Source organism: Callithrix jacchus, chromosome 8, assembly GCF_049354715.1.
Source record: "Callithrix jacchus isolate 240 chromosome 8, calJac240_pri, whole genome shotgun sequence".
Taxonomy (NCBI): Eukaryota; Metazoa; Chordata; class Mammalia; order Primates; family Cebidae; genus Callithrix; species Callithrix jacchus.
The window spans coordinates 98051842-98276211 of record NC_133509.1 but is presented as its reverse complement, the minus strand read 5'-3'; the positions used below and the strand labels follow the sequence as shown (position 1 = coordinate 98276211).

The following is a 224370-nucleotide window of genomic DNA, read 5'->3' as shown; positions in this document are numbered from 1 at the left end:
CAAAAATTAGCTGGGCATGGTGGCACGCGCCTGTAATCCTAGCTACTCTGGAGGCTGAGGCAGGAGAATTGCTTGAACCCAGAAGGCGGAGGTTGCGGTGAGCCGAGATCGTGCCATTGCACTCCAGTCTGGGTAACAACATCGAAACTCCGTCTCAAAAAAAAAAAAAAAAAAAAAAAAAAAGAAAAGAAAAAGAAAAAAATTAGGCTGGGTGAAGTGGCTCATGCCTGTAATCCCAGAGTTTGGGAGGCTGAGGCAGGTGAATCACTAGGTCAGGAGTTCGAGATCAGCCTTGCCAACGTAGTGAAACCCTGTCTCTACTAAAAATACAAAAATTAACCGGGCGTGGCAGTGTGCACCTGTAATCCCAGCTACTCAGGAGGCTGAGGCAGGAGAATCACTTGAACCTGGGAGGCAGAGGTTTCAGTGAGCTGAGATGGTGCCATTGCACTCCAGCCTGGGTGATAGAGTGAGACTCCATCTCAAAAAAAAAAAGAAAAAATTATTTTGTTTTTGCCTCTGGAGGCTGGGAAGCCTGAGGGCATGGTGGCCAGCATCTGCTCAGCATTATGTAAGGGTCTTCTAGCCCATCATCCCATGGCAGAAGGCAGAAAAGAAAAAGAGCATTCACATGTGCAAGAGAGAAATAGAACTCACAGTCTCAAGCCTTTTTATAATGGGCATTAATCCTTTCATGAGGGTGGAGTCCTTATAACCTAAACACCTTCTCTTAGCCTTCAACTCTCAACACTGTTGCATTGGAGATTGAGTTTCTGACGTATGCCTTTTGGTGCACACACTCAAACCATTGCACTGCTTCAGGTAGCAACGCCAAGAAGGCGATCAAACAGCACCCAGAGTTTGTGATTTCTTTTTCTTTTTTGACATAGAGTTTCGCTCTTGCTTGTCACCCAGGCTGGAGTGTAATAGTGCGATCTCTGTTCACTGCAACCTCTGCCTCCCGGGTTCGAGTGATTTATCTGCCTCAGCCTGCTGACTAGCTGGGATTACAGGTGCCCACCACCACGCCTGGCTACTTTTTGTATTTTTAGTAGAGACCGATGTTCACTGTGTTGGCCAGGCTGGTCTCGAATTCCTGACCTCAGGTGATCTGCCTGCCTTGGCCTCCCAAAATGCTGGGATTACAGGTGTGAGCCACCACGCCTGGCGGTGATTGTTTGCTTTGCAACAGACACAGCAGTAAAGAGAAGCAAAAGGACCACACTGCTGCAAAAAACAAGCAACCCTAACCTAGAAGGAACTATTAATTAAATATCTATTCATGAATGCATTTGCATGGCCAGATTAATGAGGTGAAGGTTCAGCACTCTAACTCTGTCCTTATCAGTCATGGCCAAGTAATGAGGCTTCTGTGGAAAAGAATATATGTATTGACAGGATGGGACACTTCTTATTAATTCAGTTATTTGGCTTTGGTCAATGCTAATGATGGTAATGGTTGACGGCTACGTACACTGGGGAATCATCAGAAATGGAAATAAAAATCTACAGCATGTCATGCATGTAACTGCAGAGGTGTGGGTAAAGAACAATGGAAACAGAGCAAACAGCACTGCCAGGAGCCTGCAGGTGGCATTCAGTTCCAGAATAGCCATCCAGGCTTATAGAAAACTCAATCCAACTTTAAAAGGGATTACCAGGCAGTGTGGCAGCTCTACCCAGCCATTTACACTCTGTTGGTAGGAATGTAAATTAGTCCAGCCACTGTGGGCAGCAGTTTCAAGATTTCTCAAAGTACTAAGTGATGAACTACCATTCAACCCAGCAATAGTACTTCTGATTATAAACACAGAGGAAAAGAAATTGTTCTACCAAAAGGAGTCATACATTCATTACAGCTCTGTTCACAATGCAAAATATGGAATTAACCCAGGTGTCCATCAGTGGTGCATTGGATAAAGAAAATATGGTTTATATATATCATGGAATACAATGCAGCCATAGAAAAAGAATGAAATCATGTCCTTTACAGCAACATGGATGGAACTGGAGGCCATTATCCTAAGCCAACTAAGACAGAAACAGAGGCCAGGTGCAGTGGCTCACGCCTGTAATCCAGCACTTTGGGAGTCTGGTGGGTGGATCAGTTGAGGTCAGGGGTTTGAGACCAGCCTGGCCAACATGGTGAAACCCCATCTCTACTAAAAAGACAAAAATTAGCTGGGCATGATGGTGGACATCTGTGGTCCCAGCTACTTGGGAGGCTGAGGCAGAAGAATAGCTTGAACTTGGGAGGCAGAGGTTGCAGTGAGCCAAGACCACACCACTGCACTCCAGCCTGGGCAACAAGAACAAAACTCTGTCTTAAAAAAAAAAAAAGACAGAAACAGAAAACCAAATATTGCCTGTTCTCCTATAAGTGAGAGCTAAACACTGAGTCCACATGAACACAAAGATGGGAACAGTAGACACTGGGGATGATTAGAGAAGGGAGAGAGGGAGTGGGGCAAGGGCTGAGAAACCGCCTGCTGGGTATGACGCTCACTACCTGGATAATGGTTCAGTCATACCCCGAACCTCAGTACCATGCAATAGACCTTTGTAACAACCTGCACATGTGCCCCTGATTCTAAACTATAAGTTGAAAAAGAAAAAATCATTTGCTACAATATAAAGACTGCATTGCTTCAAAAATTTTATTTTTTATTTATTATTTTGAGACAGAGTCTCGCCCTGTTGCCCAGTTGGAATGCAGAGGCATGATAACAGCTCACTGCAACCTCCACTCCCTGGGTTCAAGTGATTCTCATGCCTCAGCCTCCCAAGTACCTGGGATTACAGGCACCTGCCACCACCCCCAGCTAATTTTTGTATTTTTAGTAGACGTGGGCTTTTGCCATGTTGGCCATGCTGGTCTCGAACTCCCAACTGCAGGTGATCTGCAGGTTCACCCACCTCTCCCTCACAAAGTTCTGCGATTACAGGCATGACCTACCGCACCTGGTTCCCAAATTTTACTTTTGAATATTTCCTACACAATATATGATGCAATGGAAAAAAAAATAAAACAACATATATTCACATATAAAAAAATAAAGACAGACGGCAGGAAACTGACAAACCTGCTGTTAACTGAAAACAAGTAGCTAAAAACTAACCAGGAAGTTTTTACAATACAGTCTTACAAGTGCTCCAGTTGTAAGCAAGAAGAATAAGCCTTTAGAAAGAAGAGCTCCTGGATATACATAACTGCAGGATTAGTCAGCGGTGGGGCCTTCAATTGGCACTAGGGAAAATTTTTCCAGGAATAGTAATATTAACAGCTTCAGTCATTACCAAGTGGCATTGAGTCTAGGGAACAGGCTCAGGGAAACATCGTCCTCAGAATTAAAACAGTGATAAATCAAGATGTAATCAACCAGATGCACCATCTGTAGAGGTAACTCACCCTAAGAAATGTTTTGCAAATGTGTTTGCAGGAAAACTTCGTAAGAACTGAGTGCAATGCTCACGACTAAAATTAACCACGTATTTTATGCCTCTGCGCCTTTGCACATGCTGTTCCTTCTGCCCATTATATCTTCTGCTACCCTTTCCTCCCTTTTCTCCAGTCATTGGGTCAAGTATCATTCTTTCAAAATGTAGTCCAGGTATCATCATAACCTGTGCCAGAGGACAGAATGAATTATTTCCTCATCTCTCCTACTTCTCTTCTCTGTATATCATATTATTTGAGGATCTGTCTCACCTAGCACACTGCAGGCATTTTGAGGACAGAACCGAAACCTCTTTTCCCAACATCTCCTACCTCAGTTCCCAACTAAATAGGTGTTTATTCAACGGACCAACTGAGTAGACCAGGAGAGGGGAGGAAGGAGACGCTTATCTTAAGAAGTACGTCAGTGCCGGGCATGGTGGCTCACACCTGTAATCCCAGCACTTTGGGATGCTGAGGTGGGTGGATCGATTGAGTTGAGAAATTCCAGACCAGTGTGGGCAACATGGTGAAATCTTGTCTCTACTAAAAATACAAAAAAAAAAAAAAAAATTAGCAGGGTGTGGTGGTGCATGCCTGTAGTCCAACCTACTTGTTAGGCTGAGGCAGGAGAATGGCTTAAACCTGGGAGACAGAGGTTGCAGCGAGCTATCAAGCCACTGCACTCCATCCTGGGCAACAGACCAAGACTCTTGTCTCAAGAAAAGGGCGAAAAAAAAGTACATCAGAATCTTTGGATAGGTAGTGGTGGCTTGCAGGATTGGCATATTTAATATTGTCATAGATTTGGGGGCAGTTTCAGAATCCACATGAGCCGTGATATTTTTTATGTTTACTCAAAGATATCTCCAATTATTTTTTAAGCCAGAGACTGTTTTAGTAGGGAGACAAATTTATAAATGGAAATGTGCAACTTGCTATAAAAGTATGCAAAAGATTAATAACTGGTATAAAGCCAAAGAATTAAACCCTAGGTGGAGATCAGAAGTTCCACAGAGGATATGGATTGATCTTGGTCTTGAGGATAAATAGAAGTTTGTTGAGTGTGATGGTTAATTTAGGTGTCAGCTTGACTGGATTAAGGGGATATCCACATAGCGGGTAAAGCACTATTTCTGGGTATGTCTATGAGGATGTTTCTGGAAGATACTGGCATTTGAATCAGTGGACTGAGTAAGGAAGATCTGCCCTCTCCCAATGTGTGGAGGCACCATGCATCAATTGAGGGCCCAGACAGAATAAAAAGGCAGAGGAAAGAAGAATTTCTCCTCTTCCCCTTCAAAGAAAACACCCATCTTTTTTTGCCCTTGCATATCAGAACTCCATGTTCTCCAGTCTTTGGACTTTAGAACTTGCACCAGCAGACCCCTACGTTCTCAGGTCTTTGGCCTTGGACTGAGAGTTACACAATTGACTCCCCTGGTTCTCAAGCCTCTGGACTTGGATTGAGCCAGATTACCTGCTTCTCTGGTTCCCCGCCTTTCTTTCTTTCTCTTTTTTGAGACGGAGTCTTGCTCTGTCGCCCAGGCTGGAGTGCAGTGGAGTGATCTCGGGTCACTACAACCTCTGTCTCCTGGGTTCAAGTGATTCTCCTACCTCAGCCTCCCGTGTAGCTGGGAACACAGGGGCCAGCCATCATGTCTGGCTAATTTTTGTAATTTTAGTAGAGATGGGGTTTCACCATATTGGCCAGGCTGGTCTCAAACTCCTGACCTTGTGATCCGCCAACCTCAACCTCCCAAAGTGCTGGGATTACAGGCCTGAGCCAGAGCGCCCAGCCAGTTGTCCACCTTTCAATAGCATGTCATGAGACCTCAGCTTCCATAATTGAATGAGCCCTTTCTCCTAATAAATCCCCTCTTATCTATCTATCTATCTATCTATCTATCTATCATCTGTCTTCCCATTTATCCACCCTACTGGTTCTGTTTCTCTAGAGAATCCAGACCAATGCATCAAGCAAACTGTCAGGCAGAGGGAACAACCTTTACAAAGCAAGCATGTTCCACTGCTTTTAGCAGAGACCTAAAATAACAGTGAGGCCGGGCATGGTGGCTCACACCTGTAATCCCAGCACTTTGGGAGGCCAAGGCAAGTGGATTACCTGAGGTCAGGAGTTTGAGACCAGCCTGGCCAACATGGTGAAACCCGGTCTCTTCTAACAATACAAAAATTAGCTGGGCCTGATGGTGCACGCCTACTGTAGTTTCAGCTACTTGGGAGGCTGAGGTGGGAGAATCACTTGAACTCGGAGGCAGAGATTGGGTTGCAGTGAGCAGAGGTTGCGTCACTGCACTCAGGCCTGGGCAACAAAGCGAGACTCTGTCTCAAAAATAAATAAATAAATGAAATAAAATAACAGTGGTTTAAACAACCAAGCAGTTTATTTCTATCTCTACAAAGACCTTAGGATCCTAGACTTCTTTATCCAACTATTCCGAAAGTCACGTGTGGCCTTCATCCTTTAGTGCTCCAGCCGTCACATCCACATTCCAGATAGCACGGAAGCGGGCCAAGGGAACTTAACTATCATTTTATGCAGGTTCTTGGTCCACATTCATCCCATTAGCCCAACGTAGTCTCATAACCACAACTAGCAGCAAAATTCTCTGGGAAATAAAGTATTTATTCTGGGCATCACATCTCCACCTAAAAATTTGGTATTCTAACCTACGAAAGAGTAGAACAGATAATGGGAGACAATTAGCTATTTTTGTCACATATTCTTATCTCCAATTTTTTTTTTTTTTTTTTTTGAGATGGAGTCTTGCTCTGTCGCCCAGGCTGGAGTGCAGTGGTGTGATCCCAGCTCACTGCAACCTCCCTCTCCGGGTTCCAGTGATTCTCCTGCCTCAGCCTCTTGAGTAGCTGGGACTATAGGTGCATGCCACCAAGCCCAGCTAGTTTTTGTATTTTTCATAGAGATGAGGTTTCACCATGTTGGCCAGGCTGGTCTTGAACTCCTGACCTCAAGTGATCCACCTGCCTTGGCCTCCCAAAGTGTTGGGATTACAGATGTCAGTTACTGCCCCCAGCTTATTTTCTTTCTTTCCTTTTTTTTTTTTTTTGAGACTGAGTCTCGCCCCATTGCCCAGGCTGGAGTGCAGTGGCATAATCTCAGCTCACTGCAATCTCCACCTCCTGGGTTCAAGAGATTCTCCTGTCTCAGCCTCCCAGGTAGCTGGGATTACAAGTGTCCGCCACCATATGGAGGTAGTTTTTGTATTTTTAGTAGAGCTGGGGCTTCACCATGTTGGCCAGGCTGGTCTCGAACTCCTGACCTCAGATGATCTGCCGGCCTTGGCCTCCCAAAGTGCTGGGATTACAGGCGTGAGCCACCACACCCGGCCATCTTTATTTTTTATATAAAATCAATGCAAAGAGTGGTTTCATTATTTTCATGGTACATTCAGGAAATTTCAAGTAGTTTCTCTTAGCTTATGCATAAACTTTAAAGTAGGAAGAATGAAGGGTAATAGAGCTAGAAAGATAATCAAGTGATCAGAACATAAAGGTATGGGCCTGGTGTGGTGGCTCATACCTATAATCCCAACACTTTGGGAAGCCAAGGTGGGCAAATCACCTGAGGTCAGGAGTTTAAGAGCAGCCTGGCCAACATGGTGAAACCCTGTCTCTACTAAAAAAAAAAAATTCAAAAATTAGCTGGGTGTACCAGCAGGTCCCTGTAATCCCAGCTATTCAAGAGGCTGAGGTAGGAGAATCACTTGAACCCGGAGGTGGAGGTTGCAGTGAGCCGAGATCATGCCATTGCACTCCAGCCCGGGTTACGAGAACAGAACTCCATCTCAGCAACAACAAAAGGATATAAAGGTATGGTGTTGTGTGCTATTCAAGTTACTCAGGGACTCAATAATCTGATCAATTTTGTAAAATGAGTTTTTGCTTTTTTCTGAAATGGAAAGGAGACCTGGGATAGCAGTGACAATGTCATGTTACTGCCTACCTGTGGGAAATAACGGTCTCTCTGTTCCTTCTGCTTCCTACCCCTTAAATGCAAAGGAATAGCAGCAGGAATGGGAGGGAAGTAAATTTCTTGTCAGCATGGTTTTGGAAACAAGCTGAGGAAAGGACTACAAATGTAATCAATAATCATTGAAATAAATTTGTACCAAGCGCTTGCTATGTGTATGTGGTCCAGATCCAATCCATGTAATCATACCAGTCTATCAAAGCAGCAATGCCACTGTTTCAGTAAAGAAAGTGTTTTTGCCGGGCACAGTGGCTCACGCCTGTAATCCCAGCACTTTGGGAGGCCAAGGCGGGTGGATCACGAGGTCAAGAGATCGAGACTATCCTGGTCAACATGGTGAAACCCCCGTCTCTACTAAAAATACAAAAAATTAGCTGGGCATGGTGGAGCGTGTCTGTAATCCCAGCTACTCAGGAGGCTGAGGCAGGAGAATTGCCTGAACCCAGGAGGCGGAGGTTGCGGTGAGCCAAGATTGCGCCATTGCACTCCAGCCTGGGTAACAAGAGCGAAACTCCGTCTCAAAAAAAAAAGGAAAGAAAGAAAGAAAGTGTTTTTAGGCCAGGCACGGTGGCTCACTCCTGTAATTCCAGCACTTTGGGAGGCTGAGGTGGACAGATTGCTTGACCTCAGGAGTTCAAGACCAGCCTGGGCAACATGGTAAAACCCTGTCTTGGGCCAGGCGTGGTGGCTCACGGCTGTAATCCCAGCACTTTTGGAGGCCGAGGTGGGTCAGGAGTTCAGCCTAGCCTGGCCAAGATGGTAAAACCCTGTCTCTACTAAAAATACAAAAAAAATTAGCCGGGTGTGGTGATAAACACCTTCAATCCCAGCTACTTGGGAGGCTGAGTCAGAGAACTGCTTGACCCTGGGAGGTGGAGGTTGCAGTGTAGCAAAATCTCATAACCTATCTGGTTCTCTTATCTATGAAATGAAAGGTCAGGACAAACTGAGAAATATATATTTCTCTCTATATAACCAAATAGAAATTCTGGAGTTGAAAGTATAACTGAAATCTACAGGTGCTCAACAATAACCTTTAGCTTGCTATACCGATTCATTACAAAAGCTTGAGGCCAGGTGCAGTAACTCATGCCTATAATCCCAGCCCTTTGGAGGCCAAAGCGGGCAGATCACTTGAGGCCAGGAGTTTAGACCAGCCTGGCCAACATGGTAAAACCTGTCTCTACTAAAAATACAAAAATTAGCCGGGCGTGGCAGCGCGTGCCTGTAATTCCAGCTACCTGGGAAGCTGAGGCACAAGAATCACTTGAACCTGGGAGATGAAGGTTGCCGTGAGCCCAGATTGCACCACTGCACTCAGCCTGGATGACTGAGCGAGACTCTGTCTCAGCAACAACAACAACAAAAAGCTTGGGAGTGTGTTTGGGAAGAGACTGCTGTGTGATCATTGACATCATTAGTTATCTTGGCCTTTTCCTTTCTGGAATGTTTGAGTAGAAAACGTCCAGTTAACTCAGTTTGTCCTGACCTTTCATTTCATAGATAAGAGAACCAGATAGGTTATGAGGTCTTGCTAAACTGCAGTCTCTGCCTCCCGGGTTCAAGCGATTCCTCTGCCTCAACCTCCCGAGTAGCTGGAGTACATCACCACACCTGGGTTATTTATTTATTTATTTATTTATTTCAGCGACAGGGTTTCACTATGTTGCTCAGGCTGGCCTTGAACTCCTGGATTCAAGTGATCCTCCCACCTCAGCCTCCCAAGGTGTTGGGATTACAGGCATAAGCCGCCATGCCTGGCCTAAAGATATTTAAAATATCTTACCTAAAGTTTAATAAGTACAAAATCTAGGCTTTCTCAGGGACAGTTTTCATTGACTGTTTTTTTTCCCCTGTGCCTGGGACACACTTTCTTGTTCTTTGCCTGCTGTGTAATTTTTTGCTGGAAACTGGGGTTTTAAAATAATATAACATGGCAATGATTGAAATTGGATTCTCTTCTCTCCTGAGGATTTATATTGCTGCTGTTTGTTTAGTGACTTTCCTGAACCCATTTTGTGAAGTTTGTATTATTTTTTTTAAGATACAGGGTCTTTATTGGTCTTTCAGGCTGAAGCACAGTGATGCAATCAATCCTGGCTCATTGCAGCCTTCAGTTCGTGGGTTCAAGCAATCCTCCTGCTTCAGCCTCCTGAGTGACTAGGACTACAGGCATGCACCACCACACCCAGCTAGTAATTTTTCTTTTCTTATTTTCTGAGATGGAGTCTCACTCTGTCGCTAGGCTGGAGTGCAATGGGGTGCGATCTTGGCTCACTGCAACCTCCATCTCCTGGGTTCAAGTGATTCTCCTGCCTCAGCCTCCCAAGTAGCTGGGACTATAGGCACGTGCCACCACGCCCAGCTGATTTTTGTAATTTTAGTAGAGACAGGGTTTTACCATGTTGACCAGGATGGTCTCCATCTCTTTGACCTCATGATCCACCCACCTTTGCTTCCCAAAGTTCTGGGATTACAGGCGTGGTGAGCCACTATGCCTGGCCCTAGTTTTTTTTTCTTTGCTTTCTTCTTTAAATTATTATTTATTTTTATTTCAATAGATTTTGGGGGAACAGGTGGTGTTTGCTTATGAGAGAGGAGAAAGAAAAAATGTCAGGCAGGCAGTTAAGGTGGGTCCTTGATTGAATCCTTTCAAACTAAAGAACAGCCTGCAGCCACAGCTAAGGGAACTTGCGTGGTGGCGCATGCCTGTAATCCTAGCTACTTGAGAGGCTGAGACAGGAGAATCGCTTGAAGCTGGGTGGCGGAGGTTGTGGTGAGCTGAGATTGTGCCATTGCACCCCAGCCTGGGCAACAAGAGCAAAACTCTGTCTCAAAAAAAAAAAAAAAACAAGACAAAAACAGCAACCCTCTTCAGGTCCCCTCTCCACAGTGGACAGCTTTCTTCTTTCACTTATTAAACTTTTGCTCCAACCTTGTCCTTTGTGTCTGCGCTACTTAACTTTCTTGGTCGTGAGACAAAAGACTCTGGATACTACTTCAGGCAAGGAGGCTACTACATTGTGGTGCATTGGCAAGATGGTAACATGGATAAGTTCTTTGGTGCTGATGTCTGAGATTCTGGTGCACTCATCACCCGAGCAGTGTACATGGTACCCTCACCCCCCTCCCACACTTTCCTGCGAGTCTCCAAAGTCCCTTATATTATTCTTATGCCTCTTTGTCTCTTTCTTTGTTTTTTGGAGATGGGGTTTGGCTCCATTGCCAGGCTGGAGTACAATCTCAGCTCACTGCAACCTCCGTCTCCCAGGTTCAAGTGATTCTCCTGCCTCAGTCTCTTGAGTAGCTGGGATTACAGGTGTGCATCACCACGCCCAGCTAAGTTTTGTATTTTTAGTGGAGATGGGGTTTCACCATGTTGGCCAGGCTGGTCTCAAACTCCTGACCTCAGGTGATCTACCTGCTTTGGCCTTCTAAAGTACTGGGATTACGGGCGTGAGCCACCATGCCTGGCTGCATCTCTTTCTTTTTTCTTTTTCACTTTTTGTAGAGATAGGTCTCACTATGTTTTCCAGCCTGGTCTCAAATCCGTGGCCTCCCAAAGATCTGAGACCACAGGCATGAACCACTGCACTCAGCCAAGTCAGTATTCCTTTTCAATGTATGGCACTGAACTGTTGATTTGGCTTAGTAGTCAGCTGATTATTGGACACAGAGTTCCTCAAATCCCGGGAACCATCAAGCCTCGCAGCCCTTCCTGAGAGACTGTGCGTCTGGGGGCCTGCCTTCAAAGCTCAGGTAGGAATTTCTCAACTTTGCTTCAGCCTTTACTTTCTACTTGTGAAGGGCCTTAAGGTCTGACAGAGATGAGAATATAGGGACTTTCAGACATTTTCTGCAAGTGCACAACCTTGCACATGTGCATGAACTTGTAGATTCCAAGGAATATGTTAGAGTTTGCCAGAGCTCCCTGTGGATATCTTATACCTCAGCTTTTGGTGTCTTGCTCTTTTGCCCAGTCTGGAGTGCTATGGCCTGCTCTTGGCTCACTGCAACCTCTGCTTCCTAGGTTCAAGAAATTCTCCTGCCTCAGCCTCCCGAGTAGCTGGGATTACAGGCATGTGCCACCGTGCCTGGCTAATTTTTGTATTTTTAGTAGAGACCTGGTTTCACCATGTTGGCCAAGCTGGTTTTGAACTCCTGACCTCAGGTGATCCACCCGCCTCAGCCTCCCAAAGTAGAGGCGTGAGCCACCGCCCCCAGCCCCCAGCTTTTCTTTTTGTGTTTTTTGGTCAGCTTCTGGTTTGCTCCAATTGTTGTCATTTAACCATAGCAACTCTAATGTTAAATAATTGTTACTGATTGTTTTTGACCAGTGCCCTCAGGGAAAAGACTTTTGCACTGAGTTCTGAGTCAGATCAAATAAAGACCAGCCCTGTGAGTGGAGGTTTCCAGGGAACTGCCAGACAGGTCTGTGAATGGTGCTTTGGGGAGCTCCAAACCCATTTGGTTTTCTAGAGTGACTGCTAGGCTGTTCATTTGCCATGATACAGAGTAGTTGTTTTTCAAGATTACTGTGGACCTAAAGAGATGGGGATGGGAATAGGACAAGATAAATTGTCACAAAGTTCACTGTTCTTACCAAGATTCAGCCATTTTTCTCTAATAAATTCTCCTGGAATTGCTGCAAAACTTTGGTTATTGTACAGTTCCAAGGAAATTGATTTTGACAATTTTTGTCGGTGTTTTCAGGGCTCTAATGAGAGCATATTTTCAAAAGTCTTTACTCGTCATTCCCTCTGATGTCATTGCAGAATCTAAGGAAGATGTATCTAGTGGTGTCTATACGCTTTGGATGGCTTTAGGCTCATCACAGTTCTAGAGAAGAACACGCAACCAGTTTCATCTTTCTAATATCACCAGTGTCCTGTTATTCTTACTGTATATTGTGCACTGGAAAGCCCTGTATCTCAGTTTTACTACTTGACAAGCTTTTCAAGTTTTAGAATACATTCCATTTATTCACTGAAACCCAACATGCTATCTAAATTTGCATCATTAGGGAAATTGATCTGGTAATAGTGACAGAAAGGGCAGCGATTCTAGATTCACATCTAATTTCAAATCCTCTTGTATGTCTTAGAAAGTTAACTTTACCTTTCTAAATCTCAGGTTTTTTTTTTTCATTTGTAAATAGTGTAACACCTACTTCCTGGGGTTATTGGAAATACTCTATGAGAGACTAGCATGACTGCACAGGATCGGTGCTTAATTACTACTGACCTCTCCTCTCATTCCCTCCCACCTCTACTTAATAAAGGGCTCGATTTCTTTCTTTAGTTCAGGCAAATAGAAAAAAATGGCATTCCTAGAAAAATAAGAGAAACTGAAAAATGTGTCAGATGGTTTTTGTTGTTCATTTGGCAAACTGTATGTAATCTTCTGCCATTGCAATCAGCAATGTCACATTGAATCAACTTACTATTCAATTACTGAACCATTGGTAAATCAATCTCCCTGATCCATAAACCAACTCTCAATCATCTCACTTTGAGATTACTCATACATTATATCTCCTGCAATTGGTACTGCCTTGGTTTTGGGCATTTCGTTGCCCATTCACTTTTTTTTTTTTAAACAGAGTTTTGCTTTTGTTGCCCAGGCTGGAGTGCAATGGTGTGATCTTGGCTCACCACAACTTCTACCTCCTGGATTCAATCAATTCTCCTGCCTTAGCCTCCTGAATTGCTGGGATTACAAGCATGCACCACCACACCTGGCTAATTTTGTATTTTTTTTTTTTTTTTAGTAGAGACAGGGTTTCTCCATATAGGTCAGGCTGATCTCGAACTTCCTACCTCAGGTGATCCGCCCACCTCAGTCTCCCAAAGTGCTGGGATTACAGGTGTGGGCCAACGCGCCCAATCTATGTAAGTAATGTTTTTGACACTGCATTATTAATATTTAGTCTATTTTTCTCCACTAATGGATAAAACATTTCAGATTCTTGTTTGTTCAAGTTAGTTTATTGAGATATTAAAAGTAGAATGCTTGTTGGATGCAGTGACTCATACCTCTAATCCCAACACTTTGGGAGGCTGAGGTGGGAGGATTGCTTAAGCTCAGGAGTTTGAAACCAACCTGGGCAACATAGGAAGACCCTGTCACTGCACAAAATTTTTAAATTATCTGGGCGTGGTGGCACACACCTGTAGTTTCAGCCTCAGCTTCTTGAAAGGTTAAGTTGGGAGGATTGCTTGAGCCCAAGAGATCAAGGCTGCAGTGAGCCATGATCACAGCACTGCACTTCAGCCTGGGAGACAGAGTGAGACCTTGCCTCAAAAACAAAACAAAACAAACAAACAAAAAACTCTGAGCTAAGTGGCTCATGCCTGTAATCAATCCTAGCACTTTCGGACACTGAGGCTCAGGGATCACCTGAGGTCTGGAGTTTGAGACCAGCATGGCCAACATGGTGAAACCTCCACCCTCTACTCAAATACAAAAATTAGCCGGGCATGTTGGTAGGTGCCTGTATTCCCAGCTACTCAAGCGGCTGAGACAGGAGAATTGCTTGAACTTTGGAGGTGTTCAAGCACCTCTAAAGGTGCTTGGAGGTGGAGGTTGCGGTGAGCCGAGATCGCGCCACTGCACTCCAGCCTGGGGAAAAAAGAGCAAAACTACATCTCAAAAATAAATTAAAAAAATTAAAAAGCGGAATACTTAACCTGGCCTGCTGCTCCTTTTACTAGCACCTGTTCTTACTGGCTGTCTCTCCAGGCAGGTTCCACTACCTTAATTTCCTTATTTTAGTTAAACTCAATCAGGGAGAGATTGCAGACAGACATGAAAAAGTTGAATCGCTAGGATACTAAGGGTAGCTGCAGCCCCAGCCTGCCTTTGAAGAAAGTTAAATGTTTGAATAAACAAAATAAAGAGAAGTGTAAGAAGAGCTGAAATTTCTGGAAAGGAAACCTATAAGCAAAAGTTTGGAGGAAAGAAATCAAAGCAAATAAGAGAAAGTTAGGAGACAAAGCAGACACTGGCCTCCTTGAAATGATGATCCTAAACACGTTCATGACGGGGCAGGTTGCAAACAGAGGGCACTGGATTTCATGCAGAGAGAAGTTTGGTCCATTGAGTTTGAGAATACGGGAAGGATCCACTGAATGGGGTTAGAGACCAAAATAATTCATGAGCCAAAGGCAATTAGAGTAAAATCCCAGTAGATTATTTAGGAAACTCTACAAAATGATATTAAAATTCAACTAGATGAATCATTGGAAAAGAATAAGAAAAATATTTATTTATTTGTTTGTTTATTTTTTTGAAACAGTCTCCCTCTGTCACCCAGGCTGGAGTGCAGTGGCATGTGATCTCAGCTCACGGCAACCTCCACCTCCCAGGTTCAAGCTGCTCTCCTGCCTCGGTCCCCAGAGTAACCTGCCACATAGTAGCCGGGACTACAGGCACCTGCCACCATACCCGGCTAATTTTTATATTTTTAGCAGAGATGGGGTTTTACCATGTTGGTCAGGCTGGTCTTGAACTCCTGACCTCAGGTGATCCACCCGCCTCAGCCTCCCAAAGTGCTGGGATTATATGCATGACCCACCATGTCTTATGAGAATAAGAAAAATATTTAAAAGTGTATAATGAAGAAGGCGTTTCCTTGTCAATAAATGGTTGAGTAAAAATTGGTTATTTATTTTAAAATCAATTTAGGTCTTTTTTTTTTGGCAGGGTGTCTCTCTGTTGTCCAGGCTGGAGTGCAGTGGTGCCATCACAGCTCACTGCAGCCTCAACCACCTCGGCACAAGTAATCTTCCCACCTCAGCCTCACAAATAGCTGGGACTACAGGTAGGTGCCACCATCCCTGGCTAATTTTTAATTTATTTTTATAGAGATGGGGGTCTCCCTATTTTGCCCAGACTGGTCTTGAACACCTGGGCTTAAGCAATCTTTCTGCCTCCTGGGATTACAGGCAGGAGCAACCACTCCTGGCTCAATTTAGGTTCTTATCCACATACCAAATTAATTTACTCTTTGTTTAGAATTTAGTGAAAAGAAAACTAAAATAAAAATTTGAAGCTGGACACAGTGGCTCACACCTGTAATTCCGACACTTTGGGACACTAAGGAGGATTGCTTGAACCCAGGAGTTTGAGATAAGCCTGAGTAACATAGCGAGGCTTTGTCGTTAAAAAAATGAAAGAAAAAGAAAACCAAGTTTTAAATTAGCTGGGCACAGTGGCACATGCTCAGAGGCTAAGGTGAGAGGATTCTTTAAGGCAGGAGTTTGAAGTTACAATGTACTGTGATCATGTTACTGTGCTCCAACCTGGGTGGAAAAATGAGACCCTGTATCAAAAAATATATATATTAGGCTGGGTGCAGTGGCTCACATGAGCCTGTAATCTCAGCACTTTGGGAGGCCAAGATGGGTGGATCACCTGAGGTCAGGAGTTTGAGACAAGCCTAACCAATATGATGAAACCCCGTCTCTACTAAAAATACAAAAATTAGCCAGACATGGTGGCACACACCTGTAATCCCAGCTACTCAGGAGGCTGAGACAGGAGAATTGCTTGAACCTGGGAGGCAGAGGTTGTAGTGAGCCGAGATTATAGCATTGTACTCCACCCTGGGCAGCAACAGTGAAACTCTGTCTCAAAAAAGAAAAAAAGTTAGATAATATAGATAAATCTCTGGATGGGTAAGGATTTTTTAGAGCAATAGGATCTATTATATACTGCTGGTGGGATGGTAAATTGGTGCAGTCATTTAGGAAAGCAACTTGCCCATAGCTTGTGAAATGGAAGCAGCACATGCTCTGTAACCTAGTTTCACTGTCAGATACACACACTAGAGAAACCATAGCACACAAGGAAATGTGCCCTGCAAATGGCAAAATGCTGGAAATATTCCAAACCACAAAAACTCAGAGGATAAATAAACTGCAAAACATTTAACAATAGAATGCTATATAGCACCAAAAGTGAATGGTCGGAAGTATTGGTATTAACATGGTTAAATAAAAAATACATAACGTTTAGTGAAAGATTAAGTTACAGAAGATCACATGCAGTGTAATACCAATGATACACAATTCTAAAATATGAAGAAAAGCACTACATGCTGTTTAGAAATATAGACATATTTGGTAAAAGTATGACATCATAGAAATCAAAAAAGAACCAGATTCAGGGTTGTGGTATCTTGGGGAAAGAGGGGAATGTGATTGGAGATGGTTACATGATATAAAATGTAAAAGTAATACATATTCCTCATAAAACTAAGGTGATATCTGTATTAATCCATTCTTGCCTTGCTATAAAGAAATACCTGAGGCCAGGTATGGTGACTGATGCCTGTAATCTCAGCACTTTGGGAGGCCGAGTCAGGTGAATCACAAGATCAGGAGTTCGAGATGAACCTGACCAACATGGTGACACCCCATCTCTACTAAAAATACAAAAATTAATAAATACAAAATTTTAGCCAGGCGTGGTGGCATGCACCTATAATCCCAGCTACTCAGGAGGCTGAGGCAGGAGAATCGCCTGAACCCAGGAACGGAGGTTGTGGTGAGCCAGGATCACGCCACTATACTCCAGCCTGGGTAACAAGAGCAAAACTCTGTCTCAAAAAAAAAAAAATAATAATAATAATAATAGGAAAAAAAAAAAAAGAAACTGCTCCCATGATCCCATTAGCTCTCACCAGGCCCGACCTCCCGCACTGGGATTGCATTTCAACATGAGATTTGGGTAGGGACACAGATCCAAACCATATCACGATGTAATCTAATCTTTACCACCTGCCTCAGTGCATGCCCAAAGATAGTCACTACTAACAGTTCCATGTATATCCTCCCAGTCCTTGCCTAGGTATTTGCAGATGTGTGTTTGTGTATGTGTATGTATATAATATAGTTTTCTCTAATACACATAGGATACTACTTTACTTATAGTCTGTGACTTGTTTTTTTTCATGTGACATCACAGACACTTTTCCATATGATATACACCTCCCTTATAGCTATATCTTTTTTTTTCCTTTTTTCTTTTTTTTGGCCTTTCTGGGTGGACCCAAAACATCTCCCTTATATCTAATGGCTGCCTAGTGTTCTATAGTATGGATGAGCCATAATTTGATTATTTAATTATCTTTCAATTGATACCTATTTAGATTGTCTATATATATATAATTTTTTTTCAGCTTCCTCAGGTTGAAGGTTGTCTATATTTTTTTAAGTTCTTTTTCTTTTTTTTAAGAAGGAGTCTCGCTCTTGTAGACTGGAGTGCAACGGCACAATCTCTGCTCACTACAATCTCTGCCTCCTGGTTTCAAGCAATTCTCCTGCCTCAGCCTCCCATGTAGCGGGGATTACAGGCAGCCACCACCACGCCCAGCTAATTTTTGCCTTTTTAGTAGAGACAGGGTCTGAGGTTGCGGTGAGCTGAGATCGCACCATTGCACTCCAGCCTGGGTAACAAGAGCGAAACTCCGTCTAAAAAAAGAGACGGGGTTTCACCATATGGGCCAGGCTGGTCTTGAGCTCTTGACCTCAGGTGATCTGCCTTCACTGGGCTCCCAAAGTGTTAAGATTACAGGCATGAGGCAGTGCACCCAGCTGTTTCTATATTTTGTTACTAAAATTCTGCAGTGAATATCCCTGGTGAACGTTAGCAGTATTTTTGTATGAAAGATTTCTGGGGGAGGATTTTTTTTTTTTGAGATATTGTCTCGCTCTGCCATCCAGGCTTGAAGGCAGTGGCATGGTCTTGGCTCACTGCAACCTCTGCCTCCTGGGTTCAAGGGATCCTCCCACCTCAGCCTCCCAAGTAGCTAGAATTACAGGTGCATGCCACCATGCCTGGCTAAATCTGATATTTTTAGTAGAGATGAGGTTTCACCATGTTGGTCAGGCTGGTCTCGAACTCCTGAGCTCAAGTGATCTACCTGCCTTGGCCTCCCAAAATGCTGGAATTACAGGCATGGGCTACCTAGTGGCCAGAGGGGAGGAATTTTTAAGGGAAAGACTTTCTAAGAATTTATGCTTAGTAATGGAAGAAATCTCAAAGGAGATATGGTATACTCTGCTATGTAAAATTAACACATAAAAAATTCATATAGAGAAATCACAAAAGCACCTAACACTGTAATGGAAAAAATAAGCAAAACCCACCACTAGTCAATTGCAGAAAAAGAAATACCAATGACTACTAAATACATGGGAAATATTTTAACTCTTCTATTTTTATAATTAAGAGGAGAAAATGAGTAACAGTGTTGGCAATATGGCAGAACTTTATCAAGAACTTAAAAATATGGCCAGGTGCAGTGGCTCATGCCTGTAATTCCAGCATTTTGGGAGGCCGAGATGGGCATGGTGGCCCATGCCTGTAATCCCAGCTGTTTGGAGGCTGCGGTGGGAGAATTGTTTGAACTCAGTAGGTGGAGGCTGCAGTGAGTTGAGATCTCATCACTGCACTCCAGGCAGGGCAACAGAGTGACGCTCCATCTCAAAAAACAACACCACCACAAAAAGAACTTAAGAATACTTACATCCTGGGTCCAGGCGTGGTGGCTTATGCCTGTAATCCCAGCACTTTAGGAGGCCAAGGGGGGCAGATCACGAGGTCAAAAGTTCGAGAGTATCCTGGCCAACATGGTGAAACCCCATCTCTACTAAAAATCCAAAAATTATTCATCACGGCAACAACAACAACAACAACAACAACAACAACAACAACAACAAAAAATTAGCCAGGCTTGGTGGCTCGAGCCTATAGTCCCCACCACTCGGGAGGCTGAAGCAGGAGAATCTCCTGAACCCAGGAGGTGGAGGTTGCAGTGAGCCGAGATCGCATCACTGCACTCCAGCCTGGTGACAGAGCAAGACTCTGTCTCAAAAGAAAAAAAAATTAATATCCTTAGACCATTAATTCTACTTTCACAAATCTGAGGAAATAAAGATGTCATAAGTAGACACCCATTGGGTACATCTCATGGCTACTGCTCCTATTCTCCCCACCACCCCCAAGTGAAGAATCATCCAGCCCAAAATGTCATGCTCCTTCTCTTCTTTTTCTCCTCCAATGCACATAGAAAGCCTCCTAACGCTCATTTTGTGCAGTGAGTCTCATATCCTGATCTCAGTTGATTGGACCAGGTGTGGGTACCTGACCTAACCTGGGCTAGTCGCTTTCCCAGGAACTTTGAATTAACACTAAGGGATTCTCGCCTATGTTCTGGCTGCTCTCTTAAATGGAGACAATACAGAAATCAGAGCTTGACCTGCCATTTTGCCCAACCTAGCCTGGCCCTCAGAGAAGGTGAGAAGAGAATGACTGAAGCACAAACACAGCAAGGGACAGAGACAAAAGGGCCTGAGTGCTCTCCCGTCCTGTGGCTAGTCCCTGCTTGCTGAGGCTATGTGCATCCCTGCCCAGAATTCTAATAGCAATTATCCCCCTTTGTGAATGCAAACTCCAGTAAGTCCCTGGTAAAGCTCCTCATGCTCCAGCTCAAGAGAGAGAACCCCAGATTTTGCTCAGTGCCTCAATATTGCAGAACAGCGGGAGTGGGGGAAATATTTTAATTTCCAACTCTGAAGGTCTACCCGGGAGGAAGAGAGGAGCAGAAGGAGAAACTTAATACTGGTGGAGCACTTGATAAAATGAAAATAAATATTCTATGTGAACCACTTTTTTTTTTTGTTTGTTTTCTTTTTTTTGAGACGGAGTTTTGCTCTTGTGGCCCAGGCTGGAGTGCAATGGCACAATCTCAGCTCACCGCAACCTCCATCTCCTGGGTTCAAGAGATTCTCCTGCCTCAGCCTCCTGAGTAGCTGGGATTACAGGAATGTGCTACCATGCCCAGCTAATTTTTTAAATATTTTAGTAGAGACAGGGTTTCTCCATGTTGGTCAGGCTGGTCTCGATCTCCCAACTTCAGGTGATCCGCCCACCTCAGCCTCCCAGTGGCCTTCTATGTGAACCACTTTAGACAGTTCCTGGCCCACAGTAAACAATTCTTCATATTTTTATTTTAGTTTTTGAGATGGAGTCTTGCTATGTTCCCCAGGCTGGAGTGCAGTGGCACAATCTTGGCTCACTGCAACTTTTGCCACCCAAGTTCAAGCAATTTTCCTGCCTCAGCCTCCTGAGTAGCTGGGATTACAGGTGTGTGCCACCATTACTAGCTGATTTTTTTTTTTTTTTTTGAGATGGAGTTTCGCTCTTGTTACACAGGATGGAGTGCAATGGTGCGATCTCGGCTCACCGCAACCTCCGCCTCCTGGGTTCGGGCAATTCTCCTGCCTCAGCCTCCTGAGTAGCTGGGATTACAGGCACATGACACCATGCCCAGCTAATTTTTTGTGTTTTTAGTAGAGACGGGGTTTCACCATGTTGACCGGGATGGTCTTGATCTCTTGACCTCGTGATCCACCCACCTCAGCCTCCCAAAGTGCTGGGATTACAGGCTTGAGCCACCGCGCCCGGCCTGATTTTTATATTTTTAGTAGAGAAGGGGTTTCATCACGTTAGCTAGGCTGCTCTCAAACTCCTGTCCTCAAGTAGTCTACCTGTCTCCACCTCCCAAAGTGCTGGGATTACAGGCGTTAGGTACTGCGCCCAGCCTCCCACAGTAAACAATACTTTAAACAAACGAAAAGCAGGCAGACTATACCAGGCCAGGCATGAAGGAGAGTTCTGAGTGTAACCAGTATCATCTCCTCTTTCTCCCTTTTTATTTTTTTTATTTTTTCCTCATAGTCACAAGGTATTGCACCAAACTCTGAGCTTGCATAGTAATTAGTCCTTGTCCATAATATCTTGTAGTACACTAGAGTGTTAGTATTTATTTATTTTCATATTTGAGTTGCCTCAGAGTGCCAAGTAGGTCCCTAAATGTATGGAATGAAATGTATGAGGGAACGATTAAATACAATAATGAAAGTTTGGTTAGGAAACTTCTACATAATGTATTTGAAAGGCTTATGGAAATGTACTGATCATCATGAGATGATGACTTCTCTTGAAGTTGAGCGTTTGCCACAGTTTGCCAACGAAGGCAGTGACTTTTAGCTAATTATAACTTCTTTCATTTTAGGGGTCAAGACAGCTGTGATTATATACTTTGAATTAGTCTCTTTCAATGCTTTTTTTTTTTCCAAAATACTTTTTCATAAATACTCTGTTCCATTTACCGATTGGTTTGTTAACTGGGTCATCAACCTTCCAAATCAGAATATATGCTTTCTTGACTTAGAAATGCCATCAAACAGAACATTTTCAAGTACTGGAGATGACTACTGCCTCTATCCTTGTCTTCAAAGCTCTTTAAACCTACATTTCCTATAACATTTTCTGTTCATTAAGAAGAAAGTTGTTCTAATGCTAGGGCATGTTAAAAAAATAAAAATACAAAAAAAGAAGCTTGATTTGAATTTACACTGAAATCTAACTCTACCTGTAAAATGTGAATGGGGTTTCTTTACATTTTTTTGTTACTTCTTTATATACATATATATATGTATTATACACACACACACACACACACACACACATATGTAGAGAGAGAGAGAGAGAGAGAGAGAGAGAGATGGGGTTTCACCATGTTGTTCAGGCTGGTCTTTATATATAATATATAATATATAATATATAGAGACAGGGTTTCACCATGTTGGTCAGGCTGGTCTTGAACTCCTGACCTGGTGATCCGCCCACCTTGGCCTCCCAAAGTCCTGGGATTACAGGTGTGAGCCACTGCGACTGGCCTCTTTACATTTTTTTAAAAAGACTTAAATATCAAGGGAAATGAGCTGGAAAGACATTATGTTTTCTAGATACTCTATACAGCACTATATACAAGCCAGAATGTGTAGAACAGGGATTCCCAGCCTTGGGCCCCAGACCGGTATGAGTCCATGGCCTGTTAGGCCACACAGCAAGAGGTGAGTGGCAGTTAAGACAGCATTACTGCCTGAGCTCTGCTCCTGTCAGATCAGATGCAGCATTAGATTCTCATAGAAGCGCGAACCCTATTGTGAACTGTGCGTGCAAGGGATCTAGGCTGTATGCTCCTTATGTGAATCTAATGCCTGGCTGGCATGGTGGCTTATGCCTATAATCCCAGCACTTTGGGAGGCCGAGGCAGGCGGATCACCTGAGGTCAGGAGTTCAAGACCAGCCTGATGAACATGGAGAAACCGTCTCTACTAAAAATACAAAAAATTAGCCAGGCATGGTGGCACATGCCTGTAATCCCAGCTACTTGGGAGACTGAGGCAGAAGAATCACTTGAACCGGGGAGGCAGAGGTTGTGGTGAGCCGAGATTGCACCATTGCACTCCAGCCTGGGCAACAAGAGTGAAACTCCATCTCAAAAAAAAAAAAAAAAGAGAGAGAGAGAAAGAGAGAGAATCTAATGCCTGATTATCTGAGGTGGGACAGTTTCATCCTGAAACCACCCTCCAAGTCCCCACACCCCAGGTAATGGAAAATTGTCTTCCACAAAACCAGTCCCTGGTGCCAAAAAGGTTGTGGGCTGCTGTTGTAGAGGATTTCCAGGGAGAAAGGTAGTAAAATAGTTTAGATTCAGTGCCTTTCTTCTAGTCAGAATTCGTACCCAAGCTCTGCCACATACTAGATGTGTAAGCTTAGAAAAGAAACTTAAGCTTTCTAGCCAGATGTGCTGGCACCTGCCTGTAGTCCCAACTACTTGGGAGGCTGAGGTGGGGATCACTTGAGTCCAGGAGTTAGATTCAATCCAATGATTGAATCACTGCACTACAGCCTGGGTGACAGAGACCCTGTCTCTAAAAAAATAAAATAAACTTAAGCTTTCTGTATCTTAGTTTCTGGATCTAAAAAATGGAATAATAGTGCCTACATCAATAGGTTATTTTGAGGATTAAACAAGATAATATGGCCAAGTTCGGCTCATGTCTGTAATACCAGCACTCTGGGAGGCCATGGCAGGCAGATCACCTGAGGTCAGGAGTTTGAGATCAGCCTAGCCAACACGCTGAAACCCTGTCTTTACTAAAAATACAAAAATTAGCTGGGCGTGGTGGTGGGCACCTGTAATCCCAGCTACTCAGGAGCCTAAAGCAGGAGAATCACTTGAACTGGGAGGTGGAGGTTGCAGTGAGCCAAAATCGCCCACTGCATTCTAGCCTGGATGACAGAGTGAGACTCTGTCTCAAAAAACAAACATACAAACAAACAAAACGAATATCATACATGTAAAGTGTCTGCCACAGATCCTGGCTCATGGTGGAAGACTTGAACCGTTGTTTCTACTTTCTTTACTTTATGATCTCATAAAAGGTCATGGTTAACCTTTTTGTTTTTTCTTTTCTTTTTTTTTTTAGGCTAGTCAAGTGAAGCAGTGGGAGTGGAGAAGGAACAAAGAAATCTGTAACTGGTTGTGATCAATTTGTTGTAAACACCACTGCACTCAGACGAGCCACAGTTAACCTCTGTATGGTATTAGTCTTTCCTTCTGAAAGGTGAAGAACATAGTAGCCATATATTTAATTACTTGGCTATATTATTAGCAAACGATTTAAACACAGAGTTAACTTGGTATATAGCCTCAAAAGACCTGGCCCTTGGACGAACAGGATTCAAATTGTGGTTCTACTTGTTACTGTCTGAGGTTGAGCAACCTCCTTAATCCTCAGTTGTCTTATTTTTGAAATGAAAATAATATGTATCTACAAAGTTAAGGCTCAAATTAAATAGTGCATATGAAAAAGCACTAAATTGCTATGCACATACTTGAAGTTATTTTTGCCAGTACCATATGAGATTTTTACCAGTACCATACTATGCATTGTCCTTATTGGTTTGTTTCAATGAAAGACTACTCAGATTTCAGTTTTCACCCTCTTTTGATTGTCTTACCCCCTTAGGATGTGTTAGTTATGGTATGATTTATACTATCTTCATACATTTTACCCAATTTTATTGATATCTCAAAAACAATGTTCTCTCCCTCTGATAGATAAGAAGCCTGGATGTAACACTCAACTGTAGGCTGCATTTTCTAAAATATGGCCTTGGTGTTTTAAGAGACACAGTAAAAATAACCTATTGAAAAGCAGCATACAGTTTGCTAAATAAAGCTTATTTTCATGTTTAGTAGGTCACTGCACTGTTCTTTCCTTGTGTTCTAGAAGAACTTAACTCTATATGCATAATTATTTCTTTAATTTTTTTCCTGAGCTCCCTGTCACTTAGAAAAACACGTAGGGTTTTTTTTTTTTTTTTTTTTTTTTTTTTTTTTTTTTTTAATAGAGACCGGGTTTCTCCATGTTGGTCAGGCTGGTCTCGAACTCCCAACCTCAGGTGATCTGCCCGCCTCGGCCTCCCAAAGTGCTGGGATTACAGGCATGAGCCACCGCGCCCAGCCTTTTTTTTTTTTTTTTTTTTGAGACGGAGTCTCGCTGTTGTTACCCAGACTGGAGTGCAATGGCACGATCTCGGCTCACCACAACCTCCGCCTCCTGGGTTCAAGCAATTCTCCTGCCTCAGCCTCCCGAGTAGCTGGGACTACAGGCGCGCACCACCACGCCCAGCTAATTTTTGTATTTTTAGTAGAGATGGGGTTTCACCTCATTGACCAGGATGGTCTCGATCTCCTGACCACATGATCCACCCGCCTCGGCCTCCCAAAGTGCTGGGATTATAGGCGTGAGCCACTGCGCCCGGCCTTTTTTTTTTTTAATGGAGTTTTGCTCTTTTTGACCAGACTGGAGGCTGGAGTGGAATGGTGCAATCTCAGCTCATTGCAACCTCCACCTCCTGGGTTCAAGCCAATCTTCTGCCTCAGCCTCCTGAGTAGCTGGGATTACAGGCATATGCCATCATGCCCAGCTAATTTTGTATTTTTAGTAGAGACGGGGTTTCTCCATGTTGGTTAGGCTGGTCTTCAACTCCCAGCCTCAGGCGATCTGCCCGCCTCTGCCTCCCAAAGTGCTGGGATTACAGGCGTGAGCCACCACGCCCAGCTGGTTTGATTTTTTTGTTTGAGATGAAGTCTTGCTCTGTTACCCAGGCCTGAGTGCAGTGACACCATCTCAGTTTACTGCAACCTCTGCCTCCAGGGTTCAAGTGATCCTTCCACCTCAGCCCCCCGAGATGCTGGGATTTCAGGTGTGCACCACCACGCCAGATAATTTTTTTGTATTTTTAGTGGAGACAGAGTTTCACCATGGTGTTGATAATATCAACACCATATTTTACCATGCTAGTCTTGAACTCCTGACCTCAAGCCATTTGCCTGCCTTGGCCTCCCAAAGTGCTGGGATTATGGATGTGAGCCAATACATCTGGCCAAAAATGCATAACTTTTTTTTTTTTTTTTTTTAATGAGATGGAGTTTCGCTCTCGTTGCCCAGGCTGGAGTGCAGTGGTGCAGTCTCGGCTTGCTGCAACCTGTACCTTCCAGGTTCAAGCAATTCTCCTGCCTCAGCCTCCTGAGTAGCTGGGATTACAGGCGTGTGCTATCACACCTGGCTCATTTTATATTTTTAGTAGAGATGAGGTTTCTCCATGTTGGTCAGGCTGATCTCAAATTCCCAATCTCAGGTGATCCACCTGCCTTGGCCCCACAAAGTGCTGGGATTACAGGCATGAGCCACCGGGCCTGGCCCAGAAATGCATGATTCTTAAGAATATCTTCTTTGAGTCTGAACTTTTAAGAAACATAGAAATTGGCCAGCTGCGGTGGCTCATACCTGTAATCCCAGCACTTTGGGAGGCTGAGGCGGGCAGATCACGAGGTCAGGAGATCAAGACCAGACTGACCAACATGGTGAAACCCTGTCTCTATGAAAAAATACAACAATTAGCCGGTGTGGTAGCGCGTGCCTGTAACCCCAACTACTCAGAAGGCTGAGGCAAGAGAATTGCTTGAACCGGGGAGGTGGAGGCTGCAGTGAGTTGAAACCATGCCACTGCATTCCAGCCTGGACAACAGAGCGAGACTCCATCTCAAAAAAAAAAAAAAAAAAGGAAAAACAGAAATAAATTACACTTGATCAATTACATTAGGAAAGAACTCCTGGCAGGGTCACTTTAAATGATTTCCTTTCATGCTTAAGATTATAAAGGTTTTAATTAGTTCAACATTTAGAAAACCTCAGATTCAGGGTCTAAAAAGCAAACTGAAGCTTGAAGAGGTTAAGTGACTTGCCCGTCAGTATTCTTTCAAGTGTCCATTGCAGAAATCAAACTGTAAAGTAGCTTAAACGAAAAAGGAAGTTTACTGGCTCATATAACTGAAACTAGCTTAGGTATAGCTGAATCCAGTAGTTCCAATAAGGTTGATGGAACTTGGCATTTGCCAACGTCTCTTCTAAAGGATTGCCTTCCTCTAGGATGAAGGAAGGAAAGAGGAGACAGTTATAAGTAGCTCCAACTTGTGTCATTTCTATGGTTTATGATCCAAGAGGAAGAGAGGCATCCCTCCTCCAGCATTCAAAAAGCTAATCTTGGGGAAGACCCAGTTGAGTCATGTACCTATCTTGAGTCATGTTTCCATCTCTCTGGGGGAAGAGGGAGGAAAGAGGGAAGCACCATGAGTAACAGTCTCATCAGAATTACATGAAGTGAGGAAGGGTGTGGGCCTCAAAGGAAAAGAAGGGATGGTTGGGAGGCAGATATTCAAAACACCAAGGCCAGACCATTATTAAAGGCAGGGCTAGGATTAGAAATTGGAATCTCAGTCCTGGTGCAATTTTCGAGGTTACTGAAGGAAGAGAAAAAGATAGAGCAAAAATACTTTGAGCTTTATTTATTTATTTATTTATATTTATTTATTTATTTTCGAGATGGAGTCTCCCTCTGTCATCCAGACTAGAGTGCAGTGGTGCGATCTTGGCTCATTGCAATCTCCACCTCCCACGTTCAAGTGATTCTTCTGCTTCAGCCTCCCGAGTAGCTGGGATCACAGGTGTGTGCTACCATGCCCAGCTAATTTTTGTATTTTTTAGTAGAGACAGGGTCGCGCTAAGCTGGCTAGGCTGGTCTTGAACTCCTGGCCTCAAGTGATCTGCCCACCTTGGCCTTCCAAAGTGCTGGGATTATAGGCATGAGCCACGGTGCCCAGCCACCTCTTTTATTATTTATTTATTTTTTGGTTTTTTTTTAGAGACAAGATCTCATTCTGTTGCCTGGACTACAGTGCAATGGCATGATCATAGCTCACTGCAGCCTCAAACTCCTGTGCTAGAGGTATCTTCATTTTAGCCACCTGAGTAGCTAGGACAACATGTGTGTACTACCTACCAGACCTGACTAATTTTTAAATATTTTTGTAGACATAGGGGTCTTGCCTGAGTCTCTCTCTTTTTTTTAAAGACAGAGTCTTGCTCTGTTGCCCAGGCTGGAGTGTAGCAGCACTGCCTCAGCTCGTTGCAACCTCCGACTCCCAGGTTTAAGCGATCCTCCTGCCTCAGTCTCCCAAGTAGCTGAGCTAACAGGTGCATGCCATGTCACCCAGCTAATTTCTGTATTTTTAGTAGAGTTGGGGTTTTGCCATGTTGGTCAGGCCAGCCTTGAACTCCTGACCTCAAGTGATCTGCCCGATTTGGCCTCCCTAAGTGCTGGGATTACAGGCATGAACCAATGCACCCAGCCGTTTATTCTAATTTATGTTCCTTTAAAAGAGGTTCAAGCGGTGGCTCACACCTGTAATCCCAGCACTTTGGGAGGCTGAAGTGAGCAGATCACAAGGTCAGGAGTTGGAGACCAGCCTGGCCAATATGGTGAAACCCCGTCTCTACTAAAAATACAAAAATTCGTCAGGCATGGTGGGCTGCTGAGGCAAGAGAATCGCTTGAACCCGGGAGGCCGAGGTTGCAGTGAGCTGAGATTGCTGCACCACTGCACTCCAGCCTGGGCGACAGAGCGAGACTCTGTCTCAGAAAAAAAAAAAAATTAGAATGAAGATAAAGCTCTGAAATGAAGTCAAACAATCGTTTTGTTCACTTTTGGAAGTAAACGGATATTCTAAAATGGAAATTCCTGCTATTGCTAATGGATGCTCCCACACACACATTCTCTAATTTAGTGTGAAAGTAGATTGAGGGGCATGCCTGTGATTCCCTGCTCCTTGTTTTCTTCCTGTCACGGGGGTATGCCAGAAGAAAATTTTCAGGAGGGAAAAAAAACTCATCAGAAAACTTCCTAAAGTTTAGTTTCTAGATGAATAAGGAGAATTTATTTATTTGAGACAGAGTCACAAATAAATACGTGTGATCTGTTTGCCTGCTCCCAAAGTGCTGGGATTACAGGCGTGAGCCACCGCTTGAGCCTCTTTTAAAGGTACATAAATTAGAATAAAGGGCATGCCAGGCTGGAGTGTGGTGGCGTGATCTTGGCTCACTGCAACCTCCGCCTCCCAGCTTCAAGAGATCCTCCTGCCTCAGCCTCCAGAGTAGCTAGGACTACAGATGTGCGCCATCACACCAGCTAATTTTTTGTATTTTTAGTAGAAATGGGGTTTCACCATGTTGGTCAGGCTGTTCTCGATCTCTTGACCTTGTGATCTGCCTGCCGCAGGCTCCCAAAGTGCTGGGATTACAGGCCTGAGCGACCACCCTGATTTTTAAAAATGTTTTTATATTTATTATTTGAGATGGAGTCTTGCTCTCATTGTGTAGGCTGGAGTGCAATGGTGTGATCTTTGTTCACTGCAACTTCCACCTCTCCGGTTCAAGCGATTCTCCTTCCTCAGCCTCCTGAGTAGTTGGGATTACAGGCGTGTGCTACCACACCAGGCTAATTTTTATATTTTTAGTAGAGATGGGGTTTCTCCCTGTTGGCCAGGCTAGTCTTGAACTCCTGACCTCAGGTGATCCACCTGCCTTGGCCTCCGAAAGTGCTAGGATTACAGGCATCAGTCTGTTTTTTTTTTTTTTTTTTTTGAGACAGAGTCTTCTTCTGTCATCCCGGCTGGAGTGGCACTATAGGCTTACTACAACCTCCCTCTCCCAGGTTCAAGCAGTTCTCTGCCTCAGTCTCCCAAATAGCTGGGAGTAAAGGCATGTGCCACCACACCCAGCTAATTTTTGTATTTTTTGTAGAGATGGGGTTTCACGATGTTGGCCAGGCTGGTCGCAAACTCCTGGCATAAGTGATCCACTCATCTTGGCCTTCCAAAGTGCTGGGATTACAGGTGTGAGTGAGCCACTGCACCTGGCCTGATGAGGAGTCTTAAAAATAAGAAAATAGATGACTGTGGTAATAAGTAGTATTTATCAAGCTGTTAATAGATGCCAGACACTGTAGTAAATGTATAACATCGTTTCAATTTGATGAATATTGTGAGTTAGTAATTGTTAGTCTGCTTGTTTTTTAAATTAATTTATTTTTTTGAGACTGAGTTTCGCTCGTTACCCAGTCTGGAGTGCAATGGCGCGATCTTGGCTCACTGCAGCCTCTGCATCCTGGGTTCAAGCAACTCTCCTGCCTCAGCCTCCCGAGTTAGCTGGGACTACAGGCGCGCGCCACCATGCCCAGCTAATTTTTGTATTTTTGGTAGAGACGGGGTTTCACCTTGTTGACCAGGAAGGTCTCGATCTCTTGACCTCGTGATCCACCTGCCTCGGCCTCCCAAAGTGCTGGGATTATAGACGTGAGCCACCGCGCCCGGCCTTTTTTTTGTTTTTTTTTAAAGATGGGTTTTCACCATGTTGGTCAGGCTGGTCTTGAACTCCTGACCTCAGGTGATTCCCGGCCTTGGCCTCCAAAGTGCTTGGATTACGTGAGCCACCACATGAGCCACCATGTCCAGCCTTTTGTTTTTTGTTTGTTTGTTTAGTTTGCTTGTTTACAGGTAAGCAAACCAAGACTGGAGGAAGGCGTTAATAATTTGCTGTATCTCCTGACTGTCAGAGCTAAGATAACACTGGATTTCAGAGTATGTTTTCACCATCGTGCTTATTTTATTTTTTTATTTTTTTAAGTAGTGACGGGGTTTTGCCATGTGAGCCAGGATGGTCTGGATCTCTTGATCTCATGATTTGCCCGCCTTGGCCTCCCAAAGTGCTGGGATTACAGGCAGGAACCACCATGCCTGGCCCATCATGCTTATTATTAGATATAGCTTTAAGCTCATTTAATTGTGTTATTTGACTATTTTACAAACAAAATTATTGCTTGTGGTACATTATTTTGTTTTTATCGTGTATGAAATAAAGTGCACTTAAAGGCCGGGTGTGGTGGCTGCTGCCTGTAATCCCAGCACTTTGGGAGGCTAAGGCAGGTGGATCACGAGGTCAGGAGTTTGAGACCAGCCTGGCCAAGGTGAAACTCCATTTCCATTAAAAACACAAAAATTAGTTGGGCGCGATGGTGGCGCCTGTAATCTCAGCTACTCAGGAGGCTGAAGCAAAATTGCTTGAACCCGAAAGGTGGAGGTTGCAGTGAGCTGAGATTGCACCACTGCACTCTAGCTTCTCCGACGGAGCAAGACTCTGTCTCAAAAAAATAATACTAAAAAAGAAAGTGCACTTAAAATTGGCTTTCTCTTCCTGTTTTTTTTCCAACTCCACTTCCCTGTCAGTGATATAAGGTCTCTCTCTCCGTCTTGATCCATCAGTGACATAGGGCTCTCACTAAGGACAGTGCAAAGGTCCTTTGATAGTCATTTCTGGAATGCAGGTTAAACTGCTATGTAGGGAATTGGAACACCTAAACACTTTAAAATCTCAGGCAATAATTATACACATTAATCACATGCAAAGCTATGAATAAGCCACAACCTTTGACGTGCATCTGAAAATGTAACTAGAGTATTTAAACTGCGACCCAAGAAAATGTCACTATTGAGGATGTTTTTTGGTAGATTAATGTAACTCAAAAGAAATATTATACCAAACTCCCTTATCTACAGTTGCTATGTGTATACTTTTTTCTTTGAAAGGGAGTCTCTCTCTGTCACCCAGGATGGAGTACAGTGGCATGATCTCGGTTCACTGCAGCCTCTACCTCCCATGTTCAAGTGATTCTTGTGTCTCAGCCTCCTGAGTAGCTGTGTCTGCAGGGGTGAGCCACCGTGCCCATCTAATTTTTTTATTTTTAGTGGAGATGGGGTTTTATCATGTTGGCCAGGCTGGCCTTGAACTCCTGTCCTCAAGTGATCTGCCTGCTTCACCTCTCAAAGTGTTGGGATTACAGGCGTGAGCCACTGCCCCGGCCTGTATACTCTTTTTATTGTTTTCCTAAGAGGCAACTATTGCATCAGGCTTTCTCGCTCTCACTATTCTTTCCTTTCAGTCCATGACCAGCTTCATGTCCCCCTACTCCACACACACCAAACTAGACTAGTCTACCTCTGATGATGATATCTAATCAGCACAGGACGTTTCCTCCTCTACTGGTTGACGATTGTTTTGACAATGCTCCTACTTATTATCTCAGTCCTCCTTTAGTTCACCAGCCAGCCATCATTGGATAGTGTCTTTGTCTCATCACATGGCTAGCTGGCTAGTAGATTCATAAGCTTGGCTTTGATATCTGGGAAGTGAATACTTTCATTTGAGAGCAATAAATTATATTTTGTCATTTGATAGTGGCCTCTCAGATGGCTATAATTTTTTTTTTTTTTGAGATGGAGTCTTGCTCTGTCACCCAGGCTGGAATGCAGTGGCTCGATCTTCACTCACTGCAACCTCCGCCTCCTGGGTTCAAGCAATTCTCCTGCCTCAGCCTCCCTAGTAGCTGGGATTACAGGTGCCCGCCAACACACCCAGCTAATTTTTGTATTTTTAGTAGAGATGAGGTTTCACCATGTTGGCCAGGCTGGTCTCAAACTCCTGACCTTGCAATTCACCCACCTTGCCTCCCGAAGTGTTGGGATTACAGGCATGAGCCACTGTACGTGGCCTATAATGTTTTTCTTCACAGGCTCCATCATGTCACACTACAGAATCCAACTCCTGGGCTCAAGTGATCCTCCTACCTCAGCCTCTGGAGTAGTCGGGACTACGGGCATATGCCATTGTGCCTGGTTTCCAAACTTTTTTTCTTTTGAGACAGGTTTTCACTTTGTTTCCCAGGCTGGAATGCAGTGGCATAATCATGGCTCACTGTAGGATTGACCACCTGGGCTCAGGTGATCCTCCCACCTCAGCCTCCCAGTAGCTGGGATAACAGGAGTGTGCCACCAGGCTCAGCTAATTTTGAAACTTTTTTGTAGCTAATGGGTTTTGTCGTGTTGCCCAGGCTGGTCTCAAACACCTGGGCTCAAATGATCCACCCACCTCAGCTTCCCAAAGTGCTAGGATTACAGGCACTAGCTGTCATACCCAGCCATAAAAATATTCTTCCAAATAATGTATATTTGTCCATAAAGTATAGACATACGCTACCATCATTAGCTTAACTCAATCAAAATACACACTTAAAGTGAAGTTCATTTCTTAATAACAGTGGATATAAATTTACGTTTCAAGTAGCTTTGATTTTTTTTCTTGTCAAAATTTGGTTGAATATATTAGATTGGTATTTTACATTCGAAAAATGGCTGTCAAAGATTTGATAGAAGAGTTAGTTCCAAGATTTTCTTCTTGTTCTCCTGTGATTTCTTTGCAAAGGACTCTTAGAATCATTTGTCTGTTTTATGGGGGTTAGTTTAATTAAACTTAGATAATATAATCAGTAAGTCCACTTAGTTGAATTCAGAAACTGGAATAAGTAATTGCAGTAAGTCATAAGTTGTCAGGGGCTGACTGGGTGGGACCACAATGGCCAACGCTTAGGAATGGTAACTTCCACTTTTCTCCTACGGACGTCTCCTGTGCTGCTCTAGGCCAAGGCACCATTTCATGGACTGAGGCAGAGCCATTCACTTTGTATAAAAAATACTGGCTGGGTGCAGTGGCTCATGCCTGTAATACCAACACTTAGGAAGGACGAGGCAGGTGGATCAAGAGGTCTGCAGTTCAGTATCAACTTAGCCAAGATAGTGAAGCCCTGTTTCTACTAAAAATACAAAAAAATTAGCTGGGCGCCTGTAATCTCAGCTACTCAGGAGGCTGCAGCAGGGTAGTGCTTGAACCCGGGAGGCAGAGGTTGCAGTGAGCCGAGATCGTGCCACTGTACTCCAGCCTGGGCAACAGAGTGAGACTTGGTCTCGAAAAACAAAACAAAACAAAAACAAACAAAAAACCCCAAAAAACTAGTTGACCTTAATGACTTTTTTTTTTAGATTAAACTGAAATATATTTTTTAATATTTTTTTTCCTGCATCCCAAATAGATTACCTTGCACTATTCTTGGAGTACACAAACCTCTGGGATACATGGGAGAAATTACTAGTCCAGAGAACAGTTTCTCACATAGGCAAGGATGTTTCCATTTTAAAAAACCTGCTCATTTCAGTTGCTCAGCCATTTTATAGAAAGTGAAATGACTTTGAAATGAATTGTCTTTATAGAGATCCATAATTTGCAAGCAAAATCCCCACTCTATGACATGTTCTAAGCAACAGCTGTGAGAATTTCAAACGTGCACTATGCTTTTAACAGTTCAACTGTTGCCAAGGGAAATTGAATTGGCTTCAAAATCTTCCTTGGTTTTAATTCTGCATTTACCCTCAATCAAAGATTGAAAAAACAGGTCCTTGGCTGGGACGCTGAACTTTCATGAAGACTGTACATGATATTGAGATATGGAAATTTAAGATTCTCAAGCGTAGGAACTAGACTGCTGGTATTCTATAGTTCATACTTAGTGGTAATGAACTTTATCACGGCAAAAGTGGGCACTAGCCCACAGTGGCCAATGATCTGGAGTCAGTAGGGGGAGCCTGCTTCCATCTGAGAGTCATCTTTTCGTTTTCCATTTCAGTCCAAAGCAGGAATATTTTTATCTTTCATGGCACAAAATTATTTTTCCACTCAAGAGCCATTTCTGGGAGTGTGCAAAGAAAATTTCAAAACTCTAGTGTTTAACAACAGAAAGAGGAGAATTGCAAATCCATTTTTATTGTCACTTGTACATATGGTACTTATAGTTTTATTTAGATATAGCTCTATTCCCTAACCGTATAGAAAAGATGATATAATGCTGAGGGAAAAAAACTAGGCTACAAATTAACACACATTATTAATATAAAAAGGAAAAATACTGAAAGTATGCAAATGCTGTAAGTGGCTATCTCTGAGAAAATATGAATAAGTTAATTTTTTTGACCCCCTCCCCACCATTTCCTAAATTTTGAAAAACTGGTACTCTGATGTTTGTAGTTAGCATTAATAATTTCTTCCCTTTTTCTCCTCAAAAAATGTATGTAGGGTGCATTCAAATACATAAATCCAAGAATATTATCTGACAAGTTCCATTTGGCCGTTTGCATTCACCAACGATGCAAACACATCTCCAAAGATCTCATCACTTATTCTAGATAGAGTTAAGTAGGCTTCTCCAGTAACTCTTTCGGGTCCAACTTGCCAATTAAAATCTCGAAACTCCTCAAGTTTGGAGCTGGGTCTTTCCGAGCTCTGAGCAGCCGGCTGGCCGGTGGGTTATTCTGAATGAACAGACTGCAAACCGTGGCGACAGCATTCCCACCTGCATTAACTAAATGAGCGCTGGCCTCAACCGAGGCGTGGAGGCTCCAGGGGTCTGATACTCAAAACAGACGTTTAGAGAAAAGGAGACGAGGCGGAATTCGAAGCGTTACTGAACCCTGGGCCAGGCCTCCCACCAGGTTCAGCGAAGAGCGACTGCTGGGAGTTTCAAGGGGACCCATTTAAACAAGCAGTAACGCACAGGCGCGGGCGGGGGAATCTTATGCCTGTCTACGCATCAGCGGTTCCCGTCCTGAGTGGGACTCCCCAAGGCCAGAAGGGCCACACTAGCTGCAGGGCGGGATCAAGACTCGAGGGCTCCCCGACTCTTGGCCGACCCTTGCCCTCGGAATCCTCCGGTCGAAGACGACCGCCGTCCAAAGGCTCCGAACAGCACGGAAAGTCAACCAGCTGATATGCTAGTCGCACACGTCCCGGAATTAAGGAGCTCCTCTCAGGCCAAGCGGCTTCCCACTTCAGCCTGCCAAACCGCCGGGCGGAAGCGGCTGCTGCACCACCCGAGGTCGGGGCTGCATCCGGGTCCTTCACGCTTCGGCCCAATCCTCTTCCCACCCTCCTGTTTCTCCGCCCTCCTGCCTCCAATCCCTGATCAGGTGTCAGCCGAACATGCTGGCAGGGGACTGAAGGCGGACGCGGGCCAATGAGGCCTCGCTTCCCGTTTGAAGTCTCCAGTGGGCGGGCGCCGGAGGCGGGCACTGCTGCCTAGAAGGTTTGGTTGTGCGTGTGCCATGGACTCAGCCGCCCGGTGATATTGACAATAGGAGAGAGAAAGGGGCATTGACTGGGACCCACCGCGGGTAGCGAACTGTGGCTCTGGCAGCGGCGGCTCCAGCTCCTGCGGCTCCTCCTCTTTCTCTGGTCCCCTTCTCTTGCTGCCGCTACAGATCCAGTCTTCCTCCCTCCCTTCCCCCCTTCCCCACGTCGTCGTCGCCGCCGCCGCCGCCGCCGCCGCCGGGTCCCGGGCAACGAGCTGAGGCGCCGCCCGCCAGGAATGTGAGCGAGGAGCCACCGGCGGAGCCGCAACGGGGTCGGTGCCGATTTGATGGGACGGGCCCGCGGGGGAGGATCGTGAGGCCGCCGCCGCCGCCGGAGCGCTGAGGTTCGGGTCCGGCCGTGAGGCCTAGAGGCTCCGCCGCCGCGGAACCGGAGGGACGCCGTACCGGACAGCCGTCGCCCCGGGCTCCCCGCAGTTCCCCGGACCTCCCCCTGCACGTCCCGGTCCCGCCGCCCGCCCCCGCTGCGGCCCCCTTGCCCGTCTCCGGCCCCTCCAAGCCACAGATCATCTTCGGATTCTTCCTCAGAAGCTTCAAGGTAACTTCGTCCCTCCAGCACCGCGGCTCGCCCGCTTCCCTGCTTCCTCCTGGTCCTCATGGGGAACCGATGGGGCACCGGCCTTGGGAAGGCCTGGCCGGGCAGGCGAGGGGTGCGGTGGGGTGGGGTGCGGGTGCAGGAGCGGGAGCGCCCGTCCCACTTGTCTGATTTACCTGCAAATGCTTCTGATGATACCTCTCATTCACTCTGCCCCCTCCTCCCTTTTTCTCCACCTCCTGGGATTGGAGGCATTTTCTTGCTCCCCTTTATCCACTGGTGGGGGCGGGGAATAAAGGGGGGTTTGGTGTGAGGAGGATTCTCTAGCAGCTTATCTTCTCCAAGGCTTGGGGTGTGGGTTAGGAGCAAAGGCAGTATGTAAGCATCCCCATAGACAAACCCCTTCCCTGTCTTTCTTTCCATACTGCCCCTTACCCTCTTTGGATTATCCTGAGCCATGGAAATGCCCCGTGCCTGCTGATTAGAGGATGATAAAGCTTCGGGTGCCCTGGCCCAGAGCGAAACCTGTTTCCCCCGGCTTTGCATGGACCCGCTGTTACCTTACGTTTAGTTTTGCAATGCTTCAGGGTTGGGATCCTTGACGTTTATTCTGGGCCTTGGGCATAAGGGGTAAATGATTTTTTAAAAAGCTACCTGTTATATCGTCGTAGAGATGAGAGATGAGGAATAAAGAAGAGACAAAAAGAGTGATGGAGGAAGAGGAGTTACTGAAATTTTGTAGGGTTAGAGTTAGAATGAAGTCTAAATAATTCACATACCAGATTGGAAAATCGGCCCCTAAATTTACAAGGTACAAATATGATGTGGAGTTTTTGGCTGATGTAGTCATTTTGATATTTTAAAGTGATCTTAACGTCTTCTATAGTCATTCATATTTTGCAATTCTATTTTGAATACATCACATTATGTTAAGGCTAAATTAGTTAGATTTTTTTTTTAAAAAACCTTTTTCTAAATTTAAGAAAACCAAGGAAGACTTCAAAATTTCAAACGTCAACATCATATGTGTGTGTGTATTTAAATGTTTTTGTTATTTTAAATTGTCAAAATCCACGTAATCCAGTAACTTTTTATTCTTACGTGTTCAGGAAGAAATTCCCTTACTCTTTTATTTAGAAGTTAAAAACCACTTGTCTTATGTATTGAAATGACAGGTGAGTAATTGCATATCAGCATTTCCCCCATATGCATTATTTCTATCCGAGTCTGCCATTAATCTTGAATGGAGCCTCAGTGCCATGGAAATGATGGCATCTGTTTAAATTGGTGAATGAAATTAAGTGTTTTAACGCTTGTTACTTTTAGGAAATAGCTTTAATTTTAGTAACTCGAGAGGGTTAAAAAATGCAAAAGTAGTGTTCAGTTCCATAAGTTTAATGGAATGAAAATTGGTATTTGATGATGAACTTCAAGGTCTAAACCTCAAGGGAACTCAACCTGGTTGTTTCAGTAGGCTGTGAATTTATGTTTTCAGTTCAACTTTTGTGCTTGATTTCCTCATAGTTTTATTAACCTTTAATAACTTAAGGTGACTTCATTCAAAAAGAAGACTTCTTTGAAATATTTTAATTATGCCTTTTATGTGTTTTGTTTAAAGTAATCTAGCCTGTCCTCATTTGCAGTGTGGTGTAGTTATCATAGCTAACACAGCACATCCCATTAAAAGTTATGCCTAGATGGTTTCAGTAGTAGTAAATTTCACCTTGCTGTGATACATTGTTATAGATTCTTGAAGTACACTAAAGCTTTCAACTCCAGAACCCATTCATAATATTAAATATCTTGGGAAAATGTATCGATGGACGTTTTCCAGCTGTAGAATAGCTCCAAAAATTACTTGAAGATGTGAAGAGCTTTGCAGTTAGAAAATAGGCAGGCAGCATGGAGTTCTTTAAGCCTAGATGAGTATCTTTAATGCTTAATATGGAGTGGCACAATACATTAGAGTTCTGATACTGTTTCCATGATACATACATTATTTTCACCAATTTTCTTTTCTTTTTTTGAGATGGAGTCTTGCTTTGTTGCCTAGGCTGGAGTGCCATGGTGGGATCTCAGCTTTGAGAATGTATGGGTTTATGATACTTCTTTCTCTTTAGTAGGGATATGTCCTCAGCACCATCTACTCCTCCATCAGTGGATAAAGTAGACGGATTTTCTCGGAAGTCCGTCAGAAAAGCCAGACAGAAGAGGTCGCAAAGTTCCTCACAGTTTAGGTCTCAAGGCAAGCCTATTGAGTTAACACCTCTGCCGCTGCTAAAAGGTAAGGCTCATGACCAGGTGATGCATTCTTTTTCAATAGATCTTTCTACATTTACATATAATTTCCTTTTGGTAGAGTTTTATATGTGTTGCAGACTGAAGGATGGGATACTTCACACACCCTGAAGTGACTAATGTGTGACCAGATATACCCACTCTCCTTTATAAAGGGCTCAATTTAGTCTCTCTTTGGGCAAGTAAAAAGAAACTTGTTCTCAGGAGAATATCTCACATTGATGAGTAGGTAAACTAAGTACCCGAGCAATTTTTAAGATGTCTGGGTTTGTGTTTTTCATTTTTTCTTCTATTGACATTTAGGTGGATACATTATCTGCAGTAACAGCTACAGATTATGCTGTTTTAGGAAGTAGACCCTAGTAGAGGAGATGGTACCATTCATTAGTTTACATATAGAAAATGGTATTTGGAAGAATTCATTTTAAAAATCAAGAAAAAAATTGTCAATTTATAATTGTTTACATGCATTCTTGTTTTCAGATAGTATGAGTAGAAAAAGTATATGATGATCATACTTGTTTAGTATGATCATTTCTTTAGAATTTGTTAATTTTTAAATTTTTATTATTTGAAACAGAGTCTCCATCTGTTGCGCAGGCTAGAGTGCAGTGACATGATCTTGGTTCATGCAACCTCTACCTCCTAGGTTCAAGTGATTGTCCTGCCTCGGCCTCCCAAGTAGCCGGAATATGACCAGGTGATGCATCAGGTGCCCATCACCATGCCCAGCTAATTTTTGTATTTTTAGTAGAGACAGGGTTTCACCATGTTGGCCAGGCTGGTCTTGAACTCCTGACCTCAAGTGATCCCACATTGACCTTACAAAGTGCTGGGATTACAGGTGTGAGCCACAGCACCTGGCCTGAAATTTGTTAACAAGTTTTTTTTGTTTTGTTTGTTTTTGTTTTGACACAGTCTCATGCTATCATTCCAGCTAGAGTTCAGTGGGGACAGAGTGAAAGTGCAGGCTCACTGTGGCCTCAATGTCCTAGGCTCAAGTGATCCTCCCTTTCCCAAGTAGCTGGGATCAGCTTCCCGAGTAGCTGGAACTATAGGAGTGTGCCACCATGCCTGGCTAATTTTTCTGTCTTTTTGTAGAGATGGGGTTTGGCCATGTTGCACAGGCTGGTCTCGAATTGCCTTGGCCTCCCAGTGCCAGGATTGTAGGCATGAGCCACCATGCCTGTCCTAATACGTTTTTAATATGAAGAGTTTTTTTCTAAATTAGGCGTTTCAACTTTTGTTTGGGTATGTGGTTACTTTTTTTTTCCCCTTTTAATTTTCACGTTTGCTTCATGTTTATGAACATTACAGGCATAAGCCACCGCGCCTAGGCATTTTTAGTAATTAATCTGAAGTAGATATGTAATAGGTGTTGTTTGAAAAATATCAGAACATAACTTTTATAGTGTGAAAACATCAGAGTTTACCTTTGAAGGTGGATGTTTCTGTACTGAATACCGAAGAGTGAGAGAAAGGGGATATGAACAACAGTGATCTTTAGTGGCTTGGAGGAAACCGGGCAACCTGATTTGCTAGTTCATTATTGGAGACTTATTCCTGTAACATTTTGTGAAATCAGAAGGTATTATAAGAGAAACTGGAATGTAACTGGAAAAGAGCCTCAAAATTTAGCTTAGGAGATTTCAAGCTTCTATTTTTTTCCATATGAACACTTTTTATAAAGGGAGAGAGATTCATAAATAAGATTCTAATGTTTATACAAAATTGGTGGAAACTGATTATGGTAAAGATGATATATCTACTAGTCAGTAAAGATGAGCTCCTATGAGATCTGGGGGAGAAAATTTTGACTAGAGATTTTGCTGGTGAAAATGAAAAGAGTCTTTGGAAAGAAGATGAAGGAAACACTCTAGATTAAACTGTGTTTGAAATACAAAGTTGGGAGACATTGATTTTTAGTAATTTATTTATTCTCTTTTTTTTTTTTGAGACGGAGTTTCGCTGTTGTTACCCAGACTGGAGTGCAATGGCACAATCACGGCTCACTGCAACCTCCGTCTTCTGGGTTCAAGCAATTCTCCTGCCTCAGCTTCCCGAGTAGCTGGGACTACAGGCATGCACCACCATGCCCAGCTAATTTTTGTATTTTTAGTAGAGACGGGGTTTCACCTCGTTGACCAGGATGGTCTCGATCTCTTGACCTCATGATCCACCCGCCTCAGCCTCCCAAAGTGCTGGGATTACAGGCATGAGCCACCACACCCGGCCTGTTTATTTATTCTTTTGAGATGGAGTCTCGCTCTGTCGCCCAGACTGGAGTACAGTGGCACAATCTTGGCTCACTGCGACGTCTGCCTCTGGGGTTCAGGCAGTTTTCTGCCTCAGCTTCCTGAGTATCTGGGATTACAGGCGTGTGCCACCACGCCCAGCTGTTTTTTTTTGTGTGTGTGTGTTTTTAGTAGAGACAAGGTTTCACCTTGTTGGCCAGGCAAGTCTTGAACTCCTGGCCATGTGATCCACCCGCCTTGGCCTCCCACAGTGCTGGGATTACAGGCGTAAGCCACCTCGCCTGGGCATTTTTAGTAATTTATTTAATCTGAAGTAGATATGTAATAGCTGTTAGTGCCTGTATCTGATGAAGGACTTCATTCTAAGGAAGCCAGTTAAACATTATTTTAGGATTAGAAGGAATTAGAAGACTTTATTGTTGCACTAATTTAGACTTAACTGACCACTCATGGGGTATTGGTTTTGTGGGTAGTGAAATAAGCATGCATGAGAAGAATTTGGACACATGCTTTAAGAATCTGGACACTGGCTGGGCATGGTGGCTCATGCCTGTAATCCCAGTACTTTGGGAGGCTGAGGTGGGCGGATCACAAGGTCAGGAGATCGAGACCATCCTGGTCAACATGATGAAACCCCATCTCTACTAAAAATTCAAAAATCAGCCCGCAGTGGTGGTAGATGCCTGTAATTCCAGCTACTCGGGAGACTGAGGCAGAAGAGTCGCTTGAACCCGGGAGGCAGAGGTTCCAGTGAGCTGAGATTGCACAACTGCACTCTAGCCTGGTGACAGAGCAAGACTCTGTCTCAAAAAAAAAAGAAAAGAAATTGGACAAATGCTTTAATGTCTTTTTTCTTATTTTAAAAAATATACATAACATTTACCATTTTAACCACGTTTAAATGTGCACTTCAGTGGCATTAAGTACCTTGACATTGTTGTGCAGCTGTCACTACCGTCCATCTCCAGAACATTCTCATCTTCCCCAACTGAAGCTCCGTACTTGTTAAACACTAACTCCGTTTCCCTCCCGCAGGCCCTGGTAACCACCATTCTGTTTTTTGTCTCTATGAATTTGACTACTCTAGGTACCTCCTATAAGTGATGCCATGCAATATTTGTCCTTTTGTGACTGGCTTATTTCACTTAGTATAATGTTTTTAGTGTTCATCTCTGTTGTAGCATGTGGCAGAATTTCATTCTGTTTTGAAGGCGGCATAATATTGTATATACATACCATATATTTTTTTATCCAAGAATTCATTGGTGGACACTTGGGTTGCTTCCACCTTTAGGCTATTGTGAGTAATGCTGCTATGACCATGATGTACAGATACCTGTTTAAATTCTGGCTTTTATTTCTTTTGGGTGTGTACCCAGAAGTGAAATTGCTGGATCATATGTTGAATTTTTTCAGGAATTTGCCATACATATTGCCACAGCAACTGTCTCATTTTTTATTCCCAGTAGCAATGCATACAGGTTCCAGTTTTCTATATCCTCACCAACATTCATTTTCTGCTTTTTAATTTTTTGATTATAGTCATTGTAATGAGCATGAAGTGGTATTGCATTGTGATTTTGATTTGCGTTTTTCTAATGATTAGTGATGTTGAGCATCTTTTCATGTGCTTATTGGCCATTTTTCTATGCTTTGGTCACTTTTAAAATTGAAGTCTGCTAGTATTGCAAGTTTTCCATGAACTTTGCTCTCCAAGAATATGATTTTATGGACTTGCATATTTTACTAGCATGAGAGAATTGGAGAGTAACAGGATTATATGCTCACAAACCTAATTCCAGATTAACAATGATGGTTATGTAGTAAGCACATTCTGGGTAAATATTCTGGAAAGTATTCTATTAGATTTCGATATCTGTCTATAGAATAACATAAGGAAGTATAATCAGAAATAGACTTCAGTAATGGATATTTGCTCTTGATTTTTTAGGAAGTAATTTATGGAATATAGAGAAAATATAGGAGGAATTGCTTGTTTTTTTTTTTTTGAGATGGAGTTTCATTTTTGTTGCCCAGGCTAGAGTGTAATGGTGCTATCTTGGCTCACCACAACCTTCGCCTCCCAGGTTCAAGTGATACTCCTGCCTCAGCTTCCAGAGAAGCTGGGATTGCATGTGTGCACCACCACGGCTGGCTAATTTTGTATTTTTTTAGTAGAGACGGTGTTTCTCTATGTTGGTCAGGCTAGTCTCGAACTCTTGACCTCAGGTTATCCACCTGCCTTGGCCTCCCAAAGTACTGGAATGACAAGCATGAACCACCATGCCTGGCCGAGAAGTTTCTTTTCTAGGAGATTATATATATATATATATATCTTAGGGGAAACCAGGATAAACACTGTATACATGCTAAAAGATAGTTATTGATTTAATTTTCTATAGTATTGCTTTGACTAATTGGGTTAATTTTATTTGGGGTACAATATAAAATGTGGTTCAAGTGTGTGAGTCGTTTTAAATAATGAAGTAGAAGAGGTGTTCTTAAGGTCTTTAATTTCAGGGGAGTTTGAATATGATAATTATATACACAGTGATTATATAACTCATCTTTTTAATGTGTCATTTTTGAAAGTGGATATTCGTTAATAAGCACTTGTTTTGTGTGTATGCGTTATCAGAATGTTTATTACATGCATCATAATCTTTGACTGACAGATTTATAAATAATACTGCATTAATTCTTAGCATTTTGAAGTCTGTTCACTTGCAGAACTGCAATATAATGTGACAGGAAAGTTTCTGTTTATTCTGTTTTGCCCTATTTCTTTTTTTTTTGAGATGGAGTTTCACTCTTGTTGCCCAGGCTGGAGGGCAGTGGTGCGATTTTAGCTCACTGCAACCATCACCTCTGGGTTCAAGTAATTCTCCTACCTCAGCCTTCTGAGTAGCTGGGATTATAGGTGCCTGCCACCACACCTATCTAATTTTTTGTATTTTTAGTAGAGATGTGTTGACCAGCTGGTCTCAAATTCCTGACCTCAGGTGATCCACCTGCTTTGGCCTCCCAAAGTGCTGGGATTACAGGCATGAGCCACTATGTCTAATAGGTGGAGTTTTGAAATCCATATCACTGATGTTATTTTCTGTAGAAAGCAACAGCACCTGTAATTCTGTATAAATATACCTGTTTTTTTTCTGTATCTCTGTGTTAGGAAATTATAGGATGAACTTTGCAAATATAGACATTTAAATTTTCTCCATCTTTATATGCTTCTGTGAAAGTGTTTTTGAAGAGTCTTAACATTTTTGAGGCCAGGTGTGGTGGCTCACGCCTATAATCCCAGCACTTTGGGAGACTGATTTGGGAAGCTCACCTTAGTAAGTCCAAGAGTTCGAGACCAGCCCACACAACATAGTGAGACCCCCATCTCTACAGATAATTAAAAATGTTAGCCAGGTGTGGTGATGTGCGCCTGTGGTCCCAGTTACTTGGGAGGCTGAGTCAGGAGGATTGCCTGATCCTAGGAGATTGAGGGTGTAGTGAGCTGTGATCATTCCACCACATCCAGTGTGGGTGACAGAGTAAATCCTTTGTCTCAGAAGAACAACAGTTTTTTCTTTGAGTTGAAAGATTCTTACTCATTCACTGATAGGGAAAACCTAGTAGAGGTTTAGTGCCTTACTGCTTGATAAGAAAGTAAAAACCTGGGGGAGGCTGAGGTGGGCGGATCATTTGAGGTCAGGAGTTTGAACCAGCCTGGCCAATATGGCGAAACCCTGTCTGTACTAAAAATCCAAAAATTATCCAGGTGTGGTGGTGTGCACCTGCATTCCCAGCTACTTGAGAGGCTGAGGCAGGATAATCACTTGAATCTGGGAGGCAGAAATTGCAGTGAGCTAATATTGTGGCACCATACACTATGTCTCAAAAGAAAAAAGAAAGTAAAGACTTGGATACTTTCCCTATACCTACACAGCAGGATATGAAGTGAGCTTTGACGGTTACCTAGGTAAGTTGTTGAATGTGACAGTCAAACTAAACACTTAGGCAAACACTAACACACACAAATTCATGTTAATAATAGTAAGTGGTAGTTGCACCTGGCTGGGTGATTTATCTTCTCTCCTTACTTCAGCCTCCCATACCTCATTTCCTTGAATTGATTTTAAGCGATTCTGTAAGTTTAGATTTGGGTGAATGATTTTGAAGAATACTGCCTCTTTGAAGATGGAATTATAGTCAAAGTGGCATTGTTATTTCTTTTCCTTTTTGAGACAGAGTCTTGCTCCGTCACCTAGGCTGGAGTGCAGCGGTACAACCTTGGCTCACTACAACCTCCACCTCCTGGGTTCAAGAGAGTCTCCTTCCTGAGCCTCCCGAGAGTAGCTGGGATTACAGGTGTCCGCCACTGCACCTCGCTAATTTTTGCATTTTTAGTAGAGATGGGGTTTCTCCATGTTGGCCAGGCTGGTCTCAAACTCCTGATCTCAGGTGATCCACCTGCCTCGTCTTCCCAAAGTGCTGGGATTACAGGCATGAGCCACTGTGCTGTCTCACAATTCATTGCACATTTCCGAAGCATTTTGCAGCTAGTTTTTACATTCACTTTTAGATATTCTAACAACTATGATGACTAGAGGTCCTATTTAGCAGAAAGAAACCCTTTGCTTCTTTGGTGTTAATATTCTTTCTCTAGTGAAAACACTTAAAAAAAATACTCACCATAGTTTTAAGGTTCAGCTTACATTTTTATTTTTATTTATTTATTTTTGAGAGTTGAGTCTCACTCTGTTGCCAAGGCTGGAGTGCAATGGCAGAATCTCGGCTCACTGCAGCCTTTGCCTCTCAAGTAGCTGAGATTACAGGCGTGTGCCACCATGCCTGGCTAATTTTTGTATTTTTTTTATAGAGATGAGGTTTCGCTATGTTGGCCAGGCTGGTCTTGAAGTCCTGACCTCAGGTGATCCACTCGTCTCGGCCTCCCAAAGTGCTGGGATTACAGCCATGAACCACTGCACCGGGTTGGGTAATTCTTTTTTGTCTGTATCTGCTTTGTGTATAGTAAAGCAGGCACATGCAATATAATACCAGATTTTTATAATGAGTGAATACACTAAAACCTATTTATGGTAAGAACAGTCTCTTAAGAGGCTGGCTACAGTAAGTAGCTCACACCTGTAATCCCAATACTTTGGGAGATCGAGGTGGGAGGATTGCTTAAACCCAGGAGTTCAAGACCAGCCTGGGCAACATAGCAGGCCCGTCTCTAAAAAAATAAAAATAAAAAATTAGCTGGATATGGTATAGGTACATGCCCGTAGTCCTAGCTAGTTGGAAGACTGAAGGAGGATAGCTGGAGCCCAGGAGATCGAGGCTGCAGTGAGCTGTGATTGTGGCACTGCACTTGAGCCTGGACAACAGAAGGAAACCCTATCTCAAAAAAGAATAGTCTGTTAAAGAATAATGTCATCTATTTTAGTGCTTACTGTACTCTGTGTCGTGATACAGCGTCACATGGGCTTTGTTGTTCCACAGGAGTCCTAGCTTACCGCTAGCTGGGTTCCCTTGGACAAATGAGTTCACTGCTGAAATCTTTGGTTTCCTTGTCCATAAAATGATGACGATGTTATAATCAATAGATGCAGCTATGCCACATTCAGTAAATACTAGCTATTGTTATTTAATGGGGTATTCAGAAGTTAGAATATGAATAATGTGAAATTTTTATGACATATTTTCCTAGTAAAAAGGTAGAAGTTGGAAATTTCTCTGAAAATTATGAAGAGCATAGTTTTGCAGCCACAAACATTTTTCAACCAAAAAATTTCAAAGAAGCAATTTTTAAATATAGTGAATTTAATAGAATAGCTATTTTAAACATCTTCACCTGGAGAGTTTCATCTACTGTATTAGTATCTTGCCATGTTATTTAATGTAATACTTTTTAATTTATTCATTTTTGAATAGATAATGCAGCCATATGGTTCAAGTTTCAAAGATTATAAAAGGATGTGTAGTAAAACATCTTCCTTCCACCCCTTTTCCTGGTTTCCCTTCCCAAAAGCAACCAGAACTATATTCTTATATAGTAGGTATAGGGATTATTTATTTATTTATTTATTATTACTTTTTTTGGGGGGATTCTTACTTTATCTTTTTATTTATTTTAAGATGGGGTTTCACCATGATGTCCAGGCTGGTCTTGAACTCCTGACCTCAGGTGATCCACCCACCTCAGCCTCCCAAAGTGCTAGGATTACAGGCATAAGCCACTGCACCCGCCTAGGGATTCTTAAATCCATGGTTGGATTTAAAATACAATGAGCAGCGTAAAATTATGTGAACATTTTTTACTGTATGTCCATTTTAAAAATGGGGAATAAATAGCATTCTTTAGACTCTCCAAGGGGTATCTGACTTAAAACTGGTTAAGAGCTACTGATCTAGTTTATACCTTTGATTAATGATGGGTGTTCTTTAGGCATCTACGATTTGGTGTGGGCATTTTGAGACGGAGTTTCGCTCTTGTTGCTCAGGCTGGAGTGTCATGGCCCAATCTCAGCTTACCACAACCTCCACTTCCCAGTTTCAAGTAGTTCTCCTGCCTCATCCTCCTGAGTAGCTGGGATTATAGGCAAGTGCCTCCATGCCTGGCTAATTTTGTATTTTTAGTAGAGATGGAGTTTCTTCTTGTTGGTCAGGCTGGTCACGAATTCCTGACCTCAGGTGATCTGCCCATGTCAGCCTCCCCAAAGTGCTGGGTTTACAGGTGTGAGCCACTCTGCCTAGCCTTTTGTATTTTTATTGGAGACAGGGTTTTATTATGTCGGTCAGGCTGGCCTCGAACTCCTGACCTCAAGTGATTCATCAACCTCGGCCTCCCAAAGTGCTGGGATTACAGGCGTGAGCCTCTGCACCTGGCAGTGTGTGTGTGTTTTAAAAATAATAACCATAAGCAGCTGACATGGTGGCTCATGCCTATAGTCCCTGCACTTTGGGAGGCCGAGGTGGATGGATCATCTGAGGTAAGGAGTTTGAGACCAGCCTGACCAACGTGGTGAAACCCTGTCTCTGCTAAAAATACAAAATAGCCAGGTGTGGTGGTGCATGCCTATAATCTTAGTTACTTGGGAGGCTGAGGCTGGAGAATAGCTTGAACCGAGAAGGTGGAGGTTGCAGTGAGCCAAGATTGCACCGTTACACTCCAGCCTGGGCAACAAGAGTGAAACTCTGTATCAAAAAAAAAAAAAAAAAAAAAAAAGACCACAGGCTTTACTTTTGAATTGGAAGAACATCTGTATGTTAATAGATGTTAAAGTTCTGTTTTGGACCCTTTGAAAGAGTGCGGTAATAATTTTCTTTTGGGGAAGCAGTTTTAAGATCTTGCACAAAACCAAGTGCCAAACTATGTTATTTTCACGTGTGAAAGATGGTATCTAGTTTAATGAAGAGATATTTTATTCACTTTTAGGTGGGAATGTATATTTTTAATATATCCTAGTAATTTGCTTCTGTAGCATAGATAAAATTATTGTACAGAGTTTTATGTGGGGCAAAAGCAATTGGCCAGGTGCAGTGGCTCACTCCTGTAATCCTAGCACTTGGGGGGCTGAGGTGGGTGGATCACTTGAGGTCAGGAGTTTGAGACCAGCCAGGCCAACATGGTGAAACCCATCCCTACTAAAAATGGAAAAAAATAGCCAGGTGTGATAATGTGCGCCTGAAATCCCAGCTGCTTGGGAGGGTGAGACAGGAGAATTGCTTGAACTGGGAGGTGGTTAGAGCACTCCACCCCAGCCTGGGTGACAGAGTGAGACTCTGTCTCAAAAAACAGAAAAAGAAATTGAGAGTCCATGTACCTGATATATTCATCACTTAAAAGTAGGATAGAAGCTTGCATTCATGTTCATCCCATTAAGAACTAATTACTTAGTTCTGGCCTGGTGCAGTGGCTCATGCCTATAATCCCAGTTACTTGGGAGGCTGAGGCAGGGAATTGCTTGAACCTGGGAGGTGGAGGTTGCAGTGAGCCGAGATTGCACCATTGCATTCCATCCTGAGTGATGGTGCGAGACTCTGTCTTAAAATAAAAAATTAGCTGGGCATGGTGGTACGCACCTGTAGTCCCAGCTACTTGGGAGGCTGAGGCAGGAGAATCGCTTGAATCCAGGAGGTGGAGGTTGCAGTGAGCCAAGTTCGCAGCATTGCATTTCAGCCTGGGCAACAAGAGTGAAACTCCATCTCAAAAAAAAAAAATTCTTTAACCTAGAGTTCATGGATTTCTAGTTGGGACAGTGTGTGTCTGGATGGGCTTTCTAGAACCTCCTAAAATTACATGTAATGTTTCTGTATATGTGCATTCTCTTTTGGAGGAGAGAATTCATTGCTTTCATCAGATTCTCAAAGATTCAGCCCTTTCATTTTTGCTGTCTCTCTCTCTAGTTAACAGCTTTTGGCTTAGACTAACTGATTGGGAATTGTGTTGTTACTATTTTCTGAGTATCGTGTTAGCTGCTCTGCCTGCACATGTGCATCCAACCTTACCATGAAACACTGTAAGCCATCAACAGAATTCATCATAATGTGCATCTGTCCAAGATGTAATCAAGACAGGCCATATAAAGTATTGAAGTGCCAAATGAATGTTCTCATAAGATGAGGTGGTCTTTTCTACCTAGAATTTTCTTCCCTAACTCCTTACCATTCAAGTTTTAGCTCTAGTGGGACCTCTTTGGGGACCTTCCTTGATGACTTTAAAAACTAGTCTTTGGGCTGAGCACAGTGGCTCATGCCTGTAATCCCAGCACTTTGGGAGGTTGAGGTGGGTGGATCACCTGAGCCCAGGAGTTTGAGACCAGCCTGGCCAATATGGTGAAACGCTGTCTCTATGAAAAATACAAAAATTTGCTGGGTGTGGTGGCGTGAGCCTGTAATCCCAGCTACTTGGGAGGCTGAGGCAGGAGAATCGCTTGAATCTGGGAGGCAGAGGTTGCAGTGAGCCAAGATTACGCCACTGCATTCCATCCTGGGTGATAAGAGTGAAACTCTGTCTCAAAATAAATAAATAAATAAATAAATAAAATAAATTAAAAAAAGTATTTGGCCACGTGTGGTGGCTCATGCCTATAATCCCAGCACTTTGGGAGGAGGCAGGAGGATCTCCTGAGGCCAGGGGTTCATGAGCAACCTGGGCAACATGGTGAGACCCCTGTTCCTACAGGAAAATTAAAAAATTAATTGGAAATGGTAGCATGCACTTGTGTCCCAGCTACTTGGGAAGCCAAGACAGGAAGGAGGATTGCTTGCTCTAGGTGACAGCAAGACTCTTGTCTCTTGAAAAAAAAAAGTAATTGAAATTTCTGTCACTCTGTTGTTTCTTGTAATCTGTAATTATTATTATTATTTTTTGTAATTATTTTATTTTAATAAAATAAAATTTTAGTGCCAATTTTATTTTATAATTTACACAAAATCATAAACTTGTTTAATGAAAACTTTTTATTTTGAAAGGATCAAATTGCTGAGTGTTCACTTAAAATCCTGAGTGGCTTTGTGCTCTCATAATTCTGCATGTTTTGGGTTAAAAACATAAGTGGTATCTTATAGAGATGATGGAGTAGGTTTTATAGATGGCAAACTTAGAGTGATTCCTTTTACTTTGGGAATTCATCACTTTCAATTTAGAGAAATTAAGATGTTAAGTCCAGTGAAATCCCTCTGTTCCTCGTATTTGGGGACTGATTACAGGCTAATCAGATCACCAGAATACATAGTTTAAGAGAGAATAGCATATCTGAATATTATAATGGACTTTCAGAGCAGGGTTTTATGGGCAAATGTTCTCTCATTTGTAAAACTTACATTTTATGATAATATTGGCTCATAATAGTAATTAGATTTTGTAGTGCTTAAAAAGATTAGTAAAGTTTCTAGATATTTCAAATAGGCTAAAGTAGTTCTTTCGTTTGCAAGCGATGGCATCCTCTTTTAATACTTAAAAATGATTTTCTACTTTTTGTATTGGAAGATTTTTTTTTTTTTTTGAGATAAGAGTTTTGCTCTTGTTGCCCAGGCTGGAGTACAATGGCGTGATCTAGGCTCACTGCAACCTCCGCCTCCAGGGTTCAAGCGATTCTCCTGCCTCAGTTTCTGGAGTAGCTGGAACTACAGGCATGTGCCACCATGCCCGGCTACTCTTTTTGCATTTTTAGTAGAGACAGGGTTTCTTCATGTTGATCAGGCTAGTCTCGAACTCCTGACCTCAAGTGATCCACCTGCCTCAGCCTTCCAGAGTGCTGGGATTATAGACGTGAGCCACTGCACCTGGCCTGAAGATTTTTTTTTTTTAAACTTGTATGGAATCGTATTTTTATGTTACAGTAGAATTAAGCATAGTCTTCCTCAGTAAGAATGTAGGCCTCGGAGTTATACGTACCTGAGTTTGAATTCTGGGTCCACCATTACAAGCTGTTTGACTTCTAAGCCTTGGTTTTCTTTTCTTTTTTCTTTCTTTTTTTGAGATGGAGTCTTGCTCTGTTGCCCAGGCTGGCGTGCAGTGGCACTATCTTGACTTACTATAACCTCTGCCTCCTGGATTCAAGCAATTCTCTTGCCTCAGGTTCCTGAGCAGCTGGGACTACAGGCATGTGCCACCACACCGAACTGATTTTTTGTATTTTTAATAGAGATGGGGTTTCACCGTGTTAGTCAGAATGGTCTGGATCTCCTGACCTCGTGATCCGCCCGTCCGCCTCGTGATCCACCCACCTCAGCCTCCCAAAGTGCTGGGATTACAGGTGTGAGCCACTGCCCAGCAAAGCCTTGGTTTTCTTATCTCTAAAACAGGGAGAGTAATAGAAGCCATATCATAGAGTCAGATTAAATTCCAGAAAGCAGGAAAAACATTTAGCCCAGTGCTACACACACTGTATGACTTGAAGAATATTAACTACTATAATTATAGGAAAAAGTGCACAATGGGGAATGTTTATTAATGTCTTTTAGTTGATTTTATTCCTTTAACACATTACATGGATTCTTTCCATTTAGGGAAGAAAAATATGGAGTATAAACAGCTGTGAGAATTATACTTTTAAAGCAAACAGGAGAAACTAGTTCTGATGGAATAATCTCAGCATTTCTATTTAGTTAATGTCAGTTTGAGACAGACTTCTTGTTTCAGGAATCAGAAGTTAAAATGATTAATGTAATTATTTTCAAGGGAAATTTCATGTATGAAGCATGCCCAGGTAAAATTATTATTAGATAAACTTGATTTGAAAATTGTTAGGCTGGGTGTGGTGGCGCACACCTGTAATCCTAGCACTTTGGAAGACTGAGGTGGGAGGATCACTTGAGTGCAGGAGTTCAAGGCCAGGCTGGGAAACATGGCAAAACTCCGTCTCTAGAAAAAAATAGCAAATTAGCCAGGTGTGGTGGTGTGCTCATTTCGTCACAGCTACTCTGGAGGCTAAGGTGGGAGAATTGCCTGAGCCTGGGAGGTCAGGGCTACAACAGTGAGCCAGGATCACGCTACTGCACTGCAGCTTGGGTGACAGAGTGAGACCTTGTCTTAAAAAAAAGAAAGAAAGTTATTTACCAGGATAGGATCGTCAAATGTTTTTGTAATTGCTTCTATCAGAGAATATAACTGCACCGCTCCCCTTACAGTTGTCCTATTACACAATATTAAAACATGTACAAGCATAGAAATTTTTAAAAAGAATGATATTGAAAAATAAGATACAGAGTTCTAATATTTAATCTCCATTTCTCTTGCCCGTTCCCCAGCACACACACTGGTCTGGAACACAGCTTTGTTTTGATGTTTATATTCAATGAGAGAGCTTTCTCTTTGGGTTTTGAGCCATGCTAGTTCTGCAGCATTTTATTTTGAAACAGCGAAGGGCATGAAGAAGGCCAGGTGGGGTGGCTCAATCCTGTAATCCCAGCATTTTGGGAGGCTGAGGCGGGCAGATCACTTGAAGTCAGAAGTTCAATTCTAGCCTGGCCAACATGGTGTAACCCTGTCTCTACTAAAAATACAAAAAAATTAGCCAGGTGTGGTGGCAGGTGCCTGTAATCTCAGCTACTCAGGAGGCTGAGGCAAGAGAATTGCTTGAGCCCATAAAGCGGAGGTTGCAGTGAGCTGAGATTGCACCACTGCACTCCATTCTGGGTACCAGAGCAAAAGTCGGTCTCAAAAAAAAAAAAAAGACAAAGTGTTGAATGAGAAACTTTTTTCTGAGTGTATCTTCTTGAGGTCTTTGCATAGGCTTTTAAGTTTATTGCACCTTAAGGAAACAAAATCTGAATTGAGGATTTTACCAGCTTAAGGAGTATACAGATGGTTCTTTGTTGGTGGTTCTTGTCTTGTGGTCAATGGGTGAGTTTTAGAGGGCCCTTGACCCTTTTGAAATTCCAGGCAGTATTTTGTGTCTCTGTGCAGACTGATACTTTTCTAGACAACAGTTTAGAGCTTTTGTCAGATTCTCAGAGGAGTTTCTCCAAAGGCTAGGAACCATTGCTTTGGGTGGTTGGCATGTTTGCTTACTCAGAATGGAGAGAGACAATTTGTCCTCTCCCTCTGTAGAAGGGAGATTTCATGACTAGAGGTTTATTCTCCTGTATATCTTTCCTGATTTTTAATTCTTTTTGATACTAAATAGACTTTTAAAAGGTATTTGAAGAGAGAAGTTACTACACGACTCTAGTGTATGATTGGCTGGAAAATTTTGATCAACATCATTTGAAAAATTGAGCTGGGTCGATAGCAATACCAGTGACAGAATTGAGTGTGCCTGTAAAGAAACATTTTTCTGAAATGGCTGTGGACCTAGAAGAATTTAGGAGGAGAAACTAAGGTTGCTTCTGCTTGTAAAGAAATAGGTTAACAACCAGTGAAGAAGAGAAGTTATGTCTGTTGGTTTTTCAATGTGCCAGGCAGTGTACCACATGGTATCTCATTTAAGCCACACCCCTAACACCAAAAACAAGGGATGTTTGCTTTTAACTGAGGGCAAAGTAACTTGCCCACTCCTGCAGAGAGCCAGGGGTGGGACCCTAGGCCCGTCTGGCTCTAAAGCTGGTAACTTCCTTGTTGTGGCAGTTAGCAATAAATGAGTGCAGGTGAGAACAGCTAACCGAAATCTGGCTCACACTGTGCTGGAGTGATTTACTAAGACGTTTTTGCAAATACTCTGAAAATTACCAGGAGACTGACGGTGGTGAGAAAGGAAAGTGGGGAAGAGAAGGATGAAGGGAGCAGCTAGGCCTGCAGCAGCACTGTGGGTGTGGTAGAGTGGCAGGCTGTGCGGCTCTGGGCTCCTCAGGAACACTGGTTAGGAGGGGGAGCTGGGTGCAAGACGCTTCCCCTGACCCCTGTGCAACTCATGCTGTGTCCTGGGGAAGCCATGTCAGTCCCAGAGTAGTAAGGAAGGGTTCGGTAAACTGGGGGCATTCTGGCTTTGGTGTCTCCTTAAACACACTCATCTTTCTATCTTTGGGGAACTAGCTTATTGTAGGAAATGGTCTGGATTCAGGTCTAGTTGATGATCCTAGCATTGTGCACTGAGGCGAGTTATTTAAACCTCTTTGGAACTTCAGTTTCCCTTTTTGTAAAATGAGACTTATGCTGCTTGAGGTGGTGGTGAGGAGTGAGTGAGGCATTGTGGGTAAAGTGCCTAAATTGTGGTTGGCTGCTTAATAAATATGCGTTCCCTCATCTTTCTGTTTGCCACTGATCTTTCTCGAAGTCAGTCCTGTGGCCCCGGATCTTGTTTCAGAATATGCAGTGTTGTGAGAGAAGCGATCTGGCAAAAGTTCATTCGTTATGTAGGCACCACGAAAGACTTTTATCTCACAGTGATGTTAAATTTTAATTTAATTAATTCAGGGCTGCTTGTGCTTGGAACACTGTTCAAAGTAAAATGTTAAAACATTAAAAAGAACATGTAGCAAATTGAGACTTGGCACCATTTCAGGAAAAGTACGTACTGTCTTCTAATAAGGAAGATACGAGCTTGAATTAACCTTTTACTGAAGTGCCCCCGGAAAAGAGTATCTGGCAGTAGTAGGGCATACTCCTCCACAATATCTGATGAGGAAATACAGTGAGAATTCAGAGTAGGTTCAGGCTCCTAAGGGCTGTCTTCTCTTAGCAGTGTAGAAATCACAGCTGTTGTGTGCCTTACACATTATAAGTACCCAACTCTCTTTTTGAATGAATGAGTAGTTTGAACTGAAGGAGATTTATAGCAAAGGTGAAGAGTTTTTTGAGGGTTAGAAGGCTACTTTTGATCTTTGTCTCATCAAATTAATTTTTCAGGAAGATAGTCAGAAGGACTGGTGTTTTCCCCTAATTTGTGAGCAAAAACCAAAAGGACTGGATAGCAGATTGACACAGGGGACTTTTTAAAGTAGAAGGAAGTTTTGGTACTCTCTGTGAGGTGTTCTATACATCCATCTGCACTTTTCTCTCCAACTCCACCTACAACTGATAAAACTAACTGGTGTTTTTAATAGTAACCCGTCATCCTGAAATAATGCTTATTTCACTCTAAGAAAGTTTAAAGATATTTTAATCAGCCAGGTGCGGTGGCTCATGCCTGTAATCCCAGCACTGTGGGAGGCTGAGGCAGGCGGATCACGAGGTCAGGAGTTCGAGACCAGCCTGACCAACATGGTGAAACCCTGTCTCTACTAAAAATACAAAAATTAGCTGGGTGTGGTGCCATGCTCCTGTAAGCCCAGCTACTTAGGAGGCTGAGGCAAGATAATTGCTTGAACCTGGGACACAGAGGTTGCAGGGAGCTGAGATTGTGCCACGCACTCCAGCCTGGGCAACAGAGTGAGACTCAGTCTCTACAAAATAATAATAGAAAAAAGATATTTTAATCAAAAACAATTTAGATGAAGTTCTAAAACTTTCATTGAATAGAATTATATTGTATTATATTTAGATTTATGTCTTAACATTTTAAAAGGCAGTTCAAGTAACTGGAATTTAACTGTTCTGGTTTAGTGAGATATTCTAGACATGGTATATGCTTTAGATACTCTTGGGCTTAGAAGAGGTAGACTCTACTCATATTCTTGAGTTATGGCAAGATTTGAATAAATTATATGGATAGGTTTTTCTAAACTTGTATGAAGCAAACATCTATGAAAGGAGTCCACCTATGACCTGGCTAACTCTGTCTCCACCAAGGGCCTTAAATTCTCATTTTTACAATTGTTACAGTGGGCTATGCAATTCAGCCCATTTATTTATTCATTCAGCATGTTTCTTTTGAGCCAGACACTGTCCTGGGAACATAGTGATAAGCAAAATAGGATTGGTCTCTGATCTTTGGAGAGATAGATATTAATCACCTGAACAGACAAAGATAGAATTCCAGCAATGGCAAGTGCTTTTGGAGAAATAGGGTGGCCATTCAGGGAAGATTTCTCAGAGGAAATGATCATGCTGAGATAAGAAGACAGGATAGGTAGATTGATGAGGTTCTTCTCAAAAGACTGTTGTAGCTGGAGATCAAAGACTGGATGGGCTCTTAAGGTTTTCTGGGGCCAAATCCTCAAGGCTGAATTAAGAGTTTGTCCTTAGGCTGGGTGTGGTGGCTCATGCCTGTAATCCTAGCACTTTGGGAGGCCTAGGTGGCAGATCACTTGAGGTCAGGAGTTTGAGACCTGACCTCAAATGATCTGCCCACTTTGGCCTCCCAAAGCGGCCAACATGGGGAAACTTCATCTCTACTAAAAATACAAAAGAAAATTAGCTGGGCAGGGTGGCGGCTGCCTGTAATCCCAGCTACTCAGGAAGCTGAGGCAGGATTGCCACTTGAACCCGGGAGGTGGAAGTTGTTGTGAGCTGAGATCACACCACTGCACTCCAGCCTGGGTGACAGGACAAGACTCTGTCTCAAGAAAAAAAAGAGTTTGTCCTTGATACAACCACAGAATATATAAATCGCCTCTAGATCCCCTACCCAGTTATAAGAATTAATATTTTCCTTTCATGTTTACATATTATTTTTATTATTTTAAGTGAAAGCAGTTTATTAAGAAAGTAAAGGAATAAAAGAATGGCTACTCTGTAGGCAGAGCAGCCTACATAGTCTTATATTATACTTTTTTTTTTGAGATGGAATCTTGCTCTGTTACTGTGTCGCCCAGGCTGGAGTGCAATGGCGCGATCTCGGCTCACTGCAGCCTTCACCTCCTGGGTTCCAGTGATTCTTCTGCCTCAGCCTCTTGAGTACCTGGGACTACAGGCATGCACCACCACACCCAGCTAATTTTTGTATTTTTAGTAGAGATGGGGTTTCGCCATGTTGGCCAGGATGGTCTCAAACTCCTGACCTTGTGATCTGCCCACCTCAGCTTCCCAAAGTTCTGGGATTACAGCATGAGCCACCACACCTGGCCTTATATTAGACTTTTATTGTTCCATGTGATGATTTATAATAGCACTATGATGGAAGGTTACTTTGAGGTAGTCTTATTGTGGGAATTGGAATTTAAAAAAGTTCTCTTGTCACGGTAGCATTGTACTTGTTGTGTTTTATAATACTGAGGTTTCCATGAAAACAAGTCACTTCATCATTGCTTGCCTTTTAAAAATATTGCTAATTTACTTTTGGACTATAAAATTGAAATATACAACAAAAACATCAAGTCTCTTAAAAAACTGTAAATAAATCTGTATGGGCAATGTGGCTCAAACCTGTAATTGCAGTGATTTGGGAGGCTGAGGTGGGAGGATCTCTTGAGGCCAGGAGCTTGAGACCAGCCTGGGTGGCAGAGTGAGACCTCTGTCTCTACAGAAGAAAAAAAAAATTAGCCAGCCATGGTGATGCATGCCTGTAGTCCCAGCTACTCCGGAGGCTAAGGTGGAAGGATCCTTTGAGCCCAGGAGTTCGAGGCTGCAGTGAGCCCCAGATTATACCACTGCACTTCAGACTGGGTGACAGAGTGAGACCAATAAGTAAACAAAAAAAATCTGGGTCAGGAATGTTGGCTTATGCCTGTAATCCCATTGCTTTGGGAGACTGAGGCAGGAGGATTGCTTAAGGCTAGGAGTTCGAGGCTACAGTGAGCTGTGAATGCATCACTGCACTTTAGGCTGGGTGACAGAGTGAGATCCTGTCTCTAAAAAATAAAATTAATAAAATAAAATCTATCTGTAGGTTCAGCTCTATCTTCTGTGGATGCCACTGTATTATTAAAATACACAATCTTAAGTTTTCATGTATTTTAATTCAGTATTTTATGAACTGCTTGGAATAGTGGGGAACATAATGCAATCGGTTGAATTCATTAAGAGAATACAAGTTTAGAAGATTAGATCTAGAATTATCGTCAATACCAATTGAAGTTCATTAAGTGAGAATGCAAGCAACAGTAAAACCACGGTTAGGCAAAGCAATTAACTTTGGTGGTGTTATGGTTACTGTGAAGACTGGCAAAATAAATAATTGAAAGTATTTCAAATTTGACAAATTGAATGAAGTTAAAAATTGAATCCACCTCCTTCTCACTTGCTAATTTTAAATTTTCCTGAGCTATTATAATTTAAATTATTGAGAGTTATCTGCACTGCATTCTGTGGGTGGCGAAAATTGAGTGGAGTGAGTGCTTTTCAGTACCAGTGCTTGAAGTGGAACTGGATTTGTGATGGTTTACATAAGGAAGAAAGCATCATCCCTGATTATCTCAGACTCTGACCTGACAGGGAGAGTCTAACAAAATAAATAAAAGGACTGTAGAGTTTGAGGCTTTTGATAGCCAATGCTTAAATGACCACTCTTGTATTTAAATGGTTAATGAATTTCAAAATGTTTTTAGTTATTTCATGGCTAGTCAGTGTACTTCCTGTGAGTACAAATCTATCTTTAATATCAAAATATTCTCGCTGAAATTATCTTTTTCTACAGTTTTACTTAATGGAATAGTCTTTTCCATTTGCGTGTTAATGTAGGGCACTACACCTACCTTTGTTGCCTAGGAGGGTATCCTATTTTTATTTTTTTGAGCAGGGCTGTTAATAGTATGTACTGTCATAACAATAATTTCACCACATCAGGGTGTCATAGTTAACAGTTGATACTCATTTGTGTCCACAAATGTAAGAATAGTTAACCAGTTTTCTACCTCTTAAGTAATATGTATTTTTTGAGTCATAAGACTTGAGTTTCAAGTGGATCCTGTAAAGTTGATCTACTTTTGCATACTATGTTTAGGGAAGTGAGTGTTTGTTTTTAAAAATCGATTTAGTCCATCCATAGACTAAATTGTTTAAGCAAAACAATATATCATTATATATTAGGTTTGCTATTGAACTCTGAAAAGCATTCAGAAGGAATTTTTGAGTGAAGTAACATTTGGAAGCTGTCAAAGTTGGTACATTACTGAACCGAAGGATTAGCCTAGCCAAATGTGAGCTGCTTTGCTCTATGACAGATGTGAAAGCATTGTGTTCACCTGTCTTCCCAGCTGGTGTGTGTTGAGTTGGCGGGTTGGAGATCGGGGAATTAGATGGGTGTGATGATCTTGGCTATCTTGCCTCTGAAACATCAGAGGGATTGATGGTTGTTGCCAAATGTGGAAAAGAGGTTGATGCCATGTGGACTGATAGGAAATAGCTATTTCCTATTAACCCAACACCTTTCATCAGTGGGAGCATTGAAAAATCCTTTTAAAAAAATCTAAACTGGTTGCTAGGAGTTTTGCAAAAGTATTTGGAGCAGGTGGCTTAGAATAGGAATTTCATGTTGTGTTAAACATTTTTCCTTCATCTGTGAACTTTTACTTCAAGTTATTTTTATGAACTGAAATTATGGATTTGTGGTGCACATGCAATTCTGATTAGCAGTGAAACCTGTATTTAGTTTTTATTCTAACTTAGATTTTTTTTCTTTTTCTTCCTCATGGGAAGTTATGGTTATTACAATGTCCAAAACACTCATCTCTCATTCTTATCTCAAGATAATCAGTGTTGTCATTGACATGGCTTCAGTTTCTGCTGAGATAAGGAAATGTATTCACCCTTGTGGAATTTTCCTTTCATAACGAATTTAAGTAAGTGTCTTTGCATAATAATGTTCACAAAAACATCATTATGTGTATTTGATTTAGGTATATAGCAAGAGAAACCAAGGCTCCAAGAAATCACTGACAGTGCAGAATTCAGTGTGATTGAATTGGAATGTCAATCAGAATTGTTTTCCAAGTTACCTTCTTGACTCAGTAGATGCTGAAGTTTCTATTCTACCTCGAGTTCTTACTTTTTATTCTAAAGAATTTGAATAAAGATTCAGAGACTCTCCAATGAAAATTTCAATCAAAGGAGGGTATTTTAGTTGTTGACTTCAACTTTATTAAAGTTTGAGCTAGTGTCCTGTATAGTCGTTTTATTTTCTCCCATCTAAAATGTTTGACATTTATTTTTTCTTCTGTTTGCCCCTCTCTTAGTATTTTTGCAGGTGGGCTTGTGTAGGGTTGTACAGAGGTATGGCCAGGTCAGAAATACAGAAGTGGCATGGGACACTAGGGAGACTGAAGATAAAGGCACAGAGCTACTGCATGTTCAGCAGGGTAGAGTTATGGAAAGAGAGGGATAGGTTTGGGAGTAGGGCAGAAATCTTAGAATTCCAGTCAATTTTCTTTGTAAGTTGGGTGACTTTGGACAGATGACCTCCTCACAGCCTCAGTTTGCTTATCTGTAAAGTGCTGATACTGTCATCTACTTTGCGGGATTCATTTTAGAGGTGATATATGTGAACTGCCTAGAGCAGCAGCTAACACATGATAGGTGCTTGGTAATTGACAGTGGTCATAATATTTCCATCTTTGAGGTCAGGGAAATGGTCAGTATTCCACATCCATTTATGATTGTATTCTTGCCCTCTAGGATAGTGCCTCTCACGTCTTCCCTGCTTAAGAGTACCTGCTGAGGGAAACCATCCTTTCTGGCAGGAAAGGAATTCATGTATTTAAAGCAGTGCTGATTCTTACTATAGTATTGCTTCTTACTCATTACTTTTTCTTTTCTGGTTTGCATTTTAAATATTCTTCTAGAGATTCTTTTATTTATTTATTTTTAATAGAGACAGGGTTTTACCATGTTGGCCAGGATGGTCTTGAACTCCTTACCTCAAGCAATCCACCCACCTTGGCTTCCCAAAGTGCTGGGATGGTAGACATGAGCCAGCGTGCCTGGCCAAGAGTCTTTTTTTTAAATGAAGAGTTTTTATGTAATGTAGTGTAATAAACTGAACATAGCTTAAAGGCAGAGATTTATGATTATGGCTCGCTCTGGTTAGCAGGAAAGGTGTTGCTTTCGACAGAGCATAGTCTGTGAAAGACCCATGAGTATCAAGGTGGCCAAACACTTTGAAAGACTCTGGGCATAAGGCCCCTTTTCTGGTTTTTCTGGTCTTTTCAGTTGTGACTGAGAGCTGGCAGTGTCTGGCATGTAGGAGGTGTGGAATAAGCGTTTATTGAATGAAGAAATGTGATGATACTTCAGATATAAAGATGTAGTGGGATCTAAATGTATTGGGTAGTATTTATTTGATTAGATTGGAAGAGCAGAAATAGTATACAAACATTAAGTGACTTTTGGTGCAGCCTTGGCAATGAAACAAACTCAGTTTCCTGTCATATCTGGGGCTTAGACTGGTCAGAGATTTGCTGGTTCACAAGAATTGCTGCTAGCGTTAACCTGGCACTTTGCAGCTCTCCTTGAAATATACCATGGAAAACACTGGGCTGGAGCCCAGGACCTGAAGAGCACATTACCTTTGTGTCTGGGGGATGTGCAAGTGGAAGAGCGAGCTGCGGAAGAGAGTGTGATATTCTAGTCCTTTCTCTTACCCTGGCCCCTCTTGCCTTATAAAGATTTATATCAGCTTGGATGCCCCAGTTCTGGCTCTTCGTAATTAATGAAAATAAGCGCTATAAAAATTCCTCCTCTGGTCTTTTGTGTAATTTCCCTTCATGGACACCCAGGCTCTCTTTATTTTTGTTCGATGTGTGTTCAGGAAATATAAAAAGCTTATTTTAATTCTAGCTTTAAGTAAACAATTAGAAAGGAAAAGTTTCTGTTTGTTGTTGCAGGATCCCTGCCTCTATCCCCTGCCTTCCAACCTCTACAATCTACATTTTTTTTTTTTAATATGCAGGAAGTGAATTTTAGGTTCTCCATGTTTTTATCCCTTCATTAGTATGTATAATTAAGAAGTAACAGGAAATGATGTGTGGTTTTCTAAATTTTAAGTAACACGAGAAGCACACTTAGTGGTTCATATTTTTGAAAGATTGTTCAATATTTGAGGGGAGATTTTCTTTTACTGGAAACGTCATTTTCTGAGCTCTTCATTTTGCTGGGCATAATTCGATAAGACTTAGTCTATCCTTGTCCTTTTTACTTGAGGGCGATGCAGTGTTTATTTTGAATACACCGGTGCATGACCCTGAGAGGCCTTTCTTTGGTGAGTATATCTTCAGAAACAGAGATAATCAGGATCTGTCTTCAGGAATTTTCTTTCTTCCTGAAGACTCATTTCCACGTGTCAAATATAAACTAGGTCTATAAACTCTAGTGAGTGCTTTCATTTAACCATCCAAACAGTTTCTGTGTCAATTCCAAAAAAGGTAGTTTTTTCCCCCCAGTCATTAAATAGTTAGGTTTCTTTTTCTTTTTTTATTGGAGAGTGGGGTTTTTCACTGCTGCTGTTGGGTTCTCTTTGGTGATAGTAGATGAGATGTTTCAGAAATCAAGCTGTTTTAATACTGGTTGTTTAAAACTTAATATATAATAATAATGTTAGATTTTTACAGAGTTTGAAAAGCTGTGACTGAACGTTTATAGATAGGAAGGATTCTACTTAATTCATAGGGGTAGCTTGGAAGATATGTTTTAGTTTTCAAAATTATAGTATGTGACAACTTTGTTTAAAAAAATTTTTTTTTTTTATATTATATTAGTTATCGTAAATAACAATTAATTTGGAAAAGAGAAATGGCCTAGAAGGAGATACAGGAAACTTAACACTGGTCATCTTTGGGGAGCAGGAATGGAAGGTAACTTTTTACCTTAACATTTAAAAAGTTAATTAAAAACAGAAGGGTAGTTATGTGTTTTAAATCTGTCTGCTTTCCAATAAATAGAAAGTAACAACTACTGAGAATAAAAATGATAATCTTTGAACATTGGTGATCATCACGTTAAGGCTTTGTATGATCAGTTACAGTCTACCAGAGTCTTTCAATATAGCATAAATGCTTTTACTCTGAGTATTATTTGTGGTATATGTATTTGTCCTTCTATCCTTCCATCCACCCATCATCTATCTACCCACCTATCTGTGTCTGCTAAGGAAGAGAAGTGCAACCTGTGATCTCTTGTAATCAGTTTATTTTCTATAAGGAAAGAGCTTAATTGCTTCTCCATCTAGATAATCTTGAAAGAGCATTATTTTTTATGTTTGGCAAGAGGGTAAAGTATTTAGTAATTTTCAGAAATGGTTTGTGGGACATTGAAAAGATAAATTGTATTGGCGTAAAGTCTTTTATTTTCACTGTATTCAGAGATTCTTTTTTGTTTGTTTGTTTTTTGAGATGGAGTCTTACTCTGTCACCCAGGCTGGAGTGCAGTGGCACAATCTCAGCTCACTGCAACCTCTGCCTTATGGGTTCAAGCAATTCTCCTGCCTCAACCTCTGGAGCACCTGGGAATACAGGGGTGTGCCACCATGCCCGGCTAATTTTTTGTATTTTAGTAGAGATGGGGTTTCATCATGTTGGCCGGGGACTGGTCTCGAACTCCTGACCTCAGGTGATCTGCCCGCCTTGGCCTCCCAGAGTGCTGGGATTACAGGTGTGAGCCACCGCACCTGGCCAAGATTCTTATCCTGGTTATTTTTTGCACAGAGAACTCAGCTCCCTATCATACCACATTTTAATGAGCTACATGGTAATTTATGACTTGTGCTCTTTCCTTTTCTAATCACCTCCTCAACACCATGCCCATTCTATGTCAATTTACTTTAGAATTGAAATTTTGCTTTTTGTATAATGCTGTTAGGTGGTTCGCTTTTGATTCGGGAGACAAATAGATTTTGAATCAGCTTTTGCTGCTTAACAAACCACTCTAAAACTCAGTGGCTTAAAACAACAGCCATTTATTTAACTCACCATTTTGTGGTTTGACAATTTAAGCTGGGCTCGGCTATGTGTTGGTTCTTGTCTCTGGGCTCACTCATGAACTTGAGGTCAGATAGTTGGTCTCACTCACATTTCTGATGGTTGTCCAGGGCTACAGGGTTTGTGAGTCTCATCATCCAGCAGGTTAGTCTGGGCTTCTCCACATGGTGGCTTATGAGGTTCTCTAAAGCAGTAAGGCAGGGCAAGTGCAAATGCTTAAGAACTTTTCAAATCTCTGTTTCCATCACGTTTGCTCTTTTCTCATTGGCCAAAGTAAGTCACAAGGCCAGTTGAAATTCCAAGGGTGGATAAAGACTCTACTTCTTTGTGTGAGGAGCTCTAAAATTATACTGCAATGGCATGAACACAAGGAGGGAAAGAATTTGTGGCCATTTCTGCAATCTGCTATAAATTTACTCGGGCCTTCTCATCTTGGTTCAATGGATATTTTCTTTATTTAAAAATATATCTAGAATCCAACCACTTCTCACTATTTCCTCTGCCTCCTTTGCCACCTCCTAGTCCAAACCACTATCATCTTTTGTCTCCCATCAGGTTCCCTGCTGCTTCCACCCTTTCCCCTGCGTTCTACACAGCAGCCAGAGCAAGCTTTTAAAAATAGAAGTCAGATTATGTCACTCCTCTGTTCAAAACCTTCCACTGGCTTCTCATCTCATTCAGAATAAAATTTAAATTACCTTCTGAGGGTACAAGACTTTACATGATGTGGCTCTTTCTTTGACCTCATTTCAACTCTCTGCTCTTAACCACACTCCCTCCTTGCTGTTTCTCAAACACACTAACAGGCCTTAGGGCCTTGCATTTGTGGTTTTCTCTGCCAGATGCTCAGCATGTCTCCTTCCTTTACTTCTTTAAGGTCTCTGTTTGTATGTCACCTTCTCAGAGAGGCCTTTAGTGATACATTCTTTCTTACCAGTCTCTGGCTTGCTGTGTTTTACTTCCTAGCGCTTATCACTACCTGACAGTTGTTTTTTTTCTATCTCCTCCATTTAGACTGTGCATTCCATGAGGGCAGTGACCTTGCGTGTTTTGTTTGCTGTTTATTCCCAATGCCTACAACAGTCCTAGTGCAGAGTGTATGCCACCTAAGTCTCAGTGGAATCACTGTCCAGTGACATTCCTGGTCTTAGTGATGGCTCTTCCCTAGAGCTGAAGTAAGGTCTATGTCCCATTGTTGCTGGGCTAGAGGCAACTGATTTCCTCCCCTTCTTTGATGCTCAGGTGGACTGGTGTTGTGATATTTAAGGAAAGGTTTGTCCTGTCCCATTTTGCCAACAAAATTTTAATTTTATGACTTTATGGTCATTTTTCTTGCTCAATACCCATCTTCCTGGATTTAGGCATATAATCATTGTATGTTTATGGTTGACCTTAATGTATTCATATGTTTTTTGAAGACGGTGGCACATGGAGCAAGCACTTTTTATTTAGGTACGGATGCTCAGGTAGTTGTTGTGGAGTTGATGCCTTCTTTGTTTACTGTTGAAATTCCTGCAAGCTCCCAAGCCTCTTTTATACTCAGATCTATGTACCAAGTTGCTCAGGTCCCGGTGGACCAGAGTTCCACTGAAGCGTTAGCTAACTTAGGGATAGAGTTGCAGTCCTTCAAGTATAATTTGTCTCTCAGATGGCTTTCCCATAGCTGATTCTCAGGCTTTTAATATGGATTCTTTTAGTCCACAGGCATTTACTCCATTTGCAGGTGTGTGTTTGTGATATGTAGTCAAACCTCTAACATTTGGAATAATGAGATGAGATGGGAATGTGTAGGAGGAAGAGCAGTCTAGTTTAGTGAAATATCAGATTCATAGAATACTTAAAAATAGGCCTGGCACAGTGCCTCACACCTGTAATCCCAGCACTTTGAGAGGCCAAGGCAGGTGGATCATTTGAGGTCAGGAGTTCGAGATCCAGCCTAACCAACATGGCGAAACCCTGTCTCTACTAAAAATACAAAAATTAGCCAGGTGTGGTGGTGTGCATCTGTAATCCGAGCTACTCGGGAGGCTGAGGCATGAGAATCGCTTGAACCCAGGAGGCAGAAGTTGCAGTGAGCTGAGATCTCACCACTGCACTCCAGCCTAGGTGACAGAATAAGACCCTGTCTCAAAAAAAAAAGGTAATTATATGATTTTTAAATTATAGCACATATCATAGACTAAGATATGACTGGATTATGAGTCACATAGCAACTGTAATGGAAATATTTGCAATCTACGCAGGCCTAGAGAAGAAGCGAAGGACTTTAAGTAGCAAAGTCTGTTTAAGAGTTATTTAACTCAGACTCTGAAGGCTGATCTAAAGAACCTGAGAAATCTAATTTCTTGAAACCTTTGATTTGAAAAAGTTACTGATTTTTATATTAATGGACCTGAAGATGTGCAGGTGCAGATTAACTTGTTTTTGATTAGAATCACATTCTTTAAGTATAAAATGGAAATTTTGAAGTGGAAAAGCTGAGATGTGATTTCTCTGCCCTGGCTGCTGCTTCTGGCCATTAAGGTAACCCTCACTGGAGATGTCTCCCGTTCCAGAAGTGGAAATTTATGATTTGTTGCCCCAAAGCTGGTTGAATTAGAAAGCTGGAGAGCAAAGCAAGAGAGAGTTTTAAATATTTAGTGGAAAGACGGTTCTAATGACAGCAGGGATTGTGGGGCTGTTCTGGACTCTGGCTTCTTATGAGAGGAAGGGACAGGGTTAAGAACATTCCCTTTTGGGACAGACAAGCTAGGACTTCAGTCTAGTTTAGCTGTTTACTATTGGAGTGATCTTAGATCAGTTATTTAACCTCTCTGTGCCTCAGTTTCCTTGGTGGTTAAAAAAGGGGATGTTGAGAGGGCTCATATCTTAGAGTTGTAAGGATTCAATGCAATATATAGAAAAGGCTTATTGTGGATGCCCAGGAAATGTCAGCTAATGAATATAGAAGGCATATTTTTCTTAAGAATTCAGGAAAATGATACCAGAAGGGCTTAAATGGACACCCAGGACACAGTTTTCTGTGCCATTGTGGTCCCTATGAAACTAGAGTATATGTAGTTTTTTTGTGAGAGTGACAGAACAAAGAGTGACAGGCAGAGGGCAGGGGTTGCCACAGCATTGGGGGAAAAGTGATCAGGGTGGTCTAGAGAGGAACGGGCAGGGCATTTGTGTGCACAGTGGCTCCAAAGGGGTGTGTGAGGTGTGCAAGGAGGGAAGAGCACACACCTGGAAATGGGGGTCTGAGAGCTGCACGGGTGGGAAGAGAACACTGGTGTGTGTGTAGGAGTGGTGGGAGGGTGGGGAGGTGGGTGGAGTGAGGGCTTATGGGCTTGGATCAGGCTATTTCATTGGATCCCAAAGGCATTAGGTGCCACTCAAGCTAGATCTTTACAAAGGGGAATCATACAAACTGAGACTCCAGAAGAAAAGAGTTCTTTCTGTGGGTTTCCGATAGATCCCTAGGGTCAGGCTTCTCAAACTTATCTAATCAAATGCCCCTAGGCATATGAGAATTAACCCTTGCTGCATTTTTTTTGAAGTCTTGTTTTTTTTACTTTAAAAATTCAGTGATTTTTGCATTTCATAATATATTTGTTTCTTTTCATTCTAAACATTGATGTTTTTAGTAAGGTTAATTGGACCAAGGGAGAATTGCCATATTTATCTTATGGTTTCTAAAAGGAACCCACACTGCCCTTCTGAGATTAATCCAGGAGCAAGGTAGTTAATAGTTAGGGTACTCGGATGCCAGGAAAGAGAGAGGTCTTTAGAAGGGGTCTCGTACTCACAGCAGGCAGGCAGTTGGTATTCCCTCATTGCTTCTTCTAGGCCTCTAAGGCCCCACCTTTCTATAAGGCAACTTAGGAGTTTTTGAAGGCTGACTGATGGTCCTTTAGTGCTCACTACTTACCAAAACTACAGAGATTCTCCCTTGTGCCCCCTGCAGCAGTGGCCCGGGACAGGAAGTAATGGGTGCATTACTACTCTTTCCCAGACTGGGCACGGTGGCTCACACCTGTAACCTCAGTGCTTTGGGAGGCTGAGGCGGCAGCTCACTGGAGGCGAGGTTTTCAAGGTTCCTCTATGTTGTCGCATGTGTCAGTACTTCATTCCTTTTTAATGGCTGAATAATATTCCATTGCACCACATTTTAAAAATCTATCAGTTGATGAACATTTGAGTTGTTTCTGCTTTTTGGCTAATATGGATAGTGCTATTATAAACATTCATGTACAAGTTTTTTTTTTTGAGACAGTCTTGCTCTGTCTCCGTGCACCAGACTGGAGTGCAGTGGCACGATCTTGGCTCACTGCAACCTCCACCTCCCGGGTTCAAGTAATTCTCCTGCCTCAGCCTCCCGAGTAGCTGGGACTACAGGTGCGTGCCACCACACCCAGCTAATTTTTGTATTTTAGTAGAGACAGGGTTTCACTATGTTGGCTAGGATAGTCTTGATCTCTTGACCTTGTGATCCACCCACTTCGGCCTCCCAAAGTGCTGGGATTACAGGTGTGAGCCACCGTGCCTGACCTCATGTACAGTTTTTATGGACATACTTTCAGTTATCTTGGGTAAATATTATACCTAGCAGTGGGATTGCTGGGTCATATGGTAACTCCATTTTAACTTTTTGAGATATTCCCAAACTGTTTACCACAGCAGCTCCACCATTTTACGTCCCCCTTAGTAAGGTATGAGAGATTTAATTTCTCTACATCTTTGCCAACACATACTGTTTCTCTCTTTTTGATGGTAGTCATCTTATTGGGTGTGATTGCGTTTCCTGGATGGCGATGATGTTGAGCATCTTTTCATGGGCTTATTTGCCATTTGTATATCTTCTCTGGAGAAATGTCTGTTCAAATCCTTTGCCCACTTTTGGGTTTTTTTTTGTTATTAAGGTGAATAATTCTTTTTATATTCTAGGTACAAGTCCCTATCAAATATATGATTTGCAAATATTTTCTCCCATTCAGTGGGTTGCCTTTTCTTCATGGTGCCCTTTGAAGCATGCAAACATTAACATGCTCAGAAATATTTATCAAAGAATGAATGAAAGATGTCTTCTTAACCTAAGTCATTCAAGACTACCTTTTCTTGAAAGCTTTGCCTGACTTTTTACACAGTGTTCTTATTTTCTCTCTCAGATTCCTAGGGTGTATACTTTGTTCATATTGATTTGAATCTCCTCACATTGCTTTGTAACTTATTTGTAATTTTTCTCCCTCACCCAATAATACCTTGGGAGGCAAGTGCTGTGTCTCCTGTGTTCCTAACCGAGTTTCTGGCATTGATAATAGGGTAGTATGTGGCAACCACTGAATGTTGCCTGAGTGAATGCATGGATTTCTCTGTGGAACTCTGTCAAATAAAAGAGGGGATGCATCTGGTCCAGATTGTGGGTCTTCATTTTTTACAAACCAGCTTAGATTCAGATTGTAGAGTGAATGCAGAAGGCTGTGATTCTCCAGCTTGCAGTCCATACTTTATCAAGGACTGCTTGAGCCTCCTTCTGAGTGTGGGGAAGGGGTGGGGAGAGCAGAGTGAATGGCGAAGTGTTCAGTGTGTGAGCAGGTTGTCATTATTAATGTATTGTAATAACCACTGTGTTTATGTGGATTTCCTCAGTTTTAAAGCGGTCACTACCAAGGTTAATTACCTTCTTAACTTTAGAAGTGTAAAGCTGCTTTTGGCATTTTTGGAAACTTCTTTTGGAGCCACCAGATTAGATGGTCTTAGTAGTATTTATTTATTTATTTGACAGAGTCTCACTCTGTCGCCCAGGTTAGAGTGCAGTGGCATGATCTCGGCTCACTGCAACCTCTGCCTCCTGGGTTCCAGCAAACATGTTCGGCTGATTTTTGTATTTTTAGTAGTGACAGGTTTCATATGTTGGCCATGCTAGTCTTGAACTCCTTACCTCAAATGATCCACCTGTCTTGGTCTCCCAAAGTGCTGGCATTACAGGCGTGAACCACCATGCCCAGCTGGTCTTAGTAATACTTTAAGATTTCTTTCGGCTGTAAGATTTCATGACTCAAAACTTTGTCTTCCCCATGAAATCTTTCTTGATTACTTTAGTTCTTAATAATCCCTATCTTCTTCTTCGTTTTTTTTTTTTTTTTTTTTTTCTTGCCAGGAGAGAGCTGGAGTAATGATCCTTGTCTTCTTAACCTAAGTCATGCAAGACATATTTATGCGAACCACACAGTATCATTCATTCATTCAGCAAACATTTCATTAGGAACTTGGCTAGATGCTGGAGTGACAAAGATGACCAAGACAGCATTTATGTAACAATGTTTACTGAACACATTTTCTGCTATGCCCTGGGGATTAAAGGGTGACCAAGATGTGCAAGGCGCTTGCATTCTACAGGTTGTTGCTTTTCATGGGTGTAGGTTTTCTCTCCCCAGTTGGACTGTAAGCCTTGTTTTTTTATTTCATTCCTTCAAACATGTAATATGATGAATAAATCATTTCTCAAGAGGTACTTGATTGACTTCTTTTTCCTTTTTTTTTTTTGAGGTGAAGTCTCTCTCTGTTGCCTAGGCTGGAATACAGTGACGAGATCTCGGCTCACTGCAACCTCCACCTCCCAGGTTTAAGCCATTCTCCTGCCTCAGCCTCCTTAGTATCTGGGACTATAGGTGTGGCTAATTGTATTTTTAGTAGAGACAGAGTTTTGCCATGTTAACCAGGCTGGTCTCAAACTCCTGACGCGAAGTTACCCTTCGGCCTCGGCCTCCCAAAGTGCTGGGATTACAGATGTGAGCCACTGTCCCTGGCCAATTGACTTCTTAGATGGGTTTATTTATAAATTTTGTTTTGATTGCCAAGAAAAATTTTGCTTGCCAAGAAAATGTGGGAGGGGAACTTTGAAATTTATAATCTATACAATATGTATAGGTCTTGGGCAAGTGGATACGCAGGTGTCATGGTGGAAATAATCCATACCTGTTGCCCGATTCTTGATTTGGAAGAAAAATTTGGAAGTAGCTTAGACCGTTATTCAGTACTTCTCATATTCCCTAGCTCTTTTAATAGATTTCATTTCTGAATGATGAAGCGATGTATTCACATTTTGCACTCAGAGGACACTGGCATGTGATTTTGGTACTGCATGCTTAATCAGAACTTCAAAGCGTTTTTGTTTTACTTTGCTTTTCTTTTAAAACCAGGGCTTTGCCCTTCTTAGTAAAGCATATTGGGGTAGGGGGGAATACCGATTGGGATTTTTTCCAAATGGTTTTCCTCACATCCTACCATCTGAACTTCTTAAATAAGGGCTTTCAAGGCCCTCATGCAATTCTGGTAGTTTCAAGATACCTAAGAAGAGACAGATTATTTGTGATTTTCAGATGTGAAATTCATCATTAACATATATAATAAGTTAAAGTGCTTTTGGTGAAGGATAACAGTAGGGAGTTTTGAAACAGAGCATCTAAAACAATTGTCTTCCTTGCACGGTTAACAGGTGATATAAATGTAGTGTTTTTTTGTGCTTACTGCTTGCCTTATGTTACCTCCTTGGTCTGGAACAGTTGTTTTCAGACTTCAGCGTGCAAAAGAATCACCTGAGAAATGGGCTGGAATTGTTGATTTGTTATCTTTTACCTGGGGATGTGCAGGCCAGGTGGTTCAAATGCTTTTTGAGCAGACTGATATTGCTTTGCAAGTGTCACAGTGCTTGTTTCTAACCTCTACATGGTGGCCTGTTCCTGCCTGTCATCCCACACCCCACATTCTTCAGTGGCCTCAATGCCTTTGCTCTATTTGTTCCTCCCAAGATGGAAATCCATTTTCTGTCTCCTTAGGGCTCAGTTCAAGGGGAGGCCTTCCTAAGAAGGTTTCTGTCTAGTCTAGCTCACTCTGATGTTGCCTTCCCCCAAACCCCTCTGTACATACAGTAGTTTAAAGAAAAAAAAATGGCTAACTTTCCCTATTTGGCTCTTGTAGGTATTGAGTATGTCATTTTTTATTTATGGTCTGTATTGCTCATTGGACTCTTCCTTTATATTGCCCTACCTTACTGGTTGTCTTTCAAGGTACCCATGTACAACTTCAGAGGTTGTGCAGTACATAATATTAGTGTGCTGGTCCTCTGTCTTTATATATGTATTTTTAACATTTTAAAAAATTAATTAATTAAAAAAATAAAAAAAAAAATAAAGACAGGGTTTTACCATGTTGGCCAGGCTGGTCTTGAACTCCCGACCTCAGGTGATCTGCCCGCCTTGGCCTCCAAAGTGCTTGGATTATAGGCGTGAGCCACCACACCCGGCCTATGTATGTGTTTTTTGAGATGACATTTCTTGCTCTGTTGCCCAGGCTGGTCTTGAACTCCTGGGCTTTAGTCTCCTAAGTAGCTGTTACTATACGTGTGTGCCACTACACCCAGCTCCTCTGTCTTAATGTAAAAAATAGTTCATTTCTCTTAATAAGATTTTAAGTGCCTTGAAAATAGGAATAATCTTAGATTTTGTGTTTTTCATAGCATCCAGTAACTTTATATTTAGTTTATTTCTTCTTCTTCTCTTCACTCTGTCACCCAAGCTGTAATGCAGTGGCGCCATCTCGGCTCACTGCAAATTCCGCCTCTTGGACTCAGGTGATTCTTCCACCTCAGCCTTCCAAGTAGCTTGGACTACAGGTGCACGCCAGCAGGCCTGGCTAACTTGTTAATTTTTTGTAGAGATGACATCTGTCCCTGTTGCCCAGACTGGTCTCTGGTTCCTTGGCTTAAGTGGCTCAAGTGACCTGCTTTGGCCGGCCTCCCAAAGTGCTGGGGTTATAGGCGTGAGACACTGTGCCCAGCCTCTTTTAATATTTATAATCGGCCAGGTGTAGTGGCTCACGCCTGTGTTCCCAGCACTTTGGGAGGCTGAGGCAGGTGGATCACGAGGTCAGGAGTTTTGAGAGCAGCCTGGCCAAGATGGTGAAACCCCATCTCTACTAAAAATAGAAAAATTAGCTGGGTATGGTGGTGGGTGCCTGTAATCTCAGTTACTCTAGAGGCTGAGGGTCCCAGGAGAATTGCTTGAATCTGGAGGTGGAGGTTGCAGTGAACCGAGATCCCGACACTGCACTCCAGCCTGGGTGATAGAGAACAAGACTCTATCTTTAAAAAAAATTTTTTTTAAAAATCAATTTCATATAGTAGAAAAATATGGTGGTATTATTTGTCTTATTTAGAAGAGTAGAACCACACTAATGTAAATGATTTAGGATTGGCCACAGAATCTGAAATTTGCTGAATTTTTTTTTAAATTTTTAGAGCTCGTTTTCTACCTGAGCTTCATTTCTGTTACATTTTTCTAAGTAGGGGATAAGTAATGTTTTAAGAACCATCAAATATTGTTCATTGAATATTGTCTTGTGGTATATAAAGTTGCTGAAGATTTTGATGTAAAGATTCTAGTTAGAAGCCTTGAGATAAGTTTTTCTAAATCCTGCCCTGCCAACCCTCCCAGCCTCCATGTGGGTTTTGGTGTTCTTAAAAAAATAAAAAAGTCATGCATGTATTTTTGTAGACAGTACAAAATGAAGTAGAAAGACGATTACCCCTTCAAACATTTTGGTGTGTATTATTCAAGCTTTTTTGTAGGAGTAGTGGTGTCGGCAGCTGCATTTGTGTGGGCCCATGGTCTTAATATACCAAAACAAGTGTATTTTGGAGGGCTACTTCTATCCTATCCCAGTGTAATAAATAGTCTGATAAAGATTTAACAAGTCAAAATGGTGGTAATTTATAATGATGCCTTTTTATCAAGTCAAATTGAGTAATTGACTTATCTAATTAGTAGTACATCTCCTAGTCAGATCAGTGCCTGGTTGACCCACAAGACAGAACTTTTGAGTATAAAGCAGCCTCTAGTGTCTTAGGGATTATGTGCCTCTGCTTTAATAAACTGTGTATCCTTTTTGAGAACTGCTAAGGTGTGGGGTGTTTTTTATTTGCTATTTAAAAAACATTGAATACTGAGCCAGAATATTTTTGCTTATAGTTTGAGGAAGGAGTGTGTTCATGTTCAGCTTCTCTGCAATTTGAAGAGTATATACCATATAACGTGTACATTTCTCCAGTTGCATTTTCATCCATCCCATCTTCCAGGCAGACTAGAATCCATGTATCTGCTGACTAGTGTCATTACACAGTGACACCAGTTCATAGAATGAGTATGGTAGAGTGAAAGAGAACAGGCCTTGGAGATTTGCTACTTTCTACCTGTGTGTGACCCTTAGCAAGACCATAACCCCTTTGAGTCACAGTTAAGCTTATCTTTAAGATGAGAATAAACCCAAACACAAAAGATTAATTTGATGGATAAAGTCTTAAGGTCCCACCCTGTTTCATTCCTTGCTTCTCCACATGCCCCACCATGAACTACCACCTTCATGATGGCCTGCAGGCATGAATTGTATTGAACTTTATTTTCCTCTTATTTCAGTGGAGAAGATGTCCCTTTTCCTATTTAGTAAATTCATTTTTCTGTCTCCTGGACTTTTCTCTGCTGCCTCTTTACTTTATGGGTAATCTCTTTGCAATTATCTTGGCTCTCTTTGTCCTTTTCTTCTTTGTGAACTCCTATTGATCTGACAAGGTCATCTGAAGGAAGGTAGCTTCCTGTGACTTCACTGGCTTCAGGGAGGAGCCCTGTCCCCAGCACTCTTGAGAGCACTCTTCTCACAGTGGCTTTTGGGGCTTACTACAATGAAAGGTCCCTGAGGGCCAAAGATCATCTTATTTACCTTGCATAGGGCCTAGGTGAAAGAGCTGAGTGAATGGTGAATGGCAGCTCTAAAAGAAAGTTCATAATTTTTGCTTTGGGGCAGTATCCAAAGTGGGTTAAGATCATAGACTCTGGGGCCATATTGCTTAAGTTTAAACCCCTGCTCAGCATGTATACTTTGACAAGAACCTCAGTTGCTGCTTCCGTAAAGTGGGGCTAGTAACAATAGTACTTATTTTATAGTGTTATTGTGAGAATTAGGTGACCCAATAGATGAATAGGGTGGAGAGCAGTGTGGCACACAGAGTGTGCTCACTAAGAATTAGCTATTTACTATATATATGTATATTTTTTGGATACAGAGACTCGCTCAGTCTCCCTGGCTGGAGTGTTGTGGTGTAATCTTGGCTCACTGTAACCTCTGCCTCCCACCTTAGCCTCCCGAGTTGCTGGGACCACAGGTGCATGTCACCGTGCCTGGCTAATTTTGGTAATTTTTGTAGAGACAGGGTTTCACCACGTTTCCCAGGCTGGTCTCAAACTCCTGGGCACAAGTGATTTGCCCGCCTCGGCCTTGCAAAGTGCTGGGATTACAAGCGTAAGCCATTGCACCTGGTCTAGCTATTTACGATTACTATATTTCATGAGCTTTCAAGGACCTTTTTCTGATAGTTTTCTACTGATAATTTTGCTTTCATAAAATTTTATACAGTTTCAACATGGTAATGTTTATCTTTCTTATAGGTGGTATTTGACTGTGGGAGTGTTTTCCTTTTTTTGAGACAGGGTCTTGCTTTGTCACCCAGGCTGGAGTCCAGTGGCATGATCTCAGCTCACTGCAACCTCTGCCTCCCAGGTTTAAGCAGTATTCCTGTCTCAGTCTCCCGAGTAGCTGGGATTACAGGCGTGTGCCACCACGCCTGGCTAATTTTTGTATTATATTTATTTATTTTTTTGAGATGAAGTCTTGCTCTGTTGCCCAGGCTGGAGTGCAGTGGCGTGATCTCGGCTCACTGCAACCTCTGCCTCCCAGGTTCAAGTGATTCTCCTGTCTCAACCTCCCGAGTAGCTGGGACTACAGGCGTGTGCCACCACACCTAGCTAATTTTTTGTATTTTTAATAGAGACAGGGTTTCACTGGGTTAGCCAGGATGGTCTCCTGACCTCGTGATCTGCCTGCCTTGGCCTCCCAAAGTGCTGGGATTACAGGTGTGAGCCACTGTGCCTTGCCAAGTGGGAGTGTTTTCATCATGCTACCTTATGTTGGGTCCTCAATGGCAAGTGAGGTGTTGAGCAGGATGAGTCTTGTCACCCTCAGGACTTTAATATGGGAAGCTATGGGTGTTAGGAGGCAGGGCAGCACCTCCTGCCTCTAAATCTGGTGCCTGCTGCTTCATGCTGTGTTGATGGTTCCACTTCCGAAAACAACTTTCAGCTGGGTGCGGTGGCGCATGTCTGTAATCCCAGCATTTTGGGAGACCAAGGTGGGTGGAGGCCAAGAATTTGAGATAGCCTGGCCAATATGGTGAAACCCTGTCTCAACTAAAAATATAAAAATTAGCAGGGTGTGGGGGCATAGGCCTGTAATCCAGGCTACTTGGGAGGCTGAGGCAGGAGAATCACTTGAACCCAAGGAGGTAGAGGCTGTAGTGAGCTGAGATCATGCCGCTGGACTCCAGCCAGGGCGACAGAGTGAGACTATCTCAAAAAAAAAAAAAGCAAAGCAATAACTTTCATTTGGAAATAATTTTAGACTTAAAGCAGCAAAAATAGAGAACTCAGACTGCTTCCCCTAATACTAGTGACTATCTTTTCCATTGTTTTTTATTGCTGAGTATGGTTCAGTTTTGAATATATCTCACCACCATATTCTTGAACAGCTTTATTGAGACATAATTCACGTACTATACAGTTCACTCATGTAAAGTGTGCAATTCATTAGTTTTTAGTATGTTCACAGAGTTGTATAACCATCACCACAGTCTATTTTTGGAACATTTTTATCACCTCAGAATGAAATTCTGTATCCATTAGCAGTCACTCCTCATAGCACTAAGTTTTCTCCCCAGCTGCAGGCAGCCACTAATCTACTTTATGTATCTCTGGATTTGCCCGTTCTGGACATTTCATGTAATATTTCCACCATCATTATATTGTGTTAACATTTTCTATGCAGACTATAGAGCTGTAGTGCATAGTTGTAAATCCTGGCTCTCCCTCTTACAAGTGTCTGACTGTGGACTTCTCATTTAATTTGTCTCTGCCTTGGTTTCCTGATTTGTAAGGTGGGAGATAATAAAAGTATGTAGATGTAGGGTTGTAAGAATTAAATGAGTTAACATGTGGAAAGCACGTGGCTCCAGTTTGTATGCTGTAAATTTTAGCTGCTATTACACTAGGATGTCATAGTTTTTCTTTCTTTTTTCTTTTTTTTTTTTTAAGAGATGGGTCCTCACTCTGTTAACCAGGCTGATCATGTGTGGTACGATCATAGCTCACTGCAGTCTTAAAATCCCAGGCTCAAGAGATACTCCTGCCTCCGGAGTAGTTGGGACCACAAATGTACCACCACACCTGGCCAATTTTTAAATTGTTTTGTAGAGATGGCAGTCTTGCTGTATTGCTTATTTATGTTCCTCTATTGTCTCAAACTCTTGGCCTCAAGAGATCCTCCTGCTGTGGCCTCCCAAAGCCTGCTGTGCTCACCTATATAAATACAAATCTGTTATATTTCTAATTGGTTCATTTATAGTCTTCCATATTGGTGTTTTATTATTTCTGTGTCATTACCAGTTAGCCATACAAGTATATAACAATTATTCATATCCGTTTTAGTATTTTTGTCCTAAATTCTGAGTTTAGAATTTAGTCAGTGTAAACTATTTCATGTTAAAAGACTTAGTTGATAAAAAGAACTGCAGCATTTGGCATTGTAAGTATGTATCTTCGTTTGGTACCTTGGTGTATTTATTTGAATGACAGGTGATGTGCCCATCTGATTTAGTTGAAGTCAAAATAAACTAGAGCGTTAGTTTCTGAAAACCAAGTTTTGCTTTCCTTAAAGTGAATTTCATTTTGAAAAGTTGCTTTTGAAACTAATTTTTTAAAAACACATTTGTTTCTCATAGACTTTCAAGATCCAAGAAGAGACAATATGTTCTTGTAAGAAAAATTCATAGTGCTCAAAACATACCCAGCACCACCCCCTCTATAGATGGGAAAACTGCTGAGGTTTAATTTGAGTGATCTGCAGGATAGTTAAATGAAGCTTGAGAAATATCTGTTTGCAATGGTTATACGTTGTCAAAATAATTTTCAACATAAAAAATGGATCAAATCCAGATTAGGACATGGCAGAGGGATTGTGAAATAACCAGGCAAAAAACAGGAGATATTAGGCTAGGAACCGGAAGATCTGGGATCAGGACTTCTACCAGTTAGCTGAATGACCTGGAGCAAGCCACGTAAGTTCTTTGGGCCAGTTTCCTCATCTGTAAAATGAGGCAATTGGATTAGAATAGATGGTCTCTTAGGGCTTATCTAGAGCAGAAATTCTTTGGATTATTTCTTCTTCTTCTTCTTCTTTTTTTTTTTTTTTCTGAGACAGAGTCTCAGTCTGTCTCCCAGGCTGAAGTGCAGTGGCACAATCTTAGCTCACTGCAACCTCTGCCTCCTGGTCCAAGTGATTCCCTTGCCTCAGCCTCACAAGTAGCTGGGGCGCCTGGCTAATTTTTGTATTTTTAGTAGAGATGGGTTTTGCCATGTTGGCCAGGATGGTCTCAAACTCCTGACCTCAGGTGATCTGCCCATCTCTGCCTCCCACAGTGTTGGGATTACAAGTGTAAGCCACCATGCCCATAATAACAAGATACTACCAAATATTGATTAATTTAGAGAAATCTCTAAATCTGTGTTTTTGCTGCTCTTTTTCTCATCCTTATTACTACCATAGCCCTTCTAGTTTCACAGTGAGGTGGCTATTTTATGATTTGTATTTTTACGTTTCTGCTATTGTATATATTTGTCTCTCTTTCAGGCAGCTCTGACCTGTGATACCTTCAAAATTGTATTAAGGTTTTAGTTACAGATGCTCTGGTTGGGTAGTAGAGCTCAAACCAAAACCAACTTCCTTCTTTGGTGGTGGAAATGGAAGCTGGCATGTTCAGTGTTCCAGTGCGTCCTGGGGGCTTTTTATGAGTAGCTGCATTTCTTAAAAATTGCCTGTGGTGAAGCAAATGCCTATATATAAATGATTTTAATGACTAATTTTGATTTTAAATTTGGAAATACAGCTTTTTAGGGGAAAAACATTGGTACCTGACACACCATAAATTTTCACTTACGATTCCTAATATTTACTTTAAAGAGCCATTCTGCCTGTAACTAGGCAGTTTTATATTTCATAGTCTCTGCCAGTGCTTTCTAATTTTGGGCCATGAATGCTGGAGGGGTATATGAAGTTGTTATAAGGGATTTAATTATCCAAATGAACCCCTCTCTGCAGACTGATTTGTACTGGTGTTTTTCAGATGAATATAGGGATTTGTGACTAACGAAGATTTATTTAAGGCTAGATGGAGTTGTTCATGCCTGTGATTCTAGCACTTTGCCAGGCCAAGGTGGGAGGATTCCTTGAGCCTGGGGAAGTCAAGGCTGCAGTAAACCATCTTTGTGCCACCTCACTCCAACCTGGGTGACAGAGTGAGACCCTGTCTCAAAAACAAAAAAAAAAGTATTTAAAAGCACTTCCTGAATTCATAAAAATGTTTTGTTACTGTATTTTCTTTAGCGATATTAATGAAGATCCAAGACACTTTAAAAACTTTCCAAAGGTTCATAACACAAAGCTTGAAAAACATTCTTTTCTAAAACTATGTCAAGCAAAGCATGATATAGACTGAAAAAGAAACGAAAAAGATGTTAAGAAATTAGTGAAATGGTCAGAGAGGCCACCTGATAGTATACATTTGTTTAAAAGCATGCATGTATTACGTAGGCTCTTTTGTAAGTAGAACTTAGAGAATTTAAGCAACCTTTACTTTTTCACTTAATAAAAACCACACTGTCTTTTTAACAGATTTAGGACATTGGATCTTAAGACAAAAACAACAAACATTTAAAAAATCTTTCAAGACTTGGTTGATACTATCTAAAAAATCTCTCTAAATTATAAAGCAGAGATATTAAGTTCATTTCTGATAAGATGGTTAGTTTGTTGGCTGAATTGACATGCTCAAAATAAGACATAAGCTGTAGAAGCTAAATTCAGTTATTGCCAGAAGTTCACCACTTAATATAATACCAAATGTATTATATTTAAGTGAATGAGAAAATGAGATTTGTTGATATTCATAATAGAAATATTGAACAGAAGAGAAGTGCGATACCAGGTAATACCACTAACGTGAGTATGTTTCTGGCCATTAGAGGAGGATGTTATATGACACCTTGCATCCATCATTGATTTACCTTTCCACTTTCTGCATAAACCTTGAGCAGGTTGATGTGTTTTTTGTTTTGAGACAGTTTTGCCCTGTCACCCAGGCTGGAGTGCAGTGGCTTAATCTTGGCTCACTGCAATCTCTGCCTGCCGGGTTCAAACGATTCTATTGCCTCAGTCTCCTGAGTTATCCCAGCCTCCTGGAATGTGCCACCACGCCCAGCTAATTTTTGTATTTCTTGTAGAGATGGGGTTTTACCATGTTGGCCAGACTGGTCTCAAACTGCTGACCTCAAGTGATCTAGCCACCTCGGCCTCAAAAAGTGCTGGGATTACAGGGGTGAGCCACTGCGCCTGGCCAGGTTCATGTGTTTTTATACTCATTTGGTTACTCTGTATTTTGTTAGTTACCTTTGGAGATGGAAGAGATGTGGTTAATCCAGAGATGATGTCTGTAGTCAAGAAAAAATAATTGTGGCCTTTTGATGGGGAGCCAAGTTTTATGAAATCCCACAGAGCCAGTCTTCAGATCCAGGGTTCTAACTGGCTAGAGAACTTCAAAGTTCTTTTGCCATATTGTTTTTCGAAGGGAAAGGAAATACACATTTATATATCTCTTTATAAAACAGTTAGAAATGATATTATATAGATATTGTATGTTTGCGATCATAACTGCCTGGATAAAGGTGAAAATGTCATCAGAAAATGGGAAAACTGAAGTAGGAGGAAATAGAGATAGTTTATTTTTAGCAATTTAGAATGTTCCATTTAAAAGCAGTTAAACTGGCTGGAGCTGTGGGCAGGGGGAAGGGTACTGGGGTGGTTTAAAGGCCATAGCTATTATGGTGATTGCCTGACATTTTGATTTGAAGTGTGTCTCTGCCTGTGTATTTTAGAACCAGAAAAATTCTTGGAAAACTACTTTTTTTTTTGTTTTAACTGTGTATCCAGATAAAATAGTTTGTTATCCCAAATCTAGAATTGAGATTTTAATTTTTATTAATTGTTCTGTTAGTCTTTCAGGCATTTGGCTTCTTTGCTCATTCTTTTAAGATTTAAGTTGGAGAAGAAAAATCATATCTATTAGTTTTGATTACACAGATCAATAAATTGAAAAGGAAAATCAGAATCATTTAAATTTGACTGCATGTGATGAGATTCTGCTAAATTAAACTATAAATTAAATGTTAATTAAACAATAAACATTTATCAAACAATAAACATTTATCAAAGCTAAATGTTCTAAATTGAACTGTTTCCCTCTGTATATGTTCTTAGTTATTGATCGGTTATGGTTCAAGAGGGGAGCTGGGTGAGGTTTCTTAACTCTTTGAGGTTGGTTTAGGCAACTTTAATTAAGCCTTAAGTGGGTCACTCTTTTTTTTTTTTTATTTTTTGAGATAGAATCTCACTCTGTGGTCCAGGCTGGAGTGCAGTGGCATGATCTTGGCTCACTGCAAACTCTGTCTGCCAGGTTCAAGTGATTCTTCTGTCTCAGCCTCCCGAGTAGCTGGGACTACAGGCATATACCACCATGCCCAGCTAATTTTTTGTATTTTTAGTAGAGATGGGGTTTCACCATATTGCGTGGCCAGAGCTGTTTATTTTTATAAAAATAGTACTCTACTCTTTCTCTCTCATTATATTTCTATGAATTTTTGAGACAGAAGCTTGCTCTGTTGCACAGGCTGGAGTGCAGTGGTACGATCTTGGCTCACTGCAACCTCCTGGGTTCAAGCAGTTCTCCCGCCTCAGCCTCCCAAGTTGCTGGGATTGCAGATGCCTGCCACCGGACCAGCTAATTTTTGTATTTTTAGTAGAGACAAGGTTTCACCATGTTAGCCAGGCTAGTCTTAAACTTCTGATCTCCAGTGACTTGCTTGCCTCGGTCTCCCAAAATGCTCGGATTATAGGCATGAGCTACCATGTACAGCTTTTTTTTTTTTTTTGAGATAAGGTCTGGCTCTATTGCTCAGGCTGGAGTGCAGTGGTATGATCTTGGCTCACTGCAGCCTCTACCCTCTGGGCTGAAGCCATCCTCCCACTCCAGCCTCCTAAGTATCTGGAACTATAGGCACACACCACCATGTGGGGCTAATTTTTTAATTTTTATTTTTAGTAGAGATGGGGTTTTACCATGTTGGTCAGGCTGGTTGTGAACTCCTGACCTCAAGTGATCTGCCTACCTCAGCCTCCCAAAGTGCTGGGATTACAGGTATGAACCATCATGCCTGGCCAGCCTTGTTTATTTTTATAAAAATAGTCCCATATTCTTTCTCTCTCACTATATATATTTCTATGAATCTTTTTTCTTTGAGATAGAATCGCTGTCTGTTGCACCGGGTGAAGTGCAGTGGCGTGATCTTGGCTCATTGCAACTGCCTCTTCCTGGGTTCAAGTGATTTTCCTGCCTCAGCCTCCCGAGTAGCTGGGATTACTGGTGCATGCCACTGGGCCAGCTAATTTTTGTATTTTTAGTAGAGATGGGGTTTCACTATGTTAGCCAGGCTGGTTTTAAACTTCTGAAATCCACTGATCCGCCTGCCTTGGCCTCCCAAAATGCTGAGATTACAGGCGTGAGCCACCACGCCTGAGGGTGGAATACAGTGGCCGTGATCTTGGCTCACTTTAGCCTCCAACCCCTGGGCTCAAGTCATCTTCCCACCCTAGCCTCCCAAGTAGCTAGAACTACAGGCTTGCACCACCATGCTTGGCTAATTTTTGTATTTTTTATAAAGATGGGGTCTTGTCATGTTATCCAGGCATGTCTTCAACTGGTGAGCTCAAGTGATCTATCCACCTCCGCCTCCCAAAATGCTGGGGATTATAGGCATGAGCTACCATCTCGGCATCTGTGAATATTTCATTTCCTGCTGAAAAGTTTGTCTTTTTTTTTTTTTTTTTTTTTTAATGGCTGTACAGCTCATGTCTATAATCCCAGCACTTTGGGAGGCTGAAGCGGGCAGATCACCTGAAATCAGGAGTTTGAAACCAGGCTAGCCAACCTGGTGAGACCCCACCTCTACTAAAAACTACAAAAAGTTAACCGGATTTGGTGATGCATGTCTGTAATCACAGCTACTCAGGTGGCTGAGACAGGAGAATTGCTTGAACCCAGAGGGTGGAGGTTGTAGTGAGCTGAGATCGTACCATTGCACTCCAGCCTGGGCAGCAGAGTGAGACTGCATCTCGAAAAAAAAAGCTGTATAGTCTTCCAAAGTATGAATAAGTAGTAAGTTACTTAAGGCCACTTTCTTATTGATAACATTTGGCATATTTTAATTGTACTGCTGTTGTAAACAACATTGATGGGGAACTACTTAAGACATATCTCTGTTCACATAGGGGAGTATGTCTGTAGGATGAATTCTTAAAAGTGGAATTCTGGGTAAGAAATAAAAACGTGGCCGGGTGCGGTGGCTCACGCCTGTAATCCCAGCACTTTTGGAGGCTGAGGCGGGTGGATCACGAGGTCAAGAGATCAAGACCATCCTGGTCAACATGGTGAAACCCCGTCTCTACTAAAAATACAAAAAATTAGCTGGGCATAGTGGCGTGTGCCTGTAATCCCAGCTACTCAGGAGCCTGAGGCAGGAGAATTGCCTGAACCCAGGAGGCGGAGGTTGTGGTGAGCCGAGATCGCGCCATTGCACTCCAGCCGGGGTAAGAAGAGGGAAACTCCGTCTCAAAAAAAAAAAAAACCTTGGTAGGTGCTGCTGAATTGCTTTACATGTTGCATTTAACATCTAGCAGAGTATCTGAGAATACCTTCTTCCTACAGTTTAAACAGTTAAAATTGAAAACTATAATTTTGAAAAGAACAAGTATTCTGACTTTAGGAGTTGGAACATCATCTGAATAGTTGACACCATTACTGGTTAATCTGATTTTTGAAAGTTTACAAACTAAATTAATTAGTGAGGCAGATAGTATCACTTTCACAGTGATTTAAGAATCCTGTGTCATTTGAAGCTCACCTGTTTAATATTCCTAGAGTACTTCATTATCTTGTTATCCTTCATGTTTGGTAATATCAGAAATTTTGTCAGAAATGTCTTGCCACATGTGCAAAACTAATTGCTTGCGTATAGTTTGTCACATTGGATACAGTGTAAGCAGCCTCTGTTTAGCTGCTGTTGCAACTGTTTTCAGGTGCTTTTGCTCTCTACCAATGATTCTCACCTAGGGGTTCTTCCCACTCCCTCCCCCCTATCCCCAACCCTCACACGCAGACAGGGTATTCTGGCAGTGTCTGGAGAGACCTGGTTTTGACACTTGAATGCAGAATGAAGCGGGCAAGAGTAAGGAGTTGCTACTGGCATCTAGTGGTAGACGGGCCAGGGATGCTGCTAAATATCCTACAGTTCACAGAAGCGCTGCTCACAATAGTCATCTGGTTAGCCTGACTTGGTGGCGAGTGCCCGTAGTCCCAGCTACACAGGAGGCTGAGGCAGGAGGATCACTTGAGCCCAGGAGTTTGGAGTTACATTGAGCTATGTTCGCACCACTGTACTCCAGCCTGGGTGACAGAGTGTGGCCCTGTCTCAAGACACACACACACACACACACACACACACACACACACTCCAAAACAACCCATAAAACCACAAAAGAGTTATCTAGAGAAACCCTGTTTTACACAAAGGAGTTATGGTGCTCTGTCATACAACCATCCGATGATTCATTTGCTTAAACTGATTCTACCCCATTTCTTATGGCGACAAGCCACACTGTCCTTTAGTAGATAAGAATTCCTTCCCTAGAGTGGCTGGCTGCTCTGGACTTTGTGTTGCTGTTTCTAGCTTTTTCATGTTTTGCTCAGCGGTAAGGTCAGGCAGGCCAATGTAGTAGCGCTTGGCAAAGTGAAGCCTGGTATCTTCCATGAGGCTATAAAAGTTGTCTAAAGACGCATTGTCTGGTTCTGATAAGGCTCCTGGTAATTTCTGGACTGGAAGACTTGGCTGTCATTGTTTTGCTGTTAAGTACCCCTTTCCACATAAATGCAAAAGTAAAACACACTCATGCTACCATCTTTTCCAAGCAAAAACAAAACCAGAAAACCCAACAAACAAAAACAAAGCAGTTGATAATCAAGGAGAGCCTAGGATCACTCTTCTTATTCGACATTTCAAGTTTGTACTTGATCTGGGCTATCATACAAGAAACCCAACTGGTATGACTGTCCTGAGTGCATTTCCAGTGAAGAGGCTGGGAGATTCCAAAAGAATGTTTTGAGTCATCAGATCCTTTTAAAATGTCAGATTCTTTCCATGGGGTTAATTTAAACCTGTTATGGCCCTTTAAAACTCTTTGTAAGAGGCCTCAGAGCCATACTAACATGGAATATTGCCTGTTTAGCTGAAGTCTTTCTAAAGGGCACCTTTATATTTGGTTTCATTTTTTACATTGTCAACCATCATATAAGAGCGAAACAGGAATTTCTGAGTCCTTAACTGGAAAGAAGAGCTGTGTGGGGCAGAAAGTCTCATGAAGCAAGTCTCCTTTTGAAAAAGGAAGCTCTCCCATTAGAAAATAAAGCATTATTATTTTTTCTTTCTTTATCATGACAATTTAGGTTTAGGCTAAGCATATTAAGTATATAGAAAGGTGTAAAAAACCCGTGTGCCTTTAAGATAAACCTGTAATTCTTGTTCAGAGGTAGTAAGCTGTAGGTCAGGTGATTGAAGAAAAGAGAATGATTAGGTTTCTTTTGTGAACACAGAGTAGAAAGTGTCTGGGCTCTTCCAGGGCCTAGGGAATGGAAAGTTTTCCCCTTTGTCTTTTGATGTGTTTCTTTGTCCCTTTATTTTCTTTATTGTCTTACTTTAGTGCTCCCCAATAAAAATATGATACAGACCACAAACGTGGGCCATATATGTAATTTTAAATTTTCTAGTAGCCAGATTTTTAAAAAGGAAAAAGAAACAGAAGAAATTAATTTAATTTTATTTAATTACTTATTTTTTTGAGGTGGAATTTTGCTCTTGTTGCCCAGACTGGAGTGCAGTGGTGCGATCTTGGCTCACTGCAACCTCTGCCTTCCAGGTTTAAGTGATTCTCCTCCCTCAGCCTCCTGAGTAGCTGGGACTACAGGCACGTACCACCATGGCTGGCTAATTTTTGTATTTTTAGTAGAGATGCGGTTTTACCATGTTGGCCAGGCTGGTGTTGAACTCCTGAGCTCAGGTGATCTGCCCACCTTGGCATCCCAAAGTGCTGGGATTATAGACGTGAGCCACTGTGCCCAGCCTGAAATTAATTTTAATAATATACTTTCTTTAACTCAGAATATCTAAAATATTATCATTTCAACAGGTAACCAATATAATAATGAGCTATTTTTAGATTCTTTTTTCACACTATGTTTTTGAAGTCTCGTGTATATTTTATATTTACAGCGTATCTCAAATAAGGACTAGTCGTATTTCTTTTTTTTTTGAGGTGGAGTCTTGATCTGCTACCAGGCTGGAGTACAGGGGCGCGATCTTGGTTCACTGCAACCCCCACATCTCAGGTTCAAGCCATTTTCCTGCTTCAGCCTCCTGAGTAGCTGGGACTAAAGGTGCACGCCACCACTCCCGGTTAATTATTGTATTTTTAGTAGAGGTAGGGTTTCACCATGTTGGCCAGGGTGGTCTCGATCTCTTGACCTAGTGATCCACCCACCTCGGCCTCCCAGAGTGCTGGGATTACAGGTGTGAGCCACTGCACTGGGTTTTTTTTTTTTTTTTAAGTTATAGATTCAAGGAGTCCACATACAAGTTTGTTACATGATTATATCAGTCTATGCTAAGGTTTGGACTTGAATCGAACTTGTTATCCAGATGATAGTGAACATAGTATCCAATGGGTAGTTTTTCAACCCTTGCTGCCTGGCTTCCCCCTTTTGAAGTCCCCAGTGTCTATTGTTCATGTCTTTGTTCATGTGTACCCAATGTTTAGCTCCTACTTAAAAGTGAAAATAAGTGGTATTTGGCTTTCTGTTCCTGTGTTAATTCAGTTAAGATAATGACCTCCAGCTGCATTCATGTTGCTGCAAAGGACATAATTTCATTCTTTCTTATGCTACATAGTATTCCATGGTGTATATGTTCCACATTTTTTTTTTTTAATCCAGTGCACTGTTGAAGGTTGATTCCATGTCTTTCCTATTGTGAATAGTGCTGTGATAAACATGAGCATGCAGGTGTCTTTTTCGTTGAACAACCATTTATTTTTCTTTGGGTATATACCCAGTAATACTGGGTCAAATGGTAATTCTGTTTTTAGTTCTTGGATATATCTCCAAAGAGGCTGAACTAATTTACAATTCCATCAACAGTATATGACCGAAGTTCCTTTTTCTCCAACCTTGCCAACATGTTATTTTTTGACTCTTTAATAGCCATTTTGACTAGTGTGCGATGTTATCTCGTTGTGATTTTGATTTGCATTTCCCTGATGTTTAGTATATTGAGCATTTTTTTCATAGGGTTGTTGACTGCTTGTATGTCCTCTTTTGAGAAGTATCTGTTCATGTCTTCTGCCCACTTTTTAGTGGAGTTGTTGATTTATTTGAGTTTCTTCTAGATTTTGGATATTAGTCCTTGGTCAGATGCACAGTTCACAGATATTTTCTCCCATTCTATAGGTTGTTTACTCTGTTGATAGCTTCTTTTGGTATGCAGATGTGCTTTAGTTTAATTAGGTTCCACTTGTCAACTTTTTATTTCTTTGTAGAATGGTATTTCCTAGGTTTTCTTCTAGAATTTTGATAGTTTTGAGATCTTACATTGAAGTCTTTATTTGATCTAGAGTTAAATTTTGTGTTTGGTGAAAGGTATAGGGGTCGAGTTTCATTCTGCATGTGGTTAGCCAGTTTCCCCAGCACCATTTATTGAATAGGTAGGACTAATCATATTTCAAGTGTTCAGTAGTTATATGTGACTAGTGGCTGCTGTATTGTATAGCACGTTTTTATTTGGTCTAGTTCTTCTACTCTGCAAGAATTTTACTACTTACTAGCTAGAGGTCATTCAGACATAGGCATTAATATATTAACATATACATAAAATTTAAGGAAAAAAGTATGTATGTTTATAGTTGCTTACTTCAGCTGTTTATTTATTTATTTATTTTGAGATAGAGTCTTGCTCTGTCCCCAGGCTGGAGTGCAGTGGTGCGATCTCAGCTCACCGCAACCTCTGCCTCCTGGGTTCAAGTGATTCTCCTGCTTCAGCCTCCCCAGTAGCTGGGACTACAGGTGTGCATCACCACACCTGGCTGATTTTTGTATTTTTAGTAGAGACAGGGTTTCACCATGTTGGCCAGGATTATCTTGATCTCCTGGGTTCAAGCAATTCCCTTGCCTCATTCTCCCGAGTAGCTGGGACTACAGGTGTGTGCCACTTTTGTATTTTTAGTAGAGACAGGGTTTTTCCATGTTGGCCAGACTGGTCTCGAACTCCGGACCTCAGGTAATCTGCCCGCGTCAGCCTCCCAAAGTACTGGGATTACAGATGTGAGCCACCATGCCTGGCCCTTTTTTGGGAATGTTTTAAAGAAGGAATTAGAGAGTTTAGGATATTCTCCTAAAATCATTACATACCTGGGTGCAGTGGCTCACACCTGTAATCTCAGCACTTTGGAAGGCCGAAGTGGGAAGATTGCTTGAGCTCAGGGGTTTGAGACTAGTCTGGGCAACATAGCAAGACTCTGTCTCTACAAAAAGAATAAAGCAAAAGTTAGGTTGGCTTGGTGATGTGCACCTCTAGTCTTAGCTACTCAGGAGGCTGAGGTGGGAGGATTGCTTGGACGCAGGAGTTTGAGGCTGTAGTGAGCAATGATTGCACCACTACACTGTAGCCTGGGCAACACAGCAAGACCCTGTCTCAAAAAAAAAAAAAAACTTTGCTCTTTGACAGGTGATTCTTATTAATACACAGGTGAAAAAAAATCATTCACTGAATGAATATTTATTAAATGCCTGCTAAGTGCAAGCAGTGTCCTTTAGCAGGAAAGCATTTGGAAGCTAAGTAGGTGTGGGGGTGAGATGAGAGTGGAAAGAAGCAAAAACATGAGAGCAAATAATAGAAATAAAATATTTCTGCAATACAGTATAATGTAAAAGGTGCCTCCCTGTTTTGTGTCTTATTTGATGTCATTTAGTATTTTGGAGACATGAGAGAGAATATAAGGAAGTAGTTGAGACCATGTGAAAGACAAATAAAGAAGAGGAAGTTACTAAAACCTTGATGGTACTGTAATAAAGCAGTTGGAATCGTCTGAGCAAAGAATATTTGGACTGAATCTGAGAGGAAAATTACGAAAAAGTGATTGTGTTGAGATGATCAGTGCGAGGATGGAATCCTGAAGTTAAGTGTTGTTGAGTTATGGAAATAAGAGGAAGTGTTCGTTGACAGAGTAAATACATAGATCATGTGCTGTCGAGATTATTACTGGGTTTAAAGATGTTTTGAAAGGTGAAGCCCTAATTTATGTAGAAAGGACTAAAATTACAAATTCGTTAAGACCCTCAAAACATAGATATACCTCTCAGGCTAATCTAGCAGTCTCTGAATGCTTTTCAGAAATCAGTGGATTGATGTCAGAATGCCTGCATCGTTGGCACTGATCCGATCCGTTTATCCACATTTTTCACTTCCTTTTTTTTTTTTTTTAACTATTCTCAATCTTCTCTTCTCCAAACTACTAAGCCCAAGAAGCAAAACATCTGGTGCTGTTACTAGCAGCAATGTTTAGGAGCCTTGGAGAAAATGACCAGAGGAATTTAAGAGAGGCAGGATATGATAATAGTTTTAATTCCAAATCTGATTTTCTACTGTACAATATCACATTTCTCTTATTTTAAAATGTCTTCACAACTTGAGCTAATGTTTATTTTCACTTTCAAGTAATATGACATTACGGAAACTGAGGCAATGTGTTAAAATACTAGGATACTAGTTTTGTGTTCCTTTTCTTGACAAATAACTTCCTCAGATTCTTCCTAAGGTAGGAAATATTCTTGTTGGAGGGCCTGGGTATAGGTGTGGGTTCATGGGCAGCTGTATTGAAAATACATTATTTGTTACAGAGGCATGTAGGTTTGAGACAGTTCAGCTGTATTCATGTTATGTTATGTGCTGGTCTCATAGGTAATACAGAGATGCAAATATAATCATATATAATTCCAAGAGAGCAGATATGATTGCATCATGCAGTCAAATTAAGTGCAGTAAGAGAGCTGTTGAGTGAGGAGCCCCTGCAGCTCAAAGGAAGGGAGAGATCACATCAGGTTCAAGGAATCAGCCAGAAAAGTCTTCATGAAAGAAGTGACATTTGAGAGAACCCTCTAAGGATGGGTGGAGAGAGAGGCTGGAGGGGAAAGGGGCATTTGAACAGACCAGGGGTTAGACATGGGGTCAGCTGAGCCACAGACTGGTGCTTAGAGTTTTTGTGGAATGGTGGGGAAAAAGGAGGCAGAAAAGCAGGAACCAGGATAGGGAAGGAAATGGGAGAGTGGGAAGCGGTGGAGTACTATGGACCACATGTGTTTTGCAGCTTTATATTCCGGTATAACCCAAATGATGATGTTGATAAATACTTGTGATGGGATTTTATATCTAGTGTGTATATAATTTAGTATATATTTCAAAATAAGAATACTGGCCTATGTATATAATATATATTTATATATGAATATGTGTGTAACTTATACCAGGAAAAAGTGTTTCTTTTGGGATTTGTTAGGGAACTTATCATTTGAGCAAATGTTTCTACTTGTGAGCACCATGAAAAAAATTGCTCCCTGGTAGAAATGTTTGAAGGATCTCTGTGTGTGTGTAATGGGGAAAGAAAGGTGGGTGGGATGTGGGGAGGAGAAATCAGGGGAGGGGAGGAGAGAAGTGGGAATTGAGAAAAGAGGACCAAGAACTTTAAAATGTGATTAGGGTACATTTTTTTTTTTTTTTGTAGAGGAAATGGCTTTAGGGGACTTATCCATCAAAAACGTGTATTGTTGGCCAGCCACAGTGGCACATGCTTATAATCCCAGCACTTTGGGAGGCTGAGGTGGGCGGATCACCTGAGATCAGGAGTTCGAGACCAGCCTGGCCAACATAGTGAAACCCAGTCTCTACTAAAAATATGAAAATTAGGTGGTTGTGGTAGTGCACTCCTGTAATCCCAGCTACTTGGAGGTCGAGGCAGGAGAATCACTTAAACCCGGGAAGGGGAGGTTACAGTGAGCAGAGATTGCACCACTGCACTCCTCCAGCTTGGGCGGCAGAGCGAGACTCAGTCTCAAAAAAAAAAAAGTTTGGTGTCAGTAAATGTACAATTATATGTACAGTGACAAAGACAATAGTGTTAATTCTTATGAATTACTAAAGTGAAAACACTTGTAGACTTTTATTTTTCTCTACCTTAAAAAAAATCCATGGCTTAGTGCCTGTAGTCCCAGTTACTCCTGAGGCTGAGGCAGGAAAATTGCTTGAGGCCAAGAGTTAGAGACCTGCCTGCAGAGCAACATATCAAGACCTCTGTCTCTAAAATAAATAAAATGGAAGAGGGCATTCACATTTCTTAATCCGGATTGTTGCCAGTGTGCCTTTTTTTTTTTTTTAAGAGTGTAGCAGTACCTGTTCTTTTGTGAATTAGATAACAGGCTAAAATTCTAGAAAAGAAATTGATGTTTCATTGGTTAGAACATTTACTTTTGTGAAAACAATACAAGTAAAAAAGCCATTGAAAGAAATGACTGTTGAGTTTAATATATTAATTGCTTCAGAGGTGTTTATTTTTCTTTTCTTAAAATGCTGAAAAGCTATTTAATTTTAAAATAAGAGTGCTGTTGCATTGCTTCTTAACACGTAAGTATTGTTGAAAGTGCAAACTCAGGAAAGATGAGCGAACCTGTTGAGTTTTTTGTGGCTAGTTCTTTGCTGCTCAGGATTCCTGTACATTTAAAAGGTATTACTGGTTTATGTGTTTTTATTGTGAATTACTAAAATATTAGGCCATAAAAATCAAACTTTGTGGTGCCCCGATAGTGTTTTTAAACCTTCCTGTATCTTTTACTAGCTTGAGGAAATTGTGAAGGACTTTGAAAATATACTTGGCCAAGACTTAGAACTTACTGTGTCTCTGACTTTCCCAGTCTTTTGAGTAGGTTCAGAATACTTCTTTTTGGTTTGAATTATAATTTTGTTTCTTGTGGTTCCAAAAGTTATCTGTAATAGCCTCGTTCTTGTCATTGCCTCATTCTTAAGAAGCTGGTTTTTTGCTTTTGGATATTTGTGGGTGCTTGCTTAACACAGTGCATGCTTAAGACAGATAAAAAAAATAGTGTTCCTGTGAGCAAGTTCTTTCTGAAAAAGAAAATGCTTAGAAGTCCTTGGTGCTCTTTGTACTTGTTATGATTCTGTGTGTATGTGAGTGTGTATGTTTGTGTGTGTGTATGAGAGAGAGGGATCATATCCATTCTGATGCCTTCAGTTTCCCCTCTGAGATTTTTCAGTCTGTATCTCCACGCTAGAATTTTCTCCAGCCCAGACTTGTATTTCTAGCTACTCCTCGGTCCTTTCACAGGTTTCCTCCCTTTAAGGAGTGGTCCTATTATCTCCCTTGTGACCTGAGCTTCATTGCTTTGGGCCCTGTATCTTTCTGTTTCTAGGTGCTCTCTCCTTCCCCCGTCTCGGCTCTGCTCTTTCCTTTCTTCCTATTGTGGGAGTGTCAATAGGAGTGTCTGCCTCTAGCCTGGCCTCCATGGACCCACATTTCACAGAGCTGCCTGCCGGAGCTGGTAGTGTGCTCCCTTGGCCCCCACGGAAGAAAACAAAAGCTGTCTGATCCGACCCTGCCCAGCTTCTCTCTAGTGGCGGCCTCCTACCTCCTCCAGGTTCACGGGGAGCTGCCTGTCGTGAGTGCGCTGTGCACTTGCACCTCTCTGTGGCCTCTCTGCATGGGCAATTCTCTCAGCTGGGAGAGCCCGTCTTCCATTTGTGATTCTGGCCAACTTCATTTTGCCCTCTCAAGAGCTGGCTCAGATATCAATCACTACCTCTTTGAGGGAGAATTAGGTCCCTCCTCCTCATTCCCACTGAGAGCCTTAATCTCCTATAGTATTTACCACACTGATGTCATAATTAGGCAAATATCTGTCTTCTTTATGTCTGTGAGCACATTCTGTTTAAAATTGTGACCCCCCCCCTCCGCCATGTTCCTTTCCTGGTTCTGCTTATTTTCTCTCTTGTATTTGTCCCCTTTGAACATACTGTATGGTGTTTTAAATTTTTTTAAATTTATATTTAAAAATTTTAGATGAGGTCTTGCTATGTTGCCCAGGCTGGTCTTGAACTTTTGGCTCAAGCAATCTGCCTGCCTCGGCCTCCCAAAGTGCTAGGATTGCAAGTGTGAGCCACTGGGCCCAGCCTGTCTAATGTTCTAATTTGTAATGTTTATTATCTATGCATCCTGTAGAGCATAAACTCCGACAGAACAGAGATCTTTGTAACTTTTGTTCACTGCAGTATTGTTGGTACCTAGAACAGTGCCTATAAAATGCTCAGAATTGTTTATTGAAGGAATGTATACTTGTATGTCCAGAGCCCAACTCACAGTAGGCATTGGGTAAATTAAACTGATGATGAACAGTTTATTCTGTTAGATTTTATAGGGAGTGTCAGTGATTATGCCCTGTTTTGATGCTTAAAAGTAAATATAGGCCGGGCGTGGTGGCTCAAGCCTGTAATCCCAGCACTTTGGAAGGCCGAGGCGGGTGGATCACGAGGTCAAGAGATCGAGACCATCCTGGTCAACATGGTGAAACCCCCGTCTCTACTAAAAATACAAAAAATTAGCTGGGCATGGTGGTGCGTGCCTGTAATCCCAGCTACTCAGGAGGCTGAGGCAGGACAATTGGCTGAACCCAGGAGGCAGAGGTTGCAGTGAGCTGAGATCGCGCCATTGCACTCCAGCCTGGGTAACAAGAGCAAAACTCCGTCTCAAAAAAAAAAAGTAAATATAATTAAACACTTTTTAGGATTTTTATGCATTCAGATAAAAGGGTTTGTTAACAATCTGATTTACTCTGTTTATTAGTTTCAGGTGTCCCAGTGAGCCAGATGTGTTTCATGCCTTCTCATATTACCTTCCTTTCTTGTGTAAACCAAAACCCAACAACTAAATAAATAAACATTTTACCAAAGGTCATGTTTTCAGAATACCATCCCAATAGAGTCTAAAACCACACATAACCCACGTCAACAGTGCTTTGCTTGTTTGTTTGTTCGTTTGTTTGTTTTTGAGATGGAATTTCACTCTGCCACCCAGGCTGGACTGTGGTGGTGTGATCTTGGCTCCCTCCAACCTCTGCTTCCCAGGTTCAAACAATTTTCCTGCCTTAGCTTCCTGAGTAGTTGAGATTACAGGTACATGCCACCTCACCTGAGGAATTTTGTATTTTTAGTAGAGATGGGGTTTTACCATATTGGCCAAGCTGGTCTCAAACTCCTGACCTCAGGTGATCTGCCCGCCTCCGTCAAACTCTTGACCTCAGGTGATCTGCCTGCCTCCGCCTCCCAAGGTGCTGGGATTACAGACATGAGTCACTGTGCCTGGCCTTCATGGCAACAGTTTTCAAACATTTTTGCTCACATAGGCTTGAAAGAATTTTGTAAAACAATGTATTTTTTGTATCGATTCTGAAAAGTTTTTTCCTAAATATTTACATTTGTAGCATGTAATTTTATTGATATTAATATTGACTGGGAGGTTTAAAAATGTTGACATTTGATAATTAAACTGTTTCATTACTCTTATATGTGTATTTAATGGTATTTACGGACAGCAATTTATTTCCTACGATCATCTTCTAAAAAATTGAATGAATTCTTTATTTGCTGGTTGAAGTTGTATTTCCATTTTACTCACTTCAGAATTTTGTCAGAATAAAAAATATTTTTAGAGTCGAAAGTCTTACTGATAACCCTCATACTTCTCATACTTTAAAAATATATTATTTTAAAATAAAAAAGTTAGACTGTCTTGTGACCATGAGGCTATAAATGTTTATTCAATTCAGAAGTAAGCAGAACTTATCATTGCCATTATCACATAATTCAAACATAAAGGCATTATATTTTAATAAATGATTGTTAAAAATATTAAATAGTTATTGGAAATAATAAGATTGTGTTTTTTTTTTTCTTTTTTTAAAGAAATGAGCTCTTCATACAGGGTGAATATTGGTTATTTCCAGAATGGGGATTTAGCATCAATTCTTTTTTTTTTTGAGATAGAGTCTCAGTCTATCACCAAGACTGGAGGGCAGTGACATGCACTCAGCTCACTGCACCCTCTGCTCCCTGGGTTCAAGCAGTTCTCCTGCCTCAGCCTTCCTAGTAGCTAGGATTGTAGTGTGCACTACCACGCCTGGCAAATTTTTTTTTTTTTTTGAGACGGAGTTTCGCTCTTGTTACCCAGGCTGGAGTGCAATGGCGCGATCTCGGCTCACCACAACCTCCGCCTCCTGGGTTCAGGCAATTCTTCTGCCTCAGCCTCCTGAGTAGCTGGGATTACAGGCATGTGCCACCATGCCCAGCTAATTTTTCGTATCTTTAGTAGAGACAGGGCAAATTTTTGTAATTTTAGTAGAGACAGGGTTTTGCCATGTTGGCCAGGCTGGTCTTGAACTCTTCAGGTGATTCACCTGCCTTGGCCTCCCAAAGTGCTGGGATTACAGGTGAGCCACCGTGCCCAGCCAATTCTATTCCTTTACTGTAATAAAGCACTGACAAATTCTAATTAAGAGATAGGAATTCTAAGTAAGAGATAGGAATGGGAAGTGTGCTCTTATTGCAGCATCTCTCAGTCCTTTGAACTGTTTCTGAGTTATGTGTCAAAAATCTATCAGCAAAAATTATTTTTGATGACAACTGGATAGATCCTCCTTCAGTATTGTTGAAAGCAGATAAACTACTAGATTTGCAAAAGAATTGTTTTCTAGTTGTTTTTTTCTTAACAGTTAAACTGACCCTTTGGTAACAGGGAGGGAAGTGAGCGGTGCTAAGGTTTGGGATCAGTGAACAGTATGTTTCTCCATTTAATGTGAGAGAAGGAAGATTTTGAAAGGGAAGCTGAAAAAGCAGGATTTGCAGTGCCCTCACAGACAAGATTTCAGGCTGGTGGTTTTAGGATGGAATACAGGAGACAGGTATTGTTCTTAATGATTCCCCTCCCCCTCCCCCTCCCCTCCCCTCCCCTCCCCTCCCTTCCCCTCCCCTCCCCTCCCCTCCCCTCCCCTCCCCTCCCCTCCCCTCCCCTCCCCTCCCCTCCCCTCCCTTCCCCTCCCCTCCCCTCCCCTCATTTTCTTCTTTTTGTTTAACAGAGTCTCACTCTGTTGCCCATGCTGGAGTGCAGTGGCATGATCTCAGTTTACTGCAACCTCCTTCCCCTGGGTTAAAGCGTTTCTCATGGCTCAGCCTCCCAAGTAGCTGGGACTAACAGGTGTGCACCACCATGCTCTGCTAATTTTGTTTTTGTATTTTTAGTACAAGATGGGGTTTTACCATATTGGCCAAGCTGGTCTCAAACTCCTGGCCTCAAGTGATCTGACTGCCTCAGGCTGTCAAAGTGCTGGGATTACAGGCGTGAGCCACCGGACCTGGCCAATGATTTTTTTATTGAGAAGGAGATTGACATCTGGAGAAGTTAAGTGATTTAATCTCCTCTCAGGGTAAGTCAGCATTGGAACTAGATTCTTGTATGTATTTCATATCCTAGATCAGTGGGTCTCAAAGCATGCTTTGGGAATCCCCAAAGTTTCCTGAAACCTTTTCAGGGGTCTGTGAGGTCAAAACTAATTTTATAGTAATACTTAGCACTGTTAGTAATACTTTTAGTATTACTTTTAGCTTTCCTTTTCCTTTCTCGTGAGTATACTGTGTTTTCCAGGATGTACATTACTTGTACAGTTGCAAGAAATTGAAGCAAAAGTAGGTTAGAGAATCCAGTTGCTTTCTATTAAGTGAGACATTAAAGAGATGTATGTAAGTGTAAAATGGTGCCATTTTTCTCACTAATTCTTTTGAGGAAAATGTAGTTTTAAAAATTATTTACAATTGTATTGAAATGAATTAATGTTAACAACTTTCCCATTTTTAATTTTAATGTGGTAAATATTGATAGATATAATTCTTATTTTTAAAAAGCTCTTTGAGATCCTTGTAATTGTGAAACCAAAAGTTTCATTGTGACTTTTGGGTTTCAGCTTCTTTATTCTCAAAAAGAGGCTAGATGTTAGGTTGCAGAGGACCACAAGTTGTCATTTGATGTATCCTGAGTTTGAAAATAGTCTGTGTTCAGTTCTGCAGGATAGATGTCTACATCATAAAAATGTTCATTCAATATTCCCTTCTTTGGTTTCCTTATATGTAGTTTCAGCAGGTGTATTAACTGACTTAAGCCATGTCATTTTTGTTGTTATTTCTCTGTTTAAAGTGGGAAAGCAGCCTCAAGTCAATGTTTGAAGGATCCTCCAGCTGAATTGTTTGTCCATGTTTTGCTTAATAGCATTAGCAGTTGGACTTCATTATTTCTCTCATGTGGATTTTTGGATTTGTAATTTCAGTGTACATTTAAAAATTATATATTAAAAATTTTTTTCTCTAAAAGGGGCCATGCTAATTTTCTCTGCATTATTCCAATTTTAGTATATGTGCTGCTGAAGTGGTAGCATTTCACTGTACATTTTTATTAAAAGCTTTTTAAGTAGGATCCTGTATTGTATAGATAGGAGACCCTTAACCTTATGGCTATCTTACAGTTTTCTTTGAAAGGATCTTCTTTAAAATGAGTATTTGCATTTATTTGGCAGTTAAGTTTTGTAGGTAATGTATCTAATTTTTTTCTCCCTCTTTTTTCTTATTCCCTCTTCCCTTCTCCTTCCCATCTCCTTTCTCCATTACTGCTTTTTTTTCTCTCCTCCCCTCTCCTCTCCTAATTGACAATGTGACTTTGGGTGAAATACTTAGTCTCTGTGTATCTTAGATTCTCCATTTGTAATGTGTGATGTTGTGAAATAATTTCTTTAAACCACAAAGAACATTGCCTGGCTCAGTAAATGTTAGCTGCAATTTTTGTTGCTGTTGTTGCCATTAAAGCAGGTTGGCAGTTCCTGGAATGTACTGAATACTCAATAAATGGTGGTTATTTATATTATTTACTATTACTACATTGTGCATTTGCTTTTAGATGGTCTACTGAGTTTGGCTGAGGCAGATATGAAGTACATGTAATAGTAGTTATTATATACTGTCTTAATTTTTTAGTGACAGTGGTTTTCTTTTGTATGAAATGATGCAGATGCTGATACTACATGGGTGTAATACAAATATTTAGTAGGCATTGTGGCCTTCATAAGCCTACTCGTGAGAACAGCTCATTAATTAAATGGGAGGTGGGGAGATTTGGTCCTTGTAAATCACCATTTAAAAATGGAGATGTATTGGATTCATTGTGTGTGTGTGTGTGTTTGTGTGTAGTAAAGTCATAAAACAGAACTCTAATACTGTACAGTCTCAGTGATTCATATCGTTCGTTCTTTTCAGCTGTTAGTGGACACTAGTCAGGTATAGTAAAGTAGCTTCTTCTTCAACTATTTTGTGTTAAATATATGATCTTATTTATGAATGTCATGAATAAGTAATTTTAGATTATTTTATGATTACTAATTGTTAATGGTTCTGAAAGCATTTAAAATTCTCAAGATGGAATAACAGTGACACCAGCAGTATGAGAGTTCTGTGTCCTCATTAAGAAAAATAATACAGCAACATAAGGAACTGTCAAAATTGACTTTCTGGTAATACACCCATATAGTAGGGCATTGAATGGCTAAGAACTGTTGATCATTGATTGATTAATGTAACTGTTACTTGGGTAGATAGTAGAGTCTGCTTTAGAAGTAATAGTATGGGCCAGGCGCCGTGGCTCACGCCTGTAATCCCAGCACTTTGGGAGGCCGAGGCGGGTGGATCACGAGGTCAAGATATCGAGACCGTCCTGGTCAACATGGTGAAACCCCGTCTCTACTAAAAATACGAAAAATTAGCTGGGCATGGTGGCACGTGCCTGTAATCCCAGCTAGTCGGGAGGCTGAGGCAGGAGAATTGCCTGAACCCAGGAGGCAGAGGTTGCGGTGAGCCGAGATCGCGCCATTGCACTCCAGCCTGGGTAACAAGAGCGAAACTCCGACTCAAAAAAGAAAAAAAAAAAAAAAGAAGTCATAGTATGTTATGTGATATTTGAACTGATTCAGCAGGGAACCTTAATATATATAGAACCTTATATATATTATAATATAAACCTTATATAATATATAACTTATATTTTATATAATATAAATTATATAATATATAAACCTATATAATATAAACCTTATAAGGTTCCCTGCTGAATCAGTTCAAATATCATATACTAAAACTTATTATATATCAATATTGAATATATTCAATATCACATATTGAAACATATGTTTATATTATATGATATAAACCTAAAGTTTATATTATTAATAACATCCTTATTAAAGAATATGTAATAGTTTATATTATTAATATATAAAGGATGTTATTAATAATATATCCAAAAGTTTATTTTATATTTTATAATATAAACAATTTAATATTATTTAATATATCCTAAAGTTTATATTTTATTAAGTTTGTATTTTAATAAAGGGAGAAGGGGTCTTTTTTGTAGCCTATAAGACATAAGACATATACTTGAATATAATCTCTGTTACTGAAATATGTATCATTTGGAGCAAATCATTTATCTTTGGTGAATTTGGGTTCTTCAGTTGCAAAGTGAGTATCAAACCTAGCCAGCTTAGCTCACTGGGTTGTTAGGACATTAAATGAAATAAGTCATTTTGATCCATGTTGTGCCTTCTGTGAGAACAACAGCAGCAGCAACAACAAAAAGCAAAAAGGAAAAAAAAAACAAGTGGTAATACGTTTTGAGAATGCTTCAAAAACTTGAGCAGTATACGATGTAAATGAGTATTCTGCCTACTTTCAAATGTGAGGGCATTGTTTGTGGAATATTCTGACTCCAGCTTGTGTTAATGCTTTTACTTTTTTTATTGTTTAGGTTTATCAATGACAAATGAAAGACTGAAGTATCATAATCCTCTATTTTTATGGCCATTAATTGAAATGAAGAATGTGTGTATTCAAGTTTGAATATAGAGACATGCATACAATAGCAGTGCTGTTCATGACACTGTAGCTAAACATTTGTCAGAATTTCCACTGTAAACTTCCCTTTGGATGTTGTTAGTTTTAGCTTGGCTTTCCTGTGGGTTAAAATTATAGGGCCTGAATCTTTTTGGATGGAAACTTTTTTTTTTCTTTTTAATAGGGAATGAATGCATGCTGTTAAAAAAACGATGTTTTCTTGACATTTCACAACATTTTATCATCAAAGTTTTAAAAGCTACTTCTAGGCAGTTTTTATCTTTAACTCAGTGTATTAAATGTTGTGACTTCATACCTATAAACAGTTTTTCTTTGCTATTGTAGTTTTTCCTCGAAAAATTGTCAGTCTTCCAATATATTATCTAAATGAGAGATTACAAATAATTTTTTAAAATTAATTATGCGATATAAAAAACAGTGATATATTGAACGTCTGGGTACCCATCCCAAGTTAAGAAAAAGTAAACTGCTTGGAATTTATAAGCTTCCTTAGACTTTCATTGCTAAAAGTGTTCATTGGTGTTTGATTTAAATATTAGTAAAGTGTATTAGAAACAGTCCAGGACTTAGACTGTCCCTTTATATCCAGACACCCCTTTCTAACAGATATCATGTGGTATGTGTGTTCTGGTCTCATGTGACCAGGTTGGGTGGCTACGTGACCCAAGACCATCCAATCTATAGGCAAGGCATAATGTGGCCCAGAGGTTCTACCCAACAGAGATGAGAGTGAAATGGTTTTCCAGCAGAACCTTTCTCTAGGGAAGTCTGAATTTGATACAGAGTTGTCGAAGGAAGGAATAGATGCTGAACGAAGGACTAGATGCTGAACGACCCAAGAAAGAGAATCAAAGAAGTGATAAGTCATGTAGATAGGGCAGGGAGGGGGAGGTGTGGGTGGATCTGCCTTGATTATCGCTTCACTGAAATTACTCGTCAGGGCCACCTCCATGTCACATGTCTCTCAGCAGCATTTGACACTTGTCCACATTTTCCTTGTGGAAACATACTCATCTTTGGCTTCTGTGATACTGCTCAGGTTTTCCTTCTGCCTCTGGCTGTTTCTTCTCATTCTCTTTGCTGACTCTTCCTCCTCTACTCAACTTGTAAGTGTTGAGTTTCTTCAAGGCTCCTTCTACCTCACTTTCTGCACTCTTGCCATAGGTGAGTTCATCTGTCCTGTAGGCTTTAAGACCACTTATATATTACCATTTATATATTGTTAGTGCCCACATTTCTTTTCTTTCTTTTTTTCCCCACAAATATAATATTTCTTTTGCTTGCCTGCCTGTCTTCTTTCCCTCCCTCCCTCCCCTCCTCCCTCCCTCTCCCTCCCTCCCTCCCTCCCTCCCTCTTTCCTTCCTTCCTTCCTTTTTCTTCTTTTCTTTTCTTTTTTCTTTTTTTTTGAGATAGTCTTACTCTCTTGCCCAGGCTGGAGTGCAATGGCATGATCTTGGCTCACTGCAACCTCTGCCTCCTGAGTTCAAGCAGTTCTCCTACCTCAGCCTCCCAAGTAGCTAGGATTACAGGCAGGCACCATCACACCTGGCCATTTTTTTTTTTTTTTTTTTTTTGGTAATTTTAGTAGAGGTGGTGTTTCACCATATTAGCTAGGCTGGTTTCGATCTCCTGACCCCAGGAGATCTGCTCACCTTAGCCTCCCAAAGTGCTGGGATTACAGGTGTGAGCCACTACACCCGGCCTTCTTTTTTTGTTTTTTTGAGTTGGCAGTCTTACTCTGTTGCCCAGGCTGGAGTGTAATGGTGCAGTTGCAGTTCACTGCAGCTTTGACCTCCCTGGGCTCAAGCCATCCTTTCACGTCAGCCTCCCAAGTAGCTGGGATTACAGGAGCATGCCACCACACCCAGCTGAGGTGCCCACATTTCTATCTCCACCTCACCCTTTCAGACTTTGGTCTCGTATATACAATACATCTTCATGTATATGTCTTATAAACATCTCTAATGTAACACGTTGTGAGTGAAACACTTGATTTCCCCCACCAAACTGTTTCTTCCCTCTTTTACTTGCTGACTCCTCTGTTCACCCAGGTGCTGAAACCAGACAACCTGGCTTCCACCCATTGAATGTGGAGAAGTAGGGCAAGGTACCAAGAGTCACCTTTGATCCCTCTCTGTCTCTTAGTCACTTTTCACCTCTGTACTCTCCCTCCTGAATAGTTTCTTGTCAGCAAGCATAATTGATTCTACTAATTCTTTCTCCAGTAAGTTATCTCTAATTTGACTACTTTGTCTCCAGTCCTTATCGTGAGTCTGTAACAGCAGCCTCCTATGTAGCTGTAGTCTCCTAACCCATGTCCCTATTTCTTATCTTGCCCCTTTTCCATTCATTCAACTCAGAGTGACCAGAGTGATCTTTTAAACAATACAAATCATATGCATGTCTCTCCCTCAGGTTTTAATAATATAAACCATATGCTCACTCCAACTTTAATGCTGTCATGGTTCTTTACTGAATCTGGAATTAAATCCATGTTCTTTCTCTTCATCTTTCACTATTTTCTTTTCACCTTCCCTTTTCCATTGCAGTTTTTCTGACATCACTAATTAAAATTTAATGTTAAAGTCAAATGCATATGGGTTACAACTCCCAAGTTTCTAAAAACTTTAACAGACTTGGTTTTCTGTCTCCATCTCATCCCCATTTCCTGTTACTCTTCTTCATTTAATAAAATCCAAAACCAAATTACAATTAGCCCCATCCCAGCCTCTTGAGTCTGATTACATCAGATATTTCTCAGACTTCCTAGAGAGCTGTTTTGGTTGTTTCATTAGCATTTAGAGGCATTTCTTTAAAATTACAGAAGATTTTACTCTTGTATATCTTTAGTACACTGTTAGCACTGGATGATGGGTTAGAGCTTTACTTCTTGTTTTTGCGGGCACATCATCATCCTGGTTCTCTGTCCCTTCCTTTTTTGTTTTTTTTTCAGACAGAGTCTCACTCTGTTGCCCAGGCTGGAATGCAGTGGTGCGATCCTGGCTCACTGCTACCTCTGCCTCCCGGATTCAAGTAATTCTCCTCCCTCAGCCTCCAGAGTAGCTGGGATTAGAGGCGCATACCACCATGTCCAGCTAATTTTTGTATTTTTAGTACAGACAGGGTTTTATCAAGTTGGCCAGGCTGGTCTCAAACTCCTGACCTCAAGTGATCGGCCGCCTCATCCTCCCAAAGTGCTGGGATTATAGGTGTGAGCCACCATGCCCGGCTGGTTCTGTCTTTTCCTATGCTGAGTTTTCTGCCTCATTATAGAGTTTTCTATATCTTGTCTCTAGCTGCCCCATGGTTCCATTTTCAACCTTCTGTTCGTAGTTTTCTATTTACTCCGTCATTGAGCTTATCTGTTCCTTTGATTTAAACTTTCATCTTTATTGGAAAACTCTGGAATCTCTGCTGTTTAATTTAGCCCCTTGTTTCCAGTTCTATTTTGAGTCTTTGTCTCTCTTGGAGTTACCTCACATTCCACTGTTGCCACTATAGTTCGTAAACTTCCTTGACTCACTTCTCTGTCTGATTATTTCATTTTTACCGACAGGATCATCATTCTCCCAACCTGGAAACATGAGTAATCTTTGCTGTTTTTCCTTTCTGTTATATCTAATGTAATACAAAAAAATCCCTTTGTAGGCCGGGCGCGGTGGCTCACGCCTATAATCCCAGCACTTAGGGAGGCTGAGGTGGGTGGATCACGAGGTCAAGAGATCGAGACCATCCTGGTCAACATGGTGAAACCCGTCTCTACTAAAAATACAAAAAAATTAGCTGGGCACGGTCGCGCGTGCCTGTAATCCCAGCTACTCAGGAGGCTGAGGCAGGAGAATTGTCTGAACCCAGGAGGTGGAGGTTGCGGTGAGCTGAGATCGCACCATTGCACTCCAGCCTGGGTAAACAAGAGCGAAACTCCATCTCAAAAAAAAAAAAAAAAAAAAAGAAAAAAAATCCCTTTGTTCTTACCTTCTGGTATCTCAGTCTTTCTTTTCTTCCATTCTTCCACTGCAGTCAGCCTAGTATTGGACCTCATAACTCTTCACGCTTGCTTCTGATGACACTGTTTTCGGCTAATTTGATTGCCTCTCTGCAGGCCCCCTAAAACACTTCTTGTTATGTTTGCTCCTGTCCAACATTTGTCTGTTGTCAGCCACATGAAACCCGCATTACTCTGCAGTTTGTAAAGTCCTTTATGGCCAGGTATGTCCTCATTTTTCCCTCTCGTTTCCCACTATTTCCAGTCGTCTATCTTCCATGCCCTAGACATGCATATCTTCTCATAATTTCTCCTGCGATGTGCTCACTCTCACCTCCATGTCGTTCCTGCCTAAAATATCTTCCTACCTTTTTTTTTTGTTTATTCCTTGTTCTATTCATGCTTCCTTTCGGTCCCATCACTAGCTGAAAGCAGTTCAACCTAACTGGTTTTCTTCTTGACCCTAGGCTGTGCTGGTGAAAATACAGGTTTGAACTCTCAAACTCGTCAAGTCGTATGTGAGTTCAACAATGTCCGGTGTTGGAGAACAAAATGAAACAACCAAACCTCTGTGTCATTACATTTTCCTGAACAGTAAATTAATTCAAACAAAGAAGGTTGAAGTCTTGAAGTAAGCCAGCTTTAGTGCAAAGGAGAAGGTTGGAAGGGTAGAGAAGACTTCGAATCATGTTTTGAGGAAATTAACACTAATGTAGAGGGGTCCTCTATTTTATTTCTTTGAGGAGGAGATTTGTTCTTGTGCCTAGGCTGGAGCGCAATGGTGCGATCTCAGCTCACCGCAACCTCCGCCTCCTGGGTTCAGGCAATTCTCCTGCCTCAGCCTCCTGAGTAGCTGGGATTACAGGCACGCGCCACCACGCCCAGCTAATTTTTTGTATTTTTAGTAGAGATGGGGTTTCACCATGTTGACCAGGACAGTCTTGATCTCTTGACCTCGTGATCCACCCCCCTCGGCTCAATTTTTTATATGTAAACATAAGGTTGGTAATACCTACCTCACAGCATTGTAGAGAGGGTTAAAGGAGTTAATACATGTAAACTGCTTAGAATAGCGACTGCCACAGAGTAAATGCTTAACTAAGTTTTTACTATTATTATGTATACATAAGAAGACTGGGAAAGGATGACTCATTCAAGATTTTCAAAAAGAGCTATTTATTGTGGAGCAGGAAATAGCTCTTTAGAATGTGTATCTTTTTCTCATACCTGACCTGTCTTCAGTGACTGTTACTTACTTTGGATTATTCATTCATTAACAAATGTATTTTGTCAAGATCCTAAAATAGTATATTGTCTATAGGAGATCTTGATATTTTCAATGGAGGATAGATTCTGAAAAATTGTGAGTTGTATGAATGAGGTTCTTCTGGCCCATCTGGGTCTGCGAGCAATCTATACATAAGACATCTGGTTTTATCAGAAATTTGAAACATATGCATTTTTATATGTACTCTCCATTCCCAAAGAGAACCTGGTGCGTATTTTTACAGATTTATGTAATATGAGAGTTTCTGGAATCTAGATGAATGTGATTCAGAGTGGTCTCTCTTGAACTTGCCCCACTTGGTTTTTTTTTTTTTTTTTTTTTTGAGACAGGGTTTCACTCTTGTTACCCAGGCTGGAGTGCAATGGCGCGATTTCGGCTTACCGCAACCTCCATCTCCTGGGTTCACGCAATTCTCCTGCCTCAGCCTCCTGAGTAGCTGGGATTACAGGCTCGGGCCACCATGCCCAGCTAATTTTTTGTATTTTTAGTAGAGATGGGTTTCACCATGTTGACCAGGATGGTCTTGATCTCTTGACCTTGTGATCCACCCCCCTTGGCCTCCCAAAGTGCTGGGATTACAGGCTTGAGCCACTGTGCCCAGCCGATATTTTTTCAAAGAAATGTTGTCATCTGCATGCTATGCTTGTCTTTGGACTTCAGGGTGGGATAAGAAATGGCTCAGAAAGCTTGGCTTGGTCAACTTTGTACTACCAGGGTGCATTAATGGTACAAGCAAGCAACGTAAATTGTCAAAATTAGGCATTTTCTCTTTTCATTAGGATGCTTTAATTTTTATTTAATTAATTTATTTATTTTGGTAGAGACAGGGTTTTTCTGTGTTGATCTTCCCACCTCAGCCTCCCAAAGTGCTGGAATTACAGGTGTGAGCCATTGTGCTTAGCACTTTTTTTTTTTTTTAATCTGTCGGTAAAGGCTTTTCTTTATGATCCTGTGGAAGTAGATTAGATGTCAATAGAGTCTTCAGATAATTTCCTTGTTTTATGCTGAAAATTCCTATTAAAATTACACAGTTGGATGAAGCCATTTTGTTATTGTTACCATGAAGTATTTTTTAAGAATATGTTCTTTCTAGAGATAGCTCCTTAACTCTTTAGCAGACAGGATAATCAACCACCGCATTATCAGAGGGCAAGTCAGTTTGGTTTTTTTTTTTTAAGTATGGCAAGGTTATGAATGCATAGTATGATTGTGGAGTACTGTGTGCCCTGGGGGTTGGAGGTGGGCTATAAGTAGGGAGGTAGGAGACTGGACGCAGGGGCTCACGCTTATAATCCTAGCACTTTGGGAGGTACAGGCGGTAGGATCCCTTGAGCCCAGGAGTTCATGACCCACCTGGGTAACATAGTGAGATACTATCTTTACAAAAACTACAAAAATTAGCTGGGTGTGGTGGTGCTTGCTTTTAGTCCCAGCCACTTGGGAGTCTGAAGTGAGAGGATTGCTTCAGCCAGGGAGGTTGAGGCTACAGTGTGCTGTGACCGTCCATGCCACTGCACTGTAGCCGGGGTGACACCTTGTCTCAAAAAAAGTGGGGGGTGTGGGGAGGTAGGAGATTAGGAGGACAAACAGCACTGCTTATTTTCTGTAATCCTACTGCCACATTTATCTGTCCACATGGAAAGGAAGTATTTCATTTTGGTGTAAAATTATGCCTTCTGGTTCTTTGTAGTAAAGTTATTTCTACACGTTAGCCATTGACCCAGAATAATGAAACTCAATATCTTGCAAACTCGGTTCTCTTACAGGTACAATGGTAATATTAACATGTATTATGGAGGAGTTTTGTAAGATTTCAATGAGAGAACATAATGAAGGACCTAAGCTGGAGTATTATACTTCCTTGTCAAGTGCTTTTTCTTTCCTGTCTCTCTAAATTTCAACTTGGTCCATGAAATTTAGACACTTTAATTGCATTTTTTTTTGCTGTTAAGAATATATGCAGATGTTGCCTCCCACTGGACTGTCCTTTTTTTTGAGGGTAGATCCATTGTTTTCATTCTTTACAATATATGCTCTTATGATATCTTGTACCTTTTTGTAATGTAAAATGTTTTAACTTTTATATTTATTTATATGGCCATTTAATTAGGGTTTCTCTCCATTTGGTCTGTCGGCGTCATGAAGGCTAGGATCATGAAGTTTGGTTCTGCTTAATAATGTATATTTATAGCTAGACTAGTGCCTAGAATGTAAAAAGTATTCTGTAAATATTTGTGGAATGAATGAATGAACAATTATTGAGTTAAACATGTTTGATTCTAAACAAATTCGTGTTGTGGGAAGGTTGAAACCACCTATCATATCCCTTCCAGACTTAGCCTCAACCCTTCTAGGAGGCAATTAAAAAGTTTGCAAAATTTTAGTTAAGACCTTAGGTCTTTAAATAACAGAGTGTATCAGGGAAAAAGGTTTAGAAATCCTTTGAAGTGGCTATTTTATATTTTTTTAGTGGGAGGTTAATACTATTTGTTTGAATGTTGTAAAGAACTGTTAGCATAAATTACTATTATTACTTTTAGTTAGTATGTATAAGTATTAATATCTGTGAGTGTGATATTAATTAAAAATTTTGACTCCAAGGACAAAAGTGTTAAACATTGCTTATTTCTTTTCTTTCTACACTTTGCATAAACCTGATTATATCAGAGGAGGTTGATATGTGAGACCCAAGTGTGTCCTCATTTTGGCAGTGCTCATCCAGATCGTTGCACTCTTCATAAATTCTTGCTTCTCTGTCCCAGATGCTCTGTTTATCATTCATTCTTCTATCCAAATGCTAGCTTTCTTCACCCGTCAGGATTCTGACATGTTACTGATGTGGGTCCTGACAGCTGAATCATTTCACCTATTGAGTCAGCATCTTACCTTTCTGCTAATCAAGTTACAACTTTATTTTGAAGTTATCTCAGTATTTTATTAGTATTATATTAGTAGGTCAAGCTCAATATTATTTTCTTCAAATATGCTTTACACAACCAGACATACAAAAAAGGAGGGGAGATCTATATGTATCAACAATTTGTATTGTTCATTTTAGGAAAGAAATGGCATTGTGTTTCACATAATGCCTAGAATATGGAAAATGTTCAGTAAACATTCTGTGTCTTATCTCATGAAACACTCGAGCTATCACTGTGACAGAGCTCCTATTTTTAGGCTCATTTTGTAAAAGATACTAAGGCTCAACTGTGCTTTTTAGCAACAACATTAATTTAGCAGCTAAAGTTTATTGAGTACCAGATGTATTCCAGGTACTTTTCTATGTGTTTGTATTTTTTTTTTTTTTGAGACGGAGTTTAGCTCTTGTTACCCAGGCTGGAGTGCAATGGCGCGATCTCGGCTCACTGCAGCCTCCGTCTCCTGGGTTCAGGCAATTCTCCTGCCTCAGCCTCCTTAGTAGCTGGGATTACAGGCACGTGCCACCGTGCCCAGCTAATTTTTTGTATTTTTGGTAGAGATGGGTTTCACCATGTTGACCAAGATGGTCTCGATCTCTTGACCTTGTGATCCACCCGCCTCGGCCTCCCAAAGTGCTGGGATTACAGGCTTGAGCCACCGCGCCCAGCCCTGTGTTTGTATTTTTATGTACTCACTTAATTTGTATGTAAACTGTGGGGTAGGTGCTGTTATTTTTCTCTCATTTACAGGTAAGGAAACTAAGGGCCAGAGACTCACCTAAGCTTTCCTAGCTAGGAAATGGCGAAGCTGACTTTGGACTTCAGGCAGTCTAACTCTGTAGCCCATCATCTTAGCTGTCACACTACACTGTCCAAAATTGCCCAGCTGGAGCTGATTAGAACCTAGGCCCCGGATTTCAAAGTGTGGGTGTGCATGACCCCAAGGACAACCTCAGCCATCTGCAAGAATGCAGAATGGACTTACATTTTTTTTTTCAAGTTCCCAATTACCCTGAAAGAAATCTAATTCATTTGACATCTTAAACGTTTCTGTGATGTTTTTCCAGAATTATAACTGACAGACTTTTGAGATAGTGGACCTAGTTGCCAAGCTTAGTTTTAACTTTATTATACTTATTAAGGCCAACTCTTATTTCTCATATGTGGTCTGGCTCCTTAAGTGGAAAATAGAGTTCTGTAATATGTTTCCTGAAAGAGAAAGTCATTTTCAGTATAATCTAAAGAGAAAATGTTTGTACTACCCAGTGGCATGTTTAGCTAAACTCTGGGTTACAATATTAGACATAGAATGCTGAATTATATCAAGCTTCAGAAAAAGGCTGTGCTTAGAATTGCATTGTATTTAACTATATTAATTAAGTAGTATCCTTTGTGTGAAACATGGGAGAGCTCCACAATTAGGGGACTGTGTACTACATGGCATTCCTGGATTTTACTGCTGAGATTATGACTTTAATTATAAATGTACACTCTTTATTACTCTTGGGATTAGAGGCTATTCCACTGTACTCAGTGCTGTGTCAATCTCAGGAGCTTAAGGTCTCATACTTTAAAACTCGAAGCAGCGGTTCAAAAATAGCATCTCTAAGCTGGCATTGCAACATGGGATCATTGGATTGACTCTTGGTGGTTTTTTTTTTTTTTTAAGTTTCATGATGTTTTTGATAAACTGTAAATTATGAATTAACAGATAGTGGGCGGCTGTTAAAATAGCTGCAGGTTCATTTTATTTTGAAATAATTGGCATTGATGTTAATCCTCAAAACAAATGGCAAGTAGATAGGCCATTTTATCCCCTGTGGAAGTAATCTCTTGGGGAAGGACCCTCAGTTAACTGAAATGCTTAAAAACAATGTGTCCTTTTATTGCCTTTTTTTTTTAATTGGGCAGGAAGAGGGAGTCAGTTGAATGTTACATGATTGCTGAAAAGCTTTAATTGCATTGACTTATTTCCTTACCTTATAAAGCATGGCATAAATAAAAATAATATTTTTTCTTGAAGATTTTTGTTTCTCATAATTCTGAACCTGACTGAAAATTGGGCTTCAATGATGTGACTCTCAGGCACATCCTGGAAATTTGTTCCATAATTCCTTTTTATCAAATTATGATTTTATGATTTGCTCCTTGTCTTAAAAACCAACTGCAGAAGAGAAGACAAGTTACGGTTATTTGAGAGTTCTAAATAAATTTGTTTAATTCAAGTTTGATATCACTAGAATAAAATTTTAACAAAAAATTAATGTTTTAAAAAAAATTTTTTTTGAGACAAGGTCTTACTGTGTCACCTCGGCTGGAGCACAATGGTGCAATCATGGCACACTGTAGCCTCTGCCTCCTGGGCTCAAGTCCTCCCACCTCAGCCTCCTAAGTAGCCGAGACTACAGGAGCATGCCACCATGCCTGGCTAATTTTTTGTTTGTTTGTTGTTGTTGTTGTTTATTAGTAGAGATGGGGTTTTACCATGTTGCTCAACCTGGTCTTGAACTCCTGGACTGAAGCAGTCCTCCTGCCTCAGCCTTCCAAAGTGCTGGGGTTACAGGTGTGAGCCACTATGCCTGGTCAGAAATTTAATGTTCTTAGAAACACTTCAGAATAAATTTTTAAAAATTGTTTAAAAATAATTTTGAAGATGTGCCAAAAATAACAAATATAAGTATTTCTGCACAGAAGATAATTTTAATAAGTTATGAAATAGGAAATTGATTCCATACAGTATTTACAGATACTTGATAAATATTTGTCAAATGAATGATGACTGTTTTGTGAAAAGCACTTTCCACCCTAGAAATAAGTTTTTGTTTAATCTTTACTCAACCTTGTGAAGTACATTCTCCTCCCCTCCCCTCCCCTCCTCTCCCTTCCCTTCCCCTCCCCTCCCCTCCCCTCCCCTCCTCTCCTCGCTCCTGTCCTCTCTTCCCCTTTCAAGACAGAGTCTCACTGTCACCCAGGTGGAGTGCAGTGACACAATTTTGGCTCAGTGCACCCCCACCTCTCAGGTTCAAGCAATTCCCCTGCCTTATCCTCCCAAGTGGATGGAACTACAGTTGCACGCTATCATGCCAGGCTAATTTTTATATTTTTAGTAAAGATGGGGTTTTGCCACATTGACCAGGCTGGTCTTGAACTCCTGATCTCAGATCATCTGCCCCTCTTGGCCACCCAAAGTGCTGGGATTAAAGGTGTGAGCCACCTGGGATTACAGGTGAGAGCCTGGTGAGGCTGAAGTATATTTTCTTAATTTTACATCTAAGGAAACTAATACTCAGAGAAGTAAGTGCCTGTCCATTGTCTGTAAACAGTAAAAGTGTGATTCTAATTCAGAGCCAGATTCCAGGCCAAAGTCCTCACCATGTCTCACAAGACCCAAGGTGATCTTCTGCAGCCACTGTCCTTTCTTCTTCTGTCCTCTTCTTCCCCCACTTTGCAGCTCTAGTCACATTCACTTCTTTGCTGATCATCAGATTCACCAGCATGTGCCTTCTTCCTGCCAGAGTACCTTGCACTTGCCATCTCTTTCCTTGGGACACTCTCCCCCAGATAGCCTAGGTTGACTACTGCACTTCCTTCAAGTATTTGCTCAAATGTCACCTTCCAAATGAACACTCTGTTTAACATCATACCCTTCAGCTGGGCACGGTGGCTCACACCTGTAATCCCAGCACTTTGGGTGGCCAAGGTGCGCAGATCATCTGAGGTCAGGAGTTCTAGACCAGCCTGACCAACATGGAGAAACCCTGTCTCTGCTGAAAATACAAAATGATCCGGGTGTGTTGTCACATGCCTGTAATCCCAGCTACTCGGGAGGCTGAGGCAGGAGAATCACTTGAACCTGGGAGGTGGAGGTTGCAATGAACCGAGATCGCACCATTGCACTCCAGCCTGGGAGACAGAGCCAAACTCCATCTCAAGAAAACCCCCAAAAACCGAACAAACAAAACATTTTATCCTTCAGCCTCAGCATGCCTAGTCCCCCTTGCCCTGTACATTGTGATTTCCCATAGCATATATCATATACATATTTGTTATTTTTAGTTGCTATTATTTTTCTCTTCCTGCTAGAATGTAAAGCGCAGGATTTTTGTCTCCTCTTCATTATGGTATCCTAGTAGTCCCTGGCTGTTGGTGGGTGTTCAATGAATATTTGGCGAATAAGTGAATGACAGAGTGAGTGAATGAATAGAGGTGCCCATGCCGTTTGCACTAGACCTTCCCATTTTTCTTTTATAAATGAGAAATGACAAAATTTTCAGGTTATTTTGCTATGGAGGGCATTTCCAAATTACACTACTTACGTTGTATAATCTTCATTTTGAATTTTTTCCCTAGTTTTTCTTATCCTTGAATATAAATCATTGTTTATTTTAAAAAGTCAATTAGATTTTTAAATACGTTGTTAAAAAAATAAGGCATTACCTTACCGAATATTAATAGGGGAACATAGTTCAGGGAACTAAGGAACTGTGCATTTTTTAGATAGGTTTTTTCGATAAGCCGGCTCTTTTCACTCCTTATATTCATAAATATTGGGTTCTTAAAAACCATCTTAGTTTTAAAATTTGCATTTCATGACTTGATATTAATATACTAGGAAATAGTTTATTTTATTAAATATTCTATATCAAGCTTTTTCCTTTATTCTTTAGTCTAATTTTATTTCTAGAGGAATAAAGTTCTAATTTAAAAATGAAAACATGGGGAACTAAGATGCAGTATGTAGAATTTACTTAACATTAAGCACCTACTATATTCTAAAACTCTTGCTGCAAACAGTTTATTAAAAGGTGCAAGGCAGGTGTAGTGCTGCTGGTTAAAAAAAAGTTGCAGTATAATGTAGCAAGTTCTCGAATGGAGGTATGTGCAAAGTTTCATGGGAATTTTATGTTTAGGATTTTTAAGGACTAACACGGCTGCTGTTTCTTTACAATTGCAGAACGTCTGATTTCTCAGCTTTTAGGATGATCTAAATACAATTGAAATCAGTACTGTCATTACAGCTAGAATTCTGTTGTCCATGCTGCTAGAAAAATGTTGGAACAAAGAAGTAATGTGGCTCAGAGATAGCCAGATACAGGCCTGTGGAAAAGTTGTTGCCAGTACTGTGAAAAGTAATGCCAGTACTGTGAAAAAGAGAAAGGAAGGTCAAGGGAGAAAAACACAGCTTTGTGTATGTGTGCACATGCGTGTGTGTGTGTGTGTGAGGGGGGAATTGCCAACCCTCCTTTTTATTTTTATCTTTTTGAGATAGGGTCTCACTCGGTTGTCTAGAGTGGTGGAGTACAGTAGCACACTCATGACTCACTGCAGAGTGGGCTCAAGTCATCCTTCTACCTTATCCTCCCAAGTACCTGGGATTACAGGCACAAGCCACCAGGCCCAGCTATTTCTAAAAAAAATTTGTAGAGATGGGACCTCGCTGTGTTGCCTAGGCTAGTCTCAAGTACCTGACTTTAAATGATCCTCCCACCTTGGACTCCCAAAGTGCTGGGATTTTGGGTGGGAGCCAACATGCCCAGTACCAGCCTTCCTTTTTTTTTTTTTTGAGACGGAGTCTCGCTCTGTTGCCAGGATGGAGTGCAGTGGCGCATTCCCGGCTCACTGCAACCTCTGACTTCCTGGTTCAAGTGATTCTCCTGCCTCAGCCCCTAAGTAGCTGGGATTACAGGCAGGTACCACCACGCCCAGCTAATTTTTGTATTTTTAGTAGAGACGGGGTTTCACCATGTTGGCCAGGATAGTCTCGATCTCCTGACCTCGTCATCCATCTGCCTCAGCCTCCAAAAGTGCTGGGATTACAGGTGTGAGCCATTGTGCCTGGCCCACCAACCCTCCTTTTTAAAGGAAGGATTGTCTTTTATTCTGTGATTATTGTTTCTCTTCTTTTGTTATTATAAAGGTGCTTTATTTTCATGAAATTATAGTGAAAATAAATGGTGGCTATTTTTTAATGCCTTTACCTGAAAAAAATTGACAACCTGCTTTTTTTTTTTGTAGTTTTACTGATACATAAAATTCTTGAAAGAGGGATCCATTGGCATGCATGCTATAGAATACTGTATAATTATTGCATTAACTATAAGTCTTTTTTAGTTTAGCCTATCAAGCTTCAGGAATGCCTCATATTCAAAACGCTCCAGTTCTTACACTGCTCTGAAAATAAGACCTTAGGAAATGAATTAATAATAAAGACATTGACTTTGTCAGAACCTTTGGTGGCATCTGTCCTGTGGTGAGTTTGGTGGCAGGAAAATAATTATACCTCTAATTAGGGGTATCTGATCAGTTTAAAAATATTTTTTCATGTGTTGACAAGTTTCAGTAACTACCTTGGCATTAGAAGATAAAGCATGAGGGATAACAAATGCAGTGTTGGAAACAAGTCATTTATCACTGTATACGTGTGTGTATGTGTGCATATGAGTATATTTCCTGTTTCTTCTGATTAGTTCATAGTGTCAAAATAACATGAAAGCCCTGAATCATGTAATTTTGCTGCTTGAAGCCATACTAGTCTGCACTAGTGGTAATGACCTTTGGTTTTTATTTATAAACTGGAGAGCATATTGTTAACTTTTGGGAAAGGGAAACTAGAGAGCTTCATGAGACAATAATAATAACTACGTGTTGATTGTCTAATTTGGGAAGAATCATTAATATTATTATCTAAAACTTAAACCTTAAACTTACATGCCTATACTTGTTCAACAGCTTAAGGCTGATTTTATACTGTTTTAAGTTTTAAAATGTGAATATTTGTATTTACTAGAAAGTTGACCAAAAATTTTTTTGTTTACTTTTAGTTTGCAACTTTTCTTAAATAATCTTAACAATGGAAATATATCTACAACTCTAATGGGGTTAGTTGCTGTTATTTAGCACGATCACCATCATTATTATCGTGGCTATTGGTATGTCCCTTCCTTCCCAGCAGTAAGACTGTTGGGGCAATAAGACAGACTCCTGGCGTTTGGATACTAGCTGCAGCCCTTCCTAGTGTGTGATATTGGACAAATGGCAACCTTTCTGTGTGTCAGTTTCCTCTTTTGAAAAACTGGGATATTAATAGTGGTCACACCTAAGGTATTCTGAGGATTAAAAGGGATAATGTGTGCTTTAGAGTAGTAAGTGTTCATGATCATTATTGTCTCTGTTCTTTTTACCTGGAAATTTCAGTCTCTACCCACACCTTGGTCTCATTTTTTTAACATCATTCTATCTGTGCTAGTAATTCTATGACTCATGTTTTGAACCTTTAAAAAACGTATATGCTAATAGTCAGCAAAGAGTTTTTCAAGCCTCCTAATAGATTGGCAAGATTTCTAAAATGAGCCAACTCCACTTTCACTTCTTATAGCCAAGGCCAAGAAAGAACGCTTTCACCGTTGTAAATGTTTCCAGGGACCTTCTTTAGCGTGGAAATGAAAAGTTTTCACTGCTAGCTTTAAATAATGGAGGGAAAGAATTTCAAAGGAAGAGGGGATGAAAGAAGGATTTTAAAGTGCTTACTTTCAAAACAGTAGTTTTAACCATAGGCACACATTGAAATCACTGGAGTCACTTTTATAAACTACAAATGCTTAGCAGTGAAATATCCCATCACTGCCACCACCACCATCACCGTCATCATCAGCAACAAACATCTTTGACCTCGTTTCTTTGAATGCAGTAATAAAGTAATTGGAATGTTCAGTTATTTAATGCTTATTTTAGTTAACAGATTGGTTCTAGGTTAGTTTCTTCTTTGCTTATGTGCTTTGAAATATCCTGTGTAATCAACATGTTATATTTGGCTTCAGTTCATAGGATATGAAGTCTAAGTTTATTATTTGATTCATTATAAAGGCTTATAGTTGTCTCCTTGTTTTGAGGAAATATTATTGGTTGTGTCTGTGATTGATTGGTGTCAAAAGCAATTCCTAATGAAAGCTTAGTTCTACTAATCAAATAGAATTCTTTTTAGGTTTCCTGAAATATGAGCTACAAAAAGGTAGAGGTAAAATTGATGGCAATGATTTGGACGGACCACACGGGCAGGCAGTTAGGCATTTCACCACATGTGCTAGTTTATCTAGCTTCAGTTTATCATGGCTCAATCTACTTAATACTTAATGTTTTGTTACTAAGCATCTCCTCTGTAAATATAGACTCATATGTCTTGTACAAGTAAAATTCTCAGTAATTTTGTTGAAGTTTATGGAGCGTTGCCTATGAAGAACACAGCATACGTAGATGAGGATTTGTACACCTTAAGAGAAAGTTCTTTGTTTTTTTTTTCAAGATGGTGTTTCACTGTGTTGGCCAGGATGGTCTCGATCTCCTGACCTTGTGATCCATCCACCTTGGCTTCCCAAAGTGCTGGGATTATAGGCATGAGCCACTGAGCCCGGCCTTTTTTTTTTTAACCTTAAGAAAAAGTTCTAAGGGATCAGAGGCCACACTTACTATTCTCATTGTGTGCTTGTCCTGTTATTTTTTTTGAAAGTTGGAGAGATAGAAGCAAAAGGGCTACGTAAGTAATACCTTAGGACATTTTCAGGTAAACAGAATTGTTAGTTTAGAATGATTTTGTTTTAGATCTTTTGAATGGAAATATAAATATAATTTATAGTTATTCATTGAATGATATTACAAATATCGTTCATTAGGAGCTCAAGTAATGTTACAGTTTAGCTTCCAATGCAAACATATGAGCATTTTATAGAAATACTTATTCACTGTAGTTCCACATACATTTCAGTAGTTTATGTATAAATAAGTGACCAGTACACATTTTCTTTATTAATTTATTTTTTTAAGCCAGTTTACCTTATTTTTATAATATGATGGGTAATAAACATGATGATGTGGGCCTCCTCTATTTACTTGGCTGGCATATTTGCAAATGTGAATTTAACGTTCTGATTTTTAACAACTTTTGTTGATTGGAGTCCCAGAGTACCAAACCCAAGAGACTGGGCACATATTTTATTTCTTCTTCCTTTGTTACTTTTTGCTTTGCAAAGTGCTGAATGAGCCAGGCCTGAAGAAAATGTGGGGTAATATTGGATCCATGATTCTGTGCCCCAAACATTAGATAGGGTGGAATGATGGAAGCGGACTAGTAGGGAAGAATAAGCTGCTTCTGCAAATAACACCCCTTTGAAATCATGATTAGGGTGAGGGGTGTGTCCCCCAGCAAAAGCTATATAAAGACATATGGGAAAAATGAGTAATGCTAAAAAGTAAAGAGAAGTACAGTACAGTGAGAGATACAGTTTAGCTGGTCATTGCATTCTTTTCTTGGTGGAGAAACATTTTCTGGAAACGAACTTAATTTTAAGCATTCTTCCAGAGGCCAGAAGCGGTGGCTCAACGCCTGTAATCCCAGCACTTTGGGAGGCCGAGGCAGGTGGATCATGAGGTCAAGAGATCGAGACCATCCTGGTCAACATGGTGAAACTCCGTCTCTACTAAAAATACCAAAAAAAAAAGAAAGAAATTCTTCCAGAGCAGTGGAATCTGACCTTATGGGATCTTATCAAGCTGTGATAATGGGATCAATTATTATTCTCTCTTTTGAACACATACTGACATTGAATGGAGCAGTCATTGTGCCAGTGACCTTCATGGTATTACATAACCACTTATTGATTGCTCCTTATTTATGGCTGTGCTTCTGTGGGATCCCTTTCCTGGGAGCAGGGATGGCCTCTGCTGGCTAGAGGTTTTCACTGGAAGATAGATGACAGAAGCATCCACAGCCTGGTCTGCTTTGGGATTCTAAGATGACCTTTAATTTTCCTAATTCACATTTATGTCTTAATGACTATAATTTGTTTTTCTCTTCAATCTTGTCTTCTGAAGTTTTTAGATTTCCAGGTGACTTGGATTTTGGAGGTGGGTAGTAGCTTTGAGTTATTAAAATCTAGTGTTACTGTATGTGTGGTCAGAATTCATTGCCTGTATGGTATCTTGTTCTTTATGAGATTCTCTTTATGGCTTAGTAAGCGATCCTTTTAATAAATGTTTCTTTAAAAGGAATATTTGAATCTACTTCAGGGACTGGTTACATAGGCACTAAACTTTTCTTATGTAGTGTAAACCTTCTGGACTACCCAGAGATTGTTCCTTCTCTGATCTCTGGCCTGTCCTGCCTTCTCACATGCTACCTTTTCACATCCCCCTGGGACTAGGTCAATGAGGGATGAGGTTGGGAGCAGTATTAGCTATGTGGGACAGTCTGAGGGCCAGACATTACAGGAAGAACCTCTTGTTTTGACTGGTCATCCTTCAACATGTATAATATTTTTCCAAAATTATTACCATAAAGGAATTGTCTCTTGAAGAACCCCCTTTTGGTCTGTCTTGACTGTGTAAGTTTTTTAATTTAATGAAGGTAGATCATTTTAGAAGAATTTAGTCTATGATAAAGGACAGATCACAGCTTTTGCTTTATGTGTTAATCTTTAGAGCATGGGCTAGAGGAGAGATAGGGAAGGGGTTTAGCATGATACTTTATGAATGGAGGGTCATTTGTTCGTTTTGTCTGCTTTCTTCCTCTTTTTCTGTCTTTCCACACACCCTGTATTTTGGACGCTGTGTTTCAATGTTGCATTGCACAGTGGTGAAGAATCCAGGCTCTGGAGCCAGTCTACTTTTGTTTGAATCCTGTCTCCACTGTTTATTAACTGAGATTAACTGAATCTCTCTGTGTTTTGGTTTACTCATTTATTAAATTGGAAATAGTACCTACTGCACAAGGTTGTTGAAGGTATTAAAGGAGATATAATATGTATAAGTGCTTAGAATAGTGTCCAATAAATGTACCCAATATAGTCAATAAATGCAAGCTATTATCCTTATTCCATTGGACAGGTGGATAGCCTGTTTCATATTTGTCTATGATGTTATATCAGTTTGCACAAATAAAGGATAAATTTCAACTGTCTAACGTTAAGAAATAGGACTGTTAACTGCTTGAATTTTTTGAACTGCTAAGTATATGAATCTCTTGAGTACTATTGCAGTCACCACAAATGCCAATTGTTGTTGTCACTGCTTAAATGATGATGTACTTTCGGAGGAAAGGCTACAATTCGTCGATGCTTTTAGACTTCATATGTACTGTGTAAAAGGGTTCTCCATAGAGATAGCTTGATTTTTAGACTTTATTAAAGTCACTATATCAAAAATTGAATTAATTAAAATTTCCCCTGAAGATTTTTGACCTGTAACTAACGTTACATTAATAAGCCTTTTGTTGGCTAGGGTGGTGGCTCATGCCTATAATCCCAGCACTTTGGGAGGCTGAGGTGGGAGGATCACCTGAGGTCAGGCGTTTGAGACCAGTCTGGCCAACATGGCAAAACCCTGTCTGTACTAAAAATACAAAAATTAGCTGGGTGTCCTGGTGGGTGCCTGTAATCCCAGCTACTGAGAAGGCTGAGGCAGGAGAATTGCTTGAACCTGGGAGGCAGAGGTTGCAATGAGCACCTACTGCACTGCAGCCTGAGTGACAGAGGGAGACTCCATCTCAAATAAAGCGAAACAAAACAAAGAAAAAAAGGTTTTTCTTACTCCCTTTGCAGCATCAGTATTCCCATTCAGCTGCCAGGTCTGGGGTCTGATTTCAATCTCAGATTTTAGTAATTAACCATGGTGGTCCTGTACATGAATTAGCCATTGCTGAAGAATATAGTCATGCTCATAAGCAGCCTTATTTCATTTTTATTTATTTATTTTAAATTACCCAAAGCAGGTAGCACTTAAAGAGAGAGCTTGGTCTGACTGAATTTAGTTCTTATAGGCTATAGCTAAATATTTTAAAATCAGTTAAATCTAGGGGCATAGGATAAGACCTGTATCATAACTGTAAGATTCATTGTGCTTTTGGGGACCTATAGGAGTGATGGGGGAAGGGAAACTCACTGGTTAATAATTTCTAAATTCACTACTTGTTTTTGCTGAGAGTAGCAATGATGCTATATACCTTCAATAGTATGGAATGCTTTTGTTCTCTAATGTCTGGTAGAGAAAGCCTATGTATTTAGGTATCTTATCCACTCTCATCTAGATTTACTTAACTGGCAATGTTTTGCGGGAATTGCCTGTGAGGTCCTGGGTAGCCATGTTGGCATTTGGGTTGTAGGGTGTAAGGTAGGGGGTTGTAGAGAAGCGTCTGGTGGATCCCGTGAAAATGAGGCTGGCCCTCACTTCCTGCTGCTGGTGGCTGTAAGACAGGTGCTGTATGCTGTAGCTCTCCTCCCCAGGGAGCAGGCAGCCCAAGCCAGGAGGACACTGTAAAGCATTTACCAGAAGGTTGGCAACTGAGGATGATTGCAAGTGACTGACTACACACTGTTAAGGTCCTTCTTGGTTAGTACAAAAGGAACATGGGAGTGTGGTTAGAGACCTGGGCACTTTGCCCAGCTCTGTAACCCATTCATTGTGGGGCCTCAGTGATGGTCTCTATTTTGTGTGTGCATGAAAAATGAAGAAGAATAATGCCACCTGCTTATTTCTAAAGGTGTTCTGAGGATTAATGACTTAATCACCTTACATGAAGGCAGAGAGCCTACCCTGTTAATAATTTTCATTGCTTTTCCAGGGAAGCTCCAGTTTGGAGGATTAAAATATTGGAAAGAAGATAGGAGTGGGATAGGCTGTCTACAGCTTAGTTGGTATATTTGAAGTCCAACTGTAGATCAGGCTCCTTTCTAGCTGGGGAATTTCAACTAACCTAAAATTTCTACATATTTTTTAGAAACAACACCAAGCCAAATGTCTGACCTGCTGTTTGTGGGAAAAGAGCAGATGTCCATTCTGGGAACACATTCATATAAGATGTTAGTGGTTTTCTCTCACAGTGCAAGAAGACGGGTAAAAAGAGAATGTAGATTTATGTGGCATTTACTCTTGTTTTCCTATTACTGGTGTGCTCTTTTTGAGAGAGTTGGTATTGCTTCATTTTGTAGATTTTTCAGGTTTCTTCCACAAAGAAACTTCATACAGATCAAGCCAAAACAAAACAAAAAAATGTAAACACACAACAATAGCTTTAAATACCAAGGATGTCAGCATGGAATCAAAATGAATCAACTGACATTTCTGCTTTGAAAATTTTTAGTAAAACTAATTTAACCCAACAGTGAAAGCTTTCTTATAAGGGAAAGTTTGACCTTTTTCATTGTTTTTAGATTTAAAGGTATTGACATTGGGGTGTTTTTGGTTAAAATTTGCTTCAACCTTCTAAAGTCTTTTGGGATTTTGGTCAATCCTTGGTTGTGAAATAGCAAATATGGTCAATTTGGTTGGTACAATATAGTTTTCAAAGACAAGGTCTCTGAAGCAATAGATACGGTATCCCCTCCCACCCATGTGTAACTGCTAAAAAGAACACTGTTGTCATGTGAATTCTTATTTTTTTTGAGCTTGCTTTTGAAGTAACTTTCACAGAGAATTCCTGTTACCTGGAAATTGATGACAGACTTATACCATTTCCTTTTTTTTTCTTAGACGTTCCATCCTCAGAGCAGCCTGAACTGTTCCTAAAGAAACTTCAGCAGTGCTGTGTCATTTTTGACTTCATGGACACGCTATCTGATCTTAAAATGAAAGAATACAAGCGCTCCACTCTTAATGAACTGGTGGACTACATTACAATAAGCAGAGGCTGTTTGACAGAGCAGACTTACCCTGAAGTAGTTAGAATGGTGAGTTTCTTTTTTTCTCCGCGGACACTTTTAAGCATCTTCCATAGTGACTCACAGGTGTATATATTGCAAGAGTGAGGTCATTGGAGGTCAACTCCTCAAATGAGAGCAAACATTTGGAGAGCTAAGCAAAAGTAGTCGGCACAGTGCTAGAATGATATCCTGAGAACGAAATCCAGAACTTTCAACTGTAACAGTGCTAAAGCAATCAATGACTTCAAAATATGAAGCCAAGATTGCCAGGGTATTATTGGATTTCTGGCTTTGGCAAAAGAAAAGACACAGGAAAATAACAAAAGTCTTAGATCCATGTTTGAAAAATATTCAAGCCTGTTGGATGTCTTTTATTTTTAATCTTACTCATTGTGGTGTATTAGAAACGGCTTTATGTTTAATAAAATTGTGATTTGTAGAATCTAGTTAACGCTTCTCTTGGGCTTTATAACTCACCCTTCTCTTTATAATCTCCTTGAAATCAGGGTTGATGGCTTTCATGATTTTTCAATAGTGTCCAAGATTTTGTGTGGCCATTAGGAGTTATGAGAAAAAGCATTATTAACATACTGAGTAATTATGTTCTTATTGTGTCAACAATTATTTTAGTTTTTCAAAAGCTGAGCCAAAATGTGATTTTCTGTTAGATTTCTGTGGGAGAGTTGCCTTCCTTGGCATCCCAGAAGATTTTGGAGCTAGAGAGTGCATGCTATTTGGGGATGGGCTTTCAGGGTGAGGAGGCTGGTCTACTGACTAGTGAAATAGCCACAGTGTTCCCTATGGGCCTTGCATCATTGAGAAGCCTGTTGCAGGATCTGGCACACTCTCTGTGTGCTGCTGAACATCTACCTAGCTTTTGTATTTAGCTCTTTATCATTTGTATTCAACCAGTGCAGAAAAGAGACTTTTGTGATGGAGTAGATCTGTTTAAAAATGATAGTTCAGATTTGCAAAGGGACTTCCATTGTCTCAGCATGAGAAACTGTGACTAATCTATGAAGACCATTTGAAAACGATGCCAAATACATTCCTCAGATCTATATCTGAATGTATATTGGATTTGTTCTTAATTTACAGGAATGTAGCGCTAGAATGTTTTGTGGGTTAAAGATGACCATGTAGCTCTTGAGCAGTGCTTCTCAACCAGGTGTGATTTTGCCTTACAGGGGACATTTGTCAATGTCTAGAGACATTTTGGTAAGTCACAACTAGATGTGGGAGGAGAGTACTACCAGCATCTAGTGGGAGAGGCCAGAGATACTGCTAAACATTTTACAGTGTACCGGATGGACCCCCACAATAAAGAATTATCTGGCCCCAATGTCACAAGGGCTACTGTTGAGAAACCCTGCTCTTGAGTTTGCATGCTATCTAAACCTTTTAATGTGATGCAGAGGATCTTCTCTAGTCTACCTGCCTTCTGCAGAGCACAGTCCCTGGTTTTAGCTTACCTGTATCATCAGCCAAGAGTGATATCTATTGTTTATAACTTTCTTCTGTATCTTTCCAGATAGTTCATGAATATATAAGTATATACAAACATATATGTATAAATATTTTTTTGTAAGCACACAAATGGTGGCACACTATATACTTACTGTACCTTGCTGTTTTCACTTAGCGATATGTATTTCAGTACATATAAAGTTGCCTTATTCTTTTTATAGCTGCATAATATTTATTGTGTAGATGTACCATATTTAAGCAGTACTCTATGAATATCCTTATACACACATCAGTTTGCCTTTGTATGAGAACATCTGTGTATTTATTTTTGAAGATTTAATTTTTTAAGAGCAGCTTTAGGTTCGCAGCAAAATTGAGAGAAAAGTACAGAGATTTCTCAAATGTTCCTTTCCCTACATAAGCACAGCCTCCCCCATTATCAACACCTCCCCCAACTCCCACCAGAGTGGCATGTTTGTTAAAATTGATGATCCTACACTGACACATCATTATTTCCCCAGAGTTCATTCTTGGTGTTGGACATTCTATGAATTTAGATAAATGTGTGTAATGACAGGTATCTACCATTGTAGTATCATACATAGTGTTTTCACTGCCCTGAAAAATCCTGTGTGCTCCATTTCTCTATCACCCATTATCTTCAATTCCCTGGCAACCACTAATCTTTTTACTGTTTCCATAAATTTGCTTTTTCCAGACTGTCATGTAGTTGGGATCATACAGCATGTACTCTTTTCAGATGGGCTTCTTTTACTTAGCGATATGCACTTAAGTTTCCTTCGTGTCTTTTCAAGGCTTCATAGTGCATTTCTTTTAGTGTTGAATAATACTTTATTGGTTGGCTGTACCATCGTTTATCCATTCACCTACTAAAGGACACTTTAGTTGCTTCCCAGTTTTGGCAATTACGAATAAAGCTGATATAAATATCCTTGTACAAGTTTTTCTTTTTTTTTTTTTTTTAGAGACAGAGTCTCACTCTGTCACCAGGCACCAGGCTGGAGTGCAGTGGCGCGACCTCGGCTCACTGCCACCTCTGCCTCCCGGGTTCAAGCAATTCTCCTGCCTCAGCCTCCCAAGTAGCTGGGACTACAGCCGTACGCCACCATGCCCAGCTAAGTTTTTTGTATTTTTAGTAGAGACAGGGTTTCACCATGTTGACCAGGATGGTCTCCATCTCTTGACCTCATGATCTGCCTGCCTCGGCCTCCCAAAGTGCTGGGATTATAGGTGTGAGCCACTGTGCCCGGCCTTTTTTTTTTTTTTTTTTTTAAATGAACATAAGATTTCAACTCCTTTGGGTAAATACCAAGGAATGGGATTGCTGTATATATTGTATGGTAAGAGTAGATTGCATTTTTAAAAAATTTGCATTTACTTTTATTAGTGGTTATAAGTAGTGAATATGTTTAGTTTTATAAGAGACTGCCAAACTGTCTTCCAGGTTAGTGGTACTGTTTTGCATTCCTGCCAGCAGTGAATGAGAATTCCTGCTGCTCCACATCCTCACCAGCATTTAGTATTGATTTGACTTAAATATCCTTTCTTCCCTGTTTCTGGACTTTTATGTATTCCCCACTCCCTCACCTCTAGTTCTAATTCTCATTTTCCCTTCAAGAGCTGACTTAAAGTGCACTATTGTCTCCTGGAAAAAAAAACCAAAAACAAAAAACAGTGCTTTCTTCCTTCCTTCAGTTTCTCTGCTTCTTAGCAACTCACCATTTTGGGAATTTGTTCATTTGCTACTTTTTATCTTTTCACCTATTTATCTGATTTTTCTCATCAGATGTAAGCACTCCTGAGAAGGAACCGTGTCCTGCACATACATCTCTGTGGTATCCATAATGCCTCCTGCCTAGCCCAGGTCTTCTTAAAAGTTGTTGAATGAATGAATTCCTCCTTAAAATGTAGGCATTTCTGTCTCTCAAATTATGATTAAGATATTGGATGTCACTGGATCATACCCATATTTTAAAGCTAGTGTTTAGCATCATCCAAAAGTTCTGTCATTCGTATAAACCAGCAAACCTTAAACCAGGTTTGCTCTCCCGAGGGAGACCGTTTTCTCCCTCTTTTTCTCCCCATTCTCCAGCCAAAAAAAGAGACTCCTATCATCTGTATGTGTTTTAAAATACACTGGATCTTTACCTTAGAAGATGTTGAATCTGTTAGTGTACTTGCTGTTCTAGGGCATTAAAAAATTAACTTTCTAGAAGGTAGTTTGGACTTCTTAGAAGTATAACTTATTTTTCATATTTGGGTGATTTGTGAAATTGTTAGCTACTAACTGTTTGTGGTACTTAGACACTCTGGAACATTTACAGAAAAAGAGTTACTATGATAGAGTAGAAAGAGACAAGGCACCGGGCGTGGTGACTCACGCCTCTAATCCCAGCACTTTGGGAGGCCAAGACGGGTAGATCACTTGAGGCCAGGAGTTTGAGACCAGCCTGTCCAACATGGTGAAACCTCGTCTGTACTAAAAATACAAAAATTAGCCAGACGTGGTGTCACATGCCTGTAATCCCAGCTACTTGGGAGGCTGAGGCAGGAGAATTATTTGAACCTGTGATGCGGAGGTTGCAGTGAGCTGAAATCGCACCACTGCTCTCCAGCCTGGGTAACAGAGCAAGACTCCATCTCAAAACAAACAAAAAATAAATAAAATAAAAAGAAAGAGACAAGACTTTGGAACCATACAGACCTGGGTTCAAATGCCAGCTCTGGCCATGCTTGCTACATGAATGTGAGCGAGTTATTTTAACTTTGAGGTCCTCCATTTTCCTGTGGTGCTAAGAGGTATGTAGGGTGGGGGAAGGTAGCAGCGTTCTCACCACATCACATACATATACAGTCCAAGTGAACGTATGCTTCCTGTTCTGTAAGGAAAACTGGAACCAAGTCCCACCTGGTGCCCTCATTCTCCTCTATTTTGCTACCTCTAAGCCCATTGTATATATGCATTCTTGTGCTACTCACTTTCCTAATTTGTGTAATACGCACCTTTGGAGGATTTTGTGAGGATTAGCAACAATATTTATAAAGCTTTTAGAATAGGCTTTAACACGTGGCAAGTATTCAATAAATATTATTTTTACATTTCAATGATTTTATTAGATACTTGGTTTTACAATGATTGGTGGAACCCACTGTTTGTTAACTCTTTGTGGACATAAAGTGCTCCGTCAGTGAGATGTGTTTTATTCCATTGCCACAGTGGTTCTTAAGCTCTCTACTTTCAAGATGATCCTGCCTGTTGGATGTCACTGCCCCCCACCCCCCATTTCTCTTTCTTGTTACTGTAAAACAAAATCACTTCACTAGAATTAGTGGGGGAAATGGTAGTTTTTTTTAATGAAATATTAATGAAGCGATAGCTGGGTTTTGCAAACCAGTATGAGTAATGATGTAAAATGGCATGTTATGGTATCAGCATTTGTACTGACAGCTTTTGATCCAAACGAGAGCTTTTGATGGGACTTGTACTTTGAGAACTGGTATCCTCATTAGGGGAAGAAAAGAGTAAGATACGAAAATAATCTGTGTTTTGGAAACTATTTTTAACATTTAAATTAAGTCTGGATACCACCTACAGACTACTAGAATTGGGAAAGAAAAGCAACTCTTACGGGTGTAAAGAAATTACATGCATACCTTATTTTACTGCACTTCACAGATATTAGAGAGTTGCTATTTTTTTTAAACAAATTGAGGGTTTATGGCAACCTTGTGTGGAACAAGACTATTGGTGCCATTTTCCCTGACAATATATGCTCCTTTCATATCTCTGAGTTGCATATTGGTAATTCTTGCAATATTTCAAACCTTCGCATTGAGATCTTTGAAGTTACTATTTTAATTGTTTTGGGGCACTATGCAATGTGCCCCTTCAGCAAACTTAATCAATAAATATATGTGTTCTGACTGCTCCGCTGAGCAGCTGTTCCTCAGCCTCTGTCCCTCTTCTCAGGCCTCCCTATTCCCCCAGATACAACAGTATCGAAATTAGGCCAATTAATAACCCTATAACGGCCTCTAAGTGTTCCAGTGAAAGGAAGAGTCACATGTCTCTCATTTTAAATCAAAAGCTAGAAATGATTTAGCTTAGTGAGAAAGGCTTGCCAAAAGCTGAAACAGACCAAAAGCTGGGCGTCTTGCATCAGACAGTTAGCCAAGTTGTGAATGCAAAGGAAAAGTTCTCGAAGGAAATTAAAACTGCTACTCCAGTGAACACATGAATGATAAGAATAAAACAATTTTATTACTGGTAATTGAGAAAGTTTCAGTGGTCTGGATAGAATATCAAGCCAGCCACAACATTCCTTATGCCAAAGCCTAATCCAGAGCAAGGCCTTGGCTCTCTTCAGTTCTATGAAGGCTGAGAGAGTTGAGGAAGCTGTAGAAGACAAATTGAACACTAGCAAAGGCTGGTTGGCTTATGAGGTGTAAGGAAAATAGCCATCTCTCTAACATAAAAGTGCAAGGTGAAGCACTAAATGCTGTTGTAGAAGCTGAAGCTGCAGCAAGTTGTCCAGAAGATAGAGCTGAGATATTGATGGAGGTGGTTACACTAAACAATAGAGTTTCAATGTAGATGAAGCAGCCATCTATTAGATGTTGCCATCTGAGACTTTTACAGCTAGAGAGGAGAAATCAGTGCCTGGCTTCAAAGCTTTGAAGGCCAGGCTAACTCTCTTGTTAAGGGCTAATGCAGCTGGTGGCTTAAGTTGAAGGCAGTGCTCATTTACCATTCTGAAAATCTTAGGGCACCTAACGACCACGCTAAATCCGCCCTGCCTATGCTGTGTAAACGGAACAGCAAAGCCTGGATGACAACACCTCTGTTAACGCGTGGTCTACCTAATATCCTGTATTCACTGTTGAGGCCCACGGCTCAGAAAAAAGTTCATTTTTCTTTTCCCCCAAAAATTGCTACTCATTGACTGTGCACCTGCTTTCCCAAGAGCTCTCATAGAGATGTACAAGGAGATGAATGTTGTTTTTTTTCATGCCTACTGACATACCATTCAATCTTAAGCTCATGAGTCAAGGAGTAGTTTTGATTTTCAAGTCTTAGTATTTAAGAAATTCATTTCTTAAGGCTGTAGCTGCTATAGATAGGGATTCCTCTGATGGATCTGGGCAAAGCAAATCGAAAACCTGCTGAAAAGGATTCACCGTTCTAGATGCTATTAAGAACATTTTTGATTCGCAGGAGGAAGTCAAAATTGCAGCATTAACAGGAGTTTGGAAGGGGTTGATTCCAATCCTCATGGATGATCTTGAGAGTTCAAGACTTCAGTAGAGAGAGTAGCTGCAGATGTGATGGGAATAGCAAGAGAACTAGAATTAGAAGTGGAGCCTGAAGATTTGACTGAATTGCTGCAATCTCATGATAAAACAACAAATGAGAAGCCGCTTCTTACAGATGAGCAAAGAAAGTGGTTTCTTGAGAGGGAATCGACCCCTGAAAATGCCGTGAACATTGTTGGAATCACAACAAAGGATTTAGAACATTATATAAACTTAGTTGATCAAGCAGTGTAAGGGTTTGAGAGGATTGACTCCAATTTGAAAAGAAGTTCCATTGTGGATCAAATGCTATCAGACATTGTCACATGCCACAGAGAAATCTTTCATGAAAGGAAGAGTCAATTGAAGCCACAGACTTCATTGTCATCTTATTTTAAGAAATTGCCACAGCTATCTCAGCCTTCAGCAGCCACTGCTGTGATCAGTCAGCAGTCTTGAAGGCAAGACCCTGCACTAGCAAAAAAGATCACGACTTGCTGAAGGCTCAGATGACTGTTAACACTTTTTAGCAATAAAGTATTTTTAAATTAAGGTATGTCCATTTTTGTTTTTTAGACATAAAGCTATTGCATATTTTATAGACTACAGTGTATTGTAAACACAACTTTTACATGCACAGGGAAACAAAAACATGTGTGTGACTACTTTATTGAGATATTTGCTTTATTGTGGTGGTCTGGAACTTATCCTATAATGTGTCTGAGATATGCCTATAAAGCGTCTGAGATATGCCTATAAAGCAAAATAGCCCATGACTTACCTGTAGAAGAGTAGAGTGGGTAGTGGAAGAGTCCCAGGCAGAGAACATGGAAGCCACTGTCTTCATTTCTCATCTTCCACTTAACTAGTGGTAAGAACTTGGGTAAGTAATTTTCTCTCTAAGCCTCAGTTTCTTCTATTATAAATGGAGGGAGTTGATGATGAATCCCTCACTCACATCTTTCCAGTTCTGAAAACTAACAACTGTTTTGATCAACACAGTGTAAGAAATTTTGAATGGATTATGCCTTTATTGAGGTTTACAGACTATTGTGCAAAGTAGTTGCTTCAGAAAGTGGTTTGTTTCACGTATTTCTCATGGGGTCTCTTGGAGTCACATCTGATGGAAAAATGAGAATCAGGACTTCTAGCTCCTTCAGTTGCTCCATTCTGCTTTGTATCATCTCAAGTATCAGGTGTCAAGTGTCTGTCCCTGAGGCATTTTTTTAAACCACATTATGCTAATGCCTTTTTGGTTTTGTCGTTATGTGTCTATTTGAAAGATTTCTTAAAATTTCTGGCTTTCCAGATGACCTTGTGTAAATTTTTGTTTACCTGAGCTTGAACTCTGTATGTTTTATGTTCTTTATATTTGCACATATTTTTTCTCAAAAATGTTTCTTTTGGGGATGCTTCAAATATGAGTTGAAATCTTATGGGTGAAGATGTTGTTTTAGTTAATTCCTAATGTTTATTTAAATGACTCAGTGTCACACTTTGACATTTTGCTGATAAAAAAGACAGGGCTTCATTTTGCCAATGAGCTCACAGTCTGGTAGAGGGAATACTCATGTGAACAATAACAAGAAAATGTCATATGTATAGTAATCAAGTCTGTACAAGGCAAGGAAGGAGTAGAGGGACATGAAGGTAGGTAGAGGGGTGGTTAAGGAAGGCTTGACATTCTGGTTAGGGTTAGGGTTAGGGTTAGGGTTTAATACCTCAGTAGGGTATTAAAAGATGAATGTGGCCGGGTGTGGTGGCTCACTCCTGTAATCCCAGTACTTTGGGAGGCCGAGGCAGGTGGATCACCTGAGGTCTGGATTTTGAGACTAGCCTGGCCAACATGGTGACATCACATCTCTACTAAAAATATAAAAATTAGCTGGGCGTGGTGGTGGGCATCTGTAATCCCAGTTACTTGGGAGGCTGAGGCAGGAGACTCGCTTGAACCAGGGAGGTAGAGGTTGCAGTGAGCTGAGATTGCGCTGTTGCATTCCAGCTGGGTGACAAGAGTGAAACTTCATCTCAACAAAAAGAAAAATAAAGTAAAATAAAAAAAGATGAATGTGTCTGAACTTAAAGAGAATTATGTGATGCAAAGAAATTCCCAAACCACATGATATATACAGGGAAACACAGTTGTGCTGTGTTGTTTCAGTATTATGTGTATATGTATGTTAGAGAGTGGGAGGAGGTGAATGGTGGCAGCTGAAGATGTGGCTGTGGGCCAGAGTCTGAAAGAACCTCACAGACAACGGATGGATAAATGTTGAAAGGTTCCATGTGGGAAAGTGACATGGTCAGATTTTATTTCAGTGGCAGTAGAACAGAGAGATTGGAGGAGGCTGAGATTGAAGCCAGAGAGGAATCAATTAGGAGGCTGTTTTATTGGAGAAATTGTGGATGGCCTAAGCGAATTGCAGGCATGGAAGTCGGGAAGGAAAGGAAAGAAGCATTTGAGATTCACCTAGGAGGTAATATTGATGCTGCTCATTAGCATTTATGTGAACTTTTGGAGTGTTAGAGAGAAAGGAGTCTCAGATAGCTTTGGCAGTTGGGTAGTTTGTGGTGTGGTTGCTGCTGTTTGGGAAGGGTACAGTAGTAGGGAGAGCAGGCTTTGGATGGAAGCCAAGGAGTTGGTTTTTGATGAGTTAACGTTGAGGTTTCTATGGCAGACCTAGATGTGGAAAGTTGGAGGTGGAAATGGGTAGTTATCAGAATGGGAGTAGGGCAGGGGAGGGAAAGAATGATGATGGCACTCTAGATGATAACAGTGAATCATCATTTCACTGCAGTGGTATAGGCGGGAGCTAGTGGGTTGAAGAGTAGATACAAAAATCGAGAGGTTGAGATGATGACTGTAGAAAATAATTGCTCGCATCTTGGGTGTACTGTCTTCATTAGAGTCAAAGCCTGTCAGTTCTCTCCTGCAAATAGTAGACAGCGTTATCACATTGATCATTTGCTGTTATTATTTTCATATTTTCTCTGTGACTTGACTTTTTTGGTTTCAAAGTCTGCTTCAATTCTCAATCTCTGGTTTTACCTCAAATGGTAGAATATGTAATTTCCCAAAGTGAATTCAGTTTTAAGATAAAATGTGTTCACTGGTTTGTCCTTCTTTTCTGTTGAGGTCTTTGAGTTCTTTACATTGTTTCTTGGACACCCTTAGCTTTTTTTTTTTCCCCCGCTCTCAAATTATATCCTGTCACTTGGTTATCGAAGTGGTTTTTTTTTTTTTAATACATTTTTTTACTTAACTGAAAACCAGAGCTCTGGTTAGCCTCTTAATCCAATAATATGATTTTGTAGAAAATTAACAAGTTGCAATTAAATATCTTAGAGCACGCCTACATGTACTCTTAGTACTTTGTTAACCTTGCTACATTATTAGCTGAAGGGCAGAGAGTTTCTTTTAATAAAATAACAACTATCTAAAAGTAGCTTTGGAATGATAACTACCAGGGGGAAATATGAAATTTCTATTTGTCATCTTCCTGCATCTGATAAAGAATGTAACCATGATAGCCCCCCTTTATCCATGGGGATATGTTCCAGGGCCCCCAGGGATGCCTGAAACTGTGGATAGCACTGAATCCTATACATATATCCTATGTTTTCTCCTACACGTACATACCTATGATAAAGTTTAATTTAGAAATTAGTCACAGTGAGAGATTAACAGTAACAGTAAAATACAGTAGTTATAACAATACGCTGTAATAAAAGTTATGTACATGTGGTCTCTCTCTTCTCTTTCTTTGTCTCTCTCTCTGTCTCTCTCTCTCTCTCTCAAAATATCTTATTGTATTTATTCCATGGGTGACTGAAACCATAGGAAGTCAAGCCATGGGTAAGACAGGGACTACTGTATATATGCTGGCCAGAATTTGCCTTCCAGGTGACTCTTTAGCTCCAAAGGAGATAAGATTTGTAGGTGTGTGTTAATAGCAAAAGAGCCATTGAGGGTGAGGATGGACCACTTACAATATTAGAATTATAAATAATGGAAGAGAATTGAGTGATATCTGAGAAGCACACTTAATAACTGAAGCTGGTGGGAAATTTGAAGGATAGGATAAGCATAAAAGATAAGACCTGAAAATTAGATTAGAAATTAAAGAATTTCTTGGTACAAAGGAAATAATTTAAGGGTATAATAATGAGATCCCTCAAAGACATTTGTAGAATGAAATCAGAAGGAATTCACTGCTCAAGGTTCAGAGCAGATTGGTAGCGTTCATAATTTTTCAAAGGGTAGGGAGACTGGTCTGTACTTGATATCCTTTCCTCAGTTCTCATCTTAAACTATCATTCTGTGCTAATCCAGTTAAAGCTCATTTGACAGTATTGATTTAGCATCTTGGGGTGCCAATAGATGGATTTCTTGGGGTCACGGAACCCCCTGATGTTAACTGCACAATTTTATGTGTTCTGTATATTTTTATGGGAGAAAATAACTTGCTGTTGCTTAAATTTTCAAAGGTACATGTGACTCAAAAATGGTTTAAGCCCGATTTCATCTTGTGTGCAGTAAATATCTGTGCTGGATTCTGCTTAGCTGGAAAATACAAGATTGGGAAAGAGCAGGGTCCTCCCTTTTCTGGCAGTAACTAAAGATGAAAAAATGAAGTTGTTAGAATTATTTCACCAATGAAATGATTTGGGCTAGTTTCTCTGTGGGAAGGTTTTTGGTAGTGAACTCCGTATCTTAAATACATGTCTGATTGTTCAGATTTTTTGTTTTATGTGGTGTGAGTTTAGGTAGGTTGTTGTAAAGTTACACAATTTAGACTTGTGGCCATATGCTTAATTCTTAAAGTCTCTTCACAAAGATTTGTACTAATGAAAGAAGATTGCCAGCACCTGTATGCCTTCCACTGCTAGCTGCGTAATAATCTGCAGGAACTTCAATGTATGGTAAATTCAGTCTTCACATTGAGTAAGAACCACCTATGACATAGGTAGTATCATAATAGATACCAGTTTGTAGATAAGGTAAAGGAAGAGAGAGGTTAAGGAACTTGTCCAGAGCCACTCACCTGGTTGATTGAGATTTGAACCTTGGCAATCTCGTTCCAGAACCATACTCTTAAATGCTAAGCCATAATGCTTTCCTGGAATTAGTCTTTCCAATAGGAGTGAGGACTAAAACCCCTAAAAGTGGGAGTCTTGCCTCTGTACTAAGTTTTTTTCTTGAGCTCTTCTAAGTAGGTAAAAAGGCCTTTGATTAAGCTCTTCCCTGTATTTTGCTGCTTCTAACAAGGCCGGACCATATAGTATGCTCTGGGGTTAACTGTTCACTTTTTTTTCTTAAGAACAGCTTCTTCTTCACTCCCTCTCGCCTTACTGCTTCTGCTGCCCTATATAATAGCTTTACACTGCCTTTGTGTTATTCGTGAATTAACGCTGCTTTTCAGCTCTTCTCTCTACCCTACCACTGCTTTTCAGTTTGTAAGAGTAATAGTGACAGAGGAGGAGAGGAGGAGCTCAGGAGGAAGGTGGTGTAGTTCAGAACACCCCTCTCTCTTCCACCCAAACCGGTCTCCTGAGTTCATGTGCTCCCCCATTCCACTTCTCCCTCTGCCCTACCATTAGAAGTTCCAGAAATCAGGCTCCTTTGCCTGTTGGTGCTCCTTACCTGTACATCATAGAGGGGCCCAACCTTGCAGCCTTGTTTGTGTAGAATTGGTAGGACTCACAGACAACTTACATGGAAATTGAAAGTGCCAGTGTATGAATTCATAGTGAGAAGGGCACTTGCTCAGTGGATAGCTGTTTGTGTATGTTTGAACTGTGCCTTCTCTCCCTGCAGGCAAGCTATGCGAGCTGCCAAGGAATCCTTAGGTTGCTTGGTTAACCTGGATTCGGAACAAGGGGAGTTAATTAGATGATTTAAACATCCCTCGATCTCCATGATGGACAGCCTCATCCTTGGAAGCACTTATGTGTGCATAGCCTGCTTTTCCCTTTTTGTTGTCCTTCCTGGGTCACTGGCATAGACAAACATACTAGGACCCAGTCTGGCCACTTGCTGAACTATGTGATCTTGGCAAGTCTCATCCCTCTAAGCTTGTTACTCTACGGTAGCTTTATAAGGTTGTTTCGAAAACATGAACAATGCTTAGCACCATGGTAAGCACTGTTAAAGTAGCCATATCGTTACTATCATTATTCATGATACCACCTCTAGCACCCAGATCGACTTACCTGTCTCTTTATATTGGTTAATACATTTTTCTGGTTACAGTGAAGTCTTGCTAACCTGAAAGCTTTTTTTTTTGATCTCTTTCAGATGACTTTCCATATCTTTGTCTGACTGTTGATTTCAAACTTACTCTCTATGAAGTTTTATTTTCAAGTCTCTTTTGGGGGAGTGGAGAGCTCCCTGTGAATCTGCATGTTGCCCATGTGTTTTTAATTACATATATACATTTGTGTGTATTCTGCCCTAAGTTCATCTAAATGATTTTTTTCTGATACACTTGCATATTCATGCTCCCACTCTAGTAATAATTTAGCATTTGTCTCCTGCAAGCCTTCTCTCTTAAGGAATCTGACAAGGATTTTAGAGTGTTTAGTTTTAATTTGAATGTGCTAAAGAGAGGGTTTTTACTCAGGAAGCGACTGAGCTACTCGAGATTGCTATTTGCTTCGTTTACAAGCTGTAGTCCTTCTGGCTTAACTGCTTTAAAGGTTGTTCAGAGTTTTTAATATACTTAAAATTGTTTGACAGCTGTGACTTGTCTAGCATTGATATATCCAATAATATCATCTCACTGTAATGAGAATACTACCCGGCCCCCCCCCCCCCCCGCCAGTGGCTGGCAGCAGAATTTTGCCCGATAAGTTACAGTACTGCATTCAAGTTTTGGTTCTTTTTTCTCCCACCTTTTAATTTAACCTTGGAGCTGAAAATATGGTTTAAAGGTCTAAGCAATGCTTCTGGGAAAATCTATTAAGCACATGGATGACAAAGTGAGAAATCTTGCTTGTGGTGTGTGCAAGTGGTGCTTGGATAATCCCAGCTCTGGGTGTTAGTTTGTATGATTTGGCTGTCTCTCTACCGAAGAGACACAGAAATGAAAGAGAGGGATTTATTGGCTGATTCTTTGGAGAAAGCTGGTTACACCACAGTGGTGCATGATGAGCAGGAAAAAGCTGAGAAAATGTGGAATTCACAGAGACAGGAGTGCCTGAGGCAGGAATCTGGCAAGCAGACAATGAGCAGGTCATTTCCAGGAGGCAGCTGGCTGCTGACCAACTTTTAAAGCCAAACTTGATCTGTAGGAAAACAAGAAGAAATATGCTATCCAGTGACTTCTCAGGAGCAAGTTGCCTCTGAAAAACGGTGCAAAGACACAAGACTGTAGAGTAGAAATGCCTTTTCAGTGATGAATAGAGAGAGGCGAGGGTTGGCCGAGTAGTGGAGAGAGAAAGCTGGTGGGGTCATGGCGAGGAGGGTCAGGAATAACATGTGCTAGGAAAGGTGTTTCTCAGTAATAGGACTGGTTATAATTATTTGCTAAGTTGGAGAGCACGTGTATTTTTTTTGACAAAATGGGTAAACAAGCACTATTGGAAAATATGATGTTTCTGACATTATCCTCCCACACCCCACTCGTTACCTTTCAGAAAGGTAATGTTAGGTACTTCATGGGTTGCTTTGAAATCCTCTGGAATTGACCTTCCTGTGGAAGGTAAGGGCTTTATGGGAATAGGATAGACCATTCTCTGGAGTAAGGCAAGCCACTCTCTTTTCAGGGATTTCTGGCTTTTTTCTCTTAGGTTAGAAAAAAATTTTTAGAAACTGTTGGAAAATTAAGTTTTAGATTTGTGCTGCCCTTAAAGGGGATACTTTGTTATATCCTGTTCTGTAAAGTAAGAGTAGTTGTGTTACCAGAAAGGAGTCCTAATGTAGACCCCAAGAGAGGGTTCTTGGATCTCATGCAAGAATTCAGGGTGAGTCCATAGAGAAAGAATCTGGGGTGAGTCCATAGAGTAAAGTGAAAGCAAGTTTATTAAGAAAGCAAAGGAATAAAAGAATGGCTGCTCCATAGGCAGAGCAGCGCTGAGGATGGGCAATTCCCAGAACTGAGCGTTCCTCCCCTTTTCAGACCATATAGGGTAACTTCCTGATGTTGCCATGGCATTTGTTAACTGCTATGGTGCTGGTATGTGGTACCATGTAGTACCGTGGTGTAGCAGTGAGGATGACCAGAGGTCACTCTCATTGCCGTCTTGGTTTTGGTGGGTTTTGGCTGGCTTCTTTATGCAATCTGTTTGATCAGCAAGGTCTTTAAGACCTGTGTCTTGTGCCGACTTCTCGTGTCATCCTGTGACTAAAAATACCTTCACTTACTGGGAATGCAGCCCAGCAGGTCTCAGCCTTATTTTACCTAGTCCTTGTTCAGGATGGAGTTGCTCTGGTTGAAATGCCTCTGGCAGTTGTTTGAACAGTAAAATAATCAGAAGGCAGTGTTTAAAGCACATTTAAAATGTAAGCTCAGGCCAGGCGTGGTAGCATCACGCCTGTAATCCCAGCACTTTGGGAGTTCGAGGTGGGTGGATCACAAGGTCAAGAGATGAAGACCATCCTGGCTAACAGTGAAACCCCGTCTCTACTAAAAATACAAAAAACTCGAGGGGCATGGTGGCATGCACCCATAGTCCCAGCTACTCAGGATGCTTAGGCAGTAGAATCGCTTGAACCCGGGAGATAGAGGTTGCAGTGAGCCTAGACTGCACTACTGCACTCCAGCCTGGGTGAGACTCCATCTCAAAAAAAAAAAGTAAGCTCACAGGGTTGGTGGTCAGTTTCTGCCCCTAGATCCCTCTTTTGGTTTCCTTCAGAAGAACTAAGATGAGGCCAGCTATGTGTCACTGTCAGTGGGGAGGGCTGGCCTCCTGTCCTCCCCTGGAGTGGCATATCCATCCCACTGAATTCATTATGAAGCAGTAGTACTGGGATAAGGAGAAATATTAATCTATGGACGGCACCTATGGTTGTATGTGTATGTAGGTCAGATGTGTTTTAATTACTCACCAGCTAGCTCAGGGCTTCGTTTTGCTAATGAAGGATCACAGACACACACACAGACATACAACACATAGACACAGATATAAGAGAGTGACAGATAGTTTTGGCAGTGTTTCTTGTTTATTTTTTGTGATTTCAATTAATAACACATACCTAGTAGTCAGAAACATACATCAGGAGCATCAAATGTTTTGTGTATGCTCTTTAAAAAATTCGCAATTCAAGAGGCTTAATTTTTCTTTGAGCATTAGCTGATTTTGAACCATAAAGTCCTCATAGTAGATGTTTAGAATTTGTGTTCTCAAATTTAAGTCTTGTGTTGGTATTGTTTTATCAACTTGTGCACTGTGGCTTTTACAGAAAACAATTTACCAGTTTTAGTAACCTTTTAGGACTTAGGACCCACAGTCCCCCAGATGGTGAAATGCAGCAAAGCCTTGGTATCACATGGCTAGCCTGTGTGGGGCAGGAGTGCTTGAGGCCAACGCAGGCGGTACAAGAGCCTGCGCCGATTTATACACAGTAAGCACTATGACTGTTGCAGTGTTTACACCTCTATTTTTGGATTCTAAGATTTAATATCAACAATCTTCACTTTTGGACTCACTGCTACATTTCCAATTTTGGAGAGAGTGCAATACAGTTGTCTCTGTGTGAAATATCATTTCCCTGTGATGGTTTTGTGTGAGGATAACAGGTAATTAATTTAACATTGCTGTCACCATTTCAGCAGGTAAAAAGTTGCTTCCTATTTTGAACAAAGTTTAATCTTGAAATAGGAGCCAAACGGGAGTGGAGGGTTCGTGGTCAGAATTTGTGGGCAGGAAGGTGGAGAGAGGCAGGGATGAGTTTAGATTATCGAGGGCTTGACAAACTAAGCAGAGGAGGCTAGACTTAATCTATAGATGGCACGCAGGGAGTTGTAAGGATTTTTGAGCAGGAGGTGAAATGAAACAATATTCTTTACTTTTCTTTCTCCAGCCCTTGTGAAGAAAGTCTGTGGTCCTTTAAGGCAGATTAGGCTGGCAGATAGAACCCAGGATGGCCTGTGGCAGAGGGCTGTTGTTTTAGGTTTGTCACATGGTTGCAAAGGAAGAGGAAACTAAGAATATGCAAAGAACTCACCATTTTCTATTTTTTTTTCTCCATGCTCATCAAAGAAAAGAATCACCCATAGTTTCAGTATTTAAATTCACTACCCATATTTTGGCCAATTGGCTCATAGTCTGTTTTTTTTTTAATATGACTTTTTTCCCTTAAAAATGTAGGTATACTTAACATGCAATAATATTTGAAGAACAGATCTTTGGCAATGAACGTTCAATGAATTTAAGAATTATATGTACTTGTATAAATCACCACCCAAGTGAGATCTGGAACACTGCCATCACCCCAGAAAATTCCCCTTTTGCCTCTTTGCTGTTTTTCCTTGTTAAACCTTTTTTCCTAATCTTACTATATATACAGTTTTGGATTCTGTTTTTTATTTCATTAGCATTATTATGTAAACATGCTTTCCTGTAATTAAGTAATCTTTTAAAAGCACAATTCTAATGGCTCCTAACAGTCCATTATGTGGATATATCACTGTTTACTTAACTGTTTTTCTAATTTGGGATATTTAAGCAGTTTCTAAATTTCCAGTATTAAAAGTAATACCACCATGAGCACCAAAGAGACATTTTGAAGTAGTAAATAAAATGACTTGTTGACAAATTGTATATAGCAATTAAAGGAGACAGCCAAAGGGTTAAAAAAAAAATAGTGAACTTCTGGAAAGAATGGGGAAGGTGGGAGGAGAATTCTCTTTTAGAGATAAATGGAGTTCAGTGAGGATGAAAAATGGATGAAACTGGTTTTGACCGGCCTGAAATTGAGATGTTAGTGAGATGTCAAAGCTGCTCTGTGTATAACTGGAAATAAAAAAATTAAGGATATCCATGTGCCCTGGACACAGAGGTCATAGTAGAAAAGGTGATAGGGGACTGAGTGTTGAGAGGAGAGCAGCATGCTAAGGGCTGGGACTTGTTCTACCTTACATTCTAGTGCTGACCTTTATTTTTATTTTTGGGGAAGTTATGTACTTTTTCATTGGACGAAAACATGACTTGGAGTTTTTCCTTTGAATTTTGCATTCAGTATTCCCAGATCCTGAACATGCTTTATTTTTCTATTTTATTTCATACTAAGACCTACTAATGTAGTTGGTGTTAATTCTGAGAAAGAAAATTCTTGTGAAAATATTTCAATTTACTTTACTTTGGCTAAGATTAGGGCACTTGCCTCTTTTTTTTTCTGTTTTACTGGACTATTTCCGACTAAAAAGAGTCTGATGCATTTTTTGCATGAGCAAATTAAATTAATTGAATTAGCAGAAGTTACTGGAGAATGGAAGAAGTAATTTAATAGGAAATAATCACTAACCTTTGAGTAAATAGGGTCTATTGAACCCATACATTTATTTACTTTTATTCCCTAAAAACTCTCCACAATTACTGAAAAGAAATAAAACCCGCAAGAACAAAGCAAAATGGAGAGTTCTCAACATTAACATTTTGGAAGCTAGAAAGCAAAGGAACAGTGGTTACTACCTTGGTTGATCAGAGAACGCTGAACCCGAAGCAACAGCAAGGAAACTCAAGACATAGCCAACTCATGTGCACAACTCTAAGGAACTTCAGAAAGATAACCTCTCAAAGTAAGGGTGCATGGGGGTGAAGCAGTAGATTCACTGGAAAGGCTGTATAAGAAGTAGCTAGAATTCTTCATCTCCCATTCTCCTAAAACCAGGTAGCCATGTAACTGCTCCTCTCAAATCCCAGCAGAAGACAGAATGTTCACTCTCTGGAGAGGCTAAACTAGAGGAAATCTGGACATTCTGCAAAGCTGAGACCAGCAGTGTGCACCTTTCTGAACGTAGGGCACTGTGTTGAGTTGGGGCTAAATTTGCTCAGTTCCCAGATACCTTATGCCCTGTAGCCAGGAGATTAGATGATTCTTCTCTGGGGAATCAGGCAAGCCCAAGAGAAAATACCTAAAGACACAACTTAAAAGAGAGTTCTGGAGGGAGGGGCATGAACAGGTGATGGTGGTAAGGAATTAGCCCAGCCAGTCTCCCTATAGGCAAGCTCACTAGTCAGTTGGTGCCATGTTGTACCCTCAGAGCCCCTATTTTAAATATGAGTGTAGACTGGCAACATGACTCACTCCTGTAATCCCAGCGCTAGGGAGGCTGAGGCAGGTGGATTGCCTCCACTTAGGAATTTGAGGTTAGCCTGAGCAACATGGTGAAACTCCATCTCTACTAAAAATATGAAAATTGGCTGGGTATGGTTGCATGTGCCTATAGCCCCAGCTACTTGGGGTGCTGAGGTGGGAAGATGACTTATGTCCAGGAGGTTGAGCCTGCAGTGAGCTGTAATCACTCACCACTGCACTCCAGCCTGGGTGACAGAGTGCGACCCTGTCACAAAACCAAACCAAACCCAACCAAACCCAACCAAACCCAACCAAACCCAACCCAACCCAACCCAACCCAACCCAACCCACCCCAACCCACCCCACCCCACCCCACCCCACACCCACACCCACACCCACACCCACCCGTATGTGGCCCTGTGGTTAAGAGCACAGACTTTTGCTGGGCGCAGTGGCTCATGCCTATAATCCCAGCTCTTAGGGAGGCAGAGGTGGGAGGATAGCTTGAGCCCAGGAGTTCGAAACCTGCCTGGGGAATATAGCAAGACCTTGTTCTCCACAAAAAGAACTAAAAAAAAAAAAAAAAAAAAAAAGACCCCCCCCCCCCAAAATGCACATACTTTCTAGGTTTGAGTTTTTTCTTCTGACATTAATACTTAATTAAAACTTAATTTGTTTGGCCTAATTTAGAACTTTATGTGAATGGACTTAAACAGCATATATGTGTTTGGGGGGTTTGGTTATGACTGCTTATCCTTTATACTGTTTGATGAACATTTAGGTTGTTTCCAGTTTATAGCTATTATAAATTCTGCTTCTGTTAACTTGATTTTACTAGTTTGGCCTTAATGATCACTGCATAGAGTGGGGCCAGCTCAAATGTCTTTCTTTTTCCCTAGAATCTTTTTTCCCTCCCCTTCCCCCTAGTCTCTTCTCTTTTCCTGTCTTTGTGGTATGTCTGTCATCTGATGAACATGCCACAGTCAAGGAGAGTGGAGACCAAAGACAAAATCCTTTCCTTCACTCAGTTTTTCCCTTTTGTCCCCTTCTAATGAAGTGCTGACATAGTCTTCTAAACCATGCCTGTATTTCCATTTGATCTGCATTCAAATTCTATTTTGTTTATCTACTCTTGATCTCTCATGGACAGATTGCATTCTTCCATACAGTTGGCAGTGCTCCAATTTTCTAGAAGCTCCATGTCTAAGGGGGGACCAAATTATTTGCAGAAATAATCAGTGTATGTTAAATCTGGTTATACCAATTCATCATAACAGTTATTAGCTAAATACTCCTACTGCTTCTAACAGCAATAACAAAAACAGAGTTTGGTTTTTGGTTTGTGTAAATCTGTATAGTGTGTATATCCAGTAGAGTAAAAAATAAATACTTGATACAGGAAATATAAATAAAAATGATCCCAGCACTTTGGGAAGCCAAGGCGGGTGGATCATGAGGTCAGGAGTTCGAGACCATCCTGGCTAACTTGGTGAAACCCCATCTCTACTAAAAATACAAAAATTAGCTGGGCGTGGTAGCACATGCCTATAGTCCCATCTACTCAGGAGACTGAGGCAGGAGAATCGCTTGAACCCTGGAGGCGGAGGTTGCAGTGAGCCAAGATCGTGCCATTGTACTCCAGCCTGGGCGACAGAACAAGACTCCGTCTCCAAAAAAAAAAAGATGCTTTCCTTGTGTGTTATGAAAATAGTCCATGGCCAAGACTTCTATTACTTTAATATTGTCATTTAATATTGGCTGTATTAAAAATTCTGATTGGGCATTATACGTTTGTAAGCTTTGTCTTTGATACTCCCTTTCTTTAATTGCCAGTTAAACTTTTGATCATCTTAATACGTTCTTTCTGCCTCATTTCAGGAATCAGGTTTAATAAAGTAGTTGTTATGTCCTAGAAAGTCCTGCTAATACAGATTTAAGTATGACATTAAATGTATAACAGTAATTACTACTTATTTCTAAAGTATATTTGAATATTTACTAATTATTTCTAAGTGTGTAACAAAAGTTACTACTTATTTCTAAAGTAATTACTCACTTTAGAAATCTCCTTTTAAATCCTCTTTCAGATTTCTAGATGTTGTAAAACAAACCTCACAGCTGTCACAAGTGCATGTTTCTTAGTCACATGTAAACAATGCTCTCTATCATTGGTTCAGTGAATGTCTTCTCAAAAGTATAGAGCTTTGTCCACAAATGCAATTTTATGATAAAGATATGGGCAGGCTTCCTGGAGTGGCTTGATCACACCTATATGTTACAGTATTTCAGATAGTTCTTATCATGCAACTGAGATCTACATTTGTTATAAACAGGGATATTGAGGAGATTGTTTTGATCCAAGGAATCATATTTAACTCAAATGAACATGTTTGGAATAATAATGTCTGAAAATTATAATTATATTGATAATATTACATAGCAAATACAGTTAAAAATTTAATATGCTGATCAATAAAGGTAGACCTGCAGTGGATGGCCTGTTCTAGGAAATTGTCAAACGGACTTACGTTTAAGTTTATGCTCCTTAGAATTAGGTGTTAAGGACGTGCCTTTATACTATAAGAACAGATTTGAATGGTTTCTTAAAATTCAGATAACTTTTAAATAGCTGTGTTAATTCATATAGATGGCAAGGTTTTAAAAAAGACTGTATACCTAGTCTGAAGTGGAAACTACAATAGATTTATTGTGGTAATTAAGATACATAGTTTGGCTTTAGAAACAAAGTATTTGATTGAACAAATTGCCAGTGAATTAAATTAAATGGTAATTGAAAGCTTACACATTTTGCCATTTGTTTCCTAATCAAAGCATCAGCTTAAAAGATATTTGTCTGCTCTAATTTTAAGTTCCTCAAGCATCAATACAAATGCTTTGGCATCTTTCTATGTTTATTTATCAATAATTATCTATAATTAATTTAAAGGAGCTGAGGTTCAGATTTGAAAGATTCTTTATCATTGAGACCATTAACAACTTTTAAATTTTGGTGTTAGCAAAGGTAACTTATTGTATATGGGTTGTTTATTATTTATTATTTTTATGTTAGAAAATTTGGTTATAATTTTAGTTCTTATTCTTACGGCTGAATATTTATTTATTTATTTATTTATTTATTTATTTAGAGACAAGGTCTGGCTCTGTCACCCTGCTGGAGTGCAGTGATGCAATCCTGGCTCACTGCAACCTCCGTCTCCTGGGTTCAAGCAATTCTTGTGCCTCAGCCTTCTGAATAGCTGGGATTACAGGAGTGCACCATCACATTCAGTTAATTTTTATATTTTTAGTAGAGACGGATTTTCTCCATTTTGGCCAGTCTGGTCTCCCAACTCCTGGCCTCAAGTGATCCTCCCACCTTGGCCCCCCAAAGTGCTGGGATGACAGGCATGAGTCACTGTGCTTGGCCTTAGGTTTGACTATTTAATATAAATTCTAGTATGTTTGAAAATAGTCTTAGGTGTTTAAATGTCTGATTTGGAGATTTAAAGTAGAATCTGAATATAAGTCTTGCTTATATTTATATTTTTGTTTCAAATTTAATTTTTAAAAAAATGACATTCATGGTAAATATTGATGGTTTGCCTATTTTATTTCAAGGTTCAGTTTTACCATATGTATTTAGATTCATCTTTTGTGTTAACGTAAAATATTATGAAAATAATACATGATGACCTAAGTGTCAACGTTTATTTACTGGGCCCTCCTTCTGGTTGCAAGTGATGAAATCATTTTGGTTCTTTTCAATACATGATGAATTACTGAATGAATTAATACATAAACTGGATGAGAAAACTCAGGGATATCACTGAAATTGTTACTTGCATGAGATCTTAAAGCTTTAAATTTGCTGGAATGTTTTCTATTTAGCATCATTTATATAGTCTTTTTGGTTAGAAAATTTACCTTTTGGATGTAATCTCAAGAAAATTCATTTTATAGCCCTTAACATTATTTTTGTATTTGTAGTTGATATGCTTCCAATACTGTATAATTGTATGAACTTAGAGTTTCACAACTGAAAGGAGGAAAACATCTTTGAGGTCAACTAGTTCAAGAAAGATGATACTCAGCCATTTAGAAAATATATTCTAAATCACAAAGATGATTTAAATTGACTTGTTATACTGTGGTTCAAGTGGTCCCCTGATCACATTACATGCCTGATATACCAGAGCCTCAAATCTTAACAAATATATAACTAAAGGAAATTCAGAGTATTCATGAATTTTTTAAAAACTCATCATATTGCCCTCATCTTTTGTGTGTATTTTTTTTTTTTTGTATTAATATTGGCAAGTAGCTGGGTGCAGTGGCTTATCCCTGTAATTCCAGCACTTTGGGAGGTTGAGGCAAGTGAATCATGAGGTTAGGAGTTCGAGACCAGCCTGACCAACGTGGTAAAACCCCGTCTCTACTAAAAATACCAAAAATTAGCTGGGCGGGGTGATGTGCGCCTGTAATCCCAGCTACTCGGAGACTGAGGCAGGAGAATCTCTTGAATCTGGGAGGCGGAGGTCTCAGTAAGCTGAGATCACGCCATTGCATTCCAGCCTGGGCGACAGAGAAAGACTCCATCTCAAAAAAAAAAAAAAAAAAAAAGAGTACCTTGGCACATGCCTGTAATCTGAGTACTTTGGTAGGCTGAGGTGAGTGGATCACTGAGGTCAGGAGTTTGAGACCAGCCTGACCAACATGGAGAAGCCCTGTCTCTAAAAATACAAAAAAAAATTAGCCAGGCATAGTGGTGCATGCCTGTAATTTCAGCTACTCAGGAGACTGAGGCAGGAGAATCACTTGAACCTGGGAGGCAGAGGTCGCTGTGAGCCGAGATAGCACCATTGCACTCCAGATCAGATTTAGCAAATAAAAATACAAGGCATTTAATTACATTTGAATTTCAGATAAATAGTGAATAATTTATTTATTTATTTATTTTAGTATGGGACAAACTTATACTAAAAAATTATTTGTGCTTATCTGAAAGTCAGATTTCACCAGTGTCCTGAATTCTATTTGACAGCCCTGGTTATTTTCATTTATTGTGTGTTAGGTGCCAGACATTCCGAGATGAATAAGTAGTCCTTGAGTGCTTAAAAATCTGATGGGGGGAGACAAAAAGAAGGAATGTGAGGAAGAGATCATGGGAAAGGAAACAATGCAGTAATCAAGACGCAAACCGTCTCCCATTTCTTTTTACCATTTTTACTACTCTCATTTTCTCATCTCCCCTTTCTCATCGTCTCCTTCTGAGTTTTTTTGCCGGCCAGTGCCACTCAAAGGATGACTTCACTCAGCACCAACAAAGAATTGTAACAACCTCTTCGTCCCCACTGCTGGGATGAGAAAATGAGAGTAGTAAAAATGGTAAAAAGAAATGGGAGTAGAGAAGATCAGAGGAAAAAGAGAAATAAAGAATTCAGATCCATCCATGGGCTTCAGGGGTTGGCGTGGAAGTGGTGTACAAGAAGGAACCCTGGAACTCTCCCTGGGAACTCTCTCTGCATGTCATGGTAATTTGTTACCTTGAAAATATTGCAAGCTCTTTGCACCGCAGTTTCCTTATTTCTAAGATGAAGGGGCTGGATGAGATAGTTTCTAACATGATCTGATTCTGAAAGCTTGTTAGTGGAGGTTTTCTATCTTTGAGGAGGGGTTGTCCAGGTTTTGACATCCTTTCCTCCCATCCCTTCAGCCTTGCTTTGTTCTTATAGCCACTTTTTGCCTTCAAGCCTCCTTTTTTTTTTTTTTTTTTTTTTTTTTTTTTTTTTTTTTTTGAGACGGAGTTTCGCTCTTGTTACCCAGGCTGGAGTGCAATGGCACGATCTCGGCTCACCGCAGCCTCCGCCTCCTAGGTTCGGGCAATTCTCCTGCCTCAGCCTCCCGAGTAGCTGGGACTACAGGCGCGTGCCACCATGCCCAGCTAATTTTTCGCATTTTTAGTAGAGACGGGGTTTCACCATGTTGACTAGGATGGTCTCGATCTCTTGACCTTGTGATCCACCCGCCTCGGCCTCCCAAAGTGCTGGGATTACAGGCTTGAGCCACCGCGCCCGCCCCCCCCTTTTTTTTTTTAAATAGTGAGATGGGGGTCTTTCTGTATCACCAGGGCTGGTCTTAAACTCCTGGCCTCAAGTGATCCTCTTGCCTCAGCCTCCCAGGCATGAGCCACTGCTCCCAGTCCCTTCAAGCCTTTAGTTTGATCCTAACATCCAATGTGTATTCTAATATCTTTGGAACGAAAAGGGATTAGACTACTTCAGAGGCATTTATTTCTTAAACTTTGTTTTTCTTTGCACTGATACCAGTATAGTTTAAAATATTTGAAAAATAAATTTATCTAATATACTTAAAAATTTCCTTTTATTCATTTTTGGTTGCCCATTTTTGAATGAATAAAATAGGAGGCATAGGGTTAGAACCTCATATATATGTTTTAATATAATAGGGGCCATTTGTGACTTTGGAAATACCTGAATACGTTTTAATCTAGCCACATAGGCTCTTCACAAAACTGCTGTGTGGTGAGGAGTGATGTTGGTGGTTACTTGTGGCTGTGATACATTTGCATAAGCATGCAACTGCCATTACCTATTTAATAATCCATTTAACTGTAGACTATAAATTAAAAATGACTGTCTGTGATAAAGGAAGATTTAATGGAAGCAAATTTACTATTTAGGACTGTGGTTTTTAACCATTTTTAAATCTTAGAAGTCTTGGAAATCTGATGAAGGCATCTGGCATTTTCCCAAATTGGACTAACACACAAACTGTGGCATATAAATCTGGATTTAGAGATATGCCTCCCCCTTCCTCACCCATACCCTTGCTGCAAGCCCATCCATGGATGACCTGATTTTAAATTCATGATTTTGGAGCTCTAATGTACAACTGAACTGGTCCATTCATTTAATCTTAAATCATTCATTCATGAGCCAAGCTCTCTGGTATTGTGGGAGGCTGTGATTTTTTTTCTTTTTTTCTGATAAGCCTTTTGGCACTCCTGGAGGCTGTGATTCTTAACTCTCCCTTGACAGCAGTAGTCTTAAGTAAACAAATACAAGACTCATTTTCATCTTGCAATGGAAGGTGTAGCTCACATAGTGTATGTCTTTAACCTATGCTCTTTGCAGTTTTAGGACTATGTTTAACCTTCCACAGTCCTCTTGCTTTAATACAGCTTTTAATTTCAATTTAAAATGTAATGTTAACACTTATATTCTTAACCTTATAATCACACAATTTTCAATTGCCTTTCCACCTAAACCTTTATTTATGAACTTTTTTTTTGGTGCTCCCTTGTAGCCATCATCTTTAATGCTGCACAGTATTCCAGTGAGTTGATATAACTTTCTGATGCTGGACATAAGGCTATTTCTAGTTTTACATTTTTTGGAAAAGTTGCAAGTAACAGCTTTAAGTAGCTTTTTCACTCTTGTCTTCAATTAGTTTCTCAGGACAAACAAATTCTCAAGGATGGGAGTAATGGCTCATTTATGACATTTTTACTAAGTACTTAGTATGTTACCGGCTGGGTCAGAGTTTTGGCCATTTCCATGACACTTGCTATGCTTTGCCATTCTTTCTCATTGTGGTAGATAGGTACTTAACCAATTCCGTCAGCATCAAATTGTCGAACCCAGCAGACGTGTGCGTCCTCATTCCTCATCTAGTGAATGTTTAGAAGTAAGCTAAATAAAGCATGACAGGGCCAGGTGTGGTGGCTCACACCTGTAATCCCAGCCCTTTGGGAGAGCGAGGCAGGAGGATCACATTGTCAGGAGTTCAAGAGCAGCCTGGCCAAGATAGCAAAATCATCTTCTCTACTAAAAATACACAAATTTGCTGGGCGTCGTGGCGGGTGCCTGTAATCCCAGCTCCTCGAGAGGCTGAGGCACAGAATTGCTTGAACCTGGGAGATGGAGGTTGCAGTGAGCCAAGATCGTGTCATTGCACCCCAGCCTGGTGACAGGGTGAGACTCCATCTCAAGAAATGACAGTGCATAGCTAAATGAGATGTACATGCTTGTAGAACTGCCTGCCTTTTGGATCATTTACCCAACGTGACCTTCTTTTGCTGTGATAACTGAGAGATGAAGTTTTGACCAAGTCAGAAGATTAGAACACTATAGAGGTATAAACATCCTTAGAAATAACTTAAATTTATTCAAGTCACCTGGAAAATTTTGAAATTTGTTTAAAGCAAAACTACAATACACAGCTTTATTAATACATCCAAACTTTTGTGGATATTTATTAAATGCTCAGTATATGCTTGGAAGACAAATGTGTTGTATATTCTTGATTAGCTGTTAATTAGTAGGGAGAGACAAATGCGTAAACAGATAGTTGCTGCAGTGTGCAGTGGACACTGTAAGAGAGTTTATATGTCCAAGAATACAAAGAAAGAGGAGTTTCTGTTTTTTTACTCAGGTTTTTTACTATGGAGATGCCCCCTTTTTTCTCCTTTCATGGTTTACTTTCATATCTTGGGAGAGGAAAAACACATGTTAGAGAATGCAGTACACATAAATGACTTAGTTGGGATGAAGACTCAGTTTTTGAAATACATGTATAGTTTAATGAAGATTCAAAGCTGAGTAATTAAATAACCTTTTCCCTGTCAATTACATTATGGCTGGCTGGTTGAAGGGAAATCACAGGTCGATAGTCATCTGAAAGGTCACTTATTTCTTCATAAAAATAATTTCTAATAATCACTAGAAGGGACAAAAACAAAATAATAGAAACGTGGGTACTGTCATTAGCCATAACAAAAGCATATTGTAATATGATCATTTTTTCTATCATCTAAGCTAACAAATAAGAAAGTTGGTCTACCTTCTCTTCTAGAAAGAATACTGAGGATCCTGACAGCCTGGATCCAGTTATAACTCTGTTTGTACTAATTGTAACCTTAGAGCTTAACACCTGTGCTTCTATTTCCTCGATGGTAAATTAGGGGTCATAATAGTATACACTTCATAGGACCACCAAGTCCAATAGATGCTGCTCTGTGCTCATCTTAGCCAACCTCTGAACAGCATTTGCTGCTCTTGACTTCTTCCTTAAAACACTATTCTCTCTTAGCTTCTGAGATCCTAAATCCTAGTTCTTTTCTATTATCCTCTGCTTCTTTTCATTTGCTCTTCTTGGCTCTTCTTCTTCTACCTAATTTCTAAATATTGAGGGCCCAGGGACCCTTTCTCTTCTTTTTGTTTACTCCCTTCAAAGGTGATTCCATTGGTCCCATGGCTTTAAGTATTATCTATATGCTGCTGAGTCTTACATGTCTCTGGTTCTGACCTGTCCAGCTCAGAGGTCCAACGTCTAATTGCCTCCTAGATATTGCTCCTTTAATACCCCTCTAACTAGATCCCTGGGTCTCTGCTAAAAGAAGCAAAGAAAGAAAGAAACTTTCCCTTTTCCCAGTAGTCTCTATCTTCAGTTAATGGCCTCAGATCTATGTCTTGTCCTTGATTCTTTATTTCACATCATATATCCAAGCCAGCAGCAAAGCACTACCTTTTTGAATCAGTCTATTTCTGTCTGTCTTCCCTACCATCCTTGCCAAGCCAGCATCATCCCTTGTCACATTCACAGCCTCCTAACTTGTCCTCTTCCTGCCTGTTCTATACATAGCTGTTGGAGTGCCTTTTTTATAAGCAAAAATCAGATCATGCCACTTCGCTGTTATAAGATTTACTAATGGCCTCCCATTGCAGTAAAATAAAATTGAATTTCCTTCCCATAGCTTACACATCTGAGCTGTTTCCATAGCTAGGAAATGGGGATAATTGTGACTTTAACTAGAATATAAGTTCCGTGAGGGCATGGATTTTTCTCTGCCTTGTTCACTACTGTTTTCCCAGTGCCTAGAACAGTGTGTACACATAATAGGCACTTAATAAATATTTATAGGATGAATAAACACATTCAGATTATATGGGGACCCTAAAGCCTTTCTTCTTTTCTCTTTCAGAGCAGCATTTTATAGCTCAGTATTTTCTGCATTACATAGGAAGGCCAGCAAAGGCTTCTGATGCAATATCTCTTTTCTTTTTCCTTCTCGCTTTTTATGCATGTTCCCCTGCCCCTCCCTGTCTTATTCTTCAGATCTGAGGATACGTTTTGATCATTAGGAGAAACATGAATGGATGAGTGGGGCGAGAAACAGATATTGAAAAGGAACCCTGAGACTAGTGCCAACAATATTTAAAACAAACATTTTACTATAGAAATCTTCTAATAGGCCATGTGTGGTGGTTCACACCTGTAATCCCAGCACTTTGGGAGGCTGAAGTGGGCAGGTCACTTGATGTCAGGAGTTCGAGACTAGCCTGATCAACAAGGTGAAACCTCATATCTACTTAAAGCTAAAAAATTAGCCAAGTGTGGTGGCATGCATCTGTAATCCCAGCTACTCAGGAGGCTGAGGCAGGAGAATCACTTGAACCTGGAAGGCGGAGGTTGCAGTGAGCTGAGATTGCATCACTGCACTTCAGCCAGGGTGACAGAGCGAGACTCTGTCTCAAACAAAAAAGGAAAATCTTGTAACATATACAGAAGTAATAGATAGTATAATGAATTCTTGTCTCTTCCCCCAGTTTCAACAGTTAATCTACTCATGGCCATGTTTTGAACAACCATCGTTTAATTTGGGTCTTGCCTACGGTTAAGGAATACCTGGTTTATAGAGGTTTATGTTACAGATATATTTATTCTGAGTATCATTATTATTTTGTAAACCAACATATTGAGGACAGATAAGGAATATTTTAAAGGTTATTAGAAAAGCCTAACATTTCTTTTTTTTTTTTGAGATAGAGTCTCACTCTGTTGCCAGGCTGGAGTGCAGTGGTGCAATCTCAGCTCACTGCAACCTCCACCTCCCAGGTATAAGCGATTCTCTTGCCTCAGCCTCCCAACAGCTGGGATTACAGGCGCCTGCCACCACACCCGGCTAATTTTTGTATTTTTAGTAGAGACGGGGTTTCACCATGTTGGCCGGATGGCCTCAATCTCCTGACCTTGTGATCTACCCACTTTGGCCTCCCAAAGTGCTGGGATTACAGGCGTGAGCCACCATGCCCAGCCTGAAATTTCATTATTATTCCAACCATAAGTTTGCAAATAGTGACTAAGACTGATAAGGGAAGCACATGAAGCCCATTAGCAGTTATTTATTCCTTAGTGTCAGTTGGTTAATCAGAAACATGCTTGACTGGTAAGTAACCAAGAGCAGGCTTTGATGGGAGGTATAAAATCATAGGGACCTAGGGTGGGAATGGCCAAATAAGGATGACGAATAATGTTCAAGAAGGTATGATGGTGCTGCTTTGCTGCTTTGCAGCTTGCCTGCAGGTGGTCCCAGCCTCAGAGCCTCTAGAAAGAGTTTATTCTAGTTGGCGATGTTCCTTGTGCACTGTTATTTGGGTTCCCCTCGGCTCGGTTCCAAGGACCTTGTGTAAAACTGCGCAGAAGGTGCTTCCCGCTAACTCTGCTGCTTGTTTATTTTTAGGTATCTTGCAATATATTCAGAACTCTCCCTCCTAGTGACAGCAATGAATTTGATCCAGAAGAAGATGAACCTACCCTTGAGGCATCGTGGCCACACTTACAGGTACTTTCGAAATACCATTTGTTATAAAAGAAAACTCCATTAACTCATTAGCTGTTGAGCATGGGAATTCCTTGAAGGCCTTTATTCACCAAGAAATCAAATTAGAGTACATTAATGGAAAATTAGAGAATGCTTTTTATGTTTCTTGATAAATTAGGATGCCAAAAGAATAAAATAGTGTCAGTGTGATGCTTTTGTGTCCCCCCACCACGTTGCAGGTATAGCCAGCAGTTCTTATTCCATTATTAGAGCTTCTTTTTTTTGGAGCAGGAGTCTTTTTTTTATTTTTTTGAGACGGAGTTTCATTCTTGTTACCCAGGCTGGAGTGCAGTGGCGTGATCTTGGCTCACCGCAACCTCCGCCTCCTGGGTTCAGGCAATTCTCCTACCTCAGCCTCCTGAGTAGCTGGGATTATAGGCACGCGCCACCATGCCCAGCTAATTTTTTATATTTTTAGTAGAGATGGGGTTTGCATTATTGACCAGGATGGTCTCGATCTCTTGACCTCATGATCCACCTGCCTCAGCCTCCCAAAGTGCTGAGATTACAGGCGTGAGCCACCGCGCCCGGCCTAGGAGCCAGAGTCTTGCTCTGTCACCCAGATTGGAGTGCAGTGGTACAGTCTTAGCTCACTGCAACCTCTCCCTCCTGGGTTCAAGTAATTCTCCCACCTCAGCCTCCCATGTAGCTGGGATTACAGGTGCCAGTCACCATGCCCAGCTAATTTTTTTGTATTTGAATAGGGTTTCACTGTGTTGCCCAGGTGGTCTCGAACTTTCGACTTTGTGATCCACCTGCCTCTGCTTCGTATAGTGCTGGGATTACAGGCGTGAGCCACTGCGCCCGGCCTTAGAGCTTCTTTATGATCTTGTCCTCCAGAGCCTCAAACAAAGCACAGAATTATTTTATATTCATATTAGTTGGATGTGATTAGCTCACAGAGTATATATCTCATTTTTATATGTGTTTGTCCTGGGAACTTTGTATGCCTGTTGTCACAATAACTACAAATGTGTTTCCTTAGTTAGAAGGATAAACCAAACTGTAATAGCTGTTTTGTTCACAGTATTGTAAGGAAGAGTAACAGCTGAGAGAAAGCTTGGGTGAAGGCCAGTTCTGTTCTCTTGCACTGAGAAGGCCATGTTTTCCAATCATATTCATTGTGCCAGGATGGATCCAGGGGCATCACTGCATCTGTTTCCAGCACTAGATCTCTGTGTATTGTATTAACTTGTATGATATATACTGGTAGTTTTCCAGCTCCTTCCTCCCTTGTGCTGCCTTCTCTCAAGGCCAACATTTCTCAAAAGAATAGAGCAAAGAAATTTGTACATGTTGAACCCCAAAGTCACCCTTTCATTGAGTCAGAATATCCTCAGGTTGCTTGACAAATAGTAAGGAGGGAAGAGGTGGAAGAAAATGAATAATACCTTGTACATTTCTCCCCTAGGCAGAAGCTGCTGCATTTTTGTAGAAATGTATTCATGGTTCAAGTTGACTTTTTGAAAAGCAAACAAACTGTGCAGCAGAGAGAGAAAGCCGAGAGATATTCTAAGAGTTCTTTTCCCCCTACTTCAGAATTTTTGATGCAAATTTGCAAGTCTTTCTGCCCTACTTTGGTAACTCAGAAGTTTCTGTAGATACACACGTGCTATTTCCCCTAGTTAACGAATAGAGAGCTTTTAGGGGCTTTGTTTTATCAACTCTTACTCAGGCATGTTATGCCTACGAATTCCTACCTTCAGTGCTAAGATTGGGTAAATTAGGTAAAACACTGTAGTTGATTTACTGTCTTAGATGTTACGATTTTTTTTTTAAGGTTCCAGACATATTATCTGTAATCTATGAAATTTGTAAAACCATTTGTGCTTTTCATAGATATATCCCAGATTGTGACACGGTCCAAAAAAGAATTACTCTTTTGAATGGATGAATTGTCATGTCTTATTCTTAGTGTTTGGTGCCAGTTCATTGAATTCCAGTTTAGTCTGGAAGAAATTTAACAGCAAAAAGATAATCTCCTCAGTAGTCTCACATTTTGTGATGGAAAAGTCAAGGAAAGAGATGTCTTCAAAGCCTCAGCATATTGTCTTCTCTGTATTCCAAAGAAGAGACTGTAGACCATTCTTGCCATTTGCAAGAGCTTTTTGAATATTCTAAATCATGATAACCATAGACATAAATTTCCCCTAAAGTACAATAAAGTTTTACTCAATATTACAGTTAATTCTTTACATACTTACTGACTCTGGAAAATACAGGACCAAATTAATTGCTGAAACTGTTCTGCCACACAAAAAAGAAAAAACCACTCTAGCTTACACTGTCGTTACTGCAGGCATATTAACCATTTAGTTCATCTGAAATCCTAAAACCAAAGAAACGAAGAATGTTGTTGAGACCTGTTCCCTTTTGGATATAAAGGCAGAAATGGTGTTATAACATGGACTGGTTTCATCTGTGTTGTCATCCTATTTGAGGTTATAATCCCTTTGTCCTTTCTTTAGCTCAGGGGGAAATATGACCCACTAATGCTGGGTCAGGTGAAGGAAACTTTTAAAATTTGTAAATCAGCTTTCATTCATAGTAAATGTTAGGTCACTAGGCACACTGTTACCTTTGCCATCTGTTTGTTGCTTTTGGACCAAGGCACATGATGTGGTCTCAAAAATCCTGTGTTTACTTTGTATAGTACAAATTACTTACCTTTCCATTTTCAGTGTTAGGTGGCTTTAGCACTAATGAGAGCACTTATTGAATGTATAAGAAATCTCTTTTTCTTCTCATGATAGGGCATTCATGTCATAGTCACCTATCATGAAGTTTAACATTTTACTTTTCAGTTGATCTGTCTGTTTTTCTGACCAAACCAAAGCAGAGTTTTAGACCTTTTCGCTTTTTATTAACTTCATAATTAGCAGTGTGCTTCCTTTTCTGGAACACATTTTGTAACAAAGAAACTATAAATATCTGACAGGAGGTCAAAACAACAAAATTGCATTGAGATGTGGTTGTTGAGTGGTTGGCTGGGCTCATTGACCAGCTAATTGACTGCTCTTGCATATTTTTTTGATTTAAATTTGTGGCCTACACAAAATTACGGATAGGCTGGCATGATGGCCCACACCTATTATCCTAGCACTTTGGGAGACCAAGGCAGGCAGATCACTTGAGGCCAGGAGTTTGAGAGCAGCCTGGCCAACATAGTAAAACTTCCTCTCTAGGAAAAATACAGAAATTAGCTAGGCATGGTGGCACATGCCTGTAATCCCAGCTACTCAGGAGGCTGAGGCATGAGAATTGCTTGAACCTGGGAGGCAGTGGGCCAAGATTGCGCCACTACACTCCAGCCTGGGTGACAGAGTGAGACCTTGTCTCCAAGAAAAAAAAAAAAAAAAAAAGGAAAAAGATTACCGATTATAACAAATTGTGGACCTTTTGGGATCTTTAAAAATAGACAAAAGAATGTTAAATCCACAAATTTTTAGTTTAAATATCTCAAAGGGGTCTATTCTATGTATGTGAGTCAGCCTTTTCAATTATCTGAATTAGTATCTTGTTTATGTATTATCTGAAATTAGGTGTGTCTTCAGTAGAACACAATTTTATAGGACTTTTATTTACAATTAAGGATTTGTTTTTAATGCTTTCCACTTGAGACTGAGAAACAGGAATTTTTAAAGGTCTTTTTACTAAAGTTCCTGGGAGAATTCACTTAATGTAACCTTGAAAAGTAGTTTGGCCTTCCCCAGCCCCGCAGTCTTTCTCTTTAGAAACTTAGGGGAGATTTTTAATTTTGACGTAAATTCTTTGTGTTAAGTGCAGAGAGCACTTATGCTTATTAATAAATATGTCTGAAGTATTTCCACCAAAGCATTTTTATACCATAACTGCTTTCAAGGGACCAGAGACGAGAGAGGACTTTGCCAGTCTTGCTGGAAAGCCTTACCAGTCCACAGGTCAGCCTAGAAGATGGAAATCTCCCCTCTTTGTGGCAATCAAAAGAGGGTTAAACCCCACTTAATGTGGTCATTCGAATAAGGCTGACATTCTGTTTGTAATACTGAGAGTTGACAGATGAGTGTATTAGAAAAAGAACAGTTCTCTGAGGTCTTAGGACTTGGAGACATTATTTTGACTAGCAGAATAATGATGTGAAACTTGGCAACGTCTGGATCGTTAGGAAAGAAATTTTTCTGAATTCAGAGAGTTTCAAGGAGAAAAACGTAGTTTTATAAGGAAGTAAAATACTAATGTGAATCCCTAATTTAAGTCTTAGAGTCTGAAGTCACAACGTTGCTATGGGAAACGTTTAAATCAGTGGTATCTGTGGACCCTTAGAGGGACTCTGAGACCTGATTTTCAGTGTCCTGCAAGGTCAAAACTACCATTGTAACAGTGCTGTATATATGATTTGTCCTTTCACCATGTTGATGTTTGTACTGTTCATTGCAAAAGCAATGGTGGTTAAAATTGCTGCTACCTTAATGAGAATCAAGGCACTTGTGCCAAACTGGTCAAGTATTCTTCACTGCCATGTTCTTGCAATTAAAAATGTGAAAAAGCTGATTTCACTTGAGAACATCTTTGAAGAAGCAGTAAAAATTAAATAATTTTATTAAATTTTGACCCTCAAGCACACATTTAAAAATATCCTACATGACACAATGGGAAGTATGCATACTAACATCCACTGCATACTGAAATATAATGGTTATCTTATGGAAAAGCATTTGTGTAATAGTTTTTGTTTGTTTGTTTGGAATCTTATTCTGCTGCCAGACTGGAATGCAGTGTTGTGATCTCAGCTCCCTGCAGCCTCTGCCTCCTGGGTTCAGATGATCCTCCTGCCTCATCCTCCTGAGTACCTGGGATTACAGGCGCATGCCCACACTCAGCTAATTTTTTTGTATTTTAATAGAGATGGGGTTTCACCATATTGGCCAGGGTGGTCTCGACCTCTTGACCTCATGGTTCGCCTGCCTCGGCCTCCCAATACTGGGATTACAGGCGTGAGCCACTGCGTCTGGCCTTGCATAATAGTTTTTGAGCTGTAACCCAAACTACCTTCTTTTTTGTTTTTCTTAGGAAACATCATTTTCACTTGAAAGAATGACTGACAAACTATGGTTATTCAGACTTGGGAATTTGGCAGATATTTTCTCTGAAACAAACAAGGAAATCATTTGATAATATTTGTTACCACTGACAAAATTAGAGTATTAATGAATTTAGAATTAGAATTTTAGACAACGTATATCTGTCTTGCATCTGTCACCTTGAGCTTGCAGTTTCCCAAAGCTTAAAGACTTTTTAAAAAATAAAATTGAAATAATAAAGAATGTGATATTTTTAGACACTGTAATGAAACGTGTCAACATTTAAAAGGGCTACATAACTCAGTGAACCAATATTTTCCATTTGGCAAATGATGTTTGGAAACATGCATGGATAAATATTCATTCAAAGTGCAAAACAGATGATTCGATTTTAGTGTAACAAAGTATGAGAAGTTCATTGATATTTCAGATTTTATGTTGCAACTAATCTTTAAGAAATGACAGTTCATTGAGTTTTAGTATAGCATCAAAGAAGAATATCCACAATTATGTAGGAGAATAAAAACCAGTAAAATACTCCCCCTTTTTTCAACTACTGGATCTCCATCCATCAGGCTTGATTTTCTTTAAATACTTGAAACAAATGACATATCACAACAGATTGGATATAGAAGTAGATGAGAACCTGTCTTACATTAAGGCACATATTGAAGAGATTGACAAAACTATAAAATAATGCCTTCTCAATTCTTTTGGAAAGGAAAGAGGTTTTTTTTTTTTTTTTTTAAACAAGAACATATTACTTACATTAACATATAATGCATTTTGTTTGTAAATGAAATAGTAAAATTTTAAAGTTTTAAAAAATTTTTATTTCTAATTTGTGTGTGTACACACACTCACACACACATAATATTTTTCTCATATAAACAAAAGCTTTGGGGTCCTCATTATGTGTAAAAGAGTGAGACCACAAAGTTAGCAAATGCTATTTTAGGAATAGCGATGTTGATACGTGTTAGTCATTGTGCAGAGGGCTTTATATGTGTATTATCACATTTAATCTTAGAGACTGTCCATCTCCATTATAAAATTGAAGAGACAAAGTTTCAGCAAAATAAACTTGCTCAGGGTTACACAGTTAGTAAGGGAAAGAGCTAGATGTTCAACCCAGTATTCATGTCTTAAAGCCTTCTGGATTTTGGCCAGGTGTGGTGGCTCACGCCTATAATCCCAGCACTTTGGGAGGCTGAGGTGAGCAGATCACAAGGTCAGGAGATCAAGATCATGCTGGCTAACCTGGTGAAACCTCGCCTCTGCTAAAAATACAAAAAATTAGCCGGACGTGGTGGTACCTATCTGTAGTCCCAGCTACTTGGGAGACTGAGGCAGAAGAATCGCTTGAACCTGGGTTGTGGAGATTGCAGTGAGCCGAGATCATGCCACTGCACTCCAGCCTAGGCGAAAAGAGGGAGACTCCAGCTCAAAAAAAAAAAAAAAAATGTGTGTGTGTGTGCGCGCGCGCGCACGCGTGTGTGTGTCTGTGTGTGTGTGTCTATATTTGTTTGTGTCTGTGTGTTAAAGAAATGTAGTCTTGTTCTGTTGCCCAGACTCAGCCTTCTGAGTAGCTGAGATTAGAGGTATAAACAGCTGTACTAGCTAAAGATTCTGGTTTTGATATACTGCTACATACTTACCAGGATCTAATGTAGCCTTTAACATAGACTTACTATGCAAAGAGAATAAGCAACGATTACCCACTGTTTATCAGAAGAATTATTTGAGCTGACTCTTTCCAGATGGGTATATTGTGCCACACCACCTTATTGGATGAGTAGAGATTGCCATAAACTTTCTGAAAAGAAATTTGTTAATGAGTATCAAAAATTCTGAATGTTTGGATATCTTGTGATCTAGCAATTACACATTTAGAAATATTTTCTCATGACAGAATTAAACAAGTACACACTGACATGTGTTATGTGATGCACGTTATTGCAGAATGATGGGGAGATAATTCAGAAACTACTTAGATGTCTAAGCTTGGGGGGAGATTGGCGAAATTAACTATGAATAATGGAATTATTCATTATAAATTATGTATAATGGACTCTTAGAGCTACTAAGAATGATAGTTTAGATATTGTTGATGTAAATTGTTCATAATACATTGTTTAAATGGTAAAGTAGTCTGTAAAACTATAAAAGTATATTTATACTGTATGTTAAATGATGTAGATACGTGATATATTGTTTAAATGGTGCAAGTAGTTTGCAAAACTGCAAGACTATATAGTACATCAGCATGTTGTTGAAGGAAATATATACATTAAAATGTTAACAGTGGTTGTCTCTGAATGGTAAGATTATGGGAAATTTATCTTTGCTTTGTTTAGTTATGTTTTCTAATTAAAAATTTTAAAAGTTGAAAGCATGACAGCAACCGTGAACCACAAGAAAGGCTGGCCTGGTTTGTTGATTGATATTAAAATCAATTTTCTAAGCCCTGTCACTTTTAGTGTTAAAGGCTTTTGGTGGTTTTTAGTACTATTCTCAGTGAATCATAATTTGAAATTAACTGTGATCTGTTTGTTGCAGCTTGTATATGAATTTTTCATACGATTTTTGGAAAGCCAAGAATTCCAACCCAGCATTGCCAAAAAATATATAGATCAGAAATTTGTATTACAGGTAAGCAAATTATTGTGGATATATTTGTCATTCAGTTAACACTTTATCTCATTTTCTCTTCATATGTGTTAAAAAAGTTTTGCAATGTCAGTTATATCACCCACATATATATATGTTAATTTCCATTACTGCCTATTAAAAATAATAAGTACATTTAAATTTATTTGTGATAGAAATCAATTACATTTTAAATAGCCAGGAATGCTAATGCCTAAAGCCCTACAGTTTTCTTCCTAAAAATTTAATTATAAAGTAATTTTATTTATATAACCCTGGTTTGTGTGAATTTTTATATAGCTTAAAAACTTATATTTGCATAAGAATTCTTAAAAAACTGTAGTATAGATCTGTTCAAACGGCATAGGCAAGCTCAGACTTCAAAGTGGAAGTAACCTGTAAGAAATAATCAAATTCAGGGTACTGATGAGCTTTCACTGCTAGGAAATAGCACAGCTTAACGTTCTAAAATTTGCCTAAAAGGCAAATTAACTCTCATCTCTCCATTTGGAACATCTCTGGGAACACTTTTTTCCTGACTCCTCATTGTACTTGTTATAACCGTGGATCTTCCTTTTTATCAGGGACTTGGGTGCTTTCATGGCTCTGAAATTTTAGGTAACACTTCCATGCTCCTGTTTTTGATATATTATCTATAAAAATGGATGCTTGAACCAAACTGGTGTAGCTCTTTTCTGAGTGACATATGGGGCACCTAATGTAGGAAATAATAAATGTTTATCTCCTAATGAGCCAGTAAGAAGAATTTCAAATTTAAAACATTAATTTGTTCTAGCCTGGGCAACAGAGCAAGACCCTGTCTAAAAATAAAATAAAAAAGTAAAACATTAATTTGACAGGAAATTGATGTCCTATGCCTTACTGGGATGAGGCTGATAACCTTTGTGATCTAATTTCTTTTCTTAATTAAATTAATACATTTGGAATTTGCAAAATATAGATTGAACCATAGCCAAGTTTTTTGACGGTTTTTAACGCTTAAAACAGCAGTTTCATGGGTTCAATCCAATAGGGGCAGGCAAACTTCCAGAGACCTGATGGGCATGGAGGCTCCTCTACAGCCTAAGTAAGGCTGAGTGGAATTAAACCCAAAGTTCACTTTTCAGCTCAGAACTGAAAGGAGCTTTTGTGTCTTGCCTGTGGGGCTCATTAGTAGCTGTACTCCCTATTCCCATAGGTATGTGGGGCCAGTCATTGAGCTCTACTTCACATTTAGAGCACTTTGGTACCACACTGGTGAATCCTGGCTTACACTTTAACATGGGAGGCTTTGGAAAAGTGAGGTCTGAAATAGAGATGGAAAGGTAGGTAAATAGGTGAATATGTGAATCAGTGGGTGAATAGTTAGACTGATACAGATTGTTATGCCAACGAAGCAGAATTTATTTCAGAAAAATGGAAGTAATACATAGTAGATTTCGGTTTTTTTTTTTTTTGAGACGGAGTTTCGCTCTTATTACCCAGGCTGGAGTGCAATGGCGTGATGGCAGCTCACCGCAACCTCCGCCTTCTGGGTTCAAGCAATTCTCCTGCCTCAGCCTCCTGAGTAGCTGGGACTACAGGCACGCATCACCATGCCCAGCTAATTTTTGTATTTTTAGTAGAGATGGGGTTTCACCTTGTTGACCAGGATGGTCTCGATCTCTTGACCTCGTGATCCACCCACCTCAGCCTCCCAAAGTGCTGGGATTATAGGCGTGATCCACCGCGCCTGGCCTTGTATTCTAGTTCTTTAGTCTAGTGAATTAGTCTCCTTTGAGACGCTTTTTCAGTGAAGAGAAGTCGTATGTCCAGGCAGCTTGTTCCATTTTTGTTAGGAAGTTCTTTTTTATGTCGAACCTCTCTATACCTTGTACCTTTTGTCCTTATTCTCCCCAGAATAATTTCTTAGTGTATCTCTAGCCCAGACATAACCTTTCAGGTCTTAGAACATAGCCGTTTTGTTCACCCTTTGACTTTTTCTCTACAACAGTGTTTGCAATTCAAATGCTCATAGCCTCACTCATAGTAGGTCTGAAAGCCAGGGGTCAGACAATAGGATGTAGACTGGTTCCTTTTAAATGGGGCTTTGCCTTCCGCTCTTCATTAAGTTATCCCCAGACTTTTCTCCCCGCCAACCCCCAAGATAAACAGAAATCCAGATTCTTATGTGAAGTTTTCTGGTATTACTAAAATCCTGTACAGAATGAACTAGCCCATTTGCCTTCTGAATCTAGCCTACCAGCTGTCTATGCATTTTCTCCTGCAGACCGAGTTCTTGGTTCTGTCAAGCTTTTCTCATTTGTTAGTTTTGAAGCCTTCAGTATCTTCTGGATGTGTCCATTGGTCTTCTAATATGACATCTATATCTGAACAGAATACCCTGAGCCTGATCAGCTTAGAGTTGACTTTTTCATTCCTTTGTCTGGACTCTAAGTTTTTTCTTAAATAAAAAGTCTCATGAGCATATCTTGCTATAGCATGACATTGCCAACTTATGTTAAACTTGTGGTTATAGCTGGCTTCTAATTGAGCTTTCTGCATATTGCTGCAAGTTTCTCTTCTTTTTTCTTTTTTAAACAAACAGGGCCTTGCTATGTTGCCTGGGTTGGGCTCAAGCGATCCACCTCAGTCTTCCAAGTAGCTGAAACTACAGGTGTCTACCACCATGCCTGGCTTTCCTATTGTTTCACAGTTTGCTTTTTAATCTCAGTGTAGGACTTGGCATGTGTTCCTGTGGAATCGTTTATCCCTGATTCATGTCTACCTTACTCACTGTGTCTTCCGTCTTTATGACATCTGTAACCTAAATATGCTACCTAAGTCACTGATTAAAATTGTTTAACTAGGATAAAATACTACCTATTGGGTACACTGTACACTATTGTATATGGGTACACTGAAAGCCCAGACTTCACCACCATCCATGTATTGGTCCATTTTGTGTTGTTTTAAAGGAATTCTTGTGGCTGGGTATTTTATTGAAGAAAAGAGGTTTATTTGGTTCACGATTTTGCAGACTGTACAAGAAGCATTGCCCTAGCATCTGCTTCTAGTGAGGGCCTCAGGAAGCTTATAGTCATGGTGGCAGGCAAAGGGGGAGCATGTATGACATGATGAGGGAAGAACAAGCCAGAGGGGGCGGAGATGGCCAGGCTTTTTTTTTTTTCAAACAACCAAATCTCACAGTAACTAATAGAGCGAGAACTCATTCATGAATCAAGTACAGCCCCAAGCCATTCATGAGGGATCACCCCCATGATCCAGATACCTTGCACTAGGCCCCACCTCCAACACTGGGGATCACATTTCAATACGAGATTTGGAGGGAACAAAAACCAAACTGTATCAATGCAGTATATCTGTGTAACACCACCACACTTGTGGGTGGGCCTCTAGGGCTTGAGGAATTGATGCTAATATTTTACCCCATTATTCCTCATCTCACTCCATCCTCCTCCTTTTTCCCGCCATGAATTAGTGGTCCTTGAATTGACAGGTCCTTCCAACCTCTGCATTCTGCAGTCAGGTATTTTTCACACCCCTGCTTGTTCCAGCATTTTTCTAAACTCCACAGTCTCCCATGGTGCCACCTGGTCTTAATGTGTTTCTCTCATGACATGGAAACCTTCATCCCTTTCCTTTTGACAAATCAGGATGACATTTACCCTGTTTCTTTTCTTTGGGCAGATTTCTATTTTCTGTGGATTTTCAATGATCTCAAAAAGGAATCTTGGTAATCTCAGTTTAAAATTTCTTTCTTCAGTTAGAAAGAATTTATTGTATACATGAGATTTCAACTTATTTTCTGTATCAGCTGAATATGTTCTTTGCTGTTTCCTCTGTCAGTGAATACAAAAGCAGAATAGCAGTTGAGCTATTTTGCTATGATGTAGTGGAAAGTTAGGAAGCTTCAGGCTTGAATCCTGACTCCCTATGTATTTCAGGAGCTGAGAATGTGAGCTGTACGGTTAGAAGAAACTGCATACAAATGCTGGCTTCTCTGCCTACTTGTAGTATGACTTTCAGCAAGTTTGTACCCCTGTTGTCTAAGCCTGATTTCCTCATTCATGACATGGGATAACAGGATAAAGGAGATACTGTTAAGTAAAATCGGAGACACCTCAAAATTGACTGTTGTGAAATCTCCTCAGTTCACTTGGCAGTGTGGATACAAAGACAGGATCCCTGCCTTCAGTCTTAAACAGATGACTGAAAACTTTGGGCAGATTATTGCCTACTCTGAGCCTCAGTGTTCTTTTCTATTAAGTGACATTAAGAGTTACCTGTCACACGAGTCACAGCAAGTAGGCTTCTTATGAGATAAAATGAGATGACTTGTAAAAATGTCTACTGGTACCACCTATGGGGCATAGTAGCTGCTCATTAAATACTAATTCACTCTTTTCATATCCCCCTCATATATTATCTGCTCACCTTGATAGATCGTATTATTTTTCTTGATTCCAATGTTAATTTTATTTTTATTTATTTATTTTTTTGAGACAGAGTCTTGCTCTGTTGCCCAGGCTGGAGTGCAGAGGTGTGATTTAAGCTCACTGCAACCTCCATCTCCCAGGTCAAGTGATTCTTGTGCCTCAGCCACCTGAGTAGCTGTGATTGCAGATGTGCACCACCACATCTAGCTAATTTTTCTATTTTAGTAGAGACGTCATTTTGCCATGTTGGCCAGGCTGCTCTTAAACTCTTGACCTAAAGTGATCCGCCCACCTTGGCCTCCCACAGTGCTGGCAGTACAGGTATGAGTCATTGTGCCTGGCTTCCAATATTAATTTTAAAATCTTCACTTTTTGAAGTAGAATTTTTTAAATGTATATGACACTTAAGGCTTGAAAATGCAGAAATGTAGCATATTCCTAGATGGGAAGACTCACCATCAGAAAGATGTCTATATAATCTCTAAATTATTTGTATATTAGTGCAGTTCTAATTAAAATTACAGTTGTTTTAAAAACTTGAAATGTTTAGAGTTCATGAAATAAATTTTTGAAAAAGATGACTAATGATATGGTACTTTACTTATTAAATAATATAACGTACTACAAAGGTAAATGAATTAAAACAGTATGGCATTGAAACAGGTGAATGGAACGTAATAAGGCCTTAGGTGGAGATGACCCTTCTAAGTGTGCCATAAAACCCATAAGAAGATGTACCAAATGAATGAATGAGTGAATGAATGAATGACTATATACACACATACATTAAATTGGCATAATTGTCCTGAAGAGGAAACGAATAATATTCTGTCAACTTAAATTTACACCCAGCAGTTCCATGAGACATAATCAGATATGTACAGAAGATATATGTACAAAGATAATGTACCATTGTTAATAATTATTAGAAGATTGGAAAATAACTTTAAAGTTCCTTAGTAGAAGGTAATTGAACTGTAAACATTTGTATAGTGAAATATTCATCAGTTAGCAAAAGAATGTGATAGACCTACTTGTGATCTTTTTTGTTTTTTACCTGTACATGTCAAGGAACATGATCTATTTTTAAGTGAAACATGCATTATTATAGTACAGTATAATTGTTGAGCCTGTATCTATTATTTTTGGGAAAAGTAATGTTGGTATTTTTGTCTTAGTACTTTTGTGCTGCTTTAACAAAATACCTGAGACTGGGTAATTTATCAAGAACAGAAGTATATTTCTTACAGTTCTGGAGGCTGGGAAGTCCAAGATCAAGGTGCTGGCATCTAGTGAGTGCCATCTTACTGTGTGCCCCCTCACATGGTAGAAGGTGGAAGGACGAGAGAGAGTGAACCTATGTCCCAAATCCCCTTTTATAGTGGCATTAATTTATGAGGGCAGAGCCCTTATGACCTCAATACCTACCAAAAGGCCTTACCTCCCAAAACTGTTTCATTGAGGATTAACTTTCTGTCACAGGAATTCTGGGGGACACATTCAGACTATAACAATATACATCAACAATTTTGAAAGGAGTTCTACCAAATTATTGTGAATTGACTGGAAGGGGTTGATTATGTGTGATGATCTTCACTTCCTATTTTTTTTAGATATCTCTGTTTTTTACATTTAAAAAATAATGAGCATACATGTTATAATCAATAAGAATAAATTTCATCTACAAGTACATTCTCATTTTATTGCCTTGCATTTTTCATAAACCTCAGCTGATTTTGTGCATTAACCTTCCTAAGACTATTTTTGTAGGATAGCAGCATTCTTTTATGCCCAGTATTCTTTGCTTCCTTCCTTTCAGCATTTGTATCTACCCCTTTAAAATCTGAAGCTTAAAAGAAAGCTTCCTGTGTTGCCTCAAGAGCCTTTTTCAATACCTTGAGTTTTTCTTCCTCATCAGGAAGCTGTATAGATTGGTGGTTAAGTATACAGATGGATTTGAGTTCGGGCTCTTTCATTTTTTTGTGTTTGACCTTGGACAAGTGACATAACTACCCTGTGCCTCAGTTTCCTCATCTAGAAAGTAGATGCAAAATATCCATAATATAATCACATTGTAAGGTTGTTGTGGAGATTTAACGACTAGATACCTATACAAGGTCTCAGAACTATTCCCTACACATGGTTCATATTCAGTAAACTTTATGCTGGTGCTGTCACTCATATTTTTATTAGGATTCGTTCTTGTTTTGAGAACTTTCTTAAGCTGTGTTTTCTTTAATAGTTTCAATCCATGAAATTATATAGTGTTAGCTTGTCATGTCTTACCTAGCACATTGTGTATTGCTTGAAATCCAACTCTTATTCTAAAAATCACTGGTATCCTTTGGACTCTATATGCATGGTTCTTCCCAGGCTGTTGGGTTCTCTTAAGATGGTACATGTGTCTCCTGTGTCTCCAGATTCCCTTCACTTCCACTTTGCCAGTTGATTTCCTTCTATCAGTGTTGGACATAAATGTTAGGAACAAAATAATACATGAAAACCAGGGGTAGCACATTTAAATCTTTGCAGAGGACAGACAAATGGTCCATAATGAAGTTGTGTGGGTATGACCAAAGGAGTGATGGAAACTGTGGTGATTTAGAGAGCTTGGATGGATCCTGCTGCCAGTGGTGATTTAGAGGGCTTAGATCTTGCTGCCAGTCCACTGCCGTTAACTGTTGGTCTCTAGGTAAGTGAGCCAAGTATTGCTAGATCTTTTGGTTTTTCAAGAGAAGCTGGAAATCCCTGTTTTGGTAGGGCCAGATGAAACAGTCTGTTATTTTTCATTCAAGAGTTTTGAATGTTTTTGTTTGAAGGGTTTTATTGTTTTTTATTGAAGAATAGTATGACTGACTCACTTGAATTTCATTGTGATTTTTATTAAATCTAGATTTACATAACCTTTTGCATTTTTTGTACTCATTTAAGTGTTTACATAAGAAAGCTGTTAGAGATTTATCAAAGATAGTTCATTGCATAGTGCACTTTTGTCTGTGGTAATGTTGATTTTAGACTTAAGTAACTTGGTAAACTGCCTTCTAGAGCTATGAGTATGTAGACTTGCCTAGGCTTATGGAACAATTTTGTCTGTTCCCAATAAAGATAATTTTCATCTGTATTGGAATGGTTGGGAAAATGGTTTCTTAATGATCCCTCAACGCCTTCTTTAGACCCAAATGAATTGCCAAACCTTGGATTATTTCATTGGTTGGATTATTGTGGCAAGAGTTTAGTAATGTATTTCTAAAGATTGCTTTCAACTACTCTCCAAATCTGAAAAGCAGTCAGTGGTTGCTAAGAGACATACTATTCAAGTATCCCCATAAACGTATGTACTGCTGGAGATTGCTATTTAGTAATTTGTACTTCACATTTGCTGTTATATTTAGCTGAAAGGTGCTGTAATTATCATGTAAATTATGCAATCATGCAAATCATTCAGCCTGTCCTTAAAAGTGACCTTTTGTTATTGTGTTTTTAAAAACTCAAGACAAATCGGACATGACACAAACCAACCTGTTAAAAAAAATGTTAGTTCTAAACTGAAATAAATTCCATGAGTCCTTGAATCTCAACTCCAATACAAAGAACTATTTTCCATACAAGTTTCTTGAATATGTCAAAATGTTTTCATTTCCTTCTCACAGCCTATAGCCAATAAGAGTTTAGAGCATTTGTTTCTACCTGGAATTTTACCAGATAGCCATTACCAATTACCAGTTAATAGCAGATCACCTCATCCTGTCCTGTCCAGTGTGTACCTCGTGCAGTTACACTGGGCCCCGTGCTTAGAAGGGCCCTGTGCTCTGTTTAGTGCTCTGCTTTTGCTGTCTTGAGTTCTTAATACTTTTGGAGCAAGGAGCACTGTATGTTCATTTTGCACTAGGCCCCACAAAATATGTAGCTAGTCCCTGCCTGCTTCCCACTGAGTGCATCATTATTTAGCACAATAGCTGTTTCTTGAATTGCTGACCAAATTGGCTGTCTTAAAAATTTAAATCACAAGGTTGTCTTGAAATAGAATGCCCAAGGAGGGAAAAATGGACTTCTTTAGTTTGTGGAAAGAATGCCTGAAATTAGGAGGAAAGTAAAAGTGTGTGACTTGGTGGAGTTGTTCATATTTGTATGCCTTACACTTTGGAAAGTTTTATATTGAATTTCTGTAGGAGTCTTGGAGTCAGAATTGCCAGAAGCTTGTGATGGTAACCTTTTGATCCCTTGTCCCCATCGTCCTTTCTCAGTGGTTGCCCCATAGCTTCATTTCATATAGTGCATCCTTTGAGTTCTTCTGATTATTGGAGTCAGACCACCTTTGGCTCTGGTTTCTTCGTTCTGGGCTGTTTCTTCGTATTTGGTCAAGGCGAAAGTATTAGGAAGATAGTTTTTGGATAGTAGGATAAAGTTGCAAACAAAGCCAGAAATGTGGATATCTGAATTTAGTGCTCTGTGACACTTTGGATGAAAACATTTAGAAAACCAGTTTTATCTGTTATCTACTTGACTATTTCTGATGTTCTTTAAAACTCTTACTCTACATGGAATAGGGCAGGGTAATTACTTCTTTATTGTAGCAGAGAGTAACTGGGGTTTTTTCTTGAAATCTTTCGTTCTTAATGACTTTCAAAAATAGTTTTGATAATGTCTACTTTTAAAATTCTAATATGTTCATCTGGCTTTTAATGAAAAATGGCAGTCTCTTACCTCATATTTCTCCAAACCAGAGTCCTGTTTTCTGGAGGTAATCACACGCAAGTCTTCCAGTTGTTTCAATATATTTATCTCCATATTTCTAAACAGCATGCTTATACTGCTATGTTTCAACTTGTCATTTTAGATTTTATGTCTGTTGACTTCCTACTGTAAGCCATGATGTATCTCCCACTATAAATCCCTGTCTGCATCTAGTATTATACCTGAATGAATCAAATGATAGATTAGTACTGTTGTATACATGTTGTTCATTCCAAGGCATGTAATTACATTTCTTTTCTTGTATAGTTGCCTTATTTTTTTCTTGCTTTCCTGTGTATTCATCATGAGTGTATCCCTTGATTCTCTGAGAATACCATATAGCCCTTCTCAGTATGGCCCATACATCAGCTGGTCTATCAGTTCCTTTTTTTTCTTAGAGACCTTCTTCCTGGTCATCCTGCTCTAATTGGCACTGGTTGCTTGCTCTGGGCCATCTACATGGTCATCCCAGCACTTCCCTTTGCTGCCCTTCTAGACTGTGTCTTTGCTTGTTTAGTTTCCTCTCTGTCATTTTGGTGGAACATATTTTCTAGATTCTTCCTAAGAAAGCATGAATGGGATGTAAATGTTCTGAGATTACTTGTCTGAAAAATGTCTTTATTCTGTCTACATTTTTTTTTTGAGATGGACTCTCACTTTGTCTCCCAAGCTGGGGTGCAGTGGCACAATCTTGGCTCACCGCAACCTCCAGCTGCTGGGATTACAGCAGCCACCAAGCCTGGCCTGCTGACATACTTGATTGACATTTTGGCTAGGTGTAAATGTGGAACACATGCTTTACCAGTTGTTTTAAGGAATTGATCCATTGTTTTCCAGCTTCCAGTGTTGGAATTAAGAAGACCTGTGCCCCAGCCTTATCCTTTTTAATGACGTGTTTTCCTTGTATGTTCTTTGAGATCTTCTCTCTGTCCACATCTGGAAACTGATGTGCTTTGCTGTGGGTTTTTTGTTCGTTTGTTGTGCAGCACACTTAATGGGCTATGTCTATATTGACAGTCATGACTTATTTTTCCCCCTGGAAATTGATTGAATTATTCCTTAGATAATTTCCTTCTCTTCCTTTTCTATTTTTCTGTCTCCATATCTCTCTGGATTGCCATTATGTATTGGATCTTCTTGTTTTTAAAATTTTTTTCATATATTATCTCTGTTTTTTGGTTATAAGTTCATTTGCTCATTTTAGTGTTCTAGTGCTTCTGCTAAAATTTTTATTTCTGTTATGTGTTGAACCTCTAAAAGCTTTTTAAATATTCCCTGGCCAGGCACAGTGGCTCAAGCCTGTAATCCCAGCACTTTGGGGGGCCGAGGCGGGTGGATCACAAGGTCAGGAGATTGAGACCATCCTGGCCAACATGGTGAAATCTCATCTCTACTAAAAATACAGAAAAATTAGCTGGGCGTGGTGGTGCACGCCTATAATCCCAGCTACTCTGGAGGCTGAGGCAGGAGAATTTGCTGGAACCCAGGAGGTAGACATTGCAGTGAGCTGAGATCACACCACTGTACTACAGCCTGGGCGACAGTTTGAGATTCCATCTCAGAGAAAAAAGAAAATTTCCTGAATATCGACCTGAATAATAGCACTCTTTTATTTCAGGGATCCAGCATATTTGTTTATCTTTACGGATGTTATAGTTTCCTTTTTTGCAAATTTTTTGGTATTCCGAGCATTGTGCTTTTTTCCTCTGAGTTCCTTAAAATTGTTTGTTGTGGTCTTTTATGTTAAAATAGCTGGTAATCTTTGGCTTCATAGTCATAATTACATGTTAGTCTGCCAAAAAGCTGATTAGTACTTGTGTATGTTTCTGTGTGCACATGTGTGTGTTCATATTTGCATGGTGACACTTGGCAACTGGTGACTTTCATTGGCATAACTGGTCAGGGACCTTGTCATTTTGTTAGGACACCCTCAGCTGTTAATATAGCTGTAAGTCTTTCCTCTTGAGTCTGTCAGTTTCTTCCAAAAGGGACTTTCTGATGTTCTGACTCGCAGAATTGGGCGCCAGGTCAGGGAGGAAACCTGGCAAATATGTCACTTTCAGGTATGCAGTTTTATTTCATCCCATCATTTCCAATAAGTGCTTTACTTTTAACATGTATGATGTCTCCAGAACTAGATACTTACTCTTTCTCTCCAGACTTACATTGTAAATCATCAGTACACTACATGGGATAGGGATCTGGGGGGTTGTCTACAGACTTTTAACCAGTCGTCCCATTTTTAGCTATTTCTCACACCCTTACCATCAAATATATCTGGTGCCTTCAGTTTTTTAAGCCTTTTAAGGGTTCTGTGGTGTGAACTGGCCTGCTTCTTGTTGGCTTTCCTCCCTGCTCGCGGAATGGAAAAACACTTAGCAGACTGGAAAAAGAGGAAACCTAAGATAGTTACCTCTTGTCATCCACTTCCATCTTTGAGAAGTCTACAAATAAGTGTACATTTTCTCTCCAGTCCTCTCTATGCTGAGGCTTTCTTCCACTCTTATTCTTTCACTGTCATTTTAGGGAGGATTCAAGAGGAGAGAGGTTCAATCCCCCTTCCTAGCTGGAAGACCCCTATGAGTGCTTTTTCATTTCACTCTTCTCATTTCATTGTAGATTTATAAAGTTCAAAGAAAGGTTGTTTGGCTAAACCACTATGTGGATTATCCCTGTTTTTTAGCTTCAAGAAGGCTGGTTTTTGTAAACCTGGTTAGTATGTTGACAGGTCTGTATTTGTTCTGTTATCACCTTGGAAATGCTCCAGCTTCTTCACTTCTTTTCTTTGGCCACAAGCTGTCTGTTATATTACAGATGGCACAGTCCACTTAGGCATTTACAGGTGTGGGATTATATTTCTCTTTTGTGTATGGGAGTGATTAGGACTATAGATATGACTAAGCACACTCATATTATTTTGTTTTGGAAATCAGAGCTCATCCTACTCCTCCTTTTTTTTGGCCTGTGCACTGTTCTATTTCTGTCTCATACATCATAAAATCATCAAAAGCATGTTCTACAGAGAAGCAGAAAAATAGTTTAATACTGCAATTCATCTTTCTTTCTAATAGAACATGATATATTTAATATTTGTGGCTTTGTAAATATCTAAAGTTAGGGACCTGGTAATGCATTTTCTTTGAGAGCCTAATGAAAACACTAGTGAAACATTTCTTGCTTAATTATTATGTATTCATTAAACTCATGAACAGGATACAGGGAAAGTTGATTAAAGTTTTGCTGATATTACACATCCTGAAACCGTCTCTTATGTTGGTTACAAGTTATTCATTAAAACCCTTTGAAACTCTTAAAAGTAGAAACCAAATTAAAAAATAAAACTCACAAGGTTAATTATTTCAATTAGCCTTGGAATGGGAATGGGTGGTTGGGTGGACTGGGTGGGTGGATTTGAGATCTTCTATCATTTGGAACATGTTATCGTTAAAGAGAATCTGTATGGGGCCTTTTTTGCTAGTTGGGGCCATATCCCTTTCTTTCCTAGATAGAATATTTTCCTTTGGAAATGTATTAACTTACCCATTGCCTCCCCTGGTGGGCTCCAGAATTGTTCAGCAATGTATATGTCTAGCAATGAGGACAATCACTGGCACATAGAAAGAATTCAGTACATATCTATTTATTGTATTGCTGAATGGGCGGAGAGATATAGTTAATAATATCTTCTGTTTGGATAGTCTGCTAGTAAAAGCATGTACTATTGAAGCTGTGGGGAGCACTCTTATACCCCTTCTAACTCCTCATTTCTTCATGGGTCAGCCTGGATGTCACTTCCTTTAGAAGCCTTCCCTGATCACTCCACTTCTTCCAAATACAGTAGATGTGTCTACTGTAATTATACAGCATCCTGAACTACCTAACATGCTGTTTATTTAGTTGTTTGTATTCCCCATTAGAATAGGCTCTGAGAAAGCAAAGACTGTATCTGTCTTGCTTATCATTGTTATCCCTGAAAGCTCGCCCACTGGCTGGCTCTTAATAAGCACACCATAAATATTTACTTGAAATACTCATTCTTAAAATGATTGAATGAATAAATGATAGATGGATGGTTGATGGCATTGTATAGCTAAAAATTGTGTCCTGTCTCACTGCCTATTTTTGAAGACGGACCTTTAGTTTGTGTTTCTTGCTGTGTTTAATGGTCCATTTTTTTGTCCATAACTCTTATTCAAAGTAAAACACCAAACAAAAGCACATTCAGTTACTGACCACGAAGTTATTATTCTGCTGTCAGTTTCAACTTCATGTCTTAATCACCTCAGGTCAAGCTTACATATGTCTCAATAGCTTTTTTGATAACGATGGCAGTCTAATTTGTGTGCTATGTGCTCTTGAAATGTTTTGCCATAAAGACACTAGAACTGAATTTTGCTTTATTGGAATGATGATGAATGTAAAAAAAAAAAAACAAAACAAAAAACCAACAACTCAGTAACATTCAAACTGATTTCCAAGTTTGTTCTTCAGCCAGAGGAACATGCCCACTGACTTTTTTTTAAAGGTAGCAGATTTATTATGTTGGAATTCATACACCATAACATTTACCATTTTAAAGTTTCCAGTGTAGTGGTTTTTAATATATTTACAGAGTCATGTAGCCATCACCACATTGTCATTGCAGGACATTTTTATCATCCCCCAAAGAAATCCAGACCCATTAGTAGTCACCCCCATTCTACTTTCTGTTGCTATGGATTTGCCTGTTCTTGATATTTCATGTAAATAGAGTTGTACATTGTATGGCCTTCTGTATCTGGTTTCTTTTACTTAGCATGATGTTTGAAAGATTGATTCATGTTGTAACATGGATCAGTACTTCATTCCTTTTTATGGCTGAATAATATTCCTTGACATCACATTTTGTTTATCGGTTGATGGATAATTTGGGTTGTTTCAGTTTTTAGCTATTAGGAATATTGTGCCCATGAACATCTGTGTACAAGTTTTTGTGTGGACATGTGTTTCATTTCTGTTGGATATATACCTGAAAGTGTATTGCGTAGTCATATAGTAACTAGTAATGTAGTACTCTGTGGGAGATCTGAGAAACTGCCAAGCTGTTTTCCAAAATAGCTGCACCATTTACATTCTTACCAACAATGTATGAGGGTTCCAGTTTCTCCATATTCTCACCAGCACTTTTTATTATCCCTCTTTTTCATTGTAGCCGTCCAATGAGTGGTATCTCCTCATTGGCTGGGTTTTCTTTTCTTTTCTTTTCTTTTCTTTTCTTTTCTTTTCTTTTCTTTTCTTCTTTTCTTTTCTTTTCTTTTCTTTTCTCTTCTCTTTTTTCTCTTTTCTCTCTTTTCTTTTCTTTTTCTTTTTCTTTTTCTTTTCTTTCTTTTCTTTTCTTTTATTTCTTTTCCTCCCAAGACCTGGTCTTGCTCTGTTGTGCAGCCTAGAGTGCAGTTGCGCCATCTTGGCTCATTGCAACCTCTGCTTCTTGGGTTCAAGCAATTCTCCTGCCTCAGCCTCCCAAGTAGCTAGGATTACAGGCATGCACAAGCATGCCTGGCTAACTTTTGTATTTTTAGTGGAGACTGGGTTTCACCATGTTGGTCAGGCTGATCTCAAACCCGTGACCTCGTCATCCGCCCGCTTCAGGCTCCCAAAGCGTAGGATTACAGGTGTGAGCCAAGGTTTGGTTTTCTGTAATGGTCAATAAAATCGAGCACTTTTCATGTGTTTATTGGCTAATTGTATACTTTCTTTGCAATTTAGCTATTAAATAAAAATCTTTTGTCCATTTTTAAACTGGGTTATTTGTCTTCTTATTGTTGAGCTTTAAAAGTTCTTTTTTGTTGTTTGTTTTTGTTTTTGAGACAGAGTCTTTCTCTGCCGCTCAGGCTGGAGTGCAATGGCACCATCACGGCTCAATGCAGCCTTGACCTCCTGGGGCCCAGGTGATCCTCCCACTTGAGCCTCCCAAGTACCTGGGACTATAGGCATGTGTCACTAAGCCTAGCTAATTTTTTAATATTTTTGTAGAGAAAGGATTTTGCCATGTTGCCAAGGCTGCTGTTGAACTCCTGGGCACAAGCAATCCATCTGCCTCTTGTCTCCCAAAGTGCTGGGATTGTAGGTGTAAGCCACCATGCCCAGCCTAAAAGTTATTTATATAGTGTCGATACTAGTCCGTTATCAGACATAGGGTTTATAAATACAGTTGGCCCTTGAACAGTACAGAGGTTCGGGGTACTGAACCCCTGAGCAGTTGAAAATTATATGTATAACTTGACTCCCCAGAAACTTAGCTACAAATAGCTTACTGTTGACAGGAAGCCTTACTGATGACATAAACAGTTGACTAACACATATTTTGTATGTTATCTGTATTATGTACTGTGTTCTTACAATAAAGCAAGCTAGAGAAAAGAAAATGTTAAGAAAATCATAAATAAGAGAAAATACATTTCTGTTTATTAACTGGAGGTAGGATCCTTGTGTTCTTCATATTGAGAAGACTGAGGAGGGGGGAAGAAGAGGAAGGGTTGGTCTTGCTGTTTTGGGGGAACAAGAGTGGAAGTTTTTTTTTTTTTTAGATGGAGTCTCACTCTGTCACCCAGGCTAGAGTGCAGTGGTGTGATCTCGGCTCACTGCAACCTCTGCCTCCTAGCTAGGTTCAAGCGATTCTCCTGCTTCAGCCTCCCAAGTAGCTAGGATTACAGGGACCTATCACCACACCCAGCTAATTATTGTAATTTTAGTAGAGAGAGGATTTCACTCTGTTGGCCAGGCTGATCTCGAACTCCTGACCTCAAGTGAACTGCTCCCAAAGTGTTGGGATTACAGGGGTGAGCCACCAGGCCTGGCCAAGAGTGGAAGAAAATTTGCATGTAAGTGAACTTGCACAGTTCAAACCTGTGTTGTGCAGGGTCAGCCATATCTCCTCCCAGTATATGGGTTCTCGTTTTACTTTCTTGCTGGTGTCCTTTGAAGCATGAATGTTTTCAGTTTTGGTGAAGTCTAATTTATTTGTTTGTTGCTTATGGTTTGGGGTCATATGTAAGAAGTTTCACCTAGTCTAGGATTATGAAGATTTATTCTTCTCATTGTTTTATAATGTAGCTCTTAATTATAGGTTGATTGTGCGTTTTGAGTTAATTTGAGTGTATGTTGTAAGTTAGAGGTTCAGCGTACTCTTTTGGATGTGGATATCCTGTTGCTCCGGCACCATTTGTTGAAAATACTGTTCTTTCCCCATTGAAATGACTTGGCATTCTGGTTGAAAATCAGTTGACCATAAATGTGAGGCTTATTTTTGGACTCTCAGTTCTATTCCATTAATCTGTATGTCTGTCTTTATGCCAGTACCCCACGGTCTTGATTACTGTATTTTGCACTAAGTTTTGAAATTGAGAAATGTGAATCTTCCAACTTCTGTTACCCTCAAGAATATTTTGGCTCTTCTGGGTCTCTTTCATTTCCATGTAAATTTTAGGATCAACTTGTCAATGATAAAAAAACAAAGCAGCTGGAATTTTTGAGAGAGATTGAGTTGAATCTGTTGTGCCCACTGGCATTTGGCCAAGACTTCAGCTTGTTACCTCTTTTGGACTAGTTGCGTGGACCTCATTTTAGCACATAGATGTGATGTTATCAGGGTTTGGTTATTAACTTTAGATTACAAATGTTTGGGAACTTAAAAATGTTATTCACAGCCAGGCGCAGTGGTTCACGCCTATAAATAATCCCAGCACTTTGGGAGGTTGAGGTGGGTGGATCACCTGAAGTCAGGAGTTTGAGACCAGCCTGAGCAGTATGATGAAATCCATCTGTACTAAAAATACAAAAAATTAGCTGGGCGTGGTGGCAGGTGCCTGTAGTTTAGCTACTTGGGAGGTTGAGACAGGAGAATTGCTTGCTTGAACCTGGGAGGTGGAGGTTGCGGTTGGCTGAGATTGTGCCACTGCACTCCAGCCGGTGACAGAGCAAGACTCCATCTCACACACACACAAAGAATAAAATTTTATTCACCTATAACATACATACAGAAATAATCAGTATTCATTTCAATGACTATTTGCAGAGTGAACACACCTACATAATAGGAGTCCAGATCTAAAAAGGAACATTGCCAGTATCGAGGACTTTTTGATGTTTGCATTGATTCATTCAGATTTTTTCATTTTCCTGTATGTTCTAGTAGAGTTGAAGACTTGTTGTTTTTTTCTTTTTCTTAAAAAAAAAAAAAAAAGTCTTACTCTGTCACCCAGGCTGGAGTGCAATGGTGTGATCTCAGCTCACTTTAGCCTCCACCTCCTGGGTTCAGGTGATTCTCCTGCCTCAGCCTCCTGAGTAGCTGGGATTACAGGTGCCCATCACCACAGCCAGCTCATTTTTATATTTTTAGTATAGACAGGTTTTCACCATGTTGGTCAGGTTGGTCTAAACTCATGACCTCGGGTATTCCACCTGCCTCAGCTTCCCCAAGTGCTGGGATTAGAGATATGAGCCACCATGCCCAGTTGGCTTATTTTACCTGTATATTTGGAACATCAGTAGGTAGCATAGTGCGTGGTTGAGATCATAGACTTTGGGCCTCAGCTGCTGGGGTTTAAATTCTAGCTTTACCACCTATTAGGTGTGAGACTGTAGGCACATTCCTTAACCCTTATGTGCTCCAGTTTCCTCATCTGTGCAGACAGATGAGACAGATGGAGACAAAACTACCTCATCGGGAGGATTAATAAATAGATTGCTTGGAAAATTGCCTGATGATCGCAGTAAGTGCCATATGTATATTAGCTATTATTCATATTATCACTTTGATTGTTGTTTTGTATTTGTATTTCTTCAGTAGAATATAAGCTCCTTGTCTTACTTGTTTATCATGGTAAGCCCAAAGACTAGCACTCTGCCTGGCACGTAATAGATACTCAACACATTTTAGAGAAAGGAAGGAGGGGATTTTAAATAATAGATAGAATTCCTAAATCCTTTTCTAAAACTGCCTTTGACAGCTATACTGTCTTTCATTTACAACAGCTTCTGGAGCTATTTGACAGCGAAGACCCTCGGGAACGGGACTACTTAAAAACAGTTTTACACAGAATTTACGGCAAGTTTCTTGGTCTTAGAGCATTTATCCGAAAACAGATTAACAATATTTTTCTAAGGTAAGTGGAGGGTGATGGAGGAAGAAGGAGAAGCAAAGTTGATGTTTTTATGAAAGTATTAAGTAAATCACAAATATCTGAAAACAGTATACTGACTTATCTTTCTCCCTTTTTGCCTTCTTCTCCTGTTCTCACTCCCTCCTCTCTTCTCCCCCTCTTCTTCTCCTCCCTCTCATTTCCTCCTCCTCTTCCTCTTTTCCTCTTCCTCCTTCCCCTCCTCCCCTCCCGCTCCTTTTTCTCTTCCCCTCCTCTCCTCCTACACTCCCCTGCCTCCTCCCTCTCCCCTGCTCTCCTCCTCCCCCATCTCCTCCTCTCCTCTTCCTCTCTTCTTCCCTCTCCTCCTCCTCCTCCTCCTTTTTCCTTTCTTCTCCCCTCTCCTCCTCCTTTCTTTCCCCCCTCTTCTGCTCTTCCCTCCCCTCCTATTCTCTTTCCTGCCTCCTCCTACTGTCTTCCCCTTCCTCCTTCCTCTCCTCCTGTCTTCCCCCTCTTCTCTTCCTCTTTTTCTCCTCTCCACCTCCTTCTCCTTCCCCCTCTTCTTTCTTCCTTTCTTCTCTTATTCTCTTTTCTCCCTCTCCTCCTCCCTCTCTCTCTTCCCCCCTCCTCCTTCCCCGCTCTGCTTCTCCTCTCCTCCTCCCCCCTCTCTTTTTCTCCTCACCTCCTTTCTCCTCCTATTCTCTTTTTTCAGGTTTGTTTATGAAACAGAACACTTCAATGGTGTAGCTGAACTGCTGGAAATATTAGGAAGGTGAGCACTTATTTCTAATTGCTAATCTCAGGTGAATATTATTTTAAAAAGTAGATTCAGGTAGCACTGAGATGCTCACCTAGCTCTCTTGCTGTATATACATTAGGTCTCTCTCATTTGTGCCTGTTAGCCTGTTTTCTAATTGACTCTACAAGACATGATTTCATGTTCCTTTTGTTCCACAATTATGCATTGCCAGTTCCACTGAAATGACGGAAAGAGCTGATAGTTCATTCATTACTACAAAGATGATATATCTAACTGTGATCAGGCCCGTTACTCCAAAACATCTCATTCTCATTAGTCTCTAGGCCATCTGGTCCTTTGCCTTATCTGTTGAAAGCAAGTATGTAATAAATTGGAAAGATTGCCATTTTCAAAGGAGTTGTGTATCCAGGTATAGTCCTTGAACAGCTGCTGCCTGGAGTAGTGGAATGAATTGGAAAGAGCTATGGTGTAAGTTTCCACACACAAGGGAGGCGAATGTAGCTGAATGATGTGATTACTTAATCTTTTCTCCTAATATGTGGAGAAAGGGAAGGTGGAGTCACATGACTTTCTTCTGGTGACTTCCCTAGGCTGGGCAGAGGTTTCAGGAATGAAAAGGAATGATGTCTGGAAATGGAAAAGGTCATATTTAAGGAGGAAGCAAGCAAGGCAGCCATTATTTAGAGAAGGAAAAGGGAGGGAAAATAAAGGGTCTTGATAAAGAGCTTTTGGAAACTATCTGACTAATTTTAGGAGCACAGCCCTTGTTGGATGATCAGAAGCAGATTTTCTTCTCTTAAATTTTATTCCAACTTACTGTATTCTGTGAAGTCATTAAGAAATCCTGGCTGGGCGAGGTGGCTCACGCCTATTATCTCAGCACTTTGGGAGGCCGAGGTGGGCAGATCACTTGAGGCCGGGAGTTCCAGACCAGTCTGGACAACATGGTGAAATACCACCCATCTCTAAAATACAAATAAATGCAAATAATAATAATACAAAAAAAAATTAACCAGGCATGGTGGCGTGTGCCTGTAATCCCAGCTACTTGGGAGGCTGAGGCATGGCAGTCGACTGAATCCCGGAGGTGGAGGTTGCAGTGAGCTGAGATTGGGCCACTGCACTTCCAGCCTGGGTGATACAGCAAGACTCTCTCTCAGGAAAAAAAAAAAAAAAGAAATCCTGAATGCCACTGGGGTGAGTAGTCTGCTGTTTTGTACAAACAGACTGATTAAGTTTAATTAATATCATAAGAACAGTTTGTTTCAGTTTAACTCGTTGTGGTAACATTGCTAATTTGCGTCTCTTTTTTCTCCCTAGTATTATCAATGGCTTTGCTTTACCTCTTAAGGCAGAACACAAACAGTTTCTGGTGAAAGTGTTGATCCCCTTACATACTGTCAGGAGCTTATCACTCTTCCACGCTCAGGTAGGAGGATTTTGTACAACTACTTTTAGAAGCAAAATAAAAAATTTGCAAACTCATTGTTTTATTTGATAGTGATATAGCCTTTATTTCTGAAGGAGAGAGACTTGTTAAAGCTTAAAATACTCCCAGAGGGTAATAAACGTGTATTTTTTTTCTATGCACCATATAATCATGGAAATATTTGTAAAGTGGGAGGTCATTTCATTTTACAGAGGACTTAGATGACTTGGCCGAGTGCACACAATAACATATTGAACGTATTACGTATAATAAAATGTACAGGAGCTTATCAGATATAGATATGGGGACCTATATAATGATTTTTTAATGTTCTTAAATACTTCGTTCCATCTTCCTTTGCATTAGTCTATCGGTTGCTCTTTTGGCCTCCTCTTCTAGGTCACTCACCATGTCTTTATCACTTTCTACACACAGACACTCTCACAAGTAAACAAATCAATCAGTAGTTTCACATCTTTTTCTTTTTTTTCAAGCCTTCATCACTGTAAAAAGCATACTCTGTCTTGCCCCCCGTTCTGATTTTTGTGATAACAGCCTTGCATGGTCACCATATCATTGGGGGTAGATAAATTATTGGGTAGCATTTTAAATTTTGGATAGGAAAATTTAAAATACTACTAGATTCTTACTCCCTCTTCCCCTCATTGGGAAGGTTTGAGTTTGCATAAAAACGTAACCCATTTTTCTAAGGCGTGTTCCTCTTTAAATGTGAAATCTGTATTTCAAGGAAAACTTAGTCCATACATTTCTAATTTAGAACACCATCAAAATATTCTTTTGCAAGGGTGGTTTTCTTGTCCAAGAATCTTTACATTTATAAATCTTGCCTTTGGTTTTTGAAATAGTGTATCATATTTCATAATTATTATTTTTAAAAATCTTACTTAGATATGTTAGTACAACTTTTATATTTCTCCAGGTTCTAACTGGCAGGTGCAACCTTTTATCTCCTCTTGAAACTGCCTTAGTTTGCATTTCAGGCAATTGGTGAAGTTTTTCTTAAGTGCTTACTTCCCGTAGAGGACTATTGTGGAACCATGGTAAAACCCAGTACTGTTGAAATTAGCAAAGCGAGAAAGGAGGCCCCTGAGATTGTAGCTCAAAGTATATGAGGTGAGATAATTCCACAATATGCTGAGTGTGGTGTCTCACCTCTGCTTTTCATTAGCTGCATACTTCATGTCCTAATACTCTTTTGAGACTGAGTTTTGTGCTTGTTGCCCAGGCTGGAGTGCAATGGTATGATCTCGGCTCACTGCAACCTCTGCCTTCTGGGTTCAAGTGATTCTCCTTCCTCAGCCTTCCAAGTAGCTGGGATGACAGGCATGCACTACCACGCCCAGCTAATTTTGTATTTTTAGTAGAGACGGGTTTCTCCATGTTGGTCAGGCTGGTCTTGAACCCCTGACTTCAGGTGATCTGCCCACATCATCCTCCCAAAGTGCTGGGGTTACAGGCATGAGCCGCTGCTCCCAGCCCTAATACTCTTTTTTAAAAAAAAGTTCTCCTGGAGCCATATTAATATTAGTCTTTGGCTTGAAAAAGTAGCTTCTTGTTTTGCTTTACATAGATTTTATTTTTATGATAATCAAAATGAATTGAATGTGAAGTTATTAAAACCAATCTGGAAACCTTTGAGGAAGTTTTAATGGTATATCTTTTGAGCCCTTATTATATAGAATTTAAAATTTTGCCTTTTATTTTATTTTTTACTCAGCTGGCATATTGTATAGTACAGTTTCTGGAGAAAGATCCTTCACTCACAGAACCAGTAAGTCTTTTTTCCATGATTTCAGAAACTTCAGAAAAAATTACCTTTCCCAGAAGTATATGTGAAAAATTAAATGCCATTTGTTTTTCTTCTTTTCGTTTTAGGTTATTAGGGGCTTAATGAAATTTTGGCCTAAAACATGTAGTCAAAAAGAGGTACGTGTTTACTGTGAGAGAGTGTTCATAGCTTACTAAGTATTTTGCTGAGTGCCAAGCATTGGACTAAGCATGTATAAAATTGCATCGCCTCATTTAAACCTCACTGTAACTCTATAAGGCATGGCTGTCAAAACTTTTGTTTTACTAGTTATGAAACTATAGAGAGGTTAAATAGCCTGCCCCAGTACTCTGAGGAAGTACAGATGATTAGGCCAGAACTCGCCTCCCTGACTCCCAAATCCTGGGTTTTTATTCACTGTGTTGTTCAGCCTCAGGTAAGCCCAGGCCAGTCCCCAGTCATGTGTCCAGTTGTCTAGCTTTGTTGATGTTCCCTTCCTAGTGGACTCCTTCATAATATGAAGGTTTTGCTGTCACTATAGATAGCTGCTAGGGCAGCCTGCCCAAATACTCACTTTAAAGCATAGTATATAGGTAGCTCTTACTGTGTGTCATCTTTTTTTTGGAGACAGAGTCTCACTTTGTCACCAGGCTGGAATATAGTGGCCTGATCTCAGCTCACTGTAACTTCCGCCTCCTGGGTTTAAGTGATTCTCCTGCCTCAGCCTCCTGAGTAGCTGGGATTATGGGTGTGCACCACTACAGCCAGCTAATTTTTGTATTTTAAGTAGAGATGGGGTTTCATCATGTTGACTAGAATGGTCTCGATCTCTTGACCTTGTGATCCACACACCTCAGCCTTTCAAAGTGCTGGGATTACAGGAGGGAGCCACTGTGCCTGGCCATCTTTTTTTTTTTTTAAATTTTTTAAGGCGGCATTTCACCCTGTTTTCCAGGCTGGAGTGCAGTGGTGCAATCTCAGCTCACTACAACCTCTGCCTCCCGGGTTCAAGCGATTCTTTTGCCTCAGCCTCCTGAGTAGCTGGAACTAAAGGCACATGACACCATACCTAGCTAATTTTTTTGGTATTTTTAGTAGACATGGGATTTCACTATGTTGCCCACACTCGTCTTTAACTCCTGACCTTGTGATCTGCCCACCTCGGCCTCCCAAAGTGCTGGGATTACAGGTGTGAGCCACCTTGCCTGGCCTGTGTCATCTTAAAATAGACTACAGACCTTTAGTTTCAGTCGTTCACAAATGACCCTGGAGGTTTCAGACCCACAATCATTTGTAGCTTTGCTGAGAACTCACCGGGCATGTACTACTTTGTGAGGTTGTTATAGGATAGTGAGTGAATTTCTTAGCGGCAGGTAAGCATAACTGAGCACCAGATCTGCAGTCACTCGCTGGAAGGTTAGCAAACGTGGAAAATGGCTCAGAAAAAAAAGATCAGCTGTTAGTTTTATATTTGGTTAAAATTTTGGGAGAAATTCTGTATGCATATTAAAAAACGGCAAGGGTCTACTATATTTTACTTTTAGCAGAAATGCCTTCCTTTTCAAACCAGCCTCAATTCTCCAAACCCTATTTTAATTTCAGAAATTCATTTAATTTAAAATCTGTTAGGTAAAAATTGAACTGTTCATTGCTACTCAGATAAACCTCAAAATGTGAAGGCATTGTCATTTTTCATATTTTGATTGCTCGCTTAATTTTTTTTTCAAAGTATTTTTTTATAGCTAAATAGGTAAGCTGGTTTTTTATTTCTCTGTCATTTTCCCATCGTATTTAAAACAATTGACTCTAGCGTGGATTTGGCTCCATATGGTGATCCAATGGTGATCTAAAAGCTCTGTTGAGGCACATGATGCTGAGGCCACAAGATTCACTATGCTCTGTGGAGAGCAAGAGTGTGTGTGTGTGTGTGTGTGTGTGTGTGTATGTGTGTGTGTGTTGAGAATGAGTCAGTGCATGCTCATGGGTTTCAGGTAGCATCTGCATGTGGGTGAGTCTGCTCATTGTGTTTCTTGAACTTTTTGGTGTATTAACGAGTACATTCTAGAGGAGCATTGAGCATGTAGCAGGGGCTATAAATATTTGGCAAATGACCACATTAGAACTTTTGCTCTTCTGTGAGGAGGGCCATTTTCTCATTGTGTGTGTGTGTGTGTTTTACGTATTGTGGAAAGAGAGCTGTGTTACTAGTAATAAAGTGGAAAGTCCTACGGGTTCAGTTTTCCTTCGCAGGGGCTGGCGCAGTATGTGAGTGTCCCTTGTTCTTGTAGTATACATAGCAAATAGAGTATTTTCTCCAAGTATGTCTAATCATATTTTCAATGCTGAAGGGAACTTGCTCTTAACAAGTGCCCTGTGGTGAATTCTTTGTGGAATGAACATCTTCTAACATGGGATAATGCATGGTTCATTTATGTTTGGTTCTTTTTTTTTTTTTCCTGCATGCACTTAGGGCATATATGTTTGGTTTTATGTGTAAATTTTTCTTAAAATAATCCAGACTCTTATTAAACCTCCTTGTTATTGTGGATTTTTCATGGTATGCCTCACATCTTGTGTTTTGCTTGTACTTACAGGTCATGTTCCTTGGGGAACTGGAAGAAATATTGGATGTGATTGAACCTTCACAATTTGTTAAAATCCAAGAACCTTTGTTTAAACAAATTGCCAAGTGTGTATCTAGCCCCCATTTTCAGGTTAGTAGTAAAGAGGACATGAGCCAGGGAGCTTGAGTTATTTTGGTTAAATTGTATTTGTTTTGAAAGCAATGTAGTGGACAACAGCTACCTGTTGTTTATTTGCTGTTTCCTCACATGATAATAATTTTTTTTTTTTTTGAGATGGAGTCTTGCTTTGTTGCCCAGGCTGGAGTGCAGTGGAATGATCTTGGTTCACTGCAACCTCCGCCTCCCAGGTTCAAGCGATTCTCCTGGCTCAGCCTCCCAAGTTGATGGAACTACACGTGCCACCACGCCCAGCAATTTTTTTTTTTTTTTTAAGTAGAGACGGGGTTTCCCGTGTTAGCCAGGATAGTCTCAATCTCCTGACCTTGTGATCCACCCACTTTGGCCTCCCAAAGTGCTGGCGTCCCAAAGTGCTCATGCCTGTGTGTGAGCCACTGCGCCCAGCCCTCATGATAATAATTTTAACAGTAGCCACCTTACCTTGAGCACCTGCTACCAAACAGCCATGGTAATGGTGGTTTCTCTCCAGTAACTTTAATTCTCCTGACACCCTGGAAGGAGGGCTTTGTGTGTTTTATAGATGTACAGATGTGAACACTGAAGCTTAAAGTAGTCAAAGTATTTCAAGTAAATTCCTAAATAAGTGGGCTGGTGGGGTCTCTAGTATGTAAGAGAGAATGCTAAGTAATGTTTAAGAGGAAAAGGAGAAAACCTAATACTTTACCTACATTATTTATAAATGTCCCATTATCCTCTGAAGCTTTGCTAGATTAAAAAACAAAAAACAAAAAACGAAGCTCAGAGAACAATTTGCTATAAGTCCCAAGTTAATAGAGGGTAGAGTCAAATTTTGATCTTTGGTGTAGCTTCTGCTCAAGCCAGTGACCTTCCCATGGCACTGCTCTGCCTCCTCGTGGCCACTCAGGAACAACGCTTTTCTTTCTTGGGGCCATGGCTGCAGTGCTGTGGAACCCACAGAGGAGGGAAGAAGGGTAGATTGAGGGTTACCAAGCATGTTAGGTTTGAACATTAGGCTGCATCACCTCAGGGCCCTATCATAAACCTAGACTCTGCCTTTGATTGGAAGAGATTGTTCAGATTGCAGTTCTTAGCACAGAACTATACATCTAATGGTGTCCTTGGATGGTGGACTTTTCCCCTAAGTTGTCATTATGCTGCATAGTTAGAGACATTGGTTGCTGCCCTTGTTTTGATTTCTGACCAAAAGACATGTTAATATCTGAAAGCAGTGACCTTATGGCAGTCTAGCAGTTGTACCTCAAAGCAAGAATAAAGAAGGTAGAAACCGTGACAAGCTTGGATCAAAATGGAGAAATTACAGAATAGTATATAGGTGTTTGATACCACCCAGGGCCTTTACTGCTCACACATCGGATTGTTTACCTTATTTTTCAGTTTTCAGCAGGACATTTGACATTTCCTGGAAGTCAAGGAACAAGTATCTTTTTAAAAATAAGCATTACCAGAAAGGCCTAAGTGATACTCAGAAGCTTAGAAAAGAGAGGCCATGTCTTGGTCAGCTCGGGCTGCTATAACACAACACCATAGACTGACGATTTAAACGACGTTTATATTCTCACAGTCCTGGAGGCCGGAAGTTTGAGATCAGGGTCTCAGCGTGGTTGCTTTCTGTGAGATCCTGCTTTCTGGCACGCAGATGGCCCTCTTCTTGCCGTGTACTCATATGGCCTTTCCTGGCATGTACATACAGAGAGAGGCAATCTCACTCTCCTCTTCTTATAAGGCCCCCAGTCTTATCTGGTTAGGACCCCACCCTGTGAGCTCATGTAACCTTCATTACCTCCTAAAAGTCTTATGTCCAAATATAGTCACATTGGGAGTTAGGACTAAAACATGAATTGTGGAGGGGCCACAGTTCATTTTATGGCAGAAAGAAAAAAGAATTTTAAATTATTTGACAGAAGTAAAATTGAGAACAAAGGGAAGAGGCCCTTGTTTATTTATTAAGTGTTCATTAATAAATATTTGCTGGCTTATCCACAAATATTTATTAATGAATTTGCTGGTTCATCCATTTATTGAGTGGCCACCCTGTGTAGCCAGATGCTTATCATTGTTTGCCTCAGGTGTGGCATTAGGATCTGAGGTCTGCATGCTGGTGACACTGCCTCTGTGTGCAGAAGGACAGTGGATCCCAGGAAAGTAGTGGTTCTGTCCTGTTGTCAGACACAGTAATTTTTAACTTTGCATAAACAACACCTTTCCTCTTTAAGGGGCTGGATGCCTACTTCTGTAAGTGGTTTTACATATTAAAATAGATATATAAGAGATTAAGGAACTTGTTAGAGTTAAATGGCACGTAAATATTGAACTCTGGAGGAATGTTCAAAGAGACCATGGCAGGATGCTAGTATAGAAGGAGGCAGCTGGGATTTTTCCTCCAACCAGTTATATGTTCAGAACAGCCGCATTCTTATTCTTTCTTTTCTCCCTCTCCTTGCCTCCTGCTTTATCTGGTTTCAGCTGCCTCATTTGCTTTGATGGTTCCCAAACACATTGTCCTCCTCCATGCCTCTGCCCTCCTTTCCTTAATGCCCTCTACCTTGGAATGCCCTTTCCTTTATCCTTCGAAGCCCAGCTTAAATGCCCCTTGCCTATGTTACCTAACTTATTTCCTTCCTTCCTTCCTTCCTTCCTTCCTTCCTTCCTTCCTTCCTTCCTTCCTTCCTTCCTTCCTTCCTTCCTCCCTCCCTCCCTCCCTCCCTCCCTCCCTCCCTCCCTCCCTCCTCCCTTCCTTCCTCTCTCTCTCTCTCTCTCTCTCTCTCTCTCTCTCTCTCTCTCTCTCTCTCCTTCCTCTTCTTCTTGAGATGGAGTCTCACTGAGTCACCCAGGCTGGAGTGCAGTGGTACAATCTCGGTTCACTGCTGCACCTGCCTCCTGGGTTTAAGTGATTCTCGTGCTTCAGCCTCTTGAGTAGCTGGGACCACAGGCGTACTCCACCATGCCCAGCTAATTTTTATATTTTTAGTAGAGATGGGGGTTTCACCTTGTTGGCCAGACTGGTTTCAAACTCCAGACTCAAATGATCCACCCACCTTGGCCTCCCAAAGTGCTGGGATTACAGGCATGAGCCACTGCACCCAGCCCCACCTATGTTACATTTTTCTGCCACCCTTCTGTTTCCCAAGTCATCTGTGTTGTTGATTCTACTCTCCCCTGACACTTTATTTATGTATCTGATATAGCGATTGCCACAGTTTACATTGGATAGGCTTATAAATGCCCCTTCTCCCACCAGTATGTGAACTCCTTAGGGATAACAGAGTAAAGAGGTTAAGAATAGAGACTTTGGAATCTGCTGCTTACTAGCCATGGGACCTTGAGACAATGGCTTATCTCTCTGAGTCTCAGATTCTTAATCTACAAAATAGAAAAGTAATGGTACCTACTCTGTTGCTTGTGAGGAAATGAGATATTATATATGTGAGACACTTAGCACAGTGCCTGGCATGTAAACATGCAGTAATGATTGTTTTCTTTGTACTCTCAGGGTCTAATGCCTAATGAATCCCAGGATTTTTTTTTAACCAAGCTGAATAATGCACATGGAAAAATTCTGATTTCTCAGCGTCTTTTGGTGGATACTTCTTATACCATTTTGTTCTCTTCTTTTTTTTTCCTTTCTTTTTGAGACAGAGTGTCACTGTGTTGCCCAGGCTGGAGTGTAGTGGCACAACCTTGGCTCACTGCAACCTCCACCTCCTGAGTTCAAGTGATTCTCCTTCCTCAGCCTCCCAAGTAGCTGTGATTACAGGCAAGTGCCACCATGCCCAGCTAATTTTTGTATCTTTTGTAGACATGGGGTTTCACCATGTTGGCCAGGCTGATCTGAAACTCCTGAACTCAAGTGATCCACCCACCTCAGCCTCCCAAAGTGCTGGGATTACAGGTGTGAGCCACTGCACCTGGCCTTGTTCTCTTCTAAAATACAGCTTCTTAATCTGTATAAATGAAGGAAGCCACCCTTTTTTCCCCTTTTCCACTGTAACTAGCCTTTTTAGAGATTTTAGGTTTTGTTTTTGAGATATTCTCTTGAATTCATGGTGGGCAGAGAAAAGGGATCTGAGAGAGCAGAGATGGGTAGGTGCCGCCAGTGTCCCTGAGACCAGAAACTGAGCAGATGTCTCCTGGCTTGCCCAGGAAGGGACCAGAAACAAACTCTGGAAGAAGACCTAGAAGTAAGGCCCCAGGTTTTACCATGATTTACTCCATTGTAACATCACCTACATTACTCAGTCTCTGAATCTCTGCGTCCTCAGCTGTAAAGTGAGCACAATGGTATTTACTTCTGGGATGGTGGTAAGGATGATACATTTTGCTTGCCATGTAGGCACAGTGCCCGCCCATGGGAGGTATTTATTAAATATTGACCACTTTACGGGGATGGGCAACCGTGGGTGTTCCTCAATAGCTATGACTGAATGCTAACCATATACTGGGCACTGGGTTCGATCTAAATGTGTGTGATGAAAAAGGTGAGCCAGGAAAGGGGACCAGTAAGATGTGTTAAAGTGATGTCAGGGCCAGGCGCGGTGACTCACACCTGTAATCCCAGCTCTTTGGGAGGCCGAGGTGGGTGGATCACGAGGTCAAGAGATTGAGACTATCCTGGCCAACATGGTGAAACCCCGTCTCTACTAAAAATACAAAAAAATTAGCTGGGCGTGGTGGTGCGTACCTGTAGTCCCACTAATCAGGAGGCTGAGGCAGGAGAATTGCTTGAACCCGGGAGGTGGAGGTTGCAGTGAGCCAAGGTTGTGCCATTGCACTCCAGCCTGGCGCCTGGTGACAGAATGAGACTCTGTCTCAAAAAAAATAAAACTAAAAATAAAGTGATGTCAGGAAAGTGTGGAATCAGATGACACGGGCAGAATTAGAAGAGAATATAAATTAACGGGATAACTTCTTTCCTCAAGTCGATGAAGCACTTGAAGCACTCTGGACTTTTTTTGGTGGGAAGGGAGACAGGGTCTTGCCCTGTCACCCAAGCTGGAGTTCAGTGGAGTGATCTTGGCTCGCTGCAACCTCTGCCTCCCAGGTTCAAGAATCCTCCCACCTCAACCTCCCAGGTAGCTGGGACTACAGGCACATGCCACCAAGCCCAGCTAATTTTTGTGTTTTCGTAGAGACGAGGTCTCCTCTTGTGGCCTAGCCTGGTCTCAGACTCTTGGGCTCAAGTGATCTGCCTGCCTTGGCCTCCCAAACTGCTAGGATTACAAGTATGAGCCATCATGCCTGGCCCACTATGGAATTTTCTTTCTTTCTTTTTTTTTTTGAGATTAAGTCTTACTCTCTCGCCCAATATGGAGTACAGGGGTGCAATCTTGGCTCACTGCAACCTCTACCTCCTGGGTTCAAGCGATTCACTTGCCTTAGTCTCCCAAGTAGCTGGGACTACAGGCGCACACCACCATGCCCATCTAAGTTTTGTATTTTCAGTAGAGACCAGGTTTCACTATGTTGGCCCAGCTGGTCTCCAACTCCTGACCTCATGATCCTCCAGCCTTGACCTCCCAAAGTGCTGGGATTACAGGAATGTGTCACAGTGCCAGGCCTTGGAATTTTCTAAGAGATTTAAAATCCACAAACATTTAAAATGTGATTAATATTTAATTTTACTTTTAATTGAATGATTTAAAAATAGTCTTTTAAAATACTTTTGTTGGGAAAGATTTATAATTTTGTTGAATCTTTGTCTTTTTCTCTCTCTTAACATTTTATTTTTCTTTTCTCAAAGGTGGCAGAAAGAGCACTCTATTACTGGAATAATGAATACATCATGAGTTTGATAGAAGAAAACTCTAACGTCATCCTTCCCATCATGTTTTCCAGCCTTTATAGGATTTCGAAAGAACATTGGAATCCGTAGGTTTTCAGTTTATTTCCTTTGTTCTCTTCCTCTCTTTTTACTTCCCTTTAGCCTTATTATGTGCCAGGTGCTGTCCTTGTTGCTGAAGAGGTATGTGAAAAGATAAAATCCTTACCTCTGGGGATTCACTGACTGGAGAAAATAAACAGATACTTTAACAAAACACCAGTTAAAGTATCTGTTTACTTGACAGGGTTCTTTATCTATCTGTGACGTAGCAGATCTTTTGGGGAGGCACTGCAGCTGCAAGGAGAGGTGCATAGATACTTATGGCATGGCCATGTTTAGAAGGAATCTGAAAGGAATTTGGCAGGTGGATGGCATAGGGAGAACCCTTTCAGACAGTGGATCCACCCATCACGTTAAAAGGCTCAAAGATGTAAAAAGCACCTGTCAATTTCTGAGACCTGTGAGTTTGGGAGGGCTGAGGCACAAGGTCTTTTGAGGAAGTGTGCTGGAAGATGTGGCTAGAAAAGATTGTGGGACTCATGTGAGCCTTCACCATGTTAGATGATGAGAAAGTACTGAAGGGTTTGAAGTGGGGAAGTGGTCTGCCTAGGTTTGCATTTTAGCGTGATCTGTTTCTTAACAGCCAACTCAGTCGTTATATGTATCTCTCAGAAAAGAAAAAGTTTAAAATCATCAAGGAGAAGTTTAACGTGCAGGCCTGTGAAAGTTAAAGCATTCTGAATTTGAATGCCTTTATATGTTTCTCTGTGGAATAGAAGGAAAGTTTAATGTGGCATTTAAAAATTAGTAGATATAATTCAGTATATTTCATCTTTTAAAATTTTGCATGTAATTATAAAATATCACATTTCTCATTTTTCAAAGTTGCCAAATTTTATTAATAGAACTAGTAAAAATAAGGAGCTGATAATCAGTTAAGTCCCTTTATACAGATTGTCTCTTGAAAACCTAGAGAATTGTTCTAGCAAGTGTCTGTAACTACCCAGTATACTATATTTGGTGCTTTCCCACCATTGCCCTTGGGAGGAAGGTCATTCTGGAACCTTAACACAAAAGAACTTAAAGTTTCCTTTTAATGGCACAAGACAGAAGCTACACAGCAAGTGTACTTTCTTATAATAAATGTTTTGGAAACATCAGACTTACGGCTTATTTAATATATGGCTAATTTTTACCAAGGACTTTTTCAGTGGTATTAGGAGCATGTTTGTTGCAAAACGGAAGCCATAGATATTTTTGCAAAGGGAAAAGCTATTTAGACTCTAGTCTGAAGCTATCAAGACCATCATAACCTTGTCCTCACATTGCCCAAGAGCTCATTCTTGATGAGTATGGGCTACCATTTTGGCTGTTTAGCTGTATAGTGTCCCGTAGCTAATAGCAACCATCCCAGCTTGCCAGTTATCTCTATCTATCTATCTATCTATCTATCTATCTATCTATCTATCTATCTATCTATCTATTTATTTTAAGATGGAATCTTGCTCTGTTGCCCAGGCTGGAGTACAATGGCATGATCTTGGCTCACTGCAACCTCCGCTTCCTGGGTTCAAGCAATTCTCCTGCTTCAGCCTCGCAAGTAGCTGGGACTGCAGGCTCCTGCCACCATAGCCGGCTAACTTTTGTATTTTTAGTAGAGACGGGGTTTCACCATATTTGCAAGGCTGGTCTCAAACTCCTGACCTTGTGATCCGCCTCCCTCTTGGCCTTCCCAAGTGCTGGGATAACAGGTGTCAGCCACCATGCCCAGCCAGCTTGCTAGTTATCTTATCAGCATATCTTTTGGGTCAGCAGAACTGGTGCAGATCACAGCTAGACAAATAGCTTCTATTAAATCACCCAACCTACACAGGGGCTTGGGTTCATTTCTTTGGATACAAATAATTCATATATATATATATAAATTTTTTTAAAAACATTTGTTTCTGTGGAAGTAACTTCTGATTTTGATAAATTCTGTATATTATTTAGAAAATAGAATTCAATACAAATAGAGGTGTCTAAGGTTAGTGCTATCATAGGCCCTTATTGTAGGGTGAAGTTGCTTTACTTTCATACTTGCCTATTTATTAAGTGAAATTATCAAGTGCCTACAGGCAGCTCTATTCTGGGTGCCAACAATTAGAAGGGAAAAATGAGATATTCTTTCTAGTTCTACCACCGCTCAGAAAATTATCTTGCCTTGAATGGCAAAGAATTGAAATCCCTTGATGTGGAAATGTACTGTGGGTCATGTTTAGTTGTTCCAACTAAAAAGGGATACAGACAATGTGCAGTATAAGGAACTCATTGAGACAAAAGTGCTTTTGCTTTCTTCCTTCAGTATCCCATTTTATAAGACTAACATGTTCCCTTTTTTTCTTTGCTTTACAGGGCTATTGTGGCGTTAGTGTACAATGTGTTGAAGGCATTTATGGAAATGAACAACACCATGTTTGACGAGCTGACAGCCACATACAAGTCAGATCGTCAGCGGTAACTTTTTAAAGCTTTTTTGTCAGCTGTGCATAAACTATTGAGATTTTTTCCTTGCTCTTTGAAGTTGCCTAACTGTACCCCAAATCTTAAACAACACAATTTTATTTACAGTCATGCATTGCTTAACAACCGGTATATGTTCAGAGAAATGCATCATTAGGCATTTGTATTGTGTGAACGTCATAAGCGTACAGTAATTGCACAAACCTTGATGGTCTAGCCTGCTGTGACACATCTGAGCCATATGGTGTTGCCTATTCTTCCTGGGTTACAAACCTGTATAGCGTGTTACCATGGTGACTACTGTAGCCAGTTGTAACACAAGTCACTAGGCAGTGGGACTTTTTCAAGCCTTTTTTTTTTTTTTTGAGACAGAGTCTCACTCCCGTTGTCTAGTCTGGTGTGCAGTGGTGCAGTTTCAGCTCACTGCAACCTCCATATCCCAGGTTCAAGTGATTCTTCTGCCTCAACCTCCTGAGAAACTGGGATTACAGGCACTCAGCACCACGCCCAGCTAATTTTTTGTACTTTTAGTAGAGACAGGGTTTCACCATGTTTGCCAGGCTGATCTTGAACTCCTGACCTGTGATCCACCGCTTCTGCCTCCCAAAGTGCTAGGATTACAGGAGCCACCACACCCAACCTCAAGCCTGTTAAACTTTTATGGGACCACCATGGTATATGTGGTCTGTGTTGACCAAAATGTTGTTATTCAACACATGACTGTATTTATATATTCATTGTTGAACGCTTATTAACTGTGCCTTTATTACTATGCCACTGGGTAACAAAGCTTTGTGACACTATCATTTTGATAAAGTCTGTTTTCCTCCCTTTCTTTAATAATATTTCAGTTCTGCCTCAGGTTAAGAGCCCGGCATGTAACTGGTATTAGGGAGTATCAGGTAGTTTGCTACCTGGATTCACTCCCACTCTGAATTTACTTGAAGTATAATTAGGCAGCTCTTGTTCTTCACTCCAGTTGCAGCTGGAATGAAGCACCATTTATCTAGCTCTTGGGCCCAGGACTTAACTGGAACTCAACAAATTTATTACAATCTAAAGAGCAGTGAAAAGAACATGAAGGTCAATAGTCCTAACTAGAAATGTTTGAGACCAAATGTGAGCACAAACCAGTGGAACTCTTTACAGTGAATGCATATCATTTCTTGATTTCATTTTGATGATTCTTCAGTTTTGTTATGTCTTGTTCAATGTGTTCTATTTTCCAAAAGATCTCCAGATCATAGAAATCTGGAGAACTCTTAGTAGTTGAGCCTCTGGTTTGGCTTTGATCACCCATAAGCAGATGTCAGCTTTGTATGTCATAAAACTATGGACCTTTAGAGGACCCAGAGGTATGTGCAAGTGTTCATAGCCAGGGTCTTGCTGAACTTCTGTGGTTCCCTTGGTGCTTTGCTTTTCCTCATTTTTAGTTTGTCACTTGCATTTTATTGACAAAAAGAGCAACGAGGGGAAAGATTTGATGGCAGAGAGACCATTGCAATGATTTTTTTTTAAGTTACCAGGGATGTGATTTATGAAAACCAACTTAATTATGGAATATGGCACTTATTTAGCTAGAGACAGAAGAGGCTGAGATTTTGTACCCAGAATATTGGGATTAATATCAATTACGGGATATGTTATTCCACACTTACATTTTAAACAACTTTTAATTCATTGGTCTGAAACTCCTGACCTTGTGATCCACCCACCTCAGCCTTCCCAAGTACTGGGATTATAGGCGTCGGCCACCGCACCCAGCCAGCTTGCTAGTTATCTTGTCAGCATATCTTTTGGGTCAGCAGAACTGGTACAGATCACAGCTAGACAAATAACTCACATTAAACCACCCGTGCTTACACAGGAACTTGGTTTCATTTCTTTGGATATGAATAATTTATATATATATATATACACACACATACACACACACACAGACATATATATATATATTTAAAACATTTGTTTCTATGGAAGAAGCTTCTGATTTTGAATTTTGATGAATTATATCAGCGATTGTTACCAATTATTATATTTATAATAGCCCTCCCTGTCCCAAATTTAAATTAAAATATTTAAAGGATGTTACTTAAAAAAAGGGTGAAGGGTACATTTAAACACTGTGGTGCACCATGAAAGGTGTATTGTGCATAGCATCTTTTCTTTCAGAGCAACTGAAAGCACTTTATTATTATCCTAGTTGAACCAAGATTCAATTTGTAGAAGTATCAAGAATATTGAAGAACTTGGCTGGGCACGGTGGCCAGGTCAAAGCAGGGGTATCATCTCAAGTCAGGAGTTCGAGACCAACCTGGCCAACATGGTGATACCCTGTCTATATAAAAATTCGCTGGGCATGGTGGCATGCACTTGTAGTCCCAGCTTCTAGGGAGACTGAGGTAGGAAGATCGCTTAAACCTGGGAGGTGGAGGTTGTAGTGAACTAAGATCACATCACTGTACTCCAGCTTGGGCCTTGGAGTAAGACTCCATCTCAAAAAAAAAAAAAAAAAAATTGAAGAACTTATTTCTACTCAAATCGTTTGATTTGTTTTTAATTAACTTCAATGATAAAACTATTTTCTGATTATTATCCATATTAAGTGGACCAAACCCTTGAAAAAGATAAGAATTAATAAGGGGATCAGGAGTAGATAAAACTATGAGGTTGATTGTGATATTCTTGCATATTACAGTGATTTATAATGAGTGGACTTTCTTAATGAGAAAATAGGTTTTTAAAAGCAAGGATAATAATTTGTCAAATGAGCAGTAGCAGGGTATACTGACAGATGGAAACACTGGTTTCTTCATAGAGGTAGGAATAGGACAAGAGAATGAAGACATTTATTTGGTACTATTGAAGAATAACTGAATGGACAAGTTTACTTCAGGATAGCAAGAAGTTAATCGTTTCAGTTCAGATCAAAAATTTTTTTTTTTTTGAGATGGAGTCTTGCTCTGTCGCCCAGGCTGGAGTGCAGTGGGGCAATCTCAGCTCACTGCAGCCTCTGCCTCCCGGGTTCAAGCAATTCTTCTGATTCAGCCTCCCAAGTAGCTGGGACTACAGGCAAGTGCCACCATGCCCTGCTAATTTTTGTATTTTTAGTAGAGACGGGGTTTTGCCATATTTGCCAGGCTGATCTTAAACTCCTGACCTTGTGATCCACCCACCTTGGCCTCCGAAAGTGCTGAGATTATAGGCATGGGCTACCGCACCCAGCCTCAAATTTTAAGTGTTACAAATCTGAAAATGGTGGGTGGAATAAGTAGTTAACACTGTTAAATACATATGCCAACATTAGTACTATGTAAAATTGAAATTAGAAGAAAATTTGACAATATCCCTGGCATGACAGTGTGGTTAAGTGTTAAAATTTCCACCCACAGGGAGAGAGAAAAATGGGAAAGATTAGGGGTGACAGTATCTATATCAGAAATATTTAGAATTTTTAAAGATAAAGTTGTCAGTATGAAAGCTGTGTGATAGAGGCCGGGTGTGGTGGCTCTTGCCTGTAATCTCAGCACTTTGGGAGGCCTAGGTGGGTGGATCACCTGAGGTCAGAAGTCTGACCAGTATGGTGAAACCCATGTCAAAAGAAAATTAGGGGGAAAAAAAAAAAAGAAAAGCCTCACTGGATAAATTGTGTTGAATGCCATAAATCTCTTGATCAAAAACACAAACGAAACACTTTAGTAACAAGATGATGAATGGTTTAATGATGCCAGCACTTAACCAATTTATGCCTAGTGTTCCATTATTGGAACATTAAGCTTGTGGGAGTTATTTATATATCCTATACTGATGGTCATCACAAAGGTCTGATTTTTCACAAAAATATTGTGCAACTTCTGACATAAATGGGTTAAAACTACAAATTGGGGCAATGTGAACCTGAAATACATTGAAATGCTTTTTAGTTGAGTAAAATTCTAACCCTTGCTTACTGTCCCTCTTTCCAAATAAAAAGGTCATATTCATCAAAAGTCAGCAGGATCTATAGAATTGATTTATATGTACCTCAATTAGTGTTCTTTGCTAACATTTATTTAGACCTCATATTTCCCCCAGACTGTACTGGTAAACAAAAAGTGATAATTTGCCAAACAGCTTGCTTATGTTTAGAATCTGGAAGGCACCAGGAATGGTGGTACACACCTGTAGTCCCAGCCACTCAGGAGGCTGAAGCAAGAGGATTGCTTGAATCCAGGAGGTTGAGGCTACATTGAGCTATGATTGTGATCAGCCTGGGTGACAAAATGAGAACCTGTATCTAAGGGGAAAAAAAAGAAAAAAAAAAAAGAATAATAATCTGTAATTCATAATGATTAGATTGGAAGATTATCTAATCTTGCCCTTGCTCTCCTATAAATGCAATTTTTCAGGGTCAAATTAACAAATAGGTAATTATGAAAACAGTTCTGATCATTGAAATTTATATTGTGCAGGTTTACATTTGAGATAACTGAAGCTAATTATGGTAAACGAGTCCTAAATTATGAAAATATTACCTATTAAATGATGATACTAATTACCATATTATATAATTCAATATTTCCTCAAGTCTCTAGTGGGATAAGAGTATGAAATTACTTAGGTTTTTCTAGAGTGTTTTCAGAGTTGGAGGGGATCAAGATTAATTTCTGTTGCTCTAGATAATAGAACTTTTAAAAAACGTTGGTTATAATGTTTTTAAAAAACGAGGCATTGGTATTACATACAAATTTCGCTCAACCCATGTGGATTTCCCTGAGTAAAAATTGTACTGTGGCTGAAGTTTAATCCTTGCTAAGTGAGGTAGTGCACGGATTATATCCTCATTCCTGAGATGGTAGAGTAGAGCCCCCATTTTCAGAAATGATCTGAATTCCTGGATTTATGAATGTTAATCTGGGTTTGTTTGTTTTTTGAGATGGAGTCTCGCTCTGTTGCTCAGGCTGGTATGCAATGGTGCGATCTCAGCTCACTGCAACCTCCGCCTCTAGGGTTCAGGCGATTCTCCTGCCTCAGTCTCCTGAGTAACTGGGACTACAGGCATGCACCACCATGCCCAGCTAATTTTTGTATTTTTAGTAGAGATGGGGCTTCACCATGCTGGCCAGGCTTGTCTTGAAATCCTGACCTCAGGCGATCTGCCTGCCTTGGCCTCCCAGAGTGCTTGGATTACAAGCTTGAGCCACCGTGCCCAGCCTAGGTCTGCTTTCTATTGGTTCACTGCATCCTGAAAAAACCAGAGACAGTGCAGTGAATTTTTTTAATAAATGTGAATTTATTTAACTTACAATATAGTCTTGTATTCCTGCATCATGTACTTCCTACTTGGTTGATGTTAAAAATCCTTGTTTGTAAAAATGTGGTAATTTTAAAATGTCCTTGGCCAAATAAAGGTTGTTGATTCTATTTTGGGCATCCATTTTTGGGGGAAATTATACCAAATAGTGAAATCTCAAAGTCTGAAAATCACTAGTAAAATTGATATTGAACCCAATTTGAAGGCTTGATACATTAAAATTTAATACATAATAATGTCAACCAAGTTCTTTTCAGATCATTAAAACTAAAATCACAAGTTTTTGGTGTCTTCTAAACTGATAAAAAGTTTAAATATACATGAGGTAGGAAAAATAGTTATGAATAAAGGAGAGGATATATTTTCTTGACCTACTACATTCTCTGTATCAGTGTCATCTCTGGCATCCTTTTTGAGAAACTATTTGGAGATAAAGAAAAATTAGATTCTTACTAATCTGCAAGTGAAAATCACTAACGTGCCCTTGGTTTTATGATAACTGATACTTTTAAGTCATTCCCATTTTTGTTTCTTAGTAATTTTAAAGTTAATTTTTGGAATTAAGCTAAGTGTAAAGGGGTATTAAGGTGAAATTGTAAAATATTTTTGTCATCTCCTACTCTGTTCATTAATACTACTTTTACGTGTCTGTAAATACCAACAAAAAAGCATGAGAGAGAAAAATCAAGACGAAAACTGCCCACAAGCTTGATGCCACTTTTGTTTTTCAAAGACCTTTTAAAATATGCATAGGGAAAAATATGTTGTTGGATAATCTCATTAAACCTCAGTTGTTTACATTGTATTCTGTTTCTTCTTCAGTGAGAAAAAGAAAGAAAAGGAGCGTGAAGAATTGTGGAAAAAATTGGAGGATCTGGAGTTAAAGAGAGGTCTTAGACGTGATGGAATAATTCCAACTTAACAAAAATAATGACAACAACATTACTAACCTGTGGAGTCACACATTTATGTAGTAGAAGATGGAGCAACAGTTTTCTGTATTGTGCAACTTTACAGTAGATTTCACATTTGTTTCATTATTACAACAGCACTGTATATACCTGTCTCTAAGTAAAGGAAAAAAAAAATAAGGACTTCAATCCAAAGTTTGGACAGTAGATGGACTTCTCAGAACTTTGCAAACATAATCATTGTTCTAACCCTCTCTAAAAAACAAATCGGTCTTCAAAGATCTGTTGATGAAATTGCTATGGTAAAATTCCATTATCGGGAGTTCCTTATTTATCACTAGCAGAGAGTATGATACAATTTTCAAATGTGAACAATCTTAAATTTAGCTTGTCTTTCTGCTAAGCTGTTCAATGTATTTATAGTAAAGGAAAAAAAGACTGTCATTTCCTTTTAAGTTTGTATAACATCCTCCTCTGGATCACTTGACTGTAATTTGACATCCTTTTCTTTTGCACATCTTCCTGAATTGAATGTCCACGTGGAATGGGGCCATGAATTATAACGGTCCCTGATAAAAGTTCTGTTTACTGGGGTGAACATCTTTCCAGTAACCAGGTAGTCCTGGTACTCCTTTAGTTTTAAAATTAGGAGTTAAAAGAGAAGAGGTGATAAACATAGTAGGAAAGGGAATTTTGGATTCACGCATCCGTTTATGGTGAATCCAAATCAATGTCTTGAATCCTTTGAAAACAGGCACTGGGACATCACAGGCTTCAGTACCTGACCAGTATTAGTTGCATATATCATTGAACACACATACCAGAGATGTTTCAGAAATGTGAGAAAACATCCTTTTGGACCATTTGGAATAAAGACAAACACTAAACAATACAACCATGAAATTGATCGCCGGGATTGCAAAGCTAATTGGGAAAAGAGTTGAGCAAACAGCTTGGACTGTTTGGAGTTGTTGCCTTACTTTTTAATATGTATTTATAAAGTATTCCAGCAAAAGAGGATGTAGCCTCTGGGAAAAAACAAACATGTTACAGTGTTTTTTGTAGATTCTCATTCTGTATCTCATTACAGTGCCAGCCCTGTTTTTAGCCGGAAAGGATTCAGGATAAAAATTATTATGCATTCTGAATTGGATGCATATTCCTAACTACTGTATTTGTTATCAAAAGTGGTTCTACAAATGCTACTGAAAAAAATCTGGAAATTCCTAATGTCCTGAGTATTAATAATAAAGTTTAAAAATGCTTTTATATCAAAGGTGCATCGTGACCAAATTGTTTAAGAAAAAAACCAAAAAACAAAATCTAGGGCTGTATTATATATCGATATATATCTCTCTCGATATATATATATATCTAGATATGTGTACGTATATCTAGATATATATATATATATATCTTATTGGCTCTCTGCTTTGTATTTAAAAGAAGAATCTACATCTTGGGTAGGTAAACTGCTGATAAAACTTGTGTATAGTATGTACTTACCTAATGCAGTAGCATTATTATGTACTGAAAGATACGTGTTTGGGGGTTTATTTCCAGGATGCTTTTGGTTGTTACGGACATGGCAGCAGTGAGTTGGTAATCCTAAACCATCACTTCCAGCAGTATTCATGATATAGAGCTGATTCTGTGTTCATATGTTGAATTTTGGTAGTAACAAACATGAACATATGAACTATGAACTCTTAATAGAAATACAATACAAATATGGGCTTGTATATTTTCTTCTTTACATTTAAATATAAAGTAGAATATGCAGTTTTATTATTTTCAAGAAAAAGGAAAAAAAGCTGCTGACCACCTCTCTCTCCCAAAAAGTTTTTCAGGATTATCAGGTCACAGTGTGTACGTTAAGAGTCAGCAAATGATGGATATTGTCATCTCGGTAACTTTGTAAAAAAACAAAAACAAAACTGGCATTGTTAATTCCTAAAAAGAAACAGCAGTTAAAAAAAAAAAAGTATGCAACACCAGACACAACATGGTTTAATGGAATTAATAGTTTTTTTTTTTAAAGAACATTGATAAGGATTCACTGTAAAGTTGGCAGAGGTTGCCAAACACAAAATAACTGACTTTAAAAATGCTGGAACAAGGTGATAAAAAATAAATTTGTAACAAATCTCCTCCTTTTTAGCCCTTGTGATTTTAGCCCTTTAGTTTTAACTCTGCATTATATTTATTTTTGATAGTATAAACTTTTGTTTGCCATTAATTCATCTTTTTAGGTAGAAGACATTAAAATCACAGGTTTATGAAGAATCTCTGCCCTTTGGATTGAAATGCAGTCATTTGAAATGAGAAAGGCCAGGACCCTTTTTGCACCTTACCCTGTCTTCAAGAGTAAAGGTGAAAACTTACAGCTCTCATCCTTGATGTCAATTTTGTATGTTGATCAGTCCAAACTGAGAAGAATAAGGCCAAATTTTAGACATATTTAAAGAATAAATTAAAGCTATATGTCTAAAATTCATGGGGCAACTTCTGAGAAGAAACACTGTCTTTTTCTTTTTTAATGGAAAGTGACAATGTGACATTTGTCATGTTGTGTGCGGTGACGCAGAGTAACTGAGGTAATCTGACTGTTGCACTATGTGACATATTTCAGGATGTACTTGCTGCATTTGCAGCAGCCCTCTCTCTTTGTCCCTTCCCACAATTCTGCTGTTGCTGCAACTTGAGTTAATTGTGACAAATGCATCTTTGTGTTATATTTTGTTTGCTTCATAATTTCCAGAACTATATATAAATATATTTTTAAAATAGCAAATATTGTAGTTAGTGAGTGATGCTCACTCCACCCTTATCCTTACCATATTGGTTTCAGGGATAGGATTAAGAGTGTCTTGGAAGAAAAAAAATACACACAGCCTTGTGGTTTAGAATGATGCTGAGGCCTTAGGCTGTGGGCCTAGAACAACTATGTGAGTGAATTCACCCATTTCATACTTTGAATCAAGCATGCATTCCTTTTTCTCATTGTGCAAGTACCCCCAGTTGTTTTCCTTCAGTGTTGAGTTTTTCCTTTTAAATTTTATTATATTTTGCTCTCCCTAACATCTGTTTTTTATAAAAGAAAAGAAAAAATAAAAAAATAAGAGATAAATAATACCCTCGATGCCGCTGGATACTCACAAGCAGGGTTATGCTCCTTCATCTTGGGCTTGTTTGCCTAAATGAAAGGGTTTAATTTATTTTGTACCTCCTATGCGTGGGATAGTCCAGGGTGCAGAGCCAGGACTTGCTTGTAATTGCACCTGCTATACATAAATGTATAGCCCTAGGCTCAATCACACTATGGAAAGAAACAAAAAAAGTATATTTAGAGCTTTAAAAGCTTTTTTATTTTTTTGTGGGGATGAGGGTGGGATGGGAAAGGGATGAATGGATGTTATTGGCATTTTTAAGTGTTTAGAGTTTTTTGGGGGTTTGGGTTTTTTGTTTTGTTTTGTTTTTCCTTGTATTCTTTTTTCCTTTTAATTGGATGCACTGACCTGGCCCAGGAAATGAAGAGATTCTCTTTTGATGCTATTACCAATGTTATCATAAAGTGACAGTCACCTGTAACAAAAAGGTGGCACCAAACGTGATCACTGATGTTTTATTTGCACATCAATATTTTTATTTTTGTATTTCGGCTCAGCTGCTTCTCTGAGTGGAGTTAAGGAATGAGCCGCAAAGGAGTTTTGTAGTAGGTATATTGGCATTGCATTTTATATTCCTCTATATTTAATTTTGAAAATCTAAAAGAAGGATTGTGCATCTTGAGAGAAAGTTGAGCAAATTGTGATCTAGCAGAATGTTAATTTGTGCTGCTGCTTGTGCACGACAGCAGTAGTATCTCTCTTGGAAATAAACATCCCGTATTATGATGTCTATGAATATAGGTTTCCTTTTCGTCCTTCCCTCCCTCCTTTCTTTCCCCACCTTTCTTTCTTTTCTCTCTCTCAGCCTCTCTTGTCCTCCTTCCCCCTTCCCTTCCTTCCTCTTTCTTTACTTTTTTCGAAATCACTTATTGTAAATAAGTTGTAATCCAAACCTCATGTATCAATGGGGAACTTTCAAATATAAATATTACCAATGCATTTTCTGGTTGTTGTCTGATTTTTGATTGAAGTATAATGAGAATGACATGTCTGTTGCTTTTGGTTCGAGGACTTCGCTTTAGCTTCATAAATCTTTTGGTATTTTAGTATTTCATTGTTTTAGCAGGAGAGGGCAGCAGAAGTTCATTTTCCCTGTTAGTAATGCTGTGGTTCATGATCGGTTTTAAATTTAGCTGTGTGTGTGTTTTTTTAAACCGCATCTCTTTGTGAGTAGAGGTAAAAATGAAACATTTTTGATATGAAAAGTTGCATATGAAAATTACAGACTGGTTCAACCAGACAGCGAAGACTTCTGATCCACATCAAACTTAAAATGCCACAAAACAATCTTCCACCTCTAGCTAAAACATGCTACTTCCTTTTCAAACACAACAAAATGCAAGCTGAGTCTTAAACACTTGGAATTTAAAATGTTTTTCTTTGGAAATATTTGCTTTCTTCAAAGTGGTAACAGAAACAAATATGAAGGTGCTCCCCAAAAAGAAATGTAACCTCCCCTTTCACAGATGTGTGAGAGGTTCTGTACTGTGGGTGCATCATAATAAAGAAGCAGTGAAGAGTTTTCAGGTGCCTGGCTGTTTTTGTTTGTTTGTTTCTGAACTCCGTGGCCTTTTGAACCAAACAAATATTAGATTTGATTAACTTAGCTTTGAGGCAGTGGGGTTAGTATGTTCAGGCTTTCATTTTGAGAAGTCAGTTTATGATTATGTAATATTGGGGAATGGTCCAGTATCTATTGCTGTATAAATACTACTCCAAAAGTAGCGGCTTAGAACAACAACGATTTATTCTCATCACAAATCTATAGTTTGGGAAGGACTTAGCAATAACATCTTGTTTCTGATTCTCGAGTGTTAACTGGGGTGTCACAGGTAGGGCAGGAAACTTCATTTCCAACATGGCTCACTTACATGGTTGACAAGTTAGTGCTGACAGTTGGCTTGGGGTTCAGCCAGGGGTCTCAGCTCTTCCTCACAGTACTTTCTTCTTGGGCTTCCTTACAGCATGGCAGGTGGGTTCTAGGAGGCAGGAAGTAAAAACTGCCTGTTCTTTGAGGCCTGGGCCTGGAAACTGTCATGGCATCACCTGCATCATCTTGTATTGGTCAGGCAGTCACAAAGCCTGCTCAGATTCAAGTGGAGGGGACATAGTCCTTACTGCAAATCAATGAGAAGTGTTTTCAGTAATTTGCAGTTATCTTTAAGCTACCCTGGGATAGTTTTTTTTTTTGTTTTTTTTTTTTTTGGGTAAAGTATTTGATTTAGGGGTGATCTACTCCCTTAGCTAATTCAATTACATCAAATTTGGAACCATGTGGAATTATTCAATTAATGTTTCATATTAAAATTAATCTGAGTTTGGAAGGGAAAAGCCCTTGTAAATGTCTGACATTTTGTATTTCAAAGCATAACCACTTGTAGCATCTGAAGATCAACCTTCTGGTAAGTTAGAAAAAATTTGTAAAAAAATTTTAGGGTTCAAGAGACTTAAGAGATGATTTTAAGAAAATATTTAATTCTTTGCATATTGTTGCTTCCTGTCTATAAATAAATATTTACAAGAATAGAGGTAAGGTAAATGTACTCTAAATATATGGATTTTTGTATAAGTAATATGTCTATTAAGTAATGTTTCTATTAGATTAAGTTTACATTAGACTTTAATTTTTTTAAACTGAAACTAAGTATGTGATAGCTAAAGGGGAATTAGTCTGACTTTTTTTTTTTTAAGATGGAGTTTCACCATGACAGCCAGGCTCGTCTTGAACTCCTGACCTCAGGCGATCCACCCACCTCGGTTTCTCAAAGTGCTAGGATTACAGGTGTGAGCCACCGCACCTGGCCCAGTTTGACTTTTTAAAAATGATTTTTTTTTTTTTGGAGAAAGTATTTTATTATTAGGCACATACTTTTTGTGGATGACTGGGAACATGAGTAGATAAACATTTATTGCCTATCAGCCAAATGAGAGAACCTCTGGCTAGGTTCTTAATTTTATTATTACAAAAAAAATTGGTAAGATTATTAGCCTTATTAAACACATGAGGAAATTGAGACTTACAGATTACATAATGGGTCTAAATGGACATGAATGATTGATTTGTAATGCATGTTCATCATACACATGTTCATTATACACATAATACACATTCTCAGAAAGGCAGAATTACTTGCTTTTATGATTGTTTTCTTGTAACCCAAGAAACCCTTCCTCCCCCATTTTCCTATTCCAGGCCAAAAAATATTCTCTTATGTTTTCTGTAAGAGCTTTCTAATTGAGGTCTGTGGTTTATCTTGGATTATTTTCTTATGTTATAAAATAGGAATCTAGATCCAGTTTTTCCATGTGGATATCCAACTATTGGAGCAATTGTTGAAAAGTCTCCCCAAAGAAATGCTTTCTTGTCAAAAACCTACCTTAAAAGTGTATGTCTAAGTCTGGGTTCTCTCGTGTTCTGATGGTTGATTTTTTTATTCTTATGCCAGAACACACTGTCATGATTGCTGTAGCTTTATAATTATCTTGAATCAAGTTATCTTTCAGTTTTGTATTTTTCAAAATTGCTCTCAGTATTCTAAGTTCTTCGCATTTTCTTCATAAAATTTGGAAGCAGCATGTCTACCAAAGGGATAGAAAAAGCCTGATTTGGGTTACATGAGGGCTCTGCTCTGATGAATGGATTGATGCCATTACTGGGAGACTGGGGGGTGGGTTTGTTGTTACAGGGAGTTGTATTTAATAAAAGGATGAGTTTGGTTCTCTCTGTCTCTCTCTCTCCTTGTCTTTCCCCCCCTCCATCCCACTCCTTTCCTCCCCAATATACCTCCCCCTTTTGCCTTCCATCTTGGGATGACAAGCAGGAAGGTCCTTGCCAGATGCCAGCACCTTGATATTGGACTTCCCAGCCTCCAGAACTGTGAGAAATAAATTTCTTTTCTTTATAAGTTATGCAGTTTCTGGTATTCTGTTATAACAGCACAAAATGGACTAAGACGTAATCCATAAACACGACACTGCTCTTCATTTATTTAATCGTAATTAAATGTGTTGTTAGCTGTAGGTTTTTTCTAGATGCCTTTTATCAGATTGAGGAGGATCCTTTTTTTTCCTAGTTGCTGAGGGTTTTTATTATGAATAATGTTATTTGTTAAATACTTTTTCTATATATATTAAAATGATGATATGATTTTTTAATTGTAGTTACATTAATTTCTGGGATAAACATCTGTGTGTAGGTTGTAAGGTAAGAATCTAGATCTTTTCAGAGGATGTCTGGAAATGAAAAAAAAGGAAAAAAAAATCTAGATCTCTCTCGCTCGCCCTCTGTGTATCACTCAGCTTCTTAAATATCTAAATTTATAATCTTTCATGGTGCTTGTGGTAAGTTTCTAGTCAAAGACTTGAAAGAATTATTCTTTCAAGTATTTTCTCTGCCCTGTTGTCATCTTCTGTGGCACTAATTATGTATTAATTTTTTGGTATTGTACTATAGGTCACAGAGGTACTGTTGGTTTTTGATTTTTTTAATTGAGATGAAATTCACGTAATAAAAGTAGCCATTTTAAAGTGTATGATTTGTTGGCATTTGATGCATTCACAATATTGTGCAACCATCATTTCTATCTAGTTGAAAATATTTTCCTCCCCCAAAAGGAAACACGTGAAGCAGTCACTTCCTATTCCTTCTTCAGCCCCTGGCAACCACTAATCTGTTTTCTACCTTTATGGATTTATCTATTCTGGATATTTCATATCAGTGGAATCATACAATATGTGACCTTTTGTGTCTGACTTCTTTCACTTAGCATAATGTTTTTGAGGTTCATTTACGATGTAGCAAGTATCAGTTCTTCATTCTTTTTAATGGCTGAATAATATTCTGTCATATGGATATACCACATCTGTTTATCATTTATCAGTTTATGGACATTTCGGTTATTTTTACTGTATGGCTCTTGTAAATCATGCTTCTAGAAACATTCACTTTAAGTTTTTGTTTGAATACCTATTTTTAATTTTTTGGGATATATTGGTAAGAGTAGAATTGCTATTTTACTTTTTGAGAAACTGTCCAACTTTGTCACAGCAGCTGCACTATTTTACATTCTTGCCGGCAGAGGGTTCTCATTGCTCCACATCTGTGCCAGGACTTACTTTCTCATTATTATTGTTGTTGTTTTTGTCATCTTACTGGGTGTGCCACGTTCTTTTTTAAAGAATATCTTTTTTTTCAGTGTTCTTTAAATTGGATAACTTACTGGTTTGTCTTTAAGTTCGCTGGTTGTTCCTGTCATCGTTATTTGCTGTTAAATCCATACAGTACTTTTTTCTTTTAGATATTGCATTTTTTACCTTAGAATTTCTACTTGGGGTGTGTGTGTGTATGTGCGTTTGTGTGTGTGTATGTGTGTGTTTGTGTGTGTGTGTGTGTGTGTGTGTGTGTGTGTGTGTGTAATGGAGTCTTGCTCTGTCGCCAGGCTGGAGTGCAGTGGTGCAGTCTCTGCTCACTGCAACTTCCGCCTCCCGGGTTCAAGTGATTCTTCCACCTCAGCCTCCTGAGTAGCTGGGTCTACAGGTGTGTGCCACCATGCCTGGCTAATTTTTGTTATTTTTAGTAGAGACAGGGTTTCACCATGTTGGCCACGGTGGTCTTGAACTCTTGACCTCGTGATCCACCTGCCTCAGCCTCCCAAAGTGCTGGGGTTACAGGTGTGAGCCACTGCTCTTGGCCCATTTTTATAGTTTCTCTTTCCCTGTTGAGATTGCCTATCCCTTTATTCACCATATTTCTTTTTCTTTTCTTTTTTTGAGATGGAGTCTTGCTCTCTTGCCCAGGCTGGAGTGCAGTGGCACGATCTCAGCTTACTGCAGCCTCTGCCTCCTGGGTTCCGGTGATTCTCCTGCCTCGGCCTCCTGACTAGCTGGGATTATAGGCATATGCCACCACACCTGGCTAATTTTCCTACATTTAGTAGAGATGGGATTTTACCATGTTGGCCAGGCCGGTCTTAAACTCCTAGCCTCAGGTGATCCACCCACCTCAGCCTCCCAAAGTGCTGGGATTACAGGCATGAGCCACCATGCCCAGCCAGAGGTATTTCTTAACATCACTGAGCATAATTGGAATATTTGTCATAAACTTCCCGTTTGCAAATTCCAACATCTGGGTCATCTCAGGATCTGTTTTAAGTCTTTTTCTTGGGAATTTGTCACATTTTCCTGGTTTTTCTTGGGTCAAGCAATTTTGGATCCTGTCCTGGCTATTTCAAATATTACGTTATGGGAACTTTGGATTCTGTAGTATTCCTCTGAAGAGTTTTGACTATTTTGTTTTAGCAAACAATTATCTTGGAAGGACTCAAACTGCTACTCCTCTGGGGCAACAGCTGAAGCTCAAATCTGTTTAATCATTTTATCCTTCCCTTGAGTTTGTTCCATACATCTAAGGCTTGGGTTAGCCATAGATTTGGGCTGAGTTACATGCAGGATTTGGTGTACTCTTTCTGAGTCTCTCTTTTGTGGGGTATGCCCTCACTCCCAGTGTCTGTGGATGCCCTGAACTCTCCCCTCTGGTTCTTCAGGCCAGAAAGACAGTTTTTCTGTTGGTATTCTGCCTCACGTAGTGTTGATGCTCAGCCTAAAACTCATAAACATGGAAACCTTACCCAGTATCGTCCTTTTCTTCCCAAGTTGACTTCCCTCCAGAATATGCCTTTCAGGGCTTTCTAGTTGCTTTTCTTCCTTTGTATTTTGCACTCTGCCCTTTGTATTTTGGCTAGATTTTTATCATTTTTTATCTGCAAGAGGAGGTTTAGTAGGATTTCAGTCAGATATTCTGAAAGCAGATCTTCCCTCAAAGGTTATATTGTGGAGAACCGTAGTTCATGCCTTCCCCCCTGCCCACGTATTTCTGCATGTCAGGCATTGTGCTAAGTCAAGATTATTATAATTTCCCACACATCGACTGTTTACACATCACTGTCAAGAATTTTGCCATATATAGTTGACTCTTCAACAACATGGTTGTTAGGGGCACTTACTCCCCTCACAGTTGAAAATCTTTTGACCCCCCCCCAAGAGCTTAACTACCAGTAGCCTACTGACCTTACTAGTAACATAAAAAAGTCATCTAACATATGTTGTATGTTATATGTTTGTATATAATATATACTATATTATTACAATAAAGTAAGCTATAGAAAAGAAAATGTTACTAAGAAATCATAAGGAGAATTTGTTTACTGTTCATTAAGTGGAAATGCATCAGCATAAAGGCCTTCATCCTTGTCATCTTCACGTTTAATAGGTTGAGGAGGGATTAGGTTTTGTCTCAGGGATGGCAGGGGCAGAAAAAAATCCCTGTATAAGTGCTATTCAAACCCATGTTGTTCAAGGGTGATCTGTATTGTGTTATAGTTGTAACTTAATTTATTTTAAAAATGACTCATTTTTCAAAAAAAAAAGACTCATTTTAATTCAAATTTATTTGTTTTTTTAAAACATATTTTTGGATAATTTTTGACTTAAGAAAGTGTTGAAAAATAGTACCAGGAATTCCTGAGTGCCCTACACTCAGTTTCCCCTTGTGTTAACATCTTCTATAACCATAGAACACTTACCGTTAGTACAATTATCTTAGACACAGTACTATTAACTAAAATACAGAACTTATTCCAATTTCACTGCTCTTTCCTTTTTATCTTTCAGAATTCAATCCAGATTCCAAATTATATTTAATTGTTATGTCTCCTTGGTCTTTTCCAATCTGTGACAGTTCCACAGTCTTTTCCTAAATTCCACAACTGATACTTTTTTTTTTTGAGGTGACGTCTCACTCTGTTGCCCAGCCTGGAGTACCATGGTGCGATCTCAGCTCACTGCAACCTCTGCCTCCCAGGTTCAAGTGATTCTCCTTCCTCAGCCTCCTGAGTAGCCACCATGCCCAGCTAATTTTTTGTATTTTTAGTAGAGATAGGGCTTCACCATGTTGGCTAGGCTGGTCTCAAACGCCTGACCTCGGGTGATCTGCTCGCCTTGGCCTCCCAAAGTGCTGGGATTACAGGCATGAGCCACCACGCCCGGCCACAACTAATACTTTTGTTCTTTTCTAGTCATTTTTCAGAAAGTCCCTCAATTTGGGTTTTTCTGATATTTTCTCATTATTAGATTGCAGTTAATACATTCTTTGGACAGGCGTTTCAGAGACGATAAGCTTCTTTTAGTGCATGATATCAGGGGTTACATGTTGTCAGTGTGTATCACTGGTGATGTCAACCTTGATCATTTGGTTATGGTTCTGTTTAGAAGGATTTTCCACCATAAAATTACTATTTTTCTTTTTGTAATTGCTAAATGCTTTGGAGGAAATACTTAGAGACTACGCAGATACCTATTTCTGCTTAAACTCTTGTTTACTAATTTTTAGTACAGTGTTCTAATGACAGTTTTCTGTTTTCCCTCATTCCTAATAGATTTATGAATTAAAATCCTTCTGTAAGGAAGAGTAGATGCAACCTCTGCCTGCCCTGTTCAAATGATTCTCTTGCCTCAGCCTCCTGAGTAGCTGGGACTACAGGCATGTGCCACCATGCCCAGCTAATTTTTGTATTTTTAGTGGAGATGGGGTTTCACTATGTTGGCCAGGATAGTCTTCAACTCCTGACCTCGTGATCCGCCCGCCTCGGCCTCCCACAGTGCTGGGATTGCAGGTGTGAGCCACTGCACCTGGCCACGCCCCTCCTTTCTAAAGCACTTTCTTTCTTTGTGGCACCACTACGTGCTTCAGGCTTATTTTGTATTTTCCCTGGTGTGGCTCCAGGAACAACAATTCTGGAGAACAACAATTCTCTAATCAATTCTGCTTTCTTTTTTTTTTGAGACGGAGTTTCACTCTTGTTACCCAGGCTGGAGTGCAATGGCATGATCTCGGCTTACCGCAACCTCAGCCTCCTGGGTTCAGGCAATTCTCCTGCCTCAGCCTCCCAAGTAGCTGGGATTACAGGCACACACCGCCATGCCCAGCTAATTTTTTTATCTTTACAAAAAAGCGAATTTTTTGTATCTTTACAAAGTAGAGACGGGGTTTCACCATGTTGACCAGGATGGTCTTGATCTCATGACCTCGTGATCCACCCGCCTCAGCCTCCCAAAGTGCTGGGATTACAGGCTTGAGCCACTGGGCCCAGCCAATTCTGCTTTCTTTTATTACAGAATGGTATTTAGAAACCAAGATCTGGGTGCTAGGTGTGTTCATTGCTGCTGTTTCCAGCCCCTCCCAGTAGATATTTCTAGGATATATGTGTATGTACACTAGTGCACACACATCTGTGTTTCCATGTTTATCTACATATATTTTTAAAAACATGAATATATTACTAAAACCTCCAGCTCTAATCCAGCACCCTGGAGTTCATGCTAGCCTCTCCTTTTCCTTATTTGTAACTCCCTTCTCCAACAGTAATAAAACTGGTAATATTATTTGTAATTCATTTACTTATTTGTTCAACTTTAATACACAAGTAAGGTAGTTTCAGAGTTCTTAACCAATACCTATATAAGAAACAAATTTCCCAACTATAGTACAGCTTTTGTATACAGTTCTTTTTGTCTTTAGCTTCACAGTATTCATTTAAAGCACTGCTTTCCACAGCGATTTAGGTCAACTTCTTTCTTCCCCATCCACTTCAGTGTGGTTATAGAATTAATTTGTAATAAACTTGTTAATTATTTGTCATAGTCTCCTTTTCATCTTTTCCTCCACATCTTGGTTGATCTTTTAAAATTTAAATACAACACCATTCATTTCTTTGTTTTATACAGTCCTTTGGTTTGGACAAATGCGTAGAACCTGGTATCTTCACCACAGTTCGAAGTGGAAGAGTTCCACTGCGCCTCAACACTTCCTCATGCTCCTCCTTTATAGACAGTTTCTCTTGTCAGCCCAAGCCATAGGAACCATAATCTATTTTCCTTCCTATAGTTTTGCCTTTCCAGAGTGCCGTATAAATGGGATCGTACAACATGTAGCCATACAAATGGACCTATCTGATTTCACTTAGCAAAATGCATTTAAGATTCATCCATGTTGTGTGAATCAATAGTTCATTCCTTTATTGCTGAATATGTTCCATCATTCCTTGTCTTCTTGCCAGTTAAAGAACATCTGGGTTGTTTCCAATTTTTGGTAAATAATTTTGAATAAAGCTACTATAATCATTTGTGTGCAGGTCTTTGATAACAATTTTTTATTTCTCTTTGGTATATATCCAGGATTACCTAGATTCAGATTTATAGGGTCCACTGGGTGCCCATCAAAATGAGTGAAAAAGACTCTCATCAAGGTACATACTTCTGAAATTTTCACAACATATGAAGAATAAAGAGTAGACAGATTCTAAAGGCTCCCAGTAGGGGGAAAACATTTAGAGAATCAAGATTCAGAATGACGGATCTCCTCAAAAGTATCACTGGGTGAAAAAGACAATGGGACAGTGCTTTTAAATTTTTAAGGAAAAGTGATTTTCAACCTAGGCTTCTGTATGCACCCAATCAATTGCGAGGGTTGAGTTTCAGACATGCTGTATTCAGAAAATTTACTTCTCATGCATTTTTCTTAGGTTCAGACCTACTTGAGGGTGTATTCCAGAAAAACCAGAGTAAAACAAGAAAGCAGAAGACATAGGATCCAGGAAACAGTAGATCGCTCCTTGGGGGCCACCATTGGAAATAAAATAATTACATAGCAGGACTAGAGACCAGTGCAGATTGAAGCATGGGGTTAAAAGACTGCAAGCAACAAAAAACGGTGGGCGGGTGGGGGGGGGGTTGTTGAAGGAAGGATGTGATAGTAAAACCGATAGAACAATCAGAAAGGATCAGTGAAATGTAAATGACAGATAGGGTAAGAGAGAATAAGATAGGCAATTAGAGATTCCAGGGGAAAAAGCTTTGTAAGAGAGAAAAAGTAATCATAGTATATTACTGGGTTGACAGAGAATATTTACAGTTATATTAGTCACAAGCTGTGATTATTGATTTAATTAACAGTGCTATATAACTCTATTAGGGTGGGAGAAGAGGTAGAGGTGGGGCAAGAGAGCTGAATCCTTAATGTCTGTAGAGTTGCTAAAACAAGAAAGAGCAGTCTAAGCAAATTGGAAATGTGGAAGCAATTACAGTTTAAGAAGTTAAAATTAGTTCAAAGTAGTTTAAAAAGGAGAGTAGTGAGTGTTCATGCAGGAGGCCTATCTGTGTTTTACTAAAGTCTCAATGCCTGAAAAACAGGTCAGATAAATAGTCCGTGTTCTTTTTTCAAAAGCTCAGTGTCACAGACCTGAGACGGCCTCAGCAGATTGAGACATGCCTATTGGTATAAAGGGACTTTCTTTGAGACCAGCGTGATTACATATAAAGATAAAGCAGATCCACATCAAGCGTTAGGAAGCAACAGGTTGCCTGATACCTCCCCATATACCTTTTTTTTTTTTTTTTTAGCTTTTGAGAATGCAGGGATCAGGAATTGACCTGTGCCACTGTTTATTGTATCCCAGATTAGAAAGAAACCTGGCACAAATAGTCTCCCAGTTTGCTTCAATGAGGAAATGTGAACATCAGATGGTCTTAATGAGTTAGGCGTTTACAGGCTATTTCACTGACACAAAAAGGATATTATCACTGTTCCCCATTGCACTTCAGCACCTGGAGTGTCTCAGACAATAGCGAATTCACATAATGAGCAATCTGAAGTGTCAAGTGATGATGATTGAACAAATCAAGCTTGTGGATTTGCAAAGAAAGGCCAATTTCTTTGTGACAACTCCGGAACAACATTGTCTCTTTAGAAAGCCCAGTGCTGGCTACAGGAGGTCTGGCTGGCTGGGAAGGGGCCATTGTCAGGAGAGGGAGAGGAATTTTATTGCTTCCGCAGACTGTAACTCTCAGAGCAGAAGGTCACCAGGCATCCTTGTGGGGGCTGTAGTTTCATATCCTTCGTACTGGTAATTTGATGAGGAATTATCACAGAGAGAAACCTCTGAAGATCCCTAAATGCTGGCTGCAAGGACAATTTAGCTAAATTACAGCAGGTGGGGAAGAGAAGGGAAGTGCTGGGGAGAATCATTTTAAAAGCTTATGAATAAAAACACATCAATGGGAGGCTTTCTTTTCATTAAGAAATCACATGCATCCTTTCATTTTTACTGTTTATCAAAATGTAACGTCCTTGCAGAAAAGTGTATGTGTCACACATGAGTGGCTTGCTGAATTTTTACTGATTTCTTTTAAAGACAAAAACCAGAAGCCGAAGTGAGAAACAGAAGACAGAAGACAGGTTGGGAGAGACTATTCTGCTCTGTCACCATCTAGTGACAAGAGGCTGTGGTGCTCCAGTGTATACCTGGTAACCAGGTGCGGTTGTGTCTCTGCCTCTAGAAGTACCAGTCATGGTTTCCTCAGGCGTGACTTCCTGGCAAACGGCGTGACTGTTCTCAGCAACACATGGATGGCAGTAAGTCCCCAAGTTTAGGTTATAGAAAGGACCATGCGCATCCAAGGAAATAAATACAAAGATCTTACTATGTTTTTTTTCCCAGGAAACTCATGGTTTGTTTCCATCCCCCTGATTCATCACTGATTAAGATAAATGACCAAAAGCCTGAAGAAAGGGCAATGGATTGATGTCACTCCCCTTTCTGGAAACTTTCCGAAACTACCTGATACACAAGGAACAAAAACTAGATTCCTGACCACAGCCTTCAAGGTGTCACTCCCTAACGCTCGTCCTCTCTCCTGCCACTCCTCTCCTTTTCTCACCCATTCTAACCCCTTTGGCCACCATCCTGTCCTTGGCCATGCCTCAGAGCCTTTGCACTTGCTGTTTCCTCTGCCCCCAGCACTTTGCATGGTTGGCTGCTTTTCTCCCTCTTTCCTTAGATGTCAACTCATCAATGGACTCTTTTGACTGGTCTACCTAAAACAGGGTCCCTTCTCCCAAATCAGTCCCATCTCATTGTCTTACATATTTACTGACTAGCTGACTGCCATTTGGAATTACCTTTTACTTAATTTGTTTACTTACCTGTTGACTACTCCCTTTCTAGAATGTCAGCTCTATCATGGCAAAGGCTTTGTCTGTCTCAGTTACAGCAATTGCCCAGCTCCTAAAATGAAAGTGCCTTGCACATTGTTGGTACTCAGTAAGCATGTGATGGATAAATAAGTGAATGAATAATATGCATAATAAACATACCCACTAGGCTAAGTATGTGCAGAGTGAGCCCATTTTTATTCTCTCTGGGAAGCCCCCGCAGGGTCTTGAGCATAGAAATCTGAGTGCTGTGTTCCACATGGAGACTCATGGAAAGCCCAGGCTAGTTTGCTCCAATTTTTATTAGTTATCAGTCGCTGCATAACAATTTACTACAAACTTAGCAACGTAAAACAACACACATGTATTATCTCAGTTTCTGAGGATTAGGTGTCTGGGCGTGGCTTAGCTGGGTCTTCTGCTGAGGTCTCTCATGAGGCTGTAGTTGAGATATAGTCCAGAATTATGGTTATTTATTTATTTATTTAAGTTGGCGTCTCGCTCCTGTCACCCAGGCTGCAGTGCAGTGGCGTGATCTTGACTCACTGCAACCTTCACCTCCTGGGTTCAGCCTTCACCTTCCTCTGCCTCCCGAGTAGCTGGGATTACAGGTTTGTACCACTGCGCCTGGCTAATTTTTATATTTTTATAAAAAATATAGGGTTTTTAAATTAAAAAACAGGGTTTCACCATCCTGGCCAGGCTGGTCTCAAACTCCTGACCTAAGGTGATCCACCCGCCTCTGCCTCCCAAAGTAATGGGATGACAGGCATGAGCCACCATGCCTGGCAAGAATTATGGTCTATTATTAAGGACTGACTGGGGAAGGATCTGCTTCCAAGCTCACATGATTGTTGGCAGAATGAATTCCTTGCAATTATAAAACTGAGAACCTGTCTCTGCCTGGCCTTTGGCTGGGTGCTACCCTCAGTTTCTAGCTGGCTGTTGACAAGAGACTGTCCTCAGTTCCTTGCCCATGTGGCTCCCCACCATGGCTGCTGGCTACACAAAGGCAGCAAGAAGTCTGCTAGCAAAATATGCATTACAGTCTTATGTAACGTGATCACAGAAGTGGCGTGTCATCACCTTTGCCATATTCTATCGGCTAAATAGAAGTCACGAGCCCAGGCCACACTCAGGAGAGAGGATTACGCAAGAGTGTAAATGCCAGCCAGGCACGGTGGCTCATGCCTGTAATCCCAGCACTTTGGGAGGCTGAGACGGGTGGCTTACGAAGTCAGGAGGTCGAGACCAGCCTGACCAACATGGTGAAACCCCATCTCTACTAAAAATACAAATATTAGCCGGGTGTGAATGGCAGGCACCTGTAATCCTAATCCTAGCTACTTGGGAGGCTGAGGCAGGAGAATTGCTTGAACCTGAGAAGGGGAGGTTGCAGTGAGCCAAGATTGTACCACCATACTCCAGCCTGGGTGACAGAGCAGACTCCATCTAAAAAAAACAGAGTGTGAATGCAAATGCCAAGAAGTGGGGATTAATAAGGCCATCATCTCCGAATCTGTCCACTGCAGTCTGCTCTAGGATTCTCAATGATTTGCCCCTCCCACATATGCCTTCACACGCGAAATACATTCCTCTTAGAGTCTCATCCCATTATGGCATCTGTTCAAAATCTAGAATCTCACCATCTAAGTCAGAAACTTTGCTTTCTGGGTGAATTTCCCCTCGATCTATTAGTTTTTAAAACTAGAGAAACAAGTTGCCCCCTGCCCACAACAAACAATTTGGAATAGGCGTAGGATAATAGCTATAGATATTTCTGTCTAAAAGGGGAAAGTGAGAGGTACGAAGGAGTCCTGGGAATAATCCTCTTTGGCTCTTAACTTTGTCCTCCGAGTTCTCGGTTCCACCCTCTGAATCATCCATCCTTTTTTAAAGAAGAAAATAGCCTGCCTTTGCAGCTTAGGTGTATCAGCTTGTTTGCTACAAGTAGGATTTTGGGAGTCCAAATGCCTGCCTACATTTTGTACCATCTCTATTCCTTTCAGTCCAGTTTGGTAGTGGGTTTGCTGAAATAACTTCCTTGAAAACTTTGCGGGTCTTCCACAGATTTTGTTGGGGTTCATGTCATTCAACAAAAGCCACACCTATGGACCTTTTTGAGATAGCCCGTCTCTACCTTGGCCTCTTGCTGAAGAGGCTGAGGGAGAAGCATTTTAATCAAATCAGGTCCCTCTGATTTGATTAAAGCATCTGTTAGGGATACCTTTAATGTCTTGAAAGGGCCCTTTGAGTAACTGAAAACTACGCTCATCCTCTGATCTGTCTTAGATTCTAATAAAAGGTTGGATAGTCAGTCACACTCTTGGCCTTTTCTCCATGCCGTATTTTCCTGACAGAGCTAAGAAGCCATTTCTTAATTTTAACATATTTTGCTATTTAGGAAATATAATACTTCTCTACATAATGAAGTCCTGGTTCTTTGTTATTTACCAGTTTTCCTTCAATGTATCCGTATCCTTGTGCAATACTCTAATAAAATTCGTCCAGTCTCTGCCCAATCCCAAAGCCACTCTTACATTTTTAGGGATTTGTCACAGTAGCACCCCACATCCATGTGTCAAAATTTCTATTGATAGGTTTTGTGTGAGCCTCTCATCAAGCAGAGTTAAAGGAAGTTGACAGTTGATTCATTGCATTCCAGAAGTGCTGAGTGAAGGCTTACCATTCTTCCAGCAGGGTCATAGATGTAAGAAAAGCTATTTGATGAAGTTAGCTTTTTTGGGCAAGGATGAGACTGTTGTCCTGGCCCTGCTGTTTCATCATCATGGGCAGATTTATTTTCTCTGTACATTTAGGCATATAAATGTTCACTATCTCTGTGCTTCATGAGTAGGACAGATTCTCTTGAAGCTAAGTTATTGGTATAAATTCTGAGATTTCTGGGAAATATTAGCATCAAGGAAGACACAATTGGGTAAGAGTGGCTTAAAGGGGAATTAGGGATGGGACATTTGGAGATGGGTTTATGCCTTGTGATTCTTAATCCATCTGAAAAGACGTGGACTACCCAGCAGGCCCTTGGATCACTGCCCACGTATTTCCTCCAGCAGACTGACCTTCCAGTAGGATGAGCAACTCCTGTGATAAGTGTCCCCTGGAGTGGCAGCCAGGGCACCTCAAGCATCCTGACACATGATAAGAAGGCTTCAGGCTGGAGAAACTGTATATGGCTTCTAACAAGCCACGCTGTCATTGCATAATGTGGCCGATGTCCACTCCTGGGGACAGACCCTGAAGGTGAGCCTTGTCATCCCAGCTGGGGGCCTCCCGCAGCTCAGGAGTGCTGCTTAGCATTCATGGTTGGTCCCGACTAATCTGGAATGTTTCTCTGTAGCAGATACCAAAGTGACAAATCTCCAGACATTTGAGTGCCCTATGGATCATGCCTGTCTAACTTGGTATGTATCTCATGAGCTTAATTCAACATGATGTCATGGGCATGTCCTTTCATCTTGGTGTCCTTACATCATGGTTGACCAAGTGCCTCATTCTTCTGCATGCTCATCCAGTAGCATCCTGACAGACATTTCCATTTCATCCACATTGATAGAATCCTTAGTCCTAGGGAGGATCCTATTCTCTACTGTTATGTAAATATATTATCTTTCTCTTTTGGAAGATTCATTTTTACTCCTCATCTATTAGGAAGCTTCCTTCAATGGTGGGTAGCCCTACTACCCTGTATTTACCCCGAGAGTCTTTGTCCAGCTTCCCAACCAACTTTAATTAAAACTCACAATCTGGGCCAGGTGTGGTGGCTCACACCTGTAATCCCAGCACTTTGAGAGGCCGAGGCAGGCAGAACATGAAGTCAGGAGACCGAGACCATCCTGGCTGACATGGTGAAACTACCGCCTCTACTAAAAAAATACAAAAACTTAGCTTGCTGTGGTGGCCCGTGCCTGTAGTCCCAGCTACTTGGGAGTCTGAGGCAGGAGAATTGCTTGTTCCTGGGAGGTAGAAGTTGCAGTGAGCCAAGATCACACCATGCACTCCAGCCTAGAGACTCCATCTCAAAATAAATAAATAAATAAATAAAACACCCAAAACCAAACCAACCAACCAAACAAACAAAAACAACTCTCAATCTGTTTCCCTTTTTGAACGGAGACAGGGCTCTCAAGGACAGGTCCTATGGGTAATGATCATTTGAGCTGATGTGAGAAATAGGCAGTTTTAGAGTCTCTTGCTAAGTAGAAAATGCTAATTCTTTAAAGAAAGATAATTCTAATTAACTCTTAAAAAGTAGTTTCCAATTCACATCAAATTGTGTCACATTATGTCTCGCCATTAAGCCTAGAGTATAGCCTGTCCAGAGACAGTGCACAGGCTGGCTGAGCAGCACTCCTTACCATTTCTCCACCCCTGCCTGTCTCAAGAGCAGCTGGGCTTTTCTATATTCTCTTCTCTCCCCCGCCGCTTTTTTTTTTTTGAGACAGAATCTTGCTCTGTCACCAGGCACCAGGCTGGAGTGCAGTGGCATAACCTCGGCTCACTGCAATCTCTGCCTCCTGGGTTCAAGCAATTCTCCTGCCTCGGCCTCCCGAGTAGCTGGGACTAGAGGCGCGTGCCACCATGCCCAGCTAATTTTTGTATTTTCTTTTAGTAGAGCGGGGTTTCACCATGTTGGCCAGGATGGTCTGGATCTCTTGAGCTCGTGATCCGCCCGCCTCGGCCTCCCAAAGTGCTGGGATTACAGGCATGAGGCACCGCGCCTGGCGTATTTTCTTCTCTTGAGTGTAGTGAGTTGAATGGTTCTTTTTCAAAAGATGCATCCACCAGGAACTGTGAATGTGCCCTTATTTGGAATGGCATCTTTGAAAATAGAATCAAGTTAATGATCTTGAGATGTGATCATTCTGGATTTAGGATGGACCTAAACCCAACGAAAGGTGCCCTTATAAAAGAAAGAGAAACAGACACATAGAGGAGAAGATTATTTAAAGACAGAGGCAAAGATTGGAGTTATGTAGCTCCAAGCCAAGGATTGCTGGCAGCCCTTGGAAGCTAGGAGAGAGGGATGGAATGGGCTCTCTCTCTCAGGGCTTTCAGAAGGATCCAACCCTGTGCACTCCTTACTTTTGGACTTCTGGCCATGAGAAGGGTGAGAGAGTAAGTCGCCACTTGGTGGTGATTTATTACAGCACCTAGGATGCTAATGAATAAGGTATGTGGCAGAGAGATGAGACATTACTGCTTGCAGCATTATCTGGTATGGGGGATAATCTGGGTGCTCTTCCAGAGAAAGAGCTAAGCATCAGAGGTCTAAGATGGCTACTGCAAGGTCTTCAAAAGCAAAGGAGGCCCAGACAGCAGGTAGAGGCTGCTCTGGCTCAATCACACCAGGTATTTGGCTGAAGGAGTAGCTCAGAAGAGTGTACTTCTCTCATATGAGACCAGCCCATGCTTTCTGGCTAGAAAATGAACACTTGCTGGGACAGGATTTGTTTGTGTGTAAAGAATTTGAGAAGAAAGTGACCACAGCCATTGCCAGTGGAGAGACTGAATTGGAATTGGAAACTCATTTTCCTCTCACTCAGCAGAACACCCTTTTCTCTTTGGAGCCATAAAAAAAAAATCTGTGCATAGGAAAATGTTCATTCACATCTGGCTTATGCAGATGCTAGACATTGCCAGATATGAATAAGGGCAGAAGCTGGAGCCTCATTTTTCATGTGGTGAGGAGTGGAGTTTCCTGGAGGGTGAGGGGACACCGGTTGGGAATGAAAGGGTATGTGCAGGGAAGAGGGACATCACCCACTTCCCAAGCGAGGGTTTGCCCTTTGTGGTCTGACATGTTGAGAGGGCTGCACGTCAGCCTTGCACTCCTCATGCATAAGGAGATGTCTGCAGATTGGCCCTTTGTAGGCCAGTACTACCAAGGGTCACAAAAGAGGTACTGAGGGTCACAAAAGAGGCCCATTCTGAGAGTGAGAAATGAGATTAAGAAACATTGGCCTGATACCTTGGCAGAGTCCTTATTTAGCCCTGAGATGCTACAACTTTATGGATAGAAGTTGAAAGCTGGTGTATTTGACATTTTATCAACCAGGCATCTCTACAAACCCTGGCACATCTAGATCCCTACAGGGTAACAATAATTGGAAATAATTGTTGAGAAGAGGGAAATAATTGGTGGCTTTCCATTCTTGGTTGGCCATAATGGAAAATCTATGGACTTTCATGAATGACAACATTGCAGCCACTGGAGAAGCCAGAGGATCTGAGTTCTAGCCAGTTCTAACCTGGTTTTCCTTGAGATAGAAAAACTTAACTAAAGCAGAGGGGAGAGAGCCCAGACTCATGACCATGAGACCTGGGTTCCAGTCGCAGCTGTGCTAATTTGGTACACATTTCTTGTGTTTTCAACTGCCAAACACCTGAATCTCTTTCCTACCTTTGAGAAAATCCAGAGCTTATCTCCCACCCCTTTTTAGAGATGTAGAATCTAGAGTAATGCCTCTAGACGAGGCAGCACTTCTTTGTGTCATGAGCAGAGTTCCACTGGAAGCCTCTGATGTCTGGTAGGGGAGGCATAGCAGAGCTGTTCAGAGCCAGAGGGTGGGGGTACCAGTGGTGGCCTGTACTGTCCAGGGCCACCCCATGTCAGCCTGACCAGGGCAGTCCTGACTGGTCTGAGCCTGTTCTCTAGACTTTTTTTTCTCATTTCTCACTCTTTTTTTTTTTTTTGAGATGAAGTCTCGCTTTGTTGCCCAGGCTGGAGTTCAGTAGCATCATCTTGGCTAACTGCAACCTCCACATCCTGGGTTCAAGCGATTCTCCCACCTCAGCCTCCCAAGTAGCTGGGATTACAGGAACCTGCCATCATGCCCGGCTAAGTTTTGCAGTTTTAGTAGAGACAGGGTTTCACCATGTTGGCCAGGCTGATCTTAAACTCCTGACCTCAGGTGATCTGCCTGCCTCGGCCTCCCAAAGTGCTGGGATTACAGGCATGAGCTACTGCCCCCTGGCCTTTTTTTTTTTTTTTTGAGATGAAATCTTGCTCTGTCACCCAGGTTGGAGTGCAGTGGCACAATCTCAGCTCACTGCAACCTCCATCTCCTGGGTTCAAGTGATTCTCATGCCTCAGCCTCCTGAGTAGGTGGGATTACAGGCATGCGCCACCACACTTAGCTAATTTTTTGTATTTTTAGTAGAGACAGGGTTTCACCATGTTGTCCAGGATGGTCTTAAATTCCTGACCTCAAGTGATCTGCCTGCCTCAGCCTACCAAAATGCTGAAATTACAGGTGTGAGCCATGGCACCCAGCCTTTTCTCATTTATTTTAAGTTCACTAGAGTTGGTTTCTCTTATTTGCACAGTTGTGTAATTTAAATTAAACTTTCTGGAATTCTATTTAAAATGAAGCTCCTTGGAGCCCTAGGATGAAAAATTAGAAGCTAACAGGATGAAGGGGCTGGCTAAGGGGTTAGAATACAAGTGTGCTTATACTTTCCTCCTGATGAGGAGGGGAGAGACTAGGTTTAAAAAAAGTCATAACGTGTTCAGTTACTCATTGCAGCATGGTGTATGGTGGTAATACTGGAGAAAACGAAGCAATAGGAAACGGCTGGAATATCTTTTGCCATGGCATGCAGCAAAAAACAAAGAATGACGAGCTCTTTATGGACTGGTAAGGTGAGCTCTCAAACAGGTATCATTTTGTGGGGAAAAAAGCAATTTCTGAAGAGTTTAGAGTATGCATTTTTGTTGTTGTTGTTGTTGTTAAAAAAAGGCAAATATGGGCCGGGCACGGTGGCTCACGCCTATAATCCCAGCACTTTGGGAGGCCAAGGCCAGTGGATCACGAGGTCAAGAGATTGAGACCATC

The 224370-nt window shown here is 40.4% G+C and overlaps 1 protein-coding gene and 1 non-coding gene across 5 annotated transcripts; one reads left to right on the top strand and one right to left on the bottom strand.

Annotated features, from left to right (window-relative positions):
* The first annotated feature begins 35742 nt into the window (after positions 1-35742).
* Positions 35743-201575, top strand: PPP2R5E (protein phosphatase 2 regulatory subunit B'epsilon). Of its 4 annotated transcripts, none has more exons than XM_054240013.2 (14): positions 35743-36340; positions 38461-38621; positions 122182-122378; positions 152915-153016; positions 160675-160767; positions 178950-179080; positions 179766-179825; positions 181134-181242; positions 182981-183034; positions 183139-183189; positions 185626-185745; positions 191513-191640; positions 193988-194074; positions 200211-201575. In XM_054240013.2, the coding sequence occupies exons 2-14, from the start codon at positions 38465-38467 to the stop codon at positions 200308-200310; spliced, it is 1389 nt and encodes a 462-aa protein (XP_054095988.1). In that variant the 5' UTR covers positions 35743-36340; positions 38461-38464; the 3' UTR covers positions 200311-201575. The 4 variants fall into 4 exon arrangements, with proteins under 4 accessions (XP_054095988.1, XP_009004392.1, XP_054095989.1 ...); XM_009006144.5 differs by having other exon boundaries at positions 193988-194089; XM_054240014.2 differs by having other exon boundaries at positions 38458-38621.
* LOC118145308 (U6 spliceosomal RNA) lies at positions 97843-97951 on the bottom strand. The gene has a single exon (XR_004730432.1). It is a non-coding gene; the product is annotated as a U6 spliceosomal RNA (small nuclear RNA).
* Positions 201576-224370: the final 22795 nt, after the last annotated feature.

What these genes read in the sequence shown, in the direction of transcription:
- PPP2R5E (XM_009006144.5), top strand. Translation starts at nt 38,465, where the DNA reads ATGTCCTCAGCACCATCTACTCCTCCATCAGTGGATAAAGTAGACGGA. An exon ending in ACCCTGAAGTAGTTAGAATG is followed by an intron (nt 122,379 to 152,914) that starts GTGAGTTTCTTT and finishes GTTTATTTTTAG; the next exon opens with GTATCTTGCAATATATTCAG. An exon ending in TCGAAAGAACATTGGAATCC is followed by an intron (nt 191,641 to 193,987) that starts GTAGGTTTTCAG and finishes TTTGCTTTACAG; the next exon opens with GGCTATTGTGGCGTTAGTGT.